This window comes from Rhinoderma darwinii, chromosome 1 (assembly GCF_050947455.1).
Source record: "Rhinoderma darwinii isolate aRhiDar2 chromosome 1, aRhiDar2.hap1, whole genome shotgun sequence".
NCBI lineage: Eukaryota > Metazoa > Chordata > Amphibia > Anura > Rhinodermatidae > Rhinoderma > Rhinoderma darwinii.
The window spans coordinates 452,282,709-452,548,251 of record NC_134687.1 but is presented as its reverse complement, the minus strand read 5'-3'; the positions used below and the strand labels follow the sequence as shown (position 1 = coordinate 452,548,251).

At 43.0% G+C, this 265,543-nt stretch overlaps 2 protein-coding genes across 2 annotated transcripts; both read left to right on the top strand.

Annotated features, from left to right (window-relative positions):
• Positions 1-46,706: 46,706 nt before the first annotated feature.
• On the top strand, positions 46,707-167,631 carry LOC142657207 (clathrin heavy chain 1-like). Its single transcript, XM_075832261.1, has 32 exons — positions 46,707-46,873; positions 91,579-91,786; positions 119,412-119,680; positions 122,646-122,807; positions 124,845-124,958; positions 127,098-127,271; positions 127,507-127,704; positions 127,791-127,991; positions 128,422-128,574; positions 128,661-128,783; positions 129,418-129,555; positions 129,694-129,858; positions 130,017-130,197; positions 133,953-134,116; positions 136,012-136,137; positions 137,775-137,917; positions 138,160-138,394; positions 138,498-138,620; positions 141,899-142,044; positions 142,378-142,561; positions 142,810-143,002; positions 143,172-143,329; positions 143,406-143,570; positions 146,868-146,975; positions 149,940-150,107; positions 150,208-150,357; positions 150,439-150,570; positions 152,128-152,238; positions 154,352-154,522; positions 155,210-155,431; positions 165,017-165,092; positions 166,821-167,631. The coding sequence occupies exons 1-32, from the start codon at positions 46,832-46,834 to the stop codon at positions 166,955-166,957; spliced, it is 5,040 nt and encodes a 1,679-aa protein (XP_075688376.1). The 5' UTR covers positions 46,707-46,831; the 3' UTR covers positions 166,958-167,631.
• A 27,499-nt stretch (positions 167,632-195,130) lies between these two features.
• SLC25A1 (solute carrier family 25 member 1) lies at positions 195,131-256,077 on the top strand. The gene is made up of 9 exons (XM_075832251.1): positions 195,131-195,455; positions 230,264-230,371; positions 230,579-230,678; positions 230,877-231,015; positions 235,112-235,196; positions 235,592-235,696; positions 241,175-241,290; positions 253,602-253,675; positions 253,836-256,077. The coding sequence occupies exons 1-9, from the start codon at positions 195,317-195,319 to the stop codon at positions 253,948-253,950; spliced, it is 981 nt and encodes a 326-aa protein (XP_075688366.1). The 5' UTR covers positions 195,131-195,316; the 3' UTR covers positions 253,951-256,077.
• The last annotated feature ends 9,466 nt before the right edge of the window (positions 256,078-265,543 follow it).

The following is a 265,543-nucleotide window of genomic DNA, read 5'->3' as shown; positions in this document are numbered from 1 at the left end:
TAGAGACAGGTTGGTGGCACTTTTGTACTGGTTAGGGGACGCCTGGGAGGCGGGGTTTTCATTAGCGAAGGTGAACCGGTTCATATCTGCAGTGGCGTTTGGGTTTAAGTTGCGGGGCTTTCGGGATGTATCGAAGGAATTTCTGGTATCGCAGGCTTTGAAGGGGTTGCGCCGAGGTAGGGTGGAGGCGGATAGTAGAAGGCCGGTGTCGTTTGCTTTGCTTAGCTCGTTGGGCGGTTCATTAGCATCGGTATGTCGTTCTTCAGATGAAATGGATTTGTTTCGATTGGCTTTTTCGTTAGCGTTCTTTGGAGCATTTAGAATAGGTGAGTTGGTGTCGCCAAGTACTAAACGGGCAGGGGGGCTGAGATCTGGGGAGGTGAGCCTATTTGCAGATCGGCTAGAGGTATGGTTGCGTCGATCTAAAACTGACCAAGTAGGGAAGGGAAAACTGATAGTTTTGTTCGCTCTCCCGGGGTCGGTCATGTGCCCAGTAGAGTGCATGCGGGGTTTTACGCAAAACAGGGGGTCTCCAGATTTGCCTTTGTTACGTCACGTGGACGGGTCGTTTTTGTCCAGGTTTCAGTTTGGAGCTGTATTCAAAAAATGTTTGACGGCGGTTGGGGTTGCGGCAGGCTCATATTCATCTCATTCCTTCAGGATTGGCGCAGCAACGGAAGCGGGGCGCTGGGGGTTGGATAATGAAGGGGTGAGGCGTATTGGTCGTTGGGAGTCTAAAAGGTTTAAGTCCTATGTCCGCCCCCATATGTTATGATTTTGGTTGCGTACGCTTTACAAATGTTATATTGGTGGTGCCTAATTGTTTTTTCCGTTTCAGATTCGCCTCCGTGTTTGGTGTGGTTGATGGGTCATTCGTACGTGCACTGGGGGGCTTTGAAGGCGGACGTCCGCCCGGATGGTCGCCAGTTGCGCATTCCGCGACAGGATGCGGTTGTGCATTGGCTGGGTTTTAGAGGTATGTCGTGGAGCAGGGTGTTGGCGGAATTCCAGACATATGCGCGGCTTGATAGGGTTCCGGAGGTTTTAGTGTTGCACGTGGGTGGGAATGACTTAGGAGTCCGCCCTTTTCGTGAGTTGGTGCGGGATATCAAACATGATATGTTGTGTTTGTGGGTATCATATCCCAAGTTGGTGGTAGTGTGGTCGGACATAGTCCCAAGAAAGCATTGGCGGTTAGCTAGATCGGTGGAGAGAGTCAATAAGGCTCGTATAAAAGTTAACCGGTCGGTGTCCCGTTTTGTGGCAAAGAACGGGCGTGAGGCATAGGGATTTGGAGTCAGGAGTGGGGAATTTTTGGAGAAGTGACGGGGTTCATCTGACCGAGGTTGGCATTGATCTTTGGAGCTTGGCGATAGCAGAAGGCATAGAAAGGGCGGTGGTGGTGTGGAGGAACTCACAGGCTTAAGGTGGTCAAGGCCTGTTTCGCTGTGGCGGGGGGAGTCCTTGAGGCCAGTCAGTACAAAATGGTGGGGGGGTCGCATCGGGGGTATGCGTCCACCAAAAAAGGTACATGGTTGAAGACTTCATCGGGTGTTATCCCTTTGAAGTGGTCTTCTGGTAGAAGGTATATCACTTGAAGGCTTCATCGGGTGTTATCCCTTTGAAGTGGACTTCTAGTGGTCGGTATATCACTTGAGGGCTTCATCGGGTGTTATCCCCTTGAAGTGGACTTCTAGTGGTTGGAGCCATCTGCAGAGGTGAACGGTGCTTCCGAGCTGGTTTACGGCTGGAGGTAATTGGTGGTTTGCAGATGGCTAATTCGGTGTGTTCTTAAAAAGGAACATCTGAAGGGGCTTCAAGGACTTCCTCTGCTCGGGTTAATGTTAACGTTAAATTGTTATTTACGATTCTGACCCATGTTGGGTCATGTGAATTATTAGGAGGAATTCTCTGGCGGATTCCTAACTAGTTATCCGAATGTTTCGGATTTAAATTGTTTTTATAAAACTGTGAAATTAATAAACGGCTGCTGTGGCCATTTCACATCCAACCTCGGTGTCACGTGTCTTTACTAAAGTGGGGGTGGGGGGATAGGATGATCTAAGGTTAACGCTCGACTCTACCTAGGCAGGTCAAGAAGAGGCTGGACGCAGCCTGCAGGGATTAAGGGAAGCCGACATGACCGTCCTGGTAGGGAAAGGGTTAATTAGGTGAGGGAGAGTTGGAAGGAGCTGGAGGAGGGACGGGGAGGAGTTAAGGGGGACGGGGGGGCCGTTACTGCGCTTCCCGCTGTTTCTCGGCATTGAGCCGGAAGCAGCGGGAGGAGTAACACAAGAACAGTAAGCTCCCACCCTCCCACCCTTGGTTTTGTTACTCCTTAGGTCTTATGTACGTCCATCTATGAGCGTTGTGTTTTATTTGTGTGCTTATCTAACATGTTTTTCTTTTTTCCGGAGTAGGTTCTGTTGTCATGGCAGCTGGCGGGGGGAGTCCTTGAGGCCAGTCAGTACAAAATGGTGGGGGGGGGTCGCATCGGGGGTATGCGTCCCCCAAAAAAGGTACATGGTTGAAGACTTCATCGGGTGTTATCCCTTTGAAGTGGTCTTCTGGTAGAAGGTATATCACTTGAAGGCTTCATCGGGTGTTATCCCTTTGAAGTGGACTTCTAGTGGTCGGTATATCACTTGAGGGCTTCATCGGGTGTTATCCCCTTGAAGTGGACTTCTAGTGGTTGGAGCCATCTGCAGAGGTGAACGGTGCTTCCGAGCTGGTTTACGGCTGGAGGTAATTGGTGGTTTGCAGATGGCTAATTCGGTGTGTTCTTAAAAAGGAACATCTGAAGGGGCTTCAAGGACTTCCTCTGCTCGGGTTAATGTTAACGTTAAATTGTTATTTACGATTCTGACCCATGTTGGGTCATGTGAATTATTAGGAGGAATTCTCTGGCGGATTCCTAACTAGTTATCCGAATGTTTCGGATTTAAATTGTTTTTATAAAACTGTGAAATTAATAAACGGCTGCTGTGGCCATTTCACATCCAACCTCGGTGTCACGTGTCTTTACTAAAGTGGGGGTGGGGGGATAGGATGATCTAAGGTTAACGCTCGACTCTACCTAGGCAGGTCATGACATATCCACAATATATCCAAAGATTAGAAGGGAAAAAGCAGCACAAATCCTGAGTTTAAGGGATGGTGACACACTGTAAAATCGGACAAGCCCAATCTGATGTAATAAGTGGCAAAAAATTACTCGTATGGACAGCAGCATACATCTCCAGAAGTAGCAGCAAAAATGTGCTTTTGCTATGCTGATCCATTGACAATAAACTTCACCTTTTTGATGTCCACAGGATTTGTTATAAATGTCATATAGATGCGGGTCCCAACTCTGGGACCCGCACCTATCTCTACAATGGGGCACCCTAAACCCTGTTCTGCCGCTCTGTGTTGCGGGGGAACAGGTGAATTCCAACCATAAATTAGGTAACAGCGTAGCTTGCTGAGCTACGCTGTTTCCGAAAGTCCCATAGAACTGTATGGTAGTTACGGAAACAGCGTAGCTCGCATGCTACGCTGCTTCCGTAACTGCCATTCACTACTATTAGAGTTACAGAAACAGCATAGCTTAGCGAGCTACACTCTTTTTGTAACTCTCGACCATATAGTCAGGAAGAGGCAGAGGGAGCAGAAAAAGGTAGAACAGGGTTTCTGGGGACACGTTCTAGAGATAGGTGCGGGTCCCAGAGTTTGGACCCGCATCTATCTGACATTTATGACATATCCTGTGGGTGTAGATATAAAAAAATGGCGACAGCACCCTGCAACACTAATGCCACCTAAACCACTAAATATAAATAGATATGCACTAAAGCTCAATCTACCTACAAATAGGGAGGTTCTTAGTGCACATTTTGATCAAAAAGTGTTAGCCCACCTGCCACGACAAGGCGACCTCTGTAAGGTGGGAACCTACGCTGCACATACACCCAGAACTGGGACTAAGCCTACATATATACCTGGGGATGGTAGGATCCAGCATTGAACTGATTAAAATCACCCAGGGCAGAGTGGGAGGAGTGCAAGAACAACAAGTGGAGGCAGTCACTAACCCCACATATATGGATACCATAAACACAACAAAAATTGAACAGCACATTCCAACTAAATGATACAAAATACGCAGGTGCAAGAACACCTGTGACTGCAGATATACAGCAGATATAAAAAAATGGCGACAGCACCCTGCAACACTAATGCCACCTAAACCACTAAATATAAATAGATATGCACTAAAGCTCAATCTACCTACAAATAGGGAGGTTCTTAGTGCACATTTTGATCAAAAAGTGTTAGCCCACCTGCCACGACAAGGCGACCTCTGTAAGGTGGGAACCTACGCTGCACATACACCCAGAACTGGGACTAAGCCTACATATATACCTGGGGATGGTAGGATCCAGCATTGAACTGATTAAAATCACCCAGGGCAGAGTGGGAGGAGTGCAAGAACAACAAGTGGAGGCAGTCACTAACCCCACATATATGGATACCATAAACACAACAAAAATTGAACAGCACATTCCAACTAAATGATACAAAATACGCAGGTGCAAGAACACCTGTGACTGCAGATATACAGCAGATATAAAAAAATGGCGACAGCACCCTGCAACACTAATGCCACCTAAACCACTAAATATAAATAGATATGCACTAAAGCTCAATCTACCTACAAATAGGGAGGTTCTTAGTGCACATTTTGATCAAAAAGTGTTAGCCCACCTGCCACGACAAGGCGACCTCTGTAAGGTGGGAACCTACGCTGCACATACACCCAGAACTGGGACTAAGCCTACATATATACCTGGGGATGGTAGGATCCAGCATTGAACTGATTAAAATCACCCAGGGCAGAGTGGGAGGAGTGCAAGAACAACAAGTGGAGGCAGTCACTAACCCCACATATATGGATACCATAAACACAACAAAAATTGAACAGCACATTCCAACTAAATGATACAAAATACGCAGGTGCAAGAACACCTGTGACTGCAGATATACAGCAGATATAAAAAAATGGCGACAGCACCCTGCAACACTAATGCCACCTAAACCACTAAATATAAATAGATATGCACTAAAGCTCAATCTACCTACAAATAGGGAGGTTCTTAGTGCACATTTTGATCAAAAAGTGTTAGCCCACCTGCCACGACAAGGCGACCTCTGTAAGGTGGGAACCTACGCTGCACATACACCCAGAACTGGGACTAAGCCTACATATATACCTGGGGATGGTAGGATCCAGCATTGAACTGATTAAAATCACCCAGGGCAGAGTGGGAGGAGTGCAAGAACAACAAGTGGAGGCAGTCACTAACCCCACATATATGGATACCATAAACACAACAAAAATTGAACAGCACATTCCAACTAAATGATACAAAATACGCAGGTGCAAGAACACCTGTGACTGCAGATATACAGCAGATATAAAAAAATGGCGACAGCACCCTGCAACACTAATGCCACCTAAACCACTAAATATAAATAGATATGCACTAAAGCTCAATCTACCTACAAATAGGGAGGTTCTTAGTGCACATTTTGATCAAAAAGTGTTAGCCCACCTGCCACGACAAGGCGACCTCTGTAAGGTGGGAACCTACGCTGCACATACACCCAGAACTGGGACTAAGCCTACATATATACCTGGGGATGGTAGGATCCAGCATTGAACTGATTAAAATCACCCAGGGCAGAGTGGGAGGAGTGCAAGAACAACAAGTGGAGGCAGTCACTAACCCCACATATATGGATACCATAAACACAACAAAAATTGAACAGCACATTCCAACTAAATGATACAAAATACGCAGGTGCAAGAACACCTGTGACTGCAGATATACAGCAGATATAAAAAAATGGCGACAGCACCCTGCAACACTAATGCCACCTAAACCACTAAATATAAATAGATATGCACTAAAGCTCAATCTACCTACAAATAGGGAGGTTCTTAGTGCACATTTTGATCAAAAAGTGTTAGCCCACCTGCCACGACAAGGCGACCTCTGTAAGGTGGGAACCTACGCTGCACATACACCCAGAACTGGGACTAAGCCTACATATATACCTGGGGATGGTAGGATCCAGCATTGAACTGATTAAAATCACCCAGGGCAGAGTGGGAGGAGTGCAAGAACAACAAGTGGAGGCAGTCACTAACCCCACATATATGGATACCATAAACACAACAAAAATTGAACAGCACATTCCAACTAAATGATACAAAATACGCAGGTGCAAGAACACCTGTGACTGCAGATATACAGCAGATATAAAAAAATGGCGACAGCACCCTGCAACACTAATGCCACCTAAACCACTAAATATAAATAGATATGCACTAAAGCTCAATCTACCTACAAATAGGGAGGTTCTTAGTGCACATTTTGATCAAAAAGTGTTAGCCCACCTGCCACGACAAGGCGACCTCTGTAAGGTGGGAACCTACGCTGCACATACACCCAAAACTGGGACTAAGCCTACATATATACCTGGGGATGGTAGGATCCAGCATTGAACTGATTAAAATCACCCAGGGCAGAGTGGGAGGAGTGCAAGAACAACAAGTGGAGGCAGTCACTAACCCCACATATATGGATACCATAAACACAACAAAAATTGAACAGCACATTCCAACTAAATGATACAAAATACGCAGGTGCAAGAACACCTGTGACTGCAGATATACAGCAGATATAAAAAAATGGCGACAGCACCCTGCAACACTAATGCCACCTAAACCACTAAATATAAATAGATATGCACTAAAGCTCAATCTACCTACAAATAGGGAGGTTCTTAGTGCACATTTTGATCAAAAAGTGTTAGCCCACCTGCCACGACAAGGCGACCTCTGTAAGGTGGGAACCTACGCTGCACATACACCCAGAACTGGGACTAAGCCTACATATATACCTGGGGATGGTAGGATCCAGCATTGAACTGATTAAAATCACCCAGGGCAGAGTGGGAGGAGTGCAAGAACAACAAGTGGAGGCAGTCACTAACCCCACATATATGGATACCATAAACACAACAAAAATTGAACAGCACATTCCAACTAAATGATACAAAATACGCAGGTGCAAGAACACCTGTGACTGCAGATATACAGCAGATATAAAAAAATGGCGACAGCACCCTGCAACACTAATGCCACCTAAACCACTAAATATAAATAGATATGCACTAAAGCTCAATCTACCTACAAATAGGGAGGTTCTTAGTGCACATTTTGATCAAAAAGTGTTAGCCCACCTGCCACGACAAGGCGACCTCTGTAAGGTGGGAACCTACGCTGCACATACACCCAGAACTGGGACTAAGCCTACATATATACCTGGGGATGGTAGGATCCAGCATTGAACTGATTAAAATCACCCAGGGCAGAGTGGGAGGAGTGCAAGAACAACAAGTGGAGGCAGTCACTAACCCCACATATATGGATACCATAAACACAACAAAAATTGAACAGCACATTCCAACTAAATGATACAAAATACGCAGGTGCAAGAACACCTGTGACTGCAGATATACAGCAGATATAAAAAAATGGCGACAGCACCCTGCAACACTAATGCCACCTAAACCACTAAATATAAATAGATATGCACTAAAGCTCAATCTACCTACAAATAGGGAGGTTCTTAGTGCACATTTTGATCAAAAAGTGTTAGCCCACCTGCCACGACAAGGCGACCTCTGTAAGGTGGGAACCTACGCTGCACATACACCCAGAACTGGGACTAAGCCTACATATATACCTGGGGATGGTAGGATCCAGCATTGAACTGATTAAAATCACCCAGGGCAGAGTGGGAGGAGTGCAAGAACAACAAGTGGAGGCAGTCACTAACCCCACATATATGGATACCATAAACACAACAAAAATTGAACAGCACATTCCAACTAAATGATACAAAATACGCAGGTGCAAGAACACCTGTGACTGCAGATATACAGCAGATATAAAAAAATGGCGACAGCACCCTGCAACACTAATGCCACCTAAACCACTAAATATAAATAGATATGCACTAAAGCTCAATCTACCTACAAATAGGGAGGTTCTTAGTGCACATTTTGATCAAAAAGTGTTAGCCCACCTGCCACGACAAGGCGACCTCTGTAAGGTGGGAACCTACGCTGCACATACACCCAGAACTGGGACTAAGCCTACATATATACCTGGGGATGGTAGGATCCAGCATTGAACTGATTAAAATCACCCAGGGCAGAGTGGGAGGAGTGCAAGAACAACAAGTGGAGGCAGTCACTAACCCCACATATATGGATACCATAAACACAACAAAAATTGAACAGCACATTCCAACTAAATGATACAAAATACGCAGGTGCAAGAACACCTGTGACTGCAGATATACAGCAGATATAAAAAAATGGCGACAGCACCCTGCAACACTAATGCCACCTAAACCACTAAATATAAATAGATATGCACTAAAGCTCAATCTACCTACAAATAGGGAGGTTCTTAGTGCACATTTTGATCAAAAAGTGTTAGCCCACCTGCCACGACAAGGCGACCTCTGTAAGGTGGGAACCTACGCTGCACATACACCCAGAACTGGGACTAAGCCTACATATATACCTGGGGATGGTAGGATCCAGCATTGAACTGATTAAAATCACCCAGGGCAGAGTGGGAGGAGTGCAAGAACAACAAGTGGAGGCAGTCACTAACCCCACATATATGGATACCATAAACACAACAAAAATTGAACAGCACATTCCAACTAAATGATACAAAATACGCAGGTGCAAGAACACCTGTGACTGCAGATATACAGCAGATATAAAAAAATGGCGACAGCACCCTGCAACACTAATGCCACCTAAACCACTAAATATAAATAGATATGCACTAAAGCTCAATCTACCTACAAATAGGGAGGTTCTTAGTGCACATTTTGATCAAAAAGTGTTAGCCCACCTGCCACGACAAGGCGACCTCTGTAAGGTGGGAACCTACGCTGCACATACACCCAGAACTGGGACTAAGCCTACATATATACCTGGGGATGGTAGGATCCAGCATTGAACTGATTAAAATCACCCAGGGCAGAGTGGGAGGAGTGCAAGAACAACAAGTGGAGGCAGTCACTAACCCCACATATATGGATACCATAAACACAACAAAAATTGAACAGCACATTCCAACTAAATGATACAAAATACGCAGGTGCAAGAACACCTGTGACTGCAGATATACAGCAGATATAAAAAAATGGCGACAGCACCCTGCAACACTAATGCCACCTAAACCACTAAATATAAATAGATATGCACTAAAGCTCAATCTACCTACAAATAGGGAGGTTCTTAGTGCACATTTTGATCAAAAAGTGTTAGCCCACCTGCCACGACAAGGCGACCTCTGTAAGGTGGGAACCTACGCTGCACATACACCCAGAACTGGGACTAAGCCTACATATATACCTGGGGATGGTAGGATCCAGCATTGAACTGATTAAAATCACCCAGGGCAGAGTGGGAGGAGTGCAAGAACAACAAGTGGAGGCAGTCACTAACCCCACATATATGGATACCATAAACACAACAAAAATTGAACAGCACATTCCAACTAAATGATACAAAATACGCAGGTGCAAGAACACCTGTGACTGCAGATATACAGCAGATATAAAAAAATGGCGACAGCACCCTGCAACACTAATGCCACCTAAACCACTAAATATAAATAGATATGCACTAAAGCTCAATCTACCTACAAATAGGGAGGTTCTTAGTGCACATTTTGATCAAAAAGTGTTAGCCCACCTGCCACGACAAGGCGACCTCTGTAAGGTGGGAACCTACGCTGCACATACACCCAGAACTGGGACTAAGCCTACATATATACCTGGGGATGGTAGGATCCAGCATTGAACTGATTAAAATCACCCAGGGCAGAGTGGGAGGAGTGCAAGAACAACAAGTGGAGGCAGTCACTAACCCCACATATATGGATACCATAAACACAACAAAAATTGAACAGCACATTCCAACTAAATGATACAAAATACGCAGGTGCAAGAACACCTGTGACTGCAGATATACAGCAGATATAAAAAAATGGCGACAGCACCCTGCAACACTAATGCCACCTAAACCACTAAATATAAATAGATATGCACTAAAGCTCAATCTACCTACAAATAGGGAGGTTCTTAGTGCACATTTTGATCAAAAAGTGTTAGCCCACCTGCCACGACAAGGCGACCTCTGTAAGGTGGGAACCTACGCTGCACATACACCCAGAACTGGGACTAAGCCTACATATATACCTGGGGATGGTAGGATCCAGCATTGAACTGATTAAAATCACCCAGGGCAGAGTGGGAGGAGTGCAAGAACAACAAGTGGAGGCAGTCACTAACCCCACATATATGGATACCATAAACACAACAAAAATTGAACAGCACATTCCAACTAAATGATACAAAATACGCAGGTGCAAGAACACCTGTGACTGCAGATATACAGCAGATATAAAAAAATGGCGACAGCACCCTGCAACACTAATGCCACCTAAACCACTAAATATAAATAGATATGCACTAAAGCTCAATCTACCTACAAATAGGGAGGTTCTTAGTGCACATTTTGATCAAAAAGTGTTAGCCCACCTGCCACGACAAGGCGACCTCTGTAAGGTGGGAACCTACGCTGCACATACACCCAAAACTGGGACTAAGCCTACATATATACCTGGGGATGGTAGGATCCAGCATTGAACTGATTAAAATCACCCAGGGCAGAGTGGGAGGAGTGCAAGAACAACAAGTGGAGGCAGTCACTAACCCCACATATATGGATACCATAAACACAACAAAAATTGAACAGCACATTCCAACTAAATGATACAAAATACGCAGGTGCAAGAACACCTGTGACTGCAGATATACAGCAGATATAAAAAAATGGCGACAGCACCCTGCAACACTAATGCCACCTAAACCACTAAATATAAATAGATATGCACTAAAGCTCAATCTACCTACAAATAGGGAGGTTCTTAGTGCACATTTTGATCAAAAAGTGTTAGCCCACCTGCCACGACAAGGCGACCTCTGTAAGGTGGGAACCTACGCTGCACATACACCCAGAACTGGGACTAAGCCTACATATATACCTGGGGATGGTAGGATCCAGCATTGAACGGATTAAAATCACCCAGGGCAGAGTGGGAGGAGTGCAAGAACAACAAGTGGAGGCAGTCACTAACCCCACATATATGGATACCATAAACACAACAAAAATTGAACAGCACATTCCAACTAAATGATACAAAATACGCAGGTGCAAGAACACCTGTGACTGCAGATATACAGCAGATATAAAAAAATGGCGACAGCACCCTGCAACACTAATGCCACCTAAACCACTAAATATAAATAGATATGCACTAAAGCTCAATCTACCTACAAATAGGGAGGTTCTTAGTGCACATTTTGATCAAAAAGTGTTAGCCCACCTGCCACGACAAGGCGACCTCTGTAAGGTGGGAACCTACGCTGCACATACACCCAGAACTGGGACTAAGCCTACATATATACCTGGGGATGGTAGGATCCAGCATTGAACTGATTAAAATCACCCAGGGCAGAGTGGGAGGAGTGCAAGAACAACAAGTGGAGGCAGTCACTAACCCCACATATATGGATACCATAAACACAACAAAAATTGAACAGCACATTCCAACTAAATGATACAAAATACGCAGGTGCAAGAACACCTGTGACTGCAGATATACAGCAGATATAAAAAAATGGCGACAGCACCCTGCAACACTAATGCCACCTAAACCACTAAATATAAATAGATATGCACTAAAGCTCAATCTACCTACAAATAGGGAGGTTCTTAGTGCACATTTTGATCAAAAAGTGTTAGCCCACCTGCCACGACAAGGCGACCTCTGTAAGGTGGGAACCTACGCTGCACATACACCCAGAACTGGGACTAAGCCTACATATATACCTGGGGATGGTAGGATCCAGCATTGAACTGATTAAAATCACCCAGGGCAGAGTGGGAGGAGTGCAAGAACAACAAGTGGAGGCAGTCACTAACCCCACATATATGGATACCATAAACACAACAAAAATTGAACAGCACATTCCAACTAAATGATACAAAATACGCAGGTGCAAGAACACCTGTGACTGCAGATATACAGCAGATATAAAAAAATGGCGACAGCACCCTGCAACACTAATGCCACCTAAACCACTAAATATAAATAGATATGCACTAAAGCTCAATCTACCTACAAATAGGGAGGTTCTTAGTGCACATTTTGATCAAAAAGTGTTAGCCCACCTGCCACATCCTGTGGGTGTGTCATAAATGTCTCTGATGGGAAACCCCTTTAAGTTGGCATTTCTCCTGGAAATCACTTCAGCTAGAAGAGTGGGGGAGATTGGTGATTTTACCATATGTAAGCCATATAGTAACATTCTGGAGGATGATGGGGCGTGGCCTAGCAGTGAATGTAGGTGGACGTGTGCGGCTGGAGCTCCCGTTGTGCCCATCCTGTAATTGAATATACACCCCGCTGTTCCAGACATATTTATACCCACGGAGGCTGTAAGGCTGGAGGGATCTATGACAGAGAGTCTCCCAGTAATGACCCGCACCAAGAAGCAGAAAACGCAGCTGGCCGGGACCTAGGAGAAAATATGTTGATGTCAGTAGAGTGACCATGTATAACTTTGTTTGTAATGGGGACCCTTAATTGTTTATCCTGGAATGTCAGGGGAATGAGGGACGCTAAAAAGTGTCATGAAATATTTGAATGTATAAAACAACACGATTCTATGTTAATTGGATTACAAGAACATCATATAACTAGGGAGTCGATATCAATGTTACACAGAGTGTGGATAGGACATAGTTTCCACTCATATCACATAACTTACTCCAGGGGGGTGAGTTTCATGATACACAGAGCCATTCCTTTTGTGTGCCATTCCTCCTTTGCCGATGGGGAGGGGCGGTATGTGGGAGTACATTGTACTTTGTACCCAGGAGTGTAACTAGGAAAGACTGGGCCCCATAGAAAACACTTGACTGGGGCCCCCAGGTGCCACACGCAGCCCCCCTTATAGATAGTGCCCCCTGTAGATTGTGCCATACAGCCCCCCTGTAGACAGTGCTATAAAGCCCAGCCTGTCGACAGTGTCACACCCCGCTTGTAGATAGCGCCCCCAACCTCCCCCTTGTAGATAGCGCCATACAGCCCCCTGTAGATATCACCATAAAGCCCCCGTGTATATAGCGCCATACTGCTACCCCAATATATGGTGCCACACAGCCCTCATCCCTTGTATATAGTGCCATACAGCCCCTCCTTAGTAGATAGTGCCACACTGCCCCCTTAAGTAGATAGTACCACACACAGTTCCCTGTAGATTGCGCCACACACAACCCCCTGTAGATAGAGCCACAGCCCTCAACCTTGTAAAAATTGCCATACAGCCCCCCTAGTAGATAGTGCCACACAGCCACCCTTAGTAGTGCCACACAGCTCCCCCGTGTGTATAGTGCCACACAGCTCCCCCTTGTGTATAGTGCCACACAGCCCCCCTTGTATATAGTGCCACATAGCCCCCCCATGTATATAGTGTCACACAGCCCCCCAAGTAGTACAAGGCAATGGCGCATCCTAGAAAGTTGTATCAGCCACGGGGATGTCAATCAAACATAGAATGGTGTGTTTGGAGTCAGGACTATGTGACTCTTCAGGATAGCGGCAATGACCCAAGACGGTTTAATGATTAATTAGCATATAGTGTGCGTCATTTTAAAAGTTGATTTTATAGATTTTGCTGCATCTGAAAAAAACATACATTTGGAAATATTGTCAGGTCATGTATTACCGCATGGTGGCGGTTCAAGGGGTTAAAACTACCAGACAGGTTCCCGTGAAATATACAATGAATTGAGGACAATTCCATCTGCCCTGCAATTTTGTTATTATAAATATATCTTATATAATTACAGCTCCAGAATCAAGCTAATACATATATACAGTACCACAACCAAGCCCAGTACATAAATACAGCACTAGAACCAAGCATATACATATATATACGGCATGAGAGCCAAGCTCAATACATATATACAGCACCAGAACCAACCTCAGAACATAAATACAGCACTAGAACCAAGCTCAGAACATATATACAATACCAGAACCAAGGTCAGTACATATTTACAATACCAGAACCAAGATCAGTACATAAATACAGCCCCAGAACCAAGCTCAGTACATAAATACAGCACCAGAACCGAGTTCAGTACGTATATACATCTCCAGAACCAAGCTCAGTACATATATACAGCACCAGAACCAAGCTCAGTACATATACACAGTACCAGAACTAAGCTCATACATATATACAGCACCAGAACAAAGCTCAGTACATAATTACAGCCCCAGAACCATGATTAGAAAAATATACAGTACCAGAAGCCAACTCATACATATATACAGCACCAGAACAAAGCTCAGTACATATATAGAGCCCCAGAACCAAGCTCAGTACATATATACAGTGCCAGAACTAAGCTCAGTAGATATATACAACACCAGAACAAATTGTAATGAATCGGGGTGGGGAGACGACAGGTGAGCCCTAATCTACCCGCAACTCAGTCCCTGCCTACTTGCACGGCCCATCCTAAGTGACGGCGTACAACTGAGCAACGGTCCCCACGCTCAGTAAGTCCAAGACAGACAACACAAGACAAGGGCACACAGAAGCAAAGGGGACGTAGGGGCAGTTGCCCACGGAAAACCGTGAGCAACAGGCAGTGGTGAACGAGCCGAATCAAACCAGGAGAGTGCGTAGTAGCAAAACGGAGCAGGAGAATAGTCAGGCAAGCCAGGGTCAAAAAAGGTTACAGCGGTCAATCAGGTAAATAGCAGGAATAGCAGAGCCAGGAAACCAGAGAATCACAGGCAAGGAACATGCTGCAAGTGAGGATATAAATAGACCAAGGGCGGGAGCAAGAACCATCAGGCCAGGCTGTGATAGGTTCTCCCTCTCCTCAGCCTTCAAGCCTGAGTGGTAACAGATCGCGTCACTCTAGCAGACCTTGGAGCTGATGAAGGCTGATTAACACTGGGCGTCGACACAGAACCTGTGTCAGGCAAACCCTTTACAGTACCCCCCCTTTTATGAGGGGCCACTGGATCCTTCCTAGGTGGGCCTGGCTTGTTGGGAACCGAAGATGGAACTTCCTGAGCAATATACCGGCGTGAACATCCCGGGCAGGTACCCAAGTCCTCTCCTCAGGCCCGTATCCTCTCCAATGGACCAAGTACTGGAGGGAGCCTTGGACCATCCTGCTGTCCACAATCTTGGCTACCTCGAATTCTACCCCATCAGGAGTGAAAGCAGGGAACCGAGGTTTCCTCGATGTAGCCAAGGACGGGGAGCAGCTTTTCAAGAGGGAGGCATGGAACACGTTGTGTATCTGAAAAGACGAGGGTAACTCCAGCCGGAAGGAGACAGGGTTGAGGACCTCAATGATTTTGTACGGCCCTATATACCGGGGAGCAAATTTCTTGGACGGAACTTTAAGGCGCAAATTTTTAGAAGATAGCCACACCAGATCCCCGACCACAAATAGGAGGTTAGTAGAACGTCTTTTATCTGCCTGAGTCTTTTGGATGCTCTGGGACGCCTCAAGGTTCTTCTGAACCTGGATCCAGACTGTGCACATTTCCCGATGAATGACATCTACCTCGGGATTGTTGTAACCACCAGGTGTAATGGAGGAGAACCGTGGATTAAACCCAAAATTGCAGAAGAAGGGGGAGACCCCCGACGAGCTACTGACCCGGTTATTAAGGGAAAATTTGCCAAGGGGAATGGAGACCCAATCATTTTGACAGCCTGAGATAAAACACCTTAAGAATTGTTCTAGAGACTGATTAGTCCTCTCAGTAAGCCCGCAGGTCGGGACCTGGGAGTCTTGGACCTAGCACAAATTTCACAAGCGGCGACGTAGGCCTTAACGTCTTTAAGCAACCCAGGCCACCAATAGGTTCTGGAAATGAGGTGCTTGGTACCCAGGATGCCTGGATGGCCAGATAGTGCGGAGTCATGATTCTCCCTGAGCAACCTTAGCCAGAATTGCAGGAGAACAAACAGCTTGTTCTCGGGAAGGTTCTCGGGAGCATAACCTTGATCAGCCACAATTTCGGAGGCTAAGTCTGAATCCACAGAGGATATGATTATACCTGGGGGCAAAATACAAGCGGGATCCTCCTCAGGAGGAGGGCTGGCCATGAAGCTACGCGACAGAGCATCAGTTTTGATATTTTTTGACCCAGTCCTAAAGGTAACCACAAAGTTGAATCTCGTAAAAAACAACGCCCATCGAGCTTGTCTCGGGTTTAGCCTCCGGGCAGAATCTAGAAACACCAGATTCTTGTGGTCAGTAAGAACTGTTACCTGGTGCCTAGCCCCCTCCAGGAAGTGGCGGCACTCTTCAAATGCCCATTTAATGGCTAAGAGTTCGCAGTTGCCAACGTCATAGTTTCTCTCAGTGGAGGAGAACTTCCTGGAGAAGTAGGCACAGGGACGGAGATGGGTGATAGACCTTGTACCCTGGGACAAGACAGCACCCACTCCCACCTCGGAGGCGTCAACCTCCACGATTAATGGCTCTATTTGGTTAGGCTGAATCAGCACTGGGGCAGAGACAAAGCACCTCTTAAGGATCTCAAAAGCCTGGACCGCCTCCGGAGGCCAGTGGAGGAGGTCAGCACCTTTACGAGTGAGGTCCGTAAGAGGCTTAGCGATGACCGAGAAGTTAGCAATAAATTTCCTGTAATAATTAGCAAACCCCAGGAAACACTGTAAGGCCTTCAGGGAGGCAGGGCGGACCCATTCTGCCACAGCCTGAACCTTGGCAGGGTCCATGCGGAATTAGTTAGGAGTGAGGATTTGACCCAAAAATGGTATCTCCTGCACCCCAAACACACATTTTTCGGTTTTAGCAAAGAGTTTGTTTTTCCAAAGGGCCTGGAGCACCTTCCTGACATGCTCAATGTGGGAGGACCAGTCCTTGGAAAACACAAGTATATCATCAAAGTACACTACAAGAAATACCCCCAGATAGTCTCTTAAAATCTCGCTTATGAAATTCTGGAAGACCGCGGGAGCATTACACAACCCAAAGGGCATGATGAGATATTCGAAATGACCTTTGGGTGTATTAAACGCAGTCTTCCACTCATCCCCCTCTCTGATCCGGATAAGGTTATAAGCCCCCGAAGATCGAACTTAGAGAACCATTGGGTCCCCTGCACCTGATTGAAGAGATCAGGAATCAAAGGAAGGGGATATTGGTTCCTTACAGTGATCTTATTTAAACTTCGGTAATTGATGCACGGCCTAAGACAACCATCCTTCTTCCCCACGAAGAAGAAGCCAGCACCTACCGGAGAAGTAGAGGGGCGAATGTAACCCTTGGCCAGGCTTCCCTGGATATATTCTCTCATGGCTTTACGTTCAGGACAAGAGAGAGAAAATATCCTTCCTTTAGGGAACTTAGCTCCTGGTACCAAGTCGATTGCGCAATCGTACTCTCAATGAGGAGGTAACTCTTCGGAGGCCTTTTTAGAAAAGACATCCGCGAAGTCCTGAATAAACTCAGGTAGAGTGATCACCTCCTCAGCGAGAGAAACCAAATTAATAGAAAAACATGACGTCATGCATTCATTACCCCATTTAGTAAGATCACCAGTATTCCAGTTAAAAGTGGGATTATGCATCTGCAACCAAGGAAGGCCTAAAATCAAATCGGACGATAACCCCTGCATCACTAACACAGAACACTGCTCCAAATGAATGGAGCCAACAATGAGTTAAAAAACAGGGGTATGCTGCATAAAGTAACCATTAGCAAGCGGAGTTGAGTCAATACCCACTACCGGGACAGGTTTAGGCAAATCAATTAGTGGCATAGCTAGAGACATGGCAAATTCTACAGACATAATATTAGCAGCAGACCCTGAATCCACGAAGGCACTGCTGGTGGCAGACCTTCCATCAAAAGAGACCTGAAAGGGAAGCAAGATTTTATTAGGCTTCATGTTAACGGGAAATACCTGTGCGCTCAAGCGACCTCCCCGATGGTCACTTAGGCGCGGAAGTTCTTGCGGCTGCTTATTCTTGCGCCTGGGACAGGAGTTCAATTGATGCTTGTCATCCCCAAAGTAGAAGCAGAGACCATTCTTCCTGCGGAAATCTCTACGTTGTTGGGGAGACACGGAGGCCCCGAGTTGCATCTGTTCATCCGAGTTCTCCGTGGAAGAACGAAGCAGCGGAACCTCTGGAGCCAACATAGGGGAGCCAGAAGTGAAGGCACCAGAACGTTCAAGTCGTCGTTCCCTGAGACGTCGGTCAAGACGTACTGCTAAAGCCATAGCCTGATCTAGAGAGTCAGAGGTGGGATAGCTAACATAACTGGTCTTTAAGGGCGTTCGACAGACCCAATCTAAACTGGCACCTCAAGGCTGGGTCATTCCACCGAGAAGCTACACCCCACTTCCAAAATTCAGAACAGTACTCCTCAATGGGTCTCTTACCCTGACGTAAGGTCACCAGCTGACTCTCGGCAAAGGCAGTCTTGTCAGTCTCGTCATAGATGAGCCCGAGAGTAGAAAAAAAAAGCTCAACGGAAGAAAGTTCAGGGGCGTCAGGAGCCAAGGAGAAGGCTCATTCCTGGGGGCCATCCTGGAACAGGGACCTAATTATACCCACTCGCTGACTCTCAGTGGGGTCTTAATCGGAAATAGAGTATACAACTCTCCTGAAAAGAGAAAAAAGTCCTCCGGTCCCCTGAGAACCAGTCAGGCAACTTGAGGTGGGGTTCAAGAGGTGAGGTGAATGGTACTACCTGGGTAGCATCACGCTGGTTGAACCTCTGAGCCAGGTCTTGGACCTGTAGGGAGAGACCCTGCATTTGCTGAGCCAGGGCCTCAAGGGGATCCATAGTAGAGTCAGGGACCAGGGTAAGAAAAGGTATAGGGCCTGTGATTATGTAATGAATCGGGGTGGGGAGACGACAGGGGAGCCCTAATCTACCCGCAACTCAGTCCCTGCCTACTTGCACGGCCCGTCCTAAGTGACGGCGTACAACTGGGCGACGGTCCCTACGCTCAGTAAGTGCAAGACAGACAACACAAGACAAGGGCAAGCAAAGGGGAAGTAGGGGCAGTTGCCCACGGAAAACCGAGAGCAACAGGCAGTGGTGAACGAGCCGAATCAAACCAGGAGAGTACGTAGTAGCAAAACGGAGCAGGAGAATAGTCAGACAAGCCAGGGTCAAAAAAGGTTACAGCGGTCAATCAGGTAAATAGCAGGAATAGCAGAGCCAGGAAACCAGAGAATCACAGGCAAGGAACATGCTGCAAGTGAGGGTATAAAATAGACCAAAGGCGGGAGCAAGAACCATCAGGCCAGGCTGTGATAGGTTCTCCCTCTCCTCAGCCTGCAAGCCTGAGTGGTAACAGATCGCGTCACTCTAGCAGACCTTGGAGCTGATGAAGGCTGATTAACCCCGGGCGTCGACACAGAACCTGTGTCAGGCAAACCCTTTACACAAATACAGCTCAATTTAGTACAACCCCTGCCGTATAGGTTTGTACGACGTAAAACTACAGGTCCCAACATAGCCCGAACAATGGTAAGGATATGCTGGGAGAGATTGTTTCACAAATAAAAAAATCATAGCACCCATCATCTTGCTGCAGATCATACAGTGACTACAGTACTGATTAGAGGCAGAATTATTTACATTAAGTGACTCACTGGTGACGTCTCAGATTCTAGTTCTTTTTCTCTTTTCTTCTTCCTCTGGTCCCGACCTCTATGATGGATTTCTACCGGCGACTACCCATTTCTGCAGTTTTCCACTCAGATGTCTTCAGCGTCTCACTTTTAAAACATTTTTGCACCTATAAACGAAGATAAAATCCTCAAAACCTCTAAATTTAATAGCGCCATGCACTGCACCTCTAACTATAATAGCGCCATACAATGTGTCGCACACACACACCGTGGCCCCTGTGGATAGTGCCCCCATAGCCCACCTGTAGATAGTGACCCCTATAGAGCCTCTGTAGTTAGTGCCCTACATAGAAGCCCCTGTAGGTAGTACCCCACATACAGCCCTCTGTAGATAGTGCCAACATATGGACTCCAGAGCTGCAAGGCAATAGTGCTAACCACTGAGCCCCTAGCCCACACCTTTAAACAGTGCCCTACATATAGTCCCCTGTAGATAGTGCCCCACAGGTAACCCACACTGTATATAGTGTCCCACATATAGCCCATCCCTATAGATAGTGCCCTACAAATAGCTCCCCCTATAGCTAGTGCTCCACATATAGCCCACCCCTGTAGATAGTGCCCTACATATAGCTCCCCCTGTATACAATGCTCCACATCCCCACATATAGACGCCCACAGATAGAGCGCCCACTATAGATAATGCCACTCACAGTTTTAGTAGAAAAAAAACACAAAACTTTACATACTCACCCTGAACCCGTTCCCGCGCCGTCCGGTGGTAATGCAGATCTGCCAATCAGCGTCATTGCAAGGCGCTGAATGGTCAGGCATGTTCAGCGCTAATGCATGTATTTGGCTGTCGCTAGCACCGGGGCCCCCTCCGGTACTAGCGATACCTACGGGCATGAGAGAGCTTATCGGCGCGGGCCACGTAGTAGCGGCGCTACCGCTATAGTATCCATAACGACCGATGGCAATGCAGATCTGCCAATCAGCGTCATTGCAAGACGCTGAATGGTCGGGCATGGAACGTACCCGGCCATTCAGCACTAATGCATGTATTTGTACATGCAAGGATGGAAGCAAAAGGGAATACTTTGTTTAAGTCAATTATATGAGGAAACGAACCTGAAATCTTTCCAGCAATTAAAGGCTGAATTTCACCTAGAACAGGGGATGTTTTACCAATTTTTACAGATTCGCCATGCTCTACACTCCCAGAGTAACTTGGTAGATTTGACTATTTGGGAGTTTTGGAACATGTTGCTAAAGCGCCTGCTACTAAGGGGTTGATTTCTTTAGTATATCGGATTATTCTGTCTGGGCACTTAGGTGATCTTATGGAACCCGTTAAAGCAAAATGGGAATGAGATTTAGGCCCCATACCCAAAGACCATTGGGAGGAAATCCTGGCATCACTGGAAAATCTGTCCTTGAATATAGCACAGAGAAGATCTCAAATCTTTTTGTTACATAGGGTGTATAGGATGCCATGGATTCTAAAAAGAATGGGAGTTAGGATGGATGCTATATGTCCTAGGTGTCTGGTGGATAAAGCGGATATTTTTCATATGTTCTGGGCCTGTGTTGCTCTCAGGACCCTTTGGGAGGAGGCGATGGAGCTGATATGGCGGGTCTATGACATAAGGTTTCAAGATGAGCTGAAGGTGCTACTTCTTTGGTATGTAGGGGATCTGGAAGGGGATCGGCAGGAAAGATTGGCCATAGCCAAGGTTCTATATCAAGCCCGGAAAATAATAGCAAAACATTGGTTAGATGATGACCCACCTTCCATGGGAGAAATTCTCAGGGCTGTCAATAATGTCATTCTGATGGAGTATAATATATACAAGAAAAGGGGAACTGTCAAGAAATTTGAAGGGCAATGGGCTAAATTGATTGATTACTCAGGATTGGCTTCGCCTGCCCTGCTCAGGATCCGTATGTTAGGGCGACTTCAGGGAGGGGACGATATTGTGATACGGGACAGGATAACAATAGTGGGATGTGTCCTATCCAAATCAAGAAGGTCCTTAAGAGAAGCACTTGTGGCTGGGGACAGCCTTAATATAACTATTAATGTACTTGGCCACAGGACAGCTGTATAAAGAAACACAGGTGACTGCTTCTTCGATTATGTTGGGAATGGTATGTCAATTTTCTTGAACTGATTGGTCAATGACTGTGAATAAGGGGTATAGGGCTGTGTGGGGGTGGTTGGCAAGGGAGGTTTGCTTCTTTTGTTTATGGAATTCCTGTAAACATGTATTATATTTTGTACGATATCATGGATATGATATTCTGGATTTCCTGTATTGTGTAGAGTTAATAAACTTGAATTGATTAAAAAAAAAAAGCATTCTGGAGGATTGAGTTACAATTTCACCTGATCCGTCCTTTCTCTTTAAAGTTGTCACAGATTTTCATAGATCTCAAGAAATAGTGTTACCCTCCTGCGCAAATCCCAAAAATAAGAAAGAGGAGAAATTTCACAACTTAGATGTTAGACATTATTGATTGGAGTACCTTCAGGTTACTAGGGAATGGAGACAATCTTTCCAGCTACTTCTCCACTTTCAGTGTCAGAATAAAGGGAAGGCAGCTTCATAAAAAACTATAGCAGGGTGGATTAAGCAGTCAATTTCTCTAGCCTATTCGTCTTTGGGTAAAACTCTACCTTCAGGGTTTGTGCACATTCCACTCGCTCAGTAGCTACTTCTAGGGCAGAAAGAGCATGTACTTCTATTGAACGGATTTGTAGGGCGGCCACATGGAGTTCTCCACATACTTTCTTTGAGCACTATAGGCTTCAGCTCATCAAACGAAGATCTGGCCTTTGGTAGGAAAGTTTTGAAGGCAGTAGTACTATCCCAGACTATCTTGTCTAATCTCCATGGGTGCTGTCAAAGGGCGATAGGGAAAATCAAAAATACTTACCTGTGATTGTCTTTTCATGAGCCCATGACAGCATCCGCCAATTCCCACCCACGTTTTCACTTATGGTAGATATTAACCCCTTAAGGACACAATTTTTTTATATTTCCCTCTTTGCATCCCGACGCTCAGAACTTTTTTATTTTTTGTACGACGTAGTTGTATGAGGCTTTGTTTTTTGCGGGACGAGTTGTACTTTATGTAGGTACCATTTTTTGGTACAAATACATTATCGTTTAATTTATATACATTTTTATTTAGGCGAAAATGCAGAAAAAAAGCAGTTCCGCTGCAGTTTTAATATTTTTATACCATACACCAATCATCATAAATAATGATTTTGATTTTTTAACTGTAATGTACTTACATATATATATATGCCGGTACATTAGCCTGTGTACGTATTGGACCCCAAGCTGTCTGGTCATCCAAGTTATGAGCCTTGATCTCATCACAGGGATTTTCTGTAACGCGATTAAAGGGCAGTACCCACTTCTCTTATTTTGTTTGAATGCCGCGATCAGCTTTGATTGCGGCATTCAAGGGGTTAACGGCAGAGAGAAGAGGTTGCGCTGTATTACAGCCGTTGCCCTGCTCCTGAACGTGCGCGGACACTGGCTGTCACACAGGACGAGGATGCTCGTTCTAATGCACTAAGTACCCACTGCTCAGGACGAGTATTCTCGTCCTGTTTCGGCAACTAGTTAAAAGAGGTGTGTTAAAATATAATATAAAATAGCATAAAAATTTGCACAAAAAAAATGGGAAAATGAATTTAGTCCTTGGTTTTTGCCAACTGGGGATGATGGGGGTGTTCCCTCCTTTTAAATGAATCCTAGTTCCTGCATCCTTTCCAGTGGAGGAGGTGGTCTTTCCATGGGTGCTGTCATGGGCTCAAGAAAAAACACTTACCGATGAGTAATTTTGAAGTTTGTTTACCTTGTCTCGAAAAAAATAGGATAAAAAGTGATCAAAAAGTCGCATGTATCCAAAATGGTATTAGTAGTCACTGGATCACGCCGGTCTACGCAAGGATCTCGTCGGCGTTGAGGAGGCTTGTGTAAAAGCCCGTTTGTTGCGGGAATGGGACCTAGGTGAGTATAAAGATTTTTTGTGTTTTATTTGTTTTGGGGGGCGCTATCTACAGGCGGGGGACTATATGGCAGTATCTCTAGGGGGGCTGTATGGCCCTATCTATAGGGGGGGCAGTATGACGCTATCTACGGGCGGGCTGTATGGTACTATCTACAGCGGGGCTGTATGACATTATCTACAGGGGGGGTTGGATGGCACTATCTACAGGGGGCATGGTATGGCAGTATCTACAGAGGGGGCTGGATGGCACTATCTACAGGGGGCATGGTATGGCAGTATCTACGGGGGGGCTGTATGGCAGTATCTACAGTGGGGGGCTGTATGGTAGTATCTTAAGGGGGGGTCTGTATAGCGCTATCTACAGGGGGAGTTGTATGGCACTATCTACAGGGGAGGCAGTATGGCACTATGTACCAGGGGGAGGTGGGGGGCACTATCTACAAGGGGGGCTGCATGGCACGGTCTACAAGGGGGGCACTATCTACAAGGGGGGTGTTACACTGTCTACAGGGGGGCTGTGTGTGGCACCCACGGGAGGGGGGCCCAGTCAAAAGTTTTTTATGGGGCCCAGTCTATCCCAGTTACCACACTGCAGGGGCACCCTTCACGTGGTGTCTCACTGAGTGTCAACCAGACCCAGTGTGCTCTGGTAGTCTTGGAGGCTGCCAGGCCCTTCTGATGTCCCTCAGGGACGATGAACAGGAAGATAAGTATCTAAGGGAAGAGATAAGTCAAAGAGACATCTGAAGAGCCCGAACCATGTATAGGTTGTGGAGAGATGCTTGCAAAAATATACAGATAGAGAATTCAAATTGCGAGTCCCATTGGGGACAGTGAGTGATGACAACTTCTACACAGTGCTGTGGAATATGTTGGTGCTATATAAAGTAAATAAAAATGGTGGGAGGGCAAGGGACAAAAGGATGGAAGTACAATGTCATTGAGGTAAAAGAAAGAGACTCAGTTGCATGTGTCAATTCAGATGTTTGAGGTCCAGAATGGGGTGGACGGAGCCGCTCTTCTTTGGAATGATTGAGATATTAGAGTAAGAAACTTTTAAGCAACTTTCTTAAAATGAAGCCAACACTTCAGAGCTGTACAATGTCTAGCAACACTAGTTGCTCTAACACTGAATTATCTAACGGAACTGCCAGCCCATCCTGTGGTGGCCCTGCTGCCAGAAGCCGAATACTGGTCTCAGGGCAGAACCAGCCATTTCAAGGGGAGATTTACCGTAGGACTCGACCCTTCAGCCCATTGGGTTCCTGAAGGGTGTATGTAATGGCAGGAAGGAGGTGAAGGGAAAGTGAGCCCTAATCTACCCACCGCCCTGTCCCTGCCTACTTGCAACGACCCGCCCTAGGCGACGAGGTACAACTGGGCGGCGGTCCCTACGCTGTCTAAGTGCACAGGAAAACAAACAGGGAACACGCAAGGGAAGGGGCAGTAGCCACGGAACGCCACGAGGAAACGGAGCGGCGAACGAACAGTCAGGACCAGGACGAAGTGAGTACACCCAAGCGGGCACGGAGACAGAAGCAAGCCAGGGGCAAAGCAAAGCAGGTCAAGCAGAACTGCAGCAAGGCAGAAGCACGGCAGAAGCAGGCTGGAGCAAGCAGCAGTGGGGCCAGGAATCCAAAAGAATTACAAGCACTGAGAGAGAGAACAGGGCAGGTAATAAAGGACAGGGGGCGGAGCTAACTCCGACAGACCAGGCCGCGATAGGCTCTCCCACTCCTGAGCCTGCCACCCTGGTTGGTGGGAGATGGTTTCAGTCGCACAGGTCTGGCCTCAGGTGTGGATTGATTAATCCCAGGAGTATACCTAGATGAAGTACCTGGCAGATCCCTAACAGTACTCCCCCTTTTATGAGGGGCCACCGGACCCTTACTAAGGGGACCCGGTTTAGTGGGGAAGAGAAGGTGGAACCTCCTGATCAATACCCCAGCGTGAACATCACGGGCAGGTACCCAAGTCCTCTCCTCCGGCCCGTATCCTCTCCAATGGACCAGGTACTGGAGGGAGCCCTGGACCATCCTACTGTCCATAATCTTGGCCACCTCGAATTCCACCCCCTCAGGGGTGAGAACGGGAACAGGAGGTATCCTCGAGGGGGACCAGGACGGGGAGCAGCGTTTAAGGAGGGAGGCATGGAAGACGTCATGTATGCGAAAGGATGGGGGGAGCTCCAGACGGAAGGATACAGGGTTGAGGACTTCAATGATCTTATAAGGTCCAATAAATCGGGGAGCAAACTTCCTGGACGGGACCTTAAGGCGCAAGTTCCTGGACGACAACCAGACCAAATCCCCGACGACAAACCGGGGGTTAGCAGAACGTCTACTATCCGCCTGAATCTTTTGTGCGCTCTGGGACGCCTCTAGGTTCTTCTGAACCTGGGCCCAGACAGTGCACAGTTCCCGATGAACATCCTCTACCCCAGGATTATTGGAACAACCAGGGGAGACGGAGGAGAACCTTGGGTTAAACCCGAAATTACAGAAAAACGGGGAGACCCCTGACGAGTTACTGACCCGGTTATTCAGGGAAAATTCAGCAAGGGGAAGGAATGAGACCCAATCGAATTGACAGTCAGAGATGAAACACCTTAAATATTGTTCCAGGGATTGGTTGGTCCTTTCCGTTTGGCCATTAGTTTCGGGATGGAAGGCGGAGGAGAAGGACAGATCAATCTCCAACTTTTTACAAAAAGCTCTCCAAAATAAGGAAACAAATTGTACCCCTCTGTCAGAAACGATATTGACTGGGGCCCCATGGAGACGCAGGATGTGTTTCACAAACAAAGAAGCTAACGTCTTGGCGTTAGGTAGCTTCTTAAGGGGCACAAAGTGGCACATCTTGCTGAAGCGGTCGACTACCACCCACACCACCGACTTGCCCTGAGATGGAGGCAAATCGGTGATAAAATCCATGGAGATATGGGTCCAAGGTCTCTGGGGAATGGGCAAGGAACGTAATAGGCCCGCAGGTCGGGACCTAGGGGTTTTGGACCTAGCGCAAACCTCACAAGCGGCGACGTAAGCCCTAACGTCTTTAGGCAACCCAGGCCACCAATAGTTTCTGGTAATGAGGTGTTTGGTGCCCAAGATGCCAGGATGACCAGATAGAGCGGAGTCATGGTTTTCCCTGAGTACCCTCAGCCGGTATTGCAGGGGAACAAACAGTTTGTCCCCAGGGACGTTCCCGGGAGCTGCACCCTGATCAGCCGCGATATCAGAAGCTAAATCAGAATCCGTGGCAGAGACGATTATACCAGGGGGTAAAATACAAGCAGGATCCTTCTCGGAAGGAGGATTGGCCATGAAACTACGTGACAGAGCATCAGCCTTAATATTCTTGGACCCAGCCCTATAGGTAACCAAGAAATTAAATCTGGTAAAGAATAGTGCCCACCGAGCTTGTCTAGGATTAAGCCTCCGGGCCGATTCTAGGAAAACCAGATTCTTGTGATCCGTAAGGACCGTTACCTGGTGTCTGGCCCCCTCCAGGAAGTGCCGCCACTCCTCAAAAGCCCATTTAATGGCTAGAAGTTCGCGGTTGCCAATATCATAGTTACTCTCCGTGGGCGAAAACTTCCTAGAGAAGTAAGCACAGGGGCGGAGATGGGTGAGGGAGCTGGTACCCTGGGACAAGACGGCCCCCACTCCCACCTCGGAAGCGTCAACCTCCACAATAAATGGCTCCTCTTGGTTGGGCTGAATCAGCACGGGGGCCGAGATAAAGCACTTCTTGAGAGTCTCAAAGGCCTGGACGGCCTCAGGGGGCCAATGGAGGACATCAGCACCCTTGCGGGTAAGGTCCGTAAGAGGCTTAGCGACGACCGAGAAGTTGGCAATAAATCTCCTGTAATAGTTGGCGAACCCTAAAAAACACTGTAACGCCTTAAGGGAGGCAGGTTGGACCCATTCCGCCACAGCCTGAACCTTGGCAGGGTCCATGCGGAATTCATGAGGAGTGAGGATTTGCCCTAAAAATGGTATCTCCTGTACCCCAAAGACACATTTTTCAGTCTTAGCAAACAGATTATTCTCCCGAAGGACCTGGAGCACCTTCCTGACATGCTCCACGTGGGAGGACCAGTCCTTGGAAAACACCAGTATGTCATCAAGGTACACAACAAGAAAATTACCCAGGTACTCTCTCAGGATTTCATTAATAAAATTCTGGAAGACAGCAGGGGCATTACACAACCCAAAGGGCATGACCAGGTATTCGAAATGACCCTCGGGTGTGTTGAACGCAGTTTTCCACTCATCCCCCTCTTTGATGCGGATAAGGTTATATGCCCCCCGTAGATCGAACTTAGAAAACCATTGGGCTCCCTGAACCTGATTAAAAAGATCCGGAATCAAAGGAAGTGGGTACTGGTTCCTTACGGTGACCTTATTCAGGTTACGATAATCAATGCACGGCCTAAGACCACCATCCTTCTTCCCCACGAAGAAGAAGCCAGCACCTACAGGAGAAGTCGAGGGGCGAATGAAACCCTTGGCCAGGCATTCTTGGATATACACCCTCATAGCTTCACGTTCAGGACATGAAAGATTAAATATCCTACCCTTAGGAAGCTTGGCACCAGGCACCAAATCGATAGCGCAATCGTAATCTCTATGGGGGGGCAACACCTCGGAGGCCTCCTTAGAAAACACATCGGCGAAGTCCTGAACAAACTCAGGAAGCGTGTTTACCTCCTCCCGGGGAGAAATAGAGTTAACAGAAAGACATGACATAAGACATTCATTACCCCATTTGGTGAGATCCCCAGTATTCCAATCAAACGTGGGATTATGCAACTGCAACCAGGGAAGGCCTAAAACCAGATCAGACGATAATCCCTGCATCACCAGTACAGAACACTGCTCCAAATGCATGGAGCCAACCAGGAGTTCAAAAACAGGAGTATGCTGAGTAAAATAACCATTAGCAAGGGGAGTTGAGTCGATTCCTACTACAGGGATAGGATAAGGTAAATCAATACAAGGCATCTTTAGAGACATAGCAAATTCCACAGACATGATATTAGCAGATGAGCCAGAATCCACGAAAGCACTGCCCGTGGCAGACCGGCCAGCAAACGAGACCTGAAAGGGAAGCAAAATTTTATTGCGTTTCACATTAACGGGAAATACCTGTGCGCCCAAGTGACCTCCCCGATGATCACTTAGGCGCGGAAGTTTTCCGGCTTCTTATTCTTGCGCCTGGGACAGGTGTTCAGTAGATGCTTGTCGTCCCCACAGTAGAAGCAGAGACCATTCATTCTGCGAAACTCCCCACGTTGTCGAGGGGACATGGAGGCCCCGAGTTGCATAGGTACCTCCGAGTCCTCCGTGGAGGGGCGAGGAGACGGGACCTCGGGGGGGATCGCAGAAAAGTCAGAGGGGAGCACACTGAAGCGTTCTAGCTGACGTTCCCTGAGACGTCGGTCAAGTCGTACTGCTAGGGCCATAACCTGGTCAAGGGAGTCAGACGAGGGGTAGCTAACCAGCAGATCCTTCAGGGCGTCAGATAATCCTAACCTAAACTGGCACCTTAGGGCCGGATCGTTCCACTGAGAAGCTACGCACCACTTCCTAAAATCAGAACAGTATTCCTCAACCGGTCTCCTACCCTGACGTAAGGTCACCAGCTGACTCTCGGCTAAAGCAGTCCTGTCAGTCTCGTCGTAAATGAGTCCGAGGGCAGAGAAAAAACGATCAACAGAGGAAAGTTCAGGGGCGTCAGGAGCCAAGGAGAAGGCCCACTCTTGGGGCCCTTCCTGGAGTCGGGATATGATGATACCCACCCGCTGGTTCTCGGAACCTGAGGAGTGGGGCTTTAGGCGGAAATACAGTCTGCAACTCTCCCGGAAGGAGAGAAACGTCTTACGGTCCCCTGAGAACCGGTCAGGTAACTTGAGGTCAGGTTCTAGAGGTGAGGTGAGGGGTACTACTAAAGCAGCGTCACCCTGATTGACCCTTTGGGCCAGGGCCTGGACCTGTAGGGAGAGGCCCTGCATCTGCTGGGTCAGGGTCTCAAGGGGGTCCATGATAGCGTCAGCGTAGGAGAAATGGTAGACTAGGTAAGGGCTTGTAATTATGTAATGGCAGGAAGGAGGTGAAGGGAAAGTGAGCCCTAATCTACCCACCGCCCTGTCCCTGCCTACTTGCAACGACCCGCCCTAGGCGACGAGGTACAACTGGGCGGCGGTCCCTACGCTGTCTAAGTGCACAGGAAAACAAACAGGGAACACGCAAGGGAAGGGGCAGTAGCCACGGAACGCCACGAGGAAACGGAGCGGCGAACGAACAGTCAGGACCAGGACGAAGTGAGTACACCCAAGCGGGCACGGAGACAGAAGCAAGCCAGGGGCAAAGCAAAGCAGGTCAAGCAGAACTGCAGCAAGGCAGAAGCACGGCAGAAGCAGGCTGGAGCAAGCAGCAGTGGGGCCAGGAATCCAAAAGAATTACAAGCACTGAGAGAGAGAACAGGGCAGGTAATAAAGGACAGGGGGCGGAGCTAACTCCGACAGACCAGGCCGCGATAGGCTCTCCCACTCCTGAGCCTGCCACCCTGGTTGGTGGGAGATGGTGTCAGTCGAACAGGTCTGGCCTCAGGTGTGGATTGATTAATCCCAGGAGTATACCTAGATGAAGTACCTGGCAGATCCCTAACAGTGTAGCTACGGACAGGGAAAGAGTGGTAGTTTTAGCTAGACAAGAACAAGGGGGATCAATCGTTGAAGAAGTAGTCCACTTGGGAAAATGGCTCTTATGAAACTGATAATTGTTACAATTATTGCCTAATCTAAATGCACAAAAAGATCATTAATAAACAATAATTGTTTCTCCAAATTAATTGTGCATACATAAAAATCACAGCGGAATCGGTAAATGTCGCTGGTCTAATATTTACATTTATAATACATGCTATGAGCAAACTTGCATTCGAAAATACCTTTTTTTACTGTATTTTTTTACTTTTACAATGGAAATCATGTGTATGTGTTGGGAGATTTTCTCAGAAACAAGCATCATGAACATGGTGTGAACAGAGCCTAACAATGTTTTCTAGGAACACTTTATTAGGGCCCTTTTACATCACGTTTTAGCATCCTGTTCAAATGTCAGTTTTGGGGTTTTTTCTTTTCCTTTTCAAATATGTTTTCAATGGGGCTCCTGCCATGGTTAACTGGAGTCTCAGGCTGGGTTCACACCAGCGTTTGCCGTTCCGTTGTTCTGTTCCGTCAGAGGAGCAGAACAAGGGAAAAACTGGAAGCGCTGGTTCTATTGCACCACAGACACCACCGGCGGCCGATGGAACCTATTGGGATTTGTAGCAGTGTCTGTGGTTTTACCAGAAAAAAAAGCGCATCATGCTGCACTATTGTTTACAGTATTTTCAAAATAACAGAAGTGTCGGATCCATTGCAGGTTCGACTTAACCCCCTAACTTAAATAGGTACTGTCGGATTTCCGTCATGGTTTTCATTATTTTGTCAGACAAAATAGCGCTGCATGCTACACGATTTTGTCCGTTAAAAATTATGTCCGGCGCTGATGTCAACAGGGCCTATAGCTCAGTTCACATCTAATTTTTCAAGCATGTTGGAGTTATACTCCGGGAGTTTTCACTGATGATTTACCACTCCTATAGCCCCCCATACACCGAGTATATGCCAAAAGAGGGTCCTGCGTCAGCATGCCATTTTTGTCACTGTATAGAAAAGCATAGTCTACCACACTTTTCTATGCAGTGGGGCACGGCAAAACATACCGTGCAGTATACTTTTTTTTTACAATCGAAGTCGATAGCTGATGTATGCCACGGTATGCCACACAAGGATGAATATACAGGGATGATGGGGGTTATATACAGTGATGATGGCTGGACCAGGCATCATCCAAATATATAACCCCCATCATCCCTATATATACCAGCCATCATCCCTGTATATAACCTCCATCATCCCTGTATATACCAACCATCATCCCTGTATATAACCTCCATCATCCGTGTATATAACCTCCACCATTCCTGCATAAACCAGCCATAATCCTTGTATATACCAGCCATCATCCCTGTTTGCAACTTCTATCATCCCTATATATACCAGCCAGGCTAGTATATACGGGGATGATAGGGTTTATATAAAGGGATGATGGCTGGTGTATACAGTAACAGGGTTGATGGTTTGTATCTACAGAGATGATGGGGGTTATGTAATCTTTCATTCACTTTCAGAGAGTTCTACAACACTTTCTAATGCAAACTCCTCCGTCAGATGATATATAAAAATGTGTATCAGTGTATTTGGTAATAATTTTTACTTTTTGAGATACAGCTGCTTTGTATCCTGTATACAGAGCGGCTGTGTCTAGCGAAAAGACCTGAATTTGTCAAGGCCGGCAGGACTGACGGGTTCAGTGGCAGCGGGTCGTTCATGTTTCTGACACCTAGGATCCACCTGTTATCGATCACATCCCAGTTATGAATTTAGGCTTTGTTCACATTTGCGTCGGGGTTCCGTTCGTGGGTTCGATCAGACCTTTCCGTCAGATTAACTCATGAACGGAAACCACAGCTCTCTGTTTGCATTACCTATCAATGGTAACGCTTCTGTTGCTAATGGATTACGTTTGTCTCTGTTCCGTAAGGTTTTCGTTTTTTCGTCTGAATAAATAGCGGTTTCCATTTGTTTTCAGTTCATGGATTTCCCTGGCTGACGGAACCCATGATCGGAACCCCGATGCAGATGTGAACGAAGCCTTAGATGTGATCGGTAACAGCTTGATCTTGGGTGTTACATGCGTTGGGTGTGCCCACTGGGATGGAGCCCACTCAGGTATGTTTCTCCCCGCCTGTGCTCAACGCCTAGCTACGCCTCTGCCACAGCCCCAACTATATTAAAAAGCATAATTGGCAACTGTATCCCAAAAAAAGCGCCATACTTTTTTTTAATTATTGGCAGTCAATTGCAAGTATATAGACCTGTATAGGCATACAGTTGCATACATCCGACCATATGTTCTGTGGGCTATGCATCCATACACACATGCAGGTTAGGTTATACACAATGGTTTCCTAGTGGTAATCAAAGAACTACAATCATCTGCAATCCTACACTATACAGTACAGTAGGTGTCTGCTAAAAATAAACCATTTCCAGCAATAAATCTTTAAAGTCAGAATATAACGGCTGAATGCAATTATGCTACTCCTGGCAATCTGTAAGGCCAGGTTCCCACATAGCGTAAACGCTGCGGAATTCTATGCAAAAATTCTGCATCATTTAAAGTAGCAGCAAAGTGGATGAGATTTTTAAAATTTGTTTTATTGCGGTATTTAAATAGTTTACGCAGCAGAAACGCAGTAAAAACTGCTGGAAATCAGCAGGTGCACATATACTTTGCTATTACTAACGTTTAACACTAAATCCACAGGTAAAACTGCTGCAGAAAAAATGCAGGGTTTCCGCAGCAATATGAGCAGGAAGGGCTAGTCCATACATGGCATAAATACTGGAATAAACGTATTTCATAACGGAAAATCCACGGCATAATACAATAGCAGAGGAGTGGATGAGATTTCATGAAATCTCATCCACACGCTGCGTATGTGATATGCAGAGATTCCGCACACAAATTGACCTGCAATGTGTTTTTTTAAGCCACAGCATGGCAATTGTGGTTGCGGAATCGTCTGTATGTTGTTGCGGTTTTCCCCATTGAATTCAGGGGGGATCTAAATTGTTGCGACTTTTGGGGCGGAATGGCAGCGATTACACTGCAAAAATCGCAACTTAGGAAAAAGAAAACACCTTATACTTACCTCTGACGTTCTGCAGGCCGGACTCCTGGGATGATGTTTCATCCCATGTGACCACTGCAGCTAATAACAGGCTGTAGCTGCGGTCACATGGGATGAAACGTCATCCCAGGAGGCCGGCCTGGATGACGTCAGAGGGCCGGCCTCCTGGGATGACGTTTCATCCCATGTGACTGCCGCTGCAGCCAATCACAGGCTGCAGTGGTCCCCTGGGATGAAAAATTTTCCGCAGCGGACATTCCGGGCAATAAACTGCACCACAATTTTTTGCAGATTTTTCGCCCGAAATTCCCTGCGGCCACCGGGGCAGATATTCTGTGTAGCTTTTACGCAGCGTATCCCCCCTGTGTGAACCCGAAAAACGCACTCTTTGCTGTGGATTTTTGTGATGGATTTACCAGCATTTTTCTTAAGATTCTGCTGCATATTTTCTGTTGCAGTAAATCTGCAGTGCATCCTGTGAGTGGGAACATACCCTTATTCAAAAGACAGACATAGGACAATTGTACATAATAAATCTACACATAACATACATATCAACTTCCTAGTTCTTGTTAAACACGCAGGGTATTGAGATACATGTACATAAACAGCCGTTTGAGCTGCAAAAGTAAAAGTATCTGCCGTTGCTGGTCACCACAGGCTCTTTTTGTTAGGGATTTGTGCCCTGCTGGTGTTCAAGCTTAGACACAGCTTCTCTCTGCAGGATTCTAGTGTAAGAAGGAAATTGGAGACATTCCATTAAATACACTGGGGAATCACAAAAATCAAAAGCGATCCTCTAAAGAGAGAATGCATAGGGCTAGAGGGAAGTTGTAGACCCCAGGAGCCTCCATCCATACCACACCCTTCATTTCCTTGAATTCCTTCCATGACCTTCACCAAATAGCTGTAGCACTCTATCCAGAGTTGTTAACCCTTCATAAAATTGTGGAGGGATGTATGTTTTTAGGCTACTGAATAGTAGTGATGGTGAATGAATGAATGAATGAATTTACTTGATAGACCAGATTTACACTGCGTCCAATGTTTACGTCAGCCATTCGAAACGGTCCTGACAAACATAAACAGATGCATGTACACTTATATATATATATATATATATATTGGAAAAAAATAGATTGTGAATAAGTAAAGTGGTGTGTTTTATTCACTCCAGCAACGTTTCAATCCAACTCAATAGGATCTTTCTGTAATTGTAATGGTCTACTAATCTTGCACACATTATTGATAAATTTTAGGAGTTTTAGTCCACAGTCTATTAGACCAATCCTAAACTTTTTTGTTTCTTCTCAGCCTTTGAGATGCAGACTTTTACGTTTTGTATCGCTGTTTCTCTGTGTATCTCAATCACCCTTCAGCTCACGGGTAGATGAAAGGAAATTCTCCTTAAGAAATTTCTGGTACGGTGCACAATTCATGGTTCTTTTCTTGTTCTTATTGTGCAGCTATTAACAATGAATGCAGTTCTTTAGATTTTCTTCTGGAATTCGGATTGCTTTTAAACCCATGAAGAATTTGGGAAGGCTGGCCACTATTCCAGTCTACTCCAATTGGAGGTAATGACTTTTACTGTGGTTCAATGGAGCCTAAGGGTATGTGCACACACACTAATTACGTCCGTAATTGACGGACGTATTTCGGCCGCAAGTACCGGACCGAACACAGTGCAGGGAGCCGGGCTCCTAGCATCATAGTTATGTACGATGCTAGGAGTCCCTGCCTCTCTGCAGGACAACTGTCCCGTACTGTAATCATGTTTACAGTACGGGACAGTAGTTCCACGGAGAGGCAGGAAATCCTAGCATCGTACAGAAGTATGATGCTAGGAGCCCGGCTCCCTGCACTGTGTTCGGTCCGGTACTTGCGGCCGAAATACGTCCGTCAATTACGGACGTAATTAGTGTGTGTGCACATACCCTTAGAGCTTTACAAAATGGTTTTATACCCATTTCCCGACTGAAATGTTTAAACACATTTTTTTTTAAGGGATATCCTGTGATCATAGCAGTGTACTTGGCAGCAACTACTTCACCATCATGTCAATTTACAGTATAGAGATAAGGGTTCTATGAGGGCTTCTGAATGAAATTGGAGGCATATGGAAGGCTATGGATAAGAAGCCTATGGATGCCCGATAACGGCCTATACAACTCAGGGGTTGTATGGCGTACGGAGCCGTAATACAGCCTTTTTATTTTTATATCTTTTTGTTTATTATTATTTTTTTTTAATACACAAACAACAATAGTAATCTATTGGGCTCAAACTCTAATTAAGGCCGGATTCACACTGAGTTTTTTGCAGGCGGAAAATCTGCTTCAAAATTCCGTTTGGAAGTTTGAGGAAGATTTCCCTCTGCCTGCACGCTGATTTTCGTGGCGTATTTTGCCCACGGCCATTGAGCGCCGCGGGCATAAAACACCGCAAAGTACGCTTTCTCTGCCTCCCATTGTCAGTGGGAGGTCAGAGACGTAATCGCGCGAAGATAGGGCATGTCCCTTCTTTCTTCCGCCAGCCGGTTTTACCGCTCGCGGGAGAAAACCGCCCCCGCCTCCCATTGAAATCAATGGGAGGCATTTTCTGACGTTTTTTGGTGAGATTTGCGGAGCGGTTTCCGCGTCAAAAAACTCTACAAAAAACTCTGTGTGAACATACCCTAAAGCAAACAGTAAAAATGAAACATAAAAATATGTTACATAAAGTATATTATATTCTATACATTTAATGCATGTCTTATACAAAGGCAAAATGTCAATGTGCATACTACCCTCAGAAGTTACTTCCTTACCAACAGAGCAGCAGGCAAAACTATGTCACCCTTAGCTTACTCAAGCTCCTCTTCAGGCTTTCAAAAAGATGCCATTCAATAAGGGCTTATTCAGACGAATGTGATATACGTCCGTGCAACGCGCGTGATTTTCACGCGCCTCGCACGGACCTATGTTAGTCTATGGGGCAGTGCAGACTGTCAGTGATTTTTGCGCAGCGTGAGTCCGCTGCGTAAAACTCACGACATGTCCGTTCTTTGTGCGTATTTCGCGCATCACACACCCATTGAAGTCAATGGGTGCGTGAAAATCACGCGCACCACACGGAAGCGCTTCCGTGGGACGCGCGTGATTCGCGCAACAGCAGTAAAACTATGAATGTAAGCAGAAAAGCACCACGTGCTTTTCTGTTTACAAACATCCAAACGGAGTGTCATAATGATGGCAGCTGCGCGAAAATCACGCAGCCGCGCATCATACGGGGCTGACACATGGAGCTGTTAAGTGCCTTTTGCGCACGCAAAACGCCACGTTTTTTTGCGTGCGCAAAACACACACGCTCGTGTGAATCCGGCCTAAGTGTAAGGTACCATAAGTTGATTTTTGATGTGGAGTAATATTATTCAATAAAAACTTTATATTTTATAAATAAATGTATAGTGTGTTTTCTTCAATGCATTATTTTATGAGCCGCTCTTGTAACTGATCAATCACTACCTATATGGGAGGAAAATGTAAGATGGTTTTATCTAGGCGTTGTACATCTGTGTGGTGTTGTAACACCGGAATGTTTCGCATTGGGTAAAATAGCTTTGAGATGCTTATCATCTTTAATAGATAATTCTACCCAATAGTTCCTGTCCTCAAAGTTTTTGTAAGTTGTTTTTTTTTCAAAAGCAGGGGACAGTTTTGCAACCAAAAGGGGTTTTGTGAGCTTGAAAAATTATGTGCAGATGGTTTAACTGCAGTAAGATTAGTCACTTACTAATATACTGTCTGTAGCTCAAATGCCTCTGTAAGCCAGTCATACATGTGGTCACATGACCATGCTCCTAGTGTATATCTCTTACTTGTGTGACTGCTGGTCAATAGATGGTGCAGATTGTAGCTGCAGAACAGCAGAGCTGTGTCTCAGTAGCAGACATGGAGTAATTACAGCACTACCTTCCACCTTGTAATAGAGGGGTATGTAGGCAGCTGTAATTACAGGCAGTGTTTGAGAGAGGAATCATGGAAACTGTAGACCTTTACATGATAATTCTACCCACAGCAAAACCTAGCAAAATGAAAACGACAGTGCTGCACAGAGCTGGGCAACATAATGAAAAATAACTTATTCTGAGCTATGGTGGCATCATCTGGTGACCATTCAGCCACATAGAGGTAACTTTCTGTGTTTCTCATAAATTCTGAAAATCCCTTTAACCCCTTAAGGTCTGAGCCATTTTTTGATTTTCGTTTTTCACTCCCCGCCTTCCAAGAGCCATAACTCTTTTATTTTTCCGTCAATAGAGTGGTGTGAGGAGTTGTAGTTTCTAATGGTAGCATTTAAAGTACCAAATAATTTACTGGGAAACTGAACAAAAAATTCTTTGTCGGCCGAAAATGGAAAAAAACTGTGATTCCTCCATTGTTTTTTGGGTTTCGTTTTTACGGCTTTCAATATGCAGTAAAAATGACAACGTAACTATTTTGTGGCTCAAGGCGATTACGGTGATACCAAATTTATATAGTTTTTTTTATATTTTACTACTTTTATAAAAAACCAAAAACTTTTTGTTTTAAAAAAAAATGTTTTGTTTCACCACATTCTGAGAGCCATAACTTTTTTATTTTTCCATGGATTGAGCGGTGTGAGGGCTTATTTTTTGCGGGACGAGCTGTCGTTTTTATCGGTATCATTTTTTAGTACATGTAACTTTTTGAACACTTTCTATAAAATTTTTGCACACTAAGTTGACCAAAAAACAATGATTTTCTGCGTTTTAAATGGTTTCTTTTTTACGGCTTTCACCATGCGCGTTAAATAACACTATATTGTAATAGTTCAGACTTTTATGGACGCAGTGATACCAATTTTGTTTATGTTTTTTATTTTTTACATTACTTTAGAGGAAAAAAAGGGAAACGGTGGTTTCTTTGAACTTTTATTATTTTTTTCACTACATTTCATTTTTTTTTTTACACAGTCTGTTGGTCCCCCTAGGGGACTTGAACCAGCGACTGTTAGACCGTTTTTTACCACATGGCTCATACAAGTGAAACACCTGTACAATCAGTGCGGCCAAAAAACGCATTGCAAAACCGCAACAATTTGCAATAAAACGGCTGATGAGCGCCCTGTACCTTCAGCTGTCCAGCATGTGAAGCAAGTGTGTGGAATGTGTCCTGTGTGTGAACGGTGTGTGTCCAGTGGGTGCGGCTTAGTTTGCGATATTGGTTGGTATACATTTGTGTCAGCGAGAGATGTGTCTCTCCTGCCTGTAGGGATTCTACCAAAGGTCATCGCTGGGCAAAAGACTAGAAAGTTTGAGTTCTGGGCGTGTATTTCGAAAAGAGTGTGTCAGCATATGTGTTCAGTGTGTGAGTGGTGCGTGTGAGGATTGTGTCCGGTGTATGAATAGGACGTTTGCAGCGTGTGTCCTATGTGTTAGTGACGTACCCCAAAAACATACTGATAGGGAACTTAGATTGTGAACCCCAATGGGGACAGTAAGTGTGGACCTCTGTACAGCCCTGAAAATATGTTGGAGCTATATAAGTAACAGAAATAAATAAATATACGTGTGGCGTGTGTGCGGCATGCGTCCAGCATTTTTTGTAAAGTGTGTGCACCACAGAGATAAAACACCTTAAATATTGTTCTAGAGACTGATTAGTCCTCTCCGTTTGGCCATTAGTTTCAGGATGGAAAGCCGAGGAGAAGGACAGATCAATCTCCAACTTTTTACAGAAGGCTCTCCAAAACAATGAAACAAATTGTACCCCTCTGTCAGAAACAATATTGACAGGAACCCCATGGAGACGCAGGATGTGTTTGATAAACAAGGTAGCTAACGTCTTAGCATTGGATAGTTTCTTGAGGGGCACAAAGTGGCACATCTTACTGAAGCGGTCTACTACAACCCACACCACTGACTTGCCTTGAGATGGAGGCAAATCGGTGATGAAATCCATGGAGATATGGGTCCAAGGTCTCTGGGGAATGGGAAAAGAACATAGTAAGCCCGCTGGTCGGGACCTGGGAGTCTTGGACCTAGCACAAACCTCACAAGCGGCGACGTAGGCCTTAACGTCTTTAAGCAACCCAGGCCACCAGTAGTTTCTGGCAATGAGGTGCTTGGTACCCAGGATGCCTGGATGGCCAGATAGTACAGAGTCATGATTTTCCCTAAGTGCCCTTAGCCGGAGTTGCAGGGGAACAAACAGCTTGTTCTCAGGAAGGTTCCCGGGAGCTGAACCTTGATCAGCCGCAATTTCGGAGACTAAATCAGAATCAATAGAGGAAATGATTATACCTGGAGGCAAAACACAAGCAGGATCCTCCTCCAAAGGAGGGCTGGCCATGAAGCTACGCGACAGTGCGTCAGCCTTAATATTTTTAGACCCAGCCCTATAGGTGACCAAAAAGTTGAATCTGGTAAAAAAATAACGCCCATCGAGCTTGTCTCGGATTTAGCCTCCGGGCAGATTCTAAGAAAACCAGATTCTTGTGGTCGGTAAGGACCGTTACCTGGTGCCTAGCCCCCTCCAGGAAGTGGCGCCACTCTTCAAATGCCCATTTAATGGCTAAGAGTTTGCGGTTGCCAATATCATAGTTACTCTCAGTGGGCGAAAACTTCCTGGAGAAGTAGGCACAGGGACGGAGATGGGTGAGGGACCTGGTACCCTGGGACAAGACAGCACCCACTCCCACCTCGGAGGCGTCAACCTCCACGATGAATGGCTCCATTTGGTTGGGCTGAACCAGCACTGGGGCCGAGATAAAGCACTTCTTAAGGACCTCAAAAGCCTGGACAGCCTCAGGAGGCCAGTGGAGGAGATCAGCACCTTTGCGAGTGAGATCCGTAAGAGGCTTAGCGATGACCGAGAAGTTAGCAATAGATCTCCTGTAATAATTAGCGAATCCCAGGAAGCACTGTAACGCCTTCAGGGAGGCAGGTTGGACCCATTTCGCCACAGCCTGGACCTTGGTGGGGTCCATGCGGAATTCATGAGGAGTGAGGATTTGACCCAAAAATTGTATCACTTGCACCCCAAACACACATTTTTCGGTCTTAGCAAACAGTTTGTTGTCCCGAAGGACCTGGAGCACCTTCCTGACATGCTCAATGTGGGAGGACCAGTCCTTGGAAAACACAAGTATGTCATCAAGGTACACTACAAGAAATACCCCCAGATAGTCTCTTAAAATCTAATTTATGAAATTCTGGAAGACCGCGGGAGCATTACACAACCCAAAGGGCATGACGAGGTATTCGAAATGACCTTCGGGCGTGTTAAACGCAGTCTTCCACTCATCCCCCTCTTTGATGCGGATAAGGTTATAAGCCCCCCGTAGATCAAACTTAGAGAACCATTGGGCCCCCTGAACCTGATTGAAGAGATCAGGAATCAAAGGAAGGGGGTACTGGTTCCTTACAGTGACCTTATTCAAGTTCCGGTAGTCGATGCACGGCCTAAGACCACCATCCTTCTTCCCTACGAAGAAGAAGCCAGCACCTACCGGAGAAGTAGAGGGGCGAATGTAACCCTTGGCCAGGCACTCCTGGATATACTCTCTCATGGCTTCACGTTCGGGACAAGAGAGATTGAATATCCTACCCTTTGGGAGCTTAGCTCCTGGTACCAAATCGATTGCGCAATCGTATTCTCTATGAGGAGGTAACACTTCGGAGGCCTCTTTAGAGAAAACATAAGCGAAGTCCTGAACAAACTCAGGTAGAGTGTTCACCTCCTCAGGGAGAGAAATAGAATTAACAGAAAAACATGACGTCATGCATTCATTACCCCATTTGGTAAGATCCCCAGTATTCCAGTTAAACGTGGGACTATGCAACTGCAACCAGGGAAGGCCTAAAACCAAATCGGACGATAATCCCTGCATCACCAGTACAGAGCACTGCTCCAAATGCATGGAGCCAACAAGGAGTTCAAAAACAGGAGTACGCTGTGTAGAATAACCAAGCAAGAGGAGTGGAGTCGATACCCACTACCGGGACAGGTTTAGGCAAATCAATCTATGGCATAGCTAGAGACATAGCAAATTCCACAGACATAATATTAGCAGAAGACCCTGAATCCACGAAGGCACTGCCGGTAGCAGACCTACCACCAAAAGAGACCTGAAAGGGAAGCAAGATTTTATTAGGTTTCATCTTTACGGGAAATACCTGTGCGCCCAAGTGACCTCCCTGATGATCACTTAGGCGCGGAAGTTCTTCCGGATGCTTATTCTTATGCCCAGGACAGTTGTTCACTTGATGCTTGTCATCCCCACAGTAGAAGTAGAGACCATTCTTCCTGCGGAAGTCTGTACGTTGTTGGGGGGACACGGAGGCCCCGAGTTGCATAGGTTCATCCGAGTTTTCCGTGGAAGAATGAAGCAACGGAACCTCGGGAGCCATCATGGGGGAGTCAGAGGAAAAGGCACAAAAACGTTCAAGTCGTCGTTCCCTGAGACGTCGGTCAAGTCGTACCGCTAAAGCCATAACCTGATCTAGGGAGTCAGCAGAGGGATAGCTAACTAGCAGGTCTCTCAGGGAGTTCGACAGACCCAATCTAAACTGGCACCTCAAGGCAGGGTCATTCCACCGAGAAGCTACACACCACTTCCTAAAGTCAGAACAATACTCCTCTACAGGTCTCTTACCCTGACGTAAGGTCACCAGCTGACTCTCGGCAAAGGCAGTCTTGTCAGTCTCGTCATAAATGAGCCCGAGAGCAGAAAAGAAAAGATCAACGGAGGAAAGTTCAGGAGCGTCAGGAGCCAAGGAGAAGGCCCATTCTTGAGGCCCAACTAGAGAAAAAAGAGTCCTTAAAGCCATATGTAAAGTACAAAAAACGAATTTTATTACATATAATTTACATATCGAACACTTAATAAAAAACATGGCGAGGTTTTCTAAAAAAGAAGAAGTGGCACGTGGGTCACTGGCAAGTAAAATACAATATCAAGTCATATTATGTAACCATGGGGACATGAGTGTGACAGTAAATAGCACAGAAGGATACAGGTATGTAGTGTGATAGTAACTAGTAAATAATTGTAACAGCAGCTGCCAGGTACTAATTTTTAAAACCTCACACTACTATAACTGTATCACTCCAAAAGGAGGGAGAGGGGGTTCAAGTCAGAAAACCCTTTACTCAATTGTATGTATCCTACAGTTGAAACAGCCTCAAAATGGGTCAAAAAGTTGCTCAAGAGGAAAAAGACATCAAAACTCAATATAATTTAAATGTACAAATACACAAATCCCCAAGAGCCGAAAGGAGGTACCTTCAAGTGTCCCTGCAATACATAAGCAGGATGTACAGAGTGTGCAAAGCTATTCATCTGGGATCCCCAGATAAAGTCAGGGAAGAGTCCACTCACCCATGGTTAGAGCACTAAAGTTCGTGGTCCACGTGCAGGCAAAATCACCACCCCATTCTTGAGGCCCGTCCTGGAGCCGGGACATAATTATACCCACCCGCTGGCTCTCAGAACCTGAGGAGTGGGGCTTTAAGCGAAAATAGAGTCTACAACTCTCCCGAAAGGAGAAAAAAGTCTTCCGGTCCCCTGAGAACCGGTCAGGCAACTTGAGGTGGGGTTCAAGAGGTGAGGTGGGGGGCACTACCAGGGAAGCATCACGCAGATTGTCCCTCTGAGCCAGGGCCTCGACCTGTAGGGAGAGGCCCTGCATCTGCTGAGCCAGGGTCTCAAGGGGGTCCATAGATGAGTCAGGGACCAGGGTAGACTAGGTATATGGGCCTGTGATTATGTAAGGGCAGGGTAGGGAGACAGACAGGTGAGCCCTAATCTACCCGCCACTCAGTCCCTGCCTGCTTGCAACCACCCGTCCTAAGCGACGGGGTACAACTGGGCGACGGTCCCCACACTCAGTAAGTGCAAGACAGACAAAACAGACAGGGGTACACAGAAGCTAGGGAAACGGGGCAGCTGCCCACGGAACACCGTGAGCAACAAGAGTGGTGAACGAGCCGAGTCAAACCAGGAGAGAACGAGGTACAAAAACGCTGAGCAGAAGAGTGGTCAGAAAGCCAAGGTCAATAACAAGCAGAGGAGCAGTAGTACAAGCAGCAGCAGCAGCAGAGCCAGGAAACAAGCAGAGCAGAATCACAGGCAAAGGAGGAACAGGAAAGGCAGGTATAAATAGACAGTGGGCGGGAACTAGCTCCGTCTGGCCAGGCTGTGATAGGCTCTCCCACTCCTAAGCCTGCCATCCTGAGTGGTGGAAGATGGAGTCAGTCTCACAGACATAGGAGCAGGTGCAGACTGATTGCCCACGGGCGTCGACACAGAACCTGTGTCTGGCAAATCCTTTACAGGAAACCTCTGGTTTCCGTCGGTGTCAGTTTGTGTCTGCTCGGGGTCCCGTTCTGACGGAAATCTCCGACGGAACGTAAGAACGGGACCCCAACGCAGATGTGAACAGAGCCTTAGTTAGATATTGTTGTTGTTCAATAAGCATTGTAATTGTATGGCCTTGAGTTACAGGAAAAGGAACCATGAGTCAATTTTTGGAAAGGCCAGAATTCCTATTTCCACTTTCTTTTAAGTATATGGAACACAGTTTAGGTTTAAAGTAGCTAAGTGACAGAGGAAATCATAGCACAGTATCAATAAGCATGGGCGGGCCAACTGCTAACCGGCTGTGCCTGTTAGTCATTGAGACATATGGGAAATGAAATAATTCTATTCTCATACACTTTTTGGCTACACTCTTCTTTATTGAGTGAATTATCGGAAATCATACTTATATCCAACTTGCCAACTCTGTCACTAAAAAAGCTGAGCAAACTATCATTTGGTAAAATTAGCTGAGTTAGAATATATGGAATAGAGAATTTCACATGAAACACTCTTTACTTGTGAAGAAACTTGCTTGGTTAAGCAATATGTCTTTCCTGAGCTGGAATTAACTCATGATCAACCTAGAATAATGTACCAATCCAGAATAATGACCACAGAAATTCCTAGGAATTGAGGGGATACCAATCACAGGGCAACTTAAATGGCTCATGAAACTATTCAAGTCATTTAGGATACAGTCCCAGGTTGTGGCGGCCACATGTGGAAAATACCAGGCTTACATGCCGAAGGTGGGTTTTTACCAAAGCTTGTTAATTGGCCACATAATTTTGCAAGTAAGGCCACAGTATTACTGCGGCCGTTAGTAATCATGTTAATGGTTGCACCGTTTTGCTGGAAAAACCTCTGTATTATCGAAAAAATCATGCGGCCAATTGACATGTAATTTGAAAACCCAGCCCACCGCCTGTAGACGTGGTTTCATCGCCGCAACATGGGACCATCCACTAAATGAAAAAGGTGTTTCTGAAGAGTGGCGGCACATATCACAGTTCAGCATTTTTAGGATAGATTTACACAGAGACTTTATTTTGCAGTTTTGTCGCATGTTTTTTTTTGCACAATTTTTATAATCGTGGCAAAAAACAACAAAACCACAAATAAAATGTGTCATGTAAATATACCTGTAATGTAGTACTATATAGACCCAGAAGAGATATGGTTTTAAGCATTAGTACTCTGATTAAATATCTTACGGAACCTGAAACATCGCAATTTTTAATTTGTCATGAGCGTGAACACAATAGACATATATTTTTTAAATTCCAAACTATTTACAGAAGTATCAAAAGTATTATATAAAAACCTCCTTATAGCACATGATGTGGAATAAAAATACATAAACTTGTCATTTAAAGGGGTTTTCCCACAAAACGTGTCCTCTATCCACAAGATACATGAGTGATCGCTGGGGGTCCTGTGGATAGGGGATACATGAGTGATCGCTGGGGGTCCTGTGGATAGGGGATACATGAGTGATCGCTGGGGGTCCTGTGGATAGGGGATACATGAGTGATCGCGGGGGGTCCTGTGGATAGGGGATACATGAGTGATCGCTGGGGGTCCTGTGGATAGGGGATACATGAGTGATCGCGGGGGGTCCTGTGGATAGGGGATACATGAGTGATCGCTGGGGGTCCTGTGGATAGGGGATACATGTGTTTGTGGGAAAACCCCTTTAAAAGAAATCTGCTGCTTCAGTCAATGTTCTCCTCAATGTTGTGCAATGAGAAGAAACGGGGAGCTTGGGACCAGCGTTCTAGTGATCGGTATGGTCCCAGAAGTGGGGGCCCCCAGCGATCAGACACTTCTCACCTATCCTTTGGCTCTGCAAATTGTGTAATGTATGTCACTTTTATTTGGACTATCCGTTGATGGGATCCGTCAGACCTTTCTGTCAGGGGAACCCATCAACAGAAAGGCAAACGGAAACCATAGCTTTCCGTTAGCATTACCATTGATTTCAATGGTAATGCTTCCAGTGCTAATGGTTTCCGTTTGTCCACGTTCCGTAAGGTTTCCGTTTTCGCTGATGTGAACAGGCCCTTAGGCAAATTATATTTTTTTATGTCATCATTGATTTGGTGGTGTGGCCATATAGATATGTTTTTGTTTTTTTTAAGAGTGGCCTATTTTTTATGGGGGTTTGGCTAGGAGGGGGCCATGCATTCTTGGTAAAAGTGTCCCTGAAAATTTCTCAAAAATGTTGCCAACTATTGTGAGACATAACATGGGCTAATCGATTCACAAATTGTGAATTCACCCCTGGTAATGGCATTGTTGACCTAATGAACTGCTATTGTGATTCCCTTATGCTGGAAATGTCTGATTTTGCAGCCCGGTGCACACTACCGTTAATCAGAAAGCATCCCCCTCCCCCATTAGTTCTCCGTTATTACATAGATACAGATACAACACAATATCGTTTTCGGGAAAGCATCTTAGTCATGGATGATAATGATGATTGCGATGATGACATCCCATTATATGTTCTTCATACGTCCTGCAGGGGGAGCCATTACCTAAAAGCGCATGAAGACCCACGCTCTCATTCTATGCTTCCATGGTAACATCCCCACCCCTGAGCGTGCACCCATCTTTGAGTCTGCGCAGCCGGCTTGTCAGTGCGCCTGCGCGGGTTAAACCTCAGTCATACCGTTTGTCCCGGTCGCCGCCGGCGGAGTTTCCATAGGACACGGTTTGAGCGGTCCTCGGAGCCCGAGGTCGGACTGGCAACCATGGCGCAGATCTTACCTATTCGCTTCCAGGAGCATTTTCAGGTAAACTGGCGGTATATGGCTGAGAGGAGAAAGGGTCATTGGAAAGAGGTACAGCAGGCTCCGTGCTGCAGCAGCAATGGTGAATAACGGCTTCTTGGTGACTGATGGTGATGCGTGCTGGGGGGGACGACAAGTCACGGGCCGTACTAAAACGGTATGCGAAATGAATCGGCAAATGTCCTTGGGGCTATAGAAAGTAGCGGAGGGAATGCTTGTTTTGTGGGCAGTATAGGGTTAACTGATGTATAATTTTAGGGGAGGGGTCAGTGGCTCTTGTGTCCCCCCCTGGGTGATGTATGTATGGTACTATTGATGCCATAGGCTTGCTCTGCCTATCTAATGTACCAGTGTGCTGCCGTGGGCCTTCAATATCTTCTCTGCCATGGATCCCTCTTCTATATGGCTAATGTCTGCAGTCCCCCCATATTGGTGTGTCCCCCCAATTCTGGCCTGCACAGGTTATGTGGAAGCTGCGGCAGATGTGCAGCCCCCTCCCTTCTTAGGGTTATTGATTTCCAGCAGTGAGGAGGAAGGAGGGGTGCTGGGTGCAGGGGCGTCCCCTCACCACCGTCTCTGGGTACCGGCGGAGGCAGCATAGACTCAAATGTTGGATGTCTCATCGCTGCCCGTGATGACACAAATTCTCTGGTTGTGTTAAGGGACCACGATTGGTTTCATACATTGTAATTATTTATTGTCGGCACGTTCACCACATCTTCTTCCCACCGGAATTGGTGGCTGAAAGCTCCTTCATCCTCGTGCAGGATCTCTGTATTTCTTGCAGCAGGCTGAGCAATAGGAGAAAATGGGATAATGTCAGTGAAATCATCTGTTCAGTAGACGCTCTACGGCAGCCGAGCGCTGAAGAGGTTAATATAAAAATTAACAAAAATGTGTTAAAATGAAAGAGCAGGAAGTCGGACCACCCCGCTTCCCGGTAATGGAGGGGCACCCGGACTCTCTCCCTTTATCTTTTACGATTTGTTGGTTGTGTATAAACTGCAAGACCCTATACCCTGCCGCAGGTCTGGAGATAGGCCTTGCCCACATTTATACCCGCTTGTCTATGCACGAAGTTCTGACCCGGCAGATGACACCGACTCCCTGCCGTAGGAGCAACTTGCCCAAGGTCAGGAGAAAATGGAAGACTTCTTTCAAGAATATCTGTCGTGTTAATTCCTGTGCTGTGTCTTGCCAGGTCGGAGTCATTTAGTTGGGTTATTGGCATTGCAAGCTAGATCTGCTGTTAGAAAGGATCTATTTCTTGAAATGGGTCATTTATTTCGTAACCCCATGACCTTGGTGCATGTTTATAAAGTGTTTTCTGCCATAAAAAAGGGGGAAAACATAATGGACTTGTGCCCGTATGTTGGAGCGTGCTCATTGGAACGCAAGGCGTTGCAAAAGAAGATGGAAATCGTTTTTGTCAACTTTGTCATTCATAAATTGTTAACCGAGACAAAGGTTGAGTGATTGGGATCAGTCAACAAATCTGGAGATTTTGGATCACCCACGTCTGGTAATGGCTACAACGTACCACTGATTTGACCTGGCGCTGGCTTCCTGACAGTGTTTTTGGTATAGGAAACGTTGCACGTGGTTTGTAAACTTGGCGCACATTTCTGACCAATTACACCCCACTCCCAAACTGAAAATTGGCGGACATGAGGAGAACATGCAAAAAAATGGCAGCCAGGTGTTTTGAATAAATATAACATTTCAGGAATGGGTAATGCTGGTGATGTGCCAGCGATACATACCACCATCAGACGTGTAACATTGAAGGTCACCTTCCTGGTCTCCATCAGGGCATAGGCAACCAGATTGGGAGACCCCATTACCACCAGAAATTACCAAACCTATTAAGATGTGCAGATGCGGTTGCTTTACCAAATCTGAGCTAAAAGTGGGCTAAACAGAAGACTTGCACCACACTGCTGACACTCTGTTGTCACACTGGTAGCCATATCCTTTATGGTCAGGGCTAGGTAGACCCCCAAAGTCAGGTAGCCAGTGTGACTAGTATAATGCTAGTAGTGCCCACTTTTTGGATTGATTTCTAATATTGGTTTTTCCAAGACACTAGAAAGGTCAGATTGGCTACTGGAATGGTATGTACAGTCCCTAAAATCTATAGTAATTTGTCCATCCCTAAAGGAATGCTTCAAAGAAAATAATAACCATCATCACCTTGACTTGTGCTGTGGCTGTGACGAGATCATATAAAACTCGGCAACCGAGCACGGGAATTCCGCAGCATTTAGAGTAGCTTAAAAGGGAATGGGGCAGTGGTGCGATACCTTGCTCGGCCACTACCAATGTATCGGTGAGTGGTAGTACGAACAAAAGGGGCTTGTCCACATGTGACGGAATTGCTGCAGAAAATTTCTGCAGCATTTCCGTTAAATCTAGCAGACATTCCGCTGTGGAAAAACGGCACCATTTCGGGCGTTTTTTTACTGTAGAAAATGGTGCGTATTTTGCTGCGTTTTTCTCAATACTGGGAGATGGTGACCTCTCCTCCTGAAAAATGCAGCAATTCAGCCCACTTTCCGCAGCAGGAATTGACGTGCTGCGGTACGAAAAAGATGAAGATGCAGTTTAAACCGGGAAAAAATAATTGATCAAACCGAAATTTGCAAGATGACCGATTTAATTGCGCTGAATTTAGATTATTTTTCGATGAGTTGCCCAGCCCTACCTCATAGTCTGTTAAAAATGGAGACTACAAAATAAGAATGATTTTATATTGTGCGTTCTCCACCATTACCGCTGTCTGGGTCTCCTCATTCAGGGTCTAGGTTTAATGCCATATTTAACCCCTTTAGGACGCAGCCTGTTTTGCCCTTGTGGAGACAGATGATTTTTTAAAATCTGACGTGTCACTTTATGTGGTAATAACTCCGGAACGCTTTTACCTATCCAAGCGATTCTGAGATTTTTACTCGTGACAAATTGTACTTTGCTAGTGAAAAAATGTGGTCGATAAATTTAATATTTATTTGTGAAAAAAATCGAATTTTAGAGAAAATTAGCAAAAATTTGAATTTTTCTAAGTTTAAATGTATCTACTTGTAAAACAGAGAGTAATACCACACAAAATACTTGCTAGTTACCATTTCCCATATGTCTACTTTAAGGCTGGGTTCACACAACCTATTTTCAGACGTATTGGAGGCATTTTACGCCTCGAATTACGTCTGAAAAACGGCTCCAATACGTCGGCAAACATCTGCCCATTGCTTTCAATGGGCTTTACGATGTACTGTGCCGACGACCTGTCATTTTACGTGTCGCTGTCAAAAGACGGCTCGTAAAATTACAGCCTCGTCAAGAAGTGCAAGACACTTCTTGGGACGTTTTTGGAGCCGTTTTCTCATAGACTCCAATGAAAACCGCTCCAAAAACGGCCGTAAAAAACGCAGCGAAAAAAGTGCATGTCACTTCTTCAGCCGTTTTTGGAGCCGTTTTCATAGACTTCATAGAAAAACAGGATTACGGCAATACCCTATATGTGGTAATAAACCGTGCTCCGAAGGGAAGGAGCGCCTTTTGGATTTTGGAGCACAGATTTTGCTGGAATGGTTTTCGGTGTCTTGTCGCGTTTGCAATGCCGTGGAGGAACCCAAATTGGGAAACACCCCCCCCCCCAAGTCACCCCATTTTGGAAACTACACCCCTCAAGGAATTTTTGTAGGGGTATAGTCAGCATTTCGACACCACCAGGTTTTTTGTGGAATTAGGCTGTGAAAATTAAAAAGAATGTGTCACTAGAAATTTATTTTTTTTCAGTTAAACAATTAGTATTTGAGTTGATTACACATTGTTTTAATTTTTTCACAAGTCAGGAAATATTATAAATTAGATTCTAATTTATAACATTTCCATGTGCTGGTCACTAGAGGGAGCAGTTCCCAAAATTGCAGCATGGTCACTGTGGTAAAGCAACCTCATTGATTTATGTTGCAAATTTGGGGTGGACACACTCGCTCTAGTGTCCTCACACAATCCCCCCCTCCCTTATTCTGGCTAGTGCCAGGAGAAGGAGGGGTTTGAATCTTCAAACCTCCTACACTGTGTGCCGCCATTTTCTGAGCGACTGCACAGTGTAGGAGGATTAGATACATGGCTCAGCAGACAGTATCACACGAACATAATACACACATCACATACACGAACTTAAATTACCTGCCTCCGCTGGTCTACGCTCCTATTCCTTGCGCCTGAACATATGGCCTGAAGCCGTGGCCGGAAGTCGTCATCTTACGGTCTGGCAGCGGCTTCCGGTCCACATGAAAATGGCGCCGGATTTCGCTCTGCGAATGAGCTTAGTTTTGGTCCGTTCCCACACAGACGGCGTACACTTCTGAGAATGGAACGGCTCCCGTTCGCATTCTCTATGGAGATGTATGTGCCGTATTCCATCTCTGTATGTGTCGTTAATCGACACATACAGAGATGAAAAAAAAATGGCAGCCCCCATAGAGAAGGAAAAGTTTGAACACAGTAAGGCTATGTTCACACGGGGTATTTTGCAGGAGGAATATCTGCCTCAAAATTCCGTTTGTAAGTTTGAGGCAGATATTCCTCTCCCTGCGCAGCGATTTTCGCGCCGTTTTTCGCCCACGGCCATTGAGCGCCGCGGGCATAAAACAGCGCGAAATACGCTTTCTCTGCCTCCCATTGAAGTCAATGGGAGGTCAGAGGCGGAAGCGCCCGAAGATAGGGCATGTCGCTTCTTTTTCCCGTGAGGCAGTTTTACTGCTCGCGGGAAAAAGACGCCGACGCCTCCCATTGAAATCAATGGGAGGCGTTTTTGGGCCGTTTTTGCCGAGTTTTGCGACGCGGTTTCCGCGTCAAAATACTCCGTGTGAACATAGCCTAAAAATTAGAACGTGACAACACTAATAAATAACATTTTTGTTTATATTTTATTTAAAGCAATATAATTTAAAAAAAAATCATGACACCTTCACTTTAATATCGGCATTTTTGTCACACAAAAAAGTGTTGAATTTTTTAAAATTTTCACAGGGGATAAAAGAGAAGACGCACACCGCATATCCCATATATGGTCATAAATGGTTTTTTTTATTAGAAATTAATTAACCCTTTCAGGACTGAACCTTTTTTTTGTTAGTTTTTCACTCCCTGTTTTCTAAGAGCCATAACTTTTTTTTTTTTTTTCCCTTTTCCGTCAATAGTGGTGTGAGGGCTTATTTTTTGCGGGAGTAGTTGTAGTTTTTGGGGTTTTGTTTTTAAGTCTTTTAGGGCAGATTCAGACGAACGTTGCGTTTTTGCGCGCGCATTCAACGCTGCGTTTTGCGCACGCAAAAACCATTTGACAGCTGCGTGTGTCATCCGTGTATGATGCGCGGCTGCGTGATTTTCGCGCAGCCGCCATCATAGAGATGAGGCTAGTCGACGCACGTCACTGTCCAAGGTGCTGAAAGAGCTAACTGATCGGCAGTAACTCTTTCAGCACCCTCGACAGTGAATGCCGAACACAACATCGAGAAACCTGTTCAAAAAAAAGAAAAAGTTCGTACTTACCGAGAACTTCCCGGCCGTTGCCTTGGTGACGCATCCTTGGTGACACGCCTCTCTTGACATCGGGCCCCACCTCCCTGGATGACGCGGCAGTCCATGTGACCGCTGCAGCCTGTGCTTGGCCTGTGATTGGCTGGAGCTGTAACTTGGACTGAATTGTCATCCCGGGAGGTCAGACTGGAGGAAGAAGCCGGGAGTTATCGGTAAGTCAGAACTTTGTTTTTTTTTCATGTTTATTGGGATCGGTAGTCACTGTCCATGGTGCTGAAACTGTTTAACTCTTTCAGCACCCTGGACAGTGACGGTCTCCTGACGTCGCGTACCGGAAATTTTTTTTCCGGGTTCGGCCAAAACGAGTTCGGCCGAACCCGGTGAAGTTCGGTTTCGATTGTCCGGGTTCGCTCATGTTAAAGACACTCCATTTGGATGTTTGGAAACAGAAAAGCACGTGGTGCTTTTCTGGTTACATTCATCCTTTTGACAGCTGGTGCGCTGTTTCAGTCGGTTCGCACGGAAGTGCTTCCGTGCGACCTGCGTGGTTTTCACGCACCCATTGACTTCAATGGGTGCGTGATACGCGAAATACGCGGAGGTATTAAACCTGTCGCGTTTTGTACGCAGCGAACAAACGCTGCGCACAAATCACGCACTGTTTGAACTGCCCCATTGACTTCTATAGGGCTGTGCGTGGCGCGCGAAAAATACGTGGCCTGCACGCACGAAAATCACGCTCGTGTGAATCCCCCCTTACTGTGCGGTAAAACCGACAACTTTAATTTTATTACGGTGATACCAAATTTATATAGGGTTTTTTTTTTAACATTTTAAAGAAAAGACTTTGTTAAAAAAAAATTTGTCATCACATTCTGAGAGCCATAACTTTTTTTTTTTTTTGGTCGATTGAACGGTCTGGGGGCTTATTTTTGCCGGAAAGAGCTGTAGCTTTTATTGCTACCACTTTATGGTACATACAACTTCTTGATCACTTTTCATACATTTATTTTTTTATTTTTATAGAGCTAAGGTGACCAAAAACAGCGATTTTTGGCGGTTTAAATTCTTTCTTACGGCGTTCACTCCGTGCAACAAATTGCGTTTTAACTTATTCTGCAAGTCGGTACGATTACGGAAATACCATATGTGTATAGTGTTTTGTTTTTGTTTTTTTTTTTATGTTTGCACAATAAAATCACATTTTTATAAAATTATTTTGTGTCCCCATATTCTGAGAGCTGTAACTTTTTTTTTTTTATATATATATATTTTTTTCAGTTGAAAAAGCCGTGTAAGGGCTTGTATTTTGTGGGACGGGTGTTCGTATTTATTGGTACTATTTTGGGGTACATGGGACTTTTTCGATCACTTTTTATTCTATAACTTGGTAGGGGTGGTGACCAAAAAATAGCGATGCTGGCATAGTTTTTCATGTTTTTTTTTTTTTTGCGGTGTTCATCGTGCAGGGAAAAATAACATAGTTTTATAGTTTGGGTCATTACGAACGCGGAGATACCAAATATATATATATTTTTTTCCTATAATAAAAGACTTACTATAGGAACAAAAAAAACTTATTTTTACACTTTTTTTTTTTATAAAACCTTTTTATATTAACTTTACGCTTTCTTTTTTTACCTGCAGCACGGATCGCTGCTACAAAACATTACACTAGTAGTGTAATGTATTCCAACTGTCAATGTGACGTCAGTCACTCTGACAGTAAGCCTTTGGCTGGTCCTCATACCCTTTGATACATGGCAGACCCGGAGGCCATTGTCTGGCATCCGGTTGCCATGGCAACCCCCACAATAACATGAGGGCTTCCGATGTGCTACAAACCCCCTAAACGCAGCGATCGCAATTGATCACATCTTAGGGGTTAGACTGGGTTCACACGACCTATATTCAGGTGTAAACGAGGCGTATTATGCCTCGATTTACGCCTGAAAATACGGCTCCAATACGTCGGCAAACATCTGCCCATTCACTTGAATGGGTTTGCCGACGTACTGTGCCGACGACCTGTAATTTACGCGTCGTCGTTTGACAGCTGTCAAACGACGACGCGTAAATTGACTGCCTCGGCAAAGAAGTGCAGGGCACTTCTTTGCAACGTAATTTGAGCCGTTCTTCATTGAACTCAATGAAGAGCAGCTCAAGATTTAGGAGCGTCACAGACGCCTCGCATAATACGAGGAGGAGCTTTTACGGCTGAAACGAGGCAGCTGTTTTCTCCTCAAAACAGTCTGTCTTTTCAGACGTAAAAGACTCTCATCGTGTGCACATACCCTTAATTGCCGGAATCAGCGGCAAAGGAACGCTGGCCGGCAAGAGTGGAGTGTCAGCTGTTGGAGACAGCTGACCTCCCAGTTCCCGGTGCATCCTCGTGCGGGAAGTAACCTCCCTCAACGACGTATAGTTACTGAATGGTGGAGCTAGGGGTTAAATAGCTGGGAAAGGTGTGAACATTCAGATATTCCTTTGCACCCAATTTAACCACTATATGCGATGTAGTCTTTTACCCAGAACCGGAGATTTAATTTACATAAACTATATACCAGATTACAGATTGTTAAAGAGGCTCTGCCACCAGATTCTCAAATCCCTATCTCCTATTGCATGTGATCGGCGCTGCAATGTAGATAACAGTAACGGGGTTTTTTGTTTTTTTTAAAACGTTCATTTTTGGCCAAGTTATGAGCTATTTTATATTTATGCAAATGAGCTTTGAAATGGACAACTGGGCGTTTTTTTTTTGTTATGTCCAACTGGGCGTGTTTATGTGTATGACGCTGACCAATCCGTGACCAGTCAGCATCATACACTCCTCAACATCTGCACGCTCCTCTCCTGAAATATTCTGTGCTGCTGTGAACTCTGCTCTTACCATTACGTAGCTCTCAGTCTGTTACCTCTCCTCCACTCCTGTTCTCAATAACACCTTCACATGATTGGCAAGTCACCACCCCGCACAAGATCCTACTGCACGGCTGACAGCCGTCAGCTGTATAGCTAACAGCACGGTTGTGTTGGAATCGCGCCCTGCTGTGTCTCACTTAGCAGCTGGGTGTGTTCCCCTCATCTAGCTGCTACGTTCTATCCTGACCGCCGGTGAATTCTCCGTGCGGTCTTCGCAGTGCTGCTACCCCGTTTACCTACGGGAGCAGAACGCGGCTCCTGAAATACTCTGTGCTGCCTTAAACTCTGTGGACAGGTCAGGATCCTGTTTTTTTTAAAATGCTGCTGGGTAACCCGCTCGATCCACTATATAAGGCTGCGCCTCCATCCTCTTCTGCCCCAGTCACTTACTCCCAAGCACTGTAAACTTTCAGATTGGTTGCGCTGTGAATATTCGGAGAACGTGATTGGTTTATGTGCAGGGTAATGAACATACAGACAAGCAGTAGAAGACTGAATTCAATGAAATGCTCAGCCCTTAGTCAGTCTTCTACTGCTTGTTCTATCCTGACCGCACAGAGAATTCACCGGCGGTCAGGATAGAACGTAGCAGCTAGATGAGGGGAACACACCGAGCTGCTAAGTGAGACACAGCAGGGCGCGCTTCCAACACAACTGTGCTGTTAGCTATACAGCTGACGGCTGTCAGCCGTGCAGTAGGATCTTGTGCGGGGTGGTGACTTGCCAATCATGTGAAGGTGTTATTGAGGACAGGAGTGGAGGAGAGGTAACAGACTGAGAGCTACGTAATGGTAAGAGCAGAGTTCACAGCAGCACAGAATATTTCAGGAGAGGAGCGTGCAGATGTTGAGGAGTGTATGATGCTGACTGGTCACGGATTGGTCAGCGTCATACACATAAACACGCCCAGTTAAAAACACAATACACGCCCAGTTGGACATAACGAAAAAAAACGCCCAGTTGTCCATTTCAAAGCTCATTTGCATAAATATAAAATTGCTCATAACTTGGCCAAAAATGAACATTTTTAAAAAAAAACAAACGTTACTGTTATCTACATTGCAGCGCCGATCACATGCAATAGGAGATAGGGTTTAGAGAATCTGGTGACAGAGCCTCTTTGAATAGTTCTAATCTTCCTTAAAATATTTGTCCAGATTTTAGTTTATACAGTATAATAAACAATTTTCTTAAAAATGACTTAAAATTGTGTTCTGTAACTGCACAGTATCTTCTAAAACTGGAAAACAATGTTGTCTGTTATGAAAGGAGATGTCCATACATTTCCATGAGACAAAGAGGACAGACTAGTTTCTTTCTGCCTCTATGCAATGATTTCAGTGCTCCTAAGGGTATGTTCACACGTAGTTTTTTGCAGGCGTATTTCTGAGCGTAAATGCCTGGAAAAACACTAGCAAAATGCCTTCAAACAGCTTCCCATTGAAATCAATGGGAAATACACTGTACTGTTCATATGAGGTGTATTTTTAAGCTGGCGAATTAAAAAAACGCCTCAAAGTAGCATGTCACTTCTTAAGGCGCTTTTGGAGCTGACTTTCCATTGATACTATGAAAAACGCTTTAAATGAAAAAAGCTTCATTTTCAGCTTCAAAAAACTTCTTGAAATCAGAAGCTGTTTTCCCTTGAAAACCGTGCCATAATTTTTAGCCACTTCTATTTGTACGTGAACATACCCTTTCTGAGGCTTAACATGACCTATAATTTCCAGGCAATGCAGTCGTTCCCACATAGAGCTGCTTAGCATTGTAAACCATGTGGGAAAACACAACTGTGGCCAGCACAACGACGACTCTTCTCCCCCCCCCCCTTTTTTTAATTTATTTATTTTTCTTAATTCCTAGAGAAGCCCAAAACCTTTTTAACTAATTTGGTTACAGCTAAGGGTGTTATTAGTGTCTGGACTGAGTATTCACTTGAGAAATTGGTTTCATGTGATTGTCGTACGGACAAGTCATGTGGCTCCGACTGAAACCTCTTGTATTAGAGGGCCAAACATTTTTCTTTTAGAGGTATACAAACTGTGAATTTTGTGCTTGTTTTACATAGTCAGTACTTTCCCCCTTTCTCATACGACTGTTGCATTTTATATGAAAGCAATAACAGATGAAAATAATATTTGAATAGATGGGAGAATGAAATCTAAAAAAAAATAGTTGATATTTTGTTTATGTAGTGTTTTTATTGTTTCTCTCCGTTCTGCAACCAAATACATTCTTGCTCCGGCTTGTTGTGCATTCTTGATGTTTCCGGGTTTTAGAATGCAGATGTTCAATATCTATAAAAGTATTTCCGAGCACTCTGCGCTCTGGACGTGTCCTGATGCAGCACATTGGCCAGTTTTAAGTAAGGAAATTACTGCAGTAAAAGCTGATGTTCTTTTATAGACTGTTTATAGTCGACTTGGCGAAGAGCTGGACATAGATTTGAAATACATATTTTTTTTTTCTTAATCTTCAGATAAAACCTGATACCACAACAGTCTGGAAACAAATACATACTGTTTTGAGAATGCTGAAGATTTATTTATAAAAAATAAATAAATATCCAAGCCTACTTATTGAAGTTTTGCGCTTTCTATGTTTACTTTTTGTTTTTTTTATGATTTTGTTTTTTATATAACAAAATATTCCATACTACATAACAAAAAAGGAAGAAAATGTTCAGTTAACATATTAAACAAAATATTATGTAGTACAGACACTATCCCAAAAGTCAATGCTGGAAAAGCAACAATCGCCCCCTAAAACCCTGGAAAATATCGCAGGGAGGGGAAAAAATAATAATAAAAAAAAACATGACTCCACAGACCACTGCTAACACGTTTTTAAACCAGCTCGAAGGTCTTTTTCTGTTGTGGGGATAGTTTCACTATCCATCTGTTCCAGATCTTATAAAAAAAATAATAATACCTCTTTACTTAGCATCAAGTAATATGATCTTTCTAAAAGCATTACTTTATTCACCTTATAGTGCAATTCTACTTCCTGTGGGAAATATTTTGAGATCCGTTTATAAATGATAACCAATCTAGCCAGAAACAAACCACAGTCTTTCAAAAGAGCGGAGATGCCAAAAATAAATAGCATTGGTGCCTTTGGAACCTCTTTCCGAATTAATTTAGAAATAGATGCTGCTACTTCACTCCAGTATCTACGTAGCTTTGGGACAACGCCACAACAAGTGGATGAGAGCCGCTTGATGTATACTGCATTTCTGACAATTATCGTTATTCCTTAAAGTCTATGATTGATCATAAAACAAACATCGGTTATCGTGATTTAATTATGCTTCTCCGATATGTTTAAAAATTAATTCCCAATCGATCCTAATCCCATGATCCTTATCCCATTTTCTTTTATTTTAATATAATTTCCTTCATCCCCCTAAAAGGAATTTTTTATATAGTGAGGCCAAAACCTTAATTACTAAAGTAAATAAGAGAGGGGATAGAGGACAACCTTGCCGCACTCCCGTTTCTAAATTAAAGTAAGCTGATTTCTGACCATTCATGCCTACTCTGGCAGTCATTTTAATCCAATTTTATGAATTTTTACCCGATACCAAGACAACCCAAAATCCTAAAAAGAAAACTCCATTCGACTGTATCAAAACCTGTCATAGCATCGATTTGAGAGGATAGCACACTTCATAGTGTACACTTTCACATATTGTAAATTAGCAAAGGACATTCTTTACCATAACCCTGCCCGGAATAAACCCGGTCTGATCCGTGTGAATTATACTATTTATTACATTCTGCCGGCCAAAACCTTGGCCAATAGCTTGACGTCAGTATTCAACAGTAAAATAGGCCGGTACGATTCGGCAAGAGAGGGTCCTTATCTTTCTTAGGCATCACAATAATTCCTGTTGCCTCCATAGATTCGGGAAGCCTACCTCTAAGGCCCCATGCACACGAACGTAAAAACGGCCGTAATTACAGGCCGTAATTACATAGACTTCTATTGGCCACGGGTACCTCCCCGTATGCTTACGGGAAGGTGCCCGTGCCGTTGAAAAAGATAGAACATGTCCTATTTCAGGCCGTAATTATGGCACGGGCAGGCCCATAGAAGTCTATGGGGCTCCCGTAATTACGGGTGACTACGTGTGTGCACCCGTAATTACGGGAGCGTTTCTAGGCGATGTCAGTAAATAGTCACTGTACAGGGTGCTGAAAGAGTTAAACGATCGGCAGTAAGGGTATGTGCACACACACTAATTACGTCCGTAATTGACGGACGTAATTCGGCCGCAAGTCCCGGACCGAACACAGTGCAGGGAGCCGGGCTCCTAGCATCATAGTTATGTACGATGCTAGGAGTCCCTGCCTCTCCGTGGAACTACTGTCCCGTACTGAAAACACGATTACAGTACGGGACAGTTGTCCTGCAGAGAGGCAGGGACTCCTAGCATCGTACATAAGTATGATGCTAGGAGCCCGGCTCCCTGCACTGTGTTCGGTCCGGTACTTGCGGCCGAAATACGTCCGTCAATTACGGACGTAATTAGTGTGTGTGCACATACCCTTACTCTTTCAGCACCCTGGACAGAAACTACCGATCACAATATAGATCAACCTGTAAAAAAAAGACGTTCATACTAACAGAGAACTCCCTGCTTCTTCCTCCAGTCCGGCCTCCCGGAATGACGTTGCAGCCCATGTGACCGCTGCAGCCAATCACAGGCCAATCACAGGCTGCAGCGGTCACATGGACTGCCGCGTCATCCAGGGAGGTCGGGCTGGATGTCAAGAGAGAGACGCGTCACCAAGGCAACGGCCGGGTAAGTATGAATTTCTTTTACTTTTACCTCAGAAAGGGCTGCCCCTTCTCTCTATCCTGCACTGATAGAGAGAAGAGGCTGCCGATTAGTGCAGTGCAATTTTGCAGCGAAAACGTGCCCGTAAATACGGGTGGAATACTGGTGACACCGGACCCGTATTTACTGAAAATAGGGAAAAAATTATTTTTTAAAAAAAAAAATCATTTATTCTGTTGCACCACACTCTGAGAGCCTTATATATTTTTTTTTTGTCATCGATTGAGCAGTGTGAGGGCTTATTTTTTGCGGGACGAGCTACAGTTTTATTGGCACCATTTTTTGGTACATACTATTTTTTTTTTTTTCATCTTTTTTTTATTTTTTTAAGCGCAAAGGTGATCAAAAAACTATTCTGATGTTTTAATTTTTTCTTTTATGCTGTTCACCGTGCGCGTTAAATAATGGTATATTGTAATAGATCAGACTTTTAAATAAATTTATTTTTGTCTCTTGAAGAAATAGGTAAAAAAAAAAAAGAGCCTAAATAAAACGCGGCAAACGCATGTGGTGCAAAACCTCTTCATAAAAACCGGAGCTGATTTTTCCAGGCAACTTTCTGCCTGCAAAAAACTCTGTGAACATACCCTTAGGGTTTCCCATAATATTGTTGAATCTGGGCAACCAGAGAGGGGTTCCAGAAACACTAACTATTCATTATCTATCTCGTGGAATATAATTTTCACCAAAATTGATGGAAAAACTTTATATAACTTACTAACCTGTCTCGGGCACAGATCAAGCTCGACCATAAGGGGAGCTTGGTCTGAGACCCCATACGGATCATAGTAGGGTTGTACAATGCATTGAAATATAGATACTATTTATATGCCGTGCACGCTCAAACGGTTCGATACCGTTCATGTATTTCGATACTAAGCTGTGCGGCCGCACAGCTTAGTATTGTAACACATGAATGTAGTTCGAGCGAGGCTGCGACTGTGTAATACAGCCATTGTCCCGCTCCTGACAAGTGTGCGTGCGCGGTCAGCATGAGATAATGTGACCAGCGCTGTACTAACGAGCTCTGGCACGGAAGATAGTACATGGTGGGCGCACTGCAAGACACAGCCATGTTCTGTCTCCAGTGCCACCGCTCATTAGTGCTAGCGCAGCGCCGGCCGCATCACCTCATGCTGACCGCGCACACTTATTGTCAGGAGCGGGGCAATTGCTGTATTACAACGCTGCAGCCCCGCTCTAACGGCGTACATCATAGAAACCTCTGACCTCAGCCGCTATTCACTGTGAATTCTGCGATCAAAGCTGATCATGGCATTCAAGGGGAAAATGAGGAGCGGGGATGCCCTTTGGATCGCGTCATTGGGAATGCCTGTGACGCGATCAAGGGAAATACCATATATGGGCAGACAGCCCAGGGTCCATTGAAGGACCACAGGGCTGTCTGACCATATTTCCTGTTAGGGCATACTTAGGTATGTCATAACAACTGCCTGTATACTATCAGTACACAAGCTAATGTACTGGCATATAGATATATGAACTGATGCAAAAAGGCCATGAAAAACTGACAGTTGATCAGATTTTAATGGCCATTTTTTTTGGCTACAATCACACGAACAAAAACAAATGGCCATTAAAAACTGATCAATGGTCAGTTTTTCATTTTAATTTTGCATCAGTGTCCAAATTCTCATCCATTTCCAGTCCGTCTTTCATGACTACAAAAAAAAATAAAAAAGAGGATGGATTTCATTCGTCAGGGCAGGTAGTGACCTAGTGCCCATGTACACAGTGCCAAACCCTCTTGCAGATAGCTGTAGATACCACCCCTATGTAGGTCGTACCCCACCTTGTAGATCGCAGAACCACCCCCTCCTTTGTAGATAGCACCCCCACATGTAGATAGCAGCACCCCCCTTCATTGTAGATCACGCCGCTATTGCTGCCACTAGGAGCTGAATTCTCGGCCAGAGGTTGCTGATGCTTTGGCCGGGGATTCAGCTCCTAGTGGCAGCCTCTACAGAGGGCACTGTGGCAGCCTCTACAGAGGGCACTGTGGCAGCCTCTGAAGAGGACACTGGCATTATCTAGGGGTGTGTGGCCTTATCTACCGAGGGCACTGTGGCCTTATCTACCGAGGGCACTGTGGCCTTATCTACCGAGGGCACTGTGGCCTTATCTACCGAGGGCACTGTGGCCTTATCTACCGAGGGCACTGTGGCCTTATCTACCGAGGGCACTGTGGCCTTATCTACCGAGGGCACTGTGGCCTTATCTAGGGGTGTGTTGCATTATCCACAGAGGGCACTGCGGCAGCATCCACAGAGGGCACTGCGGCACTATCTAAAAAGGGGCTGCCCAATCTTGACATGTGTGCTAACTGAGCCGCCGGACTGCATTTAGCGACACTTAAACTGGAAAGCTGGATTTTTGAAATAAGCACGTGGAGAAATATCTCAAATTTTAAACCTAGTGGTATTATTATAGTAATGTAGTATTATTATTCTAGTAATATAGTGTTTTATAGTAGTTCAAATAACTAATTGATTAACAATAATTTTGTATTGTAGCAAATTTGAAAGTAATGCGGCCCGTCAACTTCCCATTTTTTTCTATATGCGGCCCACTTACCCGGCCGAGTTTGAGACCCCTGTGCTAGATTGTTTAGGGTTTGAGCACTGGGAACCCCACCAGTTGCCAGCACCTTTGGTCCGGTTTACCCCATTCGAATGGAGCGGCGCTCGATCATGCGCATTTCCTCCATCTATTCAAAGTCTGTGGAACTGGCGGAGATGGCCAAGTACAGTCCTGGCCAAAAGTTTTGAGACTGACACAAAGTTTGGTTTTCACAATGTTTGCTGCTTCAGTGTTTTTAGATCTTTTAGGCCTCATTCACACGGCAGGGTTTCCCGGCCGGGTGCCGGCCGCTCATAAATCGGCCGGCACCCGGCTGCATTAGGAATAATAGACCCCTAATGGGGCTATTCACACGACCGATTTTTTGACGGCCGGGAAAACCGGCCGTCAAAAAAATAGGACATGCTCTATCTTCGCCCGGGTACCCGGCTGCCCGGCTCCCATAGAAGTCTATTGGGCCGGGTAATACACGGCCATCACCGGGATGTGTCCCGAGTGATGGCCGGGTTTTCCGGCGCTTGCGCTCTATCTCCTCCTCACAGCGCAGAGTGCATGTGAGGAGGAGTTGATGCCATTCTGACGAATGGCATCGCTGTACACTGTGTGGCAGGGCCAGGGTGTACAGCAGGTGGAAGGGAGCGCTGCGCTGGCTCCCTTCCCCTGCTTGAAAAGCACCCTGGCCCGGCGACACCTTCGATGGCGCCGCTAGCAGCTGCTGCGGCTGCTACTACTGTAGCGACGCCACTATAGCAGAGCGGGGAGGTATCTCCCCGCTCCGCTATGTGCTAGCCGCACTTTAGCTCCTTGAAGGAGCGGAATCCCCGTGTTTTCGGGGATTCCGCTCCTGCACAGAGCGCTTGATGTCTCTGTCCATATCTGGGCAGTGACATCAGGGGAAACTCCTGAAGCGGAATCCTCAGGAGTTGCCGCTGATGTCACTGTCCGGATCTGCCCGGCCCGGCACGGATGCAAAACTTAATGCAAACCGGCCGGGCAAAATGGCCGATTTTACCGGCCGACACTCGGGCTCGGGAACGACCCGGTCGTGTGAATCCCGCCTAAGTCAGATGTTTATATGGTATACTGAAGTACAGTTAGGCCCTGTTCACACCGAATAATTTTTTTTTAATTTTTTTAGATGCGGAAACCGCGCCGGAAACTGCCAAAAAACTACTGAAAATGCCTCCCATTGATTTCAATGGGAGACGGAGGTGTTTCTTTTTTTCCCGCGAGCGGAAAAACCGTCTCGCGGGAAAGAGAAGCGACATGCCCTATCTTAGGGCGTTTACGTCTCTGACCTCCTATTGACATCAATGGGAGACAGAGAAAGCGTTTTTCGCAGCGCTCAATGGCCGCAGGTGCAAAAAGCGGCAAACGGCTTGCAGGCGGATCAAAGATGGAATTTTGAGGCTGTTTCTTGCAGGCAGAAAATTGTCTGTGTGAACAGGGCCTTATAAGCTTTTCATAAGTTTTTATACTTTTATTGACAAATACATCAAGTTTATGCAAAGACTCAATATTTACAGTGTTGACCCTTATTTATCAAGACTTCTGCAATTGGCCTTGGCATGCAGGATATAAGCTTCTGGGCCAAAATGCTGACTGATGGCAACCCATTCTTGCCTGATCAGTGCTTGGAGTCTGTCACAATTTCTGTGTGTTTGTTTGTCCACCCGCTTTTTGAGGATTGACCATAGGTTCTCAATGGGATTGAGATCTGGGGAGTTTCCTGGCCAGGGACCCAAAATTTCAATGCTTTGTTCACCGAGCCACTTAGTCATCACTTTTTGCCTTGTGACATGGTGCGCCATCATGCTGGAAAAAGCATTTTTCACCAAATTGCTTCTGGATCATTGGGAGAAGTTATTCTTGGAGGATGTTTAGATACCTTTCTTTATTCATGGAAGTGTTCTTATGCAAAATTGTGAGTGTACAAAAAGGAGTTATTTTGTGTAGTCTTTGAAACACAAACACATCAGACTACTTAACCCCTTAGTGACCAGCCTATTTTAGGCCCTAATGACCAAGCTATTTTTTTTGTTTTTCTATTGTCTCATTCAAAGAGCTATAACTTTTTTATTTTTCTGTAGAAAAGGCTATATGAGGACTTGATTTTTGCGGGATTAGTTGTACTTATTAATGGCACAGTTTTGGGGTACAGATCATTTTGTTCTTTTTCATATATAATTTTTTTTTATTGGTTTTAATACAAACAAGTACAAACAGTCGGCGATAATGTGTCCCTATAATAAAAAGAACATGACAATAAGGGCACAGCCCAAACAGGAGGGTGAACAACACAACCTATAAGGCTGTGTTCACACAGAGTTTTTTTGCAGGAGGAAAATTCCTCCTGCAAAAACTGCTCCAGTAGGTTTTTGCACAGTGGTTTAACAAAAACTTGTCAAAACACTCGTCGAGGTTTTTTTTCCTCTTTCTGACTGATTTGAAATGGGGTTTTGGAGGTGCGAACCGCCTCAAGATGGGTCATGACGCTTCTTTTTACCGCAACGCTTTTTTTTTTTACTCGCGGTAAAAAAACTCGTCCAACTCCCATTGAAATCAATGGGAGGCATTTTCGGGCGGTTTTTGAGTTTTTTGGCGCGGTTTCCGAGTCAAAAAACTCGTAAAAAAACTCTGTGTGAACAGGGCCTAAGAAGCGCAAAAAGACCGTAGTCTAAAGGGAATGAGTATTGCATAAAAAAGGAAAATAAAATCTACCAATCCAGCTACCCCGACATCCTAAAATGCAAAGGCAATAGCATGTAAGCCCAGTCACAGGACGCAATGATCACCCGCAATAGACACAATAAGGGAAGAAAAAGATAGAATGGAAACAAACAAGGCCAAAGGAGAAAGAAGGGGAGGTCATGGTGAATCCAGTTCCGGATTATCATAGGTAGATGTAAAGAAGCAGCCATGCGCCTGTCAGACACGTGGTCGGAGCAAACAAATCCTCACACACCGGTATGTAGTCCCTACGCTGATGGAGTCTCACGGGAAAGGATGGCTATTGTGTCTCAAGTTACTTCAGTGCGGTAGGTGGAAGTAGAGGGGAACGTAAGCCATAAGACCAAGTGTCCTTGTACCGTATAGAAGCGGCCGAGGAATGAGCCAGAAGGTGCTCCATTTGCTGTATTAAAGCGACCTCCTGAAACCACTCATCCAACAGCGGAGGAACTGACGTTTTCCACTTGCGATTTGGCGGCTTGGAGGAGGTGTCTAATTAGGGAGCGTTTGTAAATGGGTAGTGTCATAGGGAACATTAAAGGGAATGTGTTGTTAGCAAAAAATGTATTTATTTTTTTTAGTTAAACAATTAGTGTGTAGGTGATTAAACATTGTTCTAATTTTTTTTTATTTTTTTCACGAGTCAGGAAATATTATAAATTAGATTCTAATGTATAATATTTCCCAGCACTGGTCACTAGATGGAGCAATTCCCAAAATTGCAGCATTGCATGTGGTAAAGCAACCACGGTGCTTTATGCTGCAAAATTGGGAAAAAATCCCGCGCTCTAGTGAGCTCTCAGAATCCCCCCCTCCTTTATCCTGGCTAGTGCCGGGAGAAACGAGGGGATTGAACGGTCTAACCTCCTACACTGTGTGTCGCCATTTTTTGAGCTAACACACAGTGTAGAAGGTTAACATACAGTAGTAAACACACTGAAACACGAACATACATAGAAATCACTTATCTGCTCCTGTCGCCGCCGCTCCCTCCGGTCCGTCCGCTCCGTCTGCTGCCGCTGCTCCAAGTGCACAAGTCCGGAAGCCGCGACCGGAAGTAGTAATCTTACTGTCCGGCCGCGACTTCCGGTCCACAGGAAAATGGCACTGGACGGCGCGCAGTTCAACTTGGACTGTGTGGGAGCGGCGCATGCGCCGTTCCCACACAGACGGCGTACACCATAGTGGATGGAACGGGCCCCGTTCGCATTCACTATGGGACTGTGGCTGCCGTACTCCATGTCTGTATGTGTCGTTAATCGACACATACAGAAATGGAGTAAAAAATGGCAGCCCCCATAGGGAAGAAAAAGTGTAAAAATAAAAAAAAGTAAAACACAAACACACAAATATAAAAGTTTTTAATAAAAGACTAAAATCAAACTGATGTTAAAACATTTTTTTCCGTGACACTATTCCTTTAATAAAAGAACCCCCTCAGGAGAATTGGGGACTGAGTCCCCAGTAACTTCTAATATAATTTTAAGAACCGCCTCCAAATATCCACCAAATATGAGACATGGACCCTCCCGTCGCCCCACATCGCCAACATGTCGGGTACAGATGGGTACCATTTATGCAGGGCAGTGGGGACCCGATACCACTTACAGATAATTTTGTAGCTAGTTTCCCGAGTTCGGATAGCTATCGAGGCTTTCTGGGAAAGATAGAAACATCGTCTCCATTGTGTTAGAGAATGTTGCGCCCAATTCTGTCTCCCAGGCCTTTCATAAGGATGGGAGATGAGTGGATCGCTGGGAGAGGAGTAGTTTATAGAGTGTGGAGATGGCATGTGCAGGGGACGTGGTGGGGAAACATAAACGCTCGAAGTCCGTAAGCGGCCGATGAAGATGAGCCTGACAGGTAGTGACACTATAAAAATGTTTTAACTGGGAGTATTCAAATATGTGACGTGGTGAAGGCGTATCAGCAGGGCAAATCGTGGCTAATGGGAGCAGAGAGGCATCGGAGAGAACCTGAGTGAAGTACATGGTTTGAGTGGAAGACCTACCCAGGTAGGAGAGACGCACCTCCCTAAGCAGGAAAGGCAGACGAGCATATCCTGTCAAACGCCTTTTCGGCATCTAGAGACAGGATCATGAGGGGGATGTGGTGAGCCTGAGCATGATGGATAATATCGAAGGTTTTAAGAGTGTTATTATGCGCCTCCTGACCAGGCACAAATCCCACCTGATCTGGATGGACTAAGTTAGGAAGATGTTTATTCCACCTGTTAGCTAGCATTTTGGCATAGATTTTTAGGTCTACGTTGAACAAGGGTATGGGACGATAACTGGAGCAGAGCTGGGGATCTTTACCCGCTTTAGGGATGACCGTTACATAGGCTAAGGTAGAGCCAGAGGGGAACAAGACGTCTGGAAGATAGAATTAAAGGCCTGGAGCAGAAGTGGCGTCAAACAGTCAGTGTTTTATAAAATTTGACAGTATATCCATCCGGCCGGGAGTTTCCCCCCCCCCCCCCGGGAGGTCCTTTTATAATAGCAAGGATCTCCGGAGAGGTAAAATCAGCCTCCATCTCCTCAGATATCTCCCTGGATAAAGGCGTGAAAGGAGAAGGAAAAGAGGCCCGATCCGAGTCAGTCGAGGGTCTAAGGTTTTAGAGGTCAGAATAAAATGTGTGAAAGCAGTCAGCAATCTTGGGGGTCGTATGGACCACATGGCCAGAGGGAGATTTAATATTTGGTATATGGGATTGGGCTAATTGAGCCTTTAAAGCTCTGTCTAACATGCGTCCGCTTTAGTTACCAAATTCATAAAACTTGCTCCGACACAACTGGAGGGCACGCTTTTGAGCCGAATTGAACAGACGTCAGGCATTTTGTCGGGCACTCTGTAACTCCCGTAGGAGCGGAAGAGAGAGCGCACGCTTGTTAGCCAGTTCAAGGGAGGTAATTTTTTGGAGAGCAAGTTTCAAGGAATGGGCCCTTTCTCTTTGAAGGCGTACTCCATGTTTTATAAGGACACCTCAGAGCACACATTTTAAGGGCCTCGCTTTGCATCATAGGAGATGTGGTATCATGTTCGTAATCGGATGTGAAGTGCTCCACCGCTTGTAACCGTTCAGCACTGCAGACCCCATCCAGGACCAGGGACCTTTAGTGAGAAAAGGAAGGTGTAGGGTACAATACACTGGGGTATGATCAGACCATAATATGTTGCCAATGGATGTGGAAGCGGCCCATGGAAGGGCATGGTGTTGAAGGAGAATGTAGTCCAAGCGACTGTAGGTGCCATGTGGATGAGAGTAAAAGCTATAATCTCTGTCAGAAGGGTGTTGTAGACGCCAAGCATCACAGAGTTGAAGCTGTGCAAGAGCATGTTTCACCCGTCTGACAGCACCATACGCAATACTAGAGCGACCAGTAGAATTATCCAGTGTCTGATCTAAAGGGAGATTAAAGTCTCTGCATAACATCACAGTCCCCCGTATTAGGGGCGTAGGCATTAATCACAGTGAACTCACGCCCACCAATATTTAGAACTAGGATGATATATCGAGCCTCCATCAGTGACCACATTGATAACCTGATGAGTGAGGGATTTATGAAGAGCTATGGCTACTCCACAAGATCTGGAAAGGGAATTCTTACTAAAATGCCAGTGTGTGTAAAATGTATGTCTAATAGCAGAGGAGTGACCCTCAAAGTGTGTTTCCTGGAAACATGCAATATGTACCTTACGTTTATGCAGCTGGTGCAGAATTTGTGCTCTTTTCAGGCGTATGCAACCCCTTCACATTGAAGGAGGCTACAGTGAGGTCAGCCATAGACGCAGGCAAAACCGCTGTCTGAAACGTTCCGGAAAGAACAGGAAAAGCAGCAGTCCAGGATCACCACAAGGAAGAGAAGGGGAAGGGACAGTCTAGGGAGAGAAATCAGAGCATTAAAGAAAAACAAGAGCATCAACAAAAAAGGCAGCAAAATGGAGGCTGCTGCACAAACTAAGCAAAGAGTCAACTGCATGCCATGTTGGTCCGGTACCTACAGGGGGAAGGTGACAGCTATGCATAAGAGCAATCCGTGCTCCCCAGCGTATAATAACAGAAATATAAATATAAACCGCTATTATTATAGATATGCTGAAAGCCGAAGGGAAGGCATGTTGGAACAGCAGGAGAAACAATACCGAAGATAGAAATCAAATTAGACATCCTACAATAATTGGGAACAAAAGACTTCCAGGACCTAGAAAATCAATGGCGGCAGGTAGCAAAATAATTCCTAGAGTATAGAAACAGGACAGCGTACACCCTAAACTATCAGGCTGATCTCTAGGCGGGATAGGCTCCCTGTCGCGGCCGCGACCAGACAGTCTTCTGGGACCCCGTGTGTGGTGACCCCCAGCAGGTGGCGGTTGCGCATAAGGAGGGCATCCTGTGTGAGAGCCTTTGCCAGCAGAAGACAACAGTGAGGGCCATTCGTGTATAGCAATGGGAGGAAGGCCTAGATCCCGAAGGAAGTCGGGTAAGTCACTCTGAGCTCTCAGTGTAGAGATGACCTTCGTGTCTGACCATTAGGGCAAAGGGGAAGTCTCATCTATAGATGATGCCTCAGTTCCGAAGTACCCCCAAAAGCGGTTTGAGAGCAGATCGTTGCACCAAGGTGTGTCTAGACCGATCCGGCAAGATCGTATCTGCGTACCTTGATGGAAGATGGTAGGTTGTTGTCTGGTTTTTTTGCAGAATCGAGTCTTTTATGGCAAAGAAATGAATCCGACAAATGACATCTCGTGGGTGCAGGGCTCTGAGCACGATCAAGTTCAATATGCGTATTTGGCGTACGACCCAATAAGTTATTGTAGATGGTAGCGAAAAGATCCGATGCAGGTATAGATTCAGGCAGACCCCGAACACGAAGGTTGTTCCTCCGATTACGATTCTCAATAGCATCCAGATGTTGCAGAGTATACAGGTGAGCAGAATGTTGCTGCAGAGTGAATTGCATAGTTGCCAATGTAGCAGAGACAGTGACACGGTCATGAGCAAGGGTATCAACTCTCATAGAGTGAAGAAAGTTCAGCACGGAACTGGGTAAACTCCACTTTGCCAAGCAGATTGTGGACGAATGTAAAGTAAGACATATCCGCCCTAGTGGGTAACGTTTGAACCATCTGACGATATCCGAAAAAGTGGCCGGACGATTTTCAGATGAGGAGGCTGGATGATTTAATCTGAAAACAGCCGGAATGTCGTCTGGGTCGTGAGCAGAGTCAAGAACAGGAAGACTGGAAGAAAAAATATGTGAGCCATGACTAGGCATATGGGAGGAGGACAGAGAACAATAGTGTGGAGGTGACCGCTGGAGCAACAAGGGTGGAGTGGACAGCTGGACATGCGAGGGGCCTCCCCAGGGAGAGCCCGAGGACCACGAGGGGGCAACCCCTAGGGGTATGGGGCTCTGGTGTGTCTGCAGGGGTACCTGGGCCTGAGACCCTAAGGTCGCAACAGTGGGCCCGATGGCATGAGGTGTGTGACCGCCATACTTACAGTTCCTGTGGAGGAGATGAGACGAGGTCTCCTGGGACTGCTCAGTTGCAGGACGAGGCAGGTCCAGAGGATCTGAGTCAGCAGATCCCTTATCCCCCATTACCGATGGGCCCAGATCAGGTCCGGACAGCAGGCAGGTTGATGGTGCAGGAGGAGGAACCGCAGACAGCAGAAACGAGGCCTGCAGGGATGCAGCCTCCAGAGAGGGCCCAGCACATGTTTCCGGCCGCTGTGACCCTGATTAGTGCCGGTGGCCATTTTGGAAGGCCTCGCACGCCGCCGGGAGAGGAGCGGTGGTTCTGGAAGCCGACTCGGCGACAGCAGGGCTGTTCAGGGGAGTCATCGCACTCTGGGCATCCCCAGCAAAGGAAGACTGCTGGGATACAGCAGCAGGCCCTGGAGAGATCAGGGTAGCCATCTTGGATGGTGGCGGGCTGGGATGCCCCGGGGCCCAGCTTCATCCATGCCCCTGGGACAAAGCAAGCAGCTCGACGTCCCCTGCATCTGCACCTGAGGCGGTAGGGAGATGCCGACAGATGGCTGTTCAGTGCTCCCGGAGCCCTGGGGAAGCACAGCCGGAGATGGCGGTCGGCCATCTTGCTCACAGTCCTCAGACCGGAGCGGAGCCCAGAGTTGCATCGGGGTCTGTCTTCCAAAAAACGTCCCGATATCACCCTGCGGGGATACGGGACGTATAGGGGAGGGTGCCTTGGTCTTTTTAGACGCCTTCCCCATTGAAAACGCACGATGGTAGCTGATTGCAGGAAAGCTGGTGGAGGAGCTCAGGGAAACACGTCCTCTCACTCTCATAGCTGGCCACGCCCCCTACATATCTTTTTTTGATTAACTTTTATTTCCTTTTTTTGTCGGAATAGAAAAAAAACCTGAATTTCCGCCATTGCTCTGTGTTTTAAATTGACACCGTTCACTGTGTGGCTTAAATAACATGTTACCTTTATTCTATGGGTCGGTACGATTACGACAATACCACATATGTAGAGGTTTTTTGTTTTACGGCTTTTGCACAATAAAAACACTTTTGAACTAAAATTATTTGCTTTTGCATGGTCTTTCCAAGAGCCGTAATTTTGTTTATTTTTCTGTCAATGTAGTGATTTTTTGGGGTTTGTTTTTTGCAGGACGAGACGTAGTTTTGATTGGTACTGGTTTTGGGGGTCTGAGTTATTGATTAACTTTTATTATGACTTTTTGGTGGTCAATGGAAAAAAAATGGCAAATTCGGCATTGTTTTTTTGTGTTTTTTTTTTTTTTGGTGTTCACCTTGCGATTGTAATTGCATATTAACTTGGGGTCGTTGCGGTCGCGGGGATACCATATATGTGCACTCTTATTTCTTTATTACACGTTTTCTAAATAAAACCACTTTTTATGGGGGAAAAAAAGTTATTATTTTTTTTTTTTTTTTTTTTTTTTTTATTTCACATTACTTGTTTTTTTTTTAGTCCCACTAGGGGACTTTACTATGCGATCTTTAGATCGCCGCTATGATGCTTTGGTATACTTAGGCAATAATGCTCTGGTATACTGTCAGTGTAAATCTGACAGGCAATCTATTAGTGCCTGCTTCTGGCACGTCCTAATAGGCATATGCCCAGGGCAGACCTGGGGGCTTTTATCAGGCCCCCGGCTGCCATGACACCCCATCGGAGGCCTGCGATTGCATTTGCGTGCCGCTGAAAGGTGACAGAGGGATCTCCTGCCCTCTGTAAACAAGTTATATGATGAGGTCGCTATTGACCGCGGCATTTAATGGGTTAAACGGCCACGATCGAAGTAAACTTTGATAGAGATCGTTGGAGCAGGAGCACAGCTTAGACTGGGCTGCCGTGAAAAAGGGCCGGCCTAGCCTAAGGCCCCTTAGTGACCACCGTGAAAAGGTGTATTGGTGGTCACTAAGGGGTTAAATGAAGCAGTGGCTTAATTTATGTACTATATTTGGAAACCCATGACTATCTGCTAGATAATTCGGCAAACCAATATTTTGTGTAAGAGCTTTGACACTAGCCTATGTGCCAATCTATTATAGCAATGAGATCTCTTCATTGTTTTGTGATTTCCTGACTGGAGCACAGGAGGTCGGAATAGGAGGCTTTTTACCTAATGTATAAAATTTAGCAAGATCTAGACAATCTGTGCAAGTTTACACATTGCTGAGATTACGTGTTAAACATTAACCCTTTCAGGACCAAGCTCGTTTTGGCCTTCAGGACCAGCCCCATTTTTTTCAAATCTGACGTGTCAATTTATGTGGTAATAACTCTGGAATGCTTTTGCCTATCCAAGAGATTCTGAGATTGTTTTCTCGTGACATATTTGGTCAATAAATTTATTGCTTATTTGTGTAAAACACCAAAATTTAGAAAAAATTCCCAAAAATTATGATTTTTCTCATTTTAAATGTATCTGCTTGTAAAACAGATAGTAATACCACACAAAATAGTTCCGACTTCACATATTCCATATGTCTACTTTGTTTGCATCCTTTTTTTGAACATTATTTTATTTTTCTAGGACGTTACAAGGCTTAGAACTTTAGCAGCAATTTCTCACATTTTAAAGAAAATTTCAAAAGGCTATTTTTACAGGGACCAGTTCCGTTCTGAAGCGGCTTTGAGGGCCTTATGTACTAGATAGACCCCATAAATCACCCCATATTAAAAACTGCACCCCTCAAAGTATTCAAAACCGCATTCAGAAAGTTTCTTAACCCTTTAGGCGCTTCACAGGAATTAAAGCAAAGTAGAGGGGAAATTAACAAATTTTATTTTTTTTTGCTGAAATTTCATTTATAATACATGTTTTTCTGTAACACAGAAGGTTTTACCAGAGAAACGCAACTCAATATTTATTGCCCAGATTCTAGTTTTTAGTGTGATAATGGACTGAAACACAGGCCTCAGAAGCAAAGGAGCACCTAGTGGATTTTGGGGCCTCCTTTTTTTTTTTTTTTTTTTTTTTTTTTTTTTATAGAATATATTTTAGGCACCATGTCAGGTTTGAAGAGGTCTTTTAGTGGCAAAACAATGGAAATCCCCCAAAAGTGACATGGTTTTGGAAACTACACACCTCAAGGATTTTATCTAGGGGCGCAGTTAGCATCTTGACCCCACAGGTCTTTTGCTATATTTATTGGAGTTAGTCTGTGAAAGTGAAAATCTACTTTTTTTTCTGTAAAAATATAAAAAAAAATATTTGCAAGGAATAAAGAATAAAAAGCACCCCAAAACTTGTAAAGCTACTTCTCCCGAATACGGCAATACCCCATATGTGGTACTAAACTGCTGTTTGGACCCAACGGCAGAGCTCAGAAGAGAAGGAGCGCCATTTGGATTTTGAAGTGCAGATTTTGCTGGATTAGTTTCAGTACCATGTCGTGTTTGCAACGCCCTGGAGGGAGCAAAACAGTGGAAACCCCCCAAAAGTGACCCCATTTTGAAGACTACAGCCCTCAAGGAATTTTTTTAGGGGTATAGTTAGCATTTTGACCCCACAGTTTTTTTGCTGAATTTAGTGGAATTAGGCCGTGAAAATAAAAATCTACTTTTTTCTGAAAAAACATAGAAATGTTTAATTTTTACAATGAATAAAGGAGAAAAATCACCCCAAAATTTGTAAAGCAATTTGTCCTGATTACAGCAATAGCCCATATGTGGTAATAAACTGCTGTTCGGACCCACAGCAGGACTCCGAAGGGAAGGAACAATATTTGGCTTTCCGAGCTAAAATTTAGCTGCAATGGTTCCCTGAGGTACCAAAACAGTGGAAACCTCCCAGAAGTCTCTTTAGGGGGACTGGAACGAGCGATCATTAGGTCGCTGGTACAATACACCTGAGCCCCATAGCGTGCCCAAACACCAGCTTACGTCCACATATATGATCTTTTATATCCGGGAGAACCCGCTCAACATTGTTTGAGGTATTTGTCTTCAGTGGCACAAACTGGGCACAACATATTGTGCATTAAAATGGCATATCGGTTAAAAATGTAAATTTTCACTTTGCACCATCCGCTGCGCATTAACGCTCCATATTCTGCAGGTGTCAGCTGTGTATTACAGCTGACATCCGGGACTAACGGACAGGAACAGCGATTGCGCTGTTACAGGAGCATGTAAAAATGATATTATACTGCAATACATTTGGCTTTTGGAGCGCAGATTTTGCTTGGTAACTGTTCTGTTTGGGGTTTTGCTGGTATTTCGGTTTATAATGTGGGGGGCATATGTGGGATGTGCGGAGAACATCAGGACATAATAAGAGGTTATAATAATGGGGTAAATAAAAAATAATCAGCAGATATGTGGCCGATGTCGCACTGATAAATGGCGCCCGATCTTATCCGCTTATGGACACTGAACAATTTCTGTCGCTATAGTCTGAGAGCCAGAACACTTTTTTATTTTTTCTTCACCGGAGCTGTTTGTTCCGCAACAAGTAAGCACTCAGGCCCCATGCACACGACCGTGCCCGCAATCACGGCCCGCGATTGCGGGCACGGCCAGCCGCCGACTGACAGCCGCATTTTTGGGCCGTGCTCCCATACAAAGTATGGGAGCACGGCCCGCAAAATGCGAAAGAACGGACATGTTCCATAATTCCCGGAACATTTCCACGGCACGGACACCTTTCCGTAGTGCTACGGAAAGGTGTCAGTGTTCAATGAAAGTGAACGGCTCCGTTTTTGCGGAACGCAATTGCGGTCCGCAAAAACTGCGTTTTTTTACGGTCGTGTGCATGGGGCCTCAATCTGTAGTTTCCATTGGTACAATTCTAGGGTACATGTGTTGTTTTTTTTATCCCTTTTTACTAGAATTTTTTGGCAAGCAAAGTCACAAAAAAACAAACTCTGACAATGGTTTTTTTGTCTTTTTTTTTTTATTTTATTCTGCGGGTCGATACGATTACAGCGATACCATATGTATATAGTTTTTTTTATGTTTTTGTGGCGTTTGCGCATTAAAATCACTTCAATAAAATTATTTCTTTTGTGTCACCATATTCTGAGAGCCGTAACTTTTTTTTATTTTTCAGTCATAAAAGCTGTGTAAGGGCTTGTTTTTTGCGAGACGGGTTGTAGTTTTTATTGGTAGTATTTTGGGGTACATGCAAATTTTTGATCACTTTTTATTCTATATTTTGGGAGGGGTGATGACCAAAAAATAGTGATTCTGACATTGTTTTTTTAATTTTTTTTTGCGGTCATCGTGCAGGAAAAACATTATAGTTTTATAGTTTGGGTCGTTATGAACGTGGTGATTCCAAATATGTGTACTTTTTTTTTTTTTTAACGTTTTCATTTTTTTCCTATAATAAAAGACTTCTAGGGAAAAAAAGCATTTTTTGTTTTTGTAACTTACAAATGTTTTATAAGGCTATGTTCACACGGTGTATTTTGCCGAGTTTTTGGACGCGGAAACCGCGTCGCAAAACTCGGCCAAAACGGCCCGAGAACGCCTCCCATTGATTTCAATGGGAGGCGTCGGCGTCTTTTTCCCGCGAGCAGTAAAACTGCCTCGCGGGAAAAAGAAGCGACATGCCCTATCTTCGGGCGCTTCCGCCTCTGACCTCCCATTGACTTCAATGGGAGGCAGAGAAAGCGTATTTCGCGCTGTTTTATGCCCGCGGCGCTCAATGGCCGCGGGCGAAAAATGGCGCGAAAATCGGCGTGCAGGGAGAGGAAAATCTGCCTCAAAGTTCCAAACGGAATTTTGAGGCAGATATTCCTCCCCCAAAATACTCCGTGTGAACATAGCCTAAAAGTGTAAAAATAAGTTATATTGCTGCTTTTTTTTACTTGTTTTACTTGAAGACCTGCAGCACTGATGGCTGCTATAATAGCTAGCTAGTGTAACGTATTATAAACTGTCAGTGTGATGCTGAGTCACACTGACAAGAAGCTTATGAGGACCTGCCTCTGGCTGGTTCTCATAGGCTGCTGTGCATGGCAGACCCGGGGACTGTTGTATGACATCCGGTTTTGCCTTATAACCGACTGCAGCACCTGCAATCGGTCCCCGGGAAAATTTGTTGTAGCAACAAACTTTCCAGTTTCTTATAGTAACAAACTTTTCCAGTTCGTTGCTACAACAAACTTTCCCTGCGATCACATGACCGGGACCTGAACCAATTAGGTCCCGATCATGTCTCTGGTACCAGTGGCAGGTGATAACAGCGTGATCCGTGTGTCAGCCCTATTCTGAGACACCCAGATCGCGCTTTAAACACCCACTGTGAATTCACGTTGTCGCTGCACAGAGGCCAGCAAGCGCCGACGTGAATTTATTGTGGGCGGTCGGGAAGCGGTTAAATAGTAATAATGGTGATGGACCCGTGCTTCTTTTGTAGGCGCACTTTTAAAATGGGACCAAAATAACCAATTTCCCCAGGGGTATTACTGACTGTAGTGCTTTCTCTGCAGAACAACCTGCCTGTGTTTTTTGCTTTGCTTGCCTTTTCTAACAATTTGTCTCTGTAAAAGTAGCCTCAGGTTAATAGTTTATTCAAAGGATGATTCATGTTGGAAACTGTCCCAATACTCACTATAATAAGGCTGGGTTCACACGACCTATTTTCAGACGTAAACGAGGCGTATTATGCCTCGTTTTACGTCTGAAAATAGGGCTACAATACGTCGGCAAACATCTGCCCATTCATTTGAATGGGTTTGCCGACGTACTGTGCCGACGACCTGTAATTTACGCGTCGTCGTTTGACAGCTGTCAAAAGACGACGCGTAAAATTACAGCCTCGTCAAAAGAAGTGCAGGACACTTCTTGGGACGTTTTTGGAGCCGTTTTCTCATAGACTCTATTGAAAACAGCTCCAAAAACGGCCGAAAAAACGTGAGTTGCTCAAAAAACGTCTGAAAATCAGGTGCTGTTTTCCCTTGAAAACAGCTCCGTATTTTCAGACGTTTTTGGCTCAGCGTGTGAACATACCCTAAGTATTGCAGTCTGTTTTGTGTGGCTATTTAGAGAAAAACCTATGATGACTTGTAATTGTAAAGTTGTTATATGAAAATGAACGTTCTTCCCTATATTGATGATGATAAAAAAAAAAAAAAAAAAAAAAAGTTATTTTAACCCCTTAATGACCAGCCTATTTTAGACGTTAATGACCAAGCCATTTTTTACGTTTTTCCATCGTCTCATTCAAAGAGCGATACTTTTTTTATTTTTACGTCGACATAGCTGTATAAGGTCTTGTTTTTTGTGGGACAAGTTGTAATTTTTAATAGCACCATTTTGGGGTACATAGAATTTATTGATTAACTTTTATTAACTTTTTTTGGGGGGGGGGGGGGGGAATAGAAAAAAAACAGCAATTTCGCCACACTTTTTTGCGTCCTAAATTTACGCCGTTTACTGTGTGGTATAAATAACACTAACTTCATTCAGCGGGTTTTTGCGATTGCAACGATACCAAATTTGTATAGATTTTGTATGTTTTGCTACTTAAGGCCTCATGCACACGACCGTAAAAACTCCCGTTATTACGGGTCGTAATTACGACCCGTAATAACGGGCTCATAGACTTCTATTGGCGACGGGTGCCTTCCCGTTTTCTCACGGGAAGGTGCCCGTACCGTTGAAAAAGATAGAACATGTCCTATTTCAGGCCGTAATAACGGCACGGACAGTCCATAGAAGTCTATGGAGCTCTCGTAATGACGTGTGGCTACATGTGTGCACCCGTCATTACGGCAGCGTTGCTAAGCGACGTCAGTAAATAGTCACTGTCCAGGGAGCTGAAAGGGTTAACTGATCGGCAGTAACTGTTTCAGCACCCTGGACAGTGACTACCGATCAGTATAAACCTGTAAAAAATAAAAATAAAAGACTTTCATACTTACCGACAACTTCCTGCATCCTCCAGTCCGGTCTCCCGCCCGTTGCCTTGGTGACGCGTCCCTCTCGACATCCGGCCCGACGTCCTGGATGACGTTTCAGGCCATGTGACCGCTGCAGCCAATCACAGGTCAATCACAGGCTGCAGCGGTCACATGGACTGCCGCGTCATCCAGGGATGTCGGGCTGGATGTGAAGAGAGGGACGCGTCACCAAGACAACGGCCGGGTAAGTATGAATTTCTTTAACTTTTATTACAGAAAAGGCTGTCCCTTCTCTCTATCCTGCACTGATAGAGAGAAGGGGCTGCCGACTAGTGCAGTGCTATTTTGCCGCCAAAAACCTGCCCGTAAATACGGGTGGAATACGGGTGACACCGGACCCATATTTACGGGCACTGGTTCGTTAATACTGGTGCAAAACGGGTGGAATACGTGTGACACCGGACCCGTATTTACGCCAGTATTTACGGGTGGGAAAAAATACGGTCATGTGCATGAGGCCTTACACAGTGAAAACACTTTTTTTTCATAATTATTTGTTTTTGTGTCTCCATATTTGAAGAGCCGTAACGTTTTTTATTTTTTCGCCGATGCAATTGTAGGAGGGCTTTTTTTTTGCAGGACGACTTGTAGTTTTTATCGGTACCATTTTGGAGTTGATGCGACTTTTTGATCACTTTTTATCACTTTTTTTGCATGTTTATTTGATTTTTTATGCCGTTAACCGTGAGGGCTAAATGATGTAATAAGTTTATAGTTGGGGTCGTTACAGACGTGGCGATACCAAATATGTGTAACATTTTTAATTTATTTTGTTTGTTAATCATAATAAAGCAGTTTGTAAGGGGGAAAAGTGGGTTTTTCATTATTTATTTTTTCCACTTTTTTTTTTTTTCACTTTTTTACTAGTCCCACTAGGGGACTTTACTATGCGATCCTCCGATCGCATTTATAATGCACTGCAATACTTCTGTATTGCAGTGTATTATGCCTGTCTGTGTAAAACGGACAGGCATCTGCTAGGTCATGCCTCCGGCATGAACTAGCAGGCATTCACCACAGGCAGACCTGGGGGGCCTTTATTAGGCCCCCGGCTGCCATCGGAGAAACAGACACTTGGCGATCTTATCGCCGGGTGTCAGTTGGATGAGAGGGAGCTCCCTCCCGCTCTCCAAAACCACTCACATGCGGTGCACGCTAATCAGCACCGCATCTGAGGGGTTAAACGGGTGAGATCGATACTTATCTCGATCTCACCCGGTCGAGCAGGGACGCCCCCTTTGACAGCTCCCTGCTCTGTTTACTTATTCTGATGCCGCGACGTAAAAAAAAGTCTATGGCATCGGAATAAGGCCCGTTAGGAACCGACGTAGAAACACTATGGGCTGGTCACTAATGGGTTAATAGTACAGAACTTGTACTTTAACCCCTTAGGGACGCAGCCTAGTTTGGGCCTTAAAGAGGCTCTGTCACCACATTATAAGTGCCCTATCTCCTACATGTAGGTGACAGCAGTGCTTTTTATTTAAAAAAACTATCTGTTTTCACCACTTTATTAGCAATTTTAGACTTATGCTAATGAGTTGCTTAATGCCCAAGTGGGCTTGTTTTTACTTTAGACCAAGTGGGCGTTGTACAGAGGAGTGTATGACGCTGACCAATCCGCATCATGCACTCCTCTCCATTCATTTAGTCAGCGCATAGGGATCCTTTTAGATCGCGATGTGCTGTCTTTTACTAACACATTAACGATACAGAAGTGTTTAGACAGTGAATAGACATTCCACGGGATGTCTATTCACAATCTCTGCACTTCGTTACTGTTTTTATGGTAGTTACAGCAGAGGAAGTGTAATCTCGTTGTAACCTGTCATCTACAGCGTAATCTCGCGAGATTACTCTTCCTCTGCTGTAACTACCACAGAAACCGTAACGAAGTGCAGAGATTGTGAATAGACATCTCGTGGAATGTCTATTCACTGTCTAAACACTTCAGTATTGTTAATGTGTTAGTATAAGACAGCACATAGCGATCTAAAAGGATCCCTATGCGCTGACTAAATGAATGGAGAGGAGTGCATGACGCTGATTGGTCAGCGTCATACACTCCTCTGTACAACAGCCACTTGGTCTAAAGTAAAAACACGCCCACTTGGGCATTAAGCAACTAATTAGCATAAATCTAAAATCGCTAATAACATGGTGAAAATAGATTGTTTTTTTAAAATAAAAAGCACTGCTGTCACCTACATTATAGTGCCGATCTCCTTATGTAGGAGATAGGGCACTTATAATGTGGTGACAGCTGAGAGCCCATTTTTCAAATCTGACATATTTCACTTTATGTGGTAATCCACTTCGGAATGCTTAAACCTATCCAAGCAGTTCTGAAACTGTTTTCTCGTGACACATTGGGCTTTATGTTAGTGGTGAAATTTTGACGATATATTCAGTGTTTATTGGTGAAAAATTGCAAAATGTATAAAAAATATCATTTTTCAGAATTTAAATGCATCTGCTTGTAAAACAGATGGTTATACTACCCAAAATAGTTACTAGTTCACATTTCCCATATGTCTACTATAGATTAGCATCGTTTTTTGAACATTCTTTTATTTTTCTTGGACATTACAAGGCTTAGAACGTAAACAGCAATTTCTCATGTTTTTTTTTTAAATTCTTTTATTTTTGTTTTCAAAAGAGCATTACATCATGGCGCATCGCAAAACTGCAGCAACATCGGCTCACAGGCCAACAAGTAACAATACAAAGGCACCCTAATCACAGAGAAGTATAACTCCAACTGCTAAGAACGTGAAGACTAGAGGAGTTCTGGTATGCATCCTGGACCCGCAGCCATGCATATATACCCATAAGGAGGAGCAGAAAAGCGTTGCAACGAAAGAAGAGAAGGCAGAAGAAAGAGAGAAAAGGGAAGGAACCGACCTGACCACCAGGACCCACTGAGTTGACTCAAGACGCCATGACGGTCTTGTATTCCTCTGAGGATTGAAAGCTAATCCATTCACGCCACGTTTTGAGGAAGGCAGCATGGGATCCTCTCATTGATGCCGTGAGATCCTCCATTCTCATGATCTCCTGAATTTTACCAAACCACATGCCCACCGTCAGGGGGCAGGATTGTCTCCACAACGCAGGGACACACGCCCTGGCCGCATTCACCAGATGGCGCACCACTGACCGTCGATAGACAGAGGCACCTCACACAGATGGAGCAGGAAGAGACCCGGTGTTCTCGGGAGGAGGAAATCCGTAAATTTCGAGGAAATGCGCCACACCTCAGACCAAAAGTCCGTCAGCATGGGGCAGTCCCAAAAAATATGTAAGAGAGTACCCACATGGTCACCACATCTCCAACACAGCGGCGAAACCGCCGGAAACATCACATGCAATCTGGAAGGCACCCTATACCATCGAGACAAAATCTTATACCCAGCCTCTTGAAATCTGCTAGCCAGAGATGATTTGTGTCATGTGGAACAGGTGATCCTTATGCTCAGGAGTAAATGTGAAGCCTAAGTCCCGTTCCCAACTAAGCAAGTATGGAGGCGTGGACAGGGTGGAGGGGGAGATTAGGAGAGCATAGAGTCTAGACAATGCGTGTCGGATTGTGCCCGCGCATAATAACTCAAAAGGGGAGTGATTTTGCGAGTACGCCGCTGGATCAGCTAAGGACACGAGAAAGTGTCTCAATTGGGTGACCTGCCATACAGAAAAAGGGACCGGATCCGACAAGGACACCAGCTGAGTACTACTCATCCACACCTCATCCTGTAAAAAACGGGCCGCACGTCCTTTACCTGCCTTCAACCAGTGCTGGAAGGGGCCTCCCTCCTGCCCTGGTGGAAATGCAGGATTGCCCAAAACCGGGAACATTGGAGAGGGGGAGAACTCCGTCCAAGGGAAGATCCGCGCCGCAACCGCCAGCGTGGGCCCTATCCTCGGATGTGTCCGTGCTGCTAGAGGGACATGAATGCCCAACCACTGAAAGGCCTGCATAGGAACTTCCATAAAGACCTGTTCCATGGACACCCATTCTTTAATCTCCGCATGTCTGAACCAATCCAAAATTCGTGCCAAGTGCGAGGTCTGATGATAGGACACGAAATCCGGAAGGCCAACACCGCCCTCACACTTCGCACGAAAGAGCATAGATGGGCAATATGTGCCAGTTTCCCCGCCCATATGAACTTGTGAAGCATAGACAGCAGAGACTGAAAGAAGGGGCATGCGATGTGTATCGGCAACGCCTGAAAGACGTACAGGATCCGCAGTAAAATTTTCATTTTAAATATAGCACATCTGCCAAACCAGGTAAAGGTACCCGACGTCCACGAGTCCAAGTCGCTCTTTACCCTTTGAAGGAGAAGGGTAAAGTTCACCTCATATAGGCGAGACAGCACACTCTGGAGCCTAACCCCCAGATACTTGAGCGAATCCCTAGCCCATTTGAAGGAGAACGACTCCGACAGGTCGGCCACCAGAGTTTGTGGCAACGATATGTTAAGCGCCTCTGACTTTGAGTAATTGATTTTTAAAACTAGACCGTGTCGAGTATTCACCCAACTCGGCCATCCGAGTTACTGGGTACTGGGTGCCCCCCCTTCCTGGTCCCTAAAAATTAGGTTCTTGATAACCACCTATTGAAATTCCAGGAAAGTTCCTCTCTGGCCTGTACATCGACGTAGCACGTACACATTGTACAATGCCATCTGTATGATGTGCCCGGCCAACTTCTTATACCACACCGCATGGCGCTGTAGGGCTTGATCTGACAAGTCCACCCCTCCCATGTACCTATTGTAGTCCAGGATGCAGTCCGGTTTGGTGGTCTCTGTACTGGTACCTCGTACAGGTACATGGGTACTGGTGTGACAGCTCTCGTCTTGTACGTGACACACAATATGTTGCTTCTAGATTGTGCCCTGCTCTAACCCCTTCTTGTTTGCCCAAGCAGAGTCTTAGGGAGGCCTCTCAGATTTCTTCTAGCAGTGCCGCATGCCGCAGTACTTCTGGAAGCAAGGCACTTGAAGAGTGGGACGCTGGTATAAACATTATCCAGGTAGAGGTGGTAGCCCTGATCCAGCAGTTGGTGCACCAAATCCCACACAATTTTTGCATGAACTCCCAGTAAGGGGGGGGGGGCATTCTGGGGGCTGAATACTGGTGTCCTTCCCTTCACACATCCTAAATTTGTAGGTATACCCTGATGCACTCTCGCACACCTTTTATACATCTTCACGCCCTACCTTGCCCTCTTACCTGGCAGGTACTGGCGGAATTGAAGCCTCCCTTTACAATGTACTAAGGACTCATCAATAGAAATACACTTCTCGGGGTGTATGCTTGGGCAAACCGGGCACTGAAATGGCCTAATGGGGGTCTCCGTTTATACAAACCGTCAAAACTGGGGTCATCTCGTGGTGGGCACTGCTCATTATCAGTATAATGTAAGAAGCAAAGTATTGCCTAATTTATTTTTTTTAGGTTCCAGTTCAGTTCTGAAGTTGCTTTGAGGGGCCCATATATTAGAAACCCCCATCAAACACCCCATTTTAGAAACTAGACCCCTCAAAGTATTCACAGCAGCATATAGAAAGTTTATTAACCCTTTAGGTGTTTCACAGGAATTTAGAGCAAAGTAGAGGTGAAATTTACATATTTTTTTTTTGTCAGAAAATCCTTTTTTTTTTTCTTCTGTAAAACAGAAGGTTTTACCAGAGAAACGCAACTCCATATTTATTGCCCAGATTCTGCAGTTTTGAGAAATATGCCACACGTGGCCCTAGTGCAGTAATGGACTGAAGCAGCAGCCTCAGAAGCAAAGGACCACCTAGAGGATTTTGAGGCCTCCTTTTTATTAGGCACCATGTCCGGTTTGAAGAGGTCTTGTGCCAAAACAGTGGAAACCCCCCAAAAGTGACCCCATTTTGGAAACTAGACCCCTTGAGGAATCCATTGTAGTTTTCTTGGGGTGCATGCGGCTTTTTGATCAGTTTTTATTCTATTTTTAAGTGGCGTGGTGACTAAAAAACAGCAATTCTACTATTTGTTTTTTATTCTATTTCTTTCACAGCGTTCACCGTGCGCTATAAATGACACATTCACTTTATTCTGCGGGGCGATACGATTACGGCGATACCATATGTTTATAGTTTTTTTTATGTCTTATGGCGTTTGCACAATAAAATACGTTTTGTAAATAATCTACTTTTTGTGTTACCTTATTCTAAGAGCCAGAACTTTTTTATTTTTACATCAAGAAAGCCGTGTGAGGACTTTTTTTTTTTGCGTAACGAACTGCAGTTTTGATCAGGACCATTTTTAGGTACATGCGACTTTTTGATCTCTTTTTATTCCATTTTATGGGAGGTGAAGTGACGAAAAAAAAATTGTGATTCTGGTATGGTTTATTGATATTTTCTTTTATGGCGTTTACCACGCGGGATAAATAACGAAATAATTTTGTAGTTCAGGCCGTTACGGACGTGGCGATACCAATTATGTAACTTTTTTTTAATCTCTTTTTATTAACAAAGTACTGATAAGGGAAAAAGGGTGATTTTTTACTTTTTATTACTTTTTAAAACTTTTTATTTTCTTGTTTTTACACTTTTTTTTTTTTTTTTACTTGTTATACTTTTGTCCCATTAGGGAACTTGAGGGCAGGAGGCCCTGATCGCAATTCTAATACACTGCACTACATGCGTAGTGCAGTGTATCAGAGCTGTCAGCTACTCACTGACAGCAAGCATAGTGGGTCCTGACTTTCTCAGGACCCACTAGGCTTCCGTCGATGGCCTAGCCGGACGCCATTGTTTGGTGTCCGGTTTCCATAGTCACCAACGCCGGCCACTATCGTGTAGCAGGCCGGCGATTGGTAGCTTAACCCCTAAAAAACCGCGATCACTATTGAACGCGGCTTTTAAGGAGTTAATCAGCAGGGACACAGCGATCGGTCCCCGCTGTAGGAGCTGCGGCAACTGCTGTACGAGACAGCAGCTGTCACAGCTCCTGCATGTGCCAGGAAGACGGCCGAAATGGCCGTTACTCCCGTGACAAACTATAAGGTCATGGAGCGCGAACGATACAGCTACCATGACCTAATAGTACGTCCAGGAGCGGGAAGGGGTTGAGGAGCCTGGACCGCAAATGCTTCCAGTAAAATGACTTGTCCTATTTTTTTATTTTTTTTTGCGGTATGGCCTCCTGGACAATACACGGACTGTGAAAACCACGGTTGTGTGCATTGACCCATAGGATAGAATGCGTCCTATACGATCTGCAATTGTGGCTAGAATACGGCTGCAAAACTGCAGTAGTGTGCATGTTGCCTAACTTTTAGAACACAACAATATTTCTCTTGGCATAAATACATTAACCCCTTCCCTCTTTAGCCACTTTTGACCTTCCTGACCGAGCCTCATTTTTCAAATCTGACATGTGTCACTTTATGTGGTAATAACTCCGGAATGCTTTCACCTATCCAAGCGATTCTGAGATTGTTTTCTCGTGACACATTGGACTTTATGTTACTGGCAAAATTTGCTCGATATGTTCAGTATTTAATTGTGAAAAACACCAAAATTTAGCGAAAAATTGCAAAAATTAGCATTTTTCTCAATTTAAATGTATCTGCTTGTAAGACAGGCAGTTATACCACCCAAAATTGTTGCTAATTAACATCACCCATATGTCTACTTTAGATTGGCATCGTTTTTTGAACATCCTTTTATTTTTCTATGACCTCACAAGGCTTAGAACTTTAGCAGCAATTTCTCACATTTTCAAGAAAATTTCAAAAGGCCATTTTTACAGGGGCCAGTTCAGTTGTGAAGTGGCTTTGAGGGCCTTATATATTAGAAACCCCCAAAAAGTCACCCCATTTTAAAAACTTCACCCCTCAAAGTATTCAAAACAGCATTTAGAAAATGTCTTAACCCTTTACACATTTCACAGGAATTAAAGCAATGTAGAGGTGAATTTTACAAATTTCATATTTTTTTGCAGAAATAAATTTTTAGTACAATTTTTTTTATAACACAGAAGGTTTTACCAGAGAAATGCAACTCAATATTTGTTGCCCAGTTTCTGCAGTTTTAGGAAATATCCCACATGTAGCCGTAGCGTGCTACTGGACTGAAGCACCGGCCTCAGAAGCAAAGGAGCACCTAGTGGATTTTGGGGCCTTATTTTTGTTAGAATATATTTTAGGCACCATGTCAGGTTTGAAGGGCTCTTGCGGTGCCAAAACAGTCAAAATCCCCCAAAAGTGACCCCATCTGGGAAACTACACACCTCAAGGAAATTATCTAGGGGTACAGTGAGCATTTTGACCGCACAGCTTTTTTACAGAAATTATTAGAAGTAGGCCGTGAAAATTAAAATCAACATTTCTTCAAAGAAAATGTAGGTTTAGCGATTTTTTTTCTCATTTTCACAAAGACTAAAGGAGAAAAAGCACCGTAAAATTTGTAAAGCAATTTCTCCCGAGTAAAACAATACCCCACATGTGGTAATAACCGGTTGTTTGGAGACACGGCGAGGCTGAGAAGGGAAAGAGCGCTATTTGGCTTTTGGAGCTCAAGTTTAGCAGGAATGGTTTGTGGAGGCCATGTCACATTTACAAAGCCCCTGAGGGGACAAAACAGTGGAAACCCCCCACAGGTGACCCCATTTTGGAAACTACGCCCATTGAGGAAATTATCTAGGGGTATAGTGAGCGTTTTGACCCAACAGGTTTTTTGCATAAATTATTGGAAATAGGCCCTGAAAATGACAATCTAAATTTTTTCAAAGAAAATGTAGGTTTAGCTAATTTTTTCTCATTTCCACAAGGACTGAAGGAGAAAAAGCACCGTAAAATTTGTAAACCAATCTCTCCCGAGTAAAACAATGCCCCACATGTGGTAATAAACGGTTGTTTGGACACACGGCGAGGCTGAGAAGGGAAAGAGCGCTATTTGGCTTTTGGAGCTCAAGTTTAGCAGAAATGGTTTGCGGAGGCCAGGTCACATTTACGAAGTCCCTGAGGAGACAAAACAGTGGAAACCCCCCACAAGTGACCCCATTTTGGAGACTACACCCATTGAGGAAATTATCTAGGGGTATAGTGAGCTCTTTGACCCCACAGGTTTTTTGCAGAAATTATTGGAAGTAGGCCCTGAAAATAAAAATCAACATTTTTTCAAAGAAAATGTAGGTTTAGCTTATTTTTACTCATTTCCACAAGGACTGAAGGAGAAAAAGCACCACAAAATTTGTAAAGCAATTTCTCCCGAGTAAAACAATGCCCCACATGTGGTAATAAACGGCTGTTTGGAGACACGGCTTGGCTTAGAAGGGAAAGAGCGCTATTTGGCTTTTGGAGATCACATTGAGCAGGAATGGTTTGCGGCGGCCATGTCACATTTGCAAAGCCCCTGAGGGGAAAAAAACAATGAAAACGCCCAAAAAGTGACACCATTTAGGAAACTACACCTCTTGAGGAATTCATCTAGGGGCGTAGTGAGCATTTTGACCCCACAGATGTTTCATAGAATTTATTAGAATTGGGCAGTGAAAATAAAAACAATCCTTTTTCTTCAATAAGACGTAGCTTTAGCGCAAATTTTTTCATTTTCGCAACAAATAAAGGAAAAAAAGAACCCAACATTTGTAAAGCAATTTCTACCGAGTACGGCAATACCCCATATGTGGTCATAAACTGCTGTTTGGGCACATGGCAGGGCTCAGAAGGGAAGGACCGCCATTTGGAGTGCAGATGTTTCTGGATTGGTTTCTGGGCGCCTGTGGGCCCAAAACAGTGGAAATCCCCCAGAAGTGACCCCATTTTGGAAACTACACCCCTCAATGCATTTACCTACGGGTGTAGTGAGCATGTTAACCCTGCAGGTGTTTTGTAGAAATTAGTGTGAACTCGATGTTGCAGAGTGAAAATGGGATTTTTTCCACAGATATGTGGACAATATGTGGTGCCCGGCTTGTGCCACCATAACAAGACAGCTCTCTAATTATTATGCTGGGTTTCCTGGTTTTAGAAACACCCTACATGTGGCCCTAATCTCTTGCCTGGACAGTCGACCAGGCTCAGGAGTGAAAGGGTACCATGTAAAATTGAGGCCTAATTTGGCGATTTACAAAGTATTGGTTCACAACTGCAGAGGCTCAGATGTTAAATAATAAAAATAAACCCCTGGGAAGTGACCCCATTATGGAAACTGCACCCCTCAAGGCATTTATTAAGGGGTGTAGTGAGCATTTTCACCCCACAGATCTTTTCCATAAATGAATGCGCTGTGGATGGTGCAAATTAAAAATTTATATTTTTCCCTAGATATGCCATTCAGTGGCAAATATGTCGTGCCCAGCTTATGCCACTGGAGACACACACCCCAAAAATTGCTAAAAGGGTTCTCCCGGGTATGACGATGCCATATATGTGGAAGGAAACTGCTGTTTGGGCACGCTGTAGGGTTCAGATGGGAGGAAATGCCATTTGGCTTTTGGAGCGTGGATTTTGCTTGGTAGTAGTTTTGTTTGGAGTCTTACTGGTGTTTCAGTTTATAATGTAGGGCATATGTAAGCCGGGCGGAGTATATAAGGGGCATAGTCAGGTGGTATAATAATGGGGTAAAAAAAAACAATAAAATGATCCATAGATGTGTGTTACGCTGTGAAGCAATCCTTTCCGCACAGGCCGGTGTCGCACTGATATATGGCGTCCTTTCTTATCCCCCTTTTGATCCACACTCCGCGCCTTTGTAGTTTGGGGAATTTTGCTGGGAAAGTGTTGTCCTGGTATAATACGGGCACCGTCGCTTCCAGCGGATATGTTTGGGCCCTCCCTTTCCTGGTTCCCTAATTTTAGGTCCTTGAAAAATCGCCTCTTCAAACAGAAGAAATGTTCCCCTCGGGCACAACTGCATATTTTTTTATTTCCTGACTTATTGGAGCCATAACTAATTTTATTTTTCATAGACGTAGCGGTATGAGGGCTGGTTTGTTGCGGGACGAGCTGTAGCTATTATTGGTACCATTTTGGGGTACATGCGACTTTTTGATAACCTTTTATTCTATTTTTTGGGATGCCAGGTAAACAAAAAAACGCAATTCTGGCACAGCTTTTTTTGTTTTTTTTTTATACAGCGTTCGCCATGCGTTATAAACTACATGTTACCTTTATTCTGCGGGTCAGTACGATTCCGGCGATACCTCATTTATAGAACTTTTTCATGTTTTACAACTTTTTGCACAATAAAATTACTTTTGTAAAAAGAATGTATTTTTTCTGTCGCCAAGTTGTGAGAGCCATAACTTTTTAATTTTTTTGTCGACGGAGGTGTATGAGGGCTTGTTTTTTGCGAGACGAGCTATAGTTTTTATAGGTACCATTTTTGGATACGTGCGACTTTTTGATCACTTTTTATTCTAATATTTGTAGGGCAAAGTGACCAAAAAACAGAAACTCTGGTAACGTTTTTTACGGGTTTTTTTACGCTGTTCACCGCGTGCAATAAATAATACAATATTTTGATACCTCAGGTCGTTACGGTCGTGGCGATACCAAATACATATGGTTTATTATTATTTTTCAATAATAAAGGACTTGATAAGAGTAAAAGGGGGATTGTGTTTTATTTGATTACTTGAAACTTTTACTGTTTTCAAACTTTTATTTTGTGCACTTTTTTTTACACTTTTTTTATACTTTTTTTACACTTTTTCTCAAGTCCCACTAGGGGACTTGAAGTTCCAACGGTCAGATTTTTTTTTTTCTAATACATTGCACTACCTATGTAGTGCAATGTATTAGATCTGTCAGTCATTCACTGACAGCAAGCCGATTAGGCTTCGCCTCCCGGCGGGGCCTAAATCGGCTTCCGTAATGGCAGAGCAGGAGACCATTGTGTCTCCTGTTGCCATAACAGCAGTCGCCAGTCCTGATTGCCTGTCAGGGCTGGCGATCTGCTAGTAACCGCTACGATGCAGCAATCGTTTTCGATTGCTGCATCGAAGGGGTTAATGGCAGGGATCGGAGCTAGCTCCGGTTCCTGCCGTTACAGGTGGATGTCAGCTGTACAGTACAGCGGACTTCCACCGCTGATGACGCCGGATCAGCTCCTGACCCGGCGCCATCTTGCCGGCAGCTACGGAAGCCGATCAGGCTCCGCCGCCGGGCGGATCTTGACCGGCTTCGGTGCTAGGCAGACCGGGAGGCCAGTATTAGGCCTCCGGTTGCCATTGCAGCCACCGGAACCCCGGCAATTTCATTACTGGGGTTCCGATGAGCTGCAAACACCTTAAGTGCAGCGATCGCGTTTGAGCGCTGCACTTAAGGGGTTAATGGCGGGGATCGAAGCGAATTTCGGTCCCCGCCGTTACAGCCGGATGTCAGCTGTAAGATACAGCTGAGATCCGGTGATGATGGGACCGGCTCAGCTTCTGAGCCGGTCCCAAACATTTGGCGTACATGTACGGCAAGATGCGGGAAGTCAGTACTTTCCATGACGTACATGTACGGCAAATGTCGGGAAGGGGTTAAAACAGGTATAAGTGCATTTTAGCTGCATTGGCTATTATGTTCATATAAGTAACCAGTATGCCACATAGTGGGGGGCATAATATTTTGTATAGGAATAAACTTATTGTATTTTCTTAAATTTTAGCTTCAAAATCTGGGAATCAATCCGTCCAACATTGGCTTCAGCACCCTAACCATGGAGTCTGATAAGTTTATCTGTATCCGAGAGAAGGTCGGAGAACAGGCTCAGGTGGTTATCATTGATCTGGTAGATCCAACCGCTCCATTGAGACGTCCAATATCTGCTGAAAGTGCCATCATGAATCCAGCTTCCAAAGTCATCGCTCTAAAAGGTGAGTCAGGATGACTTCAACACCTACATTTCTAATCATACATAAATATTAATGTGCTTTTAGGAAGTTATTTGGTACTCTTGAAACATATGCAATGAATACTGTAACCCACTAATTCCTATGCTAAAGCTTTTCCAGGTATTTGTCTTTTGGTTCCTTCCTGTACAGAAAAAGAAATGGCATGACAATTACAATTGTCATAAGATAATTCTTCTCTTCAAGAGAGATTTCTGGTTCAACTTTTTTTCCTGACTATTAGACATAACCCATACACCTATTGCTACATGCCCTTCACTCTGTAATGCTGCACACCAGAATTTCTGAACGTGTATTGCCCGCATTACCGACTTCAATGATTTTGCTGTGATGTTTATGCAAACGTGTCAAAATCCAGCGCTACTATTATTATGTACTGGGTATGCTGGAAGGTGGCTCTATCAGCACCCATGTGTAATGTAGATACCAAGGTGGAACATGATACATTTGTCATAATCCATATTATCCGTCGTGTCAAACATGCAAAGTAGTGTAAAGGTAGACATGTGTTTTCCACACTGCACAAAATACACATCCCGTATATGTATGGTCTTGGATGGTTTAGTTCTTCTAAATACATAATATAGTTAGTACGGTTGAAAAAAAGACATGTCCATCAAGTTCAACCAAGGGATGGGAAAAGGGTAGAGAACACATAGGAGCTAATATTTTTTTGTTCTACGAAATTATCTAACCCTTTTTTAAAGCCATCTACTGTCCCTGCTGCGACCAGCTCCTGTGGTAGGCTATTCCATAGATTCACCGTTCTCACAGTAAAGAAGGTTTGTCGCCTCTGCAGGTTGAACCTTTTTTTCTCCAGACGGAGGGAGTGCCCCCTTGTTTTTTGAGGGGGTTTTACATAGAACAGGATTTCACCATATTTTTTGTATTTGCCATTAATATATTTATATAAGTTAATCATGTCCCCCCTTAGTCGACTTTTTTCAAGGCTAAATAGGTTTAATTCTTTTAATCTTTCCTCATAACTTAGATTCTCCATGCCCCTTATTAGCTTTGTTGCACTTCTTTGTATTTTTTCCAACTCCAGGGCATCCTTTCTATGAACCGGAGCCCAGAACTGAACTGCATATTCTAGATGAGGCCTCACTAATGCTTTGTAAAGTGGCAATATTACATCCCTGTCCCGCGAGTCCATGCCTCTTTTAATACACGACAATATCTTGCTGGCCTTTGAAGCAGCTGATTGACACTGCATGCTGTTATTTAGTTTATGATTTACAAGTACACCCAGATCCTTCTCAACAAGCGAATCCCCCAGTATAGCTCCCCGGAGGACATATGATGCATGCAGGTTGTTGGTACCCAGATGCATAACTTTACATTAAACTTCATCTGCCAACTGGATGCCCAAACACTTAGTTTGTTTAAATCCGCTTGCAATTCACGAACATCTTCCATAGTCTGAACTATATTACATAGCTTGGTGTCATCTGCAAAAATAGAAATATTGCTATTAATCCCATCCTCTATATCATTGATAAATAAGTTGAATAATAGTGGTCCCAGCACTGAACCCTGTAGTACACCACTTATAACCGGGGACCATTCAGAGTAGGAATCATTGACCACAACTCTCTGGATACGGTCCTTGAGCCAATTCTCAATCCAATTACAAACAATACTTTCTAAACCTATAGTCCTTAATTTACCCATTAGACGTCTATGAGGGACAGTGTCGAATGCCTTTACAAAGTCCAAAAACACTATATACACAGCGGCCCCTCTGTCTAGGCTTCTGCTCACCTCTTCATAAAAACATATCAGGTTAGTTTGACAACTTCTGTCCTTAAAGAGACTCTGTCACCACATTATAAGTGCCCTATCTCCTATATAAGGAGATGGGCGCTGCAATGTAGGTGACAGTAATGCTTTTTATTTAAAAAAACGATCTTTTTCACAAAGTTAGGAGCGATTTTGGTTTATGCTAATGAGCTTTCTTAATGCCCAAGTGGGCGTACTTTTACTTTCGACCAAGTGGGCGTTGTACAGAGGAGTGCATGACGCTGACCAATCGGCATCATGCACTCCTCTCCATTCATCCACACTGCACTAGCGATATAGATATATCGCTATGTGCAGCCTCATACACCAACCCTAACATTACTACAGTGTCCTGATAATGAATACACATGACCGTCCAGGCTGGACGTCATGTGTACTCAGAATCCTGACACTTCTGACTCTCTTTTTTTTGTGAGATTCCGGCAAGTGAAACCAAATCTCGTTTAGCTCCGTGATCTCGCGAGATTTGGTTTCACTTGCCGGAATCTCACAAAAAAAGATCAGAAGTGTCAGGATTCTGAGTACACATGACGTCCAGGCTGGATTTCATGTGTATTCATTATCAGGACACTGTAGTAATGTTAGGGCTTGTGTATGTAGCTGCACATAGTGATATATCTATATCGCTAGTGCAGTGTGGATGAATGGAGAGGAGTGCATGATGCCGATTGGTCAGCGTCATGCACTCCTCTGTACAACGCCCACTTGGTCGAAAGTAAAAGTACGCCCACTTGGGCATTAAGAAAGCTCATTAGCATAAACCAAAATCGCTCCTAACGTTGTGAAAAAAGATCGTTTTTTTAAATAAAAAGCATTACTGTCACCTACATTACAGCACCCATCTCCTTATGTAGGAGACAGGGCACTTATAATGTGGTGACAGAGTCTCTTTTATAAAACCGTGCTGGCTGTCACTTGTAATACTATTTTTTTGTGTCACACAATCCTGTATATAGTCCCTCAATATCCCCTCAAACATTTTCCCCACGATAGATGTTAAGCTTACTGGTCTATAATCACCCGGGGAAGACCTAGAGCCCTTTTTTAAAATAGGCACCATATTTGCCCTTCGCTAGTCCCTTTGCACTATACCAGTCACTAGAGAATCTCTAAATGTTATGAAGAGGGGGACAGAAATAACTGAACTAAGCTCTTTAGGAACTCTAGGGTGTAACCCATCTGGTCCCTGGGCCTTGTGCACATTTATTTAATTTAAGCTTGGACCATATCTGCATTCAGCCAATTCAGTATATCAACTGATATAGTAACAGCACTGGCTACATCAGCTGCTCTTTCTTCTGTTGTATATACAGAGCTGAAGAACCCATTTAGTAACTCCGCCTTCTCTTGATCCCCTGTGACCAACTCCCCATTACCACTATCTAGGGGTCCTTCATGTTCAGACCTTGGCTTTTTTGCATTTATATACTTAGAGAGTTTTTTGGGATTTGTTTTACTTTCCTTGGCCACCTGCCTTTCATTTTGTATTTTTGCTGATTTTATTACCTTTTTTACAGATTTTATTAAGCTCTTTATAATTTAAAAAGGCTACAGCTGTACCCTCAGATTTGTATTTTTTAAGCGCTCTTTTTTTGGTCATATATTGCCCTTTTTACAGAAGGTGTAAGCCATGTGGGGTTATATTTTAGTCATTTATACTTGTCACCTATAGAAATAAATTTTGCACTATAATTACCCAAAGTAGAATTGAAAATCTCCCATTTATGATTTGTACCATTATTTGACATTAGTTCTTCCCAGTCTATATACTGAATTGGAGCCCTCATCCTGGGGAAATTGGCCTTCTTAAAATTTAATTGTTTTTGCCTTCCCAGCCTGTGTTTGTTTTTTACAGTATAGGTAAAAAAAAATATATTGTGATCACGGTTACCGAGGTTTTCACGAACATTGACATTCCCAACAAGCTTTGCATTATTGGAAATGACCAGATCCAACAGAGCTTCACCTCTAGTCGGGTCTTCCACAAACTGGGCCATAAAATTTTCCTGTGACAGGTTGAGGAAATTTCTCCCCTTTGCAGTTGAAGCCGAACCATGACACCAATTAATATCCCGGTAATTAAAATCTCCCATTATCACTACTGTACCCCCCCCCCCCCCCGGTGCTGCCCGCTCCATCTGTATATATATTTGACCTTCCATCTCCTCAGTTATATTGGGGGGTGGTCTATAGATTACACCAAAAGCAATTTTTTCAGTGTTTACCTCCCTTTCTAGTTCCACCCACAAGGTTTTAACTTCCTCACAATCTTCACCCACTATTGTCTCTTTCACACTCATCTTCATATCACTTCTCACATACAGACATACACCACCACCTTTCCTATTTGTCCTGTCTTTCCGAAAAAGTGTAAAACCCTGTAGATTTACAGCCCAGTCATGAGAAGAGTCCAGCCATGTTTCAGCAACACCAACTATATCTGTATGTTCCTCCCAGTATCAAGGCCTCCAGCTCCCCCATTTTGCTTGCTAGACTTCTGGCATTTGTGAACATACACTTTAACTTGCATTTCAATTTTTCAGTTTCAGAAATGTGATTATTTGACATTATTTGGGCATTTTTATTTTCATTGCTGTTTTGTAACAAAAGGATCTCCTTATCCTATTGTCTAGTCCTCTCCCGTCTATTTCTCCCCCCACCAATATAGTCTGACCCCTCTCTAACCTAACTACCCCTTTATTTTCTACATTGACCTCCCTCCTCATCCCTAGTTTAAACACTCCGCCACCCCAGCTAGAATTCTCTCCTCCAGCACAGCAGACCCCTTTCCATTTAGATGCAAATCATCTGCAGAATACAGTTTGTACCCCAATGAAAAGTCAGCCCAGTGCTCTAGGAACCCAAAGCCTTCTCCTCTACACCAAGACTTCAGCCATGCATTTAACTCCCTGAGCTCCCGCTGTCTTTCCTGTGATGCGCATGGCACAGGCAGTATTCCTGAGAATACAACCTTGGAGGTCCTTCCCTTCAGCTTGTAGCCTAGTTCTTTAAAATTAATCTTAAGGCTCCTCCACCTACCATGTATTCTATCGTTGGTACCCACATGGACCACGACAGCTGGATCATTGCCAGCCCCTCCCAGGAATTTATCCACCCGTTCCACCACATGCCGAACCTTGGCACCAGGAAGACCGCAAACCATTCGGTTGAGGCGGTCTCGGCGACAAATTATTCTCTCAGTCTTCCTGATTTATAGAAATCCCAACAACTACTAATTATCTTGCCTTACCTGCATTACCATCCCGCCGACTACTAGCTGGGCTGTTCTCCCGGCCGTTTCTGAGACTTGAACATTAACATCTGAGAAAATATTCCCACGCTGTCCCCCAAAATTGCCACTGATAGAAAATTATATAAACATATACAACATTAGGAGGTGAATCCTTTGACTTGGACCTATTGTTTCCCCGATCATGTTCTCTCCTGACATCACTATATAAATTTCCATGCACTTGATGGCAGATCGCTCATTCAGTTGACCGCTATTCTCCATATACATGTATGGCTCGGGGAAAAACCCACTGCCAGCTGCGTATCTCCCTCAGAAACAGAAGATTGGGCATGTTAAAATCCAACATGCCCAATCCTTCTTTTCCCTGATGGCAGATGGTAAGACACTCCCATACACATTAGTTGGCTGGTTCCAACCATAATCGGTAGTCCGGCTTTAATCTAATGTGTACGGGCGTACTTAGGCCTTGTTCACACGACGTGTGTTCGACGCGTTTTACGCACTGAAAACGTGTCAAACGCGTGCTTTAAGATTCTCATTGACATCAATGGGAAAACGCGTTGTAGTGCTTAAAATGTTTCATTTTTTCTGCTCGCGTGTTTAAAGAACATGTCGTGTAAAAAATAAAAAAAAAGCGTCTGGTTAATTCTTGGCGCGTAAAACGCACAGAAAACGCGCCTCATTCCCGTAGTCAATAGGAGTCCTAATTACATGCGCCAAAAACGCGTAAAAAAAATGCTAGCCTAATTGCCTATTCAGTTTTTACCTTGGTATAGTCCACACTTTCTTCAAGGCTGTGTGTGTTATAATATATTGACCCAGCGGTCATGTCGGTATGTACAGCTTCTTTACCTAATATTTTATTTCTGTATTTTTGGCATAAATGCACTGTTGTATATGTAACCGTTTTGGCTGAACGTGCGGATGTAGGGTTATTGTGAATGGGATACAGCCTATACACACAATGTGGTACAAGTCTGTGCAGTTTCTAAACCATTCTACATTCTCCTTTTTTTTTTAAAAAAAAATCCAAACCTACAAAGCAAAGGATGCTGGGGATAAACGGTGTTTATGTGCGATTGAATGCACTTGCTGTAAAGACATTGCATCGCTATTGCTTTTAATGTCACGTGGGGTGGATTTTCAATGACTCAAAAGAACATTCTAATCACGGCCCCTTTGGTCAGGCTCGTCTGTCCGCTCTTTATGTTGCAATGGCAGCCTCTTACTTTTCTTATTCACGTTTTCCCTATGTTAGTGTACTATATGTTCTCCTGCTGTAGTTATGAAAGCGAGCATTTTCATAGTCCAACCTGTCTTTACTAGCAGGGTAATTCTGAACTTCCTTTTAAGCATTCATTTGCTTGGTTTTCTTTTCAGTGTTCGCAGGCTGACCGCCTATACGTGGCAGAAGCAGCCGTTATGATCCTCCACAGGCTATTGATTCACAAATCACTAGCGGTCTATACATTGTCACATACAAGGCTGTGTTCACATCTGCATCAGGGCAGGAAGTGTTCTATGTGACGGCTCACGGTCTGCTTCCGCTGTGTGTAGCTGCTAGTAAAACCTTCTACCTGAGCCTTGATTGCATATTCTAATGTACTGTCTCTTATCCTCGCTCTCCTTTTGATTCTCCGTATTTAATATGCTGTTCCCTTCCTTTTTTTTCCCATTTGTTTAATTATGCTTTTTTTTTTTTTTCTCCCCCACCTTCTGCTTTCTCCTCTCAAACAGACGGTGAGTTTATACGTTGTCCAGTCTCTCGTGAATTTGTCTTTTTGTGAGGTAACGTTCGTAAAAATGTAAGACTGTTTTTTTAATGTGGTGTTTTGTTTTTTTTATCTTGTTTGACCAGCAGTTTGTGAATGTCTGTCATATGTGACTAAATCTTCTAAAAATATATTTAAAGGGAACTGGTCACCAGCATTTCACCTAGTGAGCTCTACTCGCCGCTGCTGTCAAAAGTTCTTTGCCGTTATTCTCTCCCCCTAAATTCCTCCTCCGACCATAAATAACGGTCTGCAAACATTTTGCGCCTTTTATGGTAATAACTCGGCAGTGTCGTTTGTTCCTCTTCTTATGCCCGCCCACCGCCGAAAACTGGCCCATCCCAAATGCTGTCAATCAAAAGTAAGGAGGCGGGGTTAACTCAGAAAGGCTTGAGGAATGAAGATATGACTCTCCTGCTCATTCGCATACAGTGCAGGAACACTAAACGGAATACTAAAGCTACAGGGCCTAGTTAGAGGATAATTATAGGTTACATCAAAATGATTTTTCACCCACTCCCACCAGGTATTGCTGGTCTAATAGGTGAAATGCTGGTGACCGGTCCCCTTTAATATATATTATAATCTGAGTCTACTGACATAACTGTTATAGAAGATACTTGAAATTCTCATAAATTAACAATTCTATACCATTTTTTTTCGTTAGAACTGATATTCCTCTTGAAAATATATGAACAAATTGACAACCGGGTATTACTATTCCCCTGATCAATGGGTCTTGTTCCTTTATGCTGACACTTGTACAAGCAGTGCCAACCGTGTCAGACTGTATAGGAAGGCACGATTGACAAGGAGGCTAATAACACCCAGTTGTCAATGTAATAATATCCAGGAGGAATGACCTGATTGGTGCAATTTACAGTTCTAGGAATAGATGCTTAAGGGCCTGTTCACATAAACGTCGGGTTCCGTTTGGGGTTTCCGTTCATCTATTCAGTCAGAGGAACAGATGAACGAAACTATAGCTTACGTTTGCATTACCATTGATTTCAATGTTTCAGTTGGTTTCCGTTCCATAAAGTTTCCGTGTTTTTTCACTGAAACACAAAAGCGTAGTCCATATAGTATATATTGAATATGGATTGTGCTACATTTTAGCCCACAGAACAGCATTTTCCGGCCTTATAATGGGTCTGCCAAAATGAATTTAACCCCTTAATGACCGGGCCATTTTGCACGTTAATGACCAAGGATTATTTTTTGTTTTTTCATGGTCGCATTCCAAGAGTCGTAACTCTTTTTTTATTCCGTCGACATAGCCGTATAAGGGCTTGTTTTTTGCGGGATGAGTTGTATTTTGTAATTGCACCATTTTTAGATGCTTATAATATATTGATTAACTTTTATTAACTTTATTTTAGGAGAGAATTGAAAATAAGCAGCTATTCCAGCATTAATTTTCACGTTATAAATTTACGCCGTTTACTATGCAGCGTGAATAACATGTTAACTTTATTCTATGGGTCGGCACGATTACGGGGATACCAAATATGTAAAGGTTTTATATGTTTTTTCTACGTTTGCACAATAAAAACCCTTTTAGAAAAAAATTACTTGTTTTTGCATCGCCGCGTTCCAAGAGGCGTAGTTTTTTTATTTTTCCGTCGATGTGGCCGTACGTGGGATTGATTTTTGCGGGACAATGTGTAGTTTTCATTAGTACTATTTTGGGGTACATAGGACTTATAGATGAACTTTTATTTTATTTTTTATGGGGGGAATGGGAGAAAAGAGAGAATTTTGCCGTTGTTTTTTGCGTTTTCTTTGGACGCCGTTCATCCGGCGGTTTAATTAATGTGTTCATTTTATTGGTCAAGTTGTTACGATCGCGGGGATACCATATATGTGTATGTGTGATTTGTTTTGACCGTTTTATTAAATAAAACCACTTTTTGGGGCAAAAAAGTAGTTTTATTTGACTTTGACTGTAATTTTTTTTATTTTTTTTTTCACAAACTTTATTTAACGGTTTTACTTTTTTTTTTTTAGTCCCACCAGGGGACTTCACTATGCGATGTGCCGATCGCATATATAATGCTTTGGTATACTTAGTATACCAAAGCATTATTGCCTGTCAGTGTAAAACTGACAGGCAACCTGTTAGGTCATGCCTCTGGCATCGCCTAACAGGCAGATGCTGAAGACAGACCTGGGGGTCTTTGTTAGACCCCCGGCTGTCATGGAAACCCGACGGCGACCCGCGATTTGTTTGCGGGGGCGCCGATCGGGAGACAGAGGGAGTTCCCCCCTCTGTCAAACACATTAAATGCCGCTGTCACTGTTGACAGCGGCATTTAATGGGTTAAACTGCCGGAATCGGCGCGTGCTTCGATTCCGGCAGTTGCAGCAGGAGCCAGGCTGTGTATAACAGCCGTGCTCCTGCCGCTGATCGCGTGGGTAAACTGTCAGTACCCGCGCGATCACAGGACGGATATATCCGTCCTCCTGCGCGAACTAGCAGCTGCTGAGGACGGATATATCCGTCCTTCGGCGTTAAGGGGTTAATGTACATATGCAGTATAAGTTGCAGTTTTATTTTTGTTTTTATCTTTTCTTCAACCTGCACCATCTGTTTTTTTTTTTTCGTATTCAAAATTTGTTATTTTAAAACAACGTATGGCGTATGTATAGTTATTGCGGGTGAGGTCACAAATTCTGTCTTCCCCAGTGCAATGCGGATTCCCACGAAAGGAAGGGTGAGTTTCAAGTTGCCAAAGTAAGATATGTGGGTGACCATGTGTTTGATGGTTGGTATGTCGTCGACGTCACCCCTTTTAAAAGTGCATCATAATGAAGTCTGGTATGATGACCAGACGGAAGATTTTGTTTGGCAAGTGCAAAAAGTACAAACGTGACTAAATGAGCGTACGTAAAGACCACCGGAAAAAACAAAAACGGTCACGTTGACAAATCGGGCTCTTAGTAGTGAGGAAGCCAGAGCAGCTTGTGCAGCAAGAACTGAATTGGATGAATGTTTGAGATGTATCACTGAATTCTTCAGTCATAACAAACGTCAATTGAATATGCTGAACGTTATCCTACTGAGATATCCCAGACTGCCAACTGAATTCCTGGAATCTTCTCCCACAAACAGCCAAGTCTTACATACAGTTCTTCTGACTGTACCAGCGCCATCCAATTAATATTCGCAGCCACCCTTTCTCTTTCCTTGTAATGGCTTACTTGTTTTATACTTAACCCACAACCTGCTGTTGATCTATTTGAACGCAGTAATAGCCTTGGCAGGGAGTCCAAATATTGCAGAAATACATTGATTTGTGTTCGTATGTACGGAGGGAACTGATGTACAGTTTCTTGTCATGACAAATTCAAGTGTTGTAGACCCGTATAAACATACACAGTGGTTTTTTTTTGTGTTTTTTTTTGCTATAGACTTTCTCCCACAAAGTTTATCCAAACCATTACATCCAAATATTTTGCATGTAATTGTTACTGGAACAGAGCATTACATTATTTTGCAATTGTGTATTTTATCTCGGTCATGGGTTCTGCAGGTTCAATGAAAAATAATTATCTATAATCTACACCTACACTATGGCCAGAAATATGTTGACACCTCCCCGTCACACCCATATGAGCTTGTTAGACATCCCATTTCAAAACCATGGGCCTTGATAACGGAGTTGGGGCCTTTTGTGGTTGTAACGGGCTCCCACTTTTCTGGGAAAGCTTTCAACAACATTATTAAGTGTCTGTGAGAATTTTTATGCCCATTCAGCGAAAAGAAAATTTGTGAGGTCAGGCACTGATGGATGAGTAGGCTTGGCTCACAATCCGCATTCCAATTCGTCCCAAAGTTATTTAATGGGGTTCAGATTAGGGCTCTTTGTGGGCCACTGGAGTTCCTCCACACCAATCTCGTCTAACCATGTCTTTATGGATACAAAAAAATGGGGAATATCCTCCAGCTCACCTTGTCACAGGTATGGTATGGTGATCAGCGCACGGATCCTCGTGTCGGCACACGCAAGGGAAACAGCAGAAAAAAGGGGAGTTGGAACCAGCGCTGAAGTGGAAAATCTGTTAAAAACGGGAATCTTCTTCCAAGTTTTAATGTTGCTTTGTTAAAAACAATGGACAACGAAAAATAGTGGTGACGGGCAGGTAATGTCCAAAGTACAGAGAGTGTTGAAGGAGATAGGCGGTAGCCTACGCGTTTCAGACCCCTGCTGGGTCCTTAGTCATGGCTTATATTCCTCCACACCAATCTCGTCTAACCATGTCTTTATGGACTTAGCTTTGCGCACAGGGGCACAGTCATGCTGGAACAGGAAAAGGACCCTGCCAAACTGTTCCCACAAAGTTGGAAGCATTCAATTGTGCAAAATGTTTTTGTTTGCGGTAGCATTTACATTACCCTTTACTGGAAATAAGGGGCCAAGTCCAAACCCTGAGAAACTGCCCCAGATAGTCATCCCTCCTCCACCACGAACTTTACAGTAGGCAGAGAGGGAGGGAGAGGAGGAGTCCCAGGCAGAGCACTACAAGCAGCTGTTCTCCATTACTCCGTCTCTGGGGAAGCCCCTGACACCCCCCCCCCCCCCATATGTGGACGGTGCTGTCAGGAGCAGAAGTGTGTCCCAGGCAGAGTGCTAGTAGCGCTCTGCCCGGGACTTTGGCTCAGGGGTTGCCCCTGACATCACTAGCTATATATGGCCAGTGATGTCATGGGCTTCACCAGAGCTGGAGTACCGGAGTAGAGCCTTTACTAGTGCTCTGCCCGGAACTTCAGCTCTGCTCCAGACATCACTATCCATATATGGACAGGGATGTCAGGAGCAGAGCAGGAGTCCCAGGCAGAGTGCTACTAGTGCTCTACCAAGGACTATGGCTCTGGGGTTGCCCCTGACAACACTGTCCATATATGAATAGTGACGTCAGGGATTTCTCCTGAAGCTGAAACCCCAGCCAGTGTCGGCAATGCTCTGGCTTTGGATTCCACTCCTAGAGGAAACCACAAAGGCACTACCTACAGGGAGGGTGGCTGTGTGGCACTACCTAGGAGGAGTGGGCTGTGTGGCACTACCTGGGAGGAGTGGGCTGTGTGGCACTATCTACAGACGGCACTAAATTTATGGGGTTACAAACTGGGGGCCTACCTTCTATATGGGGGCATAAACAGGGCCTAACATCTATATGGGGGCACAAAGTGAAGATTTCTGCCATTTTACTGCTGCAGTGAGTTCCCCCGCAAAGTGCTAACTGACTTGTGTCAAAGGTGGCATCTTATAACTGTGCAACATTTTAAAGTCACCTGAGGTCTTCAATACGACCCGTACTACTAAAACATTTCCGCTGGAATTTATAAAGACTCAAGTCTTAATATAAGGAAAGTTTGAGTAAAATGCGACACATTTATAGTGGGTACAATTGAATCCACTAAATGACACAAGTTCCAGGGGGCCAGAAAAAGTGAGCCTTCTGCTCACGAGTATAGTGTTATGCATAAATATTATCTTAAAGGGATTTTCCCATCTTAGACATTTATGGCATATCGCAAAATAAGCTATAAATGTCTGATAGACGCGTGTTCTAGCTCTGGGACCCGAACCTATATCGATAACTGGGGGTGTCCTGATCCCTGTTTTGCCTGGTGTGACGGCTGCTGGCTGCACAATACAGGGACTAGAGGGGAGAGGGTCGTGCATACTCGGCTGTTTTAGTAACAAGCATACAACAGAATGGAGAGCGCATGCGAGACACTCTCTCCACTAATCCCTTCCTGGATTCTGCGGCTGCTGCATCTGGCGGGACAAGGGTTGGGTAACCCCGTTCCCGATATTGGTGTGTTTCCCAGAGCTGGGACCCTCATCTATCAGACATTTAATGGCATATCCTGTAATGCCATAGTTCTGCCATTAGGGGAGAGCAGGTGCGGGGAAATCAAATTCCCCAGAGCTACTTTCCCTATCGCATATTACAGGTGCTGTTTGTTGTGCCTACATTCTGTCAGTGGAGGTAGGAGGAAACACTATAGGAGATATAACTTCCAGGTAATGCACAAGCCTGGGTGTCACATTTTCTTGTATTTTGATTGATTTATCAACTTCTAGTTCTACTCTTCCAGAAACTATATGCACTTTCTTTATCTTCTGGACTTCAGCTGGCATGAAAGGGAAGAGCTAATCTGGGTATGGAAGGATAGCTCTAAAATGCTTAGCAGTTTTATTTTTATTGTTGTGACTAATATTCACTGCTAACAAATATAAAATTTTCTGTAAAATCTGTATAAGTTTGTTAAAAGAACACTGTAACCTCATGGGTTCTGTTTTTACACGAACCATGATGTATACGACAAATACTAATTCCTCAAATCTCTGTTCAGTTCAATTACCAAAATACAGACTGCTTGTATTCTGCAGATCTCACCACTGTCATACTCTAGTTTGAAATTCCTCGTACAGCATCACCTATTCTTCAAACTTTCTAGTAAGGATGAGTTCTAAGAATAAATCCTGGGAATGGTAGGGTAGCTGAACACGGGAAGAAAGGCTGAGTATTTGCTATATTTTAGTAGCGTATAGATCGACCCCGTGCATCGAGAAAGTGACTGAGGCTTGTAAATGAGATATTTATATATATATATATATATATATATATATATATATATATATATATTCTTACTAATGATGACATATTAATGCTTTTTAATCATTTTAGGTTTTTCATATAAGTTTCCTCATGAGAATATATTTTTTTTTCACTAGTGTCTAGTAAATGGATATAGATTTTTGTAACTAAATTAATGATATAATCTGTAACCTTGGTCATATTAAATGTTTTAAGTTCATGACCTTATCCCGATTTGTTGGAAATGCATTTTACGTTTTCCTAGTATGGAGCATGGCGTCACTCAGCAGGTGAAGTTTGGCTTGGGTCATGTTGCTGCATTACTTCCATTATGGGATCTCTCGTCGGCCTGCTGTTCCCTGGGACGGAGCCAAATTCCATTGAATACTTTTAGTAGAAAGTCCTTTCATGTGTAGAAGACCTGTGGGAGATGGCGGTGGAATTTTTTTATGTTTTTTTTTATAAATTATTATTATAAGACCTCCTAAAGCTTTACATGATGTAGCTAAATGCCATAGCTGCACTTTGATCGGTAGTGTGTCTTTTAGGCCCATTTCTCAACTAGTTTTTTTTTTTTGCAGGCAGAAAAATCTGAAAGATTTTGACCTGCCTGCAAATTCTTGCCGCGATTTTCGCAGGGTTTTTCGCCCGCGGCCATTGAGCGCCCCAAGTAAAAAAGGCAGCAGAAATAGCTTTCTCTGCCTCCTATTGATTTCAATGGGAGGGCAGAGGCGGAACCGCGGCAAGAAAGAGTAGTCCGCTTTTTTCTTTTTTACCGAGAGTGGCTAAATTCCGCAGTTGAAAAAAATAGCCTCTGCCTTCTATTGAAATCAATGGGAGGCTGTTTCAGCCGTTCTAGAAAAATTGTTTGTTAAAGGGGTACTCCCATCTTATAAAGTGATGGCAATATAGCTAGAATTTCATCACTTTGGTTGGTGGGGTTGTGACCTCTGGAACCCCCACTATCCTGAGAGTGAAGGGTCTGCTGCGCTGATTTAGTGATGCGTCCCCATCTAGGTTTTCCCTGCACAGCGGAGCTGCAGCCACTCGGCTATGCATAGGACTGCAGCCAGCCCCAATGGGGGGGTTTGCTGCAGTTCCCACTTTGTTGAGTCAGACCCCCAATGATCATAAAGTACTGGCACATCCTAGCGATATGTCATGACTAAAGATGGAAATACCCTGTTAATGCCTATTACAGATTTGCACTTCACTGTATATTAATAGCTGGGGCATGCTCAAATCTAATAAATCTTGGGGTCTACGAAGCCCAAAATAGTTTTTTCAAGGCATTATTCAACTAGAAAAAATACATTGACCAGACTTGCCATGACATGATCATATAGTCCTGATAAAAACTAGGTGAACTGAGATTTTTTATTTTTTTTTCCCATTACAAACCGCAGATACTAGAAATCTGCTGTTGTAGAACCTTCAAGTAAGACCTAAAGTTCTGGCAGATAAATGGACCTCATGCATTTAGCCATACCGATCAATCAGATTCCAACTTTTATTTTTCCAATGCAATATAGAAAATGTAAGCAGTCAATTGGTTGCTGTGGGTAACTGCTCCACATTTCATCTGCACTGGTTTTTATAAATGGGGCTGATAAAGCATGGCATACTTTTGTGTTCAATACACTTGTATTGTAAAGGAAAGTCTCCTACACTTTCCAATGCAATTGGCAAAAAAGTTTGCCAATTCGTACCGGCCAAAAGTATAGCCTGAACGTGGTGTGAACATAGCCTTTTCCAATTTAAAACACATGTTTTCTGTCAATGTGCCCCTTGGCCTCATTGACTGAGAGGCATTATGTGGTTGCAAATGCTTCAGGCTCAGAAGGGCCTTGGCTATGGCCAAGTAGTATCGTGGCACAATAATTTCTACATGCTTTAAATCGTTACCTGGAATGAAGATTTGGGTAGCGTGTTTTTTTTTATTTATTTTTTTACATTTCTGTTGAGAGATTCCTTTGAAAAAAAACTTTTACCAATGACAAACAATTCCTGATGCACAAAGTCGTTTCAATCCTAAAAATGAATGCGTATATTACAATTATTGTACGTGCACCACCACCATTTTCACATGTAAACGTGTACCCCAGTAAAGTTGCATGCAAGAAGTCTGGTTTACCTTTTACAATTTGACGAACAATTAATTTTATGTAGGAATCCTTCATCTTCATGAACCCCTTCCTGCACCTTCCCGTTAATGCACGTCAATGTGGCAGTTCGTTCGCGCACCTTGACGTGCAGTTACGGCTGCGCTTTATCAGTTAACCGCCGCGCGACGCAACACCGCAGCGGCGGTTAACTTTACAGTCTGTCTGCCCTGATGTCCGGGCAGACTACAAAGGACCAATGAAAGCGGTCCCTTGCTGGAGATCGCTCTGATTGGTTAGTCTGTTCAGACTTTCCAATCAGAGCTTAGTATCTTAAAAGAACGACGTCACAGGCTCCGATTTCCTGTTGGAGTCAGGAAGTTAAGGAGATCGGAGCCTGTAGACGTCGAGAGAAGTGAAAAAAAATAATCCCAAAAATCACCCATTAACCCCTTCATCACAGCCTTTAACTGTGATCACCCCCTCCCTTCCTCTCCCAGTCTATAAGGGAGTTTTTTTTCTGAGCTCTTTTTTTTTTTTTTTTATCATATAACTCTAAAAAAAAAAAAAGTTTAGTGAGTGTTAGTCAGCGTCAATTTAGTCCGTGTAAGACCGTCTGTTTGTCAATCAGTCAGCGTCAGTTAGTCATCGTCTTTTTGTCAGTGTAGTTTAGTCACCGTTAGCCAGTTTTAGTGTCAGAAAATGTAAAAAAATTAGCATACGTTAGTGTTAGATCAGTGCATCAGTCAATCAGCGTCAGTTAGCATCAGTCAGTGTGTGATTGTCAGTCAGCGTCAGTTAGACGTCGTCTTTTTGTCAGTGTACTTTAGTCCGTGTTAGTCAGCGTCAATTTAGTCAGTCAGTCCGCGTCAGTTAGTCAGTCTTTTTGTCAGGTGTTAGTGAGAGTTTGTGTCATAAAATAAAAAAACAAAAAAAATATATTAGTGTACAAGACAAAAAAAGTTATATTATACATTTGTTGTATACAGCACTTTTGTATACAAGTCCACATATACAGTTAGTAAAAATAATAAAAACGGCCCGCAAAACCTTTACTACAGAGGAGGCGTATGAGATGCTGGCATCGGACACAGATACTGCGAGTGATGCTGGGTCCGCTTTTGTTCTGTCGTCCTCCTCAAGCGACACTGATGAACCTCCTCGCAGTTGCAGGAGGGTTAGTGTTCAGGTTACACCTGCACCTGAACCCAGTTGGTTACCCCCAAGTACCGGACTTTACTGCTGCTACAGGGGTCCAAGTTCAGACAGCAGGGCTGTCCGAAATTGAATTTTTCAAGCTCTTTTTTTCGGACAGCCTTGTGGACAAAATTGTTGAGCAAACAAACCTTTGCGCTCAACAATTTATTGCTGTCAACCCCGAAAGTTTTTATGCCAGACCATACAGGTGGCATCCCACCGACAAAGCAGAAATGCTGCAGTACTGGGGATTGGTCCTAATTATGGGCCTAACGAAGAAACCATCGATGAGGGCCTATTGGTCCACGGATATTTTGTACCACTGACCCTTATACCGCACCACAATGCCCAGGGCTCGTTTTGAGGCAATCCAAAAATTCTTACATTCCAATGGTAATCCCAGTGCCCCCCCCCCCCAGAATGACCCCAATTTCGATCGACTCTATAGAATTAGACCCCTTACTTCCCATTCGGCCCAAACATTTTCGTCGTCCTATAACCCAGGAAGAGAAATTGCCATTGACGAGTCCCTGGTGCATTTCAAGGGAAGGGTGAAGTTCAGGCAGTATTTGCCCAACAAACGTGCCAGATATGGGATCAAGATCTATAAGTTGTCGGGCTACACACATACTTTTAGAATATATGAGGGCAGGGACAGACAGATTGAGCCCCCAAACTGTCCATCTGTCCTGACCACAACTGGGAAGATTGTCTGGTACCTCCTGCACCCACTGTTTAATCAGGGGTACCACTTGTATATAGACAACTGGTACACAAGTGTACCCCTGTTCAAATGCCTGGTGGAGCAAAAAACAGTGGCATGTGGGGCGGTTCGCAAAAACAGAGACCGCTCCCAAAAACCCTTCTCCGTCAACCCCTGCAGCGTGGGGAGAGCAGGGCGCTCCATCGCGAAGGGGTCCTTTTTTTTTTTAAATTCAGGGACAAGAAGGATGTCCTAATGCTGATATCCATTCAGGACGCCACCTGCTCCCTTGTCCCTGTGCGTGGTGTAACACCCACCACCACGTCACGGCCTGTCTGCATCCAGGCCTATAACAAATACATGGGGGGAGTGGACCTTTCTGACCAGATGCTCAAGCCGTACGATGGCATGCGGAAATCAAAAATTTGGTACAAAAAATTGGAGATGTACTTTGTCCAAATGACATTGTACAACTCCTTTTATTATATACAGGAGCACTGGTCAGGAGGGGACATAGCTGGAGTACCAGGAGAAGGTAATCAAATCCCTTCTCTTTGGGAATGTGGCAGAGGTAGGGGAAAGTTCTACCCCTGCAAGTAGTGATGTCCCCAGGATAGTTCCAGGGCAGCACTTTCCTGGTGAAGTGCCGTCCACAGAAAAAAGAAAGCGCCCCCAGAAAAGGTGTCGTGTCTGTGCCAAAAGAGGCATAAGAAGAGACACGACATACCAGTGTAACACCTGTCCCACCCACTATGGACTATGTATAAAGGCGTGCTTCCAAATAAATATATCACACCTCTCTGGAGTTCTAAATTATATTTGTATCTCCCCCTTTCAATTATAATTATCGTCCCTTTCATTTACAATTACAGCCCCTTACCATAACCATCTCACCATTTAAAAATTGAACATCCCCTCCATAACAAAACTAAAAATGCCAATTATACCCCTAGAGGAATACCTAGGATTTGTAATACCGTGTAGTATCTTCACAATTTTTTATGCCTATGCAAACATGGCGTGCCCAAAAATCATCCAAGTAAAATAAGGCCTCAAAATTCTTGTGGTGTTCCAATAGTTTCTGGCCCTGCCATATGTCCAGCAACAGCAGATCAGTGCCAAGTTGGGGGTATTTCTAAACTCAGAAGAAATAGCCTGATAAATATTGAGGTGCTGTTCTTCACTTGCATGCTCTGTGTCTGAAAAATCTGTCCTATAAATGAAGCATTTGTGAAAAAATGTTAATTCATTTTGTTCACACCAGATTTCCACAAGACTCTGCAAAAAAAACTGTGCGGTCAAAAAAGTGATGGCACCCCTAGATAAATTCCTTGAGGGGTGTAGTATTTGAAATGGGGTCATTTCTGGGTGTTTTCCATCATTATGGGGGCTCAGTCTCTTCAAAGATCATGCAAAACTTGGGCCCTGAAAATCTAAGGCTCCTCCTTCAATTCCAAGCACTGCCATGTGCCCACACAACATATTTGGACCACTTTGGGGGGTATCTCTGAACTCGGTACAAATGGGCCAATAAATGTTGAGGTGCTTTTCTTCACTTGCATTCTCTGTGTCTGAAAAATCTGTCATATAAATGAAGCAGTTGTGAAAATTTTTTAAATGTTCTTTTTCACGCCAGATATCCACAAGATTCTGCAAAAAAAAATTATCGAGTTAAAAAAGTGATCACACCCCTAGAAAGAATTCCTTGAGGTGTGTAGTTTCCAAAATGGGGTCACTTTTGGGGGGTTTCCACGGTTTTGGTCCCTTCAGGGCATTGCAAACGCGACATGGCACTGAAAACTATTCCAGCAAAATCCGTGCTCCAAAATCCAAATGACGCTCCTTCTCTTCTGAGCCCTGCTGTGGGTCCAAACAGCAGTGTATTACCACATATGTGGTATTGCCGTAATCGGGAGAAATTGCTTTACAAATGTAGTGGTGCTTTTTCTCCTTTTATTCCTTGTAAAAAATTTAAATTTCTATGTTTTTTCAGAAAAAAAGTAGATTTTCATCTTCACACACAAATTCAAATCAATTTCGCAAAACAACTGTGGGGTCAAAATGCTAACTATATGGCTAGAAAGATTCCTTGAGGGGTGCAGTTTCCAAAATGGGGTCACTTTTTCTCTTTTTTTACTGTATCGGCAGCACAAGAACTCTTCAAACCTGACATGGTGCCTAAAATATATTCCAAAAAAAGGAGGCCCCAAAATCCCCTAGGTGCTCCTTTTGCTTCTGAGGCCTGTGCTTCAGTCCATTAGCACACTAGGGCCACATGTGAGATATTTCTAAAAAGTGCAGAATCTGGGCAATAAATATTCAGTTGCATTTCTTGGGAAAAACCTTCTGTGTTACAGAAAAAATGTATTACATATGAATTTTGAAAAAAAAAAATGACATTTGTAAATGTCACCTGTAGTTTGCTTTAATTCCTCTGAAATGCCTAAAGGGTTAAAACACTTTCTGAATGCTGTTTTGAATACTCTGAGGGGTGCAGTTTTCAAAATGGGTTGATTTATGGGGACTTTCGAATATATAAGGCCCCCAAACTAACTTCAGAACTGAACTGGTCCCGGAAAAAATGGCCTTTTGAAATTTTCTTAAAAATATGAGAAATTGCTGCTAAAGTTCTAAGCCTTGTAACGTCCTAAAAAAATAAAAGAATGTTCAAAAAAACAATGCAAATAAAAAGTAGACATATGGGAAATATAAACTAGTAAGTATTTTGTGTGGTAATACTATCTGTCTTCCAAGCAGGTAGATTTAAATTTCAGAAAATGGTAATTTTTGCAAATTTTCTCTAAATTTAGATGTTTTTTCACAAATAAATATTGAATTTATTGACAATTTTTTCACTAGCAATTAATTTCTATGGGCCCATGCACACGACCGTTGTTTCCACGGTCCGTGCATTGCCCAGGAGCCTGGACCGCAAAAAGAACAGACAGATCTTATTATGGCCATGTTTTGCGGTCCAGGCTCGTAGAAATTAATGCACGCGGTCATGTGCACGGCCTGTGATTTGCGGGCTGCCGCTGGTGACACTCCGCGACCGTCCGAGCCGCAAGTCACGGCCCGTGTACATCACTACGGTCGTGTGCAGGAGACCTTCGGCCTCATGCACACGAACGTGTTTTTGCGTCTGCAATTCACCCGCAAACCCATTGATTGCTATGCCACCGTGCATACGACCGTGGTTTTCACAGTTCCTTCCAGTACCGCAAATATGAGCCGCAGAAACTCAGGATATGTCTTATTACGGCCAGGAAATTCGCTACTTACCCATAGAAGTGGGCCAGTGGAAACTCTGTATACACCTCCGTGTGACATCTGTAATTTGCGGATTTGCAGAAGTGTTAAGCGACGATACGAAGTTTTCCTTGCACTTTTTTATACAATCCGCATGTTGTGGATGAGACACGGATGCACTACAGATGACATTTAATCCGCAAAATAGGGACCACGGTCCGGGAATTTGCGGACCAGAGAAACACTACGGTCATGTGCATGAGGACTTAGGCCTCATGCACACGACCGTAGCCATGTACACGGCCGTGATTGTCGGGTCAGCCGGTCACTGAGTGTCACCCGCGAGCCGCCCGCAAATCGCGGGCCTTGCACATGGCCGCGTCCATTATTTTCTATGAGCCTGGACCGCATAACACGGCCGTAATATGATATATCTGTTCTTTCTGCGGTCCAGGCACCTGGGCCATGCACGGACCGTGGAAACCACGGTCGTGTGCATGGGCCCATAGAAATGAATGGGGTTGCAATTCTCCCGTGGATTTTCGGGGGAATTGCGGCCCCGAAAGCACGTTCGTGTGCGTGGGGCCTTATTGTTTATCACCTTTTATCCTGTCCAATCACTTGTTCCCCAGGCTGATAAGTGGCATTGGGGTGGGGTAGAGTGAGGGAACATAGCTGTTGTCTAAATTAGTTTTATGGATGACAGTTATTAAATGTGTATTAGCAAGCTAAAGTTGACCATACGAAATTGGGCTGTAAATTGTACCATGCATGAGAGGTTTTGTGAAAGCACTTCTATCAATCAGTTGTTGGAAAATATTTATAGATATGTAGCCCTTTCAATAGAAGGTAGATTTATAGATTTCCCCCTACTGTGCTTTCAACAGTTCTACAGCATTCTGAGAACCACAAGAGGTTTTACAGACTGGAACAGGAAGTTCATTCATATTGCTTGTACTGGTAAGGCTTCGTTCACATCCGCGTTCTGATTTTCCGTTGCTCTTCTCATAGGAGCAGAACAAAGAAAAAACGGATCCGTCGGAGCCCTACAGTACTCAATGACTTAAATGGATTCTGTTGGGTTATTGTTATGATGCTATTATTGCCTGCCACAATAGCGAAGCTTGTGAACAGACCCGAAAACTGTTAGGCCGGATTTACACGAGCACGTGCATTTTGCGCACAAAAAAAACGCGGCGTTTTGCGCGCGCAAAAGGCACTTAACAGCTCCATGTATCATCACCATATGATGCGTGGCTGCGTGATTTTCGTGCAGCCGCCATCATTATGACACTCTGTTTGGATGTTTGTAAACAAAAAAACAAATGGGGTGCTTTTCTGTTTTCATTCATACTTTTTACTGCTCTTGCGCGAATCACGCGCGTCCCACGGAAGTGCTTGCGTGTGCTGCGCGTGATTTTCACGCACCCATTGACTTCAATGGGTGCGTGATGCACGAAAAACGCACAAATATAGGACATGTCGTGAGTTTTACGCAGCGGACACACGAAAAGCACGCGCGTTGCACGAAAGTATTACACGTTCGTGTAAATCCGCCCTTACTTTGCCATTGAATGTGCTGACAATATGACCGTATACCATCAGTTTCTGAGAAGCTCATTTTAAAGGTGATCTAGCACTTTCTGTTGTCACTTTGCCAAAACTACAGGCATTTCCTAATATCTTTAAGTAAAATAAACTGAATTTCAAATACTCGTATTAGGCCAATTTTAAGATTTGGATGGAAACCCTCTTTAAATAGATTCTCATAAAGACAGCCCTTGTCCATATGCGCTGTTCCCCTCTCTGGACCCCTTCTATAAGCCGGAACAAAGAGCCGCTCAAGAGATCCTGGCTTGTCCATGCATTACAAGGCTGGCAATTCATTTGCGATGGCTGCTGCAAGGGGAATGTATAGCCAGGCGAGGCCTCTCCCGGCGATAACCGCTGCAATCACTTGGGGGTTAGAGGAGCCGGAATTGCAGCTATTTAAAAAGGGGTTGTCTTTATGAGACCATTTTCACTTTAAGAAATACTGACTGAATAAGAATGATAGAAAATTGGTTTGTGTAAATCTATTTCTTATTTGATGTTTGTATATGATATAACCAATACAGTTGAGTTTAGTTCTCTCTCTAAAAAAAAATTAAATAAATAAATTTAAAAAGATTTTGTTGAACTTCTGACTGTGGAATTGAAACTAAATATTTGTGCTGGCCTTCTAAGACCAGCCATTGTCCTTTATCACTGACCGTTTTTATTTGCTGTGTGGAATCGCTTAGATCATTTATACTCATCCTATTTTCAAATGGTTTTAACCCCTTCCCTCTTTAGCCACTTTTGACCTTTCTGACAGCCTCATTTTTCAAATCTGACATGTTTCACTTTATGTGGTAATAACGTCTGAATGCTTTTACCTATCCAAGCGATTCTGAGACTGTTTTTTCTCGTGACACATTGGACTTTGTTACTGGCAAAATTTGCTCGAGATGTTCAGTATTTAATTGTGAAAAACACCAAAATTTAGCAAAAAATTAGCATTTTTCTCAACTTAAATGTATCTGCTTGTAAGACAGGCAGTTGTAACACACAAAATTGTTGCTAACTAACATCCCCCATAGGTCTACTTTAGATTGGCATCGTTTTTTGAACATCCTTTTATTTTTCTAGGACGTTACAAGGCTTTGAACTTTAGCAGCAATTTCTCACATTTTCAAGAAAATTTCAAAAGGCTATTTTTACAGGGGCCAGTGAAGATGTGAAGTGGCTTTGTGGACCTTATATATTAGAAACTCCCAAAAAGTCACCCCATTTTAAAAACTTCACCCCTCAAAGTATTCAAAACAGCATTTTGAAAATTTCTTAACCCTTTAGACTTTTCACAGGAATTAAAGCAAAGCAAAGTAAAGGTGAAATTTACAAATTTCATATTTTTTTGCAGAAATTAATTTTTAATCCAATTTTCTTTATAACACAAAGTTTTACCAGAGAAATGCAACTCCATATTTATTGCCCAGGTTCTGCAGTTTTAGGAAATATCCCACATGTGGCCCTAGTGTGCTAATGGACTGAAGCACTGGCCTCCGAAGCAAAGGAGCACCTAGGGGATTTTGGGGCCATGTTTTTATTACAATATATTTTAGGCACCATGTCAGGTTTGAAGGGCTCTTGCGGTGCCAAAACAGTGGAAATCCCCCAAAAGTGACCCCATTTGGGAAATTATCTAGGGGTATAGTGAGAATTTTGACCCCACAGGTTTTTTATAGAAATTATTGGAAGTAGGCCAAGAAAATTAAAATCTAAATTTTTTTTCAAAAAAAAAATGTAGGTTTAGCAAATTTTTTCTCATTTCCACAAGGACTGAAGGAGAAAAAGCACCGCAAAATTTGTAAAGCAATTTCTCCCGAGTAAAACAATACCCCACATGTGGTCATAAACGGCTGTTTGGACACACGGCAGGGCTTAGAAAGGATGGAGGACCATTTGGCTTTTGGAGTTCACATTTAGCAGGAATGGTTTGCGGAGGCCATGTCACATTTACAAAGCCCCTGAGTGGACAAAACAGTGGAAACCCCCCCACAAATGAGCCTATTTTGGAAACTACACCCATTGAGGAAATGATCTATGGGTATAGTGAGTGTTTTGACCCCACAGGTTTTTTGCAGAAATAATTGGAAATAGGCCCTGAGAATTTAAAATCTACATTTTTTTTCAAAGAAAATTTAGGTTTAGCTTTTTTTTTTTCTCATTTCCACAAGGACTAAAGGAGAAAAGGCACCACCAAATTTGTAAAGCAATTTCTCCAGAGTAAAACAATGCCCCGCATGTGGTAATAAACGGCTGTTTTGACACACGGCAGGGCTTAGAAGGGAAAGAGCGCTATTTGGCTTTTGGAGATCACGTTTAGCAGGAATGGTTTGCAGAGGCCATGTCGCATTTGCAAAGCCCCTGAGGGGACAAAACAATGAAAATTCCCAAAAAGTGATTCCATTTTGGAAACTACACCCCTTGAGGAATTCATCTAGGGGTGTAGTAAGCATATTGACCCCATAGATGTTTCATAGAATTTAGTAGAATTGGGCAGTGAAAATAAAAACAATCCTTTTTCTTCAATAAGACGTAGCTTTAGTGCAAAATTTTTTATTTTCTCAATAAATAAAGGAAAAAAAAGAACCCAACATTTGTAAAGCAATTTCTCCCGAGTACGGCAATACCCCATATGTGGTCATAAACTGCTGTTTGGGCACACGGCAGGGCTCAGAAGGGAAGGAGCGCCATTTGGAGTGCAGATTTTGCTGGATTGGTTTCTGGGTGCCTGTGGGACCAAAACAGTGGAAACCCCCCAGAAGTGGCCCCATTTTGGAAACTACACCCCTCAATGCATTTACCTAGGGGTGTAGTAAGCATGTTAACCCTGCAGGTGTTTTGTAGAAATTAGTGTGCACTCAATGTTGCAGAGTGAAAATGTTTTTTTTTCCATAGATATGCCAATATGTGGCACCCCGCTTGTGCCACCATAACAAGACAGCTCTCTAATTATTATACAGTGTTTCCCGGTTTTAGAAACACCCTACATGTGGCCCTAATCTTTTGCCTGGACATTTGGCAGGGCTCAGGAATGAGAGTACCATGCGAAATTGAGGCCTAATTTGGCGATTTACAAAGTATTGGTTCACAATTGCAGAGGCTCAGATGTGAAATAATAAAAAGAAACCCCTGAGAAGTGACCCCATTTGGAAACTGCACCCTTCAAGGCATTTATTAAGGGGTGTAGTGAGCATTTTCACCCCACAGGTCTGTTCCATAAATGATTACGCTGCGGATGGTGCAAATTAAAATTTTATATTTTTCCCTAGATATGCCATTTCAGTGGCAAATATGTCATGTCGAGCTTATGCCACTGGAGACACCCTTCCCAAAAATTGTTAAAAGGGTTCTCCCGGGTATGGCGATGCCATATATGTGGAAGGAAACTGCTGTTTGGGCCGCTGTAGGGTTCAGATGGGAGGGAACGCCATTTGGCTTTTGGAGAGGGGATTTTGCTTGTTAGTAGTTTTGTTTGAGTATTGCTGGTGTTTCCGTTTATAATGTGGGGGCATATGTAAGCTGGGCAGAGTACATCAGGGGCATAGTCAGGTGGTATAATAATGGGGTTATAAAAACAATAAAATGATCCATAGATGTGTGTTACGCTGTGAAGCAATCCTTTCTGCACAGGCCGGTGTCGCACTGATATATGGCGTCCTGCCCCTTTTGGTCCACACTCCGCACCTTTGCAGTTTGGGGAATTTTGCTAGGAATTGTTGTCCTGGTATAATACGGGCACCGTCGCTTCCAGTGGATATGTTTGGACTCTCCCCTTCCTAGTTCCCTAATTTTAGGTCCTTGATAAATTGCTTCTTGAAACAGAAGAAGAAATGTTCCCCTCAGGTCGGCACAACTGCATATTGTTTTATTTCCTGACTTATTGGAGCCATAACTAATTTAATTTTTTTTATAGACGTAGCGGTATGAGGGCTTTTTTTTGCGGGACGAGCTGTAGTTTTTATAGGTACCATCTTTGGATACATGCAACTTTTTGATCACTTTTTATTCCAATATTTGAAGGGCAAAGTGACCAAAAAACAGAAACTCTGGTATAGTTTTTTTACGTTTTTTTTTTTTTTTTGCGCTGTTCACCGCGTGCAATAAATAATATAATATTTTGATACCTCAGGTCGTTACGGTCGCGGCGATACCAAATACGTATGGTTTATTTTTTTTCAATAATAAAGGGCTTGATAAGAGAAAAAGGGGGATTGTGTTTTATTTTATTACTTGAAACTTTTATTGTTTTCAAACTTTTTTTTTACACTTTTTCAAGTTCCACTCGGGGACTTGACGGTCCAACTGTCTGATGTTTTTTTTCTAATACCTACGTAGTGCAATGTATTAGATCTGTCAGTTATTCACTGACAGCAAGCCGATTAAGCTTCGCCTCCCGGCGGGGCCTAATCTGCTGCCGTAATGGCAGAGCAGGAGACCATTGTGTCTCCTGATTGCCTGTCAGGGCTGGCGATCTGCTAGAAACCGCTAAGATGCAGCAATCGCTTTCGATTGCTGCATCGAAGGGATTAATAACAGGGATCGGAGCTAGCTCCGGTTCCTGCCGTTACAGGTGGATGTCAGCTGTAACATATAGCTGACTTCCACCGCTGAAGACGCCGGATCAGCTTCTGAGCCGGCGCCATCTTGCCGGCGGCTACGGAAGCCGATCAGGCTCCGCCGCCGGGCGGATCTTGACCGGCTTCGGCGAAAGGCAGACCGGGAGGCCAGTATTAGGCCTCCGGTCGCCATTGCAGCCACCGGAACCCCGGCAACTTCATTGCTGGGGTTCCGATGAGCTGCAAACACCTTAAGTGCAGCACTCGCGTTTGAGCGCTGCACTTAAGGAGTTAATGGCGGGGATCGAAGCTAATTTCGGTCCCCGCCATTACAGCCGGATGTCAGCTATAAGATACAGCTGAGATGTGGCGATGATGGCACCGGCTCAGCTTCTGAGCCGGTGCCAAACATATGGTGTATGGGTACGCCAATTTGCGCGAAGTCATGGCTTTCCATGGCGTACCCATACGGCAAATGTCGGGAAGGGGTTAAAAAGTGTGATTCATTATTTTTTTTCTTGTGGTTTTTGTTTTTTGTTATTTTAATTAAAAGGAAAATTAAGACTTTTTCAATTAAGATCACAAATGCTTTTGCTTTTTCTTTTTTTTTTTTTATTCTTTCGATGTACCTATTGACTCTAAATGTAAAATTGTCTATCATTTGCGTCTCTCCAAAACTAATAAATTATGTAAGACTTAATGGAAAATTAAGTCTGGATCTGATTTATTGTTTTTGTTGCTCTTTCATATTCTAGCTGGAAAAATCCTTCAGATCTTTAACATTGAGATGAAGAGTAAGATGAAGGCTCACACTATGTCTGAGGAGGTCGTATTTTGGAAGTGGATATCTGTTAACACAGTGGCTCTTGTGACCGAGACGGCTGTCTACCATTGGAGCATGGAAGGAGACTCTCAGCCACAGAAAATGTTCGATCGCCATGCAAGTCTTGCTGGCTGCCAGATCATTAACTACAGGACAGATGATCAACAGAAGTGGCTTCTTCTGATTGGCATTTCTGCTCAGGTATTGTCCTGGAAAATTCTAGCAGTGAAACATAAACTGGCTATAGACATGAGATTTCTCAGTACTCCTAACCATTTCAGCAGGATTCTCCAACAATCTCGTTCTGATAGTAACTGGCCAGTGATCATGTGCAGGGAAACTATGGTCGGTCTAGTTGACTTTCAACCTGTTCAATCGTAATGTTTTCCAGTAAATAAGCAATAGCAGGGGTGTCGCTTATCTCCACCCTATTCCAAAAACACGCTTGTTTAATCTGAGCCGAACATGCATATGGTGCAGGTGGTGAACAAATGTCTATGGCTAATAGACATGAGATTGTCAGCTGAATGTTTGGCTGACATCTGTTTCTCCTAATGCCAATATAAACATGCACTCTGTTCAGCCGAGCATGCTTATTTATTTCAGTGGGGAGAGATGAAACCCCTCTTTTCCCTGAAATCTACTGTCAGGGGCCGTTCTGGAGCCCTGCATGCACATGAGATTGTCGGACGATCATGCCAACTTTTATATTGTGTTTGGCCAGCTGTTAAGTGTTGTCCGCTTTGGACACTCCCTACTTGTTAGAATGGTCCCTTAACAATAAGCTGATCACAACCTGGCAGTAAGTGTTCAATTTCCCTGCAGCGCCACCACAGGGGAGATAAAGCATTATACACTGCCCATTCAAAGCAATGGGTTGTATATGTAGTGCAGTACAGGACCGGTCATCCAGAGGCAGACAAGCTCATTGTAACTGATCTTTTCAACTCAGAATTCAATAATGGGGTGTATGAAAATGGGTTTTCTAAACTACACAACCCTTTAAAGCTACATCTAGATGTAGCGGAAGAAATCCACTGCAGATTTCAGCACAAATCCACAGCAAGTCCGCAACAAAACCCGCAGGTGTAACGTGGATTTTACCCTATACATTGGAAGGGTGTGTGAAAGGGTGTGTGAAAATTCACAAGAAATCTGCAAAAGAATAAGTTTGGTGCGGATTTGAAAAATGGAATATTGATCTGCCATTGTATTTTACGTAGAATTACACCGTGTTCCAAATTATTATGCACATTGGATTTAAGTGTCATAAACATTTAATGATTAGTTTTTCAATTAAACTCATGGATGGTATTGTGTCTTAGGGCTCTTTGGATCATTGTAATCAATCTCAGACACCTGTGATAATTAGTTTGCCAGGTGTGCCCAATCAAAGGAAAACTACTTAAGAAGGACGTTCCACCTTATTAAGCAGGCCACAGGTTTCAAGCAATATGGGAAAGAAAAAGGATCTCTCTGCTGCCGAAAAGCGTGAAATAGTGCAGTACCTTGGACAAGGCATGAAAACATTGGCTATTTCAAGAAAACGTAAGAGTGATCATCGTACTGTGAAAAGATTTGTGGCTGATTCAGAGCACAGACGGGTTCGTTCAGATAAGGGAAAAATGAGGAAGGTTTCTGCCAGACAAATTAATAGGATTTGGAGAGCAGCTGCTAAAATGCCATTGCAAAGCAGCAAACAGGTATTTGAAGCCGCTGGTGCCTCTGGAGTCCCGCGAACCTCAAGGTGTAGGATCCTCCAGAGGTTTGCAAGTGTGTATAAAGCTATTATTCGGCCACCCCTAAACAATGCTCACAAGCAGAAACGGTTGCAGTGGGCTCAGAAATACATGAAGACTAATTTTCAAACCGTGTTGTTTACTGATGAGTGCCCTGCAACCCTGGATGGTCCAGATGGATGGAGTAGTGGATGGTTTGTGAATGGCCACCATGTCCCAACAAGGCTGTGACGTCAGCAAGGAGGTGGCGAGAGCTGGTAGGCCCCTTTAGGGTCCCTGACGGTGTGAAAATGACCTCTGCAAAGTACGTAGAGTTTGACTGACCACTTTCTTCCGTGGTGAAAAAAGAAGAACCGTGCCTTCCGTAGCAAAATTATCTTCATGCATGACCATGCACCATCTCATGCTGCAAAGAATACCTCTGTGTCATTGGCTGCTATGGGCATAAAAGGAGAGAAACTCATGGTGTGGCCCCTATGTTCCCCTGTTGAGAACCTTTGGAGCATCCTCAAGCAAAATATCTATGCGGGTGGGAGGCAGTTCACATCAAAACAGAAGCTCTGGGAGGCTATTCTGACATCCTGCAAAGATATTCAGGCAGAAACTGTCCAAATACTCACAAATTCAATGGATGCAAGAATTGTGAAGGTGATATCAAAGAAGGGGTCCTATGTTAACATGTAACTTGGCCTGCTACGTTTTTTTTGATTGAAAGAGCTTTTGATTTCTGTAAATATGACCTCCTGATGCTGCAAATTCAACAAATGACCATTTTAGTTCTCTTTACAACCTTTAAAATGTTTTGATCCCTGTTGTGCATAATAATTTGAAACAGTGCATTTTGAGTTTTTTACTTCTAAAAAAAAATCTGTTATTAGATTTGTTCAATAAAATTTGCATTATACTCCAACGGTTGATGGCTTGAAGATTATACTGACTGTCATTTGCATCGACTATTTCGGAAAATCAGCGAAAAATAACATTTGCATAATTTGGAATGCGGTGTAAAGTGGGTTTCTGCAAATTCATGGCAATTCTGCAATTGTGTAAACATGGCGTTCTAAATCTCCCACAGAACCTGCCGATCCTACTACTTCTCCTCGTTCTCTCTTAAACAGAAAAATAATATGCTTAACATACTGTATGTTTTCTTTCACACCCTTTTAAACAGTGTCCCCTGCAGGTTTGACCTATGCGGTGGGAAAGCTCCCCCTGTATATGTCAAATGTACCCATAGGTGCCCATTGTACCAACGAAGGCCAATAGAGTGTTCTCACAGTGACCGGTAAATAGAGAAATTGGACATATTCAGAAGGGTTAGTAAAATATACTGAGTAGCCTTTTTTTATTTAAATAGTGATAAAGCTCACAACTTCGTTCTTGTGTGTGTTGAAGTCTTATTCACATCATTGTACTTTTTAATATAGCAAAACCGTGTGGTGGGTGCAATGCAACTGTATTCTGTGGACAGGAAGGTCTCTCAGCCAATAGAGGGCCACGCTGCAGCTTTTGCCGAATTTAAGATTGAAAGAAATTCCAAGCCCTCAACTCTCTTCTGCTTTGCTGTCCGTGGTCAGGCAGGTGGTAAGGTAAGTCGGTCTCAAAGACTGAAATAAAAGTAAGACTGTAAGGCCTCATGCACACGACCGTATTTTTTCCCACCCGTAAATACGGGTCCGGTGTCACACGTATTTGACCCGTTTTGCACCAGTATTTACGGGCCCGTGCCTGTAAATACGGGCCCGGTGTCACCCGTATTCCACCCGTATTTACGGCCACATTTTTGGCTGCAAAATTACACTGCACTAATCGGCAGCCCTTCTCTCTATCAGTGCAGGATAGAGAGAAGGGGCAGCCCTTTCTGTAATAAAAGTTAAAGAAATTCATACTTACCCGGCCGTTGTCTTGGTGACGCGTCCCTCTCTTCACATCCAGCCCGACATCCCTGGATGACGCGGCAGTCCATGTGACCGCTGCAGCCTGTGATTGGCTGCAGCGGTCACATGGGCTGAAACGTCATCCAGGGAAGTCGGGCCGGATGTCGAGAGGGACGCGTCACCAAGGCAACGGCCGGGAGACTGGACTGGAGGAAGCAGAAAGTTCTCGGTAAGTATGAACGGCTTCTTTTTTTTTTTTTTACAGGTTGCTCTATATTCTGATCGGTAGTCACTGTCCAGGGTGCTGAAAGAGTTACTGCCGATCAGTTAACTCTTTCAGCACTCTGGACAGTGACTATTTACCGACGTCGCCTAGCAACGCTCCCGTAATGACGGATGCACACACGTAGTCACCCGTTATTACGGGAGCCCCATAGACTTCTATGGGCTGCCCGTGCAGTTATTACGGCCTGAAATAGGACATGTTCTATCTTTTTCAACGGCACGGGCACCTTTCCGTAAGAAAACGGGAAGGTACCCGTGGCCAATAGAAGTCTATGAGCCCATTATCACGGGTCGTAATTACGACCTGTAATAACGGGTGTTTTTACGGTCGTGTGCATGAGGCCTAAATCTGTAAGACTCTGTTCAAATTTGATCCCTCAATTATAGATATGCATAGGGAGTATTTTCAAACATATACTTCCAATGTATTCCACTGTATAGGCATACAGTGGCATAGGTCACCCGTAGGCTCTCTTGATTAAAAAAAAAAATACATAAAACATTTGCTTTTTTTTTCTCTTCTTTGCAGTTGCTGCACATTTTCCGTCCTGATATGCTGGGGATTTTCCGCCGACCTATTACAGTAGCAGTAAAGTGGATGAGATAGAGAACCTTTCACCTGCACAAACCCTGGGGCACTTTAATTTTTTTTTCTACCCGTTATATCTGGCGCCCGATATTTAAATAGCCCCCTGAAGTGTCATGGGGGCGTGTTACTATGGCTGTGACACTGTCCAATTAGATACAAACTGTTACAGCAAGAGCGAGGATAGAGGAGAGAGTGTGCGTGCGTGCGCGTGCGTGCACGCTCGCTCTCACTCTTTTTAGCTTCCAAGATCAGTCTTCTGCCAAACTGGCAAGGGAGCGTGTCCCTGCTACGGACAGTGTAAGAGCTGTGGAGAGGATTGCACGCATGCGCGCTCTCCTCTTCAGCTCTTGCGAGAGATCAGTCTTGTACATTGTCTGCCGAACTGGCAAGGTGGCGTTCTCTGCTACGGACAGTGCAAGCGCTCCCCAGCTCTTACACTGTCCGTAGCTGACCGGCACTGATATCTAAATAACGGAGGAGGGTAGAAAAAAAATGTAAAGTGCCCCCAGGGTTTGTGCAGCCCTCCCCATTACATGCTGCACTCCGCTGCACAAGTATGGGGAGGTGAAAGGTTCTCTTTAACATCTCATTCATATACTGCCGAAAATTTCCGTGCAGACATTCATCTGTGGTGCAGAATTGGCACGTTTGGCCGACTGTCATCTCATGTGTATGGGCACCTTAACAGACCTTGTGCATGATGCCAAATATATTGATATATTGTGTTTACATCCTTACTGAAATTCCTTCTTATCGAATTCTTGCGACGCGTAACTATTATGGTCAATGTTTTTTGTTTTTAATTGTTGCATTAAACCTTTTTCATTCCATCTATTTTAAAGATGTATATAACAGCTTTGTCTGCTTCCATCTAGCTGCACATTATAGAGGTTGGACAGCCTGCCAATGGAAACCAGCCTTTTACTAAGAAAGCTGTGGATGTTTTCTTTCCTCCTGAAGCTCAGACAGACTTCCCTGTGGCTATGCAGGTATAAAGCATTAAAAGCTGTATTTTCCCATTCCTGCAATACTCCCTACCACTGTTACTTTGTATACATGGGCAGATTTCATGGAGTCCATGAAAAACGGCTCCAAAAACTTCCCAAGAAGTGACATGCACTTCTTTTTCAGGGGCGTCTTTTTACGCGCCGTATTTTTTTTTTGTATAAACTCTTTTTGTTAAAGCAGTTGCATAGAAATACATCATCAATTTACATAAACCATAACAGGCAGCATTTATGCCCGGCACATCAATATTTTATGCTTGAGAACAATATCTTCTCTTCATGACATCTAAAAATCTCGCGCCACAGCAGCAAAATTTTAATGTATATAATCAGTAGATCTTGTTAGCTCAACTGCAATATTACAGACAAACGAACAGATAAACCAACCACTGTGACCGTGACTCATGCAAAATTGTTACTTTACATTAAAGAGGCTCTGTCACCAGATTTTGCAACCCCTATCTGCTATTGCAGCAGATCGGCGCTGCAATGGAGATTACAGTAACGTTTTTATTTTAAAAAAACGAGCATTTTTGGCCAAGTTATGACCAAAAGTCCAAGTGGGCGTGTATTATGCGCGTACATCGGGGCGTGTTTACTACTTTTACTAGCTGGGCGTTCTGACGAGAAGTATCATCCACTTCTCTTCAGAACTCCCAGCTTCTGGCAGATCACGCTGTGACGTCACTCACAGGTCCTGCATCGTGTCAGACGAGCGAGGACACATCGGCACCAGAGGCTACAGTTGATTCTGCAGCAGCATCAGCGTTTGCAGGTAAGTAGCTACATTGACTTACCTGCAAACGCCGATGCTGCTGCAGAATCAACTGTAGCCTCTGGTGCCGATGTGGCCGACACGATGCAGGACCTGGGGCAGGAAGTGAGTGACGTCACAGCGTGATCTCTCGAGAACACGGCTGTGTCTGCACTGCCAGAAGCTGGGCGTTCTGAAGAGAAGTGGATGATACTTCTCATCAGAGCGCCCAGCTAGTAAAAGTAGTAAACACGCCCCGATGTACGCACATAATACACGCCCAGTTGGACTTTTACTTTTAAACACACCCACTTGGACTTTTGCAAGCCTCATTTGCATAACTACAAAAATGGTCATAACTTGGCCAAAAATGCTCGTTTTTTAAAAATAAAAACGTTACTGTTATCTACATTGCAGCGCCGATCTGCTGCAATAGCAGATAGGGGTTGCAAAATCTGGTGACAGAGCCTCTTTAAGTACTATCCCGCTTAGTCCAGGTTTCGGAACCTCCCACCTTCATAAACAAGATCCGCTCTTATCTCTCCAATCTTTGAGTACCTCTAAGCCTTGTCCCTGTACGTCAGCCAAGGCTGCCATATTTTAAGAAAGGATTTCCTATTTTTATTTTCCCACCCTGCAAGTTCTTCTAGCCGACAAATTTGGTGGAGTTTGTTCACAAGTTGATCCAATGATGGGGGTACTGAGTCCCTCCACTTGGTAGGAATCAATAATTTAGCCGCCGAGATAATAAATGTGGGGAGATTTTTAGAAGATGGAGAAAAATCTTTAGTGGGTAGCCAAAGTAAAATCAATTCTCTAGTGAGTAAAACTGGATTAGAGCAAATTCTCAATCAGATTTTCTTACGCGCCGTCTTTTGACAGCGATGTGTAAAATAACACCTCGTGGGAACAGAACACCGTAAAAGCCATTGAAAGCAATGGGCAGATGTTTGTAGGCGTAATGGAGCAGTTTTTTCAGGCGTAAATCGAGGTGTGAAACGCCCGAATTAGGTCTGAAAACAGTTCGTGTGAACATGCCCTTAGATTTGGAGAATATTCGGCAATGTGTAGATAAGATTACTTGGGTTCTCATTTCCTTTGCTGGTATTGTATGACGCCGCCTATGTGCCACAGGAAAATCTATGTGGCAAAACCGCGTGTAATAAGCATTGTGTGAATGTGGTTTTATTCTTGATACTCTCTATTATGTAACGATGTGAATGCCATTTGATTTTTCTCTATTCTCACTTCTTATATTTTTTGTACAATTTTTAATTAGATTTGTGGCGGATTAATTTTTGTGCTGAAAATTCATAAAATGTTTTATGTATTTATCCGCTATGTTTTTACTTTGCCTTTGTGCACAGATTGGAGCTAAACACGGTGTGATCTATCTAATCACAAAGTACGGCTACATCCACTTGTATGATCTTGAGTCTGGCGCCTGCATTTACATGAACCGCATCAGTGCTGATACCATTTTTGTTACTGCTTCTCATGAACCTACCTCTGGAATCATTGGCGTAAATAAGAAAGGACAGGTAAAGATGCTAGAAATGTCAATAATGGTGTCCTTGGTTAATGCAGATATTGCTGAAAAGCTATTCTATTGCTACCTCTATTTTTTTATTATTGGCAAAGACTTTGTCCTATCCGTATGCCAAGTTCCTGTTAAAACTATAAATCAGTGTATATTGAAAGTTTGGTTTTTTACTCTACTGCACAGGATAATGTTGTGTCCCGTCCGTCCCCCCCTCCCCCCCTTCCCATGTTTAGGTACTATCCGTTTGTGTGGAAGAAGACAACATTGTGAACTATGCTACAAATGTGCTACAGAACCCTGACCTGGGACTACGCATGGCTGTCAGAAGCAACTTAGCAGGTGCTGAAGAGCTTTTTGCACGAAAGTTTAACACTTTGTTTGCTCAAGGAAATTATTCTGAATCTGCTAAGGTGGCTGCATCTGCTCCAAAGGTACCTTGGCAAATTCTTTTCCAACAGATTTTACAGAGCGCTAAGATATGCCTTTCTTTAATGTAAGATCCTAAATATCTCTCCAGGGAATCCTTCGTACCGCAGACACTATCAGGAAATTCCAGAGTGTACCAGCTCAACCTGGACAAGCTTCTCCTTTGCTCCAGTATTTTGGGATTCTGCTTGATCAGGGTCAGTTAAACAAGTTGGAGTCCCTAGATCTCTGCAGGCCGGTCCTGCAGCAAGGACGCAAGCAGCTCTTGGAAAAGTGGTTGAAAGAAGATAAGGTAGGGGTGTATTAAATTGCGTTATGTCATTTAAAAAGTAGCTGCGCTGTCACAATGTCTTAGGGACATGTCAGAAGTTTTGATGGGTGGGGGTCCAGCTGCTGAGACTCCCACTGATACCTGAAACTGAGGTGCAGAAGCGCTCAGCCCCTTTGGCTGTGAGCTGCTTTCCTTATCAGGGTGAAGACGGGATCATAGAAAGTCTAAGTGAGTCAGTCTTCAGCTAACAAAGAATCTGTTCACAGATGAAGGGGCACAGCACTCAGGTGAGCACTTCTGCCCCTTTGTTTCAGAGATTGGTGAGGGTCTTAGCACCCGAAGGCCCATCGATTAAAGCTTCTGATATGTCTGACATATATCCAACGTTTTTTGAAAATGCAGTTACTTGTGTTCTGTATAAAAAAAAAAAAAATCTTTGTTTTCTGTTTAGCTGGAGTGCTCTGAAGAGTTGGGAGACTTGGTTAAAGCCGTGGAACCAACGCTTGCGCTTAGTGTTTACCTGCGTGCCAGTGTGCCAAACAAAGTTATTCAGTGCTTTGCAGAAACTGGCCAATTCCAGAAGATTGTCCTTTACGCCAAAAAAGTAAGACTCTCGCTGACGGCTGAATTCCCATTATGTTAGAGGATAACTTGACATTAATATTATTCTGTGTGTTTTTTTTTTTCTAGGTGGGTTACACGCCAGATTGGATCTTTTTACTTCGAAGTGTTATGAGAATCAGCCCAGATCAGGGTCTACAATTCTCTCAGATGCTTGTACAGGATGAGGAGCCCTTAGCCAATATCAACCAGGTAAAGATATTGCACAGCAGCTATAGTATGTGCGTTTTAGACATGTTAATTCGTCGTCTGATTTGTGGCTTCCGAAAGTAAACATTGCTGCTAAAGCATGTACTGGTGATCCAGCTGCATCCCTTGTTAATTCTTAATTCTATTTTTACATTAAATTGACCAATTATACTCCTACTTATCAATAATTAAACTGTAATTACATTATTGTTGCAGAGGCCTGTATAAACCAATTACATAGGTCATGAAGCCCACACAATGCAATTATGAGTCAATGTTTGGTATCCATGTTCATAATGGACGTGCAGCTAGTTTATACGGAAAATATATATATTTGTATTGAAATGAATAAATATTATACCGCAAATATTGAAAATATAAAAACTCTTAATTCAGGTTTTGCGGTGGTTTTTTTTTTTTTTTTAAATTTTTTGTTTTTGTCAACTGCATGGCTGAATTGTATTTTACACATTTGGAAAAGGGTGCAACTATTGCGAAGTCTATGGGCAAGGCGATATAGTTGTATTATTACTATGCAATTTTACTACGGTGGTGTTTTATGTGCTGGCCTTCGTGGTGCTCCGTAACAGGTTATGATGAGCGTCAATTAAAGATTGACTTGATTTCTAAATCCTAGATTGTGGATGTCTTCATGGAAAACAGCCTTGTACAGCAATGTACGTCCTTCCTGCTTGATGCTTTGAAGAACAATAAGCCTGCGGAGGGCCATCTGCAGACTCGCCTCCTGGAGATGAATCTGATTCATGCTCCTCAGGTAATTAGTTCTTTGTTACTTTGTTGTTTTGAGATAAATAACATTTGGATTACTGTGAAAGCCTAACATTACAGCTCTATACGATCGTTTGCCATTTCCTCTGATTCCTCAGATTCAAGTTTTTTTTTCCTCTCCCAGGTTGCAGATGCAATACTTGGTAACCAAATGTTTACTCATTATGACCGGGCCCACATTGCCCAGCTGTGTGAGAAAGCAGGACTACTGCAGAGAGCGCTGGAGCATTATACCGACACGTATGATATCAAGCGGGCTGTAGTACACACGCACCTCCTAAACCCAGAGGTGAATTTTACTTTTGCGTTGCCTTTCATTCCAGTGCAGAAATCGTGTTCCTATAACTGCATATTAATCGCTCCATTAAATTGAATAGTCTTCACCAACCCACTATATACGTGTTTTTTTTTTTTTTTGTTTTTTTTTTTACCTCTCTTTGAATTTAGTGGCTGGTCAATTTCTTCGGGTCCTTGTCGGTCGAAGATTCGGTGGAGTGTTTGCGAGCTATGCTGTCTGCCAACATCCGGCAGAACTTACAACTCTGTGTCCAGGTGGCGTCCAAATACCATGAACAGTTGGGCACTCAGTCATTGGTTGAGCTGTTTGAATCTTTCAAGAGTTATGAAGGTATGATTATTATATCTTGTGAAATACGTTAATAATGCAGTCTTCCTTTTAAGGGTAGTTTTACGAACCGCGTTTTTTGGAAATACGCTGCTGCAGTTTTTGATGCAGTTTTTTTTAAACCAAATTTAGAAGTGGATCCTTTCTTTATATTCTTTATTTTTTTTTTTTTTTTTATTCAATACAATATAAAATTCCATACAAGTAAGGAATAAAGAAAATACAATTATGCACATTTTTACATTTTCCCCCTACTCCCACCCCCCACCCTCTCAAGACCGATCTTGGTAAAACAAAAAACAAAAAGAACAAAAATTCTTACCACTCCCCCCAATAGGTTTTGCAGTGTTTGCCTTGATTATAGATTTTCTCATATTTCATTATAATTTTCACATTATTAACCCAAGCATTAAACTCCGGTGGGGAGCGAGATATCCACTTTCTAACTATTAGTAATTTTGCAATAAATAATAGTTTTATTAATCCACATTTTTTTTCCTTAGAAATTTTTAATTTGGAATCATCACCCAGCAATACCAGTTGAGGTTGAAACACTATATCTGGATCTATTTTTTCCAAAATGTTTTTAAAAATTCTATCCCAGTAATCAGCAATCTTAATACAATTCCTTAACATGTGCAAATAGTTTGCTTCCGCTGCACCACATCTGGGGCAGTTAGAAGCTTTATTAATCGAGAACTTACTCAAAAGGACTGGCGTATAGTAAAGCCTATGTATCAAATTGAACTGAATAAGCTGATGGTTCATGCTTATCGATACTTTAGAAATATTTTGAAATATTATGTTCCAATCAAGAACACAATCGTTATTCAATTCCTTCTCCCATTTAATAACACAATTAAATTTTATTTTCCTTGACTTTATTTCCATCAGGGATTTATACAACCTGGAGAGAGGTTTTTTTTCACATTTGTATTTTCTCAGTTTTTTGTAGAAGTCATCCATATGGTCTTTATTGAGAGGATTGCCATCTTTAAATTTATCAAATGCGTGCTTTAATTGGATATAGGATATAGGAGAATCTTTCCTTCTCCGTTTCTTTATATTCTTAATTCCTTTCAAATACCCTTTTGGCTTTGACTCAAAAAAACTGCTATAAAACTGCTGCATTTTTACAAAAAAAACCTGTGTGTGAAACCACACTGAAGGGGCTTTATGGGCATAAAATAGTAAAATATCAGACCTTTCATCAAATTTTTATACTTATTCACTGGCACCTGTCATTTTTCCCTTGCCGTTTCTTGTTTGGAAGTGTGTGCAATATATTTTATCTATAGTGACGACACATTACGGGACTGTGGCAGCTAATCGTTGGTGACACCACAGTGGAGAAGACATCACATTGGCAGGCATTAACTCTTTCAGGACCAAGGTTCATCGATGCCTCAATGACCAGCCCCATGTTTTCAAATGTGACGTGTCATTTTATGTGGTAATAACTCTGGAATGCTTTTGCCTAGCCAAGCGATTCAGAGATTGTTTTCTCGTGACACATTGTAATGCCAAAACAGTGGAATCTCCCCAAAAGTGGTTTTGGAAGCTACACACCTCAAGGAATTTATCTAGGGCTATAGTTAGCATCTTGACCCGACTGGTCTTTTGCTATATTTATTGGAATATGTCTGTGAAAATTAAAATCTACTTTTTTTTCTGAAAAAATATTTAAAAAAATAATTTTGACAAGGAATAAAGAATAAAAAGCACCCCAAAACTTGTAAAGCTATTTCTCACGATTACGGCAATACCCCATATGTGGTAATTAACTGCTATTTGGACCCACGGCAGAGCTCAGAAGGGAGGGAGCGCCATTTGGCTTTTGGAGCTCAGATTTTGCTTGGTAATAGTTCTGTTTGGGGTTTTGCTGGTATTTCAGTTTATAATGTGGTTGGCATATGTAAGCTGGGCAGAGTACATGAGGGCATAATAAGAGGGTATAATAATGGGGTAAATAAATAATCCATAGATGTGTGGCCGGTGTCGCACTGATAAATGGTGCCCAATCTTATCCGCTTTTGGACACTGCACAATTTCTGTCGCTATATTCTGAGCGCCAGAACTTTTTTTTTCTCCACCGGAGCCGTGCGAAGGCTTATTTGTTACATTACAATTTGTAGTTTTCATTGGTTCCATTTTAGGGTACATGTGATTTTTTATTTTTATCACTTATTTAATTTTTTCCAAGCAAAGTGACGAAAAAAAACATATATTTTGACCATTTTTTTTCCTTTTTCCTTTTTTTTTTTTTTTTTTACATTAATCACTGCGCTGTAAATGACATTTTACTTTATTCTGCATGTCGGTACGATTACGGCGATACCATATGTATATAGTTTTTTGTGTGGTTTGCGCAATAAAATCACTTTTCTATAAAATTATTTATTTTTTGTGTCACCATATTCTGGGAGCCATAATTTTTTTTTATTGGTATTATTTTGGGGTACATGCAAATTTTTTATCACTTTTTATATTTTGGGAGGGGTGATGACCAAAAAAATAGTGACGCTAGTATTGTTTTTTTTAATTAATTTTTTGCGGAGTTCACCTTGTGGGAAAAATAATATTATAGTTTTAAAGTTTGGGTCGTTACGAACGCAGTGATACCAAATATGTGTACTTTTTTAAAGTTTTATTTTTTTTCCAATAATATCAGACTTATAGGATAAAAAAAATTTTTTGTTTTTGTAACTTATAACTTGTTTTTACACTTTTATAAAATTATTTTTTTTTTTACTTGTTTTACTTGACCTGCAGCACTGATGGCTGCTATAACTCGTTAGCCTACCTAAGTAGTGTAACGTGTTATAAACTGTAAGTGTGACGCTGACAGTCACACTGACAGGAAGCCTGTGAGGGCCAGCTAGTCCTCATAGGCTTCCGTGAATGGCAGACCGGAAGCCGTTGTATGGCCTCCGGTTTTGCCATGCAACCGACGGCAGCACCCGCAATTGGTCCTCGGGAAAGTTTGTTGTAGCAACAAAGTACAACAAACTTTCCCTGCGATCACATGATCACATGATCGGGACCTGAACCAACCAGGTCCCGGTCATGTCTCTGGGACCAGAGGCAGGGGTTAACAGCGCGATCCGGGTATCAGCACTACTCTGAGACACCCGGATCGCGCTTTTAACACCCACTGTGGGCGGTCGGGAACCATTTAATAACGGTGATCGTATTCTCTGTAGCCGAACCAATCGGTTCAGCTGTCAGAGAACAGGTTGCTGGGGAGCCGGAGACACTGACACAGCCGGCGTCCGAGCGCTTTTCACATCGCTATGCCGGCTGGACCAGAGATCTGTATATACACGCCCTGGCAGCACGGGGTATGTGCGAAAAGGACGTGAATCTACAGATTGTCGGCATGAAAGGGTTAATTCGCTTCTGCTGACATATGATGTGTATACTGAATGGGACGTCTGTTTACTTTGTTTTTTTTTTATCCATGCGAAAATTAAAGCACCAGAGCAATGCAAAACAATACAATAAAAAGATCAAAGCAAAATAAATAATTATTTGACTATTCACAACTATCAAACTCATTCAATCAAAGCTTTGGAAAAAGAGTCTCTCCATTATCTACTTTAGAACTATGAATTTGTATAATCTAGAGGATTGATAAACATGTTTTGTGATTTTATGTGTTAAATTATGTTACATTTTCATGCTAGAATTCACAGTATTTTGTGATTTGTATCTAGTTTACTTTTGGTAAGATTTGTCAATCTACCTTTTCCCATTAGGGCTTTTCTACTTTCTGGGATCTATTGTCAATTTTAGTCAAGATCCTGATGTGCACTTCAAATATATCCAGGCGGCTTGTAAGACTGGACAGATAAAAGAGGTGGAGCGGATATGTAGGGAAAGCAACTGTTACAACCCAGAACGTGTCAAGAACTTTCTCAAGGCAAGTGCCCAGACCATTCCTTTTGAAGAAACCAAGCATTGTCACGTTTTACAGCTCGGGGATGAGTAGAAGGTGAAAGGGGTCAAAGCAGAGTAACTTTGCTACTATTTCATGTCCAGCAGATAGCTCTCCAGTTTAGCATGGTTTTTCTTCACTCCCCCAGATCAGTAATTTTTCCATAGCACTAAATGGAATGAACATTTATTCTGCCATTGTTGTCAGTGTCAGATTCTTTTTCTTAAAAGAGGTTTTAGGTTAATAATTCTTAATCACGGTATAAATGAAAAGTTATGCAACTTTATAATAGACTTTTTCAATTCCTCACCGTTTTCAAGATATTTGATTACTGTCAGTGAATGAGAACTCTCTCTTGTGTGCATTGAGGCTGAAAACCATTACATAGCTAGGCAAATACATCAGCAGGACCTGCACAAATCTCTATGGTAGTTAGCAACGATGTATCAGTCTGGCAGATTTTTTTTCTGCCTGCAAAAAAACTCTGTGAACAGGGCCTTACTTGAAAAATATAATATTACAAGTTATGGGTACTACTTTCTGGAGATGGGACGTTGATCTAGGGATTTATTCTGGAGTCTGAGAATTTTTTTTCCCCTAATATGGGGCAATGGACATCCATCTCATGGTTTTTTTGCTTTCCTCTGGATAATCATAGTAGGATTCTAGATTGAACTTGATGGACCTGTGTCTTTTTTTTTCAACTTTATAAACTATGTAAAGCGGTATCAAAGTTAACAAAAGTTATACTACCGTATTTTATGTAAATATTTTAACCTTTTGTCATGGTTGTGAAATGTTACGGCCTGTTCACATCCGCGTCAGGATTCCGTTCATCAGTTCCGTTAGACCTTTCAGTCGGAGGAAAGTTTCCATTTTCTCGCGGAAACAATAGCGTAGTCGACTATGCTATTGTTTCTGCGAAAGAAATGGAAACTTTACAGAACGGAAACCAACTGCAACGGAAGCTTTACCATTTGAAATCAATGGTTATGCAAATGGAAGCTATGGTTTCCATTCGGCTTTCTTTTAATCGGTTTCTCCGACGGAAAGGTCGAACGGAACCGATGAAAGGAAGCCCGATGCTGATGTGAACAGGCCCTTTAAAGAGGATCGGTCACTAGTTAGTTTAGTAATGCCCTATCTCCTAGCTAATCTGATAGGCGCTGCTGTCACACTGATAATGCTGGTGAAAATTGTGTCCCAAAACTTTTATGTTAAGTTATGAGCTTTTTTAATAACTATGCAAATGAGCCTTTACTAGCCAAAGGACCGGTAACAGCAGCGATTCTTCTGAGGTGGAGCTGCCCCACAGCCTCTGACCTGTCCAATCCGCATGAAGCTGGTTCACGAGACTAAGGCTGGAGGGAAGGGGGATCACTTCAAATTGCCATATCTCGGGCTGTGGACCACAGAACAGTGGAAAGATGAGATTCTAATCTATCATATGGCACCAGGCACGCAGTTATAGCTGTGAAACAACCAGAGGAATCGCCAGTTGAATACACCGTCGGTAATAGAAGCTGTATACCAAATGATCACGCTGTGTTGCTGGGAAGAGGAGAAATGCATGACACTGATTGAACAGCGTGGTACGGAAAACATTACACCGCCCAGAGTGAAAAGAAAGTGTAACCTCCCATTTGGCAAGTATAGCCACATTAGCATATTTAGAAAAATGCTCAGAACTGCAAATAATAAACATTTTTGAAAAACAAATCACACTGCATCATAGCACCTATTCGATTAGTTAGGAGATAGGGCATTAATAAACTAGTGACCCAAAAATGATGGCCGTGCACATGGCTACGGTCGTGTGCATGAGTCTTAACTAAAACTATATCCTTACTGAACGTTTTGTTTTCGATTTCCTTAACCAGGAGGCCAAACTAACAGACCAGCTTCCACTGATAATTGTCTGCGACCGGTTTGACTTTGTCCATGACCTTGTGTTATATCTGTACCGAAACAACCTCCAGAAGTACATTGAAATCTATGTGCAAAAGGTGAGTTGTATCTTGTATGTTTTGTTGTTGAAAGTCGTGATTCTGGTTACTGTAGAGTGCTTGGGATATACACCTCTGTTTAGTATGGGGGTGGTTTTGCGTTTTTTGTGGGTTTTTTTTAATATATAAAAGCGGCTTCATAAAGTACTGCTCTGTAAAGCATTTATTTCCTGTTAAGTAGCGCTAACATTTGTTACTTAGCTGTCCACGGTTTAGTCACTCTCATCCGCTCCTGTCCCCAATGGGGCTTAACATCTCACACACACACACATTAGGCTGGGTTCACACGACCTATTTTCAGACATAAACGAGGCGTATTATGCCTCGTTTTACGCCTGAAAATAGGGCTACAATACGTCGGCAAACATCTGCCCATTCATCTGAATGGGTTTGCCGACGTACTGTGCCGACGACCTGTCATTTACGCGTCGTCGTTTGACAGCTGTCAAACGACGACGCGTAAAAATACAGCCTCGTCAAAAGAAGTGCAGGACACTTTCAGACGTAATTTGAGCCGTTCTTCATTGAACTCAATGAAGCACAGCTCAAAATTGACGGCCGTCAGAGAAGCCTCGCAAAATGCGAGGAGGAGGAATTACGGCTGAAACGAGGCAGCTGTTTTCTCCTGAAAACAGTCTGTCTTTTCAGACGTAAATGCCTGCTACCGTGTGCACATACCCTTAGGGCCAAATAGACTTCTATCAAGTTCTGAGCTGTATGATTCGGGAGTGTGGGAGGAAAGTGGAGGGATTGGATAAAACCCACACAGGCATTGGAAGAAAATACTTCATCCGTGCAGAGGTTTTCCTTGATCGAATTGAAAAGCCGGAACCCACTGCTTCAAGGCAATAGTGCTAACCACTATCTAAATCTGCCCATACACCTTAAATTAATGTTGGCGAATCCTGCCAATAATGTGTTTGTTAGGGGTATCCAAACCCTCCCCCAATAGCAGACGTCAAGGAAAACTGAAATAAGACATGTTGCATTTCATTATTCGCAATCCTTTGTCCTGCCTGGAGATAAGCTGCTGCGAAAATGTCTGCCATCTGCTTGTCTCCCTCTCGCCATTGAAATAATCATGAACGTTCAGCCAAGGCATGTTTATGGGGAAGATCGGACTACATGTATCTTTGGTGTTCCTGCCAGTTCAAGGCGTTTCCAAGGTCCTAACATAATGTCCTGTAAGATACCAATTACACTCTGGCAATAACATTACATTTTTATTAATCTGGTAAAAAAAAATGGCTGCTAATTCCACATCCTACAAATTCCTGTTGCACACTAGCAAAAAACTGCCATATGGTCTCATATTGTTCTAAGAAGCTATGGTGTCTATTCTTCCCTGTCCCTGAGGAAAACTGCAAGGTTTGCCTTAAGGAGCGTTTCGAGGAACGTTTTTCATACAGAGTTGGTGCAGATCAGCAGGCTTTTGCCAAAATGCATCATCGTCTAAGTCTATTTGCAAGTAGTATTAAATGTTCTATAATAACTAATATAATGCATTGTTATTCATTTGAACAATAATGATGTATTTAAATGTATGATTTATTGCAATAACTCGTATCCTATTTCTATCTACAATGAGGATTGCTGGTAACGTTACTACTGTAATATCTGTTCTTTTTTCTGGCTAGGTTAATCCCAGTCGCATCCCAGCAGTTGTAGGAGGCTTGTTAGATGTGGACTGCTCAGAAGATGTCATTAAAAATCTCATCATGGTTGTACATGGGCAATTTTCTACCGATGAGCTCGTAGCGGAAGTAGAAAAACGAAACCGGTAAGATAACACCGTAAAGTACTTTAGAAGTACACGTCTCTCTTTACACGTACAGTTATCCACGTTAACGCTAATCCATCAATATAAATAACGTTAAGATCATTTTTTTAAATTAAAATCTTGGTCATATTACTAGTTTTTTAGTAAATATGACCAACTGCATCCATTCCAGGAACACTCTATTTCAGTTATCAGTGCATTGGGTGGCAATTTACAGATCTCACGCTCTTCCCCCATTTCAGGTTAAAGCTGCTTTTACCATGGCTGGAATCAAGAATCCATGAAGGATGTGAGGAACCTGCTACACACAATGCTCTGGCCAAGATCTATATTGACAGCAACAACAACCCTGAACGCTTCCTGCGGGAAAACCCTTTCTATGACAGCTGTGTGGTGGGCAAGTACTGTGAAAAGAGAGACCCACACCTCGCCTGCGTAGCCTATGAGAGGGGCCAGTGTGACTTGGAGCTAATTAAGGTGGGTCCTTCAGGACTACAAGAGAAGAATGCAATCCTCATTGCTTCAGGAAAAAAATCTTTCAAAATTACTTTTAGTAAAGGTATCGTTTATTTTGGTTTAGGTGTGCAATGAAAACTCTCTATTCAAGAGTGAAGCACGTTACCTTGTACGGAGAAAAGATGCAGATCTGTGGGTTAATGTGCTGGACGTAAACAACCCATTCAGGCGACCACTGATAGATCAAGTAAGATGAAAATGTGTAAAGATTTTGTGCTTCTCTGAGTTAAAGTAGTTTAACAAGTAAAGGATTGTCCGAGTCCCTTGACAATAAGCTGATCTTAAAAGGCCTCCCTGCTAGAATCCCCAGCGATCAACTGTAATCTGTGGGGAAACATGGCACGAAGGGTTCAGCTCCCCTGCAGCACCACCACAGGTGAAATTAAGCATTGCACAGGGCCATTCATAACAATGGTTTGTCTATGTAATGCAGGACCGGTCCTCCAGAGCGTGAAGTGCTCTTTTTAAAACCGCGTTTCACTTGTTTAACCAAGAGATGCAGATACTGGAAAAGGCGACCACCTCTATTATATCACTGAACATCTGGTTAATTTTGTAAATAATAAAGCGCATGAGGTTTTTTTGCAGGCAGAAAAATTTCCCTCAAACTTCCTGAAGGATTTTCACCTGCCTGCACTTTCTTGCCGTGGTTTTTCGTGGCGTCTTTCGGCCACAGCTATTTGAGCTCCGTGGGCAAAAAGCGCAGCGAAAAACGCTCTTTTCCTCCCATTGATTTCAATGGGAGGTCAGAGATGGAACTACGGGAAGAAACTATATGTCTTTCTTCCTCCACCTCCCATTGAAATGAATGGTAGGCGGTTTCCGCGTCCAAATCCGCGCCGAAAAGCTCAGTGTGAACTTACTCTTAGACTTAAACTTTTAATCTGCTTTAAAAAAGAGAGCCTCCAGAAGAGCACAGCTCCTTTAAGAGGTCATTCTTCCAGACTCTTTCCTCTCATTTTGCAAGCTGTTATTGATACTGTATGAAAACAAATTTCAATGTAGCATTTAGTAGAGCTTTAGTTTTTTGCGGGACGATTATAGTTTTTATCACTTTTTATTTAATTCTTTTTAGCGCTATGGTGACCAAAAGACAGATTCTGGGGTTTTAAATTAAAAAATTTTACGCCGTTCACTGTGTGACTCAAATAATGCTCTATTGTGATAGTTTTGGACTTTTACGGATGCAGCAATACCAATTTTTTTTTTTTTCTTTTATTGTGCTTGGGGAAAAATTGAGAAATTATTATTTTTTTTTTAACTTTAAAAAAAAAATTACACTCCTAAAATGTGTAAAAAAAAAAAAAAAAAGTTACATACATTTTTATCAGTTCCCCTAGGGGACTTGAACCAGCGATCATTACATCACTGGTACAATACACTGCAATACATGGATGAGTTAAAGAGGCTCTGTCACCAGATTTTCAAACCCCTATCTCGTATTGCAGCAGATCGGCGCTGCAATGTAGATAACAGTAACGTTTTTTTTTTTGTTATGACCATTTTTATATTTATGCAAATGAGCCTTTCTTAAGTACAACTGGGCGTGTTTAAAGTTAGAGGCATAGTGTTTTTATGGCGGCCACTAATGGGCTTTATTCCGATTCAATAGACTTTTTACGTCGCTGCCTCAGAATAAGTAAACAGAGCAGGGAGCTGTCAAATCTCCCTGCTCTCAGCTACAAGAGGTAGCTGGGGGCATCCCTGCTCTAATGGGTGAGATCGATATCCGTATCGATCTCACCCGTTTAACCCCTCAGCTATTGAGCGCCGCATCTGAGTGGTTTTGGAGAGAGGGAGGGAGCTCCCTCTCATCCCACCAGGAACCCGGCGATAAGATCGCCGAGTGCCTGTGACTCCGATGGCAGCCGGGGGCCTAATAAAGGCCCCCAGGTCTGCCTGTAATGAATGCCTGCTAGATCATGCCTCCAAAAATTGCGGTTTTCTTTTGAATCCAGCCTTAAAAAAAAATGTGATAAAAAGTGATCAAAAAGTCGCATCAAATGGTACCGATAAAAACTACAAGTCGTCCCGAAAAAAGCCCCCATACAATTGCATCGGCGAAAAAATAAAGTCTTGGCTCTTCAAATATGGAGACTCAAAAACAAATAAATTTGAAAAAAAAGAGTTTTCACTGTAAAAGTAGTAAACATACAAAAACTACAAATTTGGTATCGTTGCAATGGCAACAACCCACTGAATAAACTTATTGTGTTATTTATACCACACGGTAAACGTCGTAAATTTAGGACGCAAAAAAGTGTGGTGAATTTGCAGGTTTTTTTTCCATTGCCCCCCAAAAAAAGTTAATAAAAGTTAATCAATAAATTCTATGTACCCCAAAATGGTGTTATTAAAAATTACATCTTGTCCTGCAAAAAATAAGACCTTATACAGCTATGTCGATGCAAAAATAAAAAAGTTATAGCTCTTAGAATAAAGATGATGGAAATATCTCTCTCAGGCCGGAGCAGGTAAAATATTGGATGAAATGCAAAACACCACATGTAGTATACAGCAAAAAGAGAAACTTTTTTACCGCTCAGACGGCACTGTTACAAGCCGTCCAATGTGTAGTTCATGTGAACAAATTACTCCAATTCGTAAGCGATAGAAAATCCACTATCCAGTGTGGGCATAGATGGTTCCACTGGTACTTGCAGATCCACATGGCTGCAGCCAGTACTTGTAGTTCCACGTGGCTGCAGCCAGTACTTGTAGTTCCACGTGGCTGCACCTTCACCGACTACCATGTACCAGTGGAGCCATCTACACACACACTGGATCGTGGATTTTCTATCGCTTACGAATTGGAGTAATTTGTTCACATGAACTACACGTTTGACTACTTGTAACAGTGCCGTCTGAGCGGTAAAAACTTTTGTCTTTTTTTTGTTTTTCAATTGTGAGCCCAAATTTAATAGATTTTTAAATCTTGGAAAACCCCTCTAAAGGGAATCTGTCAGCAGTTTTGAGGCCTCAATACTTCTAACAGCGCAATATACGGGAGAGAAAGGTCATTGTAACAATAGCTCCTGCAAGGAGGATGACCGAGAAACCATTGTTTAATTCCCCTGGCATCATGGTCTCAAGTGCCACTGAAGCGAACACTTGATGTGCACACTCTCCTCACTACATGCTGCCAGCCCTTCCCCTCTACTCTGAGTGACCGCTCTAGCAGTCGCCTGATTATCTGCTAGAGCTGTCACTCAGAAAAGAGAGTGGTACTTGTGACCGCAGTGTCGGGGGAATTAAAGGTTTTGTGGCAGACATAGTCCATTTAAGTTGGAATTAAATAATCCTCATCAATTTCCAAGTAGTATTGGTTTCTCCACTTGATGAATTTTCTGTGAATGTTTTCTCAGAGGTCTGTGAACAAGCCCTTTTCGCTTGAAGCTTAAGAAATGTTGAATCTTGGGTTAGGTTGGTTTATTGGTCATTTTTTCCTTTTTTTTTTTTTCAAAGGTGGTCCAGACTGCTTTATCAGAAACTCAGGATCCAGAAGACGTGTCTATAACTGTGAAAGCTTTCATGACTGCTGATCTCCCAAATGAGCTCATTGAACTTCTGGAGAAGATTGTACTGGACAACTCTGTGTTTAGTGAGCACAGGTCAGCTGGGGAGGTGACACTAGAATATGAGAGAGGCTATGGCAGGACTCGCACTTGTGTCACATAAGAGCACATATTGTCATTTCTAGGCGAGGGCTTTAGCACTGTGCTTCACCAGTCTGTTAACAGATGGAAAGAGACCATTCCACAAAAACTGCAGACTGCTGCGCTGTACTGTTGTAGCCGGCGTAACCTAGAACAGTAGATGCTCGCATTGGGGCTGCAGGCAACTCTCTTGTCCCTGTTAAAGAAGCAAGGAGTGATTTAAGGGGTGGGTGGTTTTTGTTTGAACGTCAGTCACAGTATAAATTTTGCATTTCTGTTTGTCTTCAGAAATCTGCAAAATCTGCTCATACTGACAGCCATTAAAGCTGACCGCACACGAGTGATGGAATACATCAACCGTTTGGATAACTATGATGCACCAGACATTGCTAATATTGCCATTAGCAACCAGCTGTTTGAGGAGGCCTTTGCCATATTTAGGAAATTTGATGTAAATACATCTGCCATCCAGGTGAGAATACGAATCCTATCTCTATACTAATGGATAATAACTTTGTCATTGTACTTAGTTTCCGGGCTAGTTCATCATCGCTTTAATGGGCATGTTCGATTGCTATAAGAGCATTGCTGTATTTTCCCATTAAAATATAGTGGATTGCATTACTAGAAAGGCGCTCTGTATGTAGAGATGGCGCCTCTTTTTGTGTGGATGTTTTCAGTAAAGGTCTTTTTACTCCGGTTCGATACATTTTCTTGCAGGTCTTAATTGAGCACATTGGAAATCTGGATCGTGCTTATGAATTTGCAGAGAGATGCAATGAACCTGCAGTGTGGAGTCAACTGGGCAGAGCTCAGCTACAGAAAGACTTAGTAAAGGAAGCCATAGACTCCTACATTAAAGCTGACGACCCCTCTGCTTACATGGAAGTGGTGCAGGCAGCAAGCAAAAACAGTGAGTGCTTCATTTCTCTATTCTTATTTGTAGGGGTGACATTGGCATTTAAGAGGACCGTTTGTATTCCTATTGGATGCTGTTGTTTTAGCATGGTTTCGTTGTACTTGGTAACAAGACTGTCTATGCGTGGCATCTTTGTAAATATGTGACATGTCTGTTTTTCCAGGTAACTGGGAGGACCTAGTAAAGTTCTTACAGATGGCAAGAAACAAGGCTAGGGAGTCCTATGTTGAGACTGAACTCATATTTGCTTTGGCAAAAACAAATCGCTTATCAGAGCTGGAAGAATTTGTCAGTGGTCCTAACAATGCGCACATCCAACAGGTATTACAGTAAATGTTGACCTCTGAATATTGTGTAGAAGTGATGCCTGATTTACAATTTTTCCTATGCCTTTTAGGTGGGAGATCGCTGTTATGATGAGGGCATGTACGATGCTGCCAAACTTCTTTATAACAATGTGTCAAATTTTGCCCGGTTGGCATCCACTTTAGTGCATCTTGGGGAGTATCAAGCTGCTGTGGACAGTGCACGAAAGGCCAATAGCACCCGCACGTGGAAAGAGGTAAGAACTTTTTAGCGCCACAATAACTTTAACAAACGTAAAGATGGAGATGCACCTTGTGAACGCTTAGATATATGCACACGTTCAATGTTTTATTATTTTAAATTGCATTACTTCTATATTTACTAGTCCTAAATGTGAGGTTCTTTCGCAGATTTTGATCAAATTGTGTAGGCCCACCTGCGACGACCAAACTACCTCATTCAGATGGGTACCTATACTAAAACTTATACCCGTACATCAGGAGACTCAGGTCTAGGCCTACAAAACAAACCTAGGATAGATCTGAACTTTATTGTATAGTAATTGAAAACATCCTTGGACAGGTGGGAGGAGTGCACAACCAAGACGAAGGCAGTCACCACCGCAAAATGTACAATGCAAAACACAAAGTTAGGCCTCATGCACACAAACGTATTTTTTCCCTCCTGTAAATACTGGCGTAAATACGGGTCCTTGGTCACGCGTATTCGACCCGTATTGCACCAGTATTTACGGACCCGTGCCCGTAAATACGGGTCCGGTGTCGCCAGTATTCCACCCGTATTTACGGGCACGTTTTCGCTGCAAAATTGCCCTGCACTAATCGGCAGCCCCTTCTCTCTATCAGTGCAGGATAAAGAAGGGGCAGCCCTTTCTGTAATAAAAGTAAAAGAAATTCATACTTACCCGGCCGTTGTCTTGGTGACGCGTCCCTCTCGACATCCAGCCCGACCTCCCTGGATGATGCGGCAGTCCATGTGACCGCTGCAGCCTGTGATTGGCTGCAGCGGTCACATGGGCTGAAACGTCATTCCGGGAGGCCGGACTGGAGGAAAAAGCAGGGAGTTCTGAGTAAGTATGAACGTCCTTCTTTTCCTTTTTTTTTTTTTTTTTATACAGGTTGATCTATATTGTGATCGGTAGTCACTGTCCCGGGTGCTGAAAGAGTTACTGCCGATCGTTTAATTCTTTCAGCACCCTGGACAGTGACGATTTACTGACATTGCCTAGCAACGCTCTTGTAATTACGGGTGCACACACGTAGTCACCCGTAATTACAGGAGCCCCATAGACTTCTATGGGCCTGCTCGTGCCGTAATTATGGCCTGAAATAGGACATGTTCTATATTTTTCAACAGCACGGGCACCTTCGCGTAAGCATACGGGGAGGTACCCGTGGCCAATAGAAGTCCATGGGCCCGTAAAAACGTGCCGTAATTACGGGCGTTTTTAAGTTAGTGTGTATGGGGCCTTAGGGTCATTTTCCACTGGCCCATTTTGGCCGTAACAACGAGCACCGATCAATGAGAGCTTGTTAATCGGCGCTAGTTTGCTCCTTTCACAATGAGCTATGTATGGAAAAGAGCGCTTGTTACTACGATCGCTCGTCCCCATACAGTTCTATCATGTTGACCGCACGTCTCCCTTACACAGGGAGGTGTGCTGCCGACAAAGATAACATTTTCTGCTGCATAAACAATACGATTAGCTGATGGAGCGTTTGCTCGTTCGTCTGTTGATCGCTGCCCTGTTTACGCAGGGCAATTATCGGGAACAGGCGTTTTGTGAACGCTCGTTATCTCGATAATTGGCCGGTGTAAAAGGTTCTGAAGTCGGCACCTTCTAACAAAGTGAAATGGACAGGTGCAAATTGCTGTGACTGCTAAGCAAACAAACACATAAATGCAGAAAAGCACCCTGCGGGGATAAGATACACGAACATTGAATATATAGATTATTTTCGATTGCATTACTGCTACATTTGGTATACTTATAAATAGGGCTGGGCGATTTTGCCCAAAAATCTAGGTTTTTTTTTCAACCCTATAGGTGATTTTTCGACTTTGAATCTCAATTTTCTTATTACTGTTAAATAAACTGAAAAAATTACCATGGAGATCATTTAATAAATTCTTTTCTTTATATAATTAACTTTTTAACGTATATTGCTATAATAATTGTACATAACTTCACAACTTTTAACCTCTGCAAATACTTTATCAGAAATACTATTGGAAAAATGTATATGTAATTGATTATAATTTCTGTCTTCCCCGGCAGGGAACAGGTTAACAATCTATAATCAATTGTGCCCTGCGTGCACGAACATCCCCTTCTGCCCGTCTCCGACATTGCAGGCGAGAGTAGTGTAAATTGCAGCAGGGCCAGGCAGATAGCGCCGAGCGGGCACTTGTAGTACCGGCCTCACGATGGAGGGTTAAATAAATGACGTTAAGGCTGTATTCACACGACAGTGATTGGACTGTGACAAATGGTTCGTGTGGCAGCCAGATTTCCCGGCCCAAATACGGTACATGTGAACAGGACTCCTGGCATCAGTCATGTAGGCCACTGTCACACGACAGTGAAAAAAAGTGGCCATTAAAAACGGATCAATTGTCAGTTTTTCATGTCAAATTTGCCTCAGTGTCTCAAAATGAATTTCATTTGTCAGCGTTTTTTTCTGTCCCAATCCCCTGAAACCACCGTGCCCATGTGGATAGTGTCGCAGTGTCCCTGTAGATAGTGCTGCAGTGACACAGGGCCTCCATATAGTGCCACACACACCCTTGTAGTTCGCAGCCCCACATGTAAATCGCATCCCCACCCCACCCTTCTTGTAGATAGCGGCCACTGTAGCTGTCACTAGGGGCTGAATCCCCGGCCAGAGGTAGCCGACACTGACCAGGGATGCAGCTCCTAGTAGCAGCTACAGTGGCTGCTATTTACAAGAGGGGGGTTCTGCGATCTAGAAGAGGGGGTGCTGGTGCGATCTGCAAGGGGGGAGGATGCTATCTATAAGGAGGGGTAGTATCTACAGGGCGGTGTGGCTATATACTATGAGTCCCTGCTTCCCCCACGGAACTGCTGTTTCATACTGTATCGTTTTGTTCAGTACAGAACAGCAGTTCCATGGAGAAGCAGAGACAGAACGGTCGTAGCTTGTCAGACAGGGCAGATCAGGCAGTGACGAGGCGGCGGGGTGGAGCTTCCTCCTGCAGCATGGCGCCACTAAAAAAACAATGGTCAGAGGCCTTGAGGGCAAATTAAGCAAATTAATTTGATTAATTTCCCAGCCCTACTTATAAATGTGAGGCTCTTAGTGCGTATTTTGATCAAATTGTGTGGCCTTCGCTGCTCAGACAAGCCGACCTCTTTCTGAAACATTATACCTGCACAACAGGAGACATCATTTGGACAATAACTGTTACCTTTTGTGAAAACATTGACTCCATATCCATACTGTTATCTGCCATGCAGGTTTTACTGTATACAATGATAAATGTATAATCTGTTCATGGGTCTCTCTACTAGGTTTGCTTTGCTTGTGTGGATGGAAGGGAATTTCGCCTTGCACAAATGTGTGGCCTGCATATTGTGATCCACGCTGATGAGCTTGAGGAACTGATCAGCTATTACCAGGTGAGAGACTCTTGGAACTGAATGGTCAAGACTTAGGCCTCGTTCACATCTGTGTTGGAGGCTCCATTAGGGGCCTCCGTCGCAGATCCGCTAGAGATTGCTTCACTATTGTCTTCGGTAAAATCACGGACACTCCCAAAGGAAAGCCGACGGACCCATTAAAGTCAATGGATTCCATTGGCCGCTGGTAGTATTAGCTGTGCATTGGAACCGTTTCCGTTATTCCCTTGTTCTGCTCCTCTGATGTAGCAGAACAATGGAATGATGCAACGCAGGTGTAAACATACCCTTAGCTGTGGGATCGTTTCTTAGTTGACTCGTACGTGAAAAAACAATTGGACTACCTCATACATTGCATCCTGTAAAACTAAAAGTGTAAATATATGTTCCATGTATTGTGTGGCTGCTACTGATCAGGCGTGGCTGGGGCGGATTCATATTCCAATTGGGCTTCATAAATTGCCTGGTTGTTTTGAAAGAAAAAAATACAGTAAAATGCCTTTATTTTGGCACATGAGCACCCAGGAACTCTAGCGCAAAACTACCGTTTATGATGTGGATTAAGCTTGCAGAAGAACCAGTTGGAAAATGACTCTAATCAAACAAAAGCTTTAGTTGCAAATCTTAGGGTATATTAACCCCCCCCAATTTGGGAAATTTTGATATTTCCCAAAATAGCTTTTCTTTGCATACATTACGGGGTATGCGTCTTTTTATTGTTATTGCAAGACAAAGAGCAACTAATGCAGCTGTCTGACATACAGTTACTTAGGACGTGGTCATACGTTCAGCATATATGCAGAATGCAGTGGGAAGAATGACATGAACAGAGCTGTAACATTTTATTTTTGGATGATTTCCAGAAGGTTCTCTGTTGTTAAGATATATTTTTTTGTGATCATCCGCTAATACAAGATATCTGATGAGCTGTAACTTTAAGGGTCCTATTGAAGGAATTTTATGGGTATGTAAATATATTTACATATGGACATTTTTTCTTTATTTTTTTTTGGGCAGTTGGTTATTTTGCACCATAAGGGCATGGCCAGACGTGGCAGAATTTTTCCACTGCAAATTTTGGTGCAGATTTGGGGCAATTACGCAACGAATCTCACCAACATTTGCATATTTAACAGGTAATTCAGACATTGCAGATATCACAGCAGACTTGCCACAGATTTCAGTTTTCGCATTGCAAAGACTGAAATCTGCAGTGAAATTCCGCTTCTTCTCCGCAACAGACAGTGCAGGCTGCGGAAGGAAAATTCTGCACCGCAGCCTATGGTCCGCAACGGAGTTTTCCGCAACGTCTGAACTAACCTGCCTAAAATTGTATTGAAACCACTGTAAAAAACGGCCGCTGGAGAATTCCACTGCGGACTGTCCACAGCGGAATTCCACAGCAATTCCGCCACGTCTGGCCGTGCCCTTAGAGAAGTTCAAACATGTCATTGATTTTTTTTGTGGAGAATTTATCAACCTTTCTACACCAGTTTGTGAGTTTGTTTGTTTTTTGTGCAGAAAATTCGCGAAAGGGCCCTCAAGTCCCAATTTGCGTTGTCCTTCTTGCCTCACCCTTGCCACTTTTGTGAAAAAGGGGCATGGCCACACAAAAAGGGGCAAAGCCACAGCGGCCTGACAAATTTATTATTTATGCCAGCTTTGGGGCGTGGCAAAGTAAAGGTCCGTTCCGCACCTTGCACCTCCCCTCGATTGGGCTATTACCCCCTCCCCCCAACCTCCCTTTCGGACAATTAAATAATCATTAAAAAAAGTGTGCTCGCCTCACTGGCTCCTCTTCTCTACTCTGGCTCCCTCCAGGCTGATACAACATACAATGTCCTGACGCTGCCCTGCGTCCGTATGTGATGCAGCACTGATGACATTGAAGTGCTGCATTGCATATAAGCTCCAGACGCTACTCTGTGACAGTACCTTGTATGAGCCGCTGCGTACTGAGGGGAGAAGAAAAGCGGTGAGGTGACAATCCAATTTTTTTATTTGCGTGTGCCTCCTAGTAAATCCATCGTATCTTACTCTAGCGGAGCAGATAATGAAGACTGGTGTATGAAACGCCAGTTTTAGTATTTCTGCCCCACTGAGTAAAAGATGTTTTATAGTGCCATAAAAAAGTAGTAATCCGTTGAAAGTAATGTTAAGAGAAGCTCCTTGGCATCCTTTACTTTTTAAGTGTCAGAGGGGTGGGCTTACTAGAGTTAACGTTGGCAGCTATTCAGTTAGATTCAGGCTTCTGATCTATGAAGCATCGCCTGTGCCAAACCGTTCCAGAAATGTCAGCATATGTAATAAACCGTTTCTCTCCCCATGATGCCAAGCATGAACCTGTGCAGTGTTACCATTTCTCAGACACCATTTGTTACAGGACTGTAGATCCTCACATATTAATGAAGCCACTGGTCCAAGATCCATATACAGCATACTCTGCTCTGGTGCAAATAAATAAATTGTGCAATTTATGTCCAGAGCCGAAAACGCACTTTAATCCTAAATCTAATGAGCAGTCCCGATGGTCTCTTATAGGTCTGGTGCATATTTACTTATATCAGATCATGCCAAATTTATCATGATCGGTCTTGCTTTGACCAGGACCTGGCCTCAATATCTGAATGATTAGCTCTTAAGACATAATCGTGGACAGATGTATTAAAACTGGTGCAATAGAAAAGTGGAGTAGTTGTTTTAATTTTCCAAGGGGCCTCTGAAAAATGAGGTGGAATTTGATTGGTTGTGATGGGCAACTGCTCCACTTTTCCTTTTTAACCAGTTTCAATACATTTCCCTTAATGTTTAAGTTATGGTAGATGCAGGGGGTAATAGTGGTGAGGTTGAAACCCCAGAAACCGTTGCCCTACTCTTACTGCATGCGCTCACACCAACCGAAGTGCTGCTAAACCATAACGGATGCCGTTCTATACACCTTTTATCGTCTGTCTCTTTACTTAGGATCGGGGATATTTTGAAGAGCTCATTTCATTACTTGAAGCTGCCCTGGGTTTGGAGCGCGCTCATATGGGCATGTTTACCGAGCTTGCTATTCTATACTCCAAGTTTAAACCTCAGAAAATGCGCGAGCATTTAGAATTATTCTGGTCCAGAGTCAACATCCCGAAGGTGAGTAAACAGTCATTATTTTATATACTGCCCCTTGTTTTTTAATTGATGCTACTACTATGTCATAAATGATTTTCATCTGTTCTTGTGACGATCGCAGGTTTTGCGTGCAGCAGAACAGGCCCATCTGTGGGGTGAATTAGTCTTCCTATATGATAAGTATGAAGAGTATGATAATGCAATTATTACCATGATGAGCCATCCCACCACTGCTTGGAAAGAAGGACAATTTAAAGACATCGTCACCAAGGTATACCAATGACGAACCGTATGGTTTATTATCAGTGCTTCAGCACGACAAGTCTTCAATGAACATCATTTATACCTGCAGGTTGCCAATGTGGAATTGTATTACAAAGCACTCCAGTTCTACTTGGAGTATAAACCTCTTCTGATGAATGACCTTCTTCTTGTCTTGTCCCCACGCTTGGATCACACACGTACAGTCAACTTTTATTCTAAGGTAAGTACTAACTCTTTTGAGAGTACTGTATATGTGTTTTATTAAGTTTATTTTTCTCATAACTCTTATAGTTTTCTCATATCGTTTCTTGGGCCCCATGCACATGACCGTAGTTTTTATCCGTAATTAAGGATAATCTGCGGACTCATTTATTTTAATAGGACACTGACACCTTTCCCTATGTTTACAGATGTGTGTCCGGGCCATAGAAATGATCCGCAAAATATAGAACATGCCCTATTCTTGTACGCAATTGCGGCACGGACTCGCCTATAGAAGTCTATGGGCGAGTGTAAAATTGCGGACGACTACGTATGTGCATCCGTAGTGGTCCGTAATTGCGGAAGCTTTGCTATGCGATGGCAGGGGATTCCCCAAGAAAATTGCATCTGATCGATCATGTGACCTTTTCAAGGGGCTGGTGACATCATTTGTAGCCTCGCCTTTTTTTATGCGGATCCGTGAATACGGATGCACTACGAACAGTATTTGCGGACAGCGTGCCAGATATGCAGATGACTACGGATTTGTATTTGCAGACCGTAAAATAATACGGTCGTGTGCATGGGGCTTTAATCCTACATATAGTTATGTTTTTAAAATCCGTTTACTAGAATTAAAGAGGCTCTGTCACCAGATTTTGCAGCCCCTATCTGCTATTGCAGCAGATAGGCGCTGCAATGTAGATTACAGTAACGTTTTTATTTTTGAAAAATGAGCATTTTTGGCCAAGTTATGACCATTTTTTTATTTATGCAAATGAGGCTTGCAAAAGTCCAAGTGGGCGTGTATTATGTGCGTACATCGGGGCGTGTTTACTACTTTTACTAGCTGGGCGTTCTGAAGAGAAGTATCATCCACTTCTCTTCACAACGCCCAGCTTCTGGCAGTGCAGATCTGTGACGTCACTCACAGGTCCTGCATCGTGTCGGCACCAGAGGCTACAGATGATTCTGCAGCAGCATCGGCGTTTGCAAGTAAGTCGATGTAGCTACTTACCTGCAAACGCTGATGCTGCTGCAGAATCAACTGTAGCCTCTGGTGCCGACACGATGCAGGACCTGGGGAAGTGACGTCACAGATCTGCACTGCCAGAAGCTGGGCGTTGTGAAGAGAAGTGGATGATACTTCTCTTCAGAACGCCCAGCTATTAAAAGTAGTAAACACGCCCCGATGTACGCACATAATACACGCCCAGTTGTACTTTTACTTTTCAACACGCCCAGTTGTACTTTTGCAAGCCTCATTTGCATAAATACGAAAATGGTCATAACTTGGCCAAAAATGCTCGTTTTTTAAAAATAAAAACGTTACTGTAATCTGCATTGCAGCGCCTATCTGCTGCAATAGCAGATAGGGGTTGCAAAATCTGGTGACAGAGCCTCTTTAACGTGACCATTACAGACTTTTTTTTTTTTTTTCAATTTACTTTTTTGTGAAACATATTCAAGTGTGCCTGGTATTAGAGTAAATGATGTTACAAAATCCTATTTTTAATTCCGTTGTGTACATTTAAGTTTTGTACTCCATCGCCTATGAATTCTGTTTTTCCTTCAGATGAACCAGTTGCCCATTATTAAACCATACTTGCGTTCTGTTCAAAGTCACAACAACAAGTCCGTAAATGAGGCTCTGAACAACTTGCTGACAGAGGAGGAGGATTACCAGGTAAAACATTTTTCACTCCGCAATCTAGTTCATATTATCCTTCTCTAAACAATGTACAAAATACTGTGAGGCGTTATAGTCTTAATTTTCTTGACCTACGTCTTTTACTTCAGAGTAGTAAAGCTTCTCCTGTTTGAAGCCACTTTAAGGCTGGATTCACACGAGCATGTTCGGTCCGTAATGGACGGAACGTATTTCGGCCGCAAGTCCCGGACCGAACACACTGCAGGGAGCCGGGCTCCTAGTAGCATAGTTATGTACGACGCTAGGAGTCCCTGACTCTCCGTGGAACTGCTGTCCCATACTGAAAACATGAATACAGTATGGGACAGTTGTCCCGCAGAGAGGCAGGGACTCCTAGCGTCGTACATAACTATGATGCTAGGAGCCCGGCTCCCTGCAGTGTGTTCGGTCCGGGACTTGCGGCCGAAATACGTTCCGTCCTTTACGGACTGAATATGTTCGTGTGAATCCAGCCTAAAGGTTGTAGCATGGAACTGCATAAGTAGCGCCTCCAACACAATATTGTTTTCAGAATGGCACATTGTATCTGTGCATTGGGGTAATATCCTGACTGACTGCAGAGGAATTGGACAAAATAGATTCTGTCAGTGTTGTGAACCAACCTCATACATAAGGAGTTTAAACCTTGGGAAATCCATCAATATTGAAGCCTCCCCCCAAGGTGAAGCATCCCGTTAATGTAATAACTGAACAGAAGCCATGCTGCAAATGGTATGTTCTACATAAATACATTTGATCATGTAATATAGAGATTTAATTTCTTACATCAGTATACAATATGCAGATGATAAAGTCCAGATTTAAATGCTATGAACACCTTTGACTTTTAAAAAATTATTTTATATATGTTCGTGCTGACCTTGAGTTAAAAAAGTTGCTCTAAGGCCGGATTTACACGAGCGTGTGCGTTTTGCGCGCGCAAAAGGTACTTTACAGCTCTGTGTCAGCCGCGTATGATGCGTGGCTGCGGGATTTTAGCGCAGCCGCCATCATTGACACTCTGTAAACAGAAAAGCACGTGGTGCTTTTCTGTTTTCATTCATATGTTTTACTGCTGTTGCGCGAATCACACGCGTCACACAGAAGTGCTTCCGTGTGCTGCGCGTGATTTTCACGCACCCATTGACTTCAATGGGTGCGTGATGCGCGAACAATGCACAAATATAGGACATGTCGTGAGTTTCACGCAGCGGACACACGCTGCGTGAAACTCACGGACAGTCTGCACGGCCCCATAGACTAACATAGGTCCGTGCGAGGCGTGTGAAAATCACGTTCGTCTAAATAGGCCCTTAGTTTGAGGCTGAATTCCTTTATTCCTTCATTTGTTTTCAAACACACTGATATTCAGCTTACAACTTGCTCCTAGTCTCAGACTTTTTCATGTGGATGTGTCCCTCCCAGTAAATACATGCTGGAAGTAAGGTCTGTGTGTCCAGGATGCTGCTGCCTTCACTAGCTGTCGTGTATCAGCGCAGCTTCATTCCTGTACTGTAATGCATGAGATATCTTTCTCCCTTGTGCTGACAGACACTGATGCTGAGGCGTGTGTTTGTTGCGTGTTATCATCTTTCTCTCCAATTCGTTACACAGCCTGTGTGATTCGCCCCCTGCAGACAGCCGTGTGTGCTCTTCTCCCTATACTGGCAGCCCTTGTGATCTTCCCTTCCTGAAAGACTTGGATGCTTTCCCCCCTCTCCACAGTCTGATCTGCCATGTACAACCTCCTCCCCTCCCTGCTGCTATCTCTAACACATAGAGAAGGGAGCGCAGAGAAAGCCTACACAACTAGCGGCAGTGGTGTGCTGTTGGATCTATGTCAGAATTCGCATCACAACTAGCTATATACAGGAGTTGCACAGACTACGGTAGCAAAGTGTTGGGACATTTTTAATAAAGGCTGTTTTAAAAAGTTGCTTAATTTTGCATTTAGGAAGAAGTTGAAAAATAAAAAAAAAGTGCAAAGGTATCCATGTCCTTTAAAACATTAAATTCTGTCTGTCTTTTTTTTTTCTCCAGAAGGGGGTGTGTACTTAAGATCTATTAAAAAAAATTACAAATAAAAAATAAGACATGTCTGTATTCGCAGGGCTTAAGGGCATCCATTGATGCGTATGATAACTTTGATAACATCACCCTAGCCCAACGTTTGGAGAAACATGAGCTGATTGAGTTCCGCAGAATTGCTGCCTATCTGTACAAGGGGAATAACCGTTGGAAGCAGAGTGTGGAGCTGTGTAAGAAGGACCGCTTGTATAAGGTAAAACACTTTATAAAGACCCCTTCCCCGCCAATCAGGACAATAAAGAAGCTGCAGCGCTCCTGTGAGCATCATGAACCCTTCATTGTTTACACTGGCACAGTGGGTCGTCCATTTGGGTGGCTGTACCTGTTACTGCAGCTCATCTTAGTGACTTGAGTTTACTTGAATACCATCTAGACAAGCCCCTGTGTGAACAATGAAGGGTAGGTCGGACCCTCACCTATCAAACGGTCTCTCCTAAGGCTTGTCATGATGAACCCCCGTAATGTCCCACGGCAGCCATTGGACAACATGTGACAAAGCCTAGTGAATACACAGGGCAAAAGGCTGTGGAGAATCCCAGAGGTTGAAAAACCTCTTTAATAATTCTCTTCTCTTAAAAAACATAGATGAACATTGTATAGCTGAATAAATACCAGGGCAATATCCTAAAATGATTCCTGTTGGTTCATAATTATAGCCAATATTTACATTTATCAGCAGTTTTTACATTACTATCTTTTGTCCATTCTCTGGATAATTCTTTGTGGACTCTATAAACATAATGTAAGAAGCATTATTGTGATATTCGCATGATATATTTGTCACACTTGTCGATCTGTTATATGTAATGCGGATGTGTATATGCATTAATCTATCAAAGGCACAATGCTAATTTTTCATGCAATTTTTTTGTTTCTAAAGGATGCAATGTTATATGCTGCAGAGTCAAAAGATACAGAACTGGCAGAAAAGCTCCTGGAGTGGTTCCTTGAGGAGAGGAACCATGAGTGCTTTGCAGCGACGCTGTTCACCTGCTATGACTTGCTGCATCCAGACACTGTATTAGAGTTGGCCTGGAGGCACAACATCATGGACTTTGCCATGCCTTATTTTATCCAAGTCATGAGAGAGTACTTAACCAAAGTAAGTGGGTTTTTTGGTCTGGTTGAACAAGTTATACTTTGTAGGTTGACTGTTTATAAAATTCTCCGTTATCAGGAGAATTGGAGTTATACATTACCTGGAACCACTTCTGTGTTTTTTAGTTACTGGTTTTCTATGCCAAACCGGCTGCGTTCTGACATTTTCAGTCCTGCAGGACAGCATCAAGGCCGCTTTACCACTTTGTAAATGACATATTTTATTAGAAAGTCACCCAGTAACGTTTAGACTTTGTGGTTTAGAAATTTCCGCCTTCTCGCCTACCCAAAATTAAGCAATTTCTAGTCTTTAAAAGTCTTTAGATTTCTTTTATATAGTAATTTTAAAACTGTTCTTCGAACAGGATCTCTGGACGGGTATCTGTGCCTTTTCTAAGGTCAGGTGCAGGCTGGGTAAGAGATTGACGGCAATGTAAATCTTCTGTCGGGTTTGGGGGTTAATATATAGTTTAATATGCATCCAACAAACCCCCACCCGCTCAAAGAACCAGCGCTAGGACTCCTGAGATGTGCTATATACCATTCTGATTTTATGTGTCATTACCGGATACAGCCTTTTTTTAATAAATTTTTTAAAAATTGTAAAAAAAATCTTCTCCAACACCTTTGATGTCTTCTAAGAGAGCCAGGTAGATGTGAATTGTGTGATCTTCCTGTAACGAGACTTCTAGTTCATCCACATCACATTGTCAAACACTAAGAACATTAATCGCCTTTCCACAGACTGTCTCCATCGGCCCCATAGACGTTGAATGGAGCAGCATTGGACATGCCGCCGCTCCATTCAAAATCCTCCTCCCTGTGATGGTTCACTGAGGAGGAACTAGGGCTTGGGACCCACGTTCTTGTGAATGATGTGGGAGGGTCCCACTGGTGGGGCCCCCAGCGTTCATACATTTATTACCAAGCCTCTGGAGCGGTGACAAATGTTCTTAGAGGGAAAACCCCTTTAATATACCAATCTTACAGCTGCAGGCAAAGAAGTAGATTTCCAGTAGCAGGAGGGGATTCGGGATTGTGCACCAACAAAAGGGTATATTCACACGTGGCAGATTTGTCACAGAAATTTCTGAAAACCCATTCCATGCATCTGATTGGGGCTGTTAATGTAGCATGTGCATAGATTTCTGCAAGCCCCATTCCGATGAATGGGACAGTAGCAGAAATTTCTGCAACTAATCTGGTAAGTGTGAGCTTACTCAAAAAGTTAAGTAGTTGTTTGTCTTTTTATAGAGATTTTACAGAAAACGGACAAAGAAACAAAAACTTGTACTGTTTTGAGACGAGCAATATCTATAAAATTATATTTATCACACTGTATGGACCAAAGCATTGGGACACTTACACATACAGGAGATTTTTGGACATCCCATTCTAAATCCATAGGCATTAATATGGAGTTGCTCTCCCCCCCCCCCCCCCCCTCCTTTGCAGCTAAAGCAGCTTCCACTTTTCTGGGAAGGTTTTCTACAAGATTCATGACCATTCATCTAGAGGAACATTTGTGAGGTCTTTAGAACAACCCATTCTTTCACAAATGTTTGTAAAGGCAGACTGCATGGCTAGGTGCTCTATATTTATACACCTGTGGCAATGGGACTGAATGAAATGAAACACTTGAATTCAATAATGAAGTGGGGTGTCCCATTATTTTGTCCATATAGTGGGTGTATATGTATGTATGTATAGATATATATTTTTATATATATATATATATATCCCAAAAATTAGCAGCAACTCCAATATAAAGGGTGAAAAAAAAGTGGGTACTTTATTGCCCGTGCAACGTTTCAGCTCCATTCACTGGAGCCTTTCTCAAGCTGCTTCTGCTTGAGAAAGGCTCCAGTGAACGGAGATGAAACGTTGCACGGGCAATAAAGTACCCACTTTTTTCGCCCTTTTATATTGGAGTTGCTGCTCATTTTTTGGATTTCTGTGTATCTGGGACTTGGTCTGTCCCTCTGAGCTTGCACCCACACGCTGCTGGACTTTGTATATATCTGTGTGATATATATATATATATATATATATATATATATATATATATATATATATATATATATATATATATACACACTACCGTTCAAAAGTTTGGGGTCGACAAGACAATTTTGTGTTTTCCATGAAAACTCACTTTTATATTTATCAAATGAGTTGCAAAATGACTAGAAAATATAGTCAAGACATTGACAAGGTTAGAAAAATGATTTTTTATTGGAAATAATAATTTTCTCCTTCAAACTTTGCTTTCGTCAGAGAATGCTCCATTTGCAGCAATTACAGCATTGCAGACCCTTGGCATTCTAGCTGTTAATTTGCTGGGGTAATCAGGAGAAATTTCACCCCATGCTTCCAGAAGCCCCTCGCACAAGTTGGATTGGCTTGATGGGCACTTCTTGCGTACCATACGGTCAAGCTGCTCCCACAACAGCTCTATGGGGTTGAGATCTGGTGACTGCGCTGGCCACTCCATTACAGATAGAATACCAGCTGCCTGCTTCTTCCGTAAATAGTTCTTGCATAATTTGGAGGTGTGCTTTGGGTCATTGTCCTGTTGTAGGATGAAATTGGCTCCAATCAAGCGCTGTCCACAGGGCATGGCATTGCAAAATGGAGTGATAGCCTTCCTTATTCAAAATCCCTTTTACCTTGTACAAATCTCCCACTTTACCAGCACCAAAGCAACCCCAGACCATCACATTACCTCCACCATGCTTGACAGATGGCGTCAGGCACTCTTCCAGCATCTTTTCAGTTGTTCTGCGTCTCACAAATGTTCTTCTGTGTGATCCAAACACCTCAAACTTCGATTCGTTTGTCCATAACACTTTTTTCCAATCTTCCTCTGTCCAATGTCTGTGTGCTTTTGCCCATATTAATCTTTCCCTTTTATTAGCCAGTCTCAGATATGGCTTTTTCTTTACTACTCTGCCCTGAAGGCCAGCATCCCGGAGTCGCCTCTTCACTGTAGACGTTGACACTGGCGTTTTGCGGGTACTATTTAATGAAGCTGCCAGTTGAGGACCTGTGAGGCGTCTATTTCTCAAACTAGAGACTCTAATGTACTTGTCTTGTTGCTCAGTTATGCAGCGGGGCCTCCCACTTCTCTTTCTACTCTGGTTAGAGCCTGTTTGCGCTGTCCTCTGAAGGGAGTAGTACACACCGTTGTAGGAAATCTTCAGTTTCTTGGCAATTTCTCGCATGGAATAGCCTTAATTTCTAAGAACAAGAATAGACTGTCGAGTTTCACATGAAAGCTCTCTTTTTCTAGCCATTTTGAGAGTTTAATCGAACCCACAAATGTAATGCTCCAGATTCCCAACTAGCTCAAAGGAAGGTCAGTTTTATAGCTCCTCTAAATAGCAAAACTGTTTACAGCGGTGCTAACATAATTGCACAAGGGTTTTCAAGTGTTTTCTAATCATCCATTAGCCTTCTAACACCGTTAGCAAACACAATGTACCATTAGAACACTGGAGTGATGGTTGCTGGAAATGAGCCTCTATACACCTATGTAGATATTGCATTAAAAACCAGTCGTTTGCAGCTAGAATAGTCATTTAGCACATTAACAATGTATAGAGTGTATTTCTGATTAATTTAATGTTCTCTTCATTGAAAAAAAACTGCTTTTTTTCTTTCAAAAATAAGGAAATTTCTAAGTGACCCTAAACTTTTGAACGGTAGAGTGTGTGTGTGTGTGTGTGTATGTATATGTGTGTATATGTATGTATGTGTGTATATGTATATGTGTGTGTGTGTGTGTGTGTGTGTGTATATATAATAGGTGTGTGTATATGTGTATATATATATATATATATAATGTGTTTAGGTTTGTGTGTGTGTGTATATATATGTGTGTGTGTGTGTGTGTGTATATTCACGGCATTCAAGTGGTATCTAGCCTGTCGGCACCCACTGATGGTTGCCAGCTGTTTCTCACAGCTGAAAGCCTGCTGTAACTGCCAGGACCGAAGCTAGGTTCCGATACGGTCGATTAACCCCTTGGATGCAGCTATGAAAAGCGATTGCTGCATCTAGGTGGTTAGAACGCACCCAATGGTTGCTAATGGCAACCGGAGGCCTAACAATGGCCGCCTCGTACGGAGGCCTATTCGACCCCGCTGGGAGGCGAAGCCTAATAGGCTTGCTGTCAGTAAATAGCTGACCACGCTAATACAATGCACTACGTAGGTAGTGCAGTGTATTAGAATAGCGATCAGGGCTTCATCCTAGTGGGACAAAAAAAGTTAATAAAAATGTAAAAAAAAAAAAAAAAAACTTTCACGTTTAAAAAACAATAACCTACTTTTTTCTCATAAGTCTTATTATAGGAAAAAAACGGAAAACATTACAAAAAAGTACACGTGGTATCACCGCGTCCATAACGACCCAAACTACAAAACTATCACGCTATTTTACACGCACTATGAACAACATAAAAACTATTCCAGAGTTGCTGTTTTTTTAGTCACTGCCCCTCCCAAAACAGAATAAAAAAAGTTGCATGTACCCCTAAATTATACTGTTAAAAACTACTGCCCGTCCCGCAAAAAACAAGACTTCCCACAGCTTTTTTGATGGCAAAATAAAAAAGTTATGGCTCTCAGAATATGGCGTCACAAAAAAGAAATTTGAAACAAGTGATTTTATTGTGCAGACGCGACAAAACATAAAAAAAGATATACATATGGTATCACTGTAATCGTACCGACCCGCAGAATAAAGTAAAACTCATTTATAGCGCACGGTGAACACTGTAAAAAAAAAAAAAAAAAGAAGAAAAAACATTATCCGAATTGCTGGTTTTTGGTCACCTTTCTTGCCAAAAAATGAAATTAAAAGTGATCAAAAAATCGCATGTACCCAAAATGGTACCAATGAAAACTACAGATTGTCCCGCAACAAATAAGCCCTTACACAGCTCCGGTGGAGAAAAAAGTTCTGGCTCTGAGAATATGGCGATGCAAAATGTGCAGAGCATTCCAAAAGCAGATACGATTTTTTATTTATCAGTGCGACACCGGCCACATATCTATGAATTATTATTTATTTACCCCCTTATTATACCCTGATGTACCCCGCACAGCTTACATATACCCCCACATTATAAACTGAAATACCAGTAAAACGCCAAACAGAACTGCCAAGCAAAATTTGCGCTCCAAATGGCACTCCCTCCCTTCTGAACCCTATGGCGTGCCCAAACAGCAGTTTACGTCCACATATATGGCATCACCATACCCACTTAACAGTTTGAGGTATTTGTCTTTAGTGGCACGAACTGGGCACAACATATTGTGCACTAAAATGGCATATACCTGTGGAAAATTGCAATTTTCACTGAGCGTTCATTTCTCAAATAAAAAAAAAAAACAACTTTGGGGTCAAAACGCCCACTACACCCCTTAAAAAATGCCTTGTGGGGTGCAGTTTCCAAAATGGGGGTCACTACTTGGGGGTTTCTTTTACTATTTGAGCCCTGCCATTGTGGGCCAATGCTGCGAAAATCACCAAAATAGGCCTCACATGCGTGTTTGCTCTTTAACTCCTAAGCCCTGTCATCTGTCCAGGCAACTGATAAATGCCTTGAGGGTTATAGTTTACAAAATGGAATCACTTCTCAGGGTTTTACACTCTGCTCCCTAAGGGAGCTCTGCAAATGCGGCCTGGCGCCTGTACACCAGTAAAGCAAAATCTGCGCTCTAAAAGCCAAATGCGCTCCTTCCATTTTGAGCTCTGCCATGTGCCCAAACAGCAGTTTAGAGCCACATATGGGGTATTGCCGTACTTGAGAGAAATTGGGTAACAAATTGTGTGTTGTTTTTTTTCTCCCATTACCCCTTGTGAAAATAAAAAATTGAGCACAAAACCACATATTTTTGGGGAAATTCTTTTTTTTTTTTCATTTTCAAATGCCTAATTCTAATAAAATCTATGAAACCCCTGTGGGATTAAAATGCTCACTACACCACTAGATGAATGCCCTGAGAGGTGTAGTTTCCAAAATGGAGTCCCTTCTCAGGGGCTTCTACTGTACTGGTACCTCAGGGGCTCTGTAAATGCGACATGGCGCCCAAAAGCCAATCAAGCAAAATCTGCGTGCTAAGTAGCACTCCTGCCATTCTGAGCCCTGCTGTGTGCCCCAACAGCAGTTTATGACCACATATGGGGTATTGCCGTACTCTGGAAAAATTGCTTTACAAGTGTTTGGGTGCTTTTTCACCTTTTTTTTTCCCTTGTGAATATGAAAAAAAAAATCAACATTTTAGTGGAAAGAATGTCGCTTTTTCATTTTCACTGCCTAATGCCAATATATTTTTGCAAAAAAACAGTGGGGTCAAAATGCTCACTATACTGCTAGATAAATTCCATGAGGGGTGTAGTTTCCCAAATGGGGTCACTTACCACTGTTTTGGCCCCTCATGGGCTTTGAAAATGTGACCTGGCGCCGCAAACCATTCCAGTAAAACTTGAGCTCCAAAAGGGAAATGGTGCTCCTTCCTTTCTAAGCCCTTCCGTGGGTCCAAACAGCAGTTTACTACCACATATTGTGTATAGGTGTTCTCAGAAGAGTTTGCTTTACAAATGTTGGGGTGCTTTTAATCCTTTCTCTATTGTGAAAATGAAAAAATATGAGCTAGAGCTACATTTTAGTAGAAAAAATGTAGGTTTTCAATTTCACAGCATAATTCCAATAAATTCAGCAAAAACCGTGTGGGGTCAAAATGCTAGCTATACCCCTAGAGATATTCCTTGAGAGGTGTAGTTTCCAAAATGGGGTCACTTTTGGGCGGTTTCCACGGTTTTGTTCCCTCCAGGGCGTTGCAAACACGACATGGCACTGAAAGCTATTCCAGCAAAATCTGCTCTCCAAATTCCAAATGACGCTCCTTCCCTAGTGAGCCCTGGCGTGGGACCAAACAGCAGTTTATTACCACACATGGGGCATTGCCGTAATCGGGAGATTCTTTACAAACGTTGGGGTGCTTTTTCTCATTTATTTCTTGTAAAAAGTTTTTTCTGAAAAAAGTTGTTTTTCATTTTTACAGACTAATTCCAATAAGTTTAGCAAAAAAACTGTGGGGTCAAAATGCTAACTATATTACTAGATACATTTCTTGAGGAGTGCAGTTTCCAAAAAGGGTAATTTTCCTCTTCAAACCTGACATAGTGCCTAATATATATTCTAAAAAAAAAATAAAAAAAAAAGCGGAGGCCCCAAAATCCACTAGATGCTCCTTTGCTTCGGAAGCCTGTGCTTCAGTAATTGCAATTGTAAATTTCACCTCTACTTTGCTTTAATTCCTGTGAAACGCCTAAAGGAACTTCAGAAACTTTCTGAATGCGGTTTTGAATACTTTGAGGGGTCTAGTTTTGAAAATGGGGTGATTTATGGGGACTTTCTAATATATAATGCCCTCAAAGCCACTTCAGAACTGAACTCTGGAAAATATAGCCGCATGAAGTTTTCTTGAAAGTGTGAGAAATTGCTGCTAAAGTTAGAAGCCTTGTAACGTCCTAGAAAAATAAAAGGACTTTTTAAAAAAACGATGCAAACCTAAATAGACATATGGGAAATGTTAAGTAGTAACTATTTTGTGTGGGATTATGATCTGTCTTACAAGCAAATACATTTAAATTGAGAAAAATGTTAATTTTTTACAAATTTTCTCAGAATTTTGTTTTTCACAAATTAAAACTGAATTTATCGACCAAATTTTACTACTAACATAAAGTACATTGTGTCACGAGAAAACAATCTCAGAATCGCTTGGATACATAAAAGCATTCCGAAGTTATTACCACATAAAGTGACACGTCAGATTTGAATAAATTGGCTGTGTCCTTAAGGGGTTAATGACCGCCGATACGCTTTTTCACAGAGGTCATTAAGGGGCTTTATTCTAGGCCGCCACCTTTTCACGGTGGCCTAATCAACGTCCTGCTCGGGTGTCCCGTGCTCGGTTCTCGGATGAAGTTTACTTAAATCGCGACCGTTTAACTAACCCCTCAAATGCCGCGGTCATTAGCGACTGCTGCATTTGAGTTGTTTAAAGAGGGAGGGAGCTCCCTCTGTCACCCATCGGCGTCCCGGAAATGCGGGCATCCGTTGAGGTGCCATGGCAGCCGGGGGCCTAATAAAGACTGCAAGGCCTGCCCTGGCTATATATCAGAGGCATGTCCTAATAGATGCATGTCCGTTTTATACTGACCGGCAGTAATGCTTTGGTATACTAAGTAAACCAAAGCATTATATCTGCGATCTAAAGATCGCATAGTGAAGTCCACTAGTGGGACTGAATAATAATTAAAGTGAAATAAAAATTAATAAAAGGTGCACTTATAAAAAACTAATTCCCATAAAAAATGGTTTTATTTAGTAAAAGTGTAAAAAAAAAAAACAACAAACTACACATATATGGTATCCCCGCAATCGTAATGACCCAAAAAACAAAGTTAGCATATTATTTAAACCTCAAGGTGAACGGCGTAAAAAAAAAACTAAAATATTGCCATTTTTTTTTCTATTCCGCCCCCAAAAAATAGGTTAATCAATGAGTCCCATGTACCTCAAAATGGTAGTAATGAAATCCCACAAAAAAAAAACTAAGCCCTCCCATGGCGGCATCGAAGGAAAAATAAAAAAGTTATGGCTCTTGGAAAGCAGTGATGCAAAATAAAATTATTTTAGTTCAAAAGTGTTTTTAATCTGCAAAAGTAGTAAAACATAAAAAAACGTTACGTTTGGTATTACCGTAATCGTACCGACCCATAGAATAAAGGTAACATGTTATTTACAGCGTACGGTAAGCTGCGTAAATGTAAAATGCATAAAACAATGGTTTCAATTGCTGGGGGTTTTTTTTTTACATTCCCCCCCCCCCCAAAATGAAGTTAATTTAAAAAAAAAAAATTTATATACCCTTAAAACGGTGCCATTGAAAAAATACATGTCAATGTGAAAATAAAGTTAAAGCTCTTTGAATGTGACGATGGAAAAACTAAAAAAATTGCTTGGTCATTAGGGCCCACAATGCAAGCAGGGGGAAGGAGTTAAAGGATTATATGGGTATTATCTTATAAAGTGATGGCATAATGCAAGGATATGCCATCACTTTATGATCGATAGGGGGCCGACCTCTGGGACCCCCACCAATCCGGAGAATAAAGCGGTTACTGCGCTGTTTTATTACTGCATCCACTTTTAAGTTTTCTTTACACAGCAGGGCTCCCGGTGAATGGGGCCGGCTGCAGTTCCCTGGGCTGATGTGCAGGTAAAATTTAGAAGGGGGCGCAGGAATAAATCAGCGCTGCGGCCCCTTTATTATTGGTGGGGGTTGGACATCTGGAACCCCCACCTAATTCAATAATAAAGGGATGGCATATCCGAGTGGTATGCCATTACTTTATAAGATGGGAATATCCCTTTTAAAAAAACAAGTTTTAGGGGTTTTTTTTATACTGTGTTGCTCAAGCATGTAGCATTGCAAAGTTGGAAAACCTTGTCCCAGAAGAGTTTTATCTATTGAAAGTATGGTTTTTATAAGGTACGTTCTCTTTACAGGGGGACAAGCTACATGATGCAGAGAGTTTAAGGAAGGAAGAGGAACAAGTAACAGAGCCGACTCCTATAGTATTTGGTGAGTGTTACCGTATCATTGGGGTGTTCTTGCTGGGAACAAGCAATATTATTATTTTATTGACCTGACCGGAAATACATATTTAATGGGCCCCTGATATGACTAGCAATATTTTTTTTTTATAAAATCCATATTTTAGGTGATTTGAAACATATATTTTTTAAACAGACTTTTTATTTTAGTTTTTTAAATTTTGCTTAGTTTTTTGACGATACAGCTTTTATGTATCTGGGCGTGTTTTACTTTTTACCAACTGGGCGTTGTACAGAGGAGTGTATGACGCTGACCAATCAGTGACTAATCAGTGTCCTACATTTCTCATTGTTCCAGCCCAGCTTCTTTCACTGCACAATCACACTGTAACAATGGGCTGGAACAATGAGAAGTGTATGACGCTGATTAGTCACTGATTGGTCAGCGTCATACACTCCTCTGTACAACGCCCAGTTGGTAAAAAGTAAAACACGCCCAGTTGTCTATTAAGAAACTAATTGGCATAACTCTAAAATTGCTCATAACTTGCTCAAAATTGATCATTTTTCAAAATAAAAACCACGGCTGTTATCTACATTACAGCGCCGATCAGATTATGTAGAAGATAGGGCACTTATAATCTGGTGACAGAGCCTCTTTAAGCTGCAGAACTCTGAATGTATTTACAGTTACACCTTTTTATGTACATTAATTCTATAAGTAAATAGTAAAATGCTGTTTGTCTGGCTTGTAGTGGAAGGACTACTGATCCATCAGACCAACTCATATCAACTTTACATTCCATAACCCTTTAGTGACCAGCCTATTGTGGGCCATTATGACTGAGCCTGATTTTGTTTTTTTTTACGTTTTTGGACCGTCGCATTTCAAAAACCATGACTTTTTTTAATTTAGGGCTTTTTTTTTGCGGGACGACTTGTATTTTTTATTTGTATCACTTTGGGGTACGTATATGCGATATTTTGTTGCTTTTTTTTGTAATGCAGGACGAACGTAAAACGACGATTCTGGCATTGTTTTTTATACGGCATTCGCCGTGCGCGTAAAATAACATAATAGTTTTATCGTTTGGCTCCTTTGGGACACGACTGCCAATTATGTGTAGCTTTTTAAAAAAAAATATTTTTATTTCTTTTATAATAAAGCATTTTGTAATTAGTGTATTTCTTAATTTTTTTTAACTGTTTTACTTTTTTACTAGTCCCACTATGGGACTTTACTATGTGATCGTTTGATTGCAGTGTATTATGCCTGTCCGTGTAAAACTGACAGGCATTCTATTAGGTCTTGCCTCTGGCAGGGCCCAATACGCATTGACTAATGGCAGATCTGGGCGCCTTTGTTAGGCCCCCAGCTACTATGGGAACCATCGGCACCCGTGATCGCGTTGAGGTGCTGATGGGGTGACAGAGGGAGCTTCCTTCCTCTGTAACTACTTGGATGCCGCGGTCGCTTTTGACTGCAGCATCTAGGGGGTTAAGCAAGCAGAATCAGAAGTAACTTCGATCCCGCCCGTTAGAGCAGAAGCCTGGCTGTCTTTAGACAGCCTGACACCCGCTTTAGCCAGCACAGGAAACCTGTGAAAAGACGTAAGTACCCATATTGACCGCTGTGATCAGGCATCTGGGCGGAAATGTTATAAATCCCTTGTGTTATCTATGATACAGTTTGTCTGGACTAGCTTTGTAGTGGTTTAAGTCTGCTTTATCTTACTTTAGTCCTCTTTCTTTGCAGGTCAACAACTGATGCTTACTGCAGGTCCTAGCGGTGTAGTGCCACCTCAGCCGGCATTCGCTTATGGATATACAGCACCACCAACATTCACTCAGCCTCCCCCTTCTGTTTCTCCTGGCTATGGGTTCAACATGTAACAAAGCAGTATTCTATCCTTTCCACATGGAATGCACCTGGAGGGACAGTTCAGACCACACTTCAGGAGATGACTGTAGTTCATCTTGGACACCTTTATTTATTACATTTGCTCTACAGACTTAACTGGGGCAGGCAGCTTTTCAGCCATTCACTACCATAGTTCACTAAATTGTTTTATTTTTTTCTGTATGGAGGGAAAGGCCTAATGCTGATGTCCCTACTGATTTAATGACTATTACACGTTCTAACGGAGCAACCATTACATACTAAAAAAAAAAACGCTCAACACAAAACATGGCAGCTCATGTTCATGCACAAGCCCTTACCAACCGCTGCATCATTAATCCACCTTAAGTGGTCAAATGGACAGTCATGCCAGATGCCTATCCCTTTTTTTTCTTCCATCTCTCTCTACACAGGAGCTGGAGTTACATTTGGTGTAACAAAATTTTATTCACAAAAGCGTTATGTTGTTGCTTCGTCCTACCCACAGTTTTTGTGCAGTTAGCAAGGGGAGGGGGGTAAAAACAGTACTGTTTAGGAAACATGCCAATGTTTAAAGCTTGTACAGTTAGCCATATGTTAGACTGGCATTGCTTGCGTTTCAATTTTGGCCTGCTACAATACACATATCAAATACAGTAAAAGTATAAACCTATTTAAACAAGCCGTACCCTTTTGTGTGTCTGATCTGAATGGTTTACTGAAGAATGCTACGATTTCCTCAATGCCATCACCTCAATATACTAAATGGCAGTGTGTGAAGGTATGCTAATGGTAACCGTAGGGTTAAGTTCCATGCAGGGGAGAATAAGCCGTCCACTGTAGCCATTCCGGTTAATGTTTACTCCAGTTACCATATAATCCGGCACAAAAGCTGATGCAAGGTCATACTACAGAGACGGTGTAATGGCTATAAATGTGAATACTATACTCTCCTGACCTCTGTACTAAGAACATGTTTCTCTACAGAACTTTCATGAATTGACATTTTCATCCAAGTTTGTTTTTAACCCTGTGAGGTTAGCTACTGGTTAAAAACAAATGAATGCCATAGTGACTAAGCTTGCTCTTTACACGTATATACTTTGCTTGTAGTGTTTTTGGGTTGTTTTAAAAAAATAAATAATAATAATATATATTATATAATCTTTTTAGATCACAAGAAGTCCATTAGATTGCAGCAACAGAGGAACAGTCCTTGTCGTATATATCCTCTGTCATGCGTGTCCTTCTGGGTTAGACCCCTATTGAAAAAAATTGTAGTGACCTTCGCCACGGCTGTTCACCCTTGGCTCAAATCCTAGTGGTCTATACCTTGAAAGAGATGCAAAAAGATTGAATATTAAAGGTGTCATGGGGCGGTTTTTCATACTGATGAAAAGTGAATTGGAGGAGAACTGCAGCACGGCCTATATACAGTGGTCGGAGCCTTCTGCTTCCGTCACCAGCCACTGCATAACTCACGGTGCCGGAGGCAGCAGGAATAGCTGATCTGTGCGGAGTCTGTGTGTTGGACCCCCACTGATTATATACCGATGACCAATCCTGTGGATAAGTCATCAGTATGAAAAACCGCCCTATCACCAGACAAACCCTTAAGATTAACCGCTTAATGACCACCAATACGCATTTTCACGGCGGTCACTAAGGGGCCTTAGGCTATGCCGTCGCCTTTTCACGGTGGCCCAGTCCAAGTCCTGTACAGGTGTCCCGTACAGGCTGGAGCCGGGGCTCAGCTGTCTGATGACAGCCTGGCTCCTGCTCCAACGCCCGCGATCGAAGTTTACTTCGATCCCGGCCGTTTAACCCGTTAAATTCCACTGCCAATAGCGACTGCGGCATTTAACTTGTTTACAGAGGGAGTGAGCTCCCTCTCTCACCCATCGGCGGCCTGCAAATACAATCGCGGGTCTCCGATGGGGTGTCATGGCAGCCGGGGTCCTGATAAAGGCACCCAGGTCTGCCCTGGGCATATGCCTAATAGATTGCCTGTCAGAGTTACACTGACAGGCAATAATGCTCTGGTATACAAAGTATACCAAAGCATTATAGCAGCGATCTGAAGATCGCATAGTAAAGTCCCCTAGTGGGACTAAAAAAATAAGTAATTCATGTGAAATAAAGGTTATTAATAAAAATGACAGTAAAAAAAATAATTTTTTTTTCCATAAAGTGGTTTTATATAGTAAAAGTGTAAAAAATAAATAGAAGTACACATATATGGTATCGCCACGACCGTAATGACTCAATTAATAAAGTTAAGAGTATCCGGCACACCAATTTTGAAACAAAGGTATTTTTATTTTGTTTTTAATGCCAGTGGCAGAGTGCGACGTTTCGGTCTAAGTGACCTTCATCAGGCACTGAGCCGTGCTGGAAACTGCATAGATGAGCGCTAGTGGTGCTGATAGCGGCTGGCCGCTGTATCAAGGCGAAAATTGGTGTGCCGGATACTCTTTTATATTTATATTTGGGTTGGGCCCCTATCCGTGCAAAACCACACCCTTCCACGTATCTGGTGCTGTCTGAACCTATGCATCAATTAATAAAGTTAATATGTAATTTTTAACCGCAAGGTGAACATCGTAAACAAAAAAGCAAAGAACAATGGCGAAATTGCAATTTTTTTCCCCATTGCCCCCCAAAAAATTCATAATAAAAATTAATCAAGTCCCATGTACCCCAAAACAGTACCAATCAAAACTACGTCTCGTCCCGCAAAAAACAAGCCCAAAACTTCACTACATTGACGGAAAAATAAAGACATTACGGCTCTTGGAAAGAGACGATGCAAAAACACATAATTTTAGTTCAAAAGAGTTTTTATTGTGCAAAAGTCGTAAAACATAAAAAACCTCTACATATGTGGTATCGTCAGAATCGTACCGACCCATAGAATAAAGGTCTCGTGTTATTTACGCCGCACAGTGAACGGCGTCAATTTAAAACTCAGAGCAATGGTGGAATTTCAGGGTCTTTTTCTAATCCCCCCCCCCAAAAAAAAAAGTTTATAAAAGTTAATCAAAAAATTATATGTACCCTAAAATGGTGCCATTAAAAAGTACCACTAATACCGCAAAAAAAAAAAGTCCTCATACGGCTGTGTCGACGAAAAAAAAAAAAGTTATAGCGCTTTGAATGCGACTATAGAAAAATGAATAAAATAGCTTGGTCATTAGGGCCTAAAATAGGCTGATCACTAAGGGGTTAATATTGTATAGTCTTGTTGAACAACAGATATAAATAAAACAATGTATGTAGCTTAGGCAGGCTAGGTTCACGCAAGCTTTCTATAATTTGGTTTTATTTTCTAGGAAATTCAAAAACCGAACCCAAACAGAAAAGCTTTCCTTTATCTTTTCTCTGGGATGCTTTCCTGCTGTTCCTAAAATTACAGGGTGCTGTGTGAACCAAGTCTTACCATCGTCTTGCATAAAGACGATTTCCTTAAAGCTTTTCAGCTGAACTTTCGGATAGGCTGGAGGCAAGTCATCTATACACGTAAGATTAAAGGGAACCTGTCACCAGCATTTCACCTATTGAACTCTACTCACCCCTCACTGGTCGCTGCTGTAAAAAGTTCATTGGCGTTATCCCCTCTCCTAAACTCCTCCGACCGTAAATAATGGTCTCCAAACATTTTGCGATTTTATGGTAATAATCCGGCAGTCTCGTTCATTCCTTCTTATGCCTGCCCACCGCCGAAAACTGGCCCATCCTGAATGCGGTCAATCAAAAGTAAGGAGGCGGGGTTAACTCGGAAAGGCTTGAGGAATGAAGATATGACTTCTGCTCATTAGCATACAGTGCAGGAACACTAAACGGAATACTAAAGGTACAGATCTACTTAGAAGATAATTATAGGTTACATCAAAATTTATTTTTCACCCACTCCCACCAGGTATTGCTGGTTTAATAGGGGAAATGCTGGTGACCAGGTAGGTTCCCCTTTAATATCCGCCAAGCTTGATGATTTTAGCGGGATCAGTGTGTATGGGAACAGCCCAAATGTCCCCTAAACATCTGATGACCTTCCCTTGTTTCTTCAAGTCATAAGCCACTGCTGTAGGTGTCAGACAGCTGCTTGTCATCTACTCTATTAAACTAAAAATGCACGCTTTGCCAATCCGAACATGCATGTTTAATAGGCTAGTTGAGGGATATAATTTATCTGAAAGATATATTATGTGTTTGGCCAGCTCAAAGTCCATGTCCACATTTTAACACAATGTCCTTTTTAGGGCCAATATTCTGGTAACTGAAGCGTTTACTGCATACTGTTTGGGTATGTGCACACGGTAGCAGGCTTTTACGTCTGAAAAGATAGACTGTTTTAAGGAGAAAACAGCTGCCTCGTTTCAGACGTAAATGCTCCTCGCATTTTGCGAGGCTTCTCTGACAGCCGTAAATTTTGAGCTGTGCTTCATTGAGTTCAATGAAGAACGGCTCAAATTACGTCTGAAAGAAGTGTCCTGCACTTCTTTTGCCGAGGCTGTATTTTTACGCGTCGTCGTTTGACAGCTGTCCAACGACGACGCGTAAATGACAGGTTGTCTGAACAGTACGTCGGCAAACGAATGGGCAGATGTTTGCCGACGTATTGTAGCCCTATTTTCAGACGTAAAACGAGGCATAATACGCCTCGTTTACGTCTGAAAATAGGTCGTGTGAACCCAGCCTTTTTGTTAAGTTCAACATATAAATTGTATGGAGTAAGCTGCCCCTAGTGGTGGATACAGGAAGCCAGAATTGTATCATTTAACTCTGTCAATGCAGGGGATTAGCAGCTCTGTCAGAACAGCAGCTACAACTGCTGTAAGGATATATTAAGAAATTATTTGGCTTAGAATTTGGACCTATATAAATCCTTGTGTTCAAGGGTGGACGTTCAATGTAAGGCTAAGTGCACACTTTGTTTTTGCCATTCAATACTGGAAAAATTAGCATTTTTAATGCTTTTTCTGTACGGATGGCATGCAATGCTACCTATTTTGTACAGCAAAAAAAGGTTTGCCTCACATGATATAAGCAAATGTATGCAAAAAGTTAATACCTGGCAATTTGCACCTTTTGGATACTTCACAGTTATTTATATAAAATAAAAAAAAAACACCAAATGAATGGCAGAAACTTAGTCTAAGAATACCTTTTGACCTGGGAAAAAAACCTAGATATTTACATATGTTCGTGGTTACCTGTAGCTTAAAAAAAAGCTTCACTAAGTTTGGACTGCATTTCCAATTCCTTCTTTCATTTTCAGACCGCACCCCCCCCCCCCCCCCCCATATACATTTTGCAACCTGCTCCCAGTTTGACTTTTCAGGTGTGGACGTCTCTCCCAGTAGTACATATTGGATATCTGGCCACCTTCACTATCACTCATTCTTCATTCCTGTATTGCTTACCCCTTTTACAGCCCATCCCTTTTCTTTGTGCTGAAAGACACTGATACTGAGAAATGTATGAATCCACCTCACCTCCTTTCTCCCCCTGTTGTGGGTGTTACACGGCGTGTGTGTGATCGCTGCCCTTCAGACTTGTGTGTGCTTTCCTCCCTAACTACACTCTGATCCTTTTCTGCTACTGACAGCCTGTGTGATCTGCCCTACCTGAAGACTTGGATGCTTTCCTCCCTCTCCACACTCTGATCCGTCATGTACAAACGCCTCACCCTCCCTGCTGCTATCTTGAACACTGAGAGATGGGGGAGAGCTGACAACTCAGCCCCCTGTCCCTATTTAGGAGTTGCAAAGACTGCAGCAGCGAAATAGTATGAATGAAGACTATTTAAAGAGGCTCTGTCACCACATTATAAGTGGTCTATCTTCTACGTAATTTGATCGGTGCTGTAATGTAGATTACAGCAGTGTTTTTTATTTAGAAAAACTATCATTTTTGACGGAGTTACGACCTATGTTAGCTTTATGCTAATGAGTTTCTTAATGCCCGACTGGGCATGTTTTACTTTTTGACCATGTGGGCGTTGTGGAGAGAAGTGTATGATGCTGACCAATCAGCGTCATACACTTCTCTCCATTTATTTATTCTGCACATAGTGATCTTGCTAGATCACTATGTGCAGCCACATACACACACATTAACGTTACTCAAGTGTCCTGACAGTGAATATGCATTACCTCCAGCCAGGACATGCCTATTCACAATCCTGACACTTCGCTAACATTTGTGGTTGATTTACAGCACAGCAGGTGTAGTCTCGCGAGATTACGCTGCAAACTGTCATTTACAGCGACACTACACCTGCTCTGCTGTAAATCAACCACAAACATTAGCGACGTGTCAGGTTTCTGAATAGACATCCCGTCCTGGCTGAAGGTAATGTATATTCACTGTCAGGACACTACTGTAACGTTCGTGTGTATGTGGCTGCACATAGTGATCTAATAAGATCACTATATGCCGTGTAAATGAACGGAGAGAAGCGTATGACGCTGATTGGTCAGCGTCATACACTTCTCTCCAACGCCCCCTTGGTCAAAAAGTAAAACACACCCAGTTGGGCATTGAGAAACTCATTAGCATAAATCTAAAATAGGTTATAACTCCGTCAAAAAGTATTATTTTTCTAAATAAAAAAACACTGTTGTAATCTATATTACAGCGCCGATCACATTATGTACAATATAGGCCACTTATAATGTGGTGACAGAGCCTCTTTAAAGTTGCTTAATTTTCTGTTTAGGAAGGAAAAGAACTATTACAAAAAATTGAGTGCGAAGGTATCCATAACCTTCATTGTGCACTAAGCCAGGTCTTGGAGACCATACTTGAAATACTAGATGCCCGCTAGATTAAAGGGATCCTGTCATCAACATCTTACCTGTTAAACTCACCTGACCCCTCAATGGCCGCAGCTGTCCAGAGTGCGTTCCTGTTCTCTTCTTTCCTGAAGTCCTCCTCTGTCAGTAAATATAGTCGTTTAAACTTTTCCCGCCTTTTATGGGATGCAGCTTCTTAACCATGCCCACCGCTGCCACCTGTCCTGCCCTGACTGGCTAAGGAGCTGTCAATCAAAAAGAAGGAGGTGGAGTCCACTCTGAGATGCTGGAGGAATGAAAACCTGACTCTTTTCAGATGAAGATTTGACTCTTTTCTGCTCATTTGCATACGGCGTGGGACCACTGAAAAATGGAATACTAAAGCTACAGAGCTCACTTAGAACATATTTATAGCTTAGATGACAATGATTTTTCACCCACTTTCACCAGGTATTGCTGGCTTTATAGCTAAAATGCTGGTGACAGGTTCCCTTTAAGGTTTTTTTCTTTCATAAAAGGGGCATTTCCTATTCAATGCCACATTGTACTTACCACCTCCAGTGTTTTTTTTTGTTGTTATTTTAAGTTTCTTATTTGGTATTAAAGATTTTAGTTGTTTACTTTGGTCTCTGTCAAGCCATATTTTATGTACTGAAATTAGATTTATCTGCATAATTTATGGCTGTGGATGTTAATCATAACTATAATGGATTAACCATTCGATTATATGCGTGTATGCTGATAAATCCTGTCCCTGCTGTATTTTGTGTACAGAATGCCATGGCTGCTGATATACATGTACTCTGCCTGCATATGTAATGGTTAAAACTGGAACCTCAATAGAATATGTACTGAATTATGGGCTATTTAAAATTACAATGAAAATTGTTCCGTATTTTCTGATCTTCATTTGAATAAATCCTAAATATTATCGTTGTAAATTTGCATGTCAGGTGAATCAGAAAAAGACATTACATAATCTTGTAATGCCTCATGCACACGACCGTGTGTGCCGTCCGAGTCCCGTCAGTGATCCGAGGAAAGATAGGACACGTTCTACCTTTCCTCGGATCGGAGACTCGGACCATTTTTCATGGACCTGATTCACCCGCTAAAGTGAATGGGTCCGTGAAGACTATTGGGTGCCACTGAGATGCAGTCAAAAACGGCCCGAGTGGCACAACGGTCGTGTGCACGAGGCGTAAGTGTTAAAGGCTTGGGTTAAACATAGCTTGTTTTTTTTCTTCACTGCTCTATTTAATTTGTTCTTACAGGTAATGAAAAAGTTAACTCCACAAAATGCAGGTGTAGTCCATAAAACAATATAAATATATATATACGCATTGATACATATACAACGTAGAAAAACAGCAGCACTCACCCCACGATAAGGTGTGTGTGTATATATATATATATATATATCTGGGTGCACAGCAAGTAGCCCTGATCCTTGGACTAAATACAGATATTTCAAAAAAGATCTTGCAGCACTCCAATAGGCAAAAAAATGTGATTTATTCTGTCCACATCAAGCAGAAATTGCAGCATTTCAGTCCTGCAATAGGACCTCTCTCAAGCATAGTGACTATGCTTGAGAGAGGTCCTATTGCAGGACTGAAACGTTGCAATTTCTGCTTTTTTTAAATGTCTACATTGATACATAGAATCCAAAAATCAGGCAGCACTCCAAGGTAGAAAAAGGTGCTTTATTGGTCCATATACACACGACGTTTCAGCTCAACACAGGAGCCTTTCTCAAGTGAGAAAGGCTCCTGTGTTGAGCTGAAACGTCGTGTGTATATGGACCAATAAAGCACCTTTTTCTACCTTGCTTATTTATACCTTGGAGTGCTGCCTGATTTTTGGATTCTACTACAGCAGGTCTGTTAGCCCTGACCTGGGCAGGTCGGCACCCACCTATGATTTACAAGGCTGTGCGGCTGACATTGTATTTGGACTTTACATTGATACATAGATATGATAATGATATATATCATATAGTCATCAGTCACTTTGCTTTGTAGAGTGCCTGCTTTTAGCCACAATGGTTAAATTGATGTATACAGTTTATTGCACCTGCGATGACAAGTGTGTTGCTACAGCCAAACCTTTTAACTGTAGCAACACACTTCTGCCTTCATTCTTTGCCAATCCATGGCTCCTCTCTTTATTTCTTCCCTGTGGTCCTTTCTCCTTCCATCACAGTTAGGGCCAGTTCACACGTTGCGTAAATACTTCAGATTTTACGCAACGGAATTAGTTGCGGAAAATACACAGCAAATACAGTAGCAGCAAAGTGGACGAGGTAAAACAAGTCTCATCCACACGCTGCGGAAACACCACTGCGAAATTGACCTACGGTGCGGAAATTCATTCCGCAGCATGACAATTGTCCTTACGTAAACTCCGCTTATATGTAGCGGGATTTCCCCATTGAATTCAGTGGGCATGTAAATCTCGCATCAAATAGCAGTAGTTCCGTTTTTTGTGGCGGGAAAAACAATAAATTAAAACTTACCTAAGAGTCTGTTTCATCCTCCTGGGATGACGCTACATCCCATGTGACTGGCGCTGCAGCCAATCACAGGCTGTAGCGGTGGTCACATGGATGAAACGTCATCCCAGGAGGCCGGCCTGGATGATGTCAGAGGGCCGGCCTCCTGCGATAACTCCATCCCATGTGACTGCCGCTGCAGCCAATCACAGGCTCCAGCGGTCTCCTGGGATGAGACGTTATCCCAGGAGGCCGGTCTGCTAGCTTGCCGGCTAAGTGCTGCAGTTTTTCGCAGCGGACATTCCGGGCGAAAAACTGCACCACAGTTTGGTGCGCTTTTTGGCCCGGAATTCCCTGCGGCGCACAGGGTGGATGCGCTGCGTGCTATTACGCAGAGTATCCGTCCCGTGTGAACTCCGCTTTAACTAAAAGAACCATTCCAAAAAAAAAATCACAATTATTCCATAGGCAGCGGTTAGTTCAGCCAGAAATGTTTGGTCTAACTTGCATATTTTGGTTCTTTTCCTTCCCTTTCCATTTATGTAAATGTCCACTTTCTTTCTGTAAATGAGTGGGCAGGTATGACATCATAATTGTGTCTGACTAATCGGAAATGTCGTCCTTCGGCCTTATTCACACGAACGTGTATTACGTCCGTGCTACACGCGTGGAAATCACGCGCGTCGCACGGACTTATGTAAGTCAATGGGGCCGTTCTGACAGGTCGTGATTTTCATGCAGCGTATGTCCGCTGCGTAAAACTCACGACATGTCCTATACTTGCCCCTGTTTCACGCAGCACGCACCCATTGAAGTCAATGGGTGCGTGCAAACCGTGCTTGGCACACGGAAGCACTTCCGGGTGCCGCGCGTGATTCGCGCTACAGTAGTAAAAAAAAATAATGAATGAACACAGAAAAGCACCTCCTGCTTTTATGTTTGAAAAACATAAAACCTGAGTCATAATGATGCCGTCTGCGCGAAAATAACGCAGCCACGCACCATATACAGATGCCACACTGAACTTTTGCGCGCACAAAACGGACACGTTCGTGTGAATAAGGCCTTACATCATGAGACTCCTATACAGGCGGAGGCAGAGAGACTGTAACAAGATCTTCCTGCCTCTTCCCTGGGTCTTCAGTTAGGATACACTCAAACAGGGTCCTAAAATGTATTTAAATACATGTTGTTTTACTGCATTTGTAGTCCATTGCAAAACCACATGTAAATATGATTATAGCCAAATATGCAATCATGGTTAAACGCAGAAAAAATATTCAGGTTTTACATGGTTTAGCACAGGTGCTGCTCTTTTTTTGCACCATTACCGACCGGTATAAATTTATTCATGTATACGAAGTCAGATGCCAGACCCTTCATTTGTGTTTATAGATGTTGGTTATATTTGACATCTTTGCTAGGCCTTGCAAATCCAGTAGATGATTCTAAAACCTACAAAGCCAACCAAGAAATACACGCTATCCTGTTTAGGGAACTCTCAGTTATAAGAGTAGATAACCTAAATCCACATTTTGTTTTGGGCAATGACCGGACCATTCTCTTCAAACAAGTACGATAAGTGTTTTATTCCATGGATGTTCTGTTCCAAAACAATGGGTGTTAATATGAAGTTGGGCCTCCTTTTGTAGCTACAACAGTCTCCACTGTTCAGGGAAAGCTTTCCTCAAGATTTTGGGGTTTCTGGCAACTTGTGCCCATTCAGCTTAAAAGCATTTCTGAGGTCAGACGATGTAGGACAGGAAGGTCTGGCTTGCAGTCTGCTTTCTAATTTATCTTGAAGAGGTTTTAATGGGGTTGCGGTCAGGGTCTCTGCAGACCACTCTAGTTCCTCCACGTCAAACTCGTCTAACGTCTCTATGGACATTGCTTTGTGCACAGGATCAGAAATTTCACTAAGGCCTCATGCACATGACCGTAAGGGTTTTTATTGTCCGCAAGTACGGATCCGACTGCTATGGATACACATTCGTAGCCGTCCGCAATTGTGAAAGCGCCCATAGACTTCTATGGGCGAGTGCGTTCCGTAATTGCAGACAATAGGACATTTTCTATATTTTGCAAATAATTTCTGTGGCCTGAACATACATTCTTAAATATACAGAAAGGTGTCCGTGACCTGTAGAAATGATTGGGTCTGCATGTTTATACCTATGGTATGTTCTTCAGGAACACAATTTCCAGATTCCTAATTGCCAGTTATGACTTTCTGCAGTATATCTAATGGAAGCCTCGAGTGGGTAGCAATATGTTGAACACCCCAGATTTTTTGTAAACTTGAAATGGAGGGATACTGTGGCTGGTTTCTCATGTCGCGGACGTCCTGCAGCAAAAAACGGTGTCGACATGTAGTTCAGCGTGGTTTGTAAATTAACTGCAAACAAAAGCACTTTCATTGTTAATAGCGACACTGTCGTGCAGCTAAACAAAGCCATTACCGATGAAAGTGGTTTTTACCTGCATAGACGTTCTACATTTCGGCACAGTTTTGGCCACATTACAGGTGCACGTCGGTCGCGGTGCATCCGCAACACGAGAACCCAGCCAATATTGCCCGTAAAACAAGCACTGATCCACGTGACGGCTCGTTGATCGTCGCTCGTTTGCTCCTTTCACAAGGAGCTATGTATGGGGACGAGCGCTCGCCTCCATGCATTTCAATCATGTCGGCAGCACATCTCAGATGTGCTGCTGAGACTGATAACATTTTGTCCTGCATACACGATATGATCAGCCCATAAACGAGCTGATCGTTGGCCTGTTTACATGAACCTTCGTTTGCCCGATCATTGGCCTGTATAAAAGGGACTTTAAACATTCTAGGAACTCCCTTATCATATAAGCTATATGGTCATATGAACAAAGGGAGAAGGTAGGATCCAGCGCTGAAGCGTTTAAAATGGAACAATTTTCCAAGTTTAATTGTTAAATTTCTAAAAAGAAGGTCCAGAGGACACAGCGTTGTCCGAAACGCGTAGGCTTACAGAGGATACCCTCACTCCAATTTCTTATACACCCTGGACTTCATACCACTGGACCTTCTTTTTAGAAATTTAACAATTAAACTTGGAAAATTGTTCCATTTTAAACGCTTCAGCGCTGGATCCTACCTTCTCCCTTTGTTTCTACTTGATACTCCGTGTGCCGACACGAGGATCCGGGCGCTATCAACGACACACAGGAGTGTGTCAGGTGAGCTGGAGGATTTTTTCTACTTTTTTGTGTGCTATATGGTCATATGTCTGCTCAATGTAGATCAGCACTTAGACATTCATCTATTGTACAATCTAGTAAGATTGCTGGTGCAGGAATTAATCTGGCAACTTGTACAAAGCAACTATGTCTAGGGACCTTTACCACAGTGATGTTCTGAAAAGGTTATAACTACAGATAATGTCTCCAAGACGCTGCAGGTCTCCGTACATGACTTACTAGATTCAGCGTCCCTGATTCATTACAACAAAATGCTCTTGTTTCTCTCTATGCACTAAGGGCTTGTCCACACGGAACGTAATTTTCTGCAGCTATTCCGTTGAAAGTAGCAGACTTTACGCTGCGGCAAAAACGCATCATTTGTTTCCTGTGTTTTTAACTGCAGAAAATAGTGCGTATTTTGTTGCGTTTTTCTCAATGTTGGGAGATGGTGACATCGCCTCTAAAAAAAAACGCAGCAATTCAGTCCACTTTCCGCAGCAGGAATTGACATGCTGCGGTCTGAAAAATACGCACCGCAGGTCAATTTATATTCCGAATATTTACGGAGCGTGTGGATGAGATTTGTTAAATCTCACCCACTTTGCGGCTACTTTATTCTGCTGCGTATTTTCCGTCTGCAATTCCGGACGGAAAATATGCAGCAATTCCGCTACATTTGGACAAGCCCGAATGGACATTTAATTAATACTGCCCAGCAAGAAGAGATGGCAAGAATAAACTATAGGCATGGGGTTGCATTATGTTGCTTCTGAATTATGAGAATTTGCTTTCTTTTTGTGTAGCCTGTTTGACTTTTTTCATGTTTTTGTGTTTGAATATTTTCTTGTGGTTTAACTGGTTGCCGATACAGGACGAGTATGCTCGTCCTGAGCAGTGAGTACTTCGCGCATTAGGACGAGCGTTCTCGTCCTGTGTGACAGCCGTCTGTGCGCGCGATCGAGAGCGGGGCAACGGCTGTAATACACAGCCACGGCCCCGCTCTGACAGCGGAGAGGAGAGAAACATCTTCTTTCCGCCGTTAACCCTTTGAATGCCGCAATGAAAGCTGATCGCGGCGTTCAAGGAGAGGGGACTTATCTTCTGTGACGCGATCAATGTTAACTGTGACGCGATCAAAGCCCACAACTCATATGGGCAGACAGCCCAGGGTCCATTGAAGGACCCCAGGTCTGTCTGAACATATTTCCTGTTAGGGCATACTGAGGTATGCCCTAACAACTGCCTGTGTACAATCAGTACACAGGCTAATGTACTGGCATATAGATTTATGCCATTACATTACAGTTACAAAATAAAAATGATAAATCCCTTTATGGGATTAAAAAAAAAAGTTAAATGAATGCAAAAAAAAAATTAATGATAAATAAAAAGTAAAAAAAGACACAAACTTTTTTTTATAATAAATACAATTTTTAAAATATAAGTCCCAAAACATGAAATAGACATATTTGGTATCGCCACGACCGCAACAACCTGTACAACAAATGTATAACATTATTTATGATCAGTGTATGGTGTGAAAAAATAAATATTAAAACTGCTGCGGAACTGGTTTTTTTTTTCTGCAATTTCGCCAAAATAAAAATTTATAGAAATTAAACGATAATGTATTTGTACCAAAAAATGGTACCTACATAAAGTACAACGCGTCCCGCAAAAAACAAAGTCTCATACAACTACGTCGTACAAAAAATAAGAGTTATGAGCGTCGGGATGCAAAGAGGGAAATGTAAAAAAATTGCTCTGTCCTCAAGACCAAAATTGGCCGTGTCCTTAAGGGGTTAAGATCAATAATTTGCGTGGAACGTTTTCCTAAAACGGTCAATCAGGAAACTGCATGGCTTTCACAATTTTTCATTGCTATGGTTTTCGCCATTGGGGAAAAAAGCGAACAATAGGGCAGTTTTTAATAATGCAGCATCCACAGAAAACCATACAGTGTCGATGGAATTCTATTCTGTGAATAGATTTCTGTTCATTACAGTGTAAAGGGCCTTTTATACCGGCCGACAATCGAGACATCGTTGATCGGCGCTCGTTTGCTCCTGTCACACGGAGCTATGGATGGGGACGAGCAGTCGTTACTCCGATCGCTCGTCCTCCTACATTATCATCATGTCGGCAGCACGTCTCACTGTCTACGCAAGGAGACGTGCTGCTGCCGACAACGATAATATCTCGCTTTTTAAAAACTATACGACCAGCAGATGAATGAGCGTTTGCCGGTTCATCTGCTGATCGCTGCCCTGTTTACACAGAGCAATTATCGGCAACGAGCATTATACGAACGCTCGTCTGCACGATAATCGGCCAGTGTAAAACCCCCTTTACTCTTATCTAGAAAAAAAATTCTTTGATGCCTCTTCACATTTTTGTTACTTTTGTACAGGTATTTTTCTTGCCGTTTTTTACGTTCTATAGAGCAATAGGCAGGTAAAGAATCCTTTTGTAATGCTTATGTTTATTCCTTTAACTCAAAAGCCTAAAAATATACTTAATACTAAATGACATTTGTTCAATAGATTGCTCACTGTTCCATTTACACCTGGTTTCTTTATGAAAATAGGCCTGTTGAAGTCTATACCAAGTAGAATCATATATTTTTGTATTCATGGACCAAATCAGATGCCAGCCACTTTCTTGGGATCCATAGATGTTGGCTATATATTCTACAAATATAATCACCCTCACTTATCACTACTACCTATATAACTTGTTTCTAAAGCTAGGGATATGAATGGCATGGTATATATATGAACAGTATATAGATCAAACTGATTGCATATTAAGTTTTATTCTAATAAAATTATATTATATTTTGTTATATAACCAACATATTCTGCAGCACTGTATAGAAGTTGTTCTCTCTCACTGTCCCAATAGGGCTTACAGTCTAAATACCCTCTCTGTATATTTATTAATTTTTTTTGCGTTTGGAAGGAAACCAGAGTACCCGGAGGAGACTCTCGCAAGCAACGGGAGAACATAAGAACTCCGTACGGATGTTGTCCTTGGTTGGATTTGAACCCAGAACCCCAGTGCTGCAACCTTTTAAATTAAAACAGCAGGGACATTTCTTAGTAAAGACTTCAGCTATTCTACAATACATGATGGTAAATTGACTCCGGTATAAATGGACCCAGTAGTTTATTGCAGGGTGCAGCAGCATTTTAGAGATTTTGTTGGCCCTTTCTGTTTTTATAGTATTGTCCAGTCCAGTCCTACCCTTTTAAAGGGTTTTTTTCCGGAAGCAATTGACCAATTTCTATTTCACTGCACATATAAAAATAATGTAATTTGTAATATACTTTTTGTTTTAATCGTCTAACACCCGGTTCCAGCGCTGGTCACGTGATGCGTCTCCAGTAGCAAAATCCTTACTTCCGGCGCTAGCCCGTCCATGATCTGAGTTCCGTTTTCTGGCTGGCTCAATGTACGGGTAGGCCATTTCTGACGTAACTGTACACTGAGGGAAGTAGTGGACCGATAGTCCCTTTCTTATAGTTTCCGGTCTGCTGCTAGGGGAGAGAAACACTGCTGCTCTCTGAGCATGCGTGATTTCTACCCTGGCAGTGTTTACCACGCATGCCCACTCCTGTGCTATCACAGCCCCTGAGCGTCGTTTTCTCCCCTAGCAGCGGACCGGAAACTATCAGATGTCAGGAGCCAGTTGCTAGTAGCACTCTCGCAAGGACTCCGGCGTTGGGGTTACAGAGTCCCGGAGCAGAGCCTATACTAGCGCTCTGCCTGGGACTCCGGCTCTGGGAAAGACCCTGACAACACTGTCCATATATGGACAGTGACGTCAGGGGATTTCACACACTGTGGAATCGCCTGACGACACTGTCCATGTATGGACAGTGATGTCTGGAATCCCCTGACATCACTGTCCATAGATGGACAGTGTTGTCAGGGTATTACCCGGACTACCAGGCAGAGCGCTAGTATAGGCTCTGCTCTGGGACTCTGACATAACTGTTCATATATGGACAGTGCGTGGAATCCCCTGAGTCCCGGAGCAGAGCCTATACTACCGCTCTGCCCGGGACTCCGGCTCGGAGGAAGACCCTGACAACACTGTCCATATATGGGCAGTGATGTAAGGGGATTCCACAGAGCACCGGAGCAGAGCCTTTACTAGCGCTCTGCTCTGGGACTCCGGCTCTGGGGTCAAATGAAGTTTTGTTTTTTTACCATTGTATTGAGCGTTTGGTACAGCACTGATATATTGCAGGTTTATCGTTAGCTCTCACTGATCTAATGAGCAGTAACATGGCAACGGAGATTGTTTATAGCTGGGTGTAGTAGGCGTGATGAGTCCCTGCTGCTGGCGCATTTCATGCTGGGACACAAGCGGTGCATGCCAGGAACTGTATGACCAGAAGAGCAAGGCAACGAACACACAGAGGTAAACAAACCTACATTTTTATTTACCATTCTCTTTTGTTTACATTGAGATCATGACATTCAGGGGGCATTAACCCCTTAATGACCAGCCTATTTTGGACCTTAATGACCAAGCTATTTTTTACGTTTTTCAATCGTCGCATTCCAAGAGCTATAACCTTCTTATTTTTGCGTCGACATAGCTGTATAAGGTCTTGTTTTTTGCGGGACAAGTTGTATTTTTTAATAGCACCATTTTTAGGTACATATTATTTATTGATTAACTTTTATTAACTTTTTTTTGGGGTGGGGAATAGAAAAAAATCTGAAATTTCGCCACTTTTTCGCGTCCTAAATCTACGCCGTTTACCGTGCGGTATAAATAACACTAACTTTATTCAGCGGGTTGTTACGATTGCAACGATACCAAATTTGTATAGTTTTTGTATGTTTTACTACTTTTACACAGTAAAAACGCTTTCTAAATTATTTGTTTTTGTGTCTCCATATTTGAAGAGCCGTAACCTTTTTATTTTTTCGCCAATTCGGTTGTATGAGGGCTTTTTTTTTGCGGGACGACTTGTAGTTTTTATTGGTACCATTTTGGAGTAGATGCGACTTTTTGATCACTTTTTATTAAATTTTTTTAAAGTCAGTATTCACAGAAAACAGCAATTTTTCCATAGTTTATTTTTTTTACGGCGTTCACCGTGCGGGTTAAATAATGTAATAGATTTATAGTCGGGGTCGTTACGGACACGGCGATACCAAATATGTGTAACTTTTTAACTTTATTTTGTTTTTTTAATAGTAAAGCATTTTGCAAGGGGAAAAGCTGGGTTTTTCTTTTTTTTTTTTAAATTAACTTTATTAAACTTTTTTTTCACTTTTTTACTAGTCCCATTAGGGGACTATAATATGCGATTCGGCGATCGCATTTATAATACACTGCAATACTTTTGTATTGCAGTGTATTACTGCCTGGCCGTTTAACACGGACAGGCATCTGCTAGGTCATGACTGCGGCATGATCTAGCAGGCATTCACTCCAGGCAGACCTGGGGGCCTTTATTAGACCCCCGGCTGCCATTAGAGAGACAGACACTCGGCGATCGTATCGCCGGGTGTCGGTGGGGGAGAGAGCGAGCTCCCTCCCTCTCTCCAAAACCACTCAGATGCGGTGCTCGCTATTGAGCACCGCATCTGAGGGGTTAAACGTGTGAGATCGATACTAATATCGATCTCACACGGCAGAGCAGAGACGCTCCCAGCCCTCAGCTGCCTCTAGCAGCTGAGAGTAGGGAGATCTGACAGTTCCCTGCTCTGTTTACTTATTCCGATGCCGCGACGTAAAAAGTCTATGGCATCGGAATAAGGCCCGTTAGTGACCGACGTAGAAACACGATGGGACGGTCACTAACGGGTTAATAGATAAATTGAGAAGCATTGCAGTGATTAAAAAAAAAAAAGTATTAGAAAACCCCTTTAATACATGTCCGGAATCGGTTCAGTAAGATCGTACAGCCCGCATTAAAGAAATGCAAATAGCAATCTTAAATGTATGTTATCATGACAGAACACACACATGTTCATACAGAAGCCTCTGGAAATTATCTAGATCTAAAGGAGGGGGTGTTCTAATCTACCAAATCTTGACTTGTTGACTAGATCTCATTGAGATATATTTAAAAATGAATTACAAAATGTTGCCATGGGGGTGGGGCTCTTTTACGTGATACTTTAGGGTGGATGCACACAGCTCGTACTTGAAATTGCCATTGCAGGATCTCCATTAGAATTCAGCAGCAAAGCACAGTACAATTTTTCTTTTTGTTTCTTTTTAACATCCCATTCACTCATAGCACCAGAAATGTGGTGCAAACTGTAGGCATGCTGTGGATTTTTGAATCCGCAGTATACCCGATCTGGATTTGCACCATGGATTTCATTCATTGCAGTCCAATGAATTTTTATGCAATGTGTAAACCGACCCTTAATATTTCCTAAGTACTAGGCTTGCAGAGTTTAGCGGAGAAAATGTTTCTGGCTGGATGCAGGCCAACAAACATTGGCATTTAGGTGTTCTTTGTCATGAAATGTAATTTTAACGTACAGGAAGAGATTATTGTAATGAGGTGTTTATGTTTAGGGTATGTTCACACACTAGACTAAAAATGTCTGAAAATATGGAGCTGTTTTCAAGGGAAAACAGCTCCTGATTTTCAGACGTTCTTTAAGCAACTCGCGATTTTCGCAGTGTTTTTTACGGCCGTTTTTGGAGCGGTTTTCTATAGTCTATGAAAAACGGCTCTAAAAACTCCCCATGAAGTGACCTGCACTACTTTTTTGCGGCCACGTAAAAAAAAACGGCCCGTCGGAACAGAAATACGTTATTCCCATTGAAATCAATGGGAGGATGTTTGGAGGCGTTCTGCTTACGATTTTTCGGCGTCAAGGTCATTTTGATTCATTGTAGAAGTAACTGATGGCCATTTTCGCAGAAACCTGTAAAGCAGTGTCATAAAATGTTGGGCTTTCAGCCGTTAAGCTAGAGCTCCCAGGGCATGCTGGGATTTATAACTTTGTAACAGCAGGGAAGCCACAGGTTCAGAGGCCACTGATGTAAATTGTCAAATTTCAGTGTGACGTTTCATTGTCGTCATCTTGTGACCGAGGACCAGCTATATTGTCCGTCAGTTTTCTAGGGCTTACGCACTAGCTGCACTGCAGAGACCTTACTATATGACATAAGCCTGGCCACTAAGAACATTTTTAATGTGTTTGAAAAGTCAAACAGTCAGTCGTCCTATATTCTATTTCTACAGCAATTAAACTTTTGTGACAAACCATTTTATGCAATACAGGAAAGTTGTGATTTTGACAGACCTGCAAATGCTTTAGTGTAAAAGATAAATGGTGACTTAATAATTTCTTGTATTTCCGGAAATTCTGGCTCCCAAGTTCCTGCTATATATTCTATAACCTGATAACCATAAGGAATACATTGTTTAATGTGCAAGCAGAAGGTCAAGTGCTGGAGCATGGCTTTTAATGTATGGCAAAATAACCTATAGTCACAACTTGAGGCAGCGGCCCTTTCTCTCTGCCTATAGTATGTCAAAGAGGAAGCACCGAGAAATGAATGTCACGCTGTTATCTTATGTTTTACACAAGACAGAACATTAGACAAGAGAAACATAAAAGTGAACATACAAAATAAATTATACCCCCCCCCCCCCCACCAAAAATGTAATAACTGGTTACACTAACAACTAACCAAATACTTCTAAGTCCCACAAATTCTTATTGCATCTAAATTTTACTAAATGTATTAAATCTTACCAGGTGGGTGAAGTAGTCATTGCAAGTTTGTTAGGTCTCCTTTACAGGGTTTTACAGCTCATGTAAAAAAACTTAATGTGTTTCAAACCGATGGGAAAAAAATGCCATACCTAGTGCATGCTGCTGGGAAAAAATATTCCACTGACTCCAAAACACTACAAACCAATGTGAATGCAGACACTCATATTTCACTATACACCTTGTTCCAAATTATTATGCACATTGGATTTAAGTGTCAAACATTTTATTAGTTTTTCAATGAAACTCATGGATGGTATTGTGTCTTAGGGTATGTTCACACGGCCAAATTTCAGACGTATACGAGGCGTATTATGCCTCGTTTTACGTCTGAAAATAGGGCTGCAATACGTCGGCAAACATCTGCCCATTCATTTGAATGGGTTTGCCGACGTACTGTGCAGACGACCTGTTATTTACGAGTCGTCGTTTGACAGCTGTCAAACGACGACCCGTAAATTTACTGCCTCGGCAAAGAAGTGCAGGGCACTTCTTTGCCACGTAATTTGAGCCGTTCTTCATTGAAATCAATGAAGCACGGCTCAAGGTTTACGAGCGTCTCAGACGCCTCGTAAATTACGAGGAGGAGCTTTTACGTGTGAAACGAGGCAGCTGTTAACAGTCTGTCTTTTCACACGTAACTGCCTCTCAGCGTGTGAACATACCCTTAGGGTATGTTCACACGTAGTCAACCAAAACGTCTGAAAATCCAGAGCTGTTTTCAAGGGAAAACAGACCCTGCTTTTCAGACGTTTTTTACCAACTCGCATTTTTACCAACTCATTTTTTTACCAACTCGTTTTTGGAGCTGTTTTCATTGGAGTCTATGAGAAAACAGCTCCAAAAACGTCTGAAAGAAGTGTCCTGCACTTCTTTTGACGAGACTGTATTTTTACGAGTCGTCGTTTGACAGCTGTCAAACGACGACGCGTAAATAACAGGTCGTCTGCACAGTACGTCGGCAAACCCATTCAAATGAATGGGCAGATGTTTGCCGACGTATTGTAGCCATATTTTCAGACGTAAAACGAGGCATAATACGCCTCGTATACGTCTGAAATTTGGCCGTGTGAACATACCCTTAGGGTATGTTCACACGGCCAAATTTCAGACGTATACGAGGCGTATTATGCCTCGTTTTACGTCTGAAAATACGGCTCCAATACGTCGGCAAACATCTGCCCATTCATTTGAATGGGTTTGCCGACGTACTGTGCAGACGACCTGTTATTTACGCGTCGGCGTTTGACAGCTGTCAAACGACGACTCGTAAAAATACAGCCTCGTCAAAAGAAGTGCAGGACACTTCTTTCAGACGTTTTTGGAGCTGTTTTCTCATAGACTCCAATGAAAACCGCTCCAAAAACGAGTTGGTAAAAAAATGAGTTGGTAAAAATGCGAGTTGGTAAAAAAACGTCTGAAAAGCAGGGTCTGTTTTCCCTTGAAAACAGCTCTGGATTTTCAGACGTTTTGGTTGACTACGTGTGAACATACCCTTAGGGCTCTTTGGATCATTGTAATCAATCTCAGACACCAGTGATAATTAGTTTGCCAGGTGTGCCCAATCAAAGGAAAACTACTTAAGAAGGACGTTCCACATTATTAAGCAGGCCACAGGTTTCAAGCAATATGGGAAAGAAAAAGGATCTATCTGCTGCCGAAAAGCGTTAAATTGTGCAATACCTTGGACAAGGTATGAAAACATTGGATATTTCAAGAAAACTTAGGCGTGATCATCGTACTGTGAAAAGATTTGTGGCTGATTCAGAGCACAGATGGGTTCGTTCAGATAAATGCATAATGAGGAAGGTTTCTGCCTGACAAATTAATAGGATTAGGAGAGCAGCTGCTAAAATGCCATTGCAAAGCAGCAGAGGTATTTGAAGCTGCTGGTGTCTCTGAAGTCCCACGAACCTCAAGGTGTAGGGTGCTCCAGAGGTTTGCAAGTGTGCATAAAGCTATTATTCGGCCACCCCTAAACCATGCTCACAAGCCGAAACGGTTGCAGTGGGCTCAGAAATACATGAAGACTAATTTTCAAACCGTGTTGTTTACTGATGAGTGCCCTGCAACCCTGGATGGTCCAGATGGATGGAGTAGTGGATGGTTGGAAAATGGCCACCATGTCCCAACAAGGCTGCGACGTCAGCAAGGAGGTGGCGGAGTCATGTTTTGGGCTGGAATCATGGGGAGAGAGCTGGTAGGCCCCTTTAGGGTCCCTGACTGTGTGAAATTGACCTCTGCAAAGTACGTAGAGTTTATGACTGACCACTTTCTTCCGTGGTACAAAAAGAAGAACCGTGCCTTCCGTAGCAAAATTATCTTCATGCATGACAATGCACCATCTCATGCTGCAAAGAATAACTCTTTGTCATTGGCTGCTATGGGCATAAAAGGAGAGAAACTCATTGCGTAGCCCCCATGTTCCCCTGACCTCAACCCTATTGAGAACCTTTGGAGCTTCCGCAAGCAAAATATCTATGAGGGTGGGAGGCAGTTCACATCAAAACGGAAGCTCTGGGAGGCTATTCTTACATCCTGCAAAAATATTCAAGCAGAAACTGTCCAAATACTCACAAATTCAATGGATGCAAGAATTGTGAAGGTGATATCAAAGAAGGGGTCCTATGTTAACATGTAACTTGGCCTGCTAAGTTTTTTTTTTATTGAAAGAGCTTTTCATTTCTGTAAATATGACCTCCTGATGCTGCAAATTCAACAAATTACCATTTTAGTTCTCTTTACAACCTTTCAAATGTTTTGATCTCTGTTGTGCATAATAATGTGAAACAGCGCATTTTGAGTTTTTTACTTCTAAAAAAAAAATCTTATCATTCGGAGATTTGTTCAATAAAATTTGCATTATACTCCAACGGTTAATGGCTTGAAGATTATACTGACTGTCATTTGCATCGACTATTTAGGAAAATCAGCGAAAAATAATATTTGCATAATAACTTGGAACGCAGTGTATAAAGTGAGTATCTCATTAGCATAATAAGTAAACAGCGGACACTTCAGAGTAACTAGCGGCATCGCGCTTGAACGCGATCCCGCTAGTTTAACTAGTTAAATACCGCGGTCAATACTGACCGCAGCATTTAAATTGTGAGAAAGAGGGGGGCGACCACCTCTAACAGCTCATCGCGCCCCCAGCAACGCAATCGCGGGGGGGGGGGGCGATTGGTTGCTACGGCTGCCTGGGGGCCTAATGAAGACCCCCCAGGTCTGCCATCTTTGTACACCTATTAAGTCCTGCCTCTGGCAGGGCTTAAAGAGGCTCTGTCACCAGATTTTGCAACCCCTATCTGCTATTGCAACAGATCGGCGCTGCAATGTAGATTACAGTAACGTTTTTATTTTTAAAAAACGAGCATTTTTGGCCAAGTTATGACCATTTTTGTATTTATGCAAATGAGGCTTGCAAAAGTCCAAGTGGGCGTGTTTACAGTAAAAGTACAACTGGGCGTGTATTATGTGCGTACATCGGGGCGTTTTTACTACTTTTACTAGCTGGGCGTTCTGACGAGAAGTACCATCCACTTCTCTTCAGAACTCCCAGCTTCTGGCAGTGCAGACACAGCGTGTTCTCGAGAGATCACGCTGTGTCGTCACTCACAGGTCCTGCATCGTGTCGGACGAGCGAGGACACATCGCCACCAGAGGCTACAGTTGATTCTGCAGCAGCATCAGCGTTTGCAGGTAAGTAGCTACTTCGACTTACCTGCAAACGCTGATGCTGCTGCAGAATCAACTGTAGCCTCTGGTGCCGATGTGGCCGACACGATGCAGGACCTGGGGCAGGAAGTGAGTGACGACACAGCGTGATCTCTCGAGAACACGCTGTGTGTCTGCACTGCCAGAAGCTGGGCGTTCTGAAGAGAAGTGGATGATACTTCTATACACAACGCCCAGCTAGTAAAAGTAGTAAACACGCCCCGATGTACGCACATAATACACGCCCACTTGGACTTTTGCAAGCCTCATTTGCATAAGTACAAAAATGGTCATAACTTGGCCAAAAATGCTCGTTTTTTAAAAATAAAAACGTTACTGTAACCTACATTGCAGCGCCGATCTGCTGCAATAGCAGATAGGGGTTGCAAAATCTGGTGACAGAGCCTCTTTAATAGATGCCGGTCAGAATCACGATATACTGCAATACATTCGTAAATGTATTCAATCGCTGGTTGAAGTCCCCTAGGGGGGACTAATAAAAAAAAGTAAAAATGAGTTATATAAAGTTTTGTTTTTTTTTGTGTAAAAAAAAAATAAAAAGTTCAAAAAACACCCTTTTTACCATTTTCCCCCTAGAGCATAGTAAAAAAAATATATATACATAATTGGTATCGCCGCGTCCGTAAAAGTCTGAACTATTACAATATATCATTATTTAACGCGAACGGTGAACGCCGTAAAAAAAAAAAAAAATGTAAACGCCAGAATATCTTTTTTGGTCACCTAATCTCCCACAAAAAATGAAGTAAAAAGTGTCAAACCGTCGCATGTACACAAAAATTGTATTATTAAAAACGACAGCTTATCCCGCAAAAAATAAGCCCTCATATCACTTAATCGACGGAAAAATAAAAAAGTGGCTCTGGGAATTTGGCGACGCAAAATGAAAATTTTTTACACTTCGGTAGTAAAATATAGGAAAAAACGATATATATTTGGTATCACCATAGTCGCATTGACCCGCAGAATAAATTTAACCTGTTGTCTTAATTGCACAGTGAATTCCGTAAAAACAGCGCACAGAAAACCATGGAGGAATCGGTTTTTTTCATTTTCTACCCCACAAATAATTTTATTCCCGTTTCCTAGTACATTATACGGCAAAATAAATTATTCTACGAAAAACTACAACTCGTCCCGCAAAAATCAAGCCCTCCTAGTACTATATCGACGGAAAAATAAAGACGTTATGGCTAACACACTCTCTCTCTCTCTATCTCTCTCCCTCAGAAATGTCCTTATTTTTGCAAGAAAAGCAGTTTTTTTTCAATGAAGATAACATTAAATTAATCAGAAATACACTGTATACATTGTTAATGTGCTAAATGACCATTCTAGCTGAAAACGTCTGGTTTTTAATGCAATATCTACATAGGTGTATAGAGGCCCATTTCCAGCAACCATCACTCCAGTGTTCTAATGGTACATTGTGTTTGCTAACTGTGTTAGAAGGCTAATGGATGATTAGAAAACACTTGAAACCCCTTGTGCACTTATGCTAGCACAGCTGTAAACCGTTTTTGCTGTTTAGAGGAGCTATAAAACTGACCTTCCTTTGAGCTAGTTGAGAATCTGTAGCATTACATTTGTGGGTTCGGTTAAACTCTCAAAATGGCTAGAAAAAGAGTTTTCATGTGAAACTCGACAGTCTATTCTTGTTCTTAGAAATGAAGGCTATTCCATGTGAGAATTGCCAAGAAACTGAAGATTTCCTACAACAGTGTGTACTACTCCCTTCAGAGGAAGCACAAACAGGCTCTAACCAGAGGAGAGAGAGAAGTGGGAGGCCCCGCTGCACAACTGAGCAACAAGACAAGTACATTAGAGTCTCTAGTTTGAGAAATAGACGCCTCACAGGTCCTCAACTGGCAGCTTCATTAAATAGTACCCGCAAAACGCCAGTGTCAACGTGTACAGTGAAGAGGCGACTCCGGGATGCTGGCCTTCAGGGCAGAGTGGCAAAGAAAAAGCCATATCTGAGACTGGCTAATAAAAGGAAAAGATTAATATGGGCAAAATCACACAGACATTGGACAGAGGAAGATTGGAAAAAAGTGTTATGGACAGACAAATCGAAGTTTGAGGTGTTTGGATCACACAGAAGAACATTTGTGAGACGCAGAAGAACTGAAAAGATGCTGGAAGAGTGCCTGACGCCATCTGTCAAGCATGGTGGAGGTAATGTGATGGTCTGGGGTTGCTTTGGTGCTGGTAAAGTGGGAGATTTGTACAAGGTAAAAGGGATTTTGAATAAGGAAGGCTATCTTTTAGGGATCTGCCAGGTACTTCATCTAGGTATACTCCTGGGATTAATCAATCCACACCTGAGGTCAGACCTGTTCGACTGACACCATCTCCCACCAACCAGGGTGGCAGGCTCAGGAGTGGGAGAGCCTATCGCGGCCTGGTCTGTCGGAGTTAGCTCCGCCCCCTGTCCTTTATTACCTGCCCTGTTCTCTCTCTCAGTGCTTGTAATTCTTTTGGATTCCTGGCCCCACTGCTGCTTGCTCCAGCCTGCTTCTGCCTTGCTGCAGTTCTGCTTGACCTGCTTTGCTTTGCCCCTGGCTTGCTTCTGTCTCCGTGCCCGCTCGGGTGTACTCACTTCGTCCTGGTCCTGACTGTTCGTTCGCCGCTCCGTTTCCTCGTGGCGTTCCGTGGCTATTGCCCCTTCCCTTGCGTGTTCCCTGTTTGTTTTCCCGTGCACTTAGACAGCGTAGGGACCGCCGCCCAGTTGTACCTCGTCGCCTAGGGCGGGTCGTTGCAAGTAGGCAGGGACAGGGCGGTGGGTAGATTAGGGCTCACTTTCCCTTCACCTCCTTCCTGCCATTACACTATCACTCCATTTTGCAACGCCATGCCATACCCTGTGGGCAGCGCTTGATTGGAGCCAATTTCATCCTACAACAGGACAATGACCCAAAGCACCTCCAAATTATGCAAGAACTATTTAGGGAAGAAGCAGGCAGCTGGTATTCTATCTGTAATGGAGTGGCCAGCGCAGTCACCAGATCTCAACCCCATAGAGCTGTTGTGGGAGCAGCTTGACCGTATGGTACGCAAGAAGTGCCCATCAAGCCAATCCAACTTGTGGGAGGGGCTTCTGGAAGCATGGGGTGAAATTTCTCCCGATTACCTCAGCAAATTAACAGCTAGAATGCCAAAGGTTTGCAATGCTGTAATTGCTGCAAATGGAGCATTCCAAGACGAAAGCAAAGTTTGAAGGAGAAAATTATTATTTCAAATAAAAATCATTATTTCTAACCTTGTCAATGTCTTGACTATATTTTCTAGTCATTTTGCAACTCATTTGATAAATATAAGTGTGAGTTTTCATGGAAAACACAAAATTGTCTGGGTGACCCCAAACTTTTGAACAGTAGTGTGTATATATATATATATATATATATATAGATGTATATGTATGTATATATTTATTTGCAGTCTTCCTCCTCCTTTTGGTGAATCCACTTAGGCTGGATTCATAAGTTGTGGCCGAAATCCTGCCGATGTGCCAGTTGGCGCATTTTAAATAAAACAATATAAAAAAAAGTTAATTGGTGTGGGTGGGGGGTGCGCCAAGCTGAATCTCTACTCTGGGTGAAGGAAGGGTAATCTAGGCTTCGGAGTGGTGGCATGGTTTGGTCATATGTCAGGGGACTTTACTTGTGACAGGGCATGGGCTAGGAAACAGGATTAAGAGCTTCTTTAAGGGGATGTGGTTGCCACAGAAATGTCGGGGTCCTGCTAGTGTGTTAGGCCAGATTCACAAAGTCATCTTATATTCTAAGTTTGGTTCAGAAGAATTTTTTTTGTGTGTGTGGGGGGGGGGGGGTTACCTGAACCCTCTAGTGATTGGCAAATTCGTAGGGCATTTATATTATTAAAAATTGGCGCTATTCGCTATAAAGTTAAAATAAATGATTGGGCACGTGCTGGAATACTTCCCCTGCAGATATGCCCATAGAGAATCACAGGCAGTATATAGGGTCTGCAGAAATGACTTACATTCTATGGCAAAAATACAAGACTGGACTTGGTCTTCTTTGGATGAAGGCTCAGACGCGCCAGTTATGGAGAAGCCCTTTAAGGAATTCTTCCATCCTCTGGCGGGGTCACCCGAGCTGATAGCAGGGACATTCCAGTCAGTCCATAGTAGCGCACACCTTGCAGCCTTCCTTCTCCGTACACCCGCGTCTCCTCAGCTCCTCGTCCCTCCCCCAGGGCGGTGCTGCCAGTTTTCTTACGCAGGACGGGGCGCGGCGCTGGGCGGGAGGCAGAACCGGCAACAACACCCCTTCCCCGGATCCCGGACACGGTGGCTGCCGGAACCAGTGTAACCCCGTCCTCCTGTCATAACAACCATGTGTGGCAAGCCTGGCTCCCTGCTGCTGCCTACCCATGTGTCACCGCTCTATGTCCCGAGTGGGGCGAGGAACCTAGCAGCCGCTGCACCGGCAGGGGGTGCCAAGCTGACCCACCCGGGCAAAGCCATCTTAGCAGGTTAGTAGTTTGAGGTGCGGTGTGCGTGTCCTTGTGTGACTACGTGTGGTGTGAGGAGGGGCACGGCGCTGCCCTGATAACTTTTCTCTGATCTGCGGGCACCGTGTTGTCCTCTTGGCGGGTGCTAGCTGATTTCGTAGTTGTCACTAGGGATGTGGTCAGCTGGTAGCACCAGCCCGGTGGGTATGATGAGACAAGTTGCCAGGTAACGCTGATCTGGATGGATCGTAGTGCTCGCTGTGCCACAGTGTGGTAGTGGAATAGACGGGTGAACTGGTCTGGCTGGTGGCTGCTGTCACTGTACAGTGCTGGTCCTCCGGACATGACAGGAGTGGTGGGCACTGCCTCCCTGCCACACACAGTACACGGATATGTCAGTTGTTTACGGGGAGGGAATGCAGTGAAGCGACAGCAGATCTGCGATATTTACTCTAGAAAGTCCATAGAACTGACCTGGTGCTGGAGACCTACAGTTTATAAGTAACATTATCCCATCCACAACACTGTGCCAGCAATGCGCCTTTACACCGGTCCAGAGGTCACTAACAATTGAATAATGCCTGCACTAAGGGTTAATGTTTAATCCGCCAGGATCGTCTCATCAGAAGATCGGTGCAATAAGACTGGCAGAATGACATTAAAGTCCCAGTGATTCCAATGATATTATCATCAACATAGCCCAATTCATGTCGTAGGGGCATGGCACACTTATTGGGTATCTACAGTGGTTCCCCATAGACATGAAATATTTGTTAGCAAATCCAGACCGTTTTGATGGCATCTGAAGGCAAATAAGTTCTAGTCATCTTGCAGAAATCCATGCACCTCGGGGTTGCATTCACATGAGAGTGTGCGTTTTGTGTGCATTGCAGTTCCGTGTGTCATCAGTGTTGGCTGTGTGATTTTCACGCATATGCCATCCTTATGACACGCGGTTTTGAAGTTTAGAAAAAGAAATTAAGGAAGTGGTTTTATTTTTTCCTTCATTTCTTTATCTACTGTTGTGCGACACCCAGAAGTGCGGAAAATCAGGTGCTTACCCGTAGCCATGGCGACTCATCCCTCTGACGTCCTGCAGCCCGGCCTCCTGAGATGACGTTTCATCCCATGTGACCGCTGCAGCCTGTGATTGGCTGCAGCAGTCACGTGGGATGAAACGTCATCCCAGGAGGCCGGGCTGGATGCAGGAGCAGAGAGTTCTGGGAAAGTTTGAGATTTGAATTTCTTTCCTAGTTGCGATCTTTGCGGTGGAATTGCAGCTTTTCCGCTGCAAAAATCACTACATCTACTATTTGTTGCGGGTTTCACAAAAGAAAAGCAGCGATTAGGCAAAATAAATTGACATGCTGCGGATTAAAAAAACACACCGGAGGTCAATTTATGGATGTTTTTTCTGTGTGGATGAGATTTGTTCAAATCTCATCCACTTTGCTGCTACTGTAATACGCTGCGGATTTTCCACAGTTAAATCCGTTGCGTAAAAACAGAATTTTGAGGCAGAATTCTCTGCCTGCAAAAAACTCTGTGTGAACATACCAATTGTTGGTTGAAAGTCTTCGTCCAGATCAGACAGAATGTCGCTTGTCCAATCAGATTTTTCTTCTGAGATCAGATGTTTAGGCAAGTATTTGGCATAGACATAAGTATCCGCAGATCCTGCCCAAAAAAAAAAATGAACAGGATCCTGTAACAAATATGACAGGTCTATGGGCTGTGACGTGTCACTCCCTGGGCCGCTAATGTGCTGACTAGTTGCTGCAGATTGTACTTTCACCTTTGTTCTCCTGGTAGTGAAGAAAGGCTGCAAAACAAGTGCTCTAGCAAAGAACCGGGAAAAGCAATATAGGCCAAAGGGGATTGCACTCATCTCTGGTCAGGGACAAATGTTCAAGGACCCATAAATACACGGTGAGCTTGTCACAAGGCTGCTGGTAGAAAGCCAACGTGTATCATCTCCATACATTGGTGGGAAACATTCTGAGTGCCAAGAGAGCAGCACAGGGTTAAATCGATGGCCGTATGATCGGGCAGACGAGTGTTCGTATGAACTGGGAGATGTGATGGAAATGTATGCGAGGGAACATGGCACGTTTTCATGTCTGACATGGATGTTCAGCTTCACTGAACGCACATGTTGTTTCAGCAGAGCTGGGAAGTAAATGGATTGCAGACATGTCTGGTGCTGCTTATCTACAGAAAAAACTAAAGTATTGGCAGAAATGTCACCCTGACCACAATGGTCAGGGTTTAGGCCCTGTAGCTATTCGTTTGACAGCATCAAAAACTCCATGTGAGTGACACTTAACGCCCCATGACGTACTATTACGTTGCAGGCGTTGGCCTGTTAACGCGAAATGCTGTACTATTATGGCATCGCGTTAACATGCTATAGTTTCAGAGCAGTGATCGCTTAATGCTATTCACTGCTGCAAGGCCAGGACCACAGAGAGCCTCCAATCTGGCCGATTAACCCCTTAGATACAGCACTCACTTTTGGGTGCTGCATCTATGGGGTTACTAGCAGATCAACACCCCGTGATGCAATCCGATGGTTGCTTTGGCAACCGGAGGCCTAAGAATGGCCTCCTTCATGCCAAGTACGGAAGCCTGTTAGGCCTCGCCCAGGTGTCAACTGTATGTTACAGCTGACACCCTGCTGTAACGGCAGGGAATGGAGCTAGCTCCGATCCCTGCCATTATCACCTTGAGATGCCGCAATCAAAAGCGATTGTGGCATCTTAGTGGTTTGTAAACAATCGGCATCACTGCGATGCCAATGGTTACTATGGCAACCAGAGGCCTAACAATGGCTTTCTGGTCTGCCACATACGAAAGCCCATTAGGCCCTGCCTGGTGGTGGAGCCTAATAGGCTTGGTGACAGTGAATGACTGACAGCTCTAATTCATTGCACTAAATGGGTAGTGCAATGCATTAGAATAAAAATCAGAGGTGCAGGCGTTCAAGTCCCCTAGTGGGACAAATTTTTTTTTAAATAAATATACAAAAGTATAAATAAAAAAGTTATAAGTTGAAAAAAAACAAAAACTGCCTTTTTTCTTTTTTCCTATAAGCCTTTTATTATAGGAAAATAAATTAAAATATAAAAAAAAGTACACATATTTGGTATCACCGCATTCGTAATGACCCAATCTGTTTTTTTTCCCACATGGTAAACACCGCAAAAAAATAAAAATGGCAGTGTCCTCTTTTTTTTTGATAACCACTCCTCCCAAATCTTAGAATAAAAAGTGATCAAAAAGTCGCATGTACACCAAAATAGTGGCAATAAAAACTACAAGTCATCCTGCAAAAAAAAGCCCTCCCACAGCTTTTTTGACTGAAAAATAAAAAAAAGTTATGGCTCTCGGAATATGGTGACACAAAAAATTTATTATTTAAAGAAAAAGTGATTTTATTGTGCAAACGCTGCAAAAAACTATATACATATGGTATCGCCGTAATCGTATCGACCCGCAGAATGAAGTAAAAATTTCATTTATAGCCCATGGTGAACACAAGAAAAAGGAATAGAAAATATTGTCAGAATCACTGGTTTTTGGTCACCCTGCTCGCCAAAAAAATGGAATAAAAACTTGAAAAAATAAATAAATCGCATGTACCCTAAAATGGAAGTAATGAAAACAACAGACTCTCCCGCAACAAATAAGCCCTCACACAGCTCCGGTGGAGAAAAAATAATAAAGTTCTGGCTCTCAGAATATGGCGATGCAAAATGTGCAGTGTGTTCCAAAAGCGGATAAGATCGGGCGCCATTTATCAGTACGACACCGGCCACATATCTGCAGATTATTATTTATTTACCACATTATTATACCCTCTTATTATGCCCTGATGAATTCCACACAGCCTACGTATGCGCCCACATTATAAACTGAAATTCCAGTAAAACCCCAAACAGATCTACTACCAAGCAAAATCTCCAGAAGCTAAATGGCATCCCTCCCTTCTGAATCCTACAGTGTGCCCAAACAGTTACAGTTTACTTCCGCTTATATGGCATCGCCATAAATGGGAGAACCCACTTAACAGTATACGAGGTATTTGTCTTCGGTGGCACAAACTGGGCACAACATATTGTGCATTAAAATGGCATATCATGGGTGTAGTTTGCAAAATAAGGGTCACGTCTTAGGGGTTTGTTTTACTATTTGACCTCGGAGCCCTGCAATTGTGGGCCAATGCTGTGAAAATCACCAAAATAGGCCTCAAATGCGCATGTTGCTCTTCACTTCTGAGCCCTGTCATATGTCCAGGCAAATGATAAATGCCATGAGGGGTTTAGTTTCCAAAATGCGGTCACTTCACGGGGCTTCCACTGTACTCTGGTACCTCAGGAGTTTTGCAAATGTGACATGGCGCCCAAAAACAATCCAGCAAAATCTGCATTACAAATAGCTTTCCTGCCTTTCTGAGCCCTGCCGTGTGTCCAAACAGCCGTTTATGACCACGTGTGGGTATTGCCGTACTTGGGAGAAATTGCTTTACGAATGTTGGGATGATTTTCTCCTTTATTCCTTGTAAAAACTGAAAATGTTCAAATATTATCAGAAAAATTTTAGATTTTCAATTTCATGGCCTAATTCCACTAAATTCAGCAAAAAACCTGTAGGGTCAAAATGCTCACTATTTACCCTCGATAAATTCCTTCAGGGTGTAGTTTCCCAAATGGTGTCACTTTTGGGGGGTTTCCACTGATTTGGACCCACAGGGGTTTTGTGCCACAAACCATTCCAGCAAAATTAGAGTTCCAAAAGCTAAATGGTGTTCTTTCCCTTCTAAGCCCTGCCGTGTGTCCAAACAGCAGTTTATTCCCACATATGGGGAATTGCCGTGTTCATAAGAGTTTGCTTTACAAATGTTTGGGTGCATTTTCTCCTTTATTGTGAAAATGGAAAAATCTGAGCTAAAACTAAATTTTATTAGAAAAAACCTGAGATTTTCATTTTCACTGCCTAATTCCACTAAATTCAGCAAAAAACCTGTGGAGTCAAAATGCTCACTATACCCCTCAATAAATTCCTTCCGAGGTGTAGTTTCCCAAATGGGGTCAGTTCTGGGGGGTTTCCACTGTTTTGGTCCCACAGGTGCTTTGCAAATATGACATGGCATCGACAAGCATTCCAGCAAAACTTGAGCTCCAAGCACTCCTTCCCCTCTGAGCTCTGCGGTGGTTTCAAACAGCACTTTATTACCACATATGGGGAATTGCCGTAATCGAGAGAAATTGCTGTTCAAATGTTGGGGTGCTTTTTCTCCTTTATGCCTTGTAAAAATTTCTATGTTTTATTGGGAAAAATGGAGATTTTAATTTTCACTGCCTCATTCCACAAAATTCAGCAAAAAACCTTTTGGGGTCAAAATGCTCACTATACCCCTTGTTAAATTCCTTTAGGGGTGTAGTTTGCCAAATTGCGTCTTTTTGGGGGTGTTTCACTGTTTTACCTCCACAAGACCTCTTCAAACCTCGCATGGTGCCTCAAATATATTTTAAAATAAAGGAAGCCCCTTTGCTTTTGAAGCCTGTGTTTCAGTCCATTAGCACACTAGGGCCATATGTGGGAGATTTCTAAAATCTGCAGAACCTCGGCAATAAATATTAGGTTGCGTTTCTCTGGTAAAACCTTCTGTGTTACAGAAAAACATGGATTCAAATTTTATTTTTTTTGCCTCCACTTTAATACCTGTGAAATGCCTAAAGGCTTAAGAAACTTTCCAAATGTTGTTTTGAATACTTTGAAGGGTGCAGTTTTTAAAATGGGCTGATTTATAGGGGATTTCTAATACATGGGACCCTCAAAGCCACTTCCGAACTGAGCTGGTCCCTTTAAAAAAAAAAAGAAAGGGCTTGAAATTTTCTTGAAAATGTGAGAAATTGCTGCTAAATTTCTATGCCTTGTAACGTCCTAGAAAAATAAAAGGACGTTCAAAAAACGATGCAAATATAAAGTAGACATATGGGAGATGTTAATTAGTAACTATTTTGTGTGGTATTACTATTTGTCTTACAAGCAGATACATCTAAATTTAGAAATTTTCGCTAATTTTCTCTAAATTTTGATGTTTTTTACAAATAAACATTGAATGTATTGACCAAATTTTTACCACTAATTTAGGCCGCATGCACACGACCCTAAAAAAATCTCGAATTGCGGACCGTAACACGGCCCGCAATTACGGACCCATTCAGTTCTATTGGCCGTCGACACCTTTCCGTATCGCTACGGATAGGTGTCGGTGCCGTAGAACTATACCGCAAAAGATAGAACATACTTTTTATGGGAGCACGGGTTGAAAATCCGGACGGCTGTGATTACGGGCACGGTCGTGTGCATGAGGCCTTAAAGTACAATATGTCATGAAACAATCTCAGAATCTCTTGGATAGGTGAAAGCATTCCAAAGTTATTACCACATAAAGTGACACGTCAGATTTGAAAAATGGGGCTGCATCCTGAACACTAGTCCACTTCCTCAAGGGTTAAAGGTGCAGGACCGATTCATGTGACGGGACAGAGCTATGGTAGGAATATACTGACTACTTGTCCTTCCCTGCAAATGCAGTTTTTTTCTGAATGGTACAAGTAGAGAGGTTATAATGTCCTTCAACACATAACTACGGCCTTTCTGCTTTCTCCATTCAGAGAATACACCCCACGTGCAGGAAAGAAAAAAGAAACTCCATTTTATCAAATGTTAAAAAAAAGTGAACCAGTGGCACTTTTTTTAATTAATTTTTTTAAATCAGTTCTAGTTTATTGACAAAAACTGTAATAACCTAGTCCAGCTGACACTAACAAATATGTTTAGATCTACAGCTCATCACGGACAAATCATGTACTTAAACAAAACAATGAAACCTTCCCCAACCCCCCCCCCCCCCTCCTTGCACGTCACAGCTCTCCATCCAATTGTTGTCAGCTCTTTCCTTCCGTCGACTCTTACCTCAGTAGTTGTACAGTGTACATCTAGATCCCTCTAATCACTTGTGTTAAAGAGGCTCTGTCACCAGATTTTGCAACCCCTATCTGCTATTGCTGCAGATCGGCGCTGCAATGTAGATTACAGTAACGTTTTTATTTTTTAAAAACGACCATTTTTGGCCAAGTTATGACCATTTTTGTAGTTATGCAAATGAGGCTTGCAAAAGTCCAAGTGGGCGTGTTTAAAGTAAAAGTCCAAGTGGGCGTGTATTAGGTGCGTACATCGGGGCGTTTTTACTACTTTTACTAGCTGGGCGTTGTGAATAGAATTGTATGATGCTGACGAATCAGCATCATCCACTTCTCTTCAGAACGCCCAGCTTCTGGCAGTGCAGACACACAGCGTGTTCTCGAGAGATCACGCTGTGACGTTACTTCCTGCCCCAGGTCCTGCATCGTGTCGGCCACATCGGCACCAGAGGCTACAGTTGATTCTGCAGCAGCATCGGCGTTTGCAGGTAAGTCGATGTAGCTACTTACCTGCAAACGCTGATGCTGCTGCAGAATCAACTGTAGCCTCTGGTGCCGATGTGTCCTCGCTCGTCCGACACGATGCAGGACCTGGGGCAGGAAGTGAGTGACGTCACCGCGTGATCTCTCGAGAACACGCTGAGTCTGCACTGCCAGAAGCTGGGCGTTCTGAAGAGAAGTGGATGATACTTCTATACACAACGCCCAGCTAGTAAAAGAAGTAAAAACGTCCCGATGTACACACATAATACACGCCCAGTTGGACTTTTACTGTAAACACGCCCAGTTGTACTTTAGAAAGCCCCATTTACATAAATATAAAAATGGTCATAACTTGGCCAAAAATGGTCGTTTTTAAAAAATAAAAACGTTACTGTAATCTACATTGCAGCGCCGATCTGCTGCAATAGCAGATAGGGGTTGCAAAATCTGGTGACAGAGCCTCTTTAAATGTCAGGCAATATACATCCACATACCGTCTCATCCCCTTCCTGGTCCAATTTTGCTTTCACGCCCACCCCACAAGCCTCCATACTAGTATCCCTTTAGGCAACTGACCGATGTGCAAGTAGTTCACCCGAAGCCATACCCGAGTGGTTTATCCACCTATCCCATTGTTTTCCAAATTTCTTATCAGCCGCCCTTTTTAACCCGTTAGTGTTTTTACGGCGGCCACTAACGGGCTTTATTCCGATGCAATAGCCTTTTTACTCTCCCTGCTCTCAGCTATCAGAGGTAGCTGGGGGCATCCCTGCTCTAACGGGTGAGATCAATATCTGTACCGATCTCACCCGTTTAACCCCTCCGATGCGGCGCTCAGTAGTGAGCGCATCATCTGAGCGGTTTTGGAGAGAGGAAGGGAGCTCCCTCTCTCATCGCATCGGCAATAAGATCGCTGGGTGTCATGCATTCTATGGCAGCCGGGGGCCTAATAAAGGCCACCAAGTCTGCCTGTTATGTATGCTTGCTAGGTCATGCCAGAGGCATGGCCTAGCAGATGGCTGTCTGTTTTACACGGACAGGCAGTAATACACTGCAATACAGAAGTATTGCAGTGTATTATAAATGTGATCGGAGGAACGCATAGTGAAGCCCCCTAGTGGGACTAGTAAAAAAGAAAAAAAAAAGTTTAATAAGTTTAAAAAAAATGTTAAAGAAAAAAAAAAAAAGGAAAAACCCACTTTTTCCCCTTAAACGGCTTTATTATTAAAAAACAAGATAAAGTAAAAACGTTAAACATATTTGGTATCGCCGTGTTCGTAACGACCCCAACAATAAAGTTATTACATCATTTAACCCGCACAGTGAACGTCGTAAAAATTATATAAAAAAACAATGCAAAAATTGCTGTTTTGTTTGAGTCCTACCTTAAAAAATAATGTGCTAAAAAGTGATCAAAAAGTCGCATCTTCTTCAAAATGGTACCAATAAAAACTACAAGTCCTTCCGCAAACAAAAAGCCCTTATACAACTGCATCGGCGAAAAGATGTAGACACAAAAACAAATAATTTTGAAAAAAAAGAAGTGTTTTTACTTTGTAAAAGTAGTACAACATACAAAATCTATATAAATTCTGTATAGTTGCAACCGCAACAACCCGCTGAATAAAGTTATTGTGTTATTTATACCACACGGTAAATGGCGTAAATTTAGGACGCAAAAAAGTGTCGAAATTGCTGTTTTTTTCTATCCCCCCCCCCCCAAAAAAAGTTAATAAAAGTTAATCAATAAATTCTATGTACCCCAAAATGGTGCTATTAAAAATTACAACTTGTCCCGCAAAAAACAAGACCTTATACAGCTATGTCGACGCAAAAATAAAAAAGTTATAGCTCTTGAAATGAGACGATGGAAAAAAAAAAAACTTTAAAAATTGCTTGGTCATTAAGGGAACCTGCCACCAGCATTTCACCTATTAAACCAGCAATACCTGGTGGTAGTGGGCGAAAAATCATTTCTATATAACCTAGAATTGTCTTCTTAGTCGACTCTGTAGCTTTAGTGTTCCCACACCGTATGGTAATGAGCAGAAAAGAGTCATATCTTCATTCCTCAAGTCTTTCCGAGTTAATCCCGCCTCCTTACTGTTGAATGACAGCTCCTCGCCTTCCCCCAGCACACAAAATCCTGCGCTTGTGCATTGATGTCCTGTTCTGGTGTGTGCGCACAAAGGGACACCGGATTATTATTTGCAGACCGTTATTTACAATCGCAGGAGGAGTTTAGGAGAGGGGATAAGCAGCGGGGATAGCAGCGGCCAGTGAGGGATAAGTAAAATTCAATAGGTGAAATGCTGGTGACAGGCTCCCTTTAAGTTCTAAAATAGGCTGGTCAATAAAGGGTTAAATAAATTTTATACTCCATCCGAACCGTGTGGTTTATGTTCCCAATAATCTCGTCTATTGTGGGTGGTTGCGCATCCAACCAGTGTTTAGCCATTCCTTTCCGGACCAGATATAGCAGCTTAGCAATGGCCAACAATTTCCACCTGTCCCCCTCCAAATCTCCAACATATCCCAAAAGCAGCACTACCAGGTCCATTGGAAGCTGCATGCCATACACTCTGCTCACCAATTCGGAAATCTCTCTCCACAGGTCCCTCAGAGCATGTGCAGAATTTCAGCTTTCTCCTCCGGGCAACTAGGGCATCTAGCATCCGCTCTGATTCCCATCTTCATCAAAATTGGGTTCTATACACCCTATGTATTAGGAAAAGTTGAGACCTACTCTAAGCTACATTCAGAGATAGCTTGCTACGTGACGCAACTATTTCTTTCCAGTGTTCATTGGGTATGGCACCTACATCTCTCTCCCATTTCTCTTTAACTGGTTCCATAGGATACCCTAGGTGCTTGGACAACCAGATAGAATATGCTCATGAAATGCACCCTTTAGAGGTGTACGCTTTCACAATACATTCCAATACTCCCAATGCGTGAATCTCTAGATCCACTGAATTGGATTGAGTCTGAATGCTGGATCTGCAAGTATTCGTAGAACATAGAATTTTCCAACTGAAATTCTTCTTTCAACTGCTGGAAGGATTTAATATTGGCGTCTTCAAACAGCTGACTCTGACGGATTATGCCCTTTTGTTCCCAGACATTCATCCCCTGTAATTGGTATAATTCCCACAGAAAGGGATTTTTCCAGATTGGAGTGTATTTATTTATGTCCCCACCACTAGTATCTGCTTACATTGCCACTATACTTTATGCAGTTGGACTAAAGATGGTCTGTTTCTCGCCATGCTTTTATAAGTATGCGCTTCCAGTTCCTCTAGTTCCAGTTCCTCCCATATAAGACAGAATTTTTGCGCTAGACCCCCACTTATCTCTATCTTCCCACCCCCAGAAATGCTGACATTGTGCAGCAAGGTAGTACACCCAAACATTTGGTAAGGCCAGGCCCCCTTCATTCTTTGGCAATTGAAGTTTCTGAAATTTTATTCTGGGCACCCCTCTTTTCCACACTAGATCTCGGAAGGGATAATGCAGCCTCCTGAACCAACCTTTGGGAATCCACACAGGGAATTATGAATTATATAGAACACCTGGGGCATAGGAATAATTTTTATAACGTTTTTGTTCTCCCCAAATCGGAAAGCGGCAACCTATTCCAAGCCTCCACCTTGTCCTTTATGTTTGGTAATAAGGGCTGAACATTTAGAGCCAAATAGTCTAGCACTTTCGTAGTTACCTTAACTCCCAGGTATTTAAAATCTGAAACCACTGGATTAGGGGCCCCATCTTCCACAATTGGGATGTTCACCGGATCTATCAGCATGACCGCTGAATTCACCCAGTTTATGACCAGTCCGGAGAATACCCCAAAGTTTTTTATAATCTCCATCACTATCGAAAGGGTATGGTATGTATCAGCCATAAATAGCAGAATATCATCCGCATATAAAGCTATACGCTCCTCCACCATACCATATCTCAATCCCTGTATTAAATCATGCTGGCATACTGCACATGTCAGTGGTTCCACTGCCAGTGCGAACCGTAACGGCGACAATGGGCAACCCTGTCTTGTCCCTCTAGCCAATAAAAACTTACTCTAGCAGTTGGGGGCACATATAGCAACTGCATCCACTTTACAAAGTTAGGGCCGAAACCCATTTTCCCCAGGACTGCCCATGAGTAACCCCACTCCACACAATCAAAGGCTTTAGCCACATCGAATGTCAAAATAGCTCTCCCTGTCTGGTTATCTGGGGTCACCTGTAAGTTAAGAAGTAGTCGCCTCAGGTTCACTGCTATCGACTTTGAAGACATGAATCCCGTTTGATCTCTGTGTACCACTGTGTTCACAACTTTAGATAATCTATATGCCAAAACTTTCGCCAGAATCTTAACGTCCGAAGACCACAACGATACTGGTCTATAGGATTCTGCTAATTGTACATCTTTCCCTTCCTTTGGCAACACCACTATCGTCGCTTCTTACAGTGAGTCAGGAAAGTTCCCCGTTCAAAACTGTCTGTCAACATGTTCAGCAGCTGTAGTGCCAGCTCCTCCCCATACTCCTTAAATATTTCTACCGGCAGGTCATCTGGTCCCGGAACCTTGTCACAAGTCATCTTTCCTATCGCCATTGTGATTTCATCTAAAGAAATTCGCTCCTCCAGAGCATCAGTGTAACTTCCGCAGCCACAGACCGCAGACTCCTCTCATCCTGCCGACGCCTTAATTCCCGGAGATGCCAGCACATGCGGCCATCCTGGCCTGCAGTGACCACAAGGGTGGGGGCGCAAGCTCAGTCCCGGCCTTAAAGGGCCAGCGCGCACACATGTTTAGAATTGTCTAATTAACCTGGACTATAAGAAGGGCCCTGCCCCTTGACTCAATGCCTGGGCATTGTTGTGTTTACCTGTGTTAGTCTTGCAAATGGTTCCTTAGCGGTTTCCAGTTCCCAGTGTTCCTGTTCCTGCTACCTGTATCCCGTGCTACCTTGTTCCTGTACCTTAGAGAGTTGGAGTCGTATTGTGCCACCGATCGCGTCTACTGTGTTACACCACGCCTGGTGTCTGCTGCCAAGGTCCCATCCGAGCTTAACCATCGCTACTGTCTGAACTTCCTCAGGTACCCTTACTCGGACTATAAACTTTACTTGGTACGCTGTGTGGCCAGCTGCTATCGCGGTACGGCCCAGTGGGTCCACATACCCACAGATCATGACTGAACGCTCAGGCCCCAGACCCTGCTGGTTAACCCAAGACCATGACGACGTCACAAGTGATGTGGGCAGAAAATACTAAACCTCTGGTCTCGACAGGCGTTGAACATTATTGCACATCGGCTGGATATGCAAGCTGCAGTTCCCCCGGCACCTGCTCCTATTGCCTCTGCTGTTCCTCCTACTAGACCTCCTGGAAGTACTGACCCCCGATTTTCTCTTCCACTACCTCATCGCTATGATGGAGACGCGAGGACCTACATGGGGATTTCTGATCCAGTGCCAGATCCACTTCAGCCTGTATCCCAGAGCGTTTTCTACTGACGGTGCAAGGGTCGCTTTCATCGTCTCTCTCCTTACTGGCAAAGCCCTAGCATGGGCAAATCCCATCTGGGAACGTCCGGGACCAGAGACCCGTGACTTCCAGGGGTTCCTACGGATATTTCGCACTGTATTTGAGGAGCCTGAACGGGTCTCGTCAGAGGCTGCCTCCCTGCTGAACCTTCGCCAGGGAGACACTTTCGTGGGCGAGTATGCCATTCACTTCCGCACCCTGGCGGGAGAGCTGTTGTGGAACAACAAGGGCTTGGTGGCTACATTCTGGCAGGGACTGTCGTCCGAGATCAAGGTCGAAGTTGCCACTCGTGATCTGCCATCTACGCTTGATGACCTCATCTTGCTTGCCACTCGGGTTGACATGAGGCGCCAGGAACGATCTCAAGAGGTTCGTTGGGAGAGAGGACTCCCTAGGCTGGTCCCCACTTTCCAGCAATCCCTGTTGCCCTCGCCGGTTGGCCCACCTGAGGAGCCTATGCAGGTGGACCGACTTAAAGAGGCTCTGTCACCAGATTTTGCAACCCCTATCTCCTATTTCAGCAGATCGGCGCTGCAATGGAGATAAAAGTAACGTTTTGTTTTTTAAAAAACGAGCATTTTTGGCCAAGTTATGACCATTTTTATATTTATGTAAATGAGGCTTTCTAAAGTACAACTGGGCGTGTATTGTGTTCGTTACATCTGGGCGTTTTTACTTCTTTTACTAGCTGGGCGTTGTGTATAGAAGTATCATCCACTTCTCTACACAACGCCCAGCTTCTGGCAGTGCAAAGACACAGCGTGTTCTCGAGAGATCACGCTGTGACGTCACTCACTTCCTGCATCGTGTCGGACCAGCGAGGACACATCGGCACCAGAGGCTACAGCTGATTCTGCAGCAGCATCAGCGTTTGCAGGTAAGTAGCTACATCGACTTACCTGCAAACGCCGATGCTGCTGCAGAATCAACTGTAGCCTCTGGTGCCGATGTGTCCTCGCTGGTCCGACACGATGCAGGACCTGGGGCAGGAAGTGAGTGACGTCACAGCGTGATCTCTCGAGAACACGCTGTGTGTCTGCACTGCCAGAAGCTGGGCGTTGTGAAGAGAAGTGGATGATACTTCTATACACAACGCCCAGCTAGTAAAAGAAGTAAAAACGCCCAGATGTAACGAACACAATACACGCCCAGTTGTACTTTTACTTTAAACACGCCCAGTTGTACTTTAGAAAGCCTCATTTACATAAATATAAAAATGGTCATAACTTGGCCAAAAATGCTCGTTTAAAAAAAAACAAAAAAACGTTACTCTTATCTCTATTGCAGCGCCGATCTGCTGCAATAGGAGATAGGGGTTGCAAAATCTGGTGACAGAGCCTAAGTTATCCGTCCAGGAGAAACAACGCAGACGCACTTCGGGACTTTGTCTGTATTGCAAAAGAGGAAAATTCCACAGCACTGGACCAGAGATGGGTGCATGCCTCAATAGGACCTGGTCCACGGCCCTCAATATTGGGCAATCGAAAATAGACAAGGAGGCAGCACTTCCAAAAATACAGCTTTAATCCCCCGTGCGACGTTTCAGTACAACAGTACCTTTCTCAAGCACAGTGAACACATCAAATCACAGATATATAAGGACTCGCAGAGTCAACGGTAATAAAAAAGTGATTAAGACAAAAACAGATCACTATATCCATATACTGTATAGCAATACAATCTAAAACCACAAATCACATGAATAGGTGATGATACACAAATATCTAAAATTGTTAAGGGACTGGTACAGCAATAAGCAGTCCAATGTACAAAAACAAGTTAATAATTATTAACTCACCCAAGTGTGTGTGTGTGTGTGTGTAATGAAGTAAATTTCTAAATACTATTTGCAGATGCTAGAAGGACTCACTCCTCGCGGTTTGCGGCGTCCATGTATTCTCAATGCGCATGTCACACACATCTGAGAAGGAAATCAATTGATGAATTCCCTAATCCAGACGGCGCATGCCCAGACCGCGAATGGAAGACGGCATTCAACACCCGAGATGGGCACTATAAATATCTGGTAATGCCCTTCGGCCTGTGTAACGCTCCCGAGGTCTTCCAAGAGTTCGTCTATGACGACATCCGAGATCTCCTCTATGTCTGTGTCGTGGTCTACCTCAATGATATCTTGATCTTTTATCCTGACCAGACGACTCATCAGAGACATGTCCGTCAAGTTAAGGGAGAATCGCTTCTATGCCAAGCTGGAGAAGTGTGTGTGTTTAAGAGAAATTCTCTACCCTTCCTGGGCTACATCATCTTGGATCCTGAGAAGGTAAAGTCCGTCCTGGAATGGCCACTCCCTCAAGGCTTAAAGAGGCTCTGTCACCAGATTCTCAAATCCCTATCTCCTATTGCATTTGATCGGCGCTGCAATGTAGATAACAGTAACATTGTTTTTTTTTATTTTAAAAATGTTCATTTTTGGCCAAGTTATGAGCTATTTTATATATATGCAAATGAGCTTTGAAATGGACAACTGGGCGTGTTTTTTTTTCGTATGTCCAACTGGGCGTGTATTGTGTTTTTAACTGGGCGTGTTTACACTTCTGAATCTTTTCTGTGAGAGTTCCAGCAAGGGAAACAAAATCTCTTTTACCTCGTAATCTCGCGAGATTACGCGTGGCTTGCTGGAATCTCACAGAAAAGATTCAGAAGTGTCAGGATTCTGAATACACATGACGTCCAGGCTGGAGGTCATGTGTATTCATTATCAGGACACTTGTGTATGTGGCTGCACATCGTTCTAGTAAGAACACTATGTGCTGTGTAAATGAATGGAGAGGAGGGCATGATGCTGATTGGTCACTGATTCGTCAGCATCATGCACTTCTATTCACAACGGCCAGTTAGTGAAACAAGTAAACACGCCCAGTTAAAAGCACAATACACGCCCAGTTGGACATACAAAAAAAAAACACGCCCAGTTGTCCATTTCAAAGCTCATTTGCATATATATAAAATAGCTCATAACTTGGCCAAAAATGAACGTTTTTAACAGAAAAAACACGTTACTGTTCTCTACATTGCAGCGCCGATCACACGCAATAGGAGATAGGGATTTGAGAATCTGGTGACAGAGCCTCTTTAAGGTCCATACAGTGCTTTCTGGGATTCGCCAACTTCTACCGGCAGTTCATCCCAAACTTCTCTTCACTGACTGCACCCATCCCTACCCTCGCCAAAAAGGGAATGAACGCCAAGGTGTGGACTCCAGAGGCAGAATCTGCGTTTAATAGCCTGAAGAGTGCCCTTACGTCAGCCTCAACTCTCCATCATCCTGATGTGTCGCGACAGTTTTCGTTGGAGATGGACGCCTCCTCGGTTGGTGCAGGCACACTTCTGTTCCAGAGAGGTCCCAAAGGCAATTATTCTAAACTTTTCTCTTCCGCAGAGTGCAACTACTCGATTGGGGATCGGGAGGAGTGGAGACATCTACTGGAGGGTGCAGCTCATCCTATTCTGATATTTACCGACCACAAGAACCTCACCTATCTCCAGTCGGCCCAACGGCTGAATCCCCGTCAAGCCAGGTGGTCTCTGTTCTTTGCCCGGTTCCAGTTTGAGCTCCACTACCGTCCTGCCGACATAAATGTGTGGGCCGATGCCTTGTCCAAGTCGTTCGAGACTGAGGACGCCCTGGAGTCTCCGCAAAACATCATTGATTCGTCCTGCATTGTATCTGTCAACCCCCTGCAAGTTAGAGACATCCCTCCGGGGAGGACTTTTGTACGCCTGGCGGACAGAAGAAGAATTCTTCTCTGGGGACACCGCTCCAAACTGGCAGGTCACGTAAAAACCCGATGCTTGATTGCTTGTCATTTTTGGTGGCTCATGCTGCCCAAAGACACCACGGACTTTGTTTCGTCCTGCACGGCTAACAAACACTGACAGACGTGATGATGACGGGCGTAGCTAGGGGTGCAGGCGGGCGCACCGAGTGCAATTTAGAGGGAAGGTGGGGGCATGATGGCGGCCTGATGCTTGTCCAAGGGGGTGGCGGTGCCACTGAAACCAGCCGCCACGACCCCCTCCTGCACTATAGGCGATGAATGGCCGGGTACGTTCCGTGTCCGGCCATTCAGCGCCTTTCAACGATTCAAGTGGCGCGATTACTTCTTTGCGCCGCTTGCATCATTGAAAGGCGCTCAATGACAGGACAAGTCATAGTGCCCTGACAATCAGCGCTTTCCATAGACGCAAGCAGAGGAATCACGTCATCGCGCCGCTTGCGTCTATGAAAGGTGCTGATTGACAGGGCAAGACATTCTGCCCTGCCAATCAGCTTCTTTAAATGACGCAAGCGGCGCGATGACGTCATCGCGCCGCTTGCATCGTTCAACCCCAGCAGAACTGCCCAGAAGAGAGCTGGTCTGCATTGCCACCGGACGGAACGGGATTAGGGTGAGTATGTAAAGGTGTGTTTTGTTTTTTTATCCTAATAAAAATGTGAGTGACATTATCTACAGGGGGGTGCTATATACAGGGGTGGGCTATATCTGGAGTACTATAGGGGAGCTATATGTGAGACACTATATACAGGGGTGGACTATATGTGGAGCGCTATAGGGGGAGCTATATGAGAGGCACTATATACAAGGGTGGGTTATATAGAGGGGTGGGCTAGATATGAGGCACTATATACAGGGATGGGCTATATACAGGGGTGGGCTATATGTAGAGCATTATAGAGGGAGCTATATGTGAGGCACTATATACAGGGGTGGGCTATATACAAAGGTGGGCTATATGTGGAGCACTATAAGGGGAGCTATATGTGAGGCACTATACTATATACATGGGTTGGCTATATGTAGAGCATTATAGGGGGAGCTATATGTGAGGCACTATATATATACAGGGGTGGGCTATATACAGGGGTGGGCTATATGTGGAGCACTATAAGGGGAACTATATGTGGGGCACGATCTACAGGGGGAGCTATATGTAGGGCACTATTTACAGGGGGCTATATGTTGGACTATCTACAGTGGCTCTATGGGGGTCACTATCTACAGGGGGGTCTATGTAGGGCACTATCTACAGGGGGCTCTATGGGGGCACTATCTACAGGGGGCACGGTGGTTGTGTGGGACACTGTGTATGGCGCTATTATAGTCGGGGACAGTGTATGGTGCCATTATATTTAGGGGCACAGTGTCGGGCACCATGAGAACTTTATCTTTTTTTTTATAGGTGCAGAAATGTTTGAAAAGTGAGACGCTGAAGACATCTGAGTTGCAAACTGCAGGAATGGGCTGTGGCCGGGAGAAGTCATCATAGAGGTCTGGACCAGATGGAGAAGAAAAGAGAAAAACAACAACTAGAATCTGAGATAGTCACCTGTGAGTCACTTAATGTAAATATTTATTCTGCCTCTAATCCGCACTGTAGTCACTGTAAGATCTGCAGCGAGATGATGGGTGGTATGATTTTTTTTGTGACACCGCATCTCCCAGCATATCCTTACCATTGTTTGGGCCATCCTGGGAGCTGTATACAATTTAGTGCAAAGCTCTACGGCAGTGGTTGCATTAAATTGAGCTGTATTTGTTCTGGCGTTGTATTTATGTACAGGGCTTGGTTCTGGTGCTGTATATATGTACTGAGCTTGGTTCTGGGGCTGTATATATGTACTGAGCTTTTGTTCTGGTGCTGTATATATATATATATATATATATATATTGAGCTTGGTTCTGGTGTTATATTTATGTACTGAGCTTGGTTTTGATGCTGTATATATGTACTGGTGCTGTATATATATTGAGCTTGGTACTGGTGCTGTATATATATATATTTAGCATGGTTTTGGTGCCTTATTTATGTACCGAGCTTGGTTTTAATGCTGTATATATGTACCGAGCTTGGTACTGGTGCTGTATATATGTACTGAGCTTGGTTCTGGTTTTGTGTATAGAACTATATTGCTTGTAAAATGTATAAATGGCATTATGCTTGAGTTACATAAAAAAAAATGTGGAAAAAAAGAGATACCTCGATGATTGGTAGAGAAAAAAAACATGGCGAGGGGGAAGAAGGTGTCGGGAAAGAAGTTCGGGGTTGGTGGGGGGGGGGGGGGGGTGCCGAACTGAATATGTGCCCCGGGTGCTGGAGAACCTAGCTACGCCTCTGAATATGAGATGTTGCTGGAGGAAGAAATACTTTTATAACTTCTGCTCCTCAATAATATACTATATACCTGGACAGTGTCACCTGAATGCCAGTAGTCACATGATGTGGGTCACATGACTGTCCATTCAGTTATCCTATGGGTGCTTTTTTTATGGACAAATCTGTTGGCTATACAGTGACAATGCACTGATATAAGAATGGTATGTGAGCAGAATTTTAAATGCATGTATATTAGAAATCTGTATGATTTCCTATTCTGCTACATCAATCAATTAATAGAAAAAAATAAAACTGGACACCCCCTTTAATGGTCACCATTGTGCAAATTGACATTCTTGCTGCTTATTCTGGCAGTTAATGGGAGAGCAGCCCTAAAATGTTGTGTCTTGTAGACCTCATCCTATCATTATATAACCATACACAGGGTTTACTTGGACAATCTTAAAAGGAAATCTGTTATACAGAAGGGAAAAGTGAGTAGTAAAGTGAATGTGGAGAATAGAAGTGCTCTAAAATCTCCAGGACAAGCTGTGGCTCTCAGGCATTCTAATGACACCACTTTGTAAAAAGTATTTAATGGGCGTCCAGGGCGTATAAAACAAGAAAGGCTGGACCCAGGGCTGGGGGGGAATAGAGGAAGTAGAGGTAGATTATACTAGACAAGCATGCTAGTTGTAATTTGAGATTGCCTTCATAACATGAAAGATACATTTGTGTAGAAAGAATTGCAAAGATTTTTTATTTAGCAAGAGAGAAAAGAAAATTGTGGATCATCACTTAGCAGTGCCCTTAGGGTATGTGCACACACACTAATTACGTCCGTAATTGACGGACGTATTTCGGCCGCAAGTACCGGACCGAACACAGTGCATGGAGCCGGGCTCCTAGCATCATAGTTATATACGATGCTAGGAGTCCCTGCCTCGCTGCAGGACAACTGTCCCGTACTGTAATCATGTTTACAGTACGGGACAGTAGTTCCACGGAGAGGCAGGAAATCCTAGCATCGTACATAAGTATGATGCTAGGAGCCCGGCTCCCTGCACTGTGTTCGGTCCGGTACTTGCGGCCGAAATACGTCCGTCAATTACGGACGTAATTAGTGTGTGTGCACATACCCTAAAGATTATATACAACTGCATAACCTGCCTACACAATGAGATCTCTCACAACACGTGGACATTGGATTTATAAAATGCTCATAATATCTTGAAGGCTATGTAAACCTTTGAACACCTCGTTTTATTTTATTTTTAAAATAAAACAAACAAATGTATCATGGTGTTTTAACCCCTTCCCGTCATAAACAACTTTCAGATTTTCATTTTCGTTTTTTCCTCCCCACATTCCAGAAGCCATAACGTCTTTATTTTTCCATCGATATAGTACTATGAGGGCTTGATTTTTGCGGGACGAGTTGTAGTTTTTCGTAGCACCATTTATTTTGCCGTATAATGTACTAGGAAACGGGAAAAAAATTATTTGTGGGGTAGAAAATAAAAAACACAGCGATTCCTCCATGGTTTTTTGCGCGCTGTTTTTACGGAATTCACTGTGCAATTAAAACAACATGTTAACTTTATTCTGCGGGTCAATACGATTACGGAGATACCAAATATATATAGTTTTTTCTATATTTTACTACTTTTACATGTAAAAACCTAAGTGTAAAAAAGAAAGTTTATTTTGCGTCGCCAAATTCCGAGAGCCACAACTTTTTAATTTTCCCGTCGATTAAGTGGTATGAGGGCTTATTTTTTGCGGCATAAGCTGTAGTTTTTAATAATACCATTTTGGTGTAAATCCGATGGTTTGATCACTTTTTATTTCATTTTTTGTGGGAGATTAGTTGACCAAAAAATAGACATTCTGGCGTTTACAATTATTTTTTTTACGGCGTTTACCGTGCGGGTTAAATAACTATATGTTATAATAGTTCAGACGTTTACGGACGCGGCAATACCAATTATGTTTATTTATTTTTTTTACTATGCTCTAGGGGGAAAATGGGAAAAGGGGGGTTTTTTGAAGTTTTAATTTTTTTTTAAAATGTTATTTTACACCAAAAAAAACTTTATTTAACTTATTTTTACATTTTTTTTTATTAGTCCCCCTAGGGGACTTCAACCAGCGATCGTTAGATCGCTTGCACGATATACTGCAATACTAATGTATTGCAGTATATCGTGATCCTGACAGGCACCTATTAAAGAGGCTCTGTCACCAGATTTTGCAACCCCTATCTGCTATTGCAGCAGATCGGCGCTGCAATGGAGAGAAGAGTAACGTTTTTATTTAAAAAAAAACAAGCATTTTTGGCCAAGTTATGACCATTTTTGTATTTATGCAAATGAGGCTTGCTAAAGTCCAACTGGGCGTGTATTATGTGTGTTACATCGGGGAGTGTTTACTTCTTTTACTAGCTGGGCGTTCTGACGAGAAGTATCATCCACGTCTCTTCAGAACGCCCAGCTTCTGGCAGTTCACAGACACACAGCGTGTTCTCGAGAGATCACGCTGTGACGTCACTCACTTCCTGCCCCAGGTCCTGCATCGTGTCGGACGAGCGAGGACACATCGGCACTAGAGGCTACAGTTGATTCTGCAGCAGCATCGGCGTTTGCAGGTAAGTCGATGTAGCTACTTACCTGCAAACGCTGATGCTGCTGCAGAATCAACTGTAGCCTCTGGTGCCGATGTGGCCGACACGATGCAGGACCTGGGGCAGGAAGTGAGTGACGTCACAGCGTGATCTCTCGAGAACACCCTGTGTGTCTGCACTGCCAGAAGCTGGGTGTTAACAAACAGAAGTGGATGATGCTGATTCGTCAGCATCATACACTCCCATTCACAACGCCCAGCTAGTAAAAGAAGTAAAAACGCCCCGATGTACACACATAATACACGCCCAGTTGTACTTTTACTGTAAACACGCCCAGTTGTACTTTTGCAAGCCTCATTTGCATAAATACAAAAATGGTCATAACTTGGCCAAAAATGCTCGTTTTAAAAAAATAAGAACGTTACTGTAATCTACATTGCAGCGCCGATCTGCTGCAATAGCAGATAGGAGTTGCAAAATCTGGTGACAGAGCCTCCTTAAGCCCTGCCGGAGGCAAGGCTTAATAGGTGTACAAAGATGGCGGACCTGCGGGCGTTCATTAAGCCCCCAGGCAGCTATAGCAACCATCGCCCCCCCGCGATTGCGTTGCGGGGGGCGCGATGAGCTGTTAGAGGGGGTCGTCCCCCTCTTTCTGACGATTTAAATGCTGCTGTCAGTATTGACCGTGGCATTTAACGAGTTAAACTAGCGGGATCGCGCTCGAGCGCGATGCCGCTAGTTACTCTGAAGTATCGGCTGTAACATACAGCTGACACCGTCGTCGTATGGAGCGAGCTCACTGCGTGAGCCCGCTCCTTACTTCCCCTACCCGACTTTGGCGTATGGATACGTCAAATGTCGGGAAGGGGTTAAGCAACTTTTGAATTGTTTTTTATTAAAAAATGTTTTTATGGGGCGTGGCTTGGGCATGGCAGCGTGAGGCAGAATATCTTCTCAGAGCTCCGGACATATCCCGCTGATCAGGACGATACATCCTCTCTTACCTGCCCGTTGAGACATTCCAAGGGGCAAATCTAAGCCCGGAACACCCAGAGCCTCTCGTGATCTATCTTTGGCCATGTTCCTGCAACCAACGCCACCTCTGCAGCGAGAGAGAGACGGCCGGCCGCCTAAAACAGTAATGGCGTCTCCCTCTGCTCCGGCCACGTGTGCGCTGACTGAGCTATCGCAGGACATTCCAGCGGTATTTCACCCTGTGTCGCCCTCACCCAGTGCGTCCTCTCTTGTGCAGTCAGCCACGAATACGCCGGTGGATCGCACTCTCACCAAGCTTTGGGAGATGGTGAGAGCTCTCTCCACGCGGGCCGACATGGACATCCACATGATACGTCTGGAGGAGAAGCAGGCCAAAGCCCTGCAGGAGGTCTCCCTGACTGTCCGTTCGTTGGCTTATCAAGTCACCCGCCTAGAGAACCATAATTTGTCTCTCGTTCAAGATTTTACAGCGCTCGCTACAACTATGAGTACCCAGGCCGTACGCATGAAAGACTTTGCCTTTCATTTGGACGATATTGAGAATAGGGGACGGCATAACAATCTTAAGTTACGAGGTATCCCCGAATCAGTGACTCCGGAGGATTTGCATGACGAGGTGTCCACCATCTTTAATAAAATGTTGAACCGTGCGCCTGAGGCGCCACTTGAACTGGATAGGCTCCATCGCTCGGCGGGTCCTAAAATCGGGGACCCAGAACACCCTAGAGATGTGATATATAGGGTCCACTTCTATAAACAAAAAGAGGACATTCTGCGCAATGCATGGGAACAAGGCTCGGTATCATATAATGGCGCTGACGTCCTGATCTTACCTGATATGTCTCGGCTAACGCTCTATATGAGGCGTGTTGTTAAAACTCTATTGGAAGCCACCAAACGGGCAGGAGCATCGTACCGCTGGGGTCACCATTTCCATATAATCCTACGGAAGGCCGATAGCACATTTGCCCTTAAAGCCCCGTCGGATCTTCCTGTCTCCTTTTCGGTTTTTTTTCAATCAGAAGTGGTCTCGGTCCCGGACTGGACCTTACCTCCCTCTTCACTGCCACCCAGGAGGGAACTGGGGGCACGTCCCACCAGACCAGAGCTTCACGGAGAAAGTTCCGGTTTGGGCTTGCCTGATATTCACCATTACTACCAGGTGGCGCACTTGGCACGCATAGTGGATTGGTGCACTTTCAAACCTTGGGTTGAGTTGGAACAGTCCTTTTTGTTTCCTCCTCGGTCAGCGGCCCCATGGATGTCAGACCAGATCCCGACATCTGTGAGATCCCATTCACTTATCGGCCCCACACTCCAATTAGCGACACTTGCATTTAAACATTTCCTTATCTCACCCTCCCCATCGCCATTGTGCCCCGGACTGGACAATCCTTCTTTTCAGCCGGGCTGTGAGCCTGGTCCCCTTTAATCGTAAACGCATCGCCCGCGAGACCCAAGCCCATCACTACGTCTTACACGACAGTTGGAAGACGCCATCTGAACTTACTAACTGTGCTGACCCGGGACACCTTCCGTTCTGGCAGGCCTCCCAATTATGTAATTTTCTCATGTCTCTCCCTCCCGCCTCCCCATTTTCCCGTCCGATAACGGCCTTTGAAACTCTTTGCACATCGTCGGAACACCTTCACCACACCCTTTCTCTACTGTATAATTTGTTGAATTCCCCACTGGAAGACTCCCATCCAACTTACCTGACCAAATGAGCGACTAACCTTGACATAACTCTCACAGCGCACATTCGTAACCGGTTGTATACCATGACTCATCAAATGTTTTTACATTTTGAGATGCAGCTTCTGTGGATCCTGGATACATAGAAGCTGTATCTTGCGCTTAAACACAAATCCGTCAGGTCAGCGAGACAGACTGACTGCATCGGTGTCTGCGGGTCCTGTGTGGATCAAGTAACTCGCAGGATCAAGCTACTATCTATTATATCTAAGTTATGAACGGTTATAGAAGCTGTATCTCAAAGTTAACCCCTTCCCGCACCTGGACGTAACTGTACGTCCAGGTGAGCAGTAACTTTGCGCACCTTGGCGTACAGTTACGTCCGCGCTTTAACAGTTAACCGCCGCGCGGCGCTACACCGCAGCGGCGGTTAACTGTGCAGGGTGTCAGCCCTGCTCTCCCCGTTGCCGATCAGCGGCCTGTCGCCGCTGAAATCGGCAATTAACCCCTTCGATGCGGTGGTCGATTGCGATCACCACATCGAAGAGGTTTACAGCGGATCGGCAGCCCCCCACATGTATTTGCGGGGGCTGGCGATCCTTATCATGGCAACCAGAGGCCAGACAATGACCTCCGGGTTGCCATGTACGGAAGCCTCGGAGGATCAGCCCCCGGCCGTTCCTCCTCTGCTTCCTGTCAGTGTGACAGTTACGTCACAATGACAGTTAGAACACATTACACTACGTGTGTAGTGTAATGTGTTCCAGCAGCGATCAGAGCTGCCAGTCTAAGTGTCCCCTAGTGGGACAAGTAAAAAAAGTAAAAAAAAAGATAATAAAAATGTTTTTAAAAAGTGTAAAAATAAAAGTTATAAGTGACATAAACAAAGAATGCTTTTTTTCCTATAATAAGTCTTTTATTATAGGAAAAAAATTAACACGTTAAAAAAAGTACACATATTTGGTATCGCCGCGTTCGTAACGACCCCAACTATAAAACTGTAATATTATTTTTCCCGCACGGTGAACACCGCAAAAAAAATAAACAAAAAACAGTGCCCGAATCACAATTTTTTGGTTACCAACCCTCCCAAAATATACAATAAAAAGTGATCAAAAAGTCGCACGTACGCCAAAATGGTACCAATACAAACTACATCCCGTCCCGCAAAAAACAAGCCCTTACATCGCTTTTTTGACTGAAAAATAAAAACGTTATGGCTCTCAGAATAGGGTGACACAAAAATGTATTTATTTTATAAATAAGTGATTTTATTGCACAAACGCTGCAAAACATAACAAAATTATATACATCTGGTATCGCTGTAATCGTATCGACCCGCAGAATAAAGTATAATGGTCATTTATAGCCCAGGGTGAAGGCCATAAAAAAACGAATAAAAATCATTGTCAGAATTGATGGTTTTTGGTCACCTTGCTTGCCAAAAAATGGAATAAAACGTGATCAAAAAAATTTCTGGTACCCCAAAATGGGACCAATGAAAACTACAGATTGTCCCGCAAAGAATAAACCCTCACACAGCTCCGGTGGAGAAAAAATAAAACAGTTCTGGCTCTCAGAATATGGCGATGCAAAATGTGCGGAGTGTTCCAAAAGCAGATAAGATTGGGCGCCATTTACCAGTGCGACACCGGTCACATATCTGCGGATTATTATTTATTTACTGCATTATTATACCCTGATGTACCCCGCACAGATAACATATACCCTGATGTACTCCGCACAGATAACATGTACCCTGATGTACCCCGCACAGATTACATATGCCCCCACATTACAAACTGAAACACCAGTAAAACCCCAAACAGAACAACTACCAAGCTACATCTGCGCCCCAAAAGCCAAATGACGCTCCCTCCCTTCTGAGCCCTGCAGCGTGCCTAAACACCAGTTTACGTCCACAGATATGGCATCGCCATACCCGGGAGAACCCGGTTAATATTTTATGAGGTATTTGTCTTCAGTGGCACAAACTGGGCATAACATATAGTGCACTAAAGTGGCATATGAGTGGAAAATTGTAATTTTCACTCCGCACCATGCGCTGTGCATTAACCCCTTCGCGCACCACGACATAGCATGTCTTAGTGTGGGGGGTGATGTATCGAGCGTCTCACGTGAAAAATAAAGAATTTAAAACGGCAAAATCGCTGTTTTTTTGGTCACCTTCGCTCTAGCTAAAAATGTAATAAAAAGTGCTCAAACAGTTGTATGTACCAAAAAATGGTACCAATAAAAACGACCGCTCGTCCCTCAATAAATAATCCCTCATACCGCTCTATTGACTGAAAAATAAAAAAGTTGTGGCTCTTGGAACGCGGGGAGGAAAAAACTAAAAAGGAAAAGAAAAAAATGGATCAGTCCAGAAAGGGTTAATTACTTTCTAATGAAAAACCATTTATGACCACACGTGGGGTATAGCCGTACTCGGGAGAAATTGCTTTACAAATGTTGGGGTGCTTTTACCCCCTTTATCCTTTGTAAAATTGAAAAAAATGCAACATTTTAGTGGAAGAAATGTTGATATTCATTTTCATGGCCCAATTCTAATAAATCCTGCAAAAGACTTGTGGGGTCTAAATGCCCACTATATCCCTAGATAGATTCTTTAAGTGGTGTAATTTCCACTTTTGGTGGGTTTCCCCTGTTTTGGCCTCTCAGGGGCTTTGCAAATGCGACATGGCACCCAAAAACCATTTCAGCTAAATTTGAGCTCCCAAAGCCAAATAGCGCTCCTTGCCTTCTAAGCCCCGCTGTGGGTCCAAACAGCACTTTATTACCACATATGGCGTATTTACGTAATCGGGAGAAATGGTTTTACAAATGTTTGGGTGCTTTTTCGCCTTTATTCCTTGTAAAAATTAAAAATGGCTACCTTTTTTCAGAAAAAAAGTCGATTTTTACCTTTACAGAATAATTCCAATGAATTCAGCAAAACAACCGTGTGGTCAAAATGCTAACTTTACCCCTAGAAAAATTCCTTGATGAGTGTAGTTTCCAAAATGGGGTCACTTTCCGGGGGATTCCACTATTTTGTTCCCTCCAGTGCAATTCAACCGCGACATGGCACTGAAAACTATACCAGCAAAATCAGAATTTCAAAATCCAAATGGTGCTCCTTCCCTTATGAGTCCTGCTGTGGGTCCAAACAGCAGTTTATTACCACATATGGGGTATTGCTATAATCAGGAGAAATTGATTTACATATGTTGGGGTGTTTTTTCTCTTTTATTCCTTGAAAAAATTACAAATTTCTACGTTTTTTCAGAAAAAAAGTAGATTTTCACCTTCACAAACTAATTCAAATAAATTTAGCAAAAAAAACTGTGGGTTCAAAATGCTAATTATACCCCTAGATAAATTCCCTGAGGGGTGTAGTTTCCAAAATGAGGTCACTTTTGGGGGTCTTTATTGTTTTGGCCCCACAAGACCTCTTCAAACCTGACATGGTACCTAAAATATATGCCAAAAAAAAGGAGGCCCCAAAATCCACTAGGTGCTCCTTTGCTTCTGAGGCCGGTGTTTCAGTCCATGACCGCACTAGGGCCACATGTGGGGTATTTCTAAAAACTGCAGAATCTGGGCAATAAATAATAAGATAAATTTCTCGGGTAAAACCTCCTGTGGTATAGAAAAAAATGTATTACAAATGAATTTTGTAAAAAAAAAATGAAATTTGTAACTTTCACCTCTACTTTGCTTTAATTCCTGTGAAACGCCTAAAGGGTTAATACACTTTCTGAATGCTGTTTTGAATACTTTGAGGGGTCCAGTTTTCAAAATGGGGTGATTTATGGGGACTTTCTAATATATAAGGTCCTCAAAGCCACTTCAGAACTGAACTGGTCCTTGTAAAAATCACCTTTTGAAATTTTCTTGAAAATATGAGAAATCGCTGCTAAAGTTCTAAGTCTTGTAACGTCCTAGAAAAATAAAAGAATGTTCAAAAAACGATGCAAACATAAAGTAGACATATGGGGGATGTTAATTAGCGACTATTTTGTGTGGTATAACTATCTGTTTCACAAGCAGATACATTTAAATTGAGAAAAATGCTAATTTTTGCAAATTTTCTCCAAATCTTGGTGTTTTTTACAAATAAATATTGAATTTATCAACCAAATTTTTTCACTAACATAAAGTACAATATGTCACGAGAAAACAATCTCAGAATCGCTTGGATAGGTAAAAGCATTCCGGAGTTATTACCACATAAAGTGACACATGTCAGATTTGAAAAAATCGGCTTCGTCCTGAAGGCCAAAACAGGCTCAGTCCTGAAGGGGTTAAAACATTTTAACAAAACAATTCAAAAGTTGCTAGGACCTGGTTTTTGGTCACCTTAGCTCTCCAAAAAAAAGGAATAAACAGTGATCAAAAAGGTGCATGTACCCCAAAATGGTATCGCTTAAAACTACAGCTTGCGCCAAAATTCAAGCCCCCACACCTCTGAATTGATGGAAAAATAAAAAAGTTATGGCGACACAAAACCTTTTTTTTTTTTTTTTTTTAGAAATATAAATTTGGTATCGCCATAGTTGTATCAAGGTGATTATGTTGTTTTTACCGCCTGATGGATGCCGTAAAAACAAAACCCCCCAAAAAATGGTGTAATCGCTGTTTTTTGCCCAATTTGCCCCACAAATATTTTATTTTTTTTTAGATTCCCAGCACATTATGCGGTACAATAAATGGTGCCATGAAAAACTACAACTTGTCCCGCAAAAAACAAGACCTCATATGGCTGTGTCTATGAAGAAATAGAAGTTATGGCTTTTGGAAGGCGGGGAGGAAAAAACGAAAATGAAAAACTCAAATTGGCCTGGTCTTTAAGGGGTTAAATACTGATGCAACATACTGCCATATGAAAGTGGCCTTACTAAAAGAAAACTGTCCGCATGCGGAGTGGTGTGATACACGTACTCTGTGCTTGCTGGGAGAAAACGATGCCTGTACAAGCTCCTTGCAGTAGGTGATCAGTGAGGCTTGTGTTGCAATACTGGATTTGCAGATTTTTAGCATTCCATTTGAAACCAATATGCCTGTGTGCAATAGCAAAAGCGTTCCTCCAGGATTCATATAATAATCCTTGTCATATACTAGTAAATACTGAATGGGCTACTCCTTTTATGCCCCCATACCTATTTTAGCGCTCTAAGCCTATGTTCACACAGGGCGATTACGCTTTGTAAAGGTGCACGGCGTATCCCTTAGCTGCGATAAATACCAACTTTCTCCCAGGTCCCTCAGAGCTGTGCTCCTGTTTTACATGTGATTGACCTATCTGCAGAAATCTGTAATAGGTTGCTTCTCCCAGAAGAGATTAGTGGTGCATATGAAGCACTGCTTATCTCCGTCCGTATAATCATAATGTTCTGGGATCAGAACACACATATTAATCTATTATTAACGTACACATTAATGAAAAAACCATGGTTACCATTGCGTCTAGAAAATCCACCTTGGCGACCAGGTCCTGCTCCCTGTCCTTTGTGCATTTGGGGGCTATCTGTTTCATTGCTCTGGAGAATGCATGGAGTCCCACTGACACTATTGGCCACTATCTCTCCCAGCAGAGACGATGACGGCCATTTATGTATTTGTCTCTGCTACTAGAGAAGTCTCAAGTGATATTTAAGGCCAGGCTCTCCCATCCCGACAATTGCAGTATATTTCCTGGATGTTCTTTTCTTTGTCCCTCTTTAGATCGCTTTAAACAGGTAAGAGAGGTAAAGGATTTCATGTATGCCCCTCTTACCTTTTGAATGCAATCTGACGCATCAGTGTGTATCACTGCTGGCATTACTAGACCTGGCTAAGATTTCTCTAGGCCTATTATTTGCCTTATTCATATAATATATATCACTTTTTTTTAAATAATAGTACTTGAATGCTCTGTGTGTGTGAAGGTATACACTGATTTCTATGGAGACTGTTAATGCTGTAGTTTTCCTCTGAGACAGATGTGTTCTTGTGTGCAAGCAGGAGCCACGAGGACGCCTATGCCCTGAATATGAATTGTAATTCTGGAGAAATACACTTGCTGACTGATCATATCTCCAGACCAAAACAGTTGTACCCAGAGCTCTCCACAGTATCTGATCCAGCAAGGAGAGGGGCGTTGTCTCCAGTCACCAATCAGTAAGCTCCCACCCAGGGTCTGCTGACTCATGCTTATCCTTTGAGCGTGAGGCCACAAGGTATACTCGCATACATACATACATACATACATACATACATACATACATACATACATACATACCCTGTGGAATCCATTTCTAACATGTCCCTATTTACTCCTCAGTGTAAGGCTACAGTCACACGAGTGTGACAGATTTACACGCGTAAAATCTGTCCGTGAAATCAATGGGGCCGCATGCACACGAACTAGATTCACGCTCTTGTGGGAATGAGCCCTAATCCTAATATCCTAAAGCCTAATATGTATGATTGTAATTATTATATGTATGATTGTAATTATCCTAAAGCATATTATCCTAAAGCCTAATATGTATGATTGTAATTATTATATGTATGATTGTAATTATCCTAAAGCATATTATCCTAAAGCCTAATATGTATGATTGTAATAGAATAGAAGCATATAGGATGCCTTACATGTGAAAACCGTATATAGAATATAAATATATAACAATTGTAGATTTAAATTAACTGAAAATATTAGTTGGAGATAATGCAAGGTGATGTGTCATGGGCTATGTCCATCCGGTCTATTAGCGGAGAGAGGCCTTGTCCTCAGCCCATTTATTTTTGACTAGCGTCTGTCCTCGCAAAGCTAAATTGAATCTGACAAAGACCGCAAAATAAAATCTGCACATGTTTCCGCATCAAAATGTAAAATCCGTACCTAAAAACGCATAAAAAAATATTAAATGTGGATTTTACTTGTGGAATTATCTGCAGTTTTGACGTGGATTTTCACATGTTGACTAAAACAGTTGGCATTAAGTGCGCCCAAAAAAAAAACAACCCATTAAGGCCTTATTCACATGCACATGTCAGTTTTGCGCGCGCAAAAGCTCAGTGTGGCATCAGCATATGGTGCGCGGCTGCGTGATTTTCGCGCAACCGCCATCATTATGACACTCTGTTTTTATGTTTGTAAACAGAAAAGCACGTGGTGCTTTTCTGTTTTCATTCATAGTTTTTACTACTGTAGCTCGCATCACGCACGGCACCCGGAAGTGCTTCCGTGTGCCGAGCACGATTTGCACGCACCCATTGACTTCAATAGGTGCGTGCAGCGCGAAACACGGGCAAATATAGGGCATGTCATGAGTTTCACGCAGCGCACATACGCTGCGTGAAATTCACTGACCGTCTGAACGGCCCCATTCATTAACATAGGTCCGTGCCACGTGCGTGAAAATCACGCGCGTAGCACGGACGTATTATACGTTCATGTGAATAAGGCCTAAATGTGAGGGAATCCCTATATATTTTTTTCCTGGATCCGCTAACCCAAGAGGGCTAGCATGATTTCCACTTCACAGAGAATAACCACGTGACCAATCGTATCAATACTGTAGATGGGTCGTTGATCCAAATTTATTCTGATTTCCATATTGGAGTCCGGAAGGAATTTTTCTCTAGAATGAGGATAATTGGCTTTAGCCTTATGGGGGATTTTCCTTCCTCTGGATCAACATTGCAGGATATTGGGCTGCACTGGATGGACATATGTCTTTTTTTCAGCTTTAGAAGCTATGATACAATGAATAGGCAGAAACATGATGCAGCCCCCTTAACTGTAGTTTACGAGGCTATTTAGTGTATGCATTATGTGGCCCTGATTTAAAGGGGTTATTTGGGGAGCACAAAATTGACGCCTTATCCTCAGGTTAGGCCATTCATATCTGATCGCTGTGGGGGTCTCACTCTCAGCACCCCCGCAGATCAGCTGTTTTGAAGGGGCCGGAGCGATCACGCGATCAATACTGTCAAATACCAATACACAATATTACAGGTGTGTCAGCGTTTAACAGTATTTAGCAGTAAAGGGAATTCTCCCCTTCCCTGCACAGCATGATCTTGCGATAGAAGCTGAGATCACACTGTGCAGGGAAGTTGTATGACTATGGTAGGACAGCGTCATACCGCCCCCAGTGAAACCTCAACGTTACTGCCCCTTTGGCTAGTATAGACTAATTAGCATAATCGGAAAAAAGATCATAACTCGGAAGGGAAAAAAATCGTATTGGGATACAATTTACACTGACATCATCAGCGTGACAACGCCTATTATATGAGGTTGGAAAATGGGCTTTACTGAACTGGTGACAGGTCCCCTTTAAAAATCTTTTAATGCTTAGCAAAAATTTTAGACCAGGGGTGAGGAAAGAGAAGGACGAGACTATTTCTATTGATTTTTATGTAAAATGCTTTGACCTTCGAGCTGCTAGCATAGATATAACTATATTTACAGACAGAACCTCTCTCCTCAGCGCTGGCCCCACACCACCACTCTTAGTGGAATTTTTTTATAACATAAAGTGAGCACTGCATGTACTCACACTGTTAGGCTACATGCACACATTGTGTATTTTGCAGCGGGAAAATACGCACCAAAACCGCAGGAAATTCGCAGGTAAAAACTGCACTAGATCGTGCGGTTTTTTTAATGCATTTTTCGGTGCGGCTTTTGCGTTTTGATGTGTAAATCGAGGTGTTTTCATGCTGCGTGTTTTGGTGCGATTTTCCTCTGCACTAGGCAGATAGAATTCGCAATCGGAAACGCAAGATAAATTGACATGCTGCAGATTTTATAATCTGCACCGCAGGTCAATTTATGTGCTGGAAAATACTGCAGCATGTACATGAGATTGCTTGGAATCTCATTGACTACGCTGGTGCTGTATTACGCAGCGGTTTTGCTTCGCGCAATACGCATCGTGTGCATTGACCCTAAAACTTTATTTTTTATTAATGTGCAGCTCATGTTTCAGATGCATCAACATTTCATATAGCTAACATATGTAAAATTGCCTACCCGGAGTCCATGCTACGGAGACACCCCCATGAGATCCAGATATTGGGGATTAATAGGACATATCAGGTGGCTATGGGCATTCACAGGCACTCTTGTAACTTGGAAAATTTATAATGGCGACATCAGTACCTCTGATGTCTGTGACCTGTCCGAAGCAATACGCAGCAAGGGTAAATTCACACAGGGAATTCCTGCCAAAAAACCGCACCAAATTATGGTGCAGTTTTTTGGCCGTAATATCCACTGCGGAAAACGGAAGAAAAAAAAAAGTGCATGCTTACCCTCTGACGTCTTGCAGGCCGGCTTCCTGGGAACACGTTTCATCCCATTTGACTGCTGCAGCCAATCATAGGCTACAGCGGTCACATGGGATGAAACGTCATCCCAGTAGGCCGGCCTGGACGAAGAAGCACATAGTTCTGGGTAAGTGTAAGATTTATTTTTTTCAGCGGAATCACAGCTTTTTCACCGTAAAATTGCAACATCTGCTATTTGTTGTGGGTTTTATCTTTCCATTGAATTCAATGGGGAAAACCTACAACAAAAAAGCAGCAATTACACAAATACAATTGAGCTTCGGATTAGATAAACGCACCGCAGGTCAATTTCTGAGTGTTTTTTGCGCTTATTTACACAGTGGATAATATTTGTTTAAATCTTATCCACTCTGCTGCTACTGTATTATGCTGCAGATTTTCTGCAACGAAATCTGTTGCTGAAATCCCGCAGTATTTTCTCTACGTGTGAACCCGGCCTAAACAGTCTTGTCTGTCCTTGCAGGCCTTATGATAACCAAAGGCATCCCATACATTATGCCTAAACAGATAGCAGCAAATATAATTTGCCTTAAAGCTACTTTATATATGGCATATAATGTATGACCAGGTAGATTTTGTGAGTGTTCATAGTTTTACATGCAATGTTGTCTAGTGTTATGAAATATACTGATTCTCCCTGCAGAGATCTAGTTACTAGTACGTCTCTAAGGTAATGCTCCCTAGGAAATAGTATGCAAAATAGAAATCCCGTTGCCACGTGGTAGAGACCACAGAATAAACACAATTGTATTGTCAAACTGAATAAGATCAGAGCACTCGGTGCCGGATTATCGATGATTTACTAGCTGGCGCCTGATGGTACATTTGGAAGTTGATTTCATTCATTCATGGCAGTATCTTTTTGAATGTAAGCAGATTGTTTTTGTCTTTTATATCCAAATATATTGTAGCTTGTCAGTATGTCTGTTAGTAGCCGAACATGAGAATTTACCCTGATAAGGGATTACATGTATGAAATCTTGAGGGTAATCTTAGATCTATATCGTCTGTTCTCTACAGGAGGTATTGCGGGTGGAATAGAAATCTGCATCACATTTCCCACAGAATATGTCAAGACCCAGCTACAGCTAGATGAGAAGGCTAATCCACCAAGATACCGTGGAATAGGTAAGTAAAGGCCATCTTACATCAGCCAATTTTGGCCGGTGCAACGAGCGCTGATCAACGAGACAGCTTGTTGATCGACGCTCCTTTGCAGGGAGACGTGCTGCCGACAGCGATAATTAACTTTTTTTTAAATGATACGATCAGTGTTTGCTCGTTCATCTGCTGATCGCTGCCATGTTTACACTTTACCTTTTCTTTTTTTTTTAGGGGATTGTGTGAAGCAGACAGTGCACGGTCATGGGGTGAGGGGGCTATACCGGGGGCTCAGTTCTTTACTCTATGGTTCCATTCCAAAGGCAGCCGTAAGGTAAATATCTCACTGACTCAAAATTGTGCCTTCTAAGGCCATAAAAATTATCTGACCGTGTCCGCAAAAATTCCTTAAATGTTTGTTATTTTCCCCCTAACAAATGGATCATTGTTAATGATTTGTTATGTATAATGGTTCTCTCTTATTGTGTAAAACGTTCTTGTTTTTTTTTTATCGTTATTTCTTTCTGTACAGGTTTGGGATGTTTGAGTTCCTTAGTAATCAGATGCGAGATGCCAATGGGAAACTGGACAGTAAGCGCAGTTTAGTGTGCGGACTGGGGGCTGGTGTGGCTGAGGCGGTTTTGGTGGTCTGTCCTATGGAAACTATTAAGGTGAGCTCACCTACACACTTGTCTTCAGAAACAACTGCTGTTTACCTATGTTAGAAAATCTGTTCTGGAAGTCGATACTAATATAGTCCTCCACTTGTAACTCTCCAGCTGATGCAAAATTACAATCCCCACCGTGCCTTCGACTGTCAGTGCATACTGGGGCTTGTTGTTGCGCAACAGCTGTAGAGTCACAGGTTGAGATTTATTGCTATACCCCGTTCACTCTAGAGTTTATGATTTATCCGAACAATCAGTGGACCAGAAATGGATTCTAGACCCAGTTGATGGTTTTTGAAGCCAAAACCAGGAATGGAACTTAAAACAGAAGAAATATATAAAGCAAGGCCTTAGGCTACGTGCACACGTTGCATATTTTGCTGTGGAAAATGCGCATCAAAACCACAGGAAATTCACAGGTATAAACCGCACCTAATCGTGCCTTTTTACACTTTGATGCGAAAATCGGTGCATTTTCATGCTATGGGTTTTGGTGCGTTTTTCCATGGAACTAGTCAGATACAATTCGCAAGCGGAAACGCAAGATAAAATTTAGCGTGCTGCGGATTTTAAAATACTTACATAAAGTAAATTTACGTGCCAAAAGAAAAACACAGAAATCTCATTTACTTTGCTGGTACTGTATTACGCTCCGGATTTGCCGCATGCAATACGCATTGTGTGCATTCAGCCTTAGATCTTATTCACACGACGGGGATAATCGGCCGTGTTACGGACACATTTTTTTAATGGCCGTCACACGGCTGCATCAAAATTAATGCACATCTATGGGGCTATTCACACGGCCGTTTTTTTTTTTTTTACAAAAATGTATTGCACAGTAGAGTTTTCATGGATTTGGGGTATATCCTGTGTGACACATGTTGTTTAATTGATTGAAGCCCATTCTACATGTATCCACATCTTGTAAAATAGTTAATGACTTTATTTGGTTTGAGGGGTTTGCATATTTATTTATATTAACAACTTTATTTTGTATTTTTTTAAACTTCTTTTATTAAAAACTTTTTTTATATTATTATTTGTGTGTGTGTGTGTGTGTGTGTGTACTATTCTCTGGGGCTGAGAGGATTCCTTGACATGTGTGATGTACAGATTTGAGTAATGGGATATAATGGCTCCTGGCTATTTTTTTCCCTATTAGCAGTGACAGGCCAACCCGCATGATCTACCATTAAATGAGACCTACTGGTAGCGTGTGGCATACCTTGTTGAGATGTGATTATACATATCGGTAGAGGGGGGTTGACAAAAATCTATTTAGCACATGCATTGTGCACATTAACTTCAATGGGGAAAACCACTGCATTGAAAAATGAGTTTTCCATAAAGATAGGGGGAGATTTATCAAAAATGGCGCAAATGAAGAGTGGAGCAGTTTACCATGCAGCAAAAACTGCACATATTTACATGCTTCCCAACATTACCACCACATGTAAATGCACCATTATGCTGTAATAAAATTCCTGAATAAACAATATTAGAAAAAACAAAAACTGTAATTTCTCGCTTTCATGCATGGGCACACAGGTACTGTGACGCCACCTAGTGTTTATTGTGAGAAATTAAAAATGAATATGCTTTTGAAAAAAAAAAATTGTAACTTCATGAGACGTGCCGTGTTGAGGGATGAATATATGTGTTCAAAACTCCCTACATGTGAAAGCAGCATATTTTTCATCTTCCAAGAACTCCACTTCTTACATGACAAACTACTTGATGCTTGAACCTTTTATCTACTTTTGAGCTTTCGTCGCAGTAAAACTGTTCAGCGATCTCACTTTGCAGATTTCCTCTTTTCATCGCTTCAACAACTAACCTGCACATCATCCATTAAACCCTTGCAGACTGCCCTCCAAATATGAACATTAGGACAGTCTGCAAATAACCGCAGCGCCATACATATACAATAGTAGTGACGGCACATGCAGGAGGGGAGACTGGTCCTCTCATCAATAGTTTAAGGAAACCTTGAAAACCCTAAGCATATATTTACACATTCCTGCTCATATAAATACACCCTCAACCAGTGTTTCCCAAATCTAGTCAAGTATCCCTTAGGGTATGTTCACACGTAGTCAACAAAAACGTCTGAAAATCCAGAGCTGTTTTCAAGGGAAAACAGACCCTGCTTTTCAGACGATTTTTTACCAACTCGCATTTTTCGCGGCGTTTTCACGCCGTTTTCGCGGCGTTTTTTACGTCCGTTTTTGGAGCTGTTTTCATTGGAGTCTATGAGAAACCAGCTCCAAAAACGTCCAAAGAAGTGTCCTGCACTTCTTTTTACGAGGCGTAATTTTACGCGTCGTAATTGCCGTACGACGCGTAAAATTACGCGTCGTGTGGACAATACAGCGTTCTACCCATAGAAAGTAATGGGCAGATGTTTGACGACGTATTTGAGACGTATTTCCAGACGTAAAACGAGGCAAAATACGCCTCGTATACGTCTGAAATTTGGCCGTGTGAACATACCCTAAGGCCTAGTTCACACAGAGTATTTTGCAGGCAGAAAAAATCTGCCTCAAAATTCCAGAAGAAATTTCAAGGCAGATTTTGACCTGCCTGCACTGTGTATTTCACCTGCGGCCATTGAGGATCACAAGCAAAAACGCTTTTTCTGCCTTCCATTGCTTTCAATGGGAGGTCATAGGTGGAACCTCCCATTGAATTTCTCTGCCTCCCATTAAAATCATTGGGAGACTATTTTGGATGTTTTTTGGCGCGGATTCTGACGCGGCTTCCACGTCAAAATCTGTGCCAAAAAAGTCTGTGTGAACTGGGCCTAACAGATCATGCATTAAGGATTTTCTTAAATTGGTGTCCGCATATGAGTAATTGTCGTAGGTGTTTATATTTATTGGAAGTCTTTGAACTGTGGCCTGTTGGGGTTCCTTGAATGCTTGAGAAAAGCGCCCCTAAACTACACGTGATATATTACAATATACCTAGCATGCAATTTTAGAGATAGATTACATGATTGAAAATGTTAAAGGGAGAACTTTAAAAAAAAAAAATTGTCACCAGTCATAGCCTATATTATCGTCAAGAGCTGTATTTGCAATTCTGCAGACTTCACAGCTGAGATCCAGCGTTCTTCATTGTCTATAGGAAGCTTGCTCTGGTTGTTTGCGTTTTGGAGGTGTCTTTACACCAGACACTGCGCAGTAGTCTGATGCAGAAAAATATCGCTATCAATGTTAGGGACGTCTCTGCCTTGTGACTGTTTTCAATAGCAAATAAAACCGCTGTAATGCAAGATCACTATTCATAACTAATGTTTTATTTATAAAGTTATTTTCAAAGGTGCTCAAATATTATGTAGGTTATATCTTCATGTAAATGGTACCAGTTCAGGGTAATTGTATCATATGTAATATGCCATCAATGTGTGATCAGTAAAGTCCAACCGCTTTGACCCCCCCCCCCCCCCCAAAAAAAAACAAAAACTAGAACAAATGAGTGGCAGCCCATTTGGATTATTCACATTGTGTCTGGTAAATACAGTGATCGCAGTGCTATGTCTGGGGTGAAAATCTGCAGGGGTCGTCCACTATTCTGGTGCTGGACATTGAGTGTAACATAGTAACTGTTTGTAAGGCTGAAAACGACATATGTCCATCTACTCACTGCTCTTACAGGAAAGAATCCCCTTCTATGTTAGCGTAGAAACCTACTTTCCTCTATAAGTAGAGGATGCTCTCTTGTTAAAACAGACACTGTTACGTTTAAGGCTCTGTTCACATCTGCACTACGATAACAGGAGAACCGGAAGCATCTGATCCCTTCGCATGACGGAAACCAAGGACGCCCGATAAAACCCATTGACTTTAATAGGTTCTGTCAGGTTTCCGACGTTTTGCCAGACAACAGTGCTGTCTGATGCACGATTATGTCCAGAAAAAACTGAGATCTGCAACGGAGGCCCCTAACGGAGCCTCTGACGCAGATGTGAACAGAGCCTAAAAGATGTTTTACTGAACTTGAGCATTTCTATTACCCTACAGTAGAATATTCTGTAGTGGAAAGACACTGGTAAATGTGGCAGTAATAAACATAGCTTTTTCTTTCTTTACAGGTAAAGTTTATTCATGACCAATGCTCCTCAAATCCAAAATACAAAGGATTTTATCATGGAGTGAGGGAGATCATACGTGACCAAGGTATGACCTTCATTCATTTCTTCTATACCTGTAATCTATGACCAGAACATGCCAGTATGTGACCTCTATGCTTGAATGCAGCTTATTGTCACCCACTTATTGATGCTGCCCACTAGCATCTAAATCCTTTTACTGCTGAGGTATTTTCCTAAAATACAGATTTTTCAGAGGTTTGTCTTTTACTTTATGTTCTAAGCAGATAGAGTTCTCATTATGCACATTAGTTGACCAACATTATAACTCTTCCTATCCCAATATAAGCTGTTCCAAGTTAGAACCCAAACATGGGAAAGTTTTGTTCTGGGCCCCTGGTTCCCAAGACTATTATATAAGATGGTGTAGTTCTGGACTGAAGCAATTCTTTTTCCACTTTAACCATTGTGTCTTTTTTTTAGGCATAAAGGGGACATATCAAGGTCTCACGGCTACAGTCCTCAAGCAAGGATCTAACCAGGCTATCCGCTTCTTTGTTATGACCTCACTCCGGAACTGGTATAGGGGTAAAAAAAAGATGTTTCTTATTTAATATTTAATCCGGTCCCTCGCACCGGATTATAACAATGTAACCTCTGAAGACATGAACTATCTCTGGTTCCTGCAGCGTGGCCAACAAACCACAGTTTGCTTCCCTGGACATCTCTGGAAATCCTTGTAATCATTTTATCAGCTGATGAACTTTACTAGTTTCACAGCTTGCGTAAAATCGTGAATGAGCCCAAGATGAAAATGATAGCGTCTATCGGCTGCAAGGATATCAGTCAGCTACACCTTTACTTTAGGGTTATTAGAGTTCTCAATATTGCAATTGAATGAGTTAGAAGCCTGTAGTGGGTATAGATGTATAAATTGCACACGATTCCTCTATATTCCTCCATACCGTATTATTTGTCCGGAACTTCATGTGAATGTCCACCCTTGAACGCCGTTTATTTTTTAAATCTAAACAAGCAAAAAATGATGTGCTGGCTTAATATTTTTTTATTGTGGTGGGATCTCCATATTTCTGATACAGAGCTCAGAGTTCAATTATAAAAATCTGGTTGCCTGCAGCCGCCACTAGAGGGAGTTCAGGACCTTAACACATTGATAGAATTAATACATTGAAGTCAATAATACAACCGTATGCAGTAAGCATATATTAAGAAATGGCATTGTGTTAAAAGGTGGACATTATGGTTTTCAAAATGTATATTTTCGATGAGCACTACTTTATTAACAAAGGTGTCCACATTTAAAGCTCTGGATAAATGTTAATCCAAGTCATGGCAACAGATATAGTATTTCAAAGAAGGATTCTTTAAAGGTGGTACCAGTTCTCTTTCATTGTGGCCAAAGAGGTACGCCTCAGGTGAAAGGAGAATTGGGGATCGAGAGAAAATAAAAAGTCCTCAATCTTTAAGTGCGTTTTATAGGCGTATATACAGTGCCTCGCAACAGTATTCACCTAAACTTGGTGGTTTTCCTGTTTTTGTTGCATTACAACCTTGAATTATTTTTTTTTTTTTTTAGGGATTTGTACCATTTGATTTACACAATATCACTACCACTTTGAAGGTGCAAAATTTTTTTTTTTTACTAAGATACAAACAATAATTAAGGCAAAACAGAACTTTAATGTGTATAAGTATTCACCCCATGGAGCTACCTCTTAACACATCTAGACACTTGCTTTTGTGCCCATTCTTCCAGGCAAAACTGCTCCAGCTCCTTCAGGTTAGATGTGTGTTGTGTTGGCGTCCAGCAGTCTTCATGTCATGCCACAGATTCTCTGGATTGAGGTCCGGGCTGTGACTCGGCCATTCCAAGACATATAAATGTTTCCCCTTAAACCCCTGCAGTGTAGGTTTAGGGTCCATGTCCTGCTGGAAGGTGAACTTCCATCCCAGTCTTAAATCTCTGGCAGACAAACAGGTTTTCCTCAAGTATTGCCCTATATTTACGGCCATCCATCTTCCCTGCACCTCTGACCAGTTTTCCAGTCTCTGCCGATGAAAAACATCCCCACAGCATTATCCTGCCACCACCGGGCTTCATTGTGGGAATGCTTCACTGTGGGAATGGTGTTCTTGGGGTGATGGGAGGTGTTGGGTTTGCACCACATATAGCGTTTCCCATAATGGGCGAAAAGTAAAATTTTAGTCTCATCTGACCAGAGAACCTTCTTCCATGTGCTGGGGGAGTCTGCCACGTGCTGTTTTCTTATACTTTTCTTTAACCCCTTAAGGACACGGCCAATTTTAGCCTTGAGGACAGAGCAATTTTTTTTACATTTCCCTCTTTGCATCCCGACGCTCATAACGCTTTTATTTTTTGTATGACGTAGTTATATGAGACTTTGTTTTTTGCGGGACGAGTTGTACTTTATGTACGTACCATTTTCGTTTAAATACATTACATTATCGTTTAATTTCTACAAATACATTATCGTTTAATTTCTATACATTTTTAATTAGATTAAAATGCAGAAAAAAAAGCAGTTGTGCAGCAGTTTTAATATTTTTTTTTACACCATACACCGATCATAATAAATAATGGTATATTTTTGTAGTACAGGTTGTTACGGTCGTGGCGATACCAAATATGTCTATATTATTTCATGTTTTGAGACTTGATTTATTATAAAAAATGTGTGTTTCTGTGTATTTTATTTACTTTGTATTTATTTATTTACCATTATTTTTTTTTGACATTCATTTAACTTTTTTTTTAATCCCATAAAGGGATTTATCATTTAGATTTTTATTTTGTAACTGCAATGTACTGGCATAGATCTATATGCCAGTACATTAGCCTGTTACTGATTGTACACAGGCAGTTGTTAGGGCATACCTCAGTATGCCCTAACAACAGGAAATATGTTCAGACAGCCCTGGGGTCCTTCACTGGACCCTGGGCTGTCTGGCCATATGAGTTGTTGGCTTTGATCGCATCACAGTTATTTTCTGTGACGCGATCAATGTGCAGTCCCCTCTACTTGAACGCCGCGATCAGCTGTCATCGCGGCGTTCAAAGGGTTAACAGCGGAGAGAAGATGTTTCTCTCCTCTCCGCTGTCAGAGCGGGGCCGTGGCTGTGTATTACAGCCGTTGCCCCGCTCTCGATCGCGCGCACAGACGCGCGCAGGGACGGCTGTCACACAGGACGAGTATGCTCGTCCTAATGCGCGAAGTGCTCGCCGCTCAGGACGAGCATACTCGTCCTGTGTCGGCAACCAGTTAAAGAGGCTCTGTCACCAGATTCTCAAATCCCTATCTCCTATTGCGTGTGATCGGCGCTGCAATGTAGATAATAGCAACGTTTTTGTTTTTTTTTTAAACTTTCATTTTTGGTCAAGTTATGAGCTATTTTATATATATATGCAAATGAGCTTTGAAATGGACAACTGGGCGTTTTTTTTTCGTTATGTCCAACTGGGCGTGTATTGTGTTTTTAACTGGGCGTGTTTACGTGTATGACGCTGACCAATCCGTACCAGTCAGCATCATGCACTCCTCTCCATTCATTTACAAGCATCACAGCGTTCTTACTAGAATGATGTGCAGCCACATACACAAGTGTCCTGATAATGAATACACATGACCTCCAGCCTGGACGTCATGTGTACTCAGAATCCTGACACTTCTGAATCTTTTTTCTGAGATTTCCAGCAAGAGAAACGAAATCTCGTTTACCTCCGTAATCTCGCGAGATTACGAGTGGCTTGCCGGAATCTCACAGAAATATTCAGAAGTGTCAGGATTCTGAGTACACATGACGTCCAGGCTGGATTTCATGTGTATTCATTATCAGGACACTTGTGTATGTGGCTGCACATCGTTCTAGTAAGAACACTATGTGCTGTGTAAATGAATGGAGAGGAGTGTATGACGCTGACTTGTCACGGATTGGTCAGCTCATAACTTGACCAAAAATTAACGTTTTTTTAAAAAAAACACGTTACTGTTATCTACATTGCAGCGCCGATCACATGCAATAGGAGATAGGGATTTGAGAATCTGGTGACAGAGCCTCTTTAAGCAGTGGCTTTTTTTCTGGCCACTCTTCCATTAAGTCCCACTCTGTGGTCCTATGACAGATACTTCCATCTCCACGTTGGATCTTTTGGAGCTCCTTCAGTCTTATCGTTGGTGTCTTTGCTGCATCTCTGATTATAGTCCTCCTTGCCCGGTCTGTGAGTTTTGGTGGGCGATCTTCTCTTGTCAGGTTTGTAGTGGTCATATTATTTCCATTTTGTTATAATGGATTTAATGGTGCTCCGTGGAATGTTTGGGATATTATTTTAGGACCCAACCCTGATCTATACTTCTCCACAACTTTGTCTCTGACCTATTTGGAGTCAGGGGTCTTTCAGAACAGGTGTATTTATACTGACATCATAGTTACAAGGTTCGGATAGCACTAGGTAATGGTGTGGGTGCATGAGTAGGGGCCCAACCCGATCCAGTAAAGAAACGAAGTACTATGCGCACCAATATGGAATTTTTTATCCAGGTAATTCATTTATTTATTTGTAGCCAGTGACAGTGCGTGCGACGTTTCGGTCAAAAACTTGACCTTCCTCAGGCACAGCGCCAGCCACGCAGGACCAGCATTGACTAAAGTGCCTGAGGAAGGTCAAGGTTTTGACCGAAACGTTGCACGCACTGTCACTGGCTACAAATAAATAAATTAATTACCTGGATAAAAAATTCCATATTGGTGTGCATAGTACTTTGTTTCTATACTGACATCATGTGACAGATCATGTGACACTTTGACTACACATAGGGGAAAATTATTCATCTAATAATGTGACTTCTGAAGGTAATCTGGTTGGTATGTGTGTGTGTGTGTGTGTGTGTGTGTGTGTATATATATATATGTATATATGCATGCATATTTTACTAACAATCCTATTTTAGATCCATTGTAATTCCAGTTTGTAACGCTACAAAACAGGGAAACACCAAGTGGGGTAAATACTTCACAAGACACTGTATAGAAGTCTAGCTTGGCTTGAATTTTATTACCATAATGCCTTCTGCGACCAGCCTAGATGATTTACATATACATTTGTGAGTGGTATAGCTGCTACCATCTTTTGAATATCATCCTAAAAGTATTTAGCAAACAATTAACAACGATCATCCAAAAAGTTTCCAGCACTCGGTAAAGGGTCTTGACCGTTTGCCTGAATCAATTGGATTTTTACATGCTCTCTTTGTGGTTTCATTTGGATGTTCCTGCCAGTATCCCACCACAGATCCAGCCAAGTATTCTCTGGCAGGATAAAATGTATGCTTTGTTATCGTAGTTATGTAGTGTGAGAGGTTTTGATTGTAGAAAGCAATAAGATATATAAAAAACTAAACAAAGCGACTGTATTTATATCAGTCAGTTGTCCCCACCTAGAGTTTAGAGTTGTAAATTCTAGATTTAATATGCTACTACTGGGGGAAAGGCAGTACTATCCAGTGTACTGCACCGTTGATATGTTAGGAGACATTTGCTGGCCACTCAATGTTAAGGCTTAATAACAATAAACTTTGATGGTTGTTTTGAACTCCGATAAAATCAACTCTTCTATTCATACTTAGAAAGATTGTATGGCTATGAATTACAATATATTTATTTCTGTTAGCCATAATAAAGCGTAATTGATCGAGATTTGTTGCATACAGGCACCAGGATTTTAGTTTAGCTGTAGTGAATACTGCCTGTCTATATACTATAATCTACTAATCGTTCTATTTGCGTTCTGTGGATCCTTTTGATGCACACTGTCCAGAGTTTTATTATAGTTACTACATACTTGTTTGCAGCGATGACCACTCTTTTACTACCGGTTCTTATTTTCAGTACGTCAGCTGGTCATATATGAATATATTGTGCATGTAAGATCCTGGAGATTCTAGGATCACTAGAGATTATGTAAATGGCTATCTGGGCCTGAAATTCCTTCTGTAATCTGGTTTGCTGAGATGTGTTTGTCTTTGGCAGGTGACAACCCTGACAAGCCAATGAACCCACTTATTACTGGGGCATTTGGAGCAATTGCTGGAGCTGCCAGTGTGTTTGGTAACACTCCCCTGGATGTGGTGAAAACTAGAATGCAGGTAATGTGAACAAAACTAAACCTATATAATAACTGACAGACGTGTTGATGACTGACCGACTGTTTCATCATGGTTCAGATGTCACCTGAAATGGATTCACTTCAGCTCACTGCGATATTTCACTCTTTCAGTGTGACAAAAATAAGTTTTATATTTAGGATTTGACTTTCATTCTGTGATTTAACTAGGGATGTCACGATACCAGAATTTGGACTTCGATACCGATACTTCGTTTAGTATTGAGATTTCGATACCAATTCGATACTTTGCCAACAGTAATAAAAAAAAAAAGTTCTTCCGTTTTCTGATGTGAGGCGCGTGGTGTGATCAATTTTGAATGTGCCTCACATTAATAGTAATTAACCGCATCATGTTTCTCAGTCATAATGGGTTAATGTGTAAGGTACATGATGGGGTTAATTACTATTAATGTAAGGAACATGGAGGTTAAATTCATCGCACCTCGCATTGATAAGTGAAAGAAAGCAGTTTTTATTTTATTTTTTTACAGCGTACACATCATAAATGATGCAAAAAAATTGTTGTGCAGGTTATTACGGCCGCGCCAATACCGAATATGTGAATATTTTATGTATTGAGACTTATTTTAATGTTTATTGTAAAAAAGGCGTATGTGTATTTTTTTTAAATTTAACATTACTTTATTTTTACTTTTATTTTTAAACTTTAATGTACTGACATATATCAGATATGTGCCAGTACATTAGCCTGTGTACGTATAGTGCATATTTAGGTATGTCCTAACAACTGCCTGTGTACTAACAACAAGAAATATGGTAAGACAGCCCTGGGGTCCGTCAATGGACCCTGGGCTGTCTGCCCATATATGGTATGGCCCTCGATCGCGTCACAGGAATTCCCTGTGACGCGATCCCAGGGGCATCCCCCCTTCTCATTTTCTCCTGAATGCTGCAGTCAGCTTTGATGGCAGCATTCAGGGGAATAGCGGCGGAGATGAGAGGTTTCTCTGATCTCCGCCGTTATAGAGCGGGGCTGCGGCTGTGTAATACAGCCATTGTCCCGCTCCTGACATTAAGTGCGCGCGCGGTCAGCATGAGGTGATGCGGCCGGCGCTGCAGTAATGAGCGGCGGCACTGAAGACAGAACATGGGGGTGTTTTGTAGTGCGCCTGCTATGTTCTGTCTTCAGTGCCGCCACTCATTAGTACAGCGCCGGCCGCATCACATCATCCTGACGCCGCGCACTTGTCAGGAGCGGGGCAATGGCTGCATTACACAGCCGCAGCCCCGCTCTATAACGGCGGAGATCAGAGAAACCTCTCATCTCCGCCACTATTCCCCTGAATGCTGCCATCAAAGCTGACTGCAGCATTCAGGAGAAAATGAGAAGGGGGATGCCCCTGGGATCACGTCACAGGGAATTCCTGTTACTATACTTAGCTGTGCGGCTACGCAGCTAAGTATCGAAATACAGGAAATAACGGTATCGAACCGTTTGGGGATGCAAAGTATCGAAACAGTATCGAAGTTTCGATGCATCGTGCATCCCTAGTTTGAACCATGGAATTCTGCAGGTGTATACATATGTTTATTTATGTACATTACATAAACCCCTTCCCGACATTTGTCGTAAGTATACATCATGGAAAGCTAGTGCTTCCCACAATTTGTTGCATACTTGCATCAAATGGATGGCACGGGGTCAGAAGATGAGACTGTGCTATCAGCCACGGGTATCCACCATTACAGCAAGGTGTCCGCTGTAACATACAACTGACACCCTGCTGTAATGGTGGAGACCGAAGTTAGCTCCGATCCCCGCCATTAACCCGTTAAATGCAGCGGTCAAAAGCTAGCTCTGCATTTAAGGAGTTTAAAGGAAGCCAACCGGCACCCAAGTGACGTGATAGCTGGGGTGCCGATGGCTGCAATGGCAACCGGAGGCCTAACATTGCCTCCCGGTGTGCAGACTACGGAAGCCTCCTAGGCCCTGCCTGGAGGCACGGCCTAAAAGGCTTCCGGTAGCGACGGGAAGAGGACACGGGCTCAGAAGCTGAGTCTGTATCGTCAGCGGTGGATGTCAGCTGTATTTTACACCCTGCTGTAAGGGCAGGGACCGGAGCTAGCTCCGATTCCCTGCCATTAACCGCTTAGATGCAGCGATCGCTGCATCTTAGTGGTTTGTAGCCAAAGCAGCAACCCTGCAATGCGATTGCGCCGATGGTTGCTATGGTAACAGGCGGCCTAAAAATGGCCTACTGGTCTGCCAATTACGGAAGCCTAATCAGCTTGCTGTCCGTGAACGACTGGCCAATCTAATACATAGGTAGTGCAATGTATTAGAACAGAAATCAGACAGTTGGACCTTCAAATCCCCTAGTGGGACTAAAGAAAAAGTGGAAAAAAACAGTGGTAAAATATAAAAGTTTCAAGTAATAAAATAAAAGAATCAACCTTTTTCGCTTATCAAGTACTTTATTATTGAAAAAAATAAAATAAACCATACATCTTTGATATCGCTGTGTCCGTAGCAGCCTGAACTATAAAAATATTATGTTATTTATCCCGCGCAGTGAACACTGTAAAATAAAAAAAAAAACACCTCAAAAACAATGCCAGAATTGCTGTTTTTTGGTCCCATTACCTTCCAAAAATTGGAATTAAAAGTGATCAAAAAGTCAAATGTATCCAAAAATGGTACCTATAAGAACTATAGCTCGTCTCGCAAAAACCAAGCTCTCATACAGCTCCGTCTATGAAAAAAATAAAAAACATTCTGGTTATCACAACATGGCGACAGAAAAAATACATTCTGTTTACAAAAGTAATTTTATTGTGCAAAAAGTTGTAAAACATAAAAACGTGCTATAAATTTTGTATCGCCGGAATCGTACTGACCCGCAGAATGAAGTTAACGTGTCATTTATAATGCATGCTGAGCGCTGTATTAAAAAATAAAAACATGTAAAAAACTATGCCAGAATTGTTGATTCTTGGTTACCTTGCCTCCCAAAAAATAGGATAAAAAGTGATCAAGAAGTCGCATGTACCTCAAAATGGTACCAATAAAAACGGCATCTCGTCACGCAAAAAAAAAAAAATCAGCCCTCATACCACTATGTCTATGAAAAAATAAAATCAGTTAAGGCTCCCATTCAGAAAATAAAAATATGCAGTTGTGCCCGAGGGGAACATTAACATTTCTTCTGTTTCAAGAGGCGATTTATCAAGGCCCTAAAATTAGGGAACCAGGAAGGGTAGAACTCAAACATATCCGCTAGAAGCGAGGGTGCCCGTATTATACCAGGACAACACTTTCCCAGCAAAATTCCCTAAACTGCAAAGGTGCAGAGTGTGGACCAAAAGGGGGATAAGAAAGGACATTATCAGTGCGACACCGGCCTGTGCAGAAAGGATTGCTTCACAGCGTAACACACATCTATGGATCATTTTATAGTTTTTTTTACCCCATTATTATATTACCTTATTATGCCCCTGATGCACCCTGCCCAGCTTACATGTACCCCCACATTATACACCGAAACATCAGTAATACTTAAATAAAACTTCTACCAAGCAAATCCACGCTCCATAAGCCAATTGGCGTTGCCTCCCTACTGAGCCCGCAGAAACAGCAGTTTTACTTCCACATATATCGCCATTCCCGGAAAAACCCTATTAATTTTTGGAGTGTGTGTTTCCAGTGGCACAAGCTGGGCACGACATATTTGCAACTGAAATAGCGTATCTAGGGAAAAATAAAATGTTTTACTTTGCACCATCCGCAGCGCAATCATTTATGGAAAAGATCTGTGGGGTCAAAATTCTCACTACACCCCTTAATAAATGCCTTGAAGAAATGGAGTTTTTCGAAGTTTTGAAAGTCTGACTCACACAACCTTTCTCATAAGTGGTTTTACCAAGAACTTCAAATAAGACGCCTCTTCTAATCATTCTTGCACTGTTCACACAGGGTATTTTGCAGGCAGAAAAAAAATCTGCCTCAAAATTCCTTAAGGAGTTTTGAGGCAGATTTTGACCTGCCTGCACTCTCTTGCCGCGGCTTTCACGGCATCTTTCAATGGGAGGTCAGAGATGGAACTGCAGGAAGAAAGAACATGTAGCTTTTTTTTCCGCGAGCAGGGGAAAAAAACGCCTCTACCTCCCAGTGAGATCAATGTGTGTCGGGCGCTTTTTGGCGCTGATTCCGACGTGGTTTCTGCGTCAAAATCAGCGTAAAAAAACTCAGTGTGAACAGTGCCTTTAAACATGCCCACAAAACCAATTAAGCTCTCTGACTTTCATAAATCTTTATTTAACCAAGCAATTTACATGAAGAGGGAGGGTGAGATAGGAGAATCATTTCATATAGATCAATGCTGCTAATTGGATACTCAATCACGCTACATGAGGAAAATACATCTGAGACGGTATCTGACACCTAGATATTCACACTTTTCTGGAGGAATCTCTAACATATGTTGGAGAGTATGTGGAAAAACTGGATCTGCATTACACATGTGGTCCTGTCGAACTATTGTACTCCTATGGAAAGAAGTATTTCAGAATTCTAAAATGACTGGTATACATTTTCAGAGAAAACCAAAGTTGGCAATATTAGATATAGGTATGGCAGATAGTCCTCCTTCTGTCCCAATGCATTCTTATAGCAACTAGAATGGGTTTAGTGAAATCGTGGAAATCTCTTGTCTCGCCTTCCTTATCAGAAGTTACTAGAAGAGTAAATATCAATTGTAGTCCTGAAACTTCTTTGTCTTGCAACTCTAATGCGCATCAACATAATCTAAAGTCTTGTCAAATTTTTATGTGTTCAGAATATTTTATGTAACGTGTACTTTATTGCTACTCCTGATTGTTTGCTATGGTTCGATCATCTATATGGCACTGTATATATTTTATTTGTATTTCTTGCATTTGAGTTCTTTTCTCTAGGTTTCAACACGTTGGGAGGCCTTTGGACCTTTTGGTCCAATTTGTATTTTCTCCTTTTATAAAATTCAATAGAAATAGTATTGCTTTAAAAATAAATAAATACCTTGAGGGGTGTAGTTTCCAAAACAGCAGTTTGACCACATATGGGGTATTTCCGTACTCGGGAGAAATTGCTTTATAAATGTTGGGGTTCTTTTTCTCCTTTTATTTATTGAGAAAATGAAAAATTTTGAGCTGAACCACGTCTTATTGGAAAAAAAATGTAATTTTTATTTTCACTACCCAATTCTAATAAAATTAAATCTATGAAACACCTGTGGGGTCAAAATGCTCACTATACATCTAGATGAATTCCTCAAGGGGTGTAGTTTACCAAATGGAGTCACTTTTGGGGAATTTCCACTGTACTGGTACCTTAGGGGCTTTGCAAAAGTGACCTGGTGCCGAGAAAACAATCCAGCAAAAATCTGTGCTCAAAAAGCCATATGTCGCTCCTTCCCTTCTGAGCCCTGCCGTGTGCCCAGACAGCAGTTTATGACCACAGTTAATTTACAACTGTTGGGGGGCTTTTTCTCCTTTATTCCTTGTGGGCATTGTTGTTGTTTTTTTTAATCTAAAACGACATCTTATTGGAAGAAGTAACATTTTCCATTTTCACAACCAAATTCTAATAAAATCTATGAAACACTTGTGGGGTGAAAATGCTCACTACACCCATAGTTAAATTCCTTATGGGGTGTAGTTTCCAAAATGGGGTCTTTTTTCCAGGGTGTTTCCTTTTTGTTTTCATACCACAAGACCTCTTCAAACCTGACATGGTGCCTAAAATATAATCTAATAAAAAGAAGGGCCCAAAATCCTCTAGGTGCTACTTTGCTTCTGAGGCCTGTGTTTATCCATTAGCACACTAGAGTCACATGTGGGATATTTCTCAAAACTGCAGAATCTGGGCAATAAGTATGGATTAAAATGGAATTTCTGCAAAAAATTAAATTAAATTTGTCAATTTCACCTCCACTTTGCTTTAATTCCTGTGAAATGCTTTAAGGGTTAAAAAAAAACGCTATTTTGAATACTTTGAGGGGTGCAGTTTTTAAAGTGAGGTGATTTGTTTGTTTTTTTAATACCGTATTTCTCTGACTATAAGACGCAGTTTTTAGCAAGAATAAATCTTGCTAAAAAGTCTCTGCGTCTTATAGTTGGCAGTCAATGGACCCCTGACCGCTTCTTACTTAACCCCTTCATGTGCAGGCGCATTATGGAGTGGGGAGGGGATGATGTTTGGAGCAGAGCGGGCTCACACGCTGAGCCTGTTCCATACACTGCAGGTGTCAGCAGCTGACACGCTGCTCTAACGGCTAGGAGCAGCGATGGCGCTGTTCCTGGCTGTTTAAATGCTGCGGTCAATACTGACCGCGGCATTTATAAGGTTTTCCCATGAAGGACATTTATGACATATCCACAGGATATGTCATAAATGTCAGATCGATGAGGGCCCCTACCTTACTTGCTCCGCCGTCTCTCGGCCACTTCCTGGTTAGGTGGTCGGGAGTTACGGAAACAGCCGAGTACTCACTGAGCTTCGCTGTTTCCGTAACACCCATAGAAGTGAATGGGAGTTATGGAAACCACGTAGCACCGCAAGCTACGCTGTTTACAGAACTCTGTAGCGACGAAAACTGCATACATGGCCGAGTTACGGAAACAGCGTAACTCGCTGAGCTACGCTGTTTCCATAACTCCCATAGAACTGAATAGTAGTTACGGAAACAGCGTAGCATGCTAAGCTGCTTCTGTAACTGCCATTCACTACTATGGGAGTTACGGAAACAGCGTAGTTTAGTGAGTTACGCTGTTTCTGTAACTCATCCATGTATTGCAGTGTATTGTACAAGCGATCTAATGATCACTGGTTCAAGTTCCCTAGGGGAACTAATAAAATGTGTAAAAAAAATAAAAAAAAGTTAGATATATTTTCGGAAGTTTAAAAAAATATTAAATGTTAGAAAAAAAATAAAAACCTTTTCCCATTTTTCCCCAAGCACAATGTAAAAAAAAAAGAAATAAAAAGTGATAAAAAAATCGTATGTACCAAAAAATGGCTCTCAGAATGTGATGAAACAGAACAAATAATTTTTTTTAACAAATAGTTTTTGCTTTTGTAAAAGTAGTAAAACATTTTTTTTCCCCCAATTTCTTGTCTAAAACCTGGGTGCGTCTTATAGTCAGGTGTGTCTAATAATCTGAAAAATACAGTATATAGGCTCCTCAAAGCCACTTCAGAACTGAACTAATCCCAAAAAAAAGGGGGGAAATTTCTTCTAAATTTATACGCCTTGTAGTTCTTTAAAAATAAAAGTATGTTCAAAAAACAATGCTAACATAGTAGACATATGGGAAATGTTAAATTTAAATTTAGAAAAATACTTATTTTTGCAAATTCTCTAAATTTTTGTGTTTCTCACAAATAAATGTTGAATGTATCGACCAAATTTTACCTCACCTAAAGTACAATATGTCATGAGAAAACAACCTCTGACTGTCTTGGATAAGTAAAAGCATTCCAGAGTTTTTACCACATAAAGAGACATCCGATTCTAAAAATGAGGCTCTGTCGGGAAGGTCAAAAGGAATCTGTCATGGCAGATCAATATGGAAGCAATTTCAGTAAAGAGTAAGGATTTCTGAATTGGTGCTGGTCATGTGTTTACTATGTCAGGAGTTAACCCCTTCAAGACCAAGCTATTTTTGGCCTTCAGGACCAGACCCATTTTTTCAAATCTGACATGTGTCACTTTATGTGGTAATAACTCTGGAATGCTTTTACCTATCCAAGTGATTCTGAGATTGTTTTCTCGTGACATATTGTACTTTAGGTTAGTGAAAAAATTTGGTCGATAAATTTATTGCTTATTTGTGAAAAACACCAAAATTTAGAGAAAATTTGAAGAAATTATGATTTTTCTCATTTTAAATGTATCTGCTTGTAAAACAGATAGTAATACCACACAAAATAGTTACTAATTAACATTTCCCATATGTCTACTTTATGTTTGCATCGTTTTTTGAACATTCTTTTATTTTTCTAGGACGTTACAAGACTTAGAACTTTAGCAGCAATTTCTCATATTTTTAAGAACATTTCAAAAGGCTATTTTTTTCAGGGACGAGTTCAGTTCTGAAGTGGTTTTGAGGGCCTTATATATTAGAAACCCCCATTAAACACCCCATTTTGAAAACTTCACCCCTCAAAGTATTCAAAACAGCATTCAGAAAGTGTTTTAACCCTTTAGGTGTTTCACAGGAATTGAAGGAAAGTAGAGGTGAAATTTACAAATTTCATTTTTTTTTACAAAATTCATTTGTAATACATTTTTTTCTGTAACACAGAAGGTTTTACCTGAGAAATGCAACTCAATATTTATTGCCCAGATTCTGCAGTTTTTAGAAATGTCCTGCATGTGGCCCTAGTGCGCTAATGGACTGAAACACAGGCCTCAGAAGCAAAGGAGCACCTAGAGGATTTTGGGGCCTCCATTTTTTAGAATATATTTTAGGCACCATGTCCGGTTTGAAGAGGTCTTGTGGTGCCAAAACAGTGGAAACCCCCAAAAGTGACCCCATTTTTGAAACTACACCCGTCAGGGAATTTATCTAGGGGTATAGTTAGCATTTTGACCCCACAGATTTTCTGCTAAATTTATTCGAATTAGTCTGTGAAAATGAAAATCTACTTTTATTGTGGAAAAACTTAGAATTTTCGAATTTTTGCAAGGAATAAAGGAGAAAAAGCACCCCAAAACTTGTAAAGCTACTTCTCCCGATTACGGAAATACCCCACATGTGGTAATAAACTGCTGCTTGGACCCACGGCAGTGCTCAGAAGGGAAGGAGCGCCATTTGGATTTTGGAGCACTGATTTTACTGGAATATTTTTCGGTGCCGTGTCGTGTTTGCAATGCCCTGGAGGGACCTAAACAGGGGAAACCCCCCAAAAATGACTCAATTTTGGAAACTATGCCCCTCAAGGAATTTTTCTAGTGGTATAGTTGGCATTTTGACCCCACAGGTTTTTTGCTGAATTTATTAGAATTAGTCTGTGAAGATGAAAAGAGACTTTTTTTCTGAAAAAACATAGAATTTTCTAATTTTTATAAGGAATAAAGGAGAAAAAGCACCTCAACATTTGTAAAGCAATTTCTCCTGATTACGGCAATACCCCATATGTGGTAATAAACTGCTGTTTGGACCCACGGCAGGGCTCAGAGGGGACGGAGCACCATTTGAATTTTGCAGCTCAGATTTTGCTGAATTGGTTTCCGGGGGCCATGTCGCATTTGCAGAGCCCCTGAAGTACCAGTATAGTAGAAATTCCCCAGGTGTGATCCCATTTTGGAGACTATACCTATCAAAGAATTAAATTAGAGGTGTAGTGAGCATTTTGAGCCCTCAGGTGTTTTATAGATTTTATTAGAATTGGGCCGTGAAAATGAAAAAAATTTTTTTTCCAATAACCTATAGATTTAGCACATAATTTTTCATTTACACAAGCAATACAGGAGAAAAGACACCCCAAAATGTGTGACAAAATTTCTCCTGAATAGGGAAGTACCCCATATGTGGTTGTAAACTGCTATTTGGACATACAGCAAGAGTCTAAAGGGAAAAAGCGCAATTTCGTTTTTGGAGTGGAGATTTTACAAAATTTGTTTTTGACGCCATGTTGCATTGCGCTGAGGTACCAGTACAGTGAAAACCCCCGAAAAGTGACCCCACTTGGGAAACTACACCCCTCAAGGAATTCATCTAGAAGTGAAGTGAGCATTTTAACCCCAAAAGTTTTGTAGAAATTAGTGCACAGTGGATGTTGCAGATTTAAAATTGCCATTTTCCACATATATGCTATTTCAGTGCCCAATGTGTTGTGCCCAGCTTGTACCACCATAGACACACACCCCATAAATTATTGTTAAGGGGTTCTCCAGAGTACAGTAATACCCCATATGTGGTCATAAACTGCTGTTTGGGCACACTGCCAGGCCCAGAAGGAGCTCCATTTGGCTTTTGGAGCGCAGATTTTGCTTGGTAGTAGTTTTGTTTAGTGTTTTACTGGTGTTTCAGCTTATAATATGGGGGCATATGTAAACTGGGCGGAGTGCATCAGGGTATATGTTAGCTGGGTGGAGTGTATCAGGGTATATGTAATATGTGAGGAGTACATTAGGGTATATGTAAGCTGGGTGGAGTACATCAGGGTATATGCAATATGTGAGGGGTACATCAGGGTATATGTAAGCTGTGCGGAGTACATCAGGATATATGTAAACTGGGCGGAGTTCATCAGGGTATATGTTGTAAGCTGTGCAGAGTACATCAGGGTATATGTAAGCTATGTGGAGTACATCAGGGTATATGTAAGCTGTGAGGAGTACATCAGGGTATATGTAATCTGTGCGGAGTACATCAGGATATATGTAAGCTGGGCGGAGTACATCAGGGTATATGTAAGCTATGTGGAGTACATCAGGGTATATGTAAGCTGGGCGGAGTGCAACAGGTCATAATAGGATGATGTAATAATGGGGAGAATGAATAATAAAATTAATTATCCCTGGATAGTGACGTACGCTTTCAACCAATCCTTCATGCACAGGCCGGATTTTTGGGTGTAGGAGTCGCACTTCTAAAGGGTGTCCGTGGTATTGTACAAAATATCCGCACTCCAGCATTGTCTAATCTTTGACTTCACTAGCCCCATATGTAGCACAGACCCCAAAATGTCATAGATTCCGCTGCATTTACAGGGTCTACAAATGGGGGCTGCAAATGATGACGTGGGGTTTTAGGTGAAGAACTGCTGCACATATAAATTAGTCTGGGTCGTCGTTTTGCATTATTGCGCTCCAAGAGTCATAACTTTTTATTTTTCCGTTGACGAGCTTTGTGAGTGCTTGATTTTCATGTGATGAGCTGTCGTTTTTATTAGTATCATTTTGGGGTAAATGTGATAATGTGATCAGTTTTTATTCAATTTTTCGGAGACCAAAAAACAGAAATTCTCTCGCTGTTTTTTTTAAATCAATTTTTAACGGCGTTCTCTGTGCTGCATAAACAACATGTTTACTTTATTCTGCGGTTTGATACGATTATGGCAATACCAAATTTATATAGTTTTTATATGTTTTACTACTTTTACACAATAAAAACCCTTTTTATAAATAAAATGTTTTAGTGTCACCATATCCTGAGAGCCATAACTTTTTTATTTTTATGTCGACGGAGCTTTGTGAGGGCTTGTTTTTTGCGTGACACACTGTAGTTTTTATTGGTACCATGTTTGGCTACGCGCGACTTTTTGATCACTTTTTATTCCATTTTATTGGAAACAACGTGATCAAAAAAGGAAATTCTGGCATTGTTTTTTATTGTATTTTTTTTACGGTGTTCACCGTGCGGGATAAATAATATGATATTTTTATAGGTCACGCCGATACGAACGCGGCGATACCTATTATGTCTAGTTTTTGTCTTTTTTCCCATTTTTTGCTAATTATAAAGGACTTGATCAGGGACACAAGATGATTATTGTTTTTATTACATAAAACTTGTATTTATTTATTTATCTAAAACTTTTTTTAACCTTTTTTTTACTTTTTATTTTACACATACTAGGGGACTGGAAGATCTGATCTTCTGATCCCCTGTACAATACACTGCACTACTTGTGTAGTGCAGTGTATTATAACTGTCATTTTATAACTGACAGTTGAGCCTATTACGTCCTGCCTCGGGCAGGACCTAATAGGCTCCCGTGCCTGGCAACCAGGAAGCCATTGCTAGGCTTCCTGGTTGCCATTGCAACCATCAGAAACCCGCGATTTTTCGCGGGGGCCCAACGGGGTACAGAGGGAGCCCCCTCCCTCTGTATCAATCACTTAAATGCCGCTGTCACTATTGACAGCGGCATTTGAGGGGTTAAATGGCGGCGATCGGACATAACCGTGATCGCCGCCGTTGCAGCGGGATGTCAGCTGTATATTACAGCCGACACCCGCTGAGGATGAAGCGAGCACAGCTCCTGTGCCTGCTTCAGCCTCAGGACGTTACTGTACGCCCATTTGCGGGAACGAGCCGCTAAAAAGGACGTACAGTAGCGCCCATTTGCGGGAAGGGGTTAAACACATTATTCTGGCCTCCTTTATCAAAACTGGAGTTGTTGCCCATAGCAACCAATCACAGTGTAGCTTTCATTTTTCCAGAATAGTTTTGTTTTTTTAAAAGAAAGTGGTTTTACTTGGTTGCTATGGGCAACAAGGCCAGTTTTTCTATTAGACCGTTTTTATTATGTTATTAATATATTATCATGCATATCTGCAGGGACTGGAAGCGCATAAATACAAGAGCACATGGGATTGTGCCATGAGGATCTTCAAATACGAGGGACCACGAGCGTAAGTCAAATTTTTTTTTTACATATTTATCTAATTCTTCTTGTGGTTTCTGAGACAATTCTGCAGACTTCTCATTTTTCTGCTTGCTCTTCTTCAGTAATCGTGCTTCCAATGTATTGTTCTGTTAATGTTTTAATAGCGAATGCACGTCATCTTGCAGGTTCTACAAGGGGACTGTTCCTCGACTTGGACGTGTGTGTCTGGATGTGGCTATTGTCTTTATAATCTATGATGAAGTGGTGAAGGTACTGAACAAGGTGTGGAAGACTGACTAACACTTGAAACCATTGTGATACCAAGGTTCCCGCATAAATGGGATCTTCAGGGTGCCAAAGAGTCCATTCTAGAACTACCTAACTCCCCTGTACTTAAGCTTTCCAGTGCCTCTAGTTTCTGAAGACATTATTCCCTTTCTTTTCGGGCATCCTCAATTTCTGGTTTTAACTTGCAACAGCCTTTAAAAACCAAAAGCCAAATAAACTTGCAGCACGGTTTGTTCCAACAAAAGTGAAGGGGTTAACAAGGTTTAGTATATACATTTACCTTTTTATTTGTCTGTGAAAAAGCTTTGTTGTTTTTTTTTTTTTTAAGTCAACCCTACAATAATGATGTTTTCTCATTCTGCAGACAGCTACCTACTGTATAACGTGGGTAATGTCAAAGACCATAATGGTGAGAATATTGATAAGTAAAAAGGAGACACATTTGTAGTGACACCGTTCACCACGGGTGAACTGAAGTGAGGACCAGTGTTTCCTTTATATTCTATCCATTTTGAATGTTCTCCATGACAATAATTTTTTCACATTACTTGTGAACTGAAGCTATAGGATTTAAAGATGTTCTGCCGGTACAATGTCATTTGTATTATTGATGAAATAGTTGTGTATGATCATGTAATGTGTGCCTTCTGCACTTGGAAAAGCCGTATAGCTATAAATTGGTAGTTAGAAGTCCTCAGGATTTGTAATGTGTTGTATATCAACCAAGATAAATTCATAGTACTCAAACTTATTTTAATATAATTGAAATAGGAAAAAAACAAAAACTTTTAGAAAGTCTCTGGATTAATAAAACTGCTGCTTTTATTCCTTAAGAATTTTTTAAACATTTTTTTTACTATAACCTATAGAAAGATATGCACTAAGCGAAAAGGCATTTTTTTCTTCACTGAATTCTATGTAAAGGCTGCACCACCCATTCCACTATGCAATAAGAGATGTGTGTGTGTAATATATATATATATATATATATATATATGTGTGTGTATGCTCCTATATTGTCTCATTCTCGGCTGTAGTGTGTGTGTGTGTGTGTGTGTGTGTGTGTGTGTGTGTGTGTGTGTGTGTGTGCGCATTAATATATTTACCCCAACATTGTTGTTTTTTTGGTTTGTTTTTTTTTATAAACAATTTGTGCCAAATTCCCATCTGTGCTCTCTAAGGGTATGGAACTACCTCTGCCAAAATATCAGTCTAGAAGCCAAAATAACAAAGGAGCATTTCCAGTTATGAGACAGACCTAATTCCTAGCACAGCCACTAGTGGGAGACAGAACGTGCCTATGCAATAATGTTTGTTAACCCCTTCACAACTATAGTAGAATAGTTACAAGCTGCTAATGTTTTTTTAGAAAGATACTTTATACATTCTTAAGGAAATTGTCTAATTTATTGTGTAACTTTGAGAATTGCTTTATAATTACATCTGTGCTAAATGAAGAGGCTGACACATACAAAACATGGTACACTAGATTTCTTCGAATTTACGCTTCAAGCATCTGTACAGTGTATACAGAGTGCATAGGAGGGTTTAACATTGTAAGCGTATGGCACATGAGGTACATTATAATGTATGATATGTCTAATATATAGTATGCATAGGTGGTATATATATGTATGGTGCCTATGCATTTTATGAAGATGATGCTATTCTTCATGTTAACTGCAATACATGACATAGTCATGTTCCCTGTGCCTCTGCATATCTACAGTGCAGATAGCTCAAACCACATAATGTTTGTGAATTTGTTTCTGTGGATTCCCAAGCCACAATTTGAGGGCGGAATCCCACCAGTGAACATCATTATAAGCTGTGACCAAGAACGGCTCATCCTGCCAAAGTACATACCATATTTCCACTGCTGGTTGAGGCATTGTGCACTGTCTTAGCAGCTAAAATGTCCTAATGGATTCCATTTTTACCCATTAATGCCGATACTTGAAATGTTTTATGTTTACATTGCAGCTACTGTAAGTGATGCTCTGCCTGTATGTATACATGTGCTTGTGCTTCTCTCAGAAGGAGGGCTGGCACTTACGTTACAGTTCATCCATCTCAAGCCAAAATGATTATTTACTACTAAGGATTTTAATAAAGCTGGTTCATGTTCTTGTCTACAGATTCCTGAGTGATGTGCCTTGTATAATTGATAATTCTTTACTTTGTACTTCTGATTTTGAAAACTTCTAAGAAAGCAAAAATGGAGTGAGTAGAATGAAAAACAGTGGTAGTCACATGTGAATGTTTACATCCAACATAAATACATTCTGAAAAATATAGTCCCAGAACAGAAACCTTAGACGTCCCCCCTCCTTTCTAACGTTTCATTAGGAGTCTGGAGAAATAAGGATCACAGCAATGTTACACTTATAGATGCACATAGGTAACGAAATAGATGTTTACATAAATGATTTATAAACTACATATGGTGATTGGGGCAAGGTTATCAAAATTGAGATACGAAAGATGTGGTCAGGGCATCTGAGGACAAAAAGATTGGGGAATTATAGGCTATGTACAACTTTGTAAGCAAATATTTTTTTTTATTAAATATATTTTGTGTTTTTAAGCAACTTTCAAACTTTTATTAAAAGATTTTTTTTTTTTCTTTTTAAGATCCAGCTTTTATGTGTCCTGTATACAAAGTCCCTCTTAGCCATTCAGCTCAACTGACGGAATCAGTTGAGACCGAACAATACAGCTTCTATCTTAAAAAGTAAAAAAAAAATGTGAAAGTTGCTTAAAGGGAACCTGTCACCAGCATTTCACCTATTGAACTTTACTTATCCCTCACTGGCCACTGCTATCAAAAGTTCATTGCCGTTACCCCCTCTCCTAAACTCCTCCTCCATCTGTAAATAACGGTATGCAAACATTTTGCGCCTTTTATCGTAATAATCCGGTGTCCCTTTGTGCGCACACACCAAAAGAGGACATCAATGCACAAGCGTGGGATTTTGTGTGCTGGGGGAAGGCGTGGAGCTGTCAATCAAAAGTAAGGAGGCGGGGTAAACTCGGAAAAACTTGAAGAATGAAGATTTGACTCTTTTCAAACGAAGATCTGACTCTTATGCTCAATAGCATACGGTGTGGGAAAACTAAAAAGCTGAATACTAAAGCTACAGAGCCGACAAAACAGACAATTATAGGTTATATAGAAATGATTTTTCACCCTCTACCACCAGGTATTGCTGGTTTAATAGGTGAAATCCTGGTGACAGGTTCCCTTTAAAAACACAATTTATTTTGTTCTATTAATAAAACAAAACTATTTGCTTACAAAAGGTGTACATAGCCTTTGGGGGCAGTATATAAGGTGCTGCTGTCCCTTGTCCATTGTATTGAGGTTTGCCAAATTTTAGAGAATTTGTCATGGGTGTAATGTAATCTAGTAAACTTTATCTACCCATTAAGCCTGAAGCCAGTGAAGTGGCTGAAAGAAGAAATCAGAGGGTGGTGTCGCCAAAGGCGCGTGAAGGTGTCTGTATCTCAACCACATTTCAGCAATTTTTGTGATTTGTTCATTAAGAATAGGACACTTAACTTTTCAAGTAACCTATGCTAATCTAATAGTATACCTAAAATATAGATCAACTTTTTAATTTACATACTGTTCATTTTTAGTTTTATCCATGTAAATTCTGTGTGAAGTTACTGCCACTAGGTGTCTCCCTTCCTCCCACTGTTGTCAAGCAAAGTCTGTTCCTGGTTACAGACAGGCTGCAGAAGATGGGGGGTGTCCCTTTACTGCATATACAAATCTATGGAGAGGGAGGGGTGAGCAGGAGAAGGGAGCAGAGAGAGAGAGTTAGTCAGCAACAGACACTACGTACAAGTCCATGGAGAGTTGAAGGTTGAGCAGGTGAAGGAAGCAGGAGCAGAGTGGGCAGGATACAGTTTTCTGGTAAGATTTCTATGTAACCCTAGTGCTGGATTCTCTGCTACACTGCTCATTACGGCTGTATAATACCCTCTATGCTGTTGTGGCTTCTATATATGTGATAGAGATAGGAGAGCAGGATTCTCCTCTTCTCTGTGTGCTGTGTATAGAATACATGACTGCAGTTAGACTCCGCCCCCTAGCTCAGGGAAAACAGAACTAGAGAGAGCCTAAGAAGGGGAAAACTGCTAAATAATTCTGCATACAAGTCATATCAGGGCCAGAAATTGTGTTATTCCTCATGTACACACATATAACTGCTTATTGTGAAAAGTTGTCGCTTTAAAAAAGTATTTAAGGGTGCCATTTCACCGTCATAATGTAAAAGCATTTTCCTTTGCATTTTGAAAAACCATAAGCGTGGGTTAAATACAATTGGAACCCATATGTGAAGTTCTTTTTCCCATGACTGCAGGTTCAGGAAAGTGGGTGGGGGGGGGGGGGGGGGAGAGGAGGCTCTGTTCACATCTGCGTTCAGGTTTAAGCTTGTTCAGCTACGTTATAAGAGCAGAGCGGAAAAAAACAGAGCCGCCGAATCCGTCACATAGCGGAAACCAATACCACTTGTCGGAACCAATTGTCTTTATTGGGTTGCATCTGGTTTCAGTCATGATTTGGTGTTTTTTTTCCGACAGAATAACGAAGCATGTTGCGTTTTTATTTCTGCCAAAAATAATGGAAACTTTGATGGAGGCCCCTAAAAGTGCCTCCGACGCAGATGTAAACAGAGCCGAAGACAAATTGGGATTTTATGCAATATACTTGGAAAGAATATATGATTTTATATATAATTTTATTCTTACATATACAGTATATATATATTTTTCTCCTGAAAACAGATGAGCAGTTGTCACAGCTCCACACCCAATGTTTTACATTTTTCTAACATGTAATCAATCCAGCCTAGAATAGCAGATGTTCTGAACCATGAGATATTTTTATTATTGCTTAGTTTTCTAATCATTTTAAACACCGTCCCATCTCATTACTCAACGTGGACCACAAAATCGACGCCAAATGACTAGCTAACAGATTGAACAAGCACTTGTCTAACCTGGTACACCCAGACCAGGTGGGATTTATTCCTGGTCGGGAGGCACGCGATAATACTCTTAAAACTTTGGATATCATCCATCATGCCCAGACTCAACGCACCCCTCTCATGATCCTGTCCCTAGATGCCAAAAAGGCGTTTGACAGAATATGGTGGCCCGCCGTTAACCAAACTCTTCAACATATAGGACTGGAATTAATAACCTCCTAATGCAAAATAATAGTGGGCTAGGCAATGTCCCTACGGGACAACCTCCCTTTTATAATGAAAAGGCAACTCCATGATAGATATATAGATATATATATATATATATATATATATATATGCACACAAAAGAAGCAGAGTACAAAGCCAAGTATATATATTAAAACGAACACGTTTTTATTAAATACACATAAGAAAAAACATATTAAAAAGGTACATGAATGGGAAGACTATATAATGTAAACACAGGTAAATAGGTTGGCCAAGTATGTAATAGATATTAAATTGTGATCCTTATATTAGAGACACTCCGGAGGGTACACCTAAGGAGGGAGTAAGTAAGGTATCTAAGGAAGTGGAGACCACCTCCCGTGTAATTTGTTGAAAATACTACCAGCAACAGACAACACCCCCCTAGGGGATCTACCTAAATTCAACTAGCTAACACTTGTAATTGAGACCAGTACAGAATCCTATATCAACAGAAGCATAGGCTACCCCATACCATAAACCCCCCATGGAAGTAATCAACATTCAATAAATGACCCCGTGTTAAACATACAGGTATCCAGGCCTCCAAGACTCCTGTCATGGGTAAGGTTTGTCTGAATTACCAATGATTATATTAGTTTTCCTGTCGTAGAGTTTACTCTTTGGACACGTATCTCCACAACTGAATGGTCTACACACAAGGAACTAACGGTATACATGACAATACACCGCCCAGTTCATACATCTCTAATATAAGGATCACAATTTAATATCTATTACATACTTGGCCAATCTATTTACCTGTGTTTACATTATATAGAGTCTTCCCATTCATGTACCTTTTTAATATGTTTGTTCTTATGTGTATTTAATAAAAACTTGTTAGTTTTAATATATACTTGGCTTTGTACTCTGCTTCTTTTGTGTATAAATAAACATATAGGACTGGGTCTTTCCCTCATTGGTAAGATACTGGCCCTCAACCAATCTCCCTCCGTCCAATTAAAAATCAACGGCTCGCTTTCTGCACCCTTTACTATTCACAATGGCGCCATGCAAGGCTGCCCCTTGCTATATGATCTCGTTATGGAATATCTTATGGGCTCCATTTGGAACAGCCCGGATATCAAGGGTACTCATAAGCGGAGTGAAATATAAGTGCTCTGCATTCGCCGAGGATTAAAGGACGAGTGTCACGAAAAAAAAAATTTTGATATCAATTTGCATTTAGTGTTTTATTATAAAATCTTTTATTTATGTGTGTGTTTGTGTTTTACTTTTTTCTTTTTTCTAACTTTTACTTCACTATGGGGGCTGCCATTTTGTTTTTCATCTCTGTATGTGTCGATTAACGACACATACAGAGATGGAATACGGCAGCTACAATGCATAGGAGTCAATGAACGGGAGCCGTTCCATTGACTTTGCTCTATGGCTCTGTCCTGCGCAGACGCAGGTCAGAGTCACACAGAGCAGAGCAGCTGTTTGCAGGGAGAGAGCAGGCGCCATCTTGAAGACCAGCTGCACTGCAGGTAAGATGTGTGTCTCTGCATGTCCCACTCTCTACCTCACAGACCCACGCTCTCGTGACCCCCGACGGGCCCCCCCCCCACGGCCCCCCCTAACGCCCCCCCCCCCTTGTATGAAGGACGCATGATGAAACTACAGGGAAAGCACTGAACGATAAATCTCTAGTTGTGCTGAGACTGTTTGGGGATGTGACTAATGAACCTCTCAGTCTCAGCACAATTAGAGAGATTTATTGTTCAGGGGTCTGGGAAAGCTGGGTGACCACCATTACCACTCCTGGAGTGTGAGAGGTTCATTAGTCATCCCCAAACACACTCCACTAGGAGGGGTAATGGTGGTCACCCAGCTTTCCCAGACCCCTGAACAATAAATCTCTCTAATTGTGCTGAGACTGAGACGTTCATTAGTCACATCCCCAAACAGTCTCAGCACAACTAGAGAGATTTACCGTTCAGGGGTCTGGGAAAGCTGGGTGACCACCATTACCCATCCTACTGGAGTATGAGAGGTTCATTAGTCACATCCCCAAACACACTCCAGTAGGAGTAATAGTGGTCACCCAGCTTTCCTAGACCCCTGAACGATAAATCTCTCTAATTGTGCTGAGACTGAGAGGTTCATTAGTCACATTCACAAAGAGTCTCAGCACAACTAGAGAGATTTACCGTTCAGGGGTCTGGGAAAGCTGGGTGACCACCATTACCCCTCCTACTGGAGTGTGAGGTTCATTAGTCACATCCCTAAACATTCCAGTATGAGGGGTAATGGTGGTCACCCAGCTTTCCCAGACGCAGATATAACCAGGAAAGGGCTGGATGGACGGGCTGAGGGTGCACAGGGTTTTTGGCGATCCCCTCTGTCATGTGATCGGACCTAGGTTACCGGTTCATCAGACGGGGTTTATGTGACTATAAATCTGTCCATAACAAGAGACAGTGCACTCAGGACAAGCCCTGCCCTCATGCCAAGCCCTGCCCTCATGCCGTAGTTGTGTGGTTCTGTCTGCAGTGTTGGCGGTGGGTGGCTCTGACACCCGCCTCCCCCGTCGGGTCATCTCAGGACAGAAGGGGTGTCCGGATTGGAGACACAGCGCTGCACCTGTCCTCAGGTTGTGTCTGGTATTGCAGTTCACCTCCATTGAAGTGAATAGGACAGAGCTGTAATACCACACACGACCTGAGGACAGGTGCGGCGCCATATTTTCCTGGACGACCCCTTTAAGACTTTTCCCGTGTGTGTGTGGCAGAGCGGAGTGTGCACGGGCGCCGCTGATACTTCATAGCCGCTTATCAGCTGTTTTGAAGAATCAGCGGCGAGCACCCCCCCCCCCCACACACACACACACACACACAAATCCCCCAAACACGCAAAATCAAGTGTAATCAAGCGTTTATGTGTTTTTTTGCACATAAAATGTGCAAAAAAAAACATGTCAAATACACGGCGTGTGAACCGGTCAACTGAAAAGTCATTCACTTCACTTTCATCATTCTAAGGCTGGGTTCACACGACCTATTTTCAGGCGTAAATGAGGCGTTTTACGCCTCGATTTACGCCTGAAAAGACGGCTCCAATACGTCGGCAAACATCTGCCCATTCATTTGAATGGGTTTGCCGACGTACTGTGCAGACGACCTGTAATTTTACGCGTCGCTGTCAAAAGACGGTGCGTAAAATAACAGCTTCGGCAAAGAAGTGCAGGACACTTCTTGGGACGTAATTTGAGCCGTTTTTCATTGAATTCAATGAAGAACAGCTCCAAATTACGGCCTTAATTGACGCCTCGCAAAACGCGAGTACGAGCAATTACGTCTGAAATGACGGAGCTGTTTTCTCCTGAAAACAGCTCCATCATTTCAGACGTAAATGCAGTTAGCGTGTGCACATACCCTAAGGGTATGTTCACACACAATGTTTTCAGCTGAAAAATCGGAAGCAGAACGCCTACAAGCATCTGCCCATTGGTTTCAATGGGAAATACGGCGTTCTGTTCCGACAGGGCGTTTTTTACGTCGTCGTTTTCCAAAAACGGCACGTAAAAAGACGCCCGACCAAAATGAAGTGCACATCACTTCTTGGGACGTTTTTGGAGCCGTTTTTCATTAACTTTATAGAAAAACAGCTCCAAAAACGGCCGTTAAAAAACGTGAGTTTGATTAAAAAATGGCTGAAAATCAGGAGCTGTTTTCCCTTTGTTTAGTAAGCGTGTGAACATACACTTAGCCTTTTGGTGTGTCCTATAACTTCTTCCAGCTGCAGAATCACACCTTATATGGCTGCCGGACACTGCTTAGCAATTTGAAGACACCTTTACCTGGCTTGTGAGAGAGGGGGGGGTGAGGTTCCCTCCCACATTTACAGCAGCTGTGAGTCAGGTTGCTTTGCCTTATTCACCTTGCTGTAATTCTGGGAAGTGGCCAACATTGGAAAACATGTCAAATTATTATTTAATATTTAATACTTTCCACCATACGGAAAACAAAAAAATACAGCAAAAAACGTAAAAAATATAATAGAAATAAGTAACGACACTTAAAGAAAAAGGTTTAATTTGCGACACATTCCCTTTAAGGCCCCATGCACACGACCGTAAAATCGCCCGTAATTACGGGCCCATTCATTTCTATGGCCGAAGGATACCTTCCTGTATGTCTACGGAAGGATGTCCGTGCCGTGGAAACCTGGCGAAAAAAATAGGACATGGCCTATTTTTTTATTTTCCGGACCGTGCGCCTATACTTTATAATGGGAGCACGGCCTGTAAAATGGCCAGCCATGCTCGTAATTACGGGCACGGTCGTGTGCATGAAGCCTTACTGGTTTATCTCACAAACCCGCTTATATTTCTTCCCTCATTGATGTCTGAGCTGTCCCATTTTGGAACATGGTCCAACTTTAAGATCAACTTCTCTAAATCAGAGGCTTTAAATGTCTCCCGTTTGTCCTCAACAGTATCACTCCTCAAAAGTAATTTCCCATTTTCCTGGCCCACTAAGGGTATAACGTATCTGGCAACACGTATAGCAAATGACCTTTGACAATTGTTCACAACTAACTTCATCTCCCTACTGTCCAAATTTCGCACAGACCCTGCTTCCTGGAATAAAAAGGAATTCTGGTTTGGCCATATTAATATTCTTATGTCACTCCTCCCCAGATTACTGTACCTCCTGCAGACCATCTCCATCCCATCATCTTTTTGGCTACGCAACCAAAAATGCTTTGGATCCTTCATCTGGTCCTCAGGCCGTCCACGATTTAGGTAGGAAAATTCTTACTCGTTTAAGAGATGCAGGTGGGGTTGGTTTGCCGGACTGTCATCTCTATTACCTTGCAACTACCCACACACGTGTTCTTGACTTCTTTCATAACCACAAATCCAAAATTTTGGTTCGTTTAGCCCAACAATTATGTACCCATACCCTGTCCACTCTTCTTTGGACATGGACCTCACCTAGGCATGGATCAACTCAAGCCTCACTTGTTGTTTCCCAATCTCTTTTGACAATACACTCTTCAGGGGTAGGAGGATCTCGCATAGACCCACTGGGCACCTTAACCCCCATTACTGACAACTCAGTATTACTTGCAGGCGAGGCACGCCTCTCCTTCCTGGGCAAGTCATCCACCAATCACATGTACTTTACTCAAGTCCTTTCCGATTCCTCCCTACTCCCATTGAACACGATCTTCCCAACCGAAGCGCCTTCAACATGCAATATGTTTGAATATAACCAATTAAAACACTTTTATAATGTAACCAAAAGTCAAGCCCACCTTCAACATACGCTAACAGATTTTGAACGCTTATGTGTACTCTCTCTCTCCATCTCTCTTTCTCTCTCCATCTCTCTCTCTCTCTCCATCTCTCTCTGTCTCCGTCTCCCTTTTGCAAAGCTTGGGAAAAAGAACTAGACCAAAAAAATTCCTGAAGGAATTTTGAGGCAGATTTATTCTGCTTGCAAAAAACTCCGTGTGAACAGGGCCTAAGGGTGGACAAATGTTATATTAAAAAAGAAAACCCTAGTGCAAAGACATTGAGGCGTTCCATCATCGCGTCTATGAAAAGGGTGGCGTGAAAATATTAGAATACTTAACAAATTTTGAAAAAAAAGTCACATTCTCTATTAATCCCTCTTGGAAGCAAAGAATCTAAACTATGTTTTGCTCTGTTAACCCCTTCCTGCAAAATCACGTACAGTTACGTGACGGGAACTGGTGTTTTAACACATTCCCATGCAACTGTACGTGAAGGAGATGGAGCTAGCTCAGGAGCTGAGCTAGCACCATCACCGCCGGGTGCCAGCTGTAGATTACAGCTGGCACCCTGATGTAACGGCCAGGACCGGAGCTAGCCTTCGATCCGGCCGATTAACCCCTCAGATGCTGCATTCAATAGAGATCGCAGCATATGAGGAGTTTTTAGCCACCGGCACCCCGGCAATGTCATCGCTGGGTTGCCAGTGCCTGCAATGGCAACTGGAGGCCTAATATTGGCCTCCCGGTCTGCCAGCAATGGAAGCCTCCTATGTCCCGCTCGGTGGCGGGCCCTAAAAGGCTTCCGGTACCATCGGCAAGATGGCGCCGGCTCAGAAGCTGAGCCGGCGTCATCAGCAGTGGGTGTCTGTTACAGCGGACACCCCACTGTAACGGCAGGAACCAGAGCTAGCTCCGATCCCTGCCATTAACCCCTTCGATGCAGCAATCCAATGCGATCGCTGCACCTTAGTGGTTTGTAGCAAATCGGCAGCCATGCCATCCGATAGCAAGGCCGCCGACTGCTACTGTCGCAACAGGAGGCCTATCAATGGCCTCCTGTCTGCCATTACGGAAGCCGATTATGACCCATCCGGAGGCGGAGCCTGGTC

Bases quoted from the DNA above. Each gene is read 5' to 3' on its own strand.
- LOC142657207 (XM_075832261.1), top strand. From the start codon at position 46,832: ATGGCGCAGATCTTACCTATTCGCTTCCAGGAGCATTTTCAG. The intron at 128,575-128,660 runs GTAAGACTCTCG...TTTTTTTTCTAG, and splicing joins TTGTCCTTTACGCCAAAAAA to GTGGGTTACACGCCAGATTG. The intron at 150,358-150,438 runs GTATACCAATGA...TTATACCTGCAG, and splicing joins TTAAAGACATCGTCACCAAG to GTTGCCAATGTGGAATTGTA.
- SLC25A1 (XM_075832251.1), top strand. From the start codon at position 195,317: ATGTGTGGCAAGCCTGGCTCCCTGCTGCTGCCTACCCATGTGTCACCG. The intron at 195,456-230,263 runs GTTAGTAGTTTG...TGTTCTCTACAG, and splicing joins GGGCAAAGCCATCTTAGCAG to GAGGTATTGCGGGTGGAATA. The intron at 230,372-230,578 runs GTAAGTAAAGGC...TTTTTTTTTTAG, and splicing joins ACCAAGATACCGTGGAATAG to GGGATTGTGTGAAGCAGACA.